The sequence below is a fragment of the Pristis pectinata genome, chromosome 2, assembly GCF_009764475.1.
Source record: "Pristis pectinata isolate sPriPec2 chromosome 2, sPriPec2.1.pri, whole genome shotgun sequence".
In the NCBI taxonomy this organism is placed as follows: Eukaryota; Metazoa; Chordata; class Chondrichthyes; order Rhinopristiformes; family Pristidae; genus Pristis; species Pristis pectinata.
Genome location: NC_067406.1, coordinates 53,057,402 through 53,300,254, shown reverse-complemented (window position 1 = coordinate 53,300,254; position 242,853 = coordinate 53,057,402). Strand labels below are relative to the sequence as shown.

General features: G+C 41.3%; 3 protein-coding genes and 1 pseudogene across 6 annotated transcripts; 3 read left to right on the top strand and 1 right to left on the bottom strand.

The window, feature by feature from the left end:
• Window positions 1–82,549: 82,549 nt before the first annotated feature.
• Window positions 82,550–84,529, top strand: LOC127579244 (basic proline-rich protein-like; annotated as a pseudogene).
• Window positions 84,530–84,822: 293 nt separating this feature from the next.
• Window positions 84,823–94,523, top strand: smim15 (small integral membrane protein 15). 2 transcript variants are annotated; one of them, XM_052044894.1, is made up of 2 exons: window positions 84,823–84,964; window positions 93,692–94,523. In XM_052044894.1, exon 2 carries the CDS (start codon window positions 93,710–93,712, stop codon window positions 93,932–93,934), a length of 225 nt encoding a protein of 74 aa, XP_051900854.1. In that variant the 5' UTR covers window positions 84,823–84,964; window positions 93,692–93,709; the 3' UTR covers window positions 93,935–94,523. The 2 variants fall into 2 exon arrangements, with proteins under 2 accessions (XP_051900854.1, XP_051900855.1); XM_052044895.1 differs by lacking the exon at window positions 84,823–84,964 and adding an exon at window positions 90,464–90,484.
• Window positions 94,524–114,903: 20,380 nt separating this feature from the next.
• ndufaf2 (NADH:ubiquinone oxidoreductase complex assembly factor 2) lies at window positions 114,904–206,422 on the bottom strand. 3 transcript variants are annotated; one of them, XM_052041843.1, is made up of 5 exons: window positions 206,270–206,422; window positions 154,156–154,245; window positions 153,907–154,024; window positions 125,551–125,591; window positions 116,137–116,233 (listed from the first exon to the last, which is right to left on the bottom strand). In XM_052041843.1, the coding sequence occupies exons 1-5, from the start codon at window positions 206,382–206,384 to the stop codon at window positions 116,217–116,219; spliced, it is 381 nt and encodes a 126-aa protein (XP_051897803.1). In that variant the 5' UTR covers window positions 206,385–206,422; the 3' UTR covers window positions 116,137–116,216. The 3 variants fall into 3 exon arrangements, with proteins under 3 accessions (XP_051897795.1, XP_051897787.1, XP_051897803.1); XM_052041835.1 differs by lacking the exon at window positions 153,907–154,024 and having other exon boundaries at window positions 114,904–116,233; window positions 154,156–154,240; XM_052041827.1 differs by lacking the exon at window positions 153,907–154,024 and having other exon boundaries at window positions 114,905–116,233.
• A 68-nt stretch (window positions 206,423–206,490) lies between these two features.
• On the top strand, window positions 206,491–241,973 carry ercc8 (excision repair cross-complementation group 8). The gene is given in 14 exon segments (XM_052042129.1): window positions 206,491–206,752; window positions 210,023–210,118; window positions 211,180–211,281; window positions 211,378–211,501; window positions 217,610–217,707; window positions 224,332–224,399; window positions 225,464–225,530; window positions 227,544–227,647; window positions 228,348–228,421; window positions 228,423–228,464; window positions 228,466–228,474; window positions 233,945–234,142; window positions 238,825–238,914; window positions 240,716–241,973. Coding segments are annotated over 14 exon segments (1,218 nt in total). The 5' UTR covers window positions 206,491–206,675; the 3' UTR covers window positions 240,785–241,973.
• Window positions 241,974–242,853: the final 880 nt, after the last annotated feature.

Genomic DNA, 242,853 nt, shown 5'->3' with positions numbered 1-242,853 from the left:
CAGGGATAAAGGGGGAAAATGTGTCTGGAGGCAAAGGAGGTAGGGGAGGTCCTGAATGAATACTTTGCTTCAATCTTCACCGAGGAGTGGGACTTAGATGAAGGGGAGGTTAGCATAGAACAAAGAAATGTGTTGAAGCATGTTGAGGTTAAGAAAGAAGCAGTGTTGGAGCTACTAAAGAGCACTAGGATAGATACTGGATAGGATGTACCTCAGGGTGCTATGGAAAATGAAGGAAGAGATTGCTGGAGCATTAACAATGACCTTTGAGTCCTCCCTGGCCACAGGAGTGGTACCGGAGGATTGGAGGATGGCAAATGTTGTTCCATTGTTCAAGAAAGGTGAAAAGGATAATTCTGGGAACTATAGACCAGTTAGTCTTACGTCAATGGTGGGCAAGCTATTGGAGAGGATTCTTAGGGACAAGATTTATGAGCATTTGGAGATGCATAATCTTATAAGGGGTAGTCAACATGGCTTTGTGAAGGGCAGGTTGTGCCTCACGAGCCTAATAGCATTTTTCAAGGAAGTGACAAGACATATTAATGAAGGTAGAGTGGTGGGTGTGGTTAATATGGATCTTAGCTAGGCATTTAATAAGGTTCCCCATGGTAGGCTCATCCAGAAGGTCACGAGGTATGGGATCCGTGGAAAATTGGATGTGTGGATTCGGAATTGGCTTACCCACAGAAGGCAAAGAGTAGTTGTAGAAGGGGAATATTTGATCTGGAAGTCGGTGACTTGTGTTCCACAGGGATCTGTTCTGGGACCCCTGCTCTTTGTGATTTTTATAAATGACTTGGGTGAAGAAGTGGAAGGGTGGGTTGGTAAATTTGCAGATGGCACGAAGGTTGGTGGTGTAGTAGATAGTGAAGAAGGTTGTCATAGGTTGCAATGGAATTTAAACAGGATGCAGAGCTGGGCAGAGAAGTGGCAGATGGAGTTCAGTCTGGAGAAGTGTGAAGTGATACACTTTGGAAGATCTAACTTGAAGGCAGAGTACATAGTTATCGACAGGATTCTTAGCAGTGTGGAGGAACAGAGATATCTTGGGGTTTTAGTACATCGATCCCTCAAAGTTGTTATGCAAGTTGATTGGGTGGTTAAAAAGACGTATGGTGCGCTGGCCTTCGTTAGCCAGAGTTCAAGAGCAGAGAGGTAATGATGCAGCTCTATAAGACCCTGGTTAGACCATACCTGGAATATTGTGTTCTGTTCTTGTCGCCACATTATAGGAAGGATGTGAAAGCTTTGGAGAGGGTGCAGAGGAGATTTACAAGAATGCTGCCTAGATTGGAGAACATGTCTTATGAGGAGACGCTGAGCAAGTTAGGGCTTTTCTCCTTGGAGGGACAGAGAATGAGAGGAGACTTGATAGAGGTATATAAGACTATGAGAGGCATAGACCAAGTGGACAGCCAGCATCTTCCCCAGGGCAGTAATGGCCAATATTAAAGGTCACCCGTTTAAGGTGCATGGAGGAAAGTTCAGGGGAGATGTCAGAGGTAGGTTTTTTTTTTACAGAGAGTGGTGGATACCTGGAATGTACTGCCAGGGGGTGGGGGGTGGTAGGGGCTGATACGATAGGGTCTTTTAAGAAACTCTTAGATAGGGACATGGATGAAAGAAAAATAAAGGGTTATGGGAGGTGGAGGGGGAATAGATTAAACGTGGATAATGTTTATATCAGTCAGCACAACATCGTGGTCCAAGGAGCCCGTACTGTGCTGTGCTGTTCTATGTTCTATTATATTTAAAGGAGGAGAAACTAACTTCAGAATATGTATTATCTCAACATAAACTGGAAATTCCTTTGAGCTAAAAAGAAATGTGAGACCAGACTCTAAGAACATTGGAATAGGTTGCAGATGCAATTACAGTGTTTAAAGGACATTTGGACAGGTACTTGGATAGGAAAGGGATAGAGGGATATGGGCCTAATTTGGGCAAATGAGGTTGCAAATGAGCATAGATAGGCACGACAGTTGGCCTGGACAAATTGGACTGAAGGGCCTATTTCTGTGCTGTACAAGTCTGTGACTCAATGAAGTATAAGCTATTCAGGCTCTCTCTTCAAGCCTGTTCTACTGTTCCGATGGATCATGGTTGATCTGTATCTTCCAACTCTGTTTGATCCATATTCTTACCAAATAAAAATCTGTTGATACAGTCCTAAAAATTTCCATCAAGCCAGTTTTTGGGAGTGTGATTTTTTTTGTGAAAAAGCACTTCCTGATTTCTCCTGAATGGTTTTGCACTAATTATAAGAGTGACACCTTGGATTCACTCACCACAAGAAACAACTTTTCAGTATCTATTTCAGCAGATCCTTTTACCATTTTAAACTCCTCAATTATCTTACCCCACAAGCTTCTGAACTGAAAAGCATACAAAGCCAGTTTATGCAACCACTCCACACAATTTAACCTTTTAAACCATGCTATAGTTGTGATGAATCTCAAAGGCCAACTGATCTTTCCTGAAGTCCTGTGCCCAAAACTGAGTGCATTACTGTAAATGGAATCTGATTATCGCCCTACGTAAACAATATACAATATTTACCACTTTGAGAATGTCTTAAGGAGATGATCAATTAACCGTTTGCCCAAATCTTACAGTAATAATAATGACAAACCTTTTAATATTCACTATCATTATTCTGGGAAACTGACAGCATAAGCACATGTTCTAATGAGGAAATCCTAAAGTTGCTGCCAGTGATTCAATATAACATTGCAGGCTGCTGTCTGATGCTGAGATCACTGTTGGGTTCAGCAAGAAAACAGGAACCTGTCATGGTTATCTGGTAACTCACCTAAAGATTCTGCACTGGGTTTGAGGAAATGCAGGAAGTCATTTCTCTTGTAGCAGAATAAGATGTCAATGGAGGAGAACAGTTGTGAAAGACCAGGCTACCGTCTCCTGGTGAAATGACCTCAAATATTGCTTCCGTTTCTTTCTCAACAGATGCTGCCTGACTAGCTGAGTATTTCCAGCATTTATATTTTATTTCAAATTTCCAGCATCTTTCATGTTTTGCTTTTAGATTATTATAGCAATTTTAAATTGTTTATTAATCTAAAGACTTTACCATTACTTATTAAGTTTAAAAGAGTTTTTTGAAATCTTTCCAGGTCTTTTTTTAGTGTCTCTCTCATAGTTTGTTATTTTACCATTTTAAAGTGTCTACAATTTTGTGTGTGTGTGTGTGTGTTTTTAGAGTATGTAAAAGATTCTGAATGATTTTGGATGTTTTGGAAGTTTAAACTCCAAGCAATTCAGTTGTCTGTAGGTGTCTTGGCCCAATGTCTGTTTTCTTCTGCTGTTGTGGATATGACTGGTCCTGACCACATGAGATCACTTTGATGTCCACATAACACAACGTCAAAGGCACGATGCACAAAGATCTCCTAGTTTTCTAACTGATTTCACACTACAGGAATTTTTGAAGACAAGTGTCCAATTTTCATCATGATCAGCAACAATGCCGTCAGTTCTCTGCTGACTTTAAAATCTAGGCTTTTGTTTCTGCTCTGGTTTTTGGTGGTTTGGTTGGATACTTGGAATCCTTTGCTTCTCTGGAGTTCCCAGTCTCTCACTGGTTAGAAAATACTCCATTGTCTCTTTCTTGAACCCAGGGTGAATGACCGACACTATCCTTCCTTTGAACTCCATTTGCTATCCATCACAAGTCCTGATTCATTTTTCCTAACATAGTGTCATTTGGAAGACTTGATTTACACCTCTCCTTACTTTCATTCAAGTTATTTACAAATTTAGTGAAAAGATGAGTTCCTGAGGAATTACCACACAGTCAATCAATTGGAACATATATAATTGGAACATTAATAACATATTGGAACATAATTGTTAATCTTTGTCTCTTATCTGCCAGCCAATTACCACCCCCAGTTACAACAATCAAAACACTGCTAATGGGAGAAGTCTGAAGCAAAAGCAAAAAATGCTGGATACACTCAGCAGGTCAGGCAGCATTAATGGAAGAGAAACAAAGCTAACATTTCAGGATGAAGACTGTTCATTTGTTTCTCTTTTCACAGATGCTGCCTGACCTCCTGAGTGTTTTCAACATTTTTTATTTTTATTTTATAGCAGCCCAGGTTACCTTCAATTTCATTCATGCTAACATCCACTTGGGCAGTATCTTACTGATGACCAATAGAATCCAATGAAATTACCTGCATTGTTCATGACCTTATTTTTACCTACTTTGAACAAGTATGACCTTCACAAATCATACTGATTTTCTTTGATTAGTTAATACTTATTAAAATATTCTTTCACTCTATTCTCACATCCCTTTCCATATAATAGCTCCAATGTATGCAAGGAACAGAACAATATTTTATTAGAGGAAAAAGTTTATATGAAGTCCAGTCCATTTACAAAGAATGTTTTCAGGCGAGCACCTGCAGTATGCTTGATTTTTTTGGAGTCTACCTAATGTCCAATAATATAGTCCTTTCTTAAAGTATAAATGGTTTATTATATTTTTAAACTTCATTTTTCAGGACCCAATGTGTGCTGGCTGGCTTCCCAGCCCTAACTGCCCTTGAGAAGGTAGTAGTGAGCTTCCTCATTGAAACACTGCAGCCCTTCTGGTGAAGGACTGTTAGGTAGGGAATTTAAGGATTTTAGGATCTAGACCTAGTGACAATGAAGGACCAGCAATATATTTCCAAGCCAGGATGGTACATGACCTGGAGTGGAACCTCCAGGTGGTGAAGTTCCCATGTTCTTGCTTGCTTGTCCTTCTTTGCAGTAGAGGTCACAGACTATAGGAGGTGCTGATTTTGTAATTCTGGTGGCTAAATAGGGTACAGTGGCAATTGAAGAGTGTGAAGGATCAAGATATAGTATTTTAAAAGGCTTTAGATATCTAAATTTGGGGAACACATATTCAAACTATGAGAGAAGGTTAGTTAGTAGGTGAGGCTCATTATCTGAAAATGATAACAGTGGACAGAATACAAATCTGACACTAGCATGGATATGTACATGACTTGGAAAGATGCTTTCTTGTTGATGGCTGGTAGCCACTGGTAATTTTTTTTAAAGTATTACTTTTACCTCATACTGTTTGAGCTTATGAAGATAGACCTCTCAAATATTTATGTAATACTCCTAGCTCTGGTTGGCTACTGAGCATGGAGAACTTTGAAGTCAATGGAAAAAAGTTCCTTCAGTGACTGTGCTGGTAGAGCAGATGTTCTCATTAGAACAATAGAAGGCCAAGAGATGAAATCATTACAAATGCAAAGTACTATGGAAGCTGCAAGTCTGAAATAAAGGCGGATATTACCATAAATGTTCAGCAAGCACCTCTGGAGTAATATGATTATTGATTTTATGATTATTTTGAACTTATTTATCTCTATTATTTTGACTGTTCTTGAAGTGGTTTAAGCATTTGGCTACACACAAGTGATTTTTGGGCAAAGTGACTCAGTGGCACCAATGTCTTCTGCAGGTAAAGACAGCAGTATCGATGTTCTCAAGCATTCTCCCCATCACAGTACCAACTAGGCCTGGTCTGTTTCGATTTTGAGTTCGGATAGGATTAGATATTTCCAGACCAGATCTTGGAATATACTCACAGCTGATTAAGTTCATCAGGTGTGCCATAACTAAGCAAGAAATAAATGCATCTTCCTCATATACCTCCTCAAATCCTTCAGATCCTCTTCCAGACCTGGCAGATATAGTAATGGCCCAAGGAACACACCCATGAACAACAATGTGGCAGTGTTGGATTAAATAGCACTGGGAAAACACTTGAGACTATAACAGAGATTCCTTAAAAAAAGGAGGAAATATTGATAGGGCAAGAATTTATGAGAATAGTTTACTCAGATATTTATGTAGCAATCTTAGCTCCAGCAGCCTTACGCCAAGGTCAAAGGATTCCTACAAAGATTCCAAGTAAAAGCCCAAAACACTTCAAAGTAAGTCACATGGGCAAAGTAAGTTTGCTGCAGCAAAGCTGAACAACTTCCTTTCGGACTAGAAGCTCCAAAGAGTTTGTATGGGACTTGCAATGCCTGCTTAAACTGACTTCAGAAAACCATGGAATATGGAGCGATAAGTAAGATAATCAAATTAATATAGCATACCAAATGATAAAAACATATGTCACATGTGTTCACCAGCAGCTAATCCACAAGTTGTAAAGTACTTTGAGTAATCAGTAGACCCAATGTCTGCTCACCCAAAATTCTGTACCTTATTTTCCCAATTTGCAGGCATTTTCAGTACCAATTATTATATTAGAGCCTCTATCCATCAATAGAGCTATAAAAATTTAGAAACTTATTGGAAACTAAGATTCTCCTATTCTGAAAATACATGATAGGTGTAATAATACTCTAGTGATTTTGTGTACTGTCTTATGAAATAGATTGAAGAGTGTCCTCTGGAAAATTAATGAACAACATGCTTTGATTATTGTCCATAATCAATAGAATTATTAGCTTACTCAGTAACCTGTAAGAACATGCAAGAACTTACCAAGATAATCAATAAAAATGATAAGTGTTTGCAGATAAATGAAAGATACATTGATTTTACAAAAAATTCCTGACCTGAAATATTAACATCATTCTCTTCACACATGCTTACAACATGTTCTGCACTCATCAAAAATAGATAGACAGGAGGGTGGTGATGGTGGGGGGGTGAGGGGGAGGGACATTAGGAGGCATCTCACATGCACCATGCAGCCGATCCTATGGGCCATAGTCCATATAATAGAACATAGAACACTACAGCACAGTACAGGTCCTTCAGCCCACAATGTTGTGCTGACATTTTATCCTGCTCTAATATCTGTATAACCCTTCCCTCCCACGCACCCAGATTTGGAGCAGGACCTTTGAAAAGAGGTGAGTCTCTGTAATGGTTTTGATTTTAAGGCATTCCACCTGACCTCTGGAAACAATTAATAAAATACGATTTTTAAAAAGTATGCTCCTCTTTCTTTTAAATCAGATTTTATAGTTTAAAAGAAAATCTCAGTCACTACCAAAAGTACATGCATTTTGATAAAATGGCTGGTAACAAGATCACATAAATATGCATCATCGCTTTAGGAAGCCCAAGATGAGCATAAATAAGGGAAAAATTAGGGAAAATGCAAATTAGGATCAGTCATAAAAGATAATTCATGTGAATTGAATCATGCCAAAGTAAGTCCAAATTGATCGGCAGTCTCTTGGATTAAGTAAAAACTTTCAATCACACAGTTGTCACAATTACAAGACCTTATATAATAATTTGGCAAGGGGACTGATCTGGTCTTAGGAGTTAGTTAAGGGCCTTCTTCCAACCCCACTTTGATCTGTGAATTTTTTTTCAGAAGTATAGGAATAGATATACTTCAGGAAATGAGTGGAATCATTGTATAATTTACAGAATGATTTTGTAGAGGACAAGACATGAAAGAATGGGACTTTTAGCTTTTTGAATATTTGGGTCAGGCACAGTGGCACAACAGAGACTCCAGCCCCCCTGAGGAGCCAGGTATTAGAACAGTGCCTAAAGAAGGACTGAACAGAAGCCAATAGACATGCAACCCAAGAATGTCAATTTTGCATTACCCGGGAATTTTCCCAAGCCTTCCCTACTCAAGGTCATTATGATGCAATAGGCTTGCAGTTTAGTATTGACCACCATTTCCTGGAAAGCAAATGGCTGGATAAGTTGACGGGTACAAAATCGAATGTGCACTGCACTTTGAATTTTAGTTCCTTCACCCTAGCTGCAATCAGGCAGTGTTTTAGGGGTAGGTGTGTGAGCAGACTGGAATCCCTTCCCTCCACCCTCAGAGTGGTGGGTCACAGCCATGTGTCAACATACCAAGAAACAAAGTCTGGACTTAAAATGAGGGCATGCATTTCTTTGGGGAAAAAAAATGAAAGAATTATTCAAATGTGGCACTATTCACATTGTTCAAGAGTGCACTCCAGCCAATAAATTCCTTTGGCATTATATATACTGTTGTAAGGTTGGAAACATAGCAACCAGGTCGTGCACAGGAAGCTCCAACAGGCAGTAATGAGACAGACAGACCAGATAATCTGTCCATCGAGGAATAAATTGAAAAGTTGGTGGGGACAGGATCAATCAAGTTTGTAATTGGTTTCGCACTTGAGGGAAAATAGTTCACAGAGCCAAGGGGAAAAGCAGTGGAATGGGATTTCTCTACAAGAAGATAACAGATTCAATGACCCACAGAACCCATTATAGAAGGAACATTCAGAGTTGGTCCTCGAGTCCCGAGGAAGCATTTCTGAACATGTTACTTTTCTTCTGCAATCTTTAGGCCTAGGAATCACAAAATCATGGAATCCTGGTGACATAGTAAGGAAACACTCAGCCCATCAAGTGCATGCCAACTCTTGGAAGAGCAATCCTGTGAGTTCCATTCCCTACAAATGATCTTTTCTCATGTGCCTGCCTAATTCCTCTTTGAAAGCCCTGATTGGCTCTGTTTATACTAATCTTACAAGCAACAAATTCCAGGGCATAATCACTCTGTATGAAAGGAAGCTCTTCCTGAGACCCTCTGTATCTTTTGCCCAACACTTTAAATCTGTACCTTCCCCAGTCCTTAAATCACCAAGTAACAGGAATATTTTCTCTCCATATATTTTATCTAAACCTGTCATGATCTTGTACACCTCTATCAAATCTTCTCTCAATATATTCAACTCCAAGGAGAACAAAGTATAATCTTGTATCTGAAATCACTGAAGCCATACTCAAAATCCTTTCATCATCATCTCCAGGATATTTATCCTAAAATCTAGTTAGCAGAGTTGAACATAATTCTCCAGTTGCTTCCTAACTCATGTATTATAACTGTTCAACATTATGTTGACATCGTTCCCTTTGCACTCTGTGCCTCTTTTTATGAAAGCAGGCATTCCTTATGCATAACCAACCATTTTCAGAAAACATCTTGCCATCTTCAATTGTTCATATATGTATATAGCCAAATCCCTCCTATTCACTACACTTTTTATAATTCTGCTATTTGTTTCACATTGTCTCTCTTTTTGCCAAATTTATCATTTCACACTTTTCTGGGTTACCTTCCATTTGCTATGTCTGCCCATTCTGCTTGCAGTCCATTGCGATCCCACTCACTGTTATCACATCTCCAAGTTTTGTATTAAATGTCAATTTTCAAATTTAATTTGCACATCAATTTCTAGGCCAATGGCACTGTCTTGCTGACCCTCCACATCCTCAAGGCAGGCAGCAAGGTCCTGGTCACCACTTGTCCACGGGTTAGTTAGTACAGAGATTCCACCCTTGAAACACCCCCAACTGATTGTGACAGAAGCCAAAACTGGGGAGAAACTTTGCCTTCTTTCAAAGCATCTGTCATTCAGAGATGTTTAAAAACTATTAAAATTAAAATAAATATATAACAAATTACTAAATATTTTCAAAATTATAGAAATAATTGAAAACATTAAATTAATGCACAATTAATTTTTAAAAAAACTTACCATCTTCTTTGTCTCCTGGTATGCAAACTCGGAATTCTCACTGAGTGGTGATTTAGGTCCCCTACCCACAAGTCTATCAGTGACACCTGGATCCGTAGCACATGAGTGTAAATTATGAATGGCATTTGGTTGAACGTTGGTGGTTCCCTTGCCACAACCAACAAGATTTGGCCATGAATATACATCAAAAAATTCTATGGTCCTAACAGTGACCCCTTGAGAACAGCACTGTTTACCTTCCTCCAAACGTTATCACAACTTCACACAGTACTCCAGTTATTCCTGTCTCAGTTATCCTGCATGACTGTTTTAATTATCAGTCAATCTGCAATTCAGGAAAAACACAATTAATTTTCATTGACTTAGGATTTGTAAATATTGACTTAACTATTTGGATTTGTGGTGCATTAGTCTTTTCTCAATTGGCCATTTACCTGAATTTCATCAACTTCAGCCAGAATCTCCAGAGTTCAGACATACATTAAATTTACAGTCACCCCACATATTAGCCTGCCAGTTTTCTTCCCATGGTGCTACTTTTGAAATGGGAATGCAATCTGATGTTAGACCATATACAACAAATTATATACAGCACATTTCACATCATCAGAACATCCCAAAGCACTTTACAGTCAAAGGAGTTTTGTGATTCTGCTTGGAGTTGCTGGTGAGGACAGAGAATGAGAAAAATGAACTTCCTCTTTCTTCTGATTTTATTTCTCACGCATGCACTCTTAAAGATGATAAGTCATAAATTGCAGCCTTTCTTAACGTGAATCTTGATAGTGAGTTTCCATGTTTGGGGTATCCAACAATGCAATTGAATGGTAATCCTGGAATGAAGCTCCAGTTAACTTTATCCTTCTCCAGACAATGCTGAAGAAACCAATTTATTCATCACCGCTGCATCAGACATAGACTTACTTATCCCAACCAATCTGCACAAACAGGTAATATGCCAGTGGGTAGGTGGAAAGTTTGGAGGAATGCATAAAGTAAGAGGAACGTTGAGATTGAGGTGAAAGTGCTTGGTGTCAGCCCGAAGCCAAAACTTAGGCACATGAACGAATCCCCTGGGCTGAAAAATGCAGGCATATCTGTTAATAAATAAGGTACTTGCAATCAATTGGCTTATTATGGATGATTGCAACTGCATTTTGGGTGGAAACTTGGCACATGTTTCCCCAGTCACTTAAATGAAGCCTCTCCACATGGGAAATACCTTGGTATGCCCCTCTCCTTTGATCTATTAAGAAATAGAAATAGGACAAGGGCTTTACTGCTCCTCACGGCTGACCTTCCTGTCCAGGAGACACAGAAATGAACGGATATGATGAGCAAATGGTTTAGCCTTTCATTGCCACATTGGTTGGACCACTATCAGTTCCTGCTCTTGTCTGCCAAAACTAGACATTGTTTCAGGATCATCCTGAATTCAAAGATAAACTTTAGTTTCTATTGTCTCCTGTGAACAGTATTCATAAGCTCCCCTCCCCTTCTCCTTCACACTCATCCCCAACAGCAACCAGAATGGAAAAGCTAAATGAATTGACTATCATCCTGTGTCTCCTGGACAAGAAGATCAGCTGTGATCTTTTTGAAAGGCTGATCAGGAAAGGAGCTCAGGAACTTTTTTTACAGTAAGATTGAAACCATCTGCTCGGTTGCCTCTCCCCCTTACCTGCATTTTGCTAATCGATACTTCTTTTAAAGATGCCACCCTCAATTAAAGATGCCACCCTGAAAAACCTTTTCCATCCTATCTCCTCTCACATCCTCTCCAGGGGTTCACTTCTGTTCCCTTGATTCACTCTCACCCAACATCCCTTCGTTCTTCCCATGTTAACTAATATTATTTACAATCCTTTCACAAAGTCCACGAAGATGCCATCCCAACAATCAACCATTCCCACACCATCCCCATCCCCAAACCTAAAAACTACATCCATCTTTCACAGAGCTCCAAGTCTGAAGCCCTCCAATCAGGTTTTCACTCACTACCACTGATCCAAATTATTATCTAAGCTATAAATACACCTGTGACAATATCAATCTTATCCTAAATCTCTCCACCTTTCTGTGCACCTCCCCACCTCTCTCCCCCACCCCCAGCCCTTTCATTAATACTCTTTAAAATTTAGCGATTGACAAATTTTTACTCATTTGCCCAGTTGTGTGGTACCAACTTTTCAGGCTTTCTGTGAAGAGCCTTGTAGTGCATTATTATATTAAACCTGCTGTGGGTATATAAATACAAGTTGTTGTTGCTGTAGTTGTAGAAATCTTATTGAATTTGTACCTCATGGTTTCCTTTAAAACAAACGGTGATCATCAGTTTGGTTGCAGCAGTGTCAGCAACCTTTACAACATGGTGGGAATCATACTTCCAACATGGCTTGTTCCACCTAATCTACCAGTCTTGTTGGATGCTAATGCATCTGTAATGTTCTGTACAAATTTCAAAGACAAGGTGGCTAAGATTATGGAGGAGCAACTGAAACATCCAAGAAGTCCCAGATAGATTTTAACATCTTGGAACTTAATTGAAAGGCAGCAATTCTTCTGTGCAGCAAATTTTCTTAGCAATCTCCTGCTATTTAACAAGGTGATTTGTTTGTTTTGCCAGCTTATTAAAACAAATTTCCTTGTAACTGTCGGAGCTGTCAGAATTAATGCCTGTCCGTGCTTTGGGCTGCTCTAAATTGTTCTTTGAGTGCAGGGGGAATAGAAATGTACATTCTATTCAGATATAAAAGAAAAATATACAAATCCTTGTCCAGAGATAGGTGACTTAATATTAATCAGGACGATCACAATTCAGTAAAACATTTACAACAAGAGTCTAGAAACTTGGTCATTGTCCTTTGGAGCTTTGTTGGGATAATATTATTCATTTAAGTATATTTTATTGTTTGAGTGTCAGATTGGCACAGATGATCACCCTGCGAATTGATCTCACCCTAAATGTGTCGATTAGATTTCCCTTGAAATGGAAAGTGGTCCTTGATAAGGCAATAACCACCATACGAATGGCACCACACCAAAAAAAAGATTTACGCAGATGAAAATTGCACTAACACAGCCACATTGCAAGGCTCCCAAAGGTGTAGACATTCATAGAGTGCACTCATTCCTTTACAGTCACTTCTCTGGCAACTTCCTGCTGTAGGATCCATTTAGACGAAGTAACTGTCTCCTCCATGCAGTTTTCTTCAGAAGATTGTGTTACGAACCAGCAACAAAAGAAAAACACTGTCATGATTCAGTGTTAAAAACTACTTTATTAATAACTACTTATGATAATAAGAAAAATAAAAGTAAAAATGTTAGAATGTTAGAAGTAAAAATGTTAAACGTTGAACATTAACCCCAAAACTAAACTCGTAGTGTGTGTGTGTGGCAAAATCCCAAACTCCAAGTCCAGGAATGGTTCTTAAAGTTCAGTTCAGCAAGCCATAAGGTGAAACATGAGTACAGGCTTCTTCAACAACCACCATTGTCTGAAGATAAGACGTAGATGTAGAGAACATAGAGAGAGTATTTACGAAATCTAAATGTTCCATGATGGAACCCAAACGACACCTCAGTGTTTACTCGGTAGTGACTTCCTCACCCCGAAAAGCATCCGAATCGTGGTCGTCCACACACAAATACCTGTTTCCCTCCACAGGTCAGCAACAAAGTGAACTCCACCGGATTACTTCCAATTTTCATACGTGGATTGTAGTAACAGACACAGTTATTCTTTCTCATCCATCGATAGAGAAAACTAGCAGGCTGGTGTCTCTCTCTCTTTTCTCTCTCTCTCTTCTCTGACTGACTTCGACTGACTTCTTCAACAACGTCATTACGTCCTTTATCTTCTGTTGACATAAGCACGCCCCCCCCCCCCCACACACACACACACACACACACGCACCACTATGCTCTATCTTAAAGGGACATTCACCGAGTCCGTAACAATTGTATGGGTTCTTCTGCCTCCTGGAAGAACTCTGCCATCCACACATCCCATTACTGTAGCACACACTAACTCCTTGCCAGCACTAACTAGTGTGAACTTTTCAGGCCTGAAGTCAGAACTGTGAGGAAAGGTGCTTCTAACAGAGGAAATTTGATCCCGAAAGCCCACCTTCCTGAAGCAAAATAGCATTACATGGGACAGCCCACTCGAACAGCTTCAGAACTGGAGACAGAAGAGACTGCAGATGCTGGAATCTGGAGCAACAGACAATCTGCCAGAGGAACTCAGCAGTCAAGCAGCATCTGTGTGCATCAGGACTGATGCAGGGTTTCAACCTGAAACGTCAACAATTTCTTTCCTCCCACAGATGCTGCTCGACCCGCTGAGTTCCTCCAGCAGATGGTTTGTTGCTCTGGAACTGGCCCCAACTTGAAGAATGTTTCAAAGTAGTGTTAGACGAGTTGCAAGTGCCAACTTAATGGAGGAAAGCAGATGAAGTTCCAAGCCTTTTGATTGTTAGATCAGTTACAAATAATAATTTGAAACAACAGCATCACTTTTATTTGGCAATTAAGTCAAAATGTCTTTACCTTCAAGTATTAATCAACAATCCCACCTGAAACAAATTTTGGGCATTAGAAGACAGCCAAGACATTGAAAGCAATTTTGCACACAGCCATTAATCTCAACTTCCAGATTGATTTATTGATTAAATAAAACAACAAAGACAAAACCTCTGAAATAATTACATTTAAATTATATTAGTTATCAAATTGTTATACACAGTCTAAATTGCTGCTTAATGGTACAGTGTCTTGGATAAGATGAGAAACCAATGATTGGTTTCCCTAACCAAAACAGAAAATGCTGTAAATTCTCAGGGTCAGGCAACATCTGTGAAAAGAGAACCAGAGTCAACGCTGACTTTGTCAAATGTGGAATTCTGGGATTTACCAAGAAATTCAGAACATTGAAACTGCTAGTTTGCTTAGAGTCCAGTTTTGTTGCGATTATCCAGCATTCCACTGGGAAATCGCTAAATGAATTGCGTGTCAGGTCTGATCTGGCGCAGGTTCTGAGACCCCAATGATTTCAATGGAAACTGTAGAGCAAAGTTTTATGAGGCTAAGGAGAAGGTGCTTTTTTAACAGTATTCTGTCTCATGTTAATGACATAGGCATCAGCCCATTATAGTCATGTAGCATGGAAACAGACCCTATCAAGTCCCTGTTGACCATCAAGTATAATCTGATCAATTGTTTCATTATAATTTGTGGAGTTCTGCTGCAGACATATTGGCTCCTGCGTTTCTTATGTTTCAGCAGTGATTACAGTTCAGGAGTACTTTATTGGCTATAAACTACTTTGAGTTTATGAAAGACATAACATTGTCCAAGTATTTTCTTTCTCTTTTAAAACTTCACTGTTTATGAAAATTTTGAGTGGAATGTGTTATTTTGGATGTTACAAGAAAAACAAGGGAAATAGGGGTGGGATTTCAAACACCAAAAATGGGCATCGGATAATGGAGGAGAAGTAGGAAGAACAGAGGCAAAAGTGGAGGGGAGAGTGGTGAAAGAAGAAGAGGATTTGGTGGACAGTGAAATCATGGACAGTTCAGTTCTAAAAACAAAGTAATAGAAGTAAGAGAGACGAGTCCAGCAGACTACATAGGAACATAAGAAGTAGAAGCAGCAAAAAAGATGGGAGAGGTGAGGGAAGCAGAGAAAGGCAAAAGAAGGGGAGCAGAAAGGAAAAGGGAGAGGTGGATACGTGGGAGGTTGTGTCCGATCCTACTGAAGTAATGACTTTATTACAAAATGTAGACATTTTAAAATTTCAGAACCTGAATGGAGAAATTTTTCACCTACTCGATTTGCCGTCCTCTACACAGTTTCTTGTAGATAGCAAAAGTTTAAGTTCACACCAATGTCATTAAAATCTAACATAAGGTCACTTTATTGCTATCTACCTATGTGATTGAGTTGCAGACTCATGGAGAGATACTGCATGGAAACAGGCCCTTTGGCCCACTGAATCCAAGCTGAATATCAAGCACTCATTTTCACACTAATCCCACCCTAACCCATTTTATTACCCTTTATTCCCATCAACTCCCTCCAGATTCTACTATTAAGGGCAATTTACAGTGGCCATTTAATCTACCAACCCACACACTTTTGTCACATGGGAAGAAACCAGAGGACCTGAAGAACACTCACATGGTCCCAGAGAATGTCTAAACTCCACATAGACAACATTGGAGATAAGAATTGAACCAGGGTCACTGGATCTGTTTGGCAGCAGCTCTACAAGCTGTGCAACCGTGTCATCTGGAGATGATCAGCATATTTAAGAATGAATCTCAGGAATCACAGGAAAGTGCAAATACCTGGGGCATCCTATAGCAATGATTTAAAAAACAAACTTTGAAGAAAGGTTAGGTGCTGTCTCTGTACAAACAAACGCATCCATAAACTCATTTTAAATTCTGCAGGGCATACAATGTGGTCTTTCAGCAGGGACAATGTTTTTATGAAAACTATTGACAAAATGGGTGCGTCATGTTCCAAACTTAATACAGAAAAGATCTATTTTTTAATAGTTACCCACCTTTGAGCTGAACTTTTTGCATTTCCTATTCTGACACTGAACCTATTTATATTGTGTTTACTGAATATTTCCCTAACTTTAAATGACCTCCTTATCTAGAGACAGAATGGAGTAAGGGTTACTTCCTCGTTGGAGTAGCAATACATGTCTGAGGAAAACTCCACTAAGCCATTTTCATTACCTCAGTCAAATTCAATTCACAAATTCAATTTAGATCTTTTATTTAGACTCCACTGTTATTGGTCCACCTGTCTTATTCCTACACATGTCCTAAATTTAATATATTTTCTCCTTTTCATCCCTCTACCTCTTCCTCTGCCCTTCTGCATTAATCAAGCATAGGAGATGGTGACAAATGGTTGGCTTGGCAACCTTTATCTTTTAAGCATTTATTATTTCTGATGAGCTGCTTTACCAAGTGTAATGTGATTGGATAGCTCACCCATATATGGTACAATTTTCAGTGCAGCTCCCAAAGCTTACATGAATTGGGGATGCAGCCTATAGAGTATAATCTGAAGAGGCTTGATTCTCAGTTGCCTCTGAATGGAAGATCTGAATGGAAGAAATGAGGACTTGGAGGTAGCAGATGACCAAAAGGCATTCCTGAGGCCAGAATGGAACAGGCCTGAAATTAATGGGTTTGTCAAAACTATCCATGCCCAGCTGAAAGAGATTACCAGGCAGACAGAGGAAAAGATTCAAAGGTATGCTCAAAACCTCCTTGAAGAATTACAACCGGCTCCTAGGACTCTCTGGCCCACAACTGCTCATACTGGAGAAGGGCATGTCTCATCTGTAGAAGAGTCTGCCATTTCCACATTGGCCCCAATCGCCACCTCAGAACTCACAAAACTAGAAGTAAGTCATTCTCAGTCCTGAGCGACTGCCTAAGGAGAAGTAAACCCAAATTATTGGAAGTAATACATGAACCACTACACCAGCAAAATGACAAGAGGTAGCACAGATCTGGGGCTTGGTAAATATAAATGATATAGATAACATATTGGAAATGGAAGCTGTGGCACCCTTCTGAGATAGTGTACAATAATGTATAATAATAATGTACAACATGAAAAAAGATTTAAAAGCATAGCAGACTAGAACCTAGTATATAATTTTAGAAGTGTTAACTTTAAGGAAATAGTTGAAAAACATTCTAATGCAGGATTACCATTATACACATATAGCCAAAAGTCAAGTGTTAGCAAATACAGACAAAAAGTTCTTGCTAGTAAACTCCTTATGATAGGCATGAGAGAGTTGAGGTGGTTGCTAAAGACCTACATATGAAGAAAGCATAACCAACATTTTACAGAGTCATCTGTTGCCTTCTGTATGGTGGCAGATAACATGTCATCAAAGTGCTCAACAGTGGCAAGGAAGGAGACTTCATTAATGTAGTTAAGCTGTGAACTGCTCTGCTGTTGGAGATGCCAGCTTTTACATAAGACCTTAAACTAGGAAGCTGACTGCTCTCTGGTGAAAGATCCCATGGAACTACTTAGGAGTACAACAGGGAAGGTTCTCTATGTGCTGAGCAATAATTGTGTTTCAATCAACAGATCTAAAACAAATTATCCGGATATTACCTCATTTGTTTGTGGGACTCTTCCACATTACTGTAAGTGATTATACTTCAAAAAAGTACTTTATTAAGTGCTTTGGGACATTCTCCAAGAGAAATCAAAAGCACTATTTTAATGCAAGGCTTCCTTTCTTTCCACCTCAATGGAATTAGGAAACCAATTTAAAGTTGACTTGCTGTCTGAATTTTCCAGACATGTGGATTTCAGCAGTAAAAGGGAGGTGGAATATATTGGCTCCATACGACAGGTACAGAAATGCTCCCTGAATTTAATGAAGCTTTTGGTCTCTCCCCTGCCAGCTGAAGAGAAGTGTTCTGCAAAGCTGCCATCCATTCTGGGTTTCACCTCCCCAATGTCAAGGAGACTGCATTGTGAGCACAGAATGCAATACACTAACTTGAAAACAAAACAAATAAGTCACTGCTTCACTTGTAAAGAATGATTGGAGCCCAGCTGTTTTGATGCTGCGGTAAAGTTCCTTGGTTGAAGAGATTTGATGGGGAAACTCCAGGCAAAATGGAAATGGCTAGAAAGCAACAATGTTATTTCTGGCCCTTAGGGTAGAAATTGACATTGGAAAATGGAATATTGGATTCTGAGAACCTTTATCAGGATCTATACCGAGAAACTGCTTCCTCTAGTTACAACATCTAGAACTAGGGGAAGTCCCTCAGGACAAACAGTTGGTTATTTGATACTTATTATTTGATAATAAAAAGTTATAAGGAATTTATTTACACTGAAGGTTGCATATCTTTGGTATTTTTTACCTCAGAGACCTGTGTATGTTCAGTCCTTGAGGATATTCAGAGTTAAGATCTTTGGAATCTTGGGAAATCAGAGGATATGAAGGTGTGAGGCATAGGATCAGCCATGATCTCATTGATTGAAACAGGTTTGAGGAGCTATGTGGCCTCTGTCTGATACTGTATCTTATATGAATGCATGATTGTCTCAAGGAACAGGGGACTTTGGCTTATCAACAAATGTATACCATGTGGTGTGGGGAGTGGTGGGGCACACCAAAAGTAGGAGGTGTGTGACCAAGGACAACAGCACATTTAGGGTCTCACCAGCAGAGCTTGGTCTTCTTCTGCAAGTGAGGGAACAATAATGTTGGATTACAACTCCAAGGCCCACTTTAAAACAAAGCTCAAATTACAAGATGTGCTATGACCTCAGTTTATTGTGTATACTCCAATGAAGAAAAACACTTTCAGCTACCAGCACATTCGAAAATTGTGGGCTTGTTTGTATAATGCTGACCCCTATCTCTGATTATTTTCATTTTCTGGTGAACCTGGTTGCTGAGAAGCGACTTCAACTTGTCACAGAAATATGTTACTAATCCTGACCAACATTCTGCGTTCGGGGATATTGGTATTTGATAAAGATTAACTGTCCTGTTCACAAAAACAACTTAAAATAATCAACTTTAAGTTTGTTCTAACCTAAATATTGAGCCAGATTTTGCTGGTAAATGCCAACAATTTTGTGATGAGCTGCAGCACTTACCCCTGTGAATGGAAGCAAATTCAGGAGGTTGGCAAATATGTTTCCAAATGTGGAGGCTCTGAACTAGCTGACTAGTTTCAGCCAACAAATCTGTCAGTGCACTCCAATGCTGGACTCCACATAGAACTCAGTGGTGGAGAGAGTGAACTGGTTGAGATTCCCCAGAAATTACAATGGGCAACCCACTTGCAGATCCTCCACCAAGTGAGGCCCAGCACATGACCTGCAAGTCTGTTCACACCAACAGAGATCTTATGGCTGTGTGAAGGTAAATGTATATTATCAGTTTTTAATTATTTCCAGTATTTTAAGTATATTTCCAGTAAGTGCAGGGCAAAGGGTAATACGGAGAGTGCAAGTGGTGGCCCCCATTTGTCACAGTCCAGCCCATAAACCCTGCTGCTCTATTCACAGATGCTGCTGGAGCTCCTGATTACTTCCAACATTTTCTGTTTTTGTTTCAGATTCCCAATATTTGTAGTATTTTCCTTATTCTTTTAAATAGTTGCAGGGCTTCATTTTGCCTTATGCCGGGCATGGTCTGAAATTTGGCATCGGTACTGGCTGCAACAAGAAAGAATGACCCTAACATTGTGGAATCTTAAAGTTCCTGAGACTATGCCTGTGTTAGCTGTTTCACTGAGTATCCAATTAGTCCAACTCCATCAATGCATTCCAGATCACAATAACTTGCTGCATAATTATTTTCCGTCATTCATCCCCCTGCTTCTTTTGAAAAATATTTTAAGTCTGTGTCCTTCTAGAGGAAACCATGTTCTTTGGCTACACTGTTACCCCATTTAGTGCTCAGGAGCAATAATGGTAATGGAATCAAAGGTAAAAGGGGTTATTGTGGCTTTATATAATATATTTACTATTACTGATAGTCCTGATGTGCCGGGAACCTGGAACCAGTCCCTGCCCTCTCCATTGATGTGAACTGCTATGCCAGGAATCTGGTGGGAATCCAGAAAAGAATAACCCGTTGGCCCAGTGTGGAGTGGCTGCCTCTGAGGGTTGGTGTTCTCATTAACATTCTCTGCTTCAGATTCTGTGGTATTTATTAAAGATACTTCAATTTGCTTGGTTAAAAATGCATATAGTTGTTGGTCCTGCCCATAAGTTCCAGATGCCTTGCAGAAGGATTGACAACTTCCAGTGCAAAACATTGCAGAAATTTAACATGCAAAATCAAGTCTACAGGAATGGTGCGTAACTTTTTTTCCATTGGCTGTAGTAAGTTCCAGTCAATGTGTTTATTTCTGAGTAGGAAAAAAAGGTATTGGGGAAAGGAAATCTAAGGCTTATGTTTTATATTTCTTTCATATATAAATCATTGTATTTGATATCTGCATCACATATATGCATTATAATTGTAGTTAAAATTGATTAACACTCAGCATACTCAAATGTTTCAAGCATTAGCACGTGAGCAACTTCTCACTATCAAAAGACAAGATAACAATTATTTAAGAGTGAACATCACAACAAGGCCTATGTATATTTTAACAATTTGGCATGTAATAATATTCAGTCCACTTTTCCCAACATATCTTTTATTGTAACCATACTTGATTTGGCAAGCAATTTCGTCTATGTAATAACAATGTTATAAAAACATAGTAGGGCTTTAAGAAGTTATTGCCCTTAATTGCTTTTTAGTCAAGGACAACACCCTGCCTGTAATAATAGAAGCATGAGAAATGGTTCAGTTAAGCAGAAAAGGAAACCAAGGGATATGAGTAGTAAAGGTGTCACGATTGCCATTGGCTTTTATACTTCTGTAAATAATGATGTAATGTGGGTGAATAACCTCTGGTTGTTTTAAGATCCAATATGTGTGTCTAATTAAACCATGTCTATCAGGTTTTCATAGGTTAGATTTTTTTCTAATGAGAGTGCTATTGGATTATTTGCAGGGGATGAGGAATGAGAAAATGAACGCAGTAAGAACTTGTTTAAGTTAAAACAATTTCTTCGAAAGTAAACTTAATTAAGATTGGATATGAACAGGTATGGCTGATTAGCAATATTTTAACACCAGCTCTAAAACAACATGCGTCTGAAAATATTGGTGTGTATTCTACACAGTGTGGTAAAAAAAGAATATGGGCTAGAGGTTGTTTTACATTGTACTGCTGTTTTGTATGCTACATGAAGAAATCTAATCAAAAATCTGATGGCTAAATGTTATTGACACTTACTGTGCTGTTCTTCAGGAGATTCTGGTTTGGGATCCTCTACCTGGAATATATTTAGCAAACTTGCCCAGGCACAAATTATGGGTCACTCACGCAGCTACAGGCCAGTGCAATTAAAGAGGACCGGACTGACCTGATCTATGGCAGTAGTGTTTGGGGCATGGATCCATATTTCCATATCACATTCAAGGAGGCCAATCCTATTCCCCCACCGATTTTTCCCTAAAATCTATTCTCCCCACATTTACCCCATCAACTCACCCATACCTGGAGCAATTTACAGGGGCGAATTAACCTACAAGTCTTTGGGACGTGGGAGGCAGTTAGAGCCCTTGAGGGGAATTCACACAGTTGCAGGCAGAATGTGCAAATTCCACACAAGCAGCATTGGAGGTCAGGATCAAACCCAGGCCACTGGACCTATGAGACAGCAGCTCTACTAGTTGTGCCACTCTTGCAGGTGGGTCTCCACCCTGTCTACCAATGCAGTTCTCCTCAGGCCTCTCACTACATGATCAAGTCCCTAACAATCCTTCCAATCCACACCTTCAAGCCAATCTCAATGTCCTCAGTTTAATGCAACTTTTAAGAAACAGAACAATTTTTATCCCCTTGCATTTATATAACACCTGCCACATCCTCAGGAAATGCTGGCAGTGCAGTCACTTAGTAAATTAGACATACAAGCAATGGGAAGTATTGTTGTCTCTCCAAGTGACAATATATTCTCATCATTTCTACCATCCCTCCTTAATAACATAATGTGCCAGAGAGTAGAGCCAGGCTACCAGCTGTGTACAAACTGCAGACTGTTGCAACAATATCTCAATGAGGAGCTCAAGAGCTACATGAATCATTAAAGGTAGAGCCAACTCCTTAGAAGTCTCCAGTCACTGAGGGTTGATCCACATTAACCTCTGTTGCCTGAGACACAGTACAACCAAAAGGGGAAGCATTCAACTTTCAATAACCAGATTCAGAGTCATGTCATATTTGTGGAATAGATGGCAGCAGCAGAGAGAGTGTTTTTGATATTTGTGGAAAAGTTGTGGAGTGGTCTATTGATGATCCAGCAGATAAAAAGCAGCAATCAAAATGTTTTGAGAAGAATGAAGAGAAACCTCTTGCATCAAAAAAGATTCTACAGTTCTTGTAACATCCAGAAGGTACTTGTGCTGCCTCCTCTGATTTAAGCTCCTCAGCAAAGTCCTCTAGTGTCACATCAAAGGGCTGATGCTCCATCTTTTTCATGTAGTCTACTTCATCAAGTTTTAGGTTGTTGAGAATACAGAGGAATAAATCATTGCTTCAGCAAGCAATGATGAGCATATTAGTAGATTTATCAAGGCATGAACTCCAATGCATCCTCCCTGCATTGGCAATTGGTGTAGTTGCCAGTAGGTTGTCAATCAAGGCTTCATTAAGTCTCTGTAGGATCTTTGTCCAATCCTCAGTTTGCTGGGAATCAGCAAATAAGAGGGCAAGATAAACCATCAACTGTACAGCTACCAGGGAATCAGTCATTTATCTACATTAACGTGTGTAAATGATCACACACAAACTGAATTGAGTTGTTGAGTAGAAAATATCCATGCAACAGATATTTCTACCACAGGTAGAAACAGGGCAGGAGCATTTAGGGATAGGTACTTCCAACGGTGGCACACTGGACCATCAAACGTTATGAAAATATCCTAGACCTAGTTGTCAAATTTCCTAGACCAGTTTGTTAAATTTTATCCATGTGAAAAATGATGAATTGTGTTATCTTGCATATAATACATCAGATATTTACTTTATACAGGGATGCAATGAATACTAACTGACGTTCATGAATCAATTAATGCCAACAGTGAAAGAATACAATACAGGGAAAAAAAGGGCTTGACTATTGATTTCATAGTCACTGCCATAATGTCTCCTGAAGTCTCAGTAGAAGGAACACTCGGATCATGATTCCAGGCTGACTCTCATTTGTTGTGAATTGTTCCACCAGAGGACATCGTTTTTTTCAGTGAATTAGATCACCCCTCATTCCTCTAAACTCAAGGGGAAATGACCTAAGTTTATGCAATCTGTTTTCAAAATTTAATTCTAAGTCAAAGCATAATTTCAGTGAATCTTGCATTGATTCTCAAGGAAGGAAAGCAGAGGCATATGATTAACATAGCACATCCATTACGCTTAGAGTTTGAATCCATACCTATTAATTTCATTCTGTGATTGCAAGTAGATGCAATACTCACACCAATGTGTCGAAACTTGAATTTCAGAGGAGTTTCTTGTACTGAACAAGCGTAACAATTTCATTTTCCATGTCAATCATCCTTGTGGCCAGCTCAGAACAAAACTTCTTGCTTGGCAGCAGCTCTATGCTATGTCTCAGCACTCAGACCATACGTTCATTGCACATTGGATTCTTGCAGGGAAACAAGACTCTCATATTGATAAACATTGATCTTGGTTAGGTTTTAATTCTGCAGAAAAGCAAGACATTAAACCAAATCCCCACATAACTCCAAACTTATTTTTTTATTTTGAACTCGATAAAGAATTAAATTTTCTCAATTATTCTCTATTAAAATAAAGATTAGTAATGTTCTACAAAATTTTAAAGGATTACAAATATAAACCAAATTAATAAAGCATGAGATCATCTCACTTTTTTGGAAGACACCATTGAAATACATATGCAGACCAAGGGCATAGAATTCTGCCCAATAGCTAAAGTGGGACGCAATGTGCTAGGTTTAGTTATGGTCTTGGCAAGTATAGATCTGCAGTATTACTTTGGCAAGGATAGCCAGAGACGGAAAAAATCCTTCTTCTTGTCAGACTCTTAATTTCCTTTTAATTAACATGACTTGACTTGAAATTGAAAAATAGTCATTTGCATTCCACATAGAGAGACTAAAGGAATGACTGTGACCCTCAAGGTATGGATTAATGGGTGATAGGTAAGAGCGGGACTAGCAATCCTAACTTTGCCACAAATATGAGTTTTAGCCCAACCTTACGGGAGTGCCTCACCATCTAAGTTCTTCATAATTTTTGCCTCCAGGGAAAATACGTGGGTGTTATTTAATCTTTGAATCTAACAGGTTGGTAAAGTCTATAGTTTGATTTGTTATTTGTCTCACATTGAATAGGCTATCTTCAGAAAGAGCAAAATGCTAAATGACTTTTGAAATCCACTGTGGAAGTTAAAAGATGTAGATTAAATTCCAGTCAACTGCTAATATTTCTTTTATTCAAAAACCTAAAATGGAAATATTTTTCATTGTGATAACTTCAAAATAAAAATGTCACTGAGCAACAATTTCTATTTCTTTTGATTGTTTATTCTGATGACAAGATGGCTTTCAAGGCACCTAAAAGACAACTCCTTCTTGAACATAGTTTTCATTTTTTGCATCATTCACATGAAAGATGAAATGCTTTAGTTAAGACTGGGTGGCATAACAGGTTGGCATACTTCCTTTTATGCTCAGATTTGAGTTTGAATCCAGCCCACAATGATGTGACAGAAATCTTCTGTTTACTGATTGTATAAGTACGAAGTTAAACAAGTTTGTAGAGCCTGTCCAGTGCCTTATAAACATAGCTCCATGAAACAGGACTATTCATAATTTGATAATAAATTGGTGTCCTCTAGATAATAGAAAAGCCTTTAACTCTTTCTGTTGTTTTAAGATCTTAATAAGTAGGAAAAGGAGTAGGCATTCAGCCCTTCAAGCGTACTCTGCCAATCAGTGGGTACATGGCTAAGGCAACATTTCTCAAAACCACTTTCCTGTCCTTGCCTTGCCATAACCCTTGATTCCCAATACTGATAAGAAATATGTCTATTTCAGCCTTAAATATATGCAAATATTCTATCCCCATTGGTCTCTCTGATAAGGAGTTCCAAAGATTCACAACGTTCTAAGAAATTCTTCATCTCAGTCTTCAGGGGCACTCCCTTATCCTGAGACCATGCTCTTTGGTATTGGACTCTCCCATGAGAGATTAGGCCACAGCCAGAGTACTGTGTGCGATTCTGATCACCGCACTATAGGAAGGACTGCAGAGGGGATTTACCAGGATGTTGCCAGGATGTAGTGTTTCAGTTATGAGGAGAGGCAAGGTAGTTCTTCCTTGGAGCGGAGGAGGCCGAGGGGGTCCTGGTAGAGGTATATAAAATTATGAGGGGCACAGATGGGATAGATTGTAGGAAATGTTTCCCCATAGCAGAGATATTTAAAAATAGAGTGCGTGGGGCAAGGAGTAAAATGTTTGAGGGGATCTGAAGAAGAATTTTTCACCCAGTGGGTGGTTGGAATTTGGAATGCACTGCCTGATGTGGTGGAAATCTGAAATACAAACAAAAACTGCTGGAGAAGCAAAGCAGGTCAGACAACATCCATTTAAAGAAAAACAGCGATAACATTTCAGGTCAATGAATGATCTTTCATTAGAACTGCCACATTTATATGGAGTTATTTAGTATAGTAGCATAGTGAAATAAAAAAAATGAAATCATTGGGCAGGTCAGGCAGCATCTGTGAAAAGAGACGGAGTTAATGTTTCAGGTGGATGAACTGACGAAAGGCCATCGACCTGAAACACAACTCTGTTTCTCTCTCCACAGATGCTGCCTGACCTGCTGAGTGTTTCTAGCATTTTCTGTTTTTTTATTTCAGATTAACAGCAGCTGCAGGTTTTTGCTTTTTGATTACAGAAATATGGTGATTAAGTTACTATGCCATTTGTCAGAGGCCTGGACTATTAGTCTGGAGATATGAGTTCAAATCCAATGAGGAATTTACTTCAAGTAATTCTATGTCTGGATTTAAAAACCTAATTAAATTAAATCTAAGAGATTTAAAATCTCAATCTAGAAACTGGATTTTACCTGTTAGTATGAGCTGCATTTAGCATTAACACCACATCAGGCGCTCTGAAAAAAAATTAAGGAATTATTCTTTGACGTGGTGTTAGGGCAGTTTATGCCCAGAAAGAAGAAATGAAACAAGACCTACACTGATCCTGATAGATCTAAGCTCAATTTAATGCAGCTTCCAACATTTTGCTACATTGCAGCCACAGGAGGGTCTCAGTCCTTAAAGGCATACTCAGTGTGGCACAACACACAAAGGCACTGGAGGAACTCAGCGGGTCAGGTAGCATCTATGGAGGGAAATGGACAGTCGATGTTTTGGGTTGGGACCCTTCACCAGGACCGGAAAGAAAGAGGGGAGATAGCCAGTATAAAAAGGTAGGGGGAGGGAGTGGAGCAAGAGCTGGCAGGCAATAGGTGGATGCAGGTGGGGGGGGGGGGGGGGAGGTGATAGACATGTGGGGGAGGGGGAGAGTAGGAATGATGTAAGAAGCTGGGAGCTGATAAGTGGAAGTGGCAAAGGGCAGAAGAAGATGGAATCTGACAGGAGAGGACAGTGGACCATGGAATAAAGGGAAGGAGGTGAGGAGGGGAACCGGAGGGAGGGACATGTGGGCGATGGGCCGATCAAGATGGCAGGGGAGGGGTAAGTGATGGAGTGATGGGGGCTAGTGGGATAAAGGAAAAAAAAAGGGACAGAAGGGAGTGGTTACTGGAAGTTAGAGAAATCGATTTCATGCCGTCAGGTTGGAGACTACCGAGGCGGAATATGAGGTGCTGTTCCTCTAATCTGCATGTAACATCCACCACCAGGAGTGAAAATCCCTGCAACATGGGCAAATGCTATAAGAAATTTCATCCTCCCACAAAGTATATTGAGGTGAGTTGTACATTACTAAAATTAAAAATATAGCATTTTCACATACACTCACGCAAACAGATTTTCACTTGCACACTCATGCAAACACACTCTCACATTCACACGCACAAACACTCACGTCCTTATATATGCCCGCACAAGCTGTTAATAAACAGGGATGCAGGTTTCAGGGCACTGATCACCTCCCATCACGGTCTCTCAGACATGTCCCACAGAAAGCCATTCCAGGCAGCTCTGAAGGAGCTTGGAAGCAGTCTGAAGGCTCTTCGGCCTCAATCTCCAGCTGCTCACTTTGATTAGCAAGGTTGTGCAGCATGCAGTAGATGACAATGAAATCTGTACCGTGAGGAGCCTCAGAGCGATGCGGGCAACTGGGTCTTACCTTCAGGAGCCCTGCAGAATCTCCCACAATGATATAAGTTTTGTATTGCCCTTACTGTATCTGTGCCAGCTGCTGTAGTTGGAGAGGGCGTCAGTATGAGGAGCCAGGAAAGGAGCAGGTCCATCCCTCCAGGCAGTGCCAGCTGCTAAAAATATCTGCCAGTGCTCACTCCCTCAAGATGGAGACCAGGAAACAAGGCAATCACCATGAGGAAATTCTTCTCATGATCCACAATGACCTGCATTTTGTGGGAGTAGAAACCTTCCCCGTTCATAAAAAGTTTGTTTATTAACAGGAATCATTATGGGCATGGATGTGGGCAATGGCTGCTTTCACTCGTGAAAAGCCACAGCACTGGTAAATCACAGTGCCCAAGTTGCTAGCTGTTCCTAACTGATATCAAAGTGGATGAAATCACTCCCTGATGAAAACAGATCCTGAGTTATCTCCCTCTCACAGTGGTGAACAGAAAATTGGGAGACGTGGCAGGGATCCACTGTGGCTGCTTGGAAAGACCATGTGGCATAGAAGGTGAGAGTCATCATGGCTGTGACCTCTATGAAAAGAGTGGCCCAGGTACGAAATCATGGCAGAAGGTGTGCTGAAGGCTGAAGGTCTACTGAGGTGACAAACCCTGCAATCCTAAGCCTGCAAATATATTGTTCACCAGAGAGGTCCAGATAGAATGTCGTGTCTCCAAAGATTCTGTTTGCTGATGGGCATGTCTGTATTTCATGCCAGGAGGTTCCCAATCCAGCTGAGAGGCCAGTCATGGTCATAACCGTGCCTCCAGTAATGGAATGCTGCCAGCAATGTCATCACTGAAGTACCCAATGAATGACAATCTCATCTGCTAGGGTTGGGAAAACAAAAACATCACTGTTAATTGCAATGCACTTTGCTGACTTTGGAAGCTGTTTGAGGAGCCTACAACCAGTTGTGAACCTGCCCCATTAGGTCTCCCAAGGAATGTTCCTTTTAAGTAGCAAGAAAAGCAAAAAACAACTGCAAGGTTTTCTTGGTTTGAGTGGGACTATTCCAAACCCACCTTTCAGCGGAGGAAATCCGCCATCCTTATCTGGTCTGGCCAATATGTGACTATTATAGTTCACACCCAACTGCCTCTGAAAAGCCATAGCTAGCTATCCTGCTCAGGGGCAATTAGGAATGGATAACAAATACCAGCCTTCTTTGTGGCATTATGTCCCAGAAAAATCCTAAATCTGGGTCTGTGGAAGAAAAAATAATACATTCTTGATGTCCGCAAGATTGGAAGGTCTTGGGGTTCACTGTCATTAGGTGTCCTTCCATTTGATTATCTACCAAGCAAGGACCTAGGAAAGTGCAACACCTTTACATTAATTCGAAATCAGTTTGTAAATGGAAGCATGCTATCCATCTCAAGGAAGCGTGCTATCCTTCTCAAGGAAGCGTGCTATCCATCTCAAGGAAGCGTGCTATCCTTCTCAAGGAAGCGTGCTATCCATCTCAAGGAAGCGTGCTATCCTTCTCAAGGAAGCGTGCTATCCATCTCAAGGAAGCGTGCTATCCTTCTCAAGGAAGCGTGCTATCCATCTCAAGGAAGCGTGCTATCCTTCTCAAGGAAGCGTGCTATCCTTCTCAAGGAAGCGTGCTATCCATCTCAAGGAAGCGTGCTATCCTTCTCAAGGAAGCGTGCTATCCATCTCAAGGAAGCGTGCTATCCTTCTCAAGGAAGCATGCTATCCATCTCAAGGAAGCATGCTATCCTTCTCAAGGAAGCATGCTATCCATCTCAAGGAAGCATGCTATCCTTCTCAAGGAAGCATGCTATCCATCTCAAGGAAGCATGCTATCCTTCTCAAGGAAGCATGCTATCCATCTCAAGGAAGCATGCTATCCATCTCAAGGAAGCATGCTATCCTTCTCAAGGAAGCATGCTATCCATCTCAAGGAAGCATGCTATCCTTCTCAAGGAAGCATGCTATCCATCTCAAGGAAGCATGCTATCCATCTCAAGACCTTCAAAGGTAACCTACAAACAATGGAAGTCTATGGCTTCAGGAGGGACAGCAGCAAAGATTAAGGACATAATCGAGTGATGAGGCCTCCTTCACTCCCAATTTCACCCCCAATTCTTCCCAACTGACCTCTTTCTTTTTTCCTGAACTTACCATTATCACTCAAGCTGTATTACTACCTTGCCAACCCCACACTGATTCTTTGCCAGCAGAGAGTTTCTCTCTCAACCCTGTTCATAGACATTTCTCACGCCTCCATATGGGGAAGTTGACTGTGGACCCATGGCCCAATGATCCTTAGAGCTGGGGAGCTTGTAGTTCCTTCCAGTTGCAACTTATTCTGCTTGGGAATCACACTCCTGTTGCAGCCTACTTATTCTGGAATCATGCAGCACACAAGGAGATGTTTCAGCCCACCTTGCCTGTGCTGGCTATTTTAACATACGATCCAATTAGTCCCACTCTCTTGTCACTTTCCTGTAGGCCTGCAATTTTCTCCTTTTCCAAGTATTATACCATATTTTACCATGGGCAGGCACGGTAGTGTAGCGGTTAGTGTAACGCTTTACAGTGCCAAAAACCCGGGTTCAAATCTGGCCACTGTCTGTAAGGAGTTTGTACATTCTCCCTGTGTCTGCGTGGGTTTCCTCCAGGTGCTCCAGTTTCCTCCCACATTCAAAAGACGTACAGGTTAGGAAGTTGTTGGCACCGGATGTGTGGCGACATTTGCAGGTTGCCCCCAGAACACTCTACGTAAAAAGATGTATTTCACTGTGTGTTTCGATGTACATGTGACTAATAAAGATATCTTATATCCCTTTTGAAAGTTATGTTTGAAACTACACTGCTTTTTCAGACTGATCATTAAAACTTGCCATGTAAAATAACTCCTTCCCATTACCCACGTCATTTTGTTATTGAACTAAAATCTATGTACACTCATTATTCACCATCCTCCCAATGGAAATAGTTTCTTCCTACTTACTCCTCAAAATTCCTCCTAATTTTGAAAACTGCTACTAATGTCCTTTATCTGTGGACAACATTCCCAGATTCTCCTCGTAGCTGAAATCCTTCATCCCAAGTATCACTATAGCAATTATCATATGCATTCTCTCCAAGGTCTTAAATCACTAACTTTCAGGACACTTTGGCTCCTTGAGTTGCCTAGGTAATTGTTTTAATGTTACAGTGATGGCCCTGCCATAGTACGATTAGAAACGTGTGGCCAAGCAAAGGTGGGTTTGCAGTGGCAACTGAAATCCAGCCAAGAGCTCAGCAGGTTCCTGTGATGTGCCTGATTAGGAAATTCCATTGGGATTGCAATAGAATTGGAGGGGCTTTAGTAGCATCAACCCCACTAAAATACCAGCTTCAGAAGGAGAACCCCTGCCATGAGGCATTCTTTTATTTTGCACCTCAAGAATTGAAGAACCCATGAAAGGAAAATGAAAAGAAAATCAACCTTCTTTTCCAGTATCTCGCCATGTCGTACCTAAACTAGGAGTTGTTTTGAAACAGAATGGCAAAAATGGAAGTGTCCTATTAGTTAACTGATTCACCTCACCTTGAAAAAGTATCATTATCTGTGAAATTTAACCCAATTCAAGAATATATTACTTGTTCTTCTGATTTTGCTGATCCTTTTATTAATTTTGATGCTGTTAGTTTACCTTCGATAATGAATAACTTAATCAAAATCACCAAAAAAATGTAAATGCAATAAAATTATGGGCTGGATCAAACTTGACCCAGGCCATGTCCCACATTCATCCTTTGGGAACCCAGCCACCATGTTAACCTTTTGCGACACAGGGTAAACCAAGCTCCAGGCCTCGCTGCTGCCACTGACCAGGAAGTGGATGGCCCTGCAACATGAAGTCAGGTCTCCGGCGCAGGACCTTGAGGTCCCACCTCTACATTGCCTCGATGGCATTCACTGCCAAAGGACCTTTCAACTACTTCTAAATGTCTCTTATTAATTAGAGAGCTTTGAAAAAGTTGAACTGGATTAAAATCATTAAAAAAATTAAAATAATTAAACACAATTAAGCATTTTAAAACATGTAAATATAAATTTAAGTGAAATAAATTAATTGAAAACATTAATATTAATTTAAAAAACCTTCCCCTTGCTTTTACATCCAATACAGCGATCACATTCAAATGAATTGGGCCGTACTATATATGCCAGTCAAGGCAGCTAATGTAGCGAAGGAGTCAGAAACAAGGTGCACCCTGTCCTTCAGTTTAGCTTGACTGAGCTCCACCAGCAGCAGAGCAGGAGGTCAGATGTGGCATTACCTGACCTCCAGCATGTTCACTAATTCCGTGTTCCCATGCTCAGGCACAGAAGTCATAACGTGCACTCCTGCACAAAGGATCTCATGAACTGCCTGCTTCTCTCATGAACTGCCAGAAAAAGGTAAATACGTTGTGGCCTACCTGATTAATCTCGATTACTTCACTAAGCAGGAGCAGGTGAATGATTGAATGCCAAAGTTGTCACTTTAGAAATATGCACATCTAAATAAAATTTATGGTGTGTGGCAACAGCTCCACCAGAACTCTCCTCAAAATCCAAAGGGCGGTGGGTCACTAGATATTTTCAAGATTAAGCTGGATGGATAAAGGTATCAAGGTTTGTGCATCAAAAACAGACAATGTAGTCAAAAATAAAATATTAACTGCTTGGCAAGTCAGGCAGCATCTGTGAGAGTTAAGCTTTCAGGTTGATGACCTTTCATTAAAACCTGTTCTGATAAAAGGTCATCGATCTAAGATGCTAACTTTGTTCCTCTCTGCACAGCTACTGCCTGACCTTTGGCAATTTTAAACATTTTAAGTTTTATTTGTTATTTTCAGTATCAGCAGTATTTGCTTTTGAATTAAAGTACAGTCAAATATAGACTAGTTATGATTTAACTGAATGGCAACACAGGTTCAACAAACTGACTGCTTTTCTCCAGTTCACACGTGCAGATGAAACACATGAAATCTTTAATTTGCTTATGTGACAAGGTTAACGGCAAATGTTATTCAAAACCACGATATGTTTCTCCACTATTACTGTCTAAATAGCCTTTTCAACACCACAACACATTCAGAAAACAAGACATTGGATCTACAGTGTGAGGCTTCAAGGCTTAAGGGCCTTTTGAGCCGAAATATCATTTCTAAATGTGGATTGATGTGCTTTATAAGATAAGATATCTTTATTAGTCACATGTACATCGAAACACACAGTGAAATGCATCTTTTGCGTAGTGTTCTGGGGGCAGCCCGCAAGTGTCGCCACGCTTCCAGCGCCAACATAGCATGCCCACAACTTCCTAACCCGGACGTCTTTGGAATGTGGGAGGAAACCGGAGCACCCAGAGGAAACCCACGCAGTCACAGGGAGAACGTACAAACTCCTTACAGTGGCCAGAATTGAACCCGGGTCGCTGGCGCTGTAACAGCATTACGCTAACCACTACACTACCATGCCTGCCATAAGGATGTTAATGTATGTATAATGATCATCGTTGTACTATAGATTCATCTTTTTAACAGCTGCTTATTATGGAAATCAAAATCTTATGACTGTTAGAGACCTCATGTTTGTTGCCTGTTTGAGCTGAATACTTATCCAAACCAAAGCTCAGTCACATGAGCCAACTGGAACTAATTGCTTTTGTGATCATGGTCCATGGTACTGTTATCTGTCTGGTCATTGCAGACTCAATGCTTGCATCTCTTTTGGTAATTAAGAATGCCTTCAGGTCCTTTTGCCTGGATTCGGCTGCTGCTATAACTTTGGAGCAGGGAACAACTCTCGTGACAATAATAAATGGAAGTTGTGATCCTGACAGCTGCTCTTTCACAACCTTTGTTGTCATATCAACTCCCATAAATATATTTTCTATTAAAAAAATCTGTGTGCCAGAAGTTGTGTTTAATCCAATATCAGGAACCAAACTTAATTCACTAGTTCAGTGATAGATTTCATGTGTTCTGCAGAAGTACAAAGGAATTTATAGTACCAATAGGACCTCCCATTGTATTGCATACGTATGTATCACTCGTACATCTGTATCAACCTGGTGTTGACTTTCCTCGTGGTTTGAGTTCTACTATTTCCAGACAAGCTATCAGGGTGTATGAAAGAATCCTGGTTCACAACCTGTCTGAAAAATAAGCTTCACAATATGGTGTTCCTTCACAGTATGCAGTAACATCCAACAGCATGATGATATATCTAATCAGTATCATCCGAAATATACCTTCATTGGTGCTGCTGTGAAAGTGAAACAGGGAATTTTGGTAGGCCATGTTTTTATCTCCTGAATTAATAAGATAAGATATCTTTATTAGTCATACGTAGACCGAAACACACAGTGAAATGCATCTTTTTGCATAGAGTTTTCTGTGGGCAGCCCGCAAGTGTCGCCACACTTCTGGCGCTAACATAGCATGCCCACAACTTCCTAACCTGTATGTCTTTGGAATGTGGGAGGAAACCGGAGCACCCGGAGGAAACCCAGGCAGACACGGGGAGAACGTACAAACTCCTTACAGACAGTGGCCAGAATTGAACCTGGGTAGCTGGCGCTGTAAAGCGTTACGCTAACCACTACACTACCATGCCTGCACATGAACATATACTCACTTCAGTCAAAGACACCAGATTTATATCCACAGCATCTATTTATTTCCTGGCACAGTGTGCTAAAGCCCCTTCGCCATCACACTGCCACAAGAGTCCTCTGCTATTGTTTTATCCTCTTGCTGGACTGCATACTTGTTCACTGATGAGATCCAACCTGTGTGGAACCCCTTAGCTTCTATCTTGCTTTAATTCTTGGGCTCCTTAAACTCCTGTTCTTAATGGTTGCCACTTGCTGCCCTTCTACTAGGACACTGATTCATAGAATCGTGGAAAATTGACAGCATAGGAGAGCATTTGGCCCATCATGTTTGTGCCGGTCAGGTCTGTTGCCTTGAAAGCCAAGGCTCTTTAAGTACACATCCATGTACTATTTAAAAGTAATGAATGTTTCTGCCTCATCATTCTGTCAGACAGTGCTTCCAGACCCTTACTGCACTCTGGGCGAAAAATGTTGCTTCATATTCTGTCCAATCCTTCAAATTACTTTAAATTTGTACCTCCCAGTTTTTGATCCCTCAGCTAAGAGAAATAGTCCTTCCTATTTACTTTATCCAGGCCCTCAAAATTTTAAACAGTTCAGTTAAATTCCTTCACCCCCAACCTCCTCTGAGTCTTTCCTCATAGCTAAATACAAATTTAAAGAGTAAACTTCAAACTTAAAATCCCTCTGGTGTCTCAGTTCTTCCTATGTTTGGGACTATTACTAATTCTATTTTCTATGCTACACCCTTCACAAAACTTCCCTTTTTGTCTGTGCAATCAACAGCCTTTTCTAAACACCACCCTTCTCCCGATGAGGACAGCAAGGCAGTGGTGAAAACCTGTTAAATGAATATTGCTGTGAAAGGTGAGAGTTATTATTCTTAAGGAGGAAAGTCAGCTAAGTCTTGTTTTGTTCATTACACCTTTTATCTTGCAAGGAGCCATCTATGTGTCAGAATTTTAGATTCAGAAGATTTTGAGATGAAAGTTTGAAAATTTGTGATCTTGGCAACACAGTTACAAAATATACACGTCAAGCATAAAAAATGTTGAAAGCAAATTAAATATGAAATTGGCCTAATACTAGTCTATTATGAATCTTGTAAAGTTCCTAAATTAATGATGCCATTAAGAATCATTCCGTGCTGCTAAGCTGGTGTCATAATAGACTATTACCTGTTGCTAAGCTATTGATGTACATTACGAGCTGGATAAATCAGCTTAAATTGCCACATATGGCATACCTAACACACAGAACAGGTTATGGGAATTCTGACTTTAGCTGTAAATAGTTAGCAGGAGAATTCTCAACATGATATGGGATTGTTCCAAAATCTCTGAAGAATAAACTCCTGGGAAAAGAGGATTGCAACCTAGTCTTAAATTTACACCCCTTTAATGAGCTGAGCAGCATAAGTAAAGAAATCTAGATTGATTTAACAATCCTAAAATTTGTTGCACACTTAATGGTAGGGGAAAGCTGCATCTCATTCACTGCCTGTCCGTTTCCTATGCTTTACAGCTGCTGGTTGGAGGCAGCTTGGAAGCAGCTGTTGTAAAGAGCTCCCCCTCAGGTGATATCATGAAGTTCCGCTTCAGTGCCACAACGAATAGGAACAATAGGCTGCAGGCACATTCCTCATTGATGCTGCACAATGGTCTTGTATCATATTCATGCTGAGAAACAGATTGGCGCAAAGGCAGCTGCTCTCAACTGTGTACACTGTGTAAACTGTGCCATGCCTTGGTTCCAAGAGACATTGGCTCATGCCCACTTGGGCACTCAGTGGAATGCTTATCATTATAATGTATACGAGTATACTTCAGCAATGTGACTACAGGCTATTGCATCTCTCTTTTGTTATGGGTTTCATTAGTAATGAATGAATACTTACTTTACTGTATCGTCTTGCATGCTTTTGCAATGTACATTTTGCCATGCTTCATTTATCTTGCTCTGAAGAGAGTCCCAAAATAAAAAAAAGTGAAAAAGAATTGCACAAAGGCCAATTTTACAAGGCTAAATGGCAATAAAAGAAAAGAGCTGATTATTTAGACCCAGCATAGAATCACCTAGACCATTGCCCATTGGTCATTGTGATTGTGATCATTAGGGCATGTCGCTGACCTCATGCTTTAGAGGATGATGTGTTAAATTAAATCATCTGCTGATGCTTCTAGGATTCAGAAGCTGAACCATTCAGCCCCAGCTCCTCTTGAAAAGCTGTTCATTGGTGCAAGGACACAGGTTCCAAATATGACAAATATTCAGTTTTTACCATTACAAGAATATGTCTGATATTCTGAAGAACAGTCAAGGGGAAAAGGTTGGCTCATTTGGAGAAAAGAACACCCTCCATTCAGCAGAACTGGATGAGAAATCTTGGAGGATAGACTGAGGTAATTTGCTGTGTACCCTCAGATATTTAATAATTTAATAACAAGCCAGATTTTCCTGAAAAATGTCAATTCCATATGGAACTGCTGGCATTTCCCTTTGTAAGTGTCATGAGTTTGAGGATTCCCATTCAAACATGTGTGAACAAAAAATCTTAAATTTCCTGAGAGGCATTTGCTATAGGGTACCGAACTGCACTCGTGTGTTGGGCTCCAACCTCCTGCAACTTCCAGTAATTATGCTGGGGAATCTGGCCACTAAAACTGAGCCAGGACTATTAATTTCCATAGAAAAGTATGTTTAGGAGAAAGGTTGATAACACATTTTTAAAAACTTAGTTATCTGTTTTGTTGTAATTAATTGCTTCTGTGTTTTTTTTATTTTCATAAAAAATAATGATTTTTAAAATGATTTATAGTGTGATTAGTTTTTGAAGACATACACAAGCATTAAAAATAACATTCTTGGTCTTGCCAGTCGATTAAGCTACAGGAATAGCTTAGGTGCCAGTCAATACACTTTCAGCATTTCTGTGATGGCACAGTGCAGGTCTTATCATCTACTGCTGAAAGGCCCTGCACTGTACATATCTTCATTGGCCAGAATGGACCTGGCTTTGTGGAGGAAATTGTTTCTGGAAGATTTGTGCAAGGCAAATGCAGAACTTATCTTACCGGGGAGGTCACACTAACTGCCATGTGCTATTATGGATGGGCAATGCAATGTTCCCTATTAACTCTTCAACTATACACAATCACATCCTGGCGCTAACACCAGTTCTCTAACTGACAACAACCTACTTTCTCATCTACATGCTGCTCTTCACCATTTGAAAACACAGTGTCAGTTTCCACAGACATGGCACCCAACTTCATCTCACAGTCACTCCAATCTTGAAATTTTCAGATCGGTTGCCCATCATCCAGGACTGGATGGGCAGGAATATGGGGAAGACTGAAGCCATCATCATTGAACCAGATTGTACGTTTGGTGTCATGTCTGATCTGGAGTTGAGATGAGACCTTGTATCAGGCTACTGATTTCCACCTCTGTAACATTGCCCAGTTCTGGCCTAGTCTCATCTCATCTTTTTCTGAAACACTCATGAGAGCTTTTGTAAACTCCACACTTGACTACTCCTTGCCCTCTGGATGGCATCCCTTGTTCCATAACCTTAAAGTCATGCAAAAGTCCGCTCCCAATGCCTCCCATGCATTGAGTCCCATTTATCAATCATTCTTCATTCTTACTGATCTGCACTAGATTCTAATGACACAACAGCTTGATTTTAAATCCGCATTCACATTTTTTTTCTTTGTCAATATTTTTATTAATGTCGAATAAGAAGTACAAAATGCATGAAACAAAGGAAAAAAAGAAAATGTTACAAAATATATTGTATTGAATCACACAAGAAATCACAATGCTTCATATTGATAAACAAAAAAAATCAATTGATATTGATAAGTTGGAATAATTTTATTATAAAAAAATCTAACCCCACTACCAAAACTGTTTAGTAACATCCTAAAGACATAGTAGTATTGGCCAATATCTGTACATTTCGCACCAAATCAGTGGTTTAGAAAGTAGTTCAAAAAAGGTCCCCATAATATTTGAAAGTTCAGAATAGATCCAGAAATAGAGCAACGGATCTTCTCTAAATTTAGATATAACATAACATCTCGTAACCATTGAGCATGAGTAGGGGGAATAGTTTCCTTCCACTTAAGCAATACAGCCCTCCTGGCTATAAGAGAAATGAAGGCCAATATGTGTAAGTCAGATATGTAAGGCATTCACATTTTCAAATCATTCCAAGGTTTTTCCCCTACATATCTCCATAATATCTTCCAGTCCACAAAGATCTGAGATGTCTGTGCTCCTTCAATTCAGAACTGTTTTACACATGCCCAAGTTTAATCATTCCACCATTGGTGGCTATGACTTCAGATGTCATGCCACTAAACTCCAGAATTTTTACCTTTCTACTTCTGGAAACATCTTACAGAAGAGAAGTCTCCTTCTTTTGTCCAAGCCTTTGGTCATCTATCCTACTATCTGCTTACATGGCTAGGAATCTACTTTTTTTGTTGTTGATAAGATGCTTGTGGAGCATGCTGAGATGCTTTCATTGCTGTAAACACATTAAATTAATAGAAGTTGTTTTTGATTGTCTGAAACTGAATGAAGAAGTATGGTATGTCATACAATAAACATAATCTATAATTCCAAGCAAACTCATCACCAAACTCTGAAACCTGGCACTCAACACCTCCCTCTACAACTAAATCCTTGACCTTTCTGACCAATAGACTGCAATCAGTGAGGATAGGCAGCAATACCTCCAGCACGATATTCTCAACACTGGTGCCCCACAAGACTGTGCCCTCTACTTTACTCCCTATATACTCATGACTGGGTGGCCAGATTCTGCTCTAACTCCATCTACAAGTTTGCAGATGATACCACCATAGTGGGCTATATCACAAATAACGATGAGTTGGAGTATAGGAAGGAGGTAGAGAGCTTAGTGACATGGTGTCATGACAACAACCTTTCCCTCAATGTCAGCAAAACAAAAGAGCTGGTCATTGACTTCAGGGTCGAGAGCTTCAAGTTCCTAGGAGTGAACATCACCAATAGTCTGTCCTGATCTAATCACGTGAATACCACGGCCAAGAAAGCTCACCAGCACCTCTACTTCCTCAGGAGGCTAAAGAAATTTGGCATGGCCCCTTTGACACTTACCAACTTTTATCGATGTACCATAGAAAACATCCTATCTGAATTCATCACGGCTTGGTATGGCAACTGCTCTGGCCGGGACCGCAAGAAACTGCAGTGAGTTGTGGACACAGCTAAGCACATCACGGAAACCAGCATCCCCTCCATGGACTCTGTCTATACCTCTCACTGCCTTGGTGAAGCAGTCAGCGTAATCAAAGACCCCACCCACCCGGGTCATTCTCTCTTCTCCCCTCTCCCATCAGGCAGAAGATACAGGAGCCTGAGGGCACATACCACCAGGCTCAGGGAAAGCTTCTATCCCATGGTGATAAGACTATTGAATGGTTCCCTTATATGATGAGATGGACTCTTGACCTCACAATCTACCTTGTTATGACCTTGCACCTGATTGTCTACCTGCAAAGCACTTCCCTGTAGCTGTGACACTTTATTCTGTATTCTGTTATTGTTTTTACCCTGTACTACCTCAATGCACTGTGTAATGAATTGATCTGTACGAATGGTATGCAAGACAAGTTTTTCACTGTACCTCGGTACAAGAGACAATAATAAACCAATACCAATACCAATACCAATAATCAAAGTCCCATGAAACTTTATATCACTGTAATGAGTTTGATATTTCAATCTTTATCTTCAGCTATACATTTCATGGGATCTGACTTATTTATTCAAACCTAATCTAATTGTGCCTCTTGTCTTCAGCCAAGATAAAGCAAACAATATTTCAGAATGTCTCAAAACTCTTTACAGCCAAAGAATATTTTCTTCTCTTTAGACCCCAGAAATTCCATTTCCTTGGCACCAACCTGTCTCCCTTCCTTGCCATGTTCTGAGGCTGAACAACCTAAAAATTCCCTTACAATTGACACTATATCCTAATTTGAAAATATATTACTGTTATTTTATTGTTGCTGGGTCTAAAATACAGGAAACTCTCTCCCCAACAGCACTTCAGGGATTGACAAGCAAAAAAAGGAAAGGTTGGAAATCTGAAATAAAAAATGAAAACACTAGAAAGACTCAGTAGGCCAGGCAATATCTGTGAAGAGAGAAACAGAGTGAATGAATGGTTCTGATTAAAAGTCATTAGCCTGAAATGTTAACTCGGTTGCACATATCCTGGTCTGGCATGCTGAGTATTCACAGCACTTTTTGTTTTCATTTATTCAGAATATACAGTATTTTGCTTATGGGTAACAAATGCCTTGCCAGTGATGCCCACATTTATAAATGAATAACAGAAGTAACTAATTACCACCTCAGGGTCCAGCAGAGTTAAGTTTTCAATTCTAAAATCTCATCATTAACAAGACCACCTACTTTCACCTGTATAATTTTGTCCATGTCTACTCCTGTCTCAACTTGAAGGAGCTCTGATCCATGACTCTTCTACCTCTGTACGGGACTATTTCAATGTTTGCCTCCCCGAAGCTTAAGCCCTGCTGACTGTAGTACTTCCAGGTTCCATTCTCCAGTTACCTGGGATTTGTGATCTCCTTTCACTTCCAGAGTAGCAAAACTTTAATTTAAAAATAATAATTTTAAAGTCCCTTCATGGCCTCAACCCGCCTTATCTGGGTAATCTTCTTCAGCCTACAACTCTGATCTCTGCACTGCTCCAATTCTGGTGTCTTCTGCACCTTTGATTTTTGTCATTCTATCTTCATCAGTAACACTTACAGTGTTGGGGTCCCAAGTTTGAATTTCTTCCTTAAACTCTCTTCACCTCTCTCTCATCCTCTAAGGCAGTCTTTAAAATTTGTCTCTTTGTTCACCCCCCCCCCCCCAAAATAATCACTCCGTCTGACTCTGTCCAATGTCAACTATCTGACAATGTCCCCGTGATGTACTGTAGGTTGTTGTTGACGGGCTGAATCATGCAGACCCAAACCCTTGCAGTCCAACCAGGCCAACATTGAACTGGGCCAAATCAGAATGGTCTATCCCGCTGGCCCTTTGTATCCCAAAGTCCAATGGCATCATCTGTTTGGTGATGGCCAGCACAGCATTAAGGCCCTGCCCCTGAAGTGACCTGCGCAGCCTTTAATAGTCATCAAAATGGAGGCGGAGTTTTTAAGACAGTAAAAGTTGTAATTGGTTGCAACAGTTTTTCAATGCGTTAAAATTGACGCAAATAATTACAAAAATAAAAGTTAAAGATAAAAAAATTAAAATGCATAAATTATTACAAACTTTTAAGTGAAGATTCACAGAAGGCTAGTAGGCGGGTATATCAAGTAATTAGGAGAGCTAGCAGATTGTTATGTTTCATTAGCAGAGAAATTGAATACAAAAATGGAGAACTTATGCTTCAGTTATATAGAGCATTGATGAGACCACATCTGGAGTACGTTACTGGCCTCCTTATTTAAGGAAGGATGTTAATATACAGGAAACAGTTAAGAGACTAATATCTGGAATAGGTGAATTGTCTGATGAAGAAAGGTTGGTCAAGCTAGGCATTAATTTACTGGGGTTTAGAAGAGTGAGAGGTGATTTGATTAAAACGTATAAGATCCTGAGGGGTCTAGCCAGGGTGGATATGAAGAACCATAGAACCATAGAGCCATACAGCACAAAACAGGCCCTTTGGTCCACCATGTTGTGCTGTCCATCAAACCACCCTCACACTATCTAACCCTTTCCTCCCGCATATCCCTCTATCTCACATTCCTCCATATGCCTATCCAACAAACTCTTGAACCTGTCCAATGTATCTGCCTCCACCACCACCCCAGGCAGTGCATTCCATGCACCAACCACTCTCTAGGTGAAAAACCTCCCCCTGACATCTCCCCTGAACCTCCCACCCATAACCTTAAAGCCATGCCCTCTCATCTTGAGCATTGGTGCCCTGGGAAGGAGGCGCTGACTGTCTACTCTATCTATTCCTCTCAATATTTTATATACCTCTATCATGTCTCCTCTCATCCTCTTCCTTTCCAGTGAATAAAGCCCTAGCACCTTAAGCCTGTGCTCATATTCCATACGCTATAATCCAGGCAGCATCCTGGTAAATCTCCTCTGCACCCTCTCCAATGCCTCCACATCCTTCCTATAATGCGGCGACCAAAACTGAACACAGTACTCTAAGTGTGGTCTAACTAGAGTTTTGTAAAGCTGCATCATCACTTTGCAGCTCTTAAACTCAATCCCACGACTTATGAAAGCTAACATCCCATAAGCCTTCTTAACTGCTCTAACCACCTGTGAGGCAACTTTCAGTGAACTGTGAATATGAACCCCCAGATCCCTATGCTCCTCTACACTGCCAAGTACCTTGTCATTTACCCTGTACTCTGCCCTGCAGTTTGTCCCTCCAAAGTGTACCACCTCACACTTCTCCGGATTGAACTCCATCTGCCACTTGTCAGCCCAGCTCTGCATCCTATCAATATCCCTCTGTAAGCACTGACAGTCCTCCACACTATCCACAACACCGCCTATCTTAGTGTCGTCTGCAAACTTACTAACCCAGCCTTCCACCCCCTCATCTAAGTCATCTATAAATATCACAAAAAGTAGAGGTCCTAGAACCGATCCCTGCGGGACACCACTAGTCACTGCCCGAGGGCACTCCCTCCACCACAACCCTCTGCTTTCTACAGGCAAGCCAATTCCTAATCCATGCAGCCAAGCTTCCCTGGATCTCTTGGCCTCTGACCTTCTGAAAAAGCCTACCATGAGGAACCTTATCAAACGCCTTACTAAAATCCATATAGACCACATCCACCGCACTACCCTCATCAATCCTCCTCGTCACCTCCTCAAAGAACTCTATCAGGCTTGTGAGGCAAGATCTTCTCTTCACAAAGCCATGCTGGCTGTCCCTAATCAGTCCATAATTCTCTAGGTGTTCATAGATCCTATCCCTTAGAATCCTTTCTAACAGCTTACCCACCACAGACATGAGACTCACCGGTCTGTAATTCCCTGGACTATCCCTTCTACCTTTTTTGAACAAGGTGACAACATTCGCCACCCTCCAATCCTCCGGCACCATCCCCGTGGACAACGAGGACTCAAAGATCCTTACCAGCGGTTCAACTATCTCCTCCCTCGCCTCTCAAAGCAGCCTGGGGAATATCCTGTCAGGCCCCAGAGATTTATCTGTCTTGATATTATTTAACAACTTCAACACATCCTCTCTCTTGATATCTACAACCTCGAGAACATTACACCTACCAGCACTCCCTTCCGCGTCATCAAGACCCCTCTCCCTGGCGAATACCGAAGAGAAGTACTCATTGAGAACTTCTCCCACTTCCGCCGCCTCCAGGCACATTCTCCCACCTTTGTCTTTAATCGGACCTACCTTTACCCTAGCCATCCTCCTACCCTTCACGTACTTGAAAAAGGCCTTGGGATTTTCCTTAACCCTACTAGCCAATGCCTTTTCATGTCCCCTTCTAGCTCTCCTCAGCCCTTTCTTAAGTTCCTTCCTCACTACTCTATATTCCTCACGGGCCCTGTCTGAACCTTGCTGCTTATACTTTATGTATGCTACCTTCTTCTCCCTAACAAGTCGTTCCACCTCTCTCGTCACCCACGGTTCCTTCACCCTGCCATTCCTTCTCTGCCTCACCGGGACATATTTATCCCTAACATCCTGCATAAGATCCCTGAACATCGACCACATCTCCATGATACATTTTCCTTCAAAAAGGACATCCCAATTTACACTCCCAAGTTCTCTCCTTATAGCCTCATAGTTTGCCCTTCCCCAATTAAATATCTTCTTGTCCTCTCTGCACCTGTCCCTGTCCATGACAATTTTAAAGGTTATGGAGTAATGGTCACTGTCCCCAAAATGCTCACCCACCAACAGATCCTTCACCTGTCCCGGTTCATTTCCTAAAACTAGATCTAGCATGGCATTCCCTCTAGTCGGGCCTGTCAACATACTGCATCAGGAATCCCTCCTGGACACATTTAACAAATTCCGTCCCATCTAAACCTTTGGCACTAAGCAGGTTCCAGTCTATATTTGGGAAGTTGAAGTCTCCCATTATAACAACCCTGTTATTTTTGCTTCTCTCCAAACACTGCCTGCCAATCTGCTCCTCTATATCTCTACTGCTACCGGGGGGCCTATAGAATACTCCTAGTAGAGTAACTGCTCCTTTCTTGTTCCTTACATCCACCCATACAGACTCTAGAGATCATCCTTCTACAACATCCATCCTTTCCGCAGCTGTAACAGTGTCCCTGACCAGAATCACCCCCCCTCCTCCTCTTCTTCCCCCTTCCCTATCCCTCTTAAAACACCGAAAACCAGGAATATTCAATATCCACTCCTGCCCTGACGTCAGCCACATCTCAGTAATAGCCACAATATCATAGTCCCCCATACTTATCCAAGCCCTCAGTTCATCTCCCTTATTCCTGATGCTTCTTGCATTTAAGTAAACACACTTCAGTCCATCTACCTTACTACTTTTATAGCCTGTATTCTGCTTCTCCTTCCCCAAAGCCCCTCTACCTGTTTGATCTAACTTTTCCCCATTCCCTTCTTCCTCTGACCTACTCCTCCGGTTCCCTTCCCCCTCACAAACTAGTTTAAACCCTCCCGAACCACCCTAGCAAATCTCGCCGCAAGGATATTGGCCCCCTTCTGGTTCAGGTGTAACCTGTCCTCTCTGTACAGGTCCCACCTTCCCGAGAAGAGATCCCAATGATCCAGAAATCTAAAACCCTCCCTCCTGCACCAACTTCTCAGCCATGCATTTATCTGCCACCTCCTCCTGTTCCTGCCTTCACTATCGCGTGGCACTGGCAGCAATCCCGAGATTGCTACCCTTGAGGTCCTGTTCCTCAGTCTTCTGCCTAGCTCCTTGAACTCGCTCTTCTGGACCTCATCCCCCTTCCTACCTATGTCGTTGGTGCCAACATGGACCACAACTTCTGGCTGGTCTCCCTCCCGCTCAAGAATCTTGTGGACCCGATCAGTGACATCCCGGACCCTGGCACCTGGGAGGCAACATACCATCCAGGATTCATGCTCACTGCCTCAGAACCTCCTATCTGTTTCCCTGACTATCGAGTCCCCTATCACTACCACATGTCTCTTTCCCACCCTTCCCTTCTGAGCAGCAGTACCAGTCCCAGTGCCAGAGACCTGGTTACTGCATCTAGGCCCCTGCAGGTCATCCCCCTCAACAGCCTCCAAGGTGGAAAACCTGTTTCTGAGGGGAACGGCCTCCGGGGTTTCCCGGACACGAAGATATTACTTGTCGTGTAAGACTCGATAAACTTTTGTTTAAAAGTAAGGGGTCATCCACTTAAGACAGAGATGAGGCAGAGCTTTTTCTCTCCGATGATAGTGAGTTTTTGGAGCTCTCTTCCTCAAAGGTTGGTGGAAGCAGAGTTGTTGAAAAAGCAAAGGTAAATAGATTCTTGATATGAAAGTGGGTGAAAAGTTGCTGGATGTAGGTGAGAATGGGGAGTTGAGGTTACAATCAAATCAGTGGTGATTTTATTAAATGGTGAAGCAATCTCAAGGGACCGAGTGATCTACTCCTGCTCATAACTTGTGTGGTCATATGTTTGTCTGTGTGTAATCCCGGCAAGATTAGGCTCTGTCTCAGGATGCCCTGGGGAGTCTAGCAGTAGAGCAAACTGCAAGATTCAGCCTTCCAAATCTGTCCTTGAATCCCAGATCAATGCATTTAATGACACATGCATGGAAATCCAGGTCATTCTGCAATCTCAACAGCTGCAGACAGGTAGCTCCAGTTGGAACCATTGACTATAGTCAGCAAGATCAGACCTATTATGTTAAAAGCAATATATAACTGCAAGCCATCATTGTGATTTTTAGTAATAATGGAAAAAGCTGTCAATTTGCCCCATCACATTTCTACAGACAGAGAGGAGTTAAATCACCTGCTTTAGATGATATTTGAGGGATAAATAATGGGCAAGATGCTGGAAGAATTCCCCTGCTCTTTTTCATGTAGTTCCATGGGATCCTTAACGTCCACCATGAGTTTTATGATTCACCCTCTGCCAAAGCAGCACACTTTCAGAAGTGTAACATCAATGAATTGTCGACATAAGTTACGTAGTAAAGTCCCAGGAGTGGCTCTGAACCATAACCATGTGAGAGGCACTGAGTATTTGCTGACAACTATATATAGTTAGCAGCAGTCCTGTGCTTATGATGCGTGCTAAGCATTTAAAAAATTTATTGTTGGGATTTGAGTGACATGATCAAGAGCGCCTTATTGCCCAAAGCTTGCTGTTCTGTGTAGGTAGAGATGAGCCACCCCTACAGTTGCAGCCCCTGTGTGCATGGTGCTCTTACAATAGAACATAGAACAGTTCAGGACAGGAACAGGCCCTTCAGCCCACAATGTTGTGCTGAACTAATTAAACTAGTAATTAAATGCCTTATTAAACTAATACTTCCTGTCTACACAATGTCCATATCCCTCCATCCTCTGCATATTCACATGCCTATCTTAAATATCTCCACTACCACTCCTCATAGTGATGCTATTAAAAGGAGTGTTTCTGGTCCAGCAGCAAATTATGTGTACCTCAAAAAATGGTGTGTAACTGGTTGTGCAATTATTATAATAGATGATATAATTAAACATTATGTAGGCAGACATAACATGGTAACTGTATAGCATAGCACATACATTGCTTTATATCGAGTGAAACATATACATTACACAAAGAATGGGTGGTTTTTGTGGAATAAATAGGTGATGGTTTCTTTCCCTCACTGTGCTTGTAGTTATCAGTTTGCACTGGCCCCAAACTACTTTTCTCCATTATTCCTTTGTTATGGGTGGCTGAGGATTTCAACATGTTGAGTTCTTCTGTAGATATCTGATCCATACTGAAGTAGAAAATATTTTGTACCTTTTGATGAGGATCAATGAATTCCTACCTGTTGCTGTCTATGTTTCTCCAAGAACTTTCACATTTCACCTTTGGACAATTTATAGAGTTATGCAGCACGGAAAGAGGGCCTTCGGTTCACCCTGTCCATGCTGACCACCAAGAACCCATCTACATTATACCATTTACCAGCACTTGGTCAAATCACGTAGATGCCACAGCCAAGAAAGCTCACCAGCGCCTCTACTTCCTCAGGAGGCTAAAGAAATTTGGTTTATCCCCTTTGACTCTCACCAACTTTTACAGAGGCACCATAGAAAACATCCTATCTGGATGTATCACGGTTTGGTATGGCAACTGCTCTGCCCAGGACCGCAAAAACCTGCAGAGAGTTGTGGACACAGCCCAGCGCATCACGGACACCAGCCTCCCCTCCTTGGACTCTGTCTTTACCTCTTGTTGTTTTGGTGTAGCAGCCAGCATAATCAAAGACCCCACCCACCCGGGACATTCTCTGTTCTCTCCTCTTCCATCAGATAGAAGATACAGGAGCCTGAAGGCACGTACCACCAGACTTAAGGACAGCTTCTAGCCCACTGTGATAAGACTATTGAACGGTTCCCTTGTACAATGAGATGGACTTTGACCTCACGATCTACCTTGTTGTGACCTTGCACCTTATTGCACTGCACTTTCTCTGTAGCTGTGACACTTTACTCTGTACTGTTATTGTTTTTACCTGTACTGCATCAATGCAGTTTGTACGAACTCAATGTAACTGCACTGTGTAATGAATTGACCTGTACGATCGGTTTGTAAGACAAGCTTTTCACTGTACCTCGGTACAAGTGACAATAATAATAAAACAATACCAACCAATACCAAAACCAATACCATAGCTTTCTGTGCCCAAGCGATTCAAGCGTTCATCTATATATTTCTTAAATGTTGAGAGTCTTTGCCTCCAACATCCTCTCAGGCTGTGCATTTGAAACTTCAACCACCCCCTGGCTGAAAAATTCTTCTTTATGTCCCTTCTTACTCCCTATTTTAAACCCATGCCGTCTGGTTACAGACATTCCTGCAATGGGGAAAGATTTATTGTATCTATGCCTCTCATAATCTTGTATATCTTTATCAGGATCCCCCCCAAACCCCCCCCCCCCCCCCCCCCCTCAGCATTCTCTGTTCTCTGTTCCATGGAAAACAAACCCAGCTTATCCAGGCTCTCCTCATAACTGTGACACTCCATCGCAGGTAACATCCTGGTGACTCTCCTCTGCAGCCTCTCCAGAGCAGTCATATTCTTTCTAATAATGGGGTGACCAAAACTGCACACAGTATTCCAGATGTACCATAATTTCACTGCTGTGATATTCTGTTCCCCTGCGAATGAAGGCTAGGATGCTGTATCTATGGGAGGAAATGGACAGTCGATGTTTCGGGTCGAGACCCTTCATCTGGACCACCCCCGGTCGGTGGATCCAGATTAAGGGCCTCAACGTGAAACATCGACTGCCTGGAAGTGCATGCAGATCCATAGATGTTGCCTGACCTCTGAGTTCCTCTAGCACTTTGGGTGTTGCTCCAGATTCCAGCATCTGCAGTCTCTCTTGTGTCTCTAGGATGCTGTATGCCTTCTTTACCACCCTATCCACCCGTGCTGCCACTTCAGGGACCTTTAAATGTATTCAAAGGTCCCTCTGTTGTGCAGTTCTCTCTAGGACCCAACCATTTAGTTATTGTGTCCTACCCTTATTTGACCTCCCAAAATGCATCACTTGGCACTCATCAGGATTAAATTTCATCTGCCATTGCTCTGCCCAATTTACCAGCTGATCAATATCTTTCTGTAGCCTGATATTATCCTCTTCACTATCAACAACACCATCAGTTTTGAAGCTTCATACGATACATAACCTTGAATTCATGGCCACCTATTAGACTGTTCTTTCACACTGTGCATAGGACTTCTATGAGCCTTCTCTGCAACATGTTTTGACTTACTGATCTTCATATGTAAATCTTAACTTTCATTCATTGTGATTTCCCCAGAAATTGTATACTCCACAGCTGTATTGCCTCATTATGCACTAATTAGATCAGTCAAAAGACTGATCAACTATTGGCATTTTGGCAGATGGTTGTTCAGGTGGTCCCACAGTTGTATGCTACCTTTAAAATGCCTGAAATTCCAAAAAGAGTTTTTTTTAAATATATGTGAATGTATAAACACAGGAATTAAAAATAAACCCCACGATCAGGAACTTAAGCCCCAAAAGACACGTTAAAAAATCAATGTATTTCCAAACAAAATCACTCACCTTCATTCAAAGTTAGGAGGTGGGGTTTCATCAATGCCAAGTATGGATAAATGACTACATCTAGAAATATTCTAAGCATATATTGAAGGCTCTTGTAAGATGAAAAAGGTTCTTTCTTAGGTAGTAATATGTTTATATAAACATCAATCATTTTATTGACAGGAAAATTCTGAAGCAGGAACTTCCTCATTACAAATGATGCAGTCATCAACACAGATTTTGTTCAAACAAAGGTCTTATAGTTCTCCCTCTAGTGTCTGGATAGATATTCTCCCATGCCAAAAGGTGGTGTCCAAATACTAAAATTTCTTCACACAACTCCCAAAAAAAGTGTTGTGCATTTGAAAATCATTTATCCCACATCAGAACAATATTACACCGATTTCTCGGTCTCTTAAAGCCCGTCAAGGAATTCGACTCCTGACTTTTCAACAAGATTTTTGTTTTTTGCTGGCAGCTTCTGGCATAAAACTTTCCCATTTAACACTTCAAAATTAAGCCCCAGTATGATTTTCAACCTGAAAAACAACTATTGTTTACCAGGTTTTAGTAATCCTGTTTCTCTTGAAACCATACTACTTAAAAAACCAACACTCTTACTGCATTCTTGGCCCTCACTGATCTGTGGCTCAAATACAAGCTTCCCATGTGCCAGGAATTTACAAAAGGAAAATCAACTCTGCCACAGCTAACAAAATAATTTAAGAATAGATCCAAAGATGAGTCATGTAAGATTTCAAACAAAATAGAAGACCTGAGGACTGAAAGCAGTTTAAACTTCAGCAAAAGAGGACAAAGATAAGAAACTAAGAGGGCAAAAATAGAATATGAGAGTAAACTTGCAGGCAACATAAAGGTGGAGTGCAAAAGCTTCAACAAAAACATAAAAAGAGAAAAGATTAGTAAAGTCAAGAATAGCGCCTCCCCCGCACCCCACAGTGAGAAATAAGGGAATTTGCAACAAGGGACAGAGAAATGGCAAAGCAATTAAACTAATATGTTGGTTCTATCTCTTCATTAGAAAATATAATGACTTCCTAAAATAATATTAGTCAATCAAGAATCTAAGGAAGGTGAAGAACTAAAGGATATTAGTAAGAAAATAGCACTGGAGGAATTATTGCTAGTGAAAGCCAATAAATGCCTGAAGGACTAAAAATTTTCATTCCAGAGTACCAAAGAAGGTCGTCACAAAGTGGTTGTACCTTGATTATCATTTTCCAGAATTGTATAGAGTATGGAAAAATTTCTGCAGATTGGAGGGCACCAAATGTAATCCCAATATTTAAAAAAGGATGGAGAGGGAAAGCAAGAAACTATAAACCGGCTGGCCTAACATCTGTGGTGGGGGATATCCCAGAGTCTGCTGTAAAAGATGAGCTAACATAACAGAATATAGCAGAGCTGTTTACAACCAGAGGGCATAGGTGTGCAGTAAAGGGTAAGAGGTTTAGAGGGGATCTAAGGAAGAACTTTTTCAGCCAGAGGTTGATTGAAATCTGGAATACATGCCTGAGTGGATGATGGAGGCAGGTATTCTCACAACGTTTAAGAAGTATCTAGACAAGCATTTTAATTGGACCTACCATCGAGGACATCTTCAAGAGGCAGTGCCTCAAGAAGGCGGCATCCATCATTAAGGACCCTCACCCATCCAGGATATACCCTCTTCTCGTTACTACCATCAGGGAGGAGGTACAGGAGCCTGAAGTGATTTAGGAACAGCTTCTTCTCCTCCGACATCAGATTTCTGAACAGTCCATGAACACTAACTCATTGTTCCTTTTTTTCTGCACTATTTATTTATTTTGTAATTTATAGTTTTTTATGTCTTTGCACTGTAGTGCTGCCACAAAACAACAAATTTCATGTCATATAAGACAGTGATAATAAACTTGATCCTGATTCTGAATTGACAAGGCACAAAAGGGTATGGACCAAGTGCTAATAAATGGAATTAATATAGATGGGCACCTGATGGTTAACTTGGAAATAGTGGGCCAAAGGGTCTGTTTGTGTGCTGTATGTCTCTATGACAGGATTAAAGAAAGTCAATGTATACTTCTGAAAGGAAAATTGTGTTTGACAGAGCTACTGGAGTCTTTTTGAGGGGACAACTAGCAGAATGGATAAGGGAGAAGCAGTTGATGTGGAATCCTTGGATCTTCAGAAAGCTTTTGATAAAGTCCCATAAAAATGCTTAGTGTGCAAAATTAAAGCACATGGTATTGGGGGTAATGTATTGGAATGGATTGTAAATCAATTAACAGACTGGAGATAGAGAGTAGGAATAGACAGGATGGCAGGCAGTAACAAGTGGGGGTACCGCAGAGATCAGAGTTTGGGCCTCGGCTATTCAAAATGATGAGGAAACCAAGTGTAATATTTTGAAGTTTGCCATCAACGCTAAATTAGATGGGTTAATGAATTGTGAGGATGATACAAAGAAACTTCGTGGTTACTCTAACAGATTAAGCATGTGGACAAAAAACATGGCAGGTGCAGTGGGATAAAGGTGAAGTTATCTACTACCATAGGAAAACAGGAAGAGCATTATATCATTGGTGATAGACTGGGACACATTGGTGTATAGAGGGACCTGGGTGTTCTCGTATACGTCATTGAAAGCAAACAAACAGGTGCAGCAAGTAGTTAAAAAGGCAAACTATTCGGGCTTTCATAGCAGGAGGATTTGATTTCAGGAACAAGGATGTCTTGCTACAATCATATAGGGCCTTAGTGAGACCACAATTGGAGTAATGTGTGCCTTTTTAGTTTACTTATGCATGAAAGGATATTCTTTCCATTAATTGAGTACAGCGAAAGTTCACCAGGCCGATGCCTGGGGTGGTAGGACTGCTCTGACTTTGATTGAAAAGATGTGCAAATGGTTTGTTTATTTCTTTATTTACTTTATCTTAATGTTTTAAATAATTTATTTATTAAGTTGTTCTCTAAGCAAATTAATTGTTAACTTTATTTTATTTTTAAAAATAATTTTCATTTAGAGCCATCAGAGATATTTAAAATCCATTCAATGGTGTTCAAATAGCCAGCACTGAACTTAAAACAGACCAAGGTGACAGATTTCCTTTCTGAAGGGCATTTGCAAACCAAATGGGTTTCTTCAGCAATTACATGGTTACTGTTACAAGCTCTTTCACTGAATTCCAGATTTGTTTAGTTGTTTGAATTAAAATTCCCAGCTGGCATGCTGGGATTTGAGCTCATGTCACTTGATCAACGGTCCCGAACTCTGACTGCAAGTTCTGGTAACTACACTACCATACACCATGGTAATAGTAATTGACTAAAACTAGAGGGGGGTGGAGGATAAATCTTTGTTTACTAAATTATTAACTGAAATATGCAAAGAATGGTGGAAGGAGATTTAATTGTAGTTTAAGATGTATCAGTGTGGGAAGTGGAGTTGATGGGGATGCCAGAGGAAAATTGGGTTTGGTGTAGATGGGTGCTTAATGGTTGGGGGAGATGTGATGTTTCTGTGCTGTTTAACCCAATGATTCTTTGTGAACAGGAATAAAGACTCCATAAGTTAAAATATTGACATTTAAAACAAATAGGCACTTATATTTTCTAAAAGGCAATAAACTTATCCATTTGAAACACAATAATTTCTAAGTTATTGCATTCAAAAGAGCATGATGGTACAGTATTAACCCTTGAACAGCAGGGTGCAGATAATCTGCTCCTTGGGAGAGTTGTTTCAGTGAATCCATCACCCATCTCACAATGGTTCAGAGCTAATTTGCTAATTACGAGGTCAAAAATCATTTGAGCCTAGCGTAGATGTTTGCCTGATCGTTGGCACGCTGAATCTATTTCTGTGCTGTATGGCAGAACTGTAATTGAAAATAAAGATTCCACCATTTAAAGTGCTGACACTTAAAGATATAATCACTTATATTATCTAAAAGGCAAAAGCCTTATCCCTTTGAGAAGCAACAATTTCAAAGTTATCAATTATTTATGGGAGAAACAGCTGTGTTAAAAATCTCTAGCGATTCACCAGTAGGTAAACAACTGAGAGAGAAAGACATGACCAACTTCAGAGAACTTATGATAATTTCCTCTCCTCAACACCCATACGTGTACAGAAGCCAACAACTTGCATCAATATCACAGCCATTATGTATCACAGGAAGTACAAATGAATGCCTTAACACATTAAAGAAATCGATTAGGCCCACCAGCTAATACTTCTGAGATCTTTTACTTGTGTCCAACACCACTGTAGGTTCTGAATCCCATATGAGATTCACAGTTGGGGCAGGGAGTGATGCTGGATTGAATGAGTGGATTGTTTGGGATCCTGTATACTCCTTCTGCTATTTGGACTTGGTCTCCCCCAGAACACTCTACGCAAAAGGTGCATTTCACTGTGTGTTTCGATGTACATGTGACTAATAAAGAAATCTTATTTAAATTAAATTTTATTTACAGTGTGGTAACAGGCCCTTCTGGCCCAACGAGTCTGTGCCGCCCATTTTAAATCCACCTTAACCTACCCGTACGTCTTTGGAATGTGGGAGGAAACCAGAGCACCCGGAGGAAACCCATGCAGACACAGGAGAACATACAAACTCCTTACGGACAGCAACGGGAATTGAACCCCAATCGCTGGCGCTGTAATAGCATCGTGCTAACTGCTACACTACCGTGCCGCCCTTGTAATCTTATCTTATCTCCTCCTGCCCCTGTTGTAGAGACTCTGGGTGCTCATTGCCTTCCTAGATACTCTGTTCTGCATAGTAATAGGTTAATGATCTTCTTGAGTAATGGAGGATATTATATTTTTTCAGAGACTTTGAGAACTTTTGAAGAAATTTCTCTGCCTTCCTGGAGATTATTGATTGGCCCTCTTGTTCCTTGCTGCTTGTTCAGAGAGTCTAGTATCAGGCATCCTGATGATACGGCCCACCCATCAGAACTGGTTGAATGTGATCAGAGCCTTAGTCTTGGAGACGCTGGCCTGGGACAGATGCTGGTTTGCCTCTTGCGGCTGTGTATTTGGAGGATTTTGCAGAGGTGATATTTTTCCAGTGGCTTGAGGTGCTTACTGCAGGTTGTCCATGTTTTCTAAGCATTGAGTGGATTCTCCTCTGCACAAGCCACAAGCTTGGAACCAGGTCTTGGTCTTCAAACTCTTTCTGAAGGCTGTGGTCGTGCACTTATGACAGAAGTGAATATTACCACCTCTGTCTTACTTCAGTGAGAGGTGGCTCCAGAGGTATGGAGGGTGGTCTACATTTTCCGTGACCATATCATTGATCTTCATTATTAGTGCTGATGTTATGGGATGGGTGGAGGTTGGTAGTGGACCTTTATCTTCTGGATGTTTAAAATAAGGCCCACCTTCTTCTACCAACAACAAATTGAAGACACAAGAGACTGCAGATACTGGAGTCTGGAGGAAAAAGTCACAAACGGCTAGAGGAACATCGTGGGCTGAGCAGCATATGTTGGGGGAGAGGAACTGTCAATGCTTTGGGTCGAGAGCCTGCATCAAGACTGACTGATGAGAAAAAATAAAGAGGAGATGGGGAGAAGTGAAGGATGTGATTGATGGACTGAGGAGGAGGTGAGGGATGACGGGTAGAAGGAGCCAGGTGGTGGAGGGGGGGAGGAGTCGGGTCGGGAGACAGAGGCAGGTGGGATAGATGGAAGCAGATAAGGAAAAAGAAGAGGCAGATGGAGCTATGTAGGGGGAGAGGAGGGTGAAGGTGGAGACAGAGGCTGGAGGGTAATAAGCAGGGACACAAAGGCTACAAGTGCTGGAATCTGAAATTGAGTGTCTGAATGTGAACATAAGCAAGAGCTGTCTGCAAATAATGTGATATTGAAGTTGGTTCCAGAGTGGTGGTAACAAAGGTTGAATAGTTTCATATTTATCCTGTAAATTAAGACACAAGATATTCTGCAGATGCTGGAATCTGAAGCAACACACACAAGATGCTGGAGGAACTCAGCAGGTCAGGCAGCATCTATGGAGAGAAATAAACAGTCAATGTTTTGGGTTGAGACCCTTCATCAGGACTCCTGATGAAGGAGTCCTGACGAAGGGTCTTGACCCCAAACGTCGACTGTTCCTGTAAATTAACTCTTTTCCATTCGGACCCTTGTTGGAGGTAAGGTGTTGTTCTGCAGCGTGGAAGGTCGAGAAGAGGATTGGTGTGATGACGCTGCCTTACTTGACCCCATTCTGTGCTTGGATTAGGTCCGTAGTGGATCAGTCGGTAGAATTATGGCTTGTATATTATTGTGTAGTAGAATGGGAACAAATGGCTATGTAATTTCAGAGGACAGTCAGGCACCAGGCATTGCATCATCACACCAATCCTCTTCTCAATCTTCCTCACTGCAGTACTCCACCTTACTTCCAACAAGGATCCCTCTGGAAAGAGTTAACTTACAGAATAAATAAGAAACTATTGATTGTCCAAATTAGGAGGAGATTTCTTTACCTGAAGGATGTTAATGTATCATTGGTTTTTACTACAGCCTGACTACATTTACTACATGACCACCGTTAATGAGACCTAGATGAGATTTCACTGAATTCTACTTGATCTCTGCTTTTCTGCCTTTGTTCCATATCCCTTGATCCCCTTGCTTAGCAAAAAAATTACCATGTAACCTTGAGAGCACCAGCCGACCCAGCATCTATTCTTTGGGGATAGAGTTCCAGATATCTACTCTTCTCTGTGCAAAATTACAGAAAAATTCCTAAGTATACTTGCCTTTCCCTTGAACATTTTCTCAGAAAAATTTAATTGAGGAAATGTCTGAAGCTCTGTGGCATTGAAATCAAAAACAGGGAGAAGATCAATCAACATTTTGATAGTGCGGACAGTTTAAAAAAGCAGTCCTGTGAACAAGGTTCAGCAGCTAGTGCAGAAACAGTGCCCGCAGCAATGGTAACATCAACCAAGTGACTGAAGCAGGGTATTTGTATGCACAGACCACAGCTACTGCCAGGCCCAGAGAAAAGGAGTAAGACGCAGCTAGTCACTGACAGCATTTACCATCCAGAGAATTCCAAAAATGTTTTCTTCCTAAGTTCCTGTTGAAACCACAGGAAATGATAGTGGACGTAATGTGCAAGCAATGGGATGGGTAACAAAAAAGATTACTGTATGGAGATTGATTTGCACGTTATAAGTCATTCACCATGCCGGTCCTGAAAGAGTTGCTTGAGAACATTACACTTGCTGTATATGTGGATCTTATTTACAAGAGATTTACATATATGCAATTTTTTGACAGCTGTGAAAAGATTCCTGCTCACAAACCATGTTTTTTTAACGGTTGTGTGTGGGTGTCAGAAGTTGGTGAAATGCATTCAGGCAGAGCAAAGCAAGAATAGTCATGATGTGATAATCAACCTCACACAGCACTTTCACAACTTAAAATCTCATCAGAAAGTTTCAAGAATTAAAAATCTAGGTTTTATATTTGTCTGAAAAAGATCTGGGGCTTGTTGTGAAATACCAATGAAATGAATAAAGTACATAAAGGAGAATGCTTAACTTTTTTTAAAAATGTATGCCTTTGCCATCAATTAGATGATTCCTGAGATGGCAAGATTGTTTATGAAGAAAGACTAAAGACTGGAACTTTACTCCAGTTTAGAAGATGAGGATAATCTCATTGAAATGCACAAAATTCTTAAAGGGTTTGACAGGGCAGATGGTTCCTCCTCACAGCACAAGCTATGTTACCATTCTGGATGTAACACCGAAGATCCAACCATAAGACCCACACAAGACTTCCCTCTTCCTACTTCTGTCTCAGAGAACTTCTGCCATTCTTCAGAATTAACAACCATTACCAACTTTAAACATTCAGCCTCTGCTCCAAAACTAGTTGTCAGTGTGCTTGGTTAGTTAAATCCTGCATCAGCTTGCTATTTCCTGATCTCAAGTGGGCAAGCTCCCAACAAACTGTAAAGGCTAAATTTCAGTATTGGTGCAACATGATTACGAATTCTCTATCGATTAAGAACCCTGTTCAATTGTCCTTTCCACTGATGTCAATGGCTATCCTCTGCCACTTGCTTACACCCAGACCTTGAATTTTGAACTCTTACAGCATTTAGATGGTGCATGTGTGGCCAAAGATGCTAACCTAGTCTCCAGTCCTATTCTGGTCATGTTTTATTTTCTCTTCTTTGGATATTCATCCATAATATAAGAGCTATTATGAATTCTGTTTTCAGTATAGTTTCTAATTTGACAAAACCTCGCCTTTTTGGTGACGGTGATCTTAAATTAACATAATTTGAAACTAAGAGCTGCATTAGTTATACCTCCCAAATTGACATAAAGTGCTTTTCAATCAATGAAGTTGTTCCTTTCAAACTGTCACTCTTGTAATGTAAGGAAAGCAGCTGCTAGTTTGTACACTGCAAGATTCCATAAATAATAATGTGATAACGACTGGATAATCTGTTTCAGTAACGTTACATGGGAAATGTTGGCCAGAGCATCAAATATTTCCCCTGTTCTTCTTCAAAATAATACCTTGGATTGTTTTATATACATTAGAGAAACCAGATGGAGCCCAGTTTAAGTTCTCATCTGAATGAAGGCAATTCTGTCAGTCAGTGTGTCCTCAATAGACACACAGATAGACACATATATGTATATATCTCCATGTAGACAAGACACGCATATCGACAAAAAGACACATACACGTACACATATTCTTTACGGTTGAGCAGACATAAACACAACACATACATACAATTAGAGAAACACAGTCACAGACACAAACATAAACGTGCACAAGTGCAAACAATTTTAGTTTCATATACAGGTTATATCTTGAAATAGAATGCACATGCCATTTGTAAAGTATAAGCATCTTCAATTTTTAATATATGCTATTTGCTTAGTTTGCCTTCGTGTATCTTCCCCAGATAAAATGAGCACTAAAAAGCTCTAAGAAGCCTAATGCTCAGATTACATTTTTATCTGTAGGCACCAAGATATATTGTCAAATTTACTGCTCCTACATAACTACAGGTTTATATGTCAGTTAGCACACAATGAACACCATGAAGTACTAATAAAAATATCCAAAATGTATCAAAACATATCTGGAAGTAAAAGTATAGCTGTTAGCTATTCCATACTCCATGGAATATTCATGTTATCCATGAAATAATTCTTGTAAAATCAGACACACTTACATTTATGCAGATTAATGGTAGATTTAATCTTCTCAATTCTTAGATGTGAGGTTGGTAATTTCAGGACAACATACCAATCATCATTTACAAGAGTTGTTGGCTAAAATCAAATCAAGCAACTAGTAAAATAAGTAAAAGACTTCATATCATCATGGGCACATCGGTCAACTGTTCTCATTTGCCTGACGTGTACCAGAAGGGATTTTCAGTCAGAGGTTGCCTAAAGTGAATATAGATCACAAAAAAAAGCTTCTTTTTGAGTACAGGTCATGAATCCTCATTGTTTATTTGTAATATTATTTAATAAAATTAGTATCAGAGATTTTGATATTTTAATGATAAATTGATGTAGCTGTTCATTCATGGAGTGGATGTGTCCATAATTTTTGCTTAACTGCACTGAATAAGAACTTTTAAGATGTAATAGTATAATTGTAATATTGATGTCTAAATGAAATCATATGAATCATTTACATGGTGCAGAAAAAAAATCTGAAAGTGGTGTAATGAAGCAAAGCAGTGGTTTCAAATATTTACCTTTGCAGAGTCAACAACAAACGTGGGGACAGATATTATGAAAAGGTCCTCTCTCTGCCATAGCTAACAACAAACTCATAAAGGAACAAAACTGTTTATTCAGATTTATCACTGTACAAAACTCAACATAATCAATGCTATGTAAAATCTTGGTTGGACAGAACGGAAGCTTGATCAGGATAAAAACTGGGGCTAAGTTGTTCAAATTAGAATTTTCTACAAACTACAACACAAAATGAAAATAAATCGGTGAAAACCACAGGAAGTCAAACATTCCACAACAGATTGAATGAAAAAAATCATTTACTATCCGTACTATTTACTAAATCATTTACTATTGCATGAGGAAAATATTTTTCTGCTAGAAGTAATATTACTTGTTGGTTTGCAAGTCTAGACTGGTAAGATTGGAAGAATTGCCATAGCAACAAAATGTCTATTCCATGAGCAAAGTTTAGAAACAATGAAGGTTTGGGAGGGAGAAATCATGGTTTGAGTCAGAATTATTCTGTGCCCATTAGTGTGGTATTGTCTCCACTGGAGTTGTGACATCTTAGATGTTTGTATTTGTACACAATATATAATTATGGGGTGGTTCAGTAAAATTAAGCAAGCTGCCAGTTTGTGTATATTTTATCTCCCAAACATTTGGCTAATAATTTAAATCTAAATTAGGATTTGTTGACATCTCCCATGTAGTTGGATGAATAACTTAGCCATACATCTCCCAGATTTTTACAGCTAAGTTCAAGCGTGATTTATAAAACCTTAAGGGTTCAATCAATCAGCGTTTGCAAATAAACGCTACAAACAAATACTGGTTGCAGTGTTTTGCCTCAGAAATCTGTACAATATATTTGGTATGAACCTGTCCCAATCTGAAGCCAAATAAGCAATCTAATTCGCAGAAGCTGCATAATAAGTGGATTAGGAAAAGTGAAACAGAAAACTGGCTAACATTGTTTGATTAATTACATTGTTGGGAAGAGCAATGGAGATTATGATCACCAATCTAATCATGAATTCCATCACTCGAAATGCAATTTACTTGTACTGATGTTTCTCTCTCTTTCCACAATGAGTACAAAATTCAGCAATATTGTTTCTGAAATATATGCTGATCGGTTCCCAGTGAGAAAACAGCTATAGAATTGCCCTGGCATTCTCTCAGTCTTCCTTATTAACTCCAATGGATGATTGGCAAAAGCTATGGAGAAACAATGTAAGTTGATAAGTAAGGCATTTTTGCAAATGCTATGGTGGGAGATGAATTTAACCCAAGGACTTTGAACAAGGAGTGATCTAGAGACACTGAAGATACTGGAATTTGCAGCAAAAAAAACAAGTTACTGAAGGAACTCAGCAGGTCTGGCAGCATTTGTGGATGCAAAGGGATAGTCGACATTTCAGGTCAAGACTCTGCATCAGGACTGAGAGGGTAAAGGGGAGATAGGTGAAGTGGAGGAGTGAGACAGGAGCTGGCAAGCAATAGGTAGATGCATGTGAGGAGGGGTCGATGGGCAGATGGAGCCAGGTGGCGGAGGGAAGGGTGGAGATGGTGACAGAGGTGGGAGATGATGTGGAGACAGCAAAGGGCTGCAGATTATGGAATCGGATTACACAGGAACCAGGTAAGAGAGGAATGGTGGGCAGATGGATATAGTAGGGGGAGGGGATTGGGAACCCAGTGGGTTGAATGTTTAGGTGATAGGAAGATGGAACCAGGTGGGGGACGGGAAAGAAATTGAGTAATAGGGGGGTCTGGCGGGAGGGGGAGGATGCTGTTTGGAAAGAAGGGTGTGCGGGAGAGGACCTGGGTGGATCAGGAGAGAAATTAACAGAGGGAAGTAATCTAAGTTTTTAAAAAATAAAGTAATTCAAATATGATTATGGATAACCTACTTAATGTTAACTGTGACATGGAAACAGAGGGGTGAGAAAATTTAACAAGACTTACATTTGAAGGTAGAGCAGTGGATGTGGTGTACATGGATTTCAGTAAGGTGTTTGATAAGGTTCCTCATGGAAGGCTTATTCAGGAAGTCAGGAGGCATGGGATCCAGGGAACCTTGGCTGTGTGGATTCAGAATTGGCTCGCTCATAGAAGACAGAGGGTGGTGGTAGATGGAGCGTATTCTGCCTGGAGGTCAGTGACCTGTCGTGTTCCGCAGGGATCTGTTCTGGGATCCCTGTTCTTTGTGATTTTTATAAATGACTTGGATGAGGATGTGGAAGGGTGGGTTAGTAAGTTTGCTGATGACACAAAGGTTGGACTTCAACCTGGATAAGTGTGAAGTGCTACACTTCAGGAGATCAAATTTGAAGGCAGAATACAAAGTTAATGGCACTACAGACCTTAATCCATCTATCTTGACACATCATTTTATGCAAAGTGATCTGTCAAAACAAGAGGTGCAGAAAAGCTTCCCGACCATAATACTTTGTGAGTTCTCAAAGTAAGATATGACAAAGAGGCTGAGCAATGGCTCCACAGTAATCTGGGTTGTGTTCAGTCCAGTCTAACTTTGGATCTTTCTGTGCAGCTTCAGATTTTCTTCTAGCATGGGTTTGAAAGCCTACACCTGCAACAGGTGGAAACTCCATAAAAACATGTGGAGACAGATGTTACGTTACAGAAGCACTGACTGACTTTGGTTGTTTCCATAGGAATTAACCCACTTGTATTCAGTTTTAGAGATACCTATTTGCAAGACAGTAATTTTGCATGTAAAATAATTAAAGGACCAGAGAATTATACAATATTTATGGCACAGAAGAGGTGGGGGGGGGGGGGGTGTTGCCCGGCCCATTGTAACTGTACTGCTCAAAAAGATCTATCCAAGCTAATCCCAGCACTGGGTCCATATGCTCATGCAAACAGATGCAATCACAAATTCCTTTCCCACGCCTGCAGATTTGTTGGCATAGTAAAACTGGTGGTGTCTTCATAAGTACCGTCCTCTATGCTTTCAAAGCACATTGCTCTTCTCAAAAAAAAACAGCAACGCTTCTGTTTTATTACAGCACTGAAATGACCCTAATCAAATAAGATATCTTCATTAGTCACCTGTACATTGAAACACACAGTGAAATGCATTTTTGTGTAGAATGCTCTGGAGGCAGCCCGCAAGTGCTGCCTCGTTTCCGGCGCCAACATAGCATGCCCACAATTTCCCAACCTGTATGTCTGGAATGTGGGAGGAAACCGGAGCGCCCGGAGGAAACCCACGCAGACACGGGGAGAACATACAAACTCCTTATAGACAGTGGCCAGAATTGAACCTGGGTCACTGGCGCTGTGAAGCGTTACACTAACTGCTATGCTACCAGGTCACCCTCAATCACAAATGACTTCCCCATTGCCTTGAACCCAGTTCATTTTCTTTACCCCTCCCTTAACCTCTTTGGAACATTTACTGTGGTATCTGCACTATCTTCTGCCAATAACTCTTCACTGTCCTTCCGCTCAGCATCCCTCCCATCATTTCTTTCTTGTGTCCTAAAGGTAGTCAGAGCATCTTCAGCATTGGTTTATTGTTTTGCCAAGAAACCAAAGACTTGGAGTCAGGTTCCACATTTCCTCTATGATTCCTGGATCATCAGTCCACTGCATCTCTCAACCTCTCACGAGGTGTGGAGAAAGATGTCTTCACCCATTGATGAGTGATGTCCTGTTCCTTCCCTACCACTGCCAACTGCTCCAGCACTCTTGTTGTGTGTTTTGCATCGTTGTCTGTGCTGTTCTTGAGCTGACTCTCTTTTATCTCCAGAATGAATCATTCTGTGGGGCTACCCACAGAGTGGTCCTCAGTAGCAGGGTGCTAAAGAACTGCTGGATGCACCTCAAATAGTCCCACTTATGCTTTTCCTGCCAAAACGGAAACTGCAGGATAGCACTGAGATACCCTGAGCAGGCAGGTGGCTTGGTATTATGGACGCATGTCAGCTGATGGTAAGATAGAGGATGGATTGTGAAGAGAAAATCCTTAACAATGCCAATTCTCTTTCTGGGGCAGGCATCCAGCTTCCTTATCTCCACCCTCTTCTTTGTAGGATCCATTCCTTAAATAGGGTAAATTCTCAGAGGGAAGTTTGGTCTCTTCCAGTTGTGGTCTTTGCCCTCCAGATGTACAATTCTCTTCTAAAAGCAGGAGAGGTGATGATGTGTTGATGTATTCTGCTCAATCTCACAAGTGATTGTGGATGTGGAAAACAGAGATGTGCACCGTGTGCCTGGTGAGCTTGATGTGTTGCTCGTGCTATACCTGTGTTGTGGGGAAAAGTGCTGGACCTGGGTAGTGGTGAAACATACAGGAATAAGGAAGAAGAAGGATGGTGTGGAGTCACGAAACATACTTCTCCTAATTGTTGAAGAGCAGAGAGTTATTGCACTTTCAGCCAACAGCTTTGCTCACCCTGTAATCCTGTTGGTGTAATACAATTTTCCTATCTTCTGAACACTGGAGACAAAATAGAGTGCATTGCACCTTAATGAAGTGATGGAAGACTTAATATGTCACCAAGCCATATGTGAAAGGTGGAAAAAAACTGTTTAAGATTTGCTGCTGAAGCCTCTGAAGTCAATTAAACCTCAATTGTCACTTCCATAACATTACAGGGGTGGTTGCCAATGAGAACATGATTGCAAAATGTACATTCTTACAGTTCAGTGGTAATTATGTGGTTATCATCAAAGCAGCATTATTGTTTAACCCAGAGCAATTAAGCCCACTGAGGCTACCTGTTACACTGATGCCTTTTTGCAGATAGCTGATGCTGTAATGTAACAAGTCCCAATAAAGATGTAAAATTTGTTTTCTGCTGTCCTTGAAGGAATGTGTGATATGGATAATGTTTATTTCAACTTACCAATTTAATGAAGTTATATTCTTTAACAAGAATTTTGTATTTTTTGGAATATGGAATTTGCCAGTTTGAAAGAAGAACTTACATGATGCCTTTCATATTCCTTTTGGAACATTCCAAAATATTGTGCAGCTGATTAAGTACTCTTGAAGTGTCAGCATGGTAATGTAGGAAACACGACTGGCACACTTGCTAACTCAAGCATCATTAGGATTATCAAAAAAACTGCAGATGCTGGAATCTAAAACTAAAAACAGAAAATGCAGGAAATATTCAGCGTCAGGCTGTGGGAAGTGAGAGTCAACCTTTCAGGTCAGAGATCCTTCATAAGAAGGATTATTAGGATTATATTGCAGTTGCATGAGCAATGTCTGGATAGGTTGATGTGCATGAAATAATCAAAATTCTTGTCATGAAGACACTGCTTAACATTTATTTCTAAAAACAGGAAAAGATTGTAACAGCCCCTTGGAAAATGGCTATTGGCAATTCAACTAGTTTCTGAATTGTTTGCGTATTATTACAACATTCCTTTGATCCAAAAGACAATTCAAGCACTGTTCAAGAAATGCTTCTGGCTGCATGTCAAATTTGCCCGTAACTTGCAGTGGAGCCCTCCCCTGCCCTCAACTCTTCGTCCTTTTGTTTACTGACACTGATCTACTTTGTTGCCAAACATTTCATTCCACTGATTTTTCAGATCTTTCATGACTAATCTATCTCTGCACTCTCTGTGGTGTATTGTGGGTTCTTCACAGCTGGCCTCTAGTGCTGAGTATCACTGTCACTCATTCATTCACTTAGACACAGAGCTTCAGGTAAACACCATCTTCATTTGTGGCAGTCAATATTCAACTGAGTCACGAGTAGATGTGTTCAATGTAGCAAGGGCTAACCATGAGACATAGTTTCTCAAAGGAACAGAGTCTCCGCTAACCTTAAAATAACAGCTATATTTAACACAAATATACATATATCACATGCTTACTCCTATTAAAAGCTGAAAAAAGTTACTGTACACAGGTAGAATATTTAGGTTCATTAACTTACTTTGCATGATATCCTAAGATATTCACAATTGAATTTTAAGTTTTCAGCAAGTTCTCTTCAATATAGACATTATATTCAATGCATTTGCAAATGAGAAGTTTAAAATGTTAATCTCTGAATTTACAAATACAGAAGTTTAGACATCTGATTGTCAAAACTGCATGTCCAAATGAGCTCTTGGATCACTTTGATCTGTGGGATCTTCCTCTACAGCTAAATCTATATTCTTCTGGTGTACCTTCTGCATCTACCTTTGTGTGGCACTGTGCTCTGGATTCCACCTATAGTTAAATATAAGCAGTAAAATGTGAAGAAATTCACATTGGTAGAAAAAAAAGCGAAGTATCTTTAAATGGCAAGAGACTGAAAAGTGTTGGTATTTGGGGGACCCGGGTATCCTTGTATACAAATCATTGTATGTTAACATGCTGGTACAGCAAGCAGTCATGATGGTGGATAGTATGTTGATCTTTGTTACAAAAGGAGTTGCTTAAAAGAGTAGAGACATTTTATCATAATTGCTTTGTGCCCTGGTGGACTGAACTTAGAATATTGTGCATGGGTCTGGTAACCCTACCTAAGGAAGGATATACTCACGCTACAGAGAATGGACCAAAGTTTCACTAGATTGTATCCTGGTATTGGGCATTTTTCTATAAGCAGCTATACTGTCTAAAGTTCAGAAGAATGAGACGTGCACTCATTGAAATATACAAAATTCTTACAGAGCTTGACAAGATAGATGCAGACATGATATTTTTCAACCCTCATCATTTCCTCAAAAATGTCAAGCAAGTTTATCAGACATGACCATTACCCGAGCTGACCATTCCTGATTAATGTGTCTTCCTAAATGAAGGTTTTTACTGTCCCTCAGGATTGATTCCAATAATCTGCCCACAGTTTATGTTAATTTAAAACTGCAAAGCAAAAGACTGCAGATGCTGGAAATCTGAAATAAAAATAGAAAATGTTAGAGATCCTCAGCAGGTCGGGGAGCCTGTGAAGAGGCACAAAGTTACTAGTTCAGGTCAATGACCTTTCATCTATATCAGTAGTTCCTCATGCTCTTTCTTTGGTTTGATAATTTCCCTCTTATTTTCATGCCTACACTTTCTACATGCTTTTAGATATTCTGCAGCATTAAATTATTGTTTTTTTATAATATTCTATCTCCATTCCCCAGAGTTATTACCCTTTTTATGGACTTGTCACAAATTTGCCTGCTGATTTGCTCTTCTAACTCAGTTGGATGATTTGGAAGTCTATCTTCTCCTCAGACAGTCCTTCTGAATTAAGAGGAACTTGCTTCCACTCCACTTCTAGGTCTGTGACCAGTCTGTAGCAAGTCTGTTACCACTGTTGTACCACAGGGATCGGTGCTGGGGCCTTTTATGTTTGTGATATACAACTTGGATGTAGGAAATATGTTCAGTCAGTAGATGATACGAAAATTGGTGGTGTTGTAGATAACAAGGAAGGTTGGACCCCAATGCTACAACATGATATGGATCAACTAGGAAGTTGGGTGGAGCAATGACAAATGGAAATTAATCCTGACAAGTGCAAGGTGATGCATTTTTTGTGAGGGCAAACAAGGGTAGGATGCACACAGTAAATGGTAGGGCCAAGGGAGCATCGATGAACAGAGGGACCTTGGGGTCCACGGATCACTGAAAGTGGCAGCACAGCTGGGTAGGGTGGTGAAAAAGCTAAATGGGATACTTGCCATCATCAGCTGTGGCATAGAGGAGCTGGGACGTCATGTTACAACTTTATAAAACATTGGTTAGGCCACACCTGAGGTATTGTGTACAGTTCTGGTCACCTCACTATAGGAAGGATGTGATTGTGTTGGAGAGGGCGCAGAGGAGATTCACCACGATGTTGCCTGGATTGGATCATTTCAGTTATAAAGAGAGACTGGATAGGCTGGGGTTTGTTTTCCCTGGAGCAGAGGAGGCTAAGGGGTGACTTGATAGATATATGTCAAATTATGAGGGGGGATAGAGAGTGTAAAAAGTAAATAGCTTTTTCCCATGATGAGAGTTTCCAAGACAAGAGGGCATGGGTTTAAGGTGAGAGCAAGGAGGTTTAGAGGAGATCTGAGAGGAAGTTTTTTCACACTGAGGGTGTTTGGAATCAGGAATGTGCTGGTGAAGAGGTGTAGAGGCAGATATATTATTACAATATTTAAGCATGTAGACAAGTACTTGAATTGCCGAAAAATAGAAGGATACTGACATAACACAGGTAAATAGGATTTCAGTGGAGATAGGTTCAATAGGCGGCATGGATGTGGTGGGTTGAAGGGCCAGTTTCAGTGTTGTATGACTCTCTATGCTTCCAGTCGTGGTCTCTGCCCCAATCTCACTGCACACTACACAGGAAACCCTTGTATTACAGGGGGTTGTGTTCTTAGAAAACCGTCCAAATTGCAATTTTCTGTTATGCAAAGCCATATCATCTGTGCATACGTCAAGAAATGTGAGTTGAAAAAACAAAAATTGACACATTAATTCTGCGAGAGTGGATTTTTATTCTGCATGTCAAATTTTTTGGTAGTGATTTGTGAATTCCATTAGGTCAAATTTCCATTACCCAAAATGCAATCTTTGTTTTCCTTCTGTTGTGTTCCTTCCATTATATCAAGGTCACACTCCATGGTCATCCTGGTATGTTTGTCTGTGTTCTTGATCTTCCAAGCCAGCATTGCTTCCATTGATACCTCAGTTATTATGACTGCTGATTCGAAATCCTCGCTGCCACTGTGCTGTACAGCTTCTGTTCACAACTCTTTGATTCCAAAGTAAATATAGGCATAGCTTATGTTGGCTGCAATTCTGACAGCTAAACCTAAATTCATTTGCTTTCAAAGAATGCTCTCAATGCTTCCTTCAGTTCTCCAAATCTCCATTCCTTCTTCAGGTAATCAACTCCCATGCCCACTTTGATCTTTTGTAGTAAGACCTTGAACCAGGGCATGAGGTGCACAGTGTGTCCATAACTTTCCGAACTCTTCAACTTGGCGTAATTGGGTGGATTTTCTTCTGGTGCCAGTGTGTTACAAATTGCTCCACAGTCACCATATTTTCTCATTCTTTCCTCACCGCTCTTCCTGTTTGCTGATGCTGCAGTATTTTCAATTGCTTCAGTCATTTGCAGCTGCTTCCTAGCTCTACCCTTAAATGCTCTGAGGAAGCGGATTCCTCACCTTCTGTTACTTTAGTGAATCTTTGCCTTTGGAATAGCTGTCTCCCATCTCAACCTTGTTGTCCCTAGTCAGTTTGTTTTGACAACTGAATTACCATTCTTGGTCACTGCCCTGTCCCTGTTGGAATTTCTGTGAGCTGTGTTACAGATTCTGCTCGCCCTTTTGCTTTACCTGCTGGTGACAAGGCAAAGCCAGTAATTGTTGAGTTAAAGGTGACCTGTTCAAGTCTATTCTACTTAGCATAGTGATTAAATCGAAAACATACCCTCTAAGATTTAGTTTCCTAATCCAATCTAATCCTAATACTGCCAGCCTCTGGCTACAGCCTGCTATAGCTATTTGCAGCTCCAATTCCCAATTACCTCGGTCATGGTGCACCTTATTTCTCCCAGTGTTGGTAGCACTTCTCCAAAAATATATGTGCAATATGATTTTACTCTTATTAGCAAGATTTATCCAAAGTGACTGAACAGTCTGCTGGAGCACACCCATTACTATGTCCTGACCATTTATATTAATGGTAGTTGAGAACCTGCTGCAGTCTTCAGTGATACAACCATCTGTGGTGTAGGTACCATTCAACACGGCTTCCTCAGTATCATCATGAACTTAATTGTAACTTCAATGGTGTTCACAGAACTTCTCTGGCTGTATTTGGTAGGAATATTTCTTTGTCTCCACGTAAACCATGAGTTGGAATTTCCTGTGTTAGCCATATTCTCTTTGCTTCTGATAATTGTCTCAAATGTCCAATGTTATAACAACACCAGAAGGTTTTAAACAGGCAGATGGAAGTTGTATGCTTTCCCTGGTATCAGAATCAGGACCTCTTGACTTTTGCAATCATGTGTTTGGGGGGATTTCCTACCTCTAGGGATCCTGTGGTTAGTTGGTTTCCTGCCAAAACTGCCATATTTCCAATTATGAGATAGGAGGAGATCATTTTGGTCCTTCAACTCTACGCCAGGTCACAGAGAAACCCATGTCCCCACATTGCCATCAATGCCCCCCACTACCCAGGTCACAGAGAAACCCATGTCCCCACATTGCCATCAATGCCCCCCACTACCCAGGTTCTACCACCCACCTAAACACCACAGACTGTGGTCAATTGACCTACCAACCCACATGTCTTTGAGAAGTGGGAGGAAACTGGAGCACCCGTAGGAAACCCTCAAGGTCACAGAGAGAAGATGTTAGCTCCACACGCAGAACACCAGAGGTCAGGATTGAACCCAGGTTGCTGGAGTGATGAGGCAGCAGCTCTACCAGCTGCACCACTGTGCCCTAGTTAATGACCATAGGCCCAGATCCTAATGGAGAAAACACGGCTGACACCAACATTACTACCAGTGTAGCTTTGCCCAATAAACCCAATAAATCCTTCACATTGCTCATTGCCACTCCCATCAATTCATTTCTCAATGCAGTCCTCATCATCTTCTCAAAAGCAAAGTCATAGAACCAATGAGTCATACAGCATGGAAACAAGCCCTTCTGGTCCATGCTGACCAAAATTCCCATCTGCCCCAAGTCCCATTTGCCCCGGTTTGGCCCATATCCCTCTAAACCTTTCCTATCCATGTACCTGTCCATGTACCTTGTAAAATGTTGTTAATGTACCTGCCTCAACCACTTCTTCTGGTAGCTCATTCCATATACTGACCACCCTCTAGGTGAAAAGTTGCCCCTCAGGTTTCTATTAAATCTCTGCCCTCTCACCTTAAACCCATGCCTTCCAGTTCTTGATTCCACAAGCCTAGGAAAAAGGCTGTGCGCATTCACCCTACCTACGACCCTCATAATTTTCTATAAGATTTTGCACGTTAAAGAGTTTGGCTTTTAGTCACTTAACTCACACACTCGTCTGTCCCTTAAAGTTCTCTCCAAGGAAGTTCCAAAATCACGTAATCCCCAATTGCTGCATCTGGTTACAAATATCAAACTTGTAATTCTGAAATATTCCGGTTGGTGCTGGGTTGAAGTGTCCTTACATCTTCACAACAATTTCTTCAAATGGAACATACAGATGACTCACATTACGGAGGGGTTGCATTCCCAGAAAATCATCTGTGCCACGATTTTGTGTAATGCAGAACCCTATTTCCCATTGAATCTCATGTTATAAGTGGAGATGTTTCTTTTTCTCAAATGTAGTGTAGCTTCTGGTTCACCGCAGGAGGCCACTTAAGAGAACGCCTTGACAGTTTCCAAAGCAAATCTCTTAGGTGGTCAGCAGCTGCTTTTGGAGACACAAGCAACTGCTTAGCATCTTCCAGCCTTTAGTTTGCATGGAGACATACACTTTTAAATGCACATCAAAGAGACTTCAATGATATAACTCACAACAAATAACAGTTGACATTATAGGTAAGATATCTTAATGATATAACTCACAACAAGTAACTGTTAGTGCACAGAAAAATGTAGGTTACTTGGAGGGAGAGGGAGTCTCTGCTCTGGAGAGGAGAAAAGCATTAAGAGTTGTTTTTTGTTTGCAGTGCGTCTTCTCCTGTACATTTCACTGTAACAGCTCATGCCATAATGCAGTAATAATGTCACCTTTAGACTATGTTCTCGGTTTGGATCATTAACATTATGGATAGCCACATCCTGATCAATGTATGATAAGGCATCTGACAGATAATTTGTCATTAGCCAAAATGGGGTGGGTGGTGCTTCTATAACATCAACCTTGATCTCATTCTTGTTCCAATAACATGAGATCTTCATTTGACAAATCTTTATGTGAATCCTGCAGCTAAATCAAATCTTCCCCGATGATGTCTTAAAAGCCAGCCTTGTTTGCAAGTACCACAACGTATCTGGTAACTTTCTCTGTAGGTTCTGGTGGAGGAAAGCCTGTAAAGTTGTCGATACACTCTGGCCACATGTTTTTTCAAACACCATTCATCACAGAAGCACTGGCAGCTTCACCACTTAGTTTAATATTACGCAAGTTATGTTGCATCAGAAACCTGTCAAACCAACCTTTACCTGCCAGGAAAGATTTTTCTTGTGCACTTCTCCCTTCTTCTTTGTTTAAATCATCACATAAGCTCTTGGTCTTAGCTTGAATAAGCATTGTATTTAATGGCACATTGCATTGCATTTGGTTATCTATCTACACATTCAGGAGTCTTTCTAAGTTAAGCATTACTTCACTTTGATGAAAATAGAGTGTTCGAGCGCTTAATGTTGTAACTTGAGCACTTGCCTTAATCTTGTCTCTGTTGTCTCTTGTTGTTCCCACTGTAGATGTAGCAAGCCCCACAGCTATTGCACAAAGTTTTCTCCAGCATCAAACTGTTGTAAAATATTGAGTTTTACATGCAGCGAAATTCCCTTCCTTGGTCGGTTACAACTTGCACATACTTGCTGACCCTGTTTTGTACACCTTGAGGGTAAATAAAATGGAAAACTCTTGAAAACAAAACTGGTAGACAACAAAATTAACATACTGCGCTAACAGAAACCTGCCACGTTATCTGCACGTGCATCAAGAAATGTGAGTTGGAAACAATAAAAATAGACAAAATTTGTTGTTTCTTTCCCATTTTGTGTTTATTTTTCCCCACGTAAATTCCATAAGAATGAACTTTATCCTGTATCTTGGATTTTGGGTAGCGATTTGTGAATTCTGTAAAGGCAAGATTCCATAACCCAAATGGCTTAACACAGGGGTCACCTGTAGACTGTACTCTGTGGTACAAACAAGTTTGTTCATGTCATGTAAGTGTCAAAGGCAACATCCACTAATGATATAGACATTTTTCTGCTGGTGGTTCACCTCATTTTGTCTCTCAACATTGTCTACCATACCTTTACCATGTTGTTAGCCTAAAAAAAATGTTCAGGCACTCCAAGGAAATGCTAAATACCATTCGAGCTTTACAGCATTTCACAACCTTTCCTACATATCCTACTTGTGCCATTTCTTTCATTTTGACCTCTCTCATTATTTGTATTAACCTTATTTTATCTTTGAGGAGCTCTGTTTTGCCACACTTGTCCAACTATGAAAACTCACCTAGTCTTACTTTCTATAGCCTGGGACTAACCATCCCATCTTCATTGTCAGTGTAGTGTCTTGTGGGTTCTTCTAAGCTAGCCTCTAGAGCTGACTACCACTGTCATTCATTCACTTAGTCACAGAGCTTTAAGTAAACACAATCTTCATTTATGGCAATCAGTCTTAAACTTAGTCTAGGAGTAGGTTTATATAATGTAGCAATAACTAGTCAGGTGACATGGTTTCTTAAAGTAACAGCAACCCCATCAACATTAAATTAACAGAACAATTGTATATACTGCACTCTCCTTCAGCAAGTTCCACCATCTGTTATTGAACATATATTTTACACAAACCAGTTGTATTGAGATTTTTCTTTCTCTACAGACATCCTTGAATTAGCAATATGCTTCTTAGTTGGATAAAGATCTCAGCTCATTTGTACCTTACTGTTACTGTTCACTTTTGATTCGCTATCTCAGTCTGCTCTTCCCTTTCCGCCTCAACACCCACAGGCCAGAAAGATTATGGAATCTCATATCAGAGACCACTCAGCCCGTGAGGAAGTGAGCGAGGTCCCACATGAGTATTTCGCATTGGTATTCACCAAGGAGAAGGGTATGGATGATAGTGAGATCAGGGACGGTTATGCTGATATTCTAGGACATATTGACATTAAGGAGACGGTGGTGCTGGGTCTCTTGAAAAACATTAAGGTGGATATGTCACCAGGGCCTGATGAATACTATCCCAGGATACCGAGGGAGGCAAAGGAGGAGATTGCTGAAGCCTTGACCGAGATCTCTGGATCCTCGTTAGACACAGAAGAGGTCCCAGAGGACTGGAGAATAGCCAATGTTGTTCCTTTGTTTAAGAAGGGCATCAGGAACAAACCAGGAAATTATAGGCCTACGAGTCTTACATCAGTAGTGAAATTATTGGAGAAGATTCGAAGGAACAGGATCGACTCGCATTTGGAAAAGCATGGATTTCTTAGGGAAAATCAACATGGCTTTGTTTGGGGGGAGGTCCTGTTGCATACATTGAGCTTCTTGAGGAGGTGACGAAGATGACTGATGATTAAGGCAGTGGATCTTGTCTACATGGACTTCAGTAAAACATTTGACAAGGTCCCTCATGTAGGTTGGTCCAGCAGATTAAGTCACATCAGATCCACAGTGAGTTGGTAAACTGGATACAAAATTTGCTTGGCCATAGAAGGCAGAGGTAGTGGTGGAGGGGTGTTTCTCTGACTGGAAGTCTGTGACCAGTGGTGTTCTGTTGTTTGTGATATGTATAGATGATCTGCATAAAAATATAGGTGGTCTGATCATTAAGTTTGCAGACAACATGGCAATTGGTGAAGTTGTGAATAATGAGGAAGGTTGCTAAAGGATACAGCAGGATATAGATCAGTTGGAAAATTGGGCAGAGAAATGACAGATGGTGATTAATCCAGATAAATGTGAAGTGTTGCATTTTGAGAGATCAAATGCAAAAAGAAAGTATACAGTAAATTGCAGATCCATTGGGAGCATTGATGTACAAGGGGTCGTGAAGTGCAAGTCCATAGCTCCCTGAAAGTGGTAATGGAAATGAATAGGGTGGGTGAAGAAGGCATACAGTATACTTCCCTTCGTCGGTTGGGACATCGGAAGTCACATTACAGCTGTATAAAACTTTGGTTTGGCCACATTTGGTGTATTGTGTGCAGTTCTGGTCACCACACTATAGGAAGGATGTGGGGGCTTTGGAGAGGGCACCAGGATGTTGTCTTGATTGGAGTGTATTGGAGAGGTTGAACAAACTTGGATACTTTTCTTTGGAGTCTCGGAGGGTGAGGGGCAACCTGACAGAAGTATATAAAACTATGAGAGGCTTCGATAGGGTAGATAGTCAGAGACTTTTCCCCAGGGTGGAAATGTCAAATCCTAGAGGGCGTAGCTTTAAGGTGAGAGGGGGTAAGTTTTGTTTTATGCAGTGTGTATTAAGTGTTTGGATCACACTGCCTGGGTGGTGGAAGAAGCAGATACAATAGCAATGTTTGAGAGGCATTTAGACAGACACATGAACAGGCAGGGAATAGAGGGAAATGGACCATGTGCAGTCAGATGGGATTAGGTTAGATTGGCATTGTGACCGGCACAGCCATGGTGGACCTAAGGACCTATTTCCTGTTGCTGTGTTCTTTATGTCTATGCTGGCTCTTTAAAGAGCCAACCAATTGGCTTCATTGCTCAAAATGAAAACTATTCAAGGTCATCCCTATGAATCATTTAGTAGAGATACATTGGGAAAATATGAATTGATGTACTCTTCAATTAGTTTCCTTCTATTCAACCCATCCATTTTCCAATTCTCGAAAGGAATCACTAAGTGAAAAACTGAATGGATATTGCCCAACAATCTGCAGTACTGGTGTGTTCAGGTATTCATGGCCCCAGTCACGAAGACTCCTTAAGTATTACTTGTAAATACAAAAAGAGGTGACAAATTCAGCAAGGAAAACTTGTCACTGAAAAAAGGCCAAAGAATAAAATCATAGTTATTACAGGATGCCTGATGTCGCTGAACAATGCTGTATTCATGCACGTGTTCAGTGACACTGCACTAAGTCATCCCATAAGAAACCTTTGAAGATAATGAATCAGGAGTTGGCTCTGCAAGTGGAAGCCTCTTGTCTCACTGAAATCAGACACTTCTCCACTGCAGAAAAGGATGTTGAGGCAGTTTGCAAGATTAGTTTTTAACTTTGAACAGAAGGCATACAAAGCTTTCTCTGGGTGAATTTGAACAGTGTAAGTCTTACAAATTGCAAAAGTAAGATTTAATCTAAAACTTTTAAATTAATGAGACAAAATACTGTGAATAAATGTTTGATTTGCTGTTGAGGGCATGTGATGACACATATAGAACTAAACTTGCGGATGTTGAATGACGTAGGCCTTTGGGATGGTGCAGTCTCAAGCACTGATTTGGACAATTCAGGGATGCCGGATATCATGGGCAAAAATCCAGAATAGGGGGTTAAAATTGCAGCTGTAGCTCCTTAAAGGTGCAACCCACATTATATATGGATTTGGAAGGAATTTCAGTTTTTGGACTGTTGTATACTGGAAAATGATGCTGGAGATGCAAGAACACATGTACAAGGGGGAGGAAAGACATCCTTCTTTCAATAGTCCCAGGAGTCATGCTAACGGAGGTTGGGAAACGGAAGTTTTGCAATTTTTGGCTGTGTGGACTATATTCCTTATGAGACATCTGTGAGGGCTGTCAGACGGAGGCACCAGCACAGCAGATCAATGCTATATCTATTATTAAGAGGGGCTTTGTCCCTGATATGGAAAAGAAGCAATATATTGTATAAATAAAAATTAACTTGTTGGAAATATTCAGCAGTTCAGTGGCATCTGTGGACGGAGAAACAGAGTTAACGTTTCAGGCCTACGGCCCTCCGTTTTGATAAAGGATCATCAACTTGAAATGTATCTGTCTCCACAGATGCTACCTGACCAATTAAGTATTTCCGGCAAGTACTGTTCGTATTTCAGATTTGCAGCACCTGCAGTTTTTTTAAATTATTTTTTCAATGTCTTGGAAGAAATTTGCCAAGTTTGCCAAATGCTGATTTTGCCCCTGTATAGTGTTCTGTCGTGGCTGACATTTTCCAGTTAAACAGCTTCATGTTTATATCACTGAAACATAAAATTACATTTCTTCCATAATGTCTGCACAGACTCTTTGAAAGAGTTTTTGTATTAGACCCACTTCATTGCTTTTTCTCCAAATCTCTGCATTGTTTCTCCCTCAGTTTTTTTGTCCAATTCATTTTTAAAAGTTATTAATGAATCTGCTTTTAACCATTGTTTTAGGCAATGTATATCTTCCTCTTGTCAACCCTGGTTCTCCTGATAATTCCAGTAAATGTCTCCTGCTTGTTCTGCCACTGGCAGTAGCTTTTACTCATATATTTCATCAAAACTCATGATTTTGAATCTCTATCAACTCTCCCTTAAACTTTGCTGCTACAAAATCTGACCAATTTCTCAAACTCTGTATGGAGTTTGTATGTTCTCACTGTGATCATGTTTTTTTTCTCAGAGAGTTGTGAGTTTTTGGAACTCTCTTCCTCAAAGGGCATTGGAAGCAGAATCTTTAAATAATTTTAAGGTAGATAGGTATTTAGTGAGCAATGGGTTGAAAAGTTACTTAGGTAGATGGGAATGTGAAATTGAATTTAAAATCAGATTAGCCATGACCTTATCAAATGGCAGAGCAGCTTGATGGGCCAAGTGGCCTGCTCTTTCTCCTAGTTCGTACATATTCAGTTTCTTCTTCACAGTTCCTCAGATAATGAAGTAGCCTGTGCCTGCATGGAATATGAAACACTACCAGCTCCAACACACATGCTATCTTGACTTGGAACCACAGTGATGTGCATTCATTGTCACCGAGTTAATAGCCTGGCATTCCCCATCTAACTGCACTGTTAAAATACTTTCACCACACACACTGCATTAATTCAAGTAAGTAGCTAATTAGGTACTTTAAGCTTTGATGCATCTAGGTTTGACGAATAAATGCTGGCCTGACCAGTGATGCCAATATCCTGTGTATTAATAAATTAAAAACTCCTTTTGGGATTGTTGTGGTCCTGGATAACTGCTGAGTTTCCCCTTGCTAATCAGCAGGCTGGCTAATTCCTGGTGTGTTGCTATGTTTCCTTTGTGTAAGCAGCCAATGGGCTGACTCCTAACTCCTTTCCCACTCAGTGATTTGCCAGTTTGCCTGACAATCACATTATTTAACTCCAAGCAGTCACCTGCACTCTCACAACCTTTCCAATATTTTCACTTGGAGCTGCAGGTCAAGAATAAATATCCATCATCATAAATGAGTGTCACAATTGAAAAAAAAGATTGCAGCTCACTGTGGGCTCAATAGTTCATGGTCTGGCACATCTGCCTTTAATACCTTTTTAAGGCCTAAAGCTTGTCATATTTTGATTAAATTTGCATGGATTCACACAGTTTTTAAAAACTTATATCACTCTCAAAACCTTTCATGAAAATGATCGAAATAAAAAAACATGACCTGACACCTGTGGGTTTGACACAAGAACTTCCTGAAGTAATTTTTTTTTCCTTTGTTTTTCCCCTTTCCAAGGAGGTGACATATCTGCTGGTGGCTGGTGAAATTTGGTGGAGCTCTGTACTTAGTTGTAGCATGATAATATGGGTCAGACTGGAGGACCAGCTGTTTTATCCTGTCAGTTTCCTATATTCAAATGTTGGAAATGTAGTAAATTTTCCCCAAAGTCTAATTTCAACTGTAATAAATTTCCTTTGGGAATAATTATGTTTGCTGGGCCATTTTCCGGGCCTTAAGAGTGGAATGTCCACCTGCTTTCAGAAGGAATGACTTGTATTGGACACGGTAGTTGATGTACTGAATTGAATTCCTGCATAAGATGCATATCCCCCTTGAGAACTGTCTGCAACCTGACTGTTGCTAGGGGGGCCACAATGGTGGGGGCAGTTCAGTAAGTACAGGGGAAACTTGCCTATGACTCACAAGTGCAACTGATGGTATTTATATGTGCTGAAAAGCTAGTGGATCCAGGTTTTCCCCCTAATTGTTGCTCCCCTGATATGCCTTCCCTTTCCTAGGAATTTTGGGCCTCTATTGTTCATGCATAGTTGCAATGCCTGTGCTTTAGCAGGAATGGTATGCTGGTCAGTTGTTGGTTAAGTAGTTTCTGATTTGTACATAATGCAATTTTATTGAGATATTTGAGACCTTTGATGAGTTGTAACCAATATTCTTAGTGTTAAGAAAATAATAACATCCTCTGAGCACAAGGCAACCCTTAAAAATGTACAGCAGGAATGAAACAACCTTTTAGACAAGGTATCACCTACAAAGGAATTTAATTCAATATACTTTGCACAACCTCAGCATCAAATACAATACAGAAAAATGAGATGTAGATGACAAATACAAGATGTAGCAAAATACTTTGGTAATATTTGAACATTACTAAACAAAGAGATGGGAACAGCACTAGCATAAGGTGAAAATGGTGATACTATGTCTTTCTTAACTTTTTTAAAGCACTTCCACCAGCTGTCATTTTACCTACTGAGTTTTCTGGGGCACCAGGAATGCCTCATAATAATTAAATATTGTAAGCCACACATATATAAATATAATTATGAGCATTTTAACTGGGAAATTGCAGCAGTTTTCCCAAGTTGAAGTGGGTTGGAAGCTGGAGGAAAGGACATTTCAGTCCTCTAGCTGAAGAAAAACTTTTCTGTTAGCAAGCGGAGAGATGACAGATATTCCCGTGATCCTGCAAATCACAGTTTTCCCTGCCAAGATTGCTCCTGTATTCTTCCCGTGAGAGATGCTGAAAAATCTCCTCCTCTCAACTTACATGGAAGCCAAGACTGACCTAAACTTCACCTGCTGCAGTCACTCGGGGTCCTATTCCAACCTAGAGCATCAGATGAAACTCAGTCCAGCATATGTTCTTCGCTCTTTCTTCATCCCTGTCCCCCACTGCTTTGGATTAAAGTCAATTCTAACATTTGGGAATGGGCAATGGAATGAATGTAGAGTGTGAAACTCAGATTGGGGTCAGGCAGTAAACCAGTTCTCCTGCATTTTTCATCTGTTCCATGATGTCATATTCCTGTTTATCATTAAAAAATGGTTATGCTGTAATAGAATTTTTTTTGACCAGTTGTCACCATCTTTCTCAAGCAAGCACAATGGGTCATTATGAGCAGGCCAATATATCCCCAAAGCTGAAAAGTCTGACATGTGCAGGTGTAAACTATAGGTTGTTGTTCGTCTTCTGTTGTAAAGCTGCAAATGCCCTAATTTATAAGGATAGCATCTATGATTGCACTGATATGTGTTATAATAAAAGGTTGAATTATATAAATTTACAAGTCTACCATTAACCTTTTATTGAAATCCCAGTGATTACACTGCATTGGACAAATATACTAAAACTACTTCTATTTTGCTGCATTGAGCACAAGAAATAGGAGTAAGTCATTTGGCCCCTGGTGTCTGTCCCACATTCAAGATCATGGCGAAACTTTTACCTCAGTACCATTTTCTTTCACAAGCACCATGCTCCTTGATTCCCTTAATATCCAAATTTACATCGGTCTTGAATATATTCAGCTAAAAAAAAATCCACAGGTCTCTTGAGTGGAGAATACCATAGATTCACTACTAACATGGTGCAGAAATTTCTCCCCATCTCTGTTCTGAATGGTTGAACCCTTATCTTGAGCCACAGGAAACATCACCTCAACATCTAACCTGTCGAGCCATGTTTTTTTGTAAAAATGTGTTCACATGCTATACCTTCTCAGTTTACCTTTATACTCAAGTACCTCTGTGCCTATTTTTGCATTTTTCTAAATTGATGGCATGGATTGTGCTGAATAACACTGCAGGTTTATATAAACTCATGCAGCATTCAATAATGGTGCCATGACAGAAGAGGGCATTCAACCCATCCAGTCCGAATGCATTACGAACGTACGATTAAGAACAGGAGTTGCCTCCGCTGTCATAAGATCATGGCTGATCTAACTGTAGCTTCAATACTGCAGCCCAGCCTATCCCAGTAATCTATCAACCCTTTATCTATCAAGGATCTATTTTCCCCTCTTAAAAATAGTCAGAGATTCTGCTTCTATTGTTCTTTAAAGAAGAGTTCCAGAGACAACGAATGAAATAAACTCACCTGAGACACAAAAGATTCTGCAGATGCTGGAACTTGGAGCAACACGCACAAAATGCTGGAGGAACTCAACAGGTCAGGCACCATCTAGGGAGGGAAATAAACAGTCGACATTTCGGGTCAAGACTTCACAGTCTTGATAAAGGGCCTCGACCCGAAACGCCGACTGTTTATTTCCCTTTTATAGATGCTGCTTGACCTGCTGAGTTCCTCCAGCAGTTTGTGTGTGTTGCTGAAATAAATTCACCTAATCTGTCTTAAATGGGTGACCCTTTGTTCTAGACTCTTCCACGAAAAGAAACATCCTCTCCACATTCAATCTGCCAATGAAGTCATACAGCACAGCAAAAGAGCTATAGATTGGATGAATGGGGGAAAAATTTGCAAATGGAGTTTAATGTGGGGGAAGTGTGAGGTTATGTACCTTGGTAAGGGAATCTAAAGACAGACTATTCTCTAAATGGAGAAGGATTGCAGATGTGAAAAGTATTGACAGATCTTGATGTTCTTATATATAGCAAAAATGGTAGCAGCCAGGTGCAGCAAGTAGTTGGGAAGGGAAACGTGAGATTGGCCTTTATTGCAAGAAGGTTGGAAAAATAGGGAAACATTGTTACAATTGTACAAGGTACTGGTGAAGCCACACCTGGTCAACGGTGCACAGTGTTGGTCTCCTTATTCAAGAAAGAGTGCACTGGCATCCAAAAGAGATTGACTAAAATAATCCCCGGGATGAGAGGGTCATCCTATCACAAGCAGCTAAAGAACTTAGGTCTTTCGAGTTGAAAAGAATGAGGGATGATCTTATTGAAACACACAAAGACCTTTAGGGAGCAGGAAAGGTTAGTTGTCTAGATGGTTCCACTAGTCGGAGGATCTCCAAACAAGGGGACATTAAGGGACATTCTTTAAAATTGAGGTGTGTCAGAAACTCAGATGAATCCTGGAATTCTCTACCCGGGAGGGTTAGGGAGGCTAGGTCACTGGGAATATTTAAAGAGGAAGAAGATAAAGTTTTCAAAGGTCAGGGAGTTAGGGCTATCGGGAACTAGCACAGGAGACGGCGCCTTCCCCGTGACTTACATTTATGTACTCTTGATTTTATTTATACAGTGCTTCGTTTCGCACCGCCTATATTGACCTATACTGGGCATATGAAGTTGAACTTCTCCAAAAACACTGTAGCCTATTCCTGTTGGTTGGGTTTTGTGTTTACTGGAGCACAGCTTCACTGGCTGCACCCTATCCTTTCACTGCAATGTATTTTTGCACTGACCTCTATGTTGACACCACTCCTTGTTACGCTGACAGCAACCACACCCCTTGTTATACTGATGGTAACCCCACTCCCCTCGTCACACTGCCGGTAACCCCACTCCTTGTTACACTGACAGTAACCACACCATGTGTCACACTGCCTGTAACCACACCCCATGTTGGACTGCCAGTAACTATACCCCTGGTTACATTGACAGTAACCACACACAGTGATACACCGACACTAAACTCACCCCCGTTACACCGGCACTAAACCGCACCCCCCGTTACACCGGCACTAAACGCACCCCTCTGTTACACCGACACTAAATGCACCCCCATTACACTGACACAACCAACAAGACCGACAAGTTTCAGGCAGACCAAAGGGAGTCTTTCATCGAGTTGATGACCTTCCCACAGTGCTTGATGCCTGTCTTGGTGTGTATCCCTGGGAACAGCCCGTAGATCAGAGAGTCCTCTGCTACGCAGCTGCTGGGGATGAACCAGGACACAGACCCTTGCATCCTTCTCCATACCCTCTTAACGAATCTACAATCTGCAAAGAGGTGGGTGACCGTTTCTTCCCCACTGCAGCTGTCCCGAGGGCAGCATATATTGGGGGTGATATGTCATCCAGAGAGGAAAGCTCTGAAGGGAGGGCACCTCTCACCACCAGCCAAGCAGGGTCTTGGTGCTTGTTGGTCAGATTTGGCGATGAGGCATATTGCCAGTGCAGTTTGCTCAGGGAACAAACTCACAGTGTCCGCTGTACATTCTGTGCTGACCATTGCCTGATGGACTTGTGGTCAAAGGTATTTCTTTGGAAGAACTCTTCCACAAAGGGCAGGTAGTACAGTGTCCAGCTGACTGGGGTGTGGCGCGGTAGAGGGGCCAGGATGATCCGACACAACACCAGGGACTGGTAGAACCCAATCTAGCTCTCTCCTCCTCCCCCTCCCCTTTCCTCCTCCTCCCTCCCCCCTCCCCTTTCCTCCCCCTCCCCTTTCCTCCCCCTCCCTCCCCCCGCCCCTTTCCTCCCCCTCCCTCCCCCCCCTCTCCCCTCCTCCCCCTCCCTCCCCCCCCTCCCTCTCCCCTCCTCCCCCCCTCCCTCTCCCCCCCGCCCTCCCCCTCCTCCCCCCTCCCTCTCCCCCCCCTCCCTCCCTCCCTCTCCCCCCTCCCTCCCTCCCCCTCCTCCCCCCTCCCTCCCTCCCCCTCCTCCCCCCTCCCTCCCTCCCCTCCCTCCCCCTCCCTCCCCCTCCTCCTCCCCCCTCCCTCCTCCCCCCTCCCTCCTCCCTCCTCCTCCCCCCCCTCCCTCCTCCTCCCCCCCTCCCTCCTCCTCCCTCCCTCCCTCCCCCTCCTCCTCCCCCCTCCCTCCCTCCCCCTCCTCCTCCCCCCTCCCTCCCTCCCCCTCCTCCTCCCCCCTCCCTCACCTCCCCCCTCCCTCACTCCACCCTCCTCCCCTCCCTCCCTCCCCCTCCTCCCCCCTCCCTCCCTCCCCCTCCTCCCCCCTCCCTCCCCCTCCTCCCCCCTCCCTCCCTCCCCCTCCTCCCCCCTCACTCCCCCTCCTCCCCCCTCCCTCCCTCCCCCTCCTCCCCCCTCCCTCCCTCCCCCTCCCCCCTCCCTCCCTCCCCCTCCCCCTCCTCCCCCCTCCCTCCCCCTCCCCTCCTCCCCCCTCCCCCCTCCCTCCCCCTCCCTCCCTCCCCCTCCCTCCCTCTCCCCCCTCCTCCCCCCCCCTCCCCCCCTCCTCCCCCCCTCCCCCCCTCCTCCCCCCTCCCTCCCTCTCCTCCCCCCTCCCCCCTCCCCCCTCCCTCTCCTCCCCCCTCCCCCCCTCTCCTCCCCCCTCCCTCCTCCCCCTCCCTCCCTCCCTCCTCCTCCCCCCTCCCTCCTCCTCCCCCCTCCCTCCCTCCTCCTCCCCCCCTCCCTCCTCCTCCCCCTCCCCCCTCCCTCCCCCTCCTCCCTCCCTCCCTCCCCCTCCTCCTTCCCTCCCCCTCCCTCCCTCCCCCTCCTCCTTCCCTCCCCCTCCCCCTCCCTCCCTCCCTCCCCCTCCCCCCCCCTCCCCCTCCCCCTCCCTCCCTCCCCCTCCCTCTCCCTCCCCCCCTCCCCCTCCCTCCCTCCCCCTCCCCCTCCCCCCCTCCCCCCCTCCCTCCCCCCCCCCCTCCCTCCCTCCCACCCTCCCTCCCCCTCCCCCTCCCTCCCTCCCCCCCCCTCCCCCCCTCCCCCTCCCTCCCTCCCCCCCTCCCCCTCCTCCTCCCTCCCCCCCTCCCCCTCCCCCTCCTCCCTCCCTCCCTCCCCCTCCTCCTCCCCCCCTCCTCCTCCCCCCCCTCCCCCCCCTCCCCCCCCCTCCCCCCCCTCCCCCCCCCTCCCCCCCCCTCCTCCTCCTCCTCCCCTCCCTCCTCCCTCCCTCCCTCCCCCCCCTCCTCCTCCCTCCCTCCCCCCCTCCTCCTCCCTCCCTCCCCCCCTCCTCCCTCCCACCCTCCTCCCTCCCTCCCCCTCCCCCCCTCCTCCCTCCCTCCCCCTCCCCCCCTCCTCCCTCCCTCCCCCTCCCCCCTCCTCCCTCCCTCCCCCTCCCCCCCTCCCCCTCCCCCCCTCCTCCCTCCCTCCCCCTCCCCCTCCCCCCCTCCTCCCTCCCACCCCCTCCCCCCCTCCGCCCCCCCCCCCCCTCCCTCACCCCCTCCTCCCTCCCTACCCCTCCCTCCCCCCCTCCTCCCTCCCTACCCTTCCCTCACCCCCTCCTCCCTCCCTCTCCCTCCCCCTCCCCTCCCCCCCCCTCCCCCTCCCTCCCCCCTCCCTCTCCCTCCCCCTCCCCTCCCCCCCCCTCCCCCTCCCTCCCCCCTCCCTCCCTCCCCCCTCCTCCCCTCCCTCCCCCTCCTCCTCCCCTGCCCCCCTCCCTCCCTCCCCCTCCTCCTCCCCTGCCCCCCTCCCTCCCCCCCCCTCCCCCCTCCCTCCCCCCCTCCCTCTCCCTCCCCCTCCCCTCCCCCCCCCCTCCCCCTCCCTCCCCCCTCCCTCCCCCTCCTCCTCCCCTGCCCCCCTCCCTCCCTCCCCCTCCTCCTCCCCTGCCCCCCTCCCTCCTTCCCCCTCCTCCCCCGCCCCCCTCCCTCCCTCCCTCCCCCTCCTCCCCCGCCCCCCTCCCTCCCTCCCTCCCTCCCCCTCCTCCTCCCCTGCCCCCCTCCCTCTCCTCCCTCGCCCCCCTCCCTCCTCCCTCCCCCCTCCCACCCTCCTCCCTCCCCCCTCCCACCCCCCTCCCACCCCCCTCCCACAACACCAGGGACTGGTGGAACCCAATCTGGCTCTCCCCGTCACATTAATCGCACCCTCCTTCATTACACCAACCGTGAACCGCCCCCTACCCCGCCCCCGGACCGCAACTCCATTCCTTCAGCGGCCAGACGCGGGGATCTCAAGCTCCCGGCAGAGGGTGACCCCCTGACCTCCACATCCTTGTACTTCCGGTGTAGAAGGCACCGCCTGAAGTTCCCGCATGCGCAGAGTTCGGTCGGCTTCTTCCGGTTCGTGCGGTTCAGGTGAGAACAGCGAGTGGGGGGGGGGACCTACCGGCCCTAAGGGGAGACCCAGGGGTCGGAGGGACCCCGGGGAGAGGGAGAGACCTGAGGGAAAGAGAGACCGTAGAGGGAGGGGGGATCCGGAGGAGGAGGAGGAGGTTCCCAGGGAGGAAGAGGCGGAGGCGGAGGGGTTCGCGGGGAGGAGGAGGCGGGGTGGAGATTCCGGGGAGGAGGGGGCGGGGGGGGGTGGAGATCCCGGGGAGGAGGGGGCGGGGGGGGGTGGAGATCCCGGGGAGGAGGGGGAGGTGGGGGTGGAATTCCTGGGGGAGGAGGAGGAGGAGGCGGGGGGGTGGAATTCCGGGAGGAGGAGGAGGAGGAGGCGTGGGGGGGGTGGAGGGGGGGGAGGAGTAGGCGGCGGCGGGGGGGGGATCCTGGGGGGGAGGGGGAGGAGGAGGAGGAGGAGGCAGCGCGGGGGGGTGGATCCCGGGGAGGGGGAGGAGGCAGTGGGGGGGGGGGGTGGATCCCGAGGGGGAGGGGGGTGATCCCGGGGTGTGGTTGGCAGGGTGAAGAGAGGAGACCCCAGATTTGTTGGATTGGATTAGATTAGATTGGGATGGGATATAGGATTGGAGGAGTCTCTGGTTAGGGAGGAGTGGGGGAAAGGAAAGGGAATGGGGGAGGTGGAGAATTATGGATGGGGTGGGGAGAGACTGGGGTTGTGGAGGGGAGGAATGGAATGGGGTGGGTTGAGAGGTGAAATGAAAGGCAGCGGTTGATGGTGGGGGGGGTGGGTTTGGTGTGGATATCTTGGGGATTGACAGCCCCTTAGTGGAGTCATAAATGCAAGGCTGGGGGATGGGGAAAAGATTATGATCTGTAGCTACATTAAGTTTCCTAAAAGTGGGACTGTTTGATGTGAATAGTTTTCCTTCATAGACAAGAGCTTAGACTCAACAAGTGCTATAAGATTTATACTTGTTATATATAAAGACTATAAACTGTACTGAAACTTTCATGGATTTTTATATATAAATGGAATTGAATAATGTGGGATACTGTAGGAAGTGGTATGAGGTAAATGATCTGCCACAACTTTGGTGAATAGTGGAGAAGGCACAAAAGGCTGTGTGGTCAACTTCTGCTCTTTCTTAGATAACTTCACAGTGTAAAGGATTAATAGCATTAATATTTTGAAAACTGTTCCAAACTGTATGTTTTAACTACAAGTCATGCATTTTTACATGTTCTGAGGAAGATTCCATAATTAATGGCGCAGCTGGAATCCAGAGTAAACTGGATAGGGAGTCGCGTCTGGTGTTTCCATCCTGATGTCAATGTGAGGGATTTCTCTCACTGCCTTGAAAGGTTAAGCAACAGGTGGTGGTGGATTCGGTAGTTGTTGTCCTCATTGGGACCAACAACGAAGGAAGGAGTTGGCAAATCTTGTTTTGGAGTACATGGGCTTAAATTAAAGCACGGTGCTTCAAGGATTATAATCTCTTTCAAGTGAGTTATGTTGCAAACTGGTAAACAGATTGGGACACTGAAAAAGTTGCAGAAGGAGTGGTGCAGGAAGGAGGGACTGCATTTCATATCATTTGCACCACTACTAGGGCAAGAAGAGTCTGCACCATCAGGCTGGGCTTTAATGGAACCTAGGTCCTGGTGGGAAGGATAAAGAGGCTGGCCACAAGAAATTTAAACTAATACATGGTTGGGGGGAGGGTTTAGAAGTGGAGGAAGGCTGAGGGTAAAACTAATGAAGGAAAAGAGATCAGACAATTTGTCACAGATGGTGCTTTAAGAACCACAGATAAAGGGAAAACTAAAGGGTATAATAGCTAAACCAGGATTAAAAAATAAAAGTAGTGAGAGTAAAACATTTAAAGCATTTAGACTTTGTGAAACTCATATATACATTCTGCAAAAATACATGTAGCAAAGGGAACAAATTGAATGAATTGTGTGTGCAAATTCAACCTGGACCTTTTACTAAGGAACTGCAAAATTGTGAGGACATTAGGTTCTTAAGTCGCTAAGAAGTATATGGAAAATGGGAGAAGGGGAGAGTTACCCTTAGCAAACAAGGTTGAAATTATCTTAATGATAAGAGAGGATATAACAAACAATGAACAGGCATTGTAGACCTTACAGTATGCACAGAATTAACAAACAGAAACTGCTCCAGTAGTAATTAACAGCCTAACACTGGTGAAAAATTATCCAGTGTTAATTGTAAAATTAATCGTATGTTAAGTATATGTTTGAAACATAGACACGTGAGACTGATTCCAGATTTGAGCAAAACTAGCTTAGATACAGTAAGATTGAGATTATCAATAGTAAATTTAAGTATTGTAATACATGAACAAATCCAGATGAAATCAAATTTCATCAATTTCACTACCAACTTCTACCCTGCCCTCAAGTTCACTTGGTCCATCTCCGACACCTCTCTCCCCTTTCTTGATCTCTCTGTCTCCATCTCGGGAGACAGATTATCCATCGACATCTTCTACAAACACACCGACTCAAGTTTGTAACTCAGATAACACAGTAACTTTGACTACACCTCTTACCACCCTATCACTTGCAAGGATGCTATTCCCTTCTCTCAGTTCCAACGTCTCCACTGCATCTGTTTTGATGACGAGGCTTTCTATTCCAGGACATCCAAGATGTCTTCTTTTTTTTCCAGAAAACAGCATTTTCCCCCCCATTGCTATCGATGCAGGCCTCACCCGCATCTCTATTGGTATTGGTTTACTATTGTCACTTGTACCGAGGTACAGTGAAAAGCTTGTCTTACAAACTGATCGTACAGGTCAATTCATTACATGGTGTAGTTACATTGAGTTAGTACAAAGTGCATTGATGTAGTACAGGTAAAAACAATAACAGTACAGAGTAAAGTGTCACAGCTACAGAGAAAGTGCAGTGCAATAAGGTGCAAGGTCACAACAAGGTAGATCGTGAGGTCAAAGTCCATCTCATTGTATAAGGGAACCGTTCAATAGTCTTATCACAGTAGGTAGAAGCTGTCCTTAAGTCTGGTGGTACGTGCCCTCAGGCACCTGTATCTTCTACCTGATGGAAGAGGAGAGAACAGAGAATGTCCCGGGTGGGTGGGGTCTTTGATTATGCTGGCTGCTACACCAAGACAACGAGAGGTAAAGACAGAGTCCAAGGAGGGGAGACTGGTGTCCGTGATGCGCTGGGCTGTGTCCACAACTCTCGGCAGCTTCTTGCGGTCCTGGGAAGAGCAGATGCCATACCAAGCTGTGATACATCCAGATAGGGTGCTTTCTGTGGTGCATTGGTAAAAGTTGGTGAGAGACAAAGGGGACAAACCAAATTTCTTTAGCCTCCTGAGGAAGTAGAGGCGCTGGTGAGCTTTCTTGGCTGTGGCATCTACGTGATTTGACCAGGACAGGCTGTTCGTGATGTTCACTCCCAGGAACTTGAAGCTCTCAACCCTCTCGACCTCAGCACCATTGATGTAGACAGGTGCATGTACACCGCCCCCTTTCCTGAAGTCAATGACCAGCTCTTTTGTTGACATTGGGGGAAATATTGTTGTCATGATACCATTCCACTAAGCTCTGTATCTCCTTCCTGTACTCTGACTCATCGTTATTTGAGATACGGCCTACAACGGTGGTATCATCTGCAAACTTGTAGATGGAGTTAGAGCAGAATCTGGCCACACAGTCACGAGTGTATAGGGAGTAGAGTAGAGGGCTGAGGATGCAGCCTTGTGGGGCTCCAGTGTTGAAAATAATCGTGCCGGAGGTATTGCTGCCTATCCTCACTGATTGCGGTCTGTTTGTTAGAAAGTCAAGGATCCAGTCACGGAGGGAGGTGTTGAGTCCTAGGTCTTGGAGTCTGGTGATGAGCTTGCTTGGAATTATTGTATTGAAGGCAGAGCTGTAGTCAATAAACAATAATCTAATGTATGTGTCTTTACTGTCCAGATGCTCCAGAGCTGAGTGTAGGGCCAGGGAGATGGCATCCGCTGTAGAACTGTTTCGGCGATAGGCGAATTTCAATGGGTCCAGGTTGTCTGGGAGGCTGGAGTTGATGTGTGCCATGACCAGCCTCTCAAAGCACTTCATGATGGTGGATGTCAGAGCCACTGGTCGGTAGTCATTGGGGCACCTTACCGTGCTTTTCCCGCATGTCTGCCCTCATCCCATTTCCCCCCTCATCCCCCCTGAACATAACAGGGATAGTGTCCCCCTAGCCCTCACCTACCAGCCTACGAGCTTCCACATCCAACATATCATTCTCCACAATTTCCGCCACCTCCAATGGGGCACCACCACGAGGCACAGCTTACTCTCCCCTACCCTCCACACTTTTCGCAGGGATTGCTTTCTCTGTGAGTTCATTGTTTGCTTGTCCCTCCCTACTGATTCCCCTCCAGACACTTATCCCTGCAACTGTGTTACACCTGCCTCTACACCACACCTCCATTCAGGCCCAAAACAGTCCTTCACATGAAGCCACCCGTGTCATTTATTGCATCAGGCGTTCCCAGTGCGGCCTCCTCTACATTGGTGAGACTGATGCATATTGGGGGATCACTTCGTCAAGCACCTTTGCTCCGTCCACCATAACAGCAAGGATCTCCTGGTGGCCAACCACTTTAATACCACTTCCCATTCCCACACCGACATGTCTGTCCATGGCCTCCTCTACTGCCAAGTTGAGGCTAGACGCAGATTAGAGGAACAGCACCTCATTTTCTGCCTTGGCAGTCTCCAAGCTGACAGTGTGAACATTGATTTCTCTAACTTCCGGTAACCACTCCCCTCTGTCTCCCCCTTTATTTTCTCTTATCCCACTAGCCCTATCACCCTTTCTCTTTCTCCTCCCCCACAACCCCATCTGCCCATGATCTACACATTCCTCCCTCCAGTTCCCCTCTTCCCTCTGTTCCATGGTCCATTGTCCTCCCCTATCAAATTCCCATCTTCTTCAGCCCTTTGTTACTTCCACCTATCACCTCCCAACTTCTTGCATCATTCCAACTCTCCCCCTTCCCTCACTTGATTCACCTATCACTTGCAGCTTTTGCTCCACCCCTCCCCCACCCTTTTATACTGGCTATCTGCCCTCTTTCTTTCCAGTCCTGATGAAGGGTCTTGACCTGAAATGCCGACTGTCCATTTTTCACCATAGATGCAGCCTGACCCAGCATTTTGTATGTTGCTCCAGATCTCCAGCATCTGCAGACGTTCTTGTGTCTTAAGATGAGCTCTGATAAACGTCTTAGAATTCTGGACTTTTCACAGGGTAATTAGGGAAAAATTATTTTGACTGGTAGGTGATTGGATAACCAGAGGTATTAAATTTGAGATTATCAAAAAAGAATGCAGTATTTGGGCAAATTATCTTGTGCATCTTTGGGCAAAACGGTAGTGGAGGCAGAAGACAGAATAGTTTTTGAAAGGGCAGTAATGAAAAAATAACTTTGAAGGAAAAGAAAACCAGTGGTTGAAGGGCAGTGCAATGTAGCAAAGTGGATGGCACCTGAAGGTATGTCTCACAGGCATAATTGATTCCTTTGTTTTTGTAGTCTCAAATAATTATAAGATGTTCAGCAACTCTATTGGTGCTGTAGTGATTTGAGATTTTTAAACTAAATGGTTTCTAAAATAATGAAACTTTAAAGATCAACTGTAAAGATTTTAAGTATTATTGCTCATTGATAGCAAATTTATTGGATGTAGTTTACTTAAGTGAAATTGTGACTTTTTTGTGCCTGAAATAGTTGGATTCAGGCATTTTTTTTAATGTATACTTTGATCCAAGGATAGATGTACTTTTTAATAATTTTATTCGCAAGTAAAAATTGTTTCTTTGTTTATTATGCCACAGAGACCATTAAAAGAGAAAAGTGCATAAATCACTTTCCAACATAGATGTATTCTTATTACTTTTTTATATAGTTAATAAAATAAATGTAAATGTTATAACATTAACTTGAGTAGTGTCCTGTTCGCTGCTATTTATTTCTTTTGACAAGAGGAAAGTGAGTGTGAATTTTTTTGATCTGCATTAAGATCATACTTGGCAGAAATTTTATGGTTTCAATACAGTTGGCAGTTTACAAGAAAGCTTCATTGTTTTATTACCACATTGTCAGCAAGCTAAATGCATAGCTGGACTGTATCAATGTTTATCTCAATAAAAATGTCAATTATAAAAAGGCTAAGTTTAATAATCACTGATTATTTATATATAAAAGCACCTGATTGACATATAGTCCTTTGCCTCTGGTTACTACATGTTATTTGAATGAGAATGAAAGCAGTTGTCAGTTTGGTAGACTGAGGATTACCTTTAAAATAGGTTGAGTTGGTATCCTAATCCAATAACAATATGTTTTGTCATTTCTCAGATGGATGCCACCTGGGTTAATTCTTGGTGTTGAACATCTTTTCTCAAAGGGGTTTAAAACTGACACAGACTACATTGCCTCCAAGTAGATCACACTCAGGATGGCTCTTGGTAGCTAAACATGCCACCACAACGGGAGGAAAAGCTGATGCATGATCTGCTCTCCACTAAGCACAGCTCAAAGTAACTAAGCAGCTTATCACAGGGAAAATAACAACTGATAGACTGCTTGAATTAAGACAAATGTCTGCTTTTGTTGTGAGAGCACAAAGTAGGACTGTTAGGAAGGTTTAGGAGATGTACAAAATATGAGTAAACTAGGTTGATTGGAATAAAAATGTTTTCTCTACTCTTTGTAATTGAGGATGTTAACTTTATGGGGCAAAAAGGCAGTTCTTTAAATAGTTGTTCCTGTACAGAACAGGGTGATGATCCAGTCAGTTTCAAGTCCAAAGAAAGCCACAAATTTTGTACAATTTTGGACCGAGAGCAGGGGAGTTGAACTAATTGGGTATCTTCAAACTGGGTACTGGAGGACCTTCATTTCTTTACAATCTTACGATTTACTTGAAAATAATTGAGTAAAAGTTGAATACTGTTTTCATATTTTCAGTTTCAATTTTCTTAAATAACTGGTCTAGGTCATAAAATTTACTTCAACAATCTATTTAGACATATAAAAGACAGTTTCTTCTAATCTTTTATTGAAATAAAAGCTGAGGATTTTCAGTGTACAAGTCATGCTGTTTGATGCAGTGTTGCTTCAAATTTTAGCAAGTATTCGTATGACTGAGTGCAAATGCTGGTGAATAGTATTAATGGAGATGCCAAGTCAAAGCTGGATATTATCAAACAATCAGTAGATTTGGTTCACATTATAGATAGCTTCCAGAAACAAAACATTGACAGTATTACTGGCTTGGTAGACATTGGTTTACAGATTTAACTGATAAAATGTAACAGTGAATAAAACAAAATTAGTCAGTATCTGTGGTATAGGTTTACTGACTCATAAAAAGTGTTTGATTAATACTAGATATGAAGTCTCTGAAAAACTGTTGCAAAATGTTTAGCTGGTCCATAAAACCCTTGTAAAGGAATTCCACATGGATGGTTTAGGTTATAGCCCTTGGCAATCCTTTATTTTTAGTTTTCTTGTAATATCATCCTCACAACTTAAGGAGATGACAGTACATTTCACAGAAGTATTAAAATATTGTAAGTGTTCTACTTCTGATGTGTCATTGTGTGAGGTCCTTAAAACCCGAAGTCAACAGAACACTGGCTAAACAGTCATTTACAATTTGAATGAAAAACACAATGATGCTGGAGGAACTCAGCAGGCCAGGCAGCATCCGTGGAGAAAAGCAGGCGGTCAACGATTTGGGTCAGGACCCTTCTTCAGGACTGAAGATAGGGAAAGGGGAAGTCCCATGTAGAAGAGGGAAAAGCAGAGCAATGATAGTTGGACAAAAGAGGGGAGGTGGGGTGGGCTCAAGGTGGTGATAGGTAGATGCAGGTAAGAGGTAGTGATAGGCAGGTGCGGGGGAGGAGGGGAGAGCAGATCCACTGGGGGATGGGCCAAAGGTAAGGAGAGAAAGGAAAAAAAAGAGAGAGGCTAGGAAAGGGAAGAAGAGAAGAAGCTTGGTGGGGGGGTGGTGGTTGCGGGGGATAGGGGTGGGGATTACTTGGTGTGGGAGAATTCAATGTTCATGCTGTTAGGCTGCAAGGTTCCAAGACGGAAAATGAGGTGCTGTTCCTCCAGTTTGCGCTTGGAATTCTGGCAGTGGAGGAGGCTGAGGACTGACATACCTGCGATAGTGTGGGAGGGGGAGTTGAAGTGACTGGCAACAGGGAGATGCAGATCATTTACAATTTGTCTGCTATTGCAGATTAAAATGAATAGAATGAAGTCTTGCCTTGATTCTGTTTTGTGTTTTCTTCTACCACAGATTTTCGGTATAGTCTGCATATCAGCCTCTTTTATTGAAGTCACTTTTAGGGTAATGAGTTTCATTCCTGGAAGGAAGACCTTTATGCTTAATTGGAAGAATAAGCACTTGGAATGGTTTAGCAGATATAGCAATCCTTAGTTTGAGTTGATAGTTGTACAGCAATTTCTCAGAATCAGCAGGCGGAGGCAGCAAATAGTGTTTTGCAGATTCTTCCCTTACCACTCTGCACTACTACTTTGAAGGAACAGTATAAATAACACACTTGAAAATATTCATGAGTTAATCTGTTTCAATTTTTTGACTGAGGGCAGTATGAATGAAGGATTATTTCAAAAAGCACATGAGGGATGTTGCAAAATGAGTAATTGTAGTATTTTTACTTTCATAGGTCTTGGTGTCAACAAAAATGTTGGACATAAGAAGTTGGGCAGAGTACATTGTGGAATGGGCTGCAAAAGACCCTTATGGTTTCCTTTCAGCTGTTATCTTGGCACTAACTCCACTGTTCATAGCAAGTGCAATATTGTCATGGAAACTGGCAAAAATGATTGAAGCTAGAGATCGAGAACAGAAGAAGAAACAAAAACGTCAAGAAAATATTAATAAAGCCAAGAGACCAAAGAAGGATTGAACATGTAACCAAGAAACATTCCCTTTCTTGAACTAAAATACAGCTTGTTTTGCATATTTAACTATTGCAATTATATTTGGCAATAACTTCAAGAACACCACCATATTTCAAATGACTGCTTCATCAGATCTGTGCTTATATCATCTAATAATTTGTTGGAACTTTTATGATATCCATTAATTATTAGGATAATCACTCATGCTTTACAGCTAATTTTCTACTTTGTTTACTATTTGAATTGAGTGTATATATTTCTCATTCCTCAAGTACCTGTTTCATCAATTCCATAATCTTGTGACTGAAGATGTACTGAGAAATTGCACTGAAATCAATACATTGATACAATATATGCTTACTATTTCTAAATTAAAAAATAACTTGTAATTTATATCCAGTTCTATTTTTGCTCAAAAGCCTGATATTACTGACTAAATTCAATTCACAGTTGCAAAGTGATGAGGGAAGGGAAAAAACTGAAATAATTTTGTTCAGTAGCATGGTGCATATTAAAGCCTTTGAATGGCAATGTTTCATTTACATAATCTTCAGTAAGTCTCGAATTCTTTATTAAAAGGATTACAGAGCTGTACGTGTTGGTCAGTTATAGTCAAACAAAGTAGTTTCAGTTATCAAAATGCATAAGTAAAAGAAAAACATTTTAAATAATTTCATGCTTCAAATCCTCCACTTAAGATATCTTTATTAGTCACATGTACATCGAAATGCACAGTGAAATACATCTTTTGCATAGCGAGTTCTGGGGGGCAGCCCACAAGTGTCGCTATGCTTCCGGCGCCAACATAGTATGCCCACAACTTCCTAACCCATACGTCTTCGGAATGTGGGAGGAAACCGGAGCACCCGGAGGAAACGCACGCAGACACGGGGAGAACATACAAACTCCTTAGAGACAGTGGCCGGAATTGAACCTGGGTTGCTGGCACTGTAATAGTGTTACGCTAACTGCTACGCTATTGGTATTTTGACAAAATAGTTAGATCTTATTAGATCCTGGGTTGCATTATATAACTTTGAACTGTCGAAATAATATTCTAGAAATCTTGTGAACTTATAAAAGGTCACATGATTTCCTTCCCTTTGGTGAATACATTCAAAACAAAGGTAGCATGTCTGGTTTAGTTCCAATAGTGGCTCAACTCTTTGAGAAAATGAGCAGGATGGGAATTTAGGACCAGTTGGAGATTGGGTAGGAAGGATGGCCAGCATGTACTACACTTTCCTATGGGAGTGGGGTTGATAGGGTGTTGGTGGTGGCAGTAAGGGCCCCAGGAACATCTAACCTGTTGGTTGAGTTGAAAATAATTAGTATTCATTTCCCAAGTTTTGAAATGTAGTGGCTAATTATTGTAAGAAGGGAATGTTTGGAATAAATTAATACAAAGATTTGAGGGACATCATCATGAATGCTATTGACCTAAACTCTAATCCAATTAAAGAAACGTACAGGACCTTGAGCTTTGTAGGTTGATTAAGATTTATGTGTAAGTGACTATTAGGATGATTTAAATGACATTGTGGGAGTTGAATATAAGTCTGCAGATGTGGATAAATACAATGTGAGATGACAGTAAACCAGACGAATAATGGCAATCGTGGGGCTAATCTACATTATACTCAATTGATGATATTGCTACAGCATCTTTCACTTCAATTTGTTTTCAATTCTGTATTAAGTGTTTGCAGGTATTAAGGTGGATAAATTGTCAAGTTTCTCTCGCTAAACTGACTTTTTATATTTGATTGGGATTGCAGTGAAAAGAACATTTCTCTAGACTTCATGGTATTTTGTATAAAGTGCAACTCAATGTATTGAAATGGACAAATGAAAGGAAGCTATATTTGATTTTGTACAGTAACAAGTACAGAAATATTGGAAAATATAGGCAAATCTAGCAATGTTGGAAGATTAGATTTGTTAGCAAAACATTGGCAGCAATTGGTTACAGACTTATTAAAGTCAATTTTTCAGCAATAGGATTGAAGTAATTGAGAAAAGTTTAAGGCTGTACTTGCATTGTAAAATGACAGATTCTGCAATGCACCAGATCACCTGACCACCTGCTCCTAGGGGTCTCTGGCCTCCATTTTGGCCTACAAGGGATCTTTTAAGTTACCTGTCATTTCCAGAGTTTACTATCTGCCTTCCCTTTGACGCAGTGCACCAACTACTGAAATAAATCTAGGGAAACGCAACAGAGATAATATACTTGCGTGATTTAAACCCTTTTATACTTTAAAGCAATTGCATAATTTAAGCTGTTTTCCTGAACCTTGAACTATGCCAACTGACATTTGCAAATTACCACAATTAATCAAAAATTTTCTTATATTTGGCAGTCTTTCCCACACCTCAGCACAATTTTTGAACTTCATCCCACAATTCAGAGCCTTGGAAAAATTTTGAGAAACCCTAAATTGCAGTTAAATATTAATTGCCAATGCTGGTAATGAAGCACATTACTTTTGGAAATGCCCTAATGCAACTACCAACTCTTGCTTTTCCTGAAAATTATTTTATAAATCTGTCATATTTAATATGATGGCATTCAACCATCTCCTTCAATAGAACACAAATTGCATTTACCTGAGAGTTTGTTTTAGTCTAATTAGTGTCATAATAAAGGAATAGCATAGAACCACTTTAAGTTTGTGCTACAGCAAATGGTGAGATATCTATCGTAGCAATCAAAATACAGTAAATGAGAAACAGCTGGCCATTAAAAAGATGATGTTTGAATATTCTTTGGAAAATTCAGATGGAATGCATACAATAATAGATTAAAAAGAGTAGAATAGTAGTGTAGCGGTTAGCATAATGCTATCATAGTGCCAGCGACCCAGGTTCAATTCCCGTCACTGTCTCCCCATATGTCAGTGTGGGTTTCCTCCCACATTCCAAAGACATACAGGTTAGGAGTTGTGGGCATGATCTGTTAGCACTGAAAGAGTGGCAACACTTGCGGGCTGCCCCCAGCACATTCGCAGCAACACAAAAAGAAGCATTTCACTGTGTGTTTCGATGTACATGTGACTAATAAATAAATATTTGTGGCTGAAATTGTTTATGGCTCAGTAAGATTGAGGGTAATACCAGAAGGCTAATGTTCCATTTCCTTAAACAAAAAAATGCCATCCACCTGGAATTTCAGATCGAAGCCTTGACGTGCAGAGTAAGAAAAACTTGAATGTTTTTTGTCAAGTTAGATTATTTGTTGTTTATGATTGGAAAATGCTGGAAAAGGTCATCAAAATCAGACTGTGGAGAGAGAAAACAAGATGGTATTTCAGCTTAATAAACTTTCATCAAATTGGAAGGCAGAAGAGGTCCATCTTATCATAGATCTTTAATCTTTCTTTCTTTCTTTCCCCACCAGCACCTTTCTCGCTTGATTTATATTTAATTTTTCCCATTCTGAAGAAAGGGACTCATTAACTCTGTTTCTCTCTTTTTCCATCGATGCTGCCTGACCCGATTATTTCTAAACACTTTCTGATTTTATTTCAGACTTCCAGCATCAATTACATCTTGCTTTTGTATTAATTTATGAATCATGGTTAATTGCCGGAATTTATTGTGCAAAGGCAAAGCAACTTCTAAAAGCAAATTAATAGGATACCTAATGAGAGTTTTTGGTCTAAGGAGTAGTGTTTCTAAAAAAAAGGGGGAGCAGTTTTACAAGTGAAAAATGTTTTAAAATTCTAACTGCAGAATTGAAGAATGGAAAGCTTAAGTCTGGAACGTATACTTAAATATAAAAGAATGGAATATTTTGATAAAAAGTATTAAAATTTGGAAATCTAGAGAATTTGGGCAATTGGACCCGATGAATTACCAATATTTAATGTGGAGATACTTGTGATAGATACAGAGAATGGACATGACAGAATAGTGGAGAGTAACAACCTGTACCCTACATCTCCAGAGTTAGATTCTTCGCTGTTCACAGAATCACTATTTATGACTTTTACATACTATCTGGTCTCACACTATGAAATTATCACCATTAGCATAAATTTTCCTGTCTCTAAGACCCTTCTGTAAAACTTGCAAGTTTGCAGATGACACAAAGATTGGTGGTGTTGTGGATAGTGTGGAGGGCTGTCGAAGCTTAGAGGGATATTGATAGGATGCAGAGCTGGGCTGAGAAATGGCAGATGGAGTTCAATCCGGAAAAGTGTGAGGTGGTACATCTTGGAAGGACAAACTCCAAGGCGGAGTACAAGGTTAATGGCAGGATTCTGGGGAGTGTGGAGGAGCAGAGGGATCTGGGGGTTCATATCCACAGATCACTGAAAGTTTCCTCACAGGTGGATAGGGTAGTTAAGAAAGCTTATGGGATGTCAGCTTTCATAAATCGTGGGATTGAGTTTAAGAGCCACGAGGTAATGATGCAGCTCTACAAAACTCTGGTTAGACCACACTTGGAGTACTGTGTCCAGTTCTGGTCGCCTCATTATAGGAAGAATGTGGAAGCGTTGGAAAGGGCGCAAAGAAGATTTACCAGGATGCTGCCTGGATTAGAGAGTATGGATTATGAGGAGAGCTAGGGCTTTACTCATTGGAGAGAAGGAGGATGAGGGGAAACATGATAGAGGTGTACAAAATATTAAGAGGAATAGACAGAGTGAACAGCCAGCGCCTCTTTCCCAGGGCACTAATGCTCAATACAAGAGGACATGGCTTTAAGGTAATGGGTGGGAAGTTCAAGGGAGATATCAGAGGGAGGTTTTTCACCCAGAGAGTGGTTGGGGCATGGAATGCGCTGCCTGGGGTGGTGGTGTAGGCTGATACGTTGGTCAAGTTCAAGGGACTGTTAGATAAGCATATGAAGGAATTTAAAATAGAGGGATATGTGGGAGGAAGGGGTTAGTCCAAGGTGTGGTTTAAAGGTCGGCACAACATTGTGGGCCGAAGGGCCTGTATTGTGCTGTATTGTTCTATGGTTCTAAAACCCACCTCTTTTTTCTAAGCTACTGGTCTCCTACTATCTCTTTATTTTTGGGAATCACCTTGTGATGCTTTTGTGTTGAATATAATGTAGTTATGAGATCTAGCTTCAATAGCAGATGAAATGAAAGGCATCTTCAAAATTATTGTAAAAACAATCAAAGGGTTGAATTTTAGCTCAAATAGCAACAAGGTATAAGCTAAACATTCTTGGCAATTTTTTAGTGGTCTGTACAACTGAGGTGGACTGCCATCCCACCCTGTGTCAGATTCTGGAATAAGTGGCATTAGCATATTGTCAGTGGGTATCAGATCTTTAGCATAGTGAGAAAGGTTTTGCTGAACTTTGTTCAGGAATTATTAGGGCTGGCTTGACTATTCAACATGGTTGATCAGTAATCGTACACATGCCTTTTCCTGTTGGTTACTGAAATCTCTAGTTAACATTTAAGTCTAATATATAAAATTAATAATGAACCTAGCTCCCAATACCTAAAATCCACCATCCTTTGAATGTAAAACTGTTTACTATTGTCACTTTTAGGTCAATGGCATTGCCTCCTAGTTCTTTAAGTCACCTTTCTATTCAATTGTTTCCCTTGAATATCTTGAAAGTTTCTTTTCTGCCCTTACCTCTAAGTTCCAGTTTAATGAAGCTGAATTGTGTAAAAGCAAAATACTGCAGATGCTGGAAATACTCAGCAGGCCCAACGGCATTTGTGCAGGGAGAGGCAGTGTAAATGATTGGTTAAACAGTGTGAATTAACTTTCATCAGAACTGGGAAATGTTACATGTTTTAATTTGTAGAGAAAGTGGGGGAAGAGTGGAAGAAACAAAGGAATATCTGTGATGAGACTCGGACTAGGGGAATGATGCAAGCAGAGATGGAGCAGCTGAAAGAGAGTAAAGTCTAATGAATAAGGAAAGGTATATCCGGGGACAGTGTAAGTAAATTGGTTTATTATTGTCACATGTACCGAGTTACAGTGAAAAAGTTGTCTTGCATACCGTCCATACAGATCAATTCATTACAACAGTGCATTGAGGTAGTACAAGGTAAAAACAATAACAGAGTGCAGGATAAAGTGTTACAGTACAGAGAAAGTGCAGTGCAGGTAGTAAGATGCAAGGTCACAATGAGGAGAGAAAAAAATAAAATCGGAAATTACCAGTGAGTTAAAAAGAATTGTCTAGCCAGGGATCGTATGGCTAAAGCGTAACTTCTAGCCCCACATATTGTAGTCCTCTAGAAATAAAGACCAGTGTACATAAGATGAGCAAATACCCCATGATGGAGATCTTTGGCAAACATAGTCACCTGTCTCTTCCAAGAATGTTGCTAGATTCTTTAGGATACTGTTGGAATAGTTAGGATGCAGTAGAGATGGATCAGTTGATGAAAGCTATATTTTCTAGAGATAACCCATACATTAATTTTTCAAAAGGAATCAGTTGGTGGACATTGGACTCCTGCCATTTGGTGAAAATTCTAGGAGTACAGACCATGGATATTTTAATCCATGTGGGAATACTGTATGGGTCCAAATCATCCACATAGGCTTCTGTTCAACAAATGTTCAGGTGCTTTCTGACCATAGAAACTTACTGCAAGTAGGTTATCATTGAACAATCTAGCACCCAGATTATTTATGTTTCAGTATGGGTCAAGCTGGGATCAGAATCAATGGAAAACATACAGTTGGTGGGTCTTACTGACCCATTACTCATGGAATGCTTTGCTCCAGATTAGTTATTGTCCCAAGCAAGAAGCTTAACTCTGCAATTCTGAAAACCTGCCTTGCAGTAGGATGAAGAAGAGGAAGCAGTACAAAAAGCAGCAGCATCCTGAAAGATTCATGTAACTTGTGGGAGTTCCTTCAACACATAGACCACAGTGATTCAATAAGTTGTATCACCAAACGCTTTCTTAAGGGCAAACAAGATGGGCAATAAATCTAGGCCTTGTCAGTAACACCCTGATGCCATGAATGAATGGAAAGTTCTTAACACCAACTCTGTCATGGGTATTACAGATGAGTGAAACATTATTTGTTTCAGTAATAACATACTACATGCTTCTTATGTAGTTTGCATGTTAAACCATCAACAGCAAGTTTATGCCAGCTCCTTCCAATAGAAGGTGGCCCACATTGGGGAGAACTAGAGTCCTAAAAATTTGTTAGCTGATATTTACAAAATGATATAATTTGACCACCTACTATCTTGCTTTACTTCAGTGATGCTATAAAGTGCTTTCCTACCGTGTGCTGTTAATGGATATAAATACTGCTTTAGCGACAGGACTAAATGTAAGACAGGCAGTTATTGGTCATTGCAGGCTTTGTATGGGTTTGAGTCAGTGTGCACATGTGATCATGAGGAAGTCCTGCTATAGCTGGACTTTTTCGTGAATGGGTGAGGAAGTAGAACCAGGAACATCTGGCATTTCTTCAGCTTTCAAATCAATATTTTGAATTGGACAAATATATGGCCATTGAAAACAATTTATTTTTTCAGAAATAGGAGCAAAAGACTCCTTAAGTATCAAAAAGGAGAAACCATTTCTGGTCTGGTTCCTCAGGCTTCTGCAGTTCCATTGTTTTCGCCTTTGTAATAGCTTTTTGCTCATAGTATCCTGCAACTGTAAAAATCTTTCACAAGTTGTTGAGGGAGAAGATCCTCTCCTGCTAGTACGCCAAAAACCACTGCATTAAATTCAGCACCACTGCAAAGGATATATGAAGACTTTTTGACTTATGCTAAGAGGAGGTTCATTAGGAACTATTCACTTTCCTAAATACAAATGGAGATCACCTCGTTTCAAACATTAGTGATTGCAATCTGTTCTCCATTCATCTACTTTGTAATTGTAATTTGTGTTTTACTTGATTTTCCTTCCTCAAAGTATCTAAAAGCCCCACAGTGCTTGATTTAGTGATGGCATACACAGTAGATGTAGTATCTCAAAGAACCCACTGAACTATTTTGCTTTTGGGTGCTACCAGCTTGTTTTGCCCTCTCTTGGAAAAGACTTTAGCTGGAGAAATGAAAGAACTGGTATCAGCACTTCAGGTTTGATTGACTTGTCACTGTGGTACAAAGCCATGATATAAATGCATTAAAAGGTTCCATATCACTCAGTCAAAGAGTAAGCAAGAGTAATAATAAGCAAGTTGAATATTCGCTGCCTGGGAGAACAATACTCTATAGATCCTCTCCTATTCTAGGGATCTTGGGTTAAAAATGCCAAGGACGATCACCTTAGCTGTTGCTTCAAATAATGATGCACATTTCACATGTACACTTTTATTCCTGAAGGCTGTGAACAGTTTCCAAGAAGCATGGGCAGGACAACCAGAAGTTAGAAATTGACAGGCTGCAAGTTCTACGGCAAGTTGCTAGAATGCTATCCAATGTAATTTGCAGATTTAGGTGAAAAGCAAAAAAAAATGCAGATGCTGGAAAACTGAAATAAAAACAGAAAATGCTGGAAATACTCAGCAGGTCAGGCAGTAAATGTGGAGAGAGAAAGAAAGTTAATGTTTCAGGTTGATGTCCCCTCCAGAGCAGTTCTGAATTTCCAGCATTTTCTTTTATTGCAGCTTTAGGTGGCAGATTATGGGAAACCTTTCAACAGTTAGATATGGCAGTGTAAGTTAATTACGTGTTGTGCAAAAAGCTTCTCCAATTATACGGTGGAGGAATCAGCTTGTTTGGACACTCCCTGAGGATGTTGCAACTCAATTATTATTCCCACATTGTTTTCTACATTCCTATATTTAACAAACATTGAAATAGACCATAATTATTATTCCTGGTACTCAATATTTAAAAATGCATGCTTGTTCACACGTTTCAAAAAATTTAGGTTCCGAACAGCAGATATTCATTACCAACTGCCTCATTGAAAATCCACTTGCAATTTCTCAGTCTGGCTTCTAGAAACTGTTTTCCAGGCAGTGGGAATTTATTTCATTTTTGGAAGGGCTGCTCTGCAGTCATTACTTCTTGATATCAGTGAGTGCATGGCAAAAATTGTCAATGTTGCATTTACAAAGTTATTAAATTTAGTGCAATATGAAACAGAATTTCTAGATAATAGAAATTGCTAGGTAACTTGAAGGTGGCCAATAATGAAATTATTAATAGATGAAATTCAGAAACATGAATGTGGCCATTAATACTTAATCTTAGGAGTGGTGATGTAAATGTAATGCTGGACAAACAGTTTTTCCTAATCTGCATTTTTAGATATAAAACATAAAATACTTCTTGCACAGTTTTTTGACTGCTGACATGGTTTACTTCATTATATCATAATTGAGTGAAATTATAACTAACGAAAAAGCCAAGATGCATATTTTCATTAGTATCTTAGCATTTATTAAAGAACTTGCTGGATATATAACTTCACATGAATAATTTTAAAAATACTAACCCATCTGAGGAAAGAAAGACAGTGATCACTGAGATACAGCTATGCTATCAGCAAGAAACAATTCCAATTGTATTGTCTGGGGGTATGACCAGAGTATGATATTAGTATCCTTCTGAAACATTCAAAGATCATGCTTCATTAGTTTTAAGAAATTGAAGGCTGGTGGATTGATTGCAATACATTTCCTCCAACAATGAAAAAAATAGGCTATTCAGTACATTTTATTTGTTCCCTGAACTACCATTAACCACCATGGTCAAATTTACTAGTGAACTATCCTCGTTAAATTCAGTGCTGTCATTACACCTCCCAATATAAAAAATACAGTCATAAAGGTGCAAATGTTCCAGGGTCCATTATTATTCTGATTGACCCTAGGGTGCTGTGAAGTACATTGCCCAGTGCTATTAGGAGGAACATAAACGCATTTTGTGAAATAGTCATCAGTTCTATGAAAGAAACTGGAAGTTATTGATGGGTAAAAGCCAATAAATATTGGTGGGATAAAAAAACAAGAAATGATTTAAAGAACAGAGCAATTGTTAAAATGGTCCATAAAGAATTCAATCAGAAGATTCTCAGATATATTGGCAATGACTGATATGTTTCTGCAGCATTCTTCTGCACATACAGCTTTATATCAGTTTTCCCAGAGTTCTTACAGCTCGTCTGAAAACATGGTGATGTGTGAGTTGAAGAAGCCACAAATTTATTTACCCCAGTCCCTGCTACATTCTATTGTCACTTTGGTGTTCCCTTTGTACTTAAAAGTGGAATTTCAATAAGTTAAAATGTGTGTTTTAATTTGATCTGGTTTTTGTTTACCTATGGGTGGCAGGTTTCTTTGGTCCACATGATTTTATCTGGCAGCAGTATTAATTTGCAGATAATAGATGTAATATGTATAAAGTTTAGTATACCTTTAAGAACTGCATCTACTCTGTGCTGTTATTTTCAAGATAAGATATCTTTATTAGTCACATGTACATTGAAACACACAGTGAAATACATCTTCTTACGTAGAGAGTTCTGGGGACAGCCTGCAAGTGTTGCCACACTTCCGGCGCCAACATAGCATGCCCATAACTTCCTAACCCGTATGTCTTGTTATAAGTTACTACTGTTAATTTTGGGTTGACTGACCAATAAATGATATTTTGTTAATAGGTCTTCCTCCATTGTTTGCCTGAGGAAGTTGCAGCAGCAAAGAGTCCACATCTGCCACAGTAGAAGGCCCTGTGACTCTCTTGTTGATTGCCTTTGAAGGTTTTCGTCAGGCCATGTCTTGAAGTTCACATGTGAGAGGCTTATGTCCAGTCTGTGCCAAAAAGTGACACCAAGGATAGGACTCTGTGAAAATGATAGTTGCAGCCCCAGGTTATAATATCCAAAAACTCACTGGGAGGAGCAGCCTTCTCCCCGCAAAACAGGATTTATAAAGTATTGGCCGCAGGGCCTTAAACCAAAGTACCACATCTTCTGATCAACCTGCACCTACGTCTTCCTCTTTATAGTCTCTCTTTGCCTGCATTCTCTTGCAAACTGGTTCACTGTCCCGTGTTCCTCTGGTTGGACATCAACACCAAGAGCGACTGTGGGGCATCACATGCTAGAAGCAGAAGGGCTTGGTTGTTTCTTCTCCTCCTTCTATATCTGTCACATCCAGAGAAGGTAAAAGAAAAGTCTAGGTGAGAGGACTTTCAAAGAAAGAAGTAATAGTTATAGCTTGAAGATGAGATGTTTATTTCTGTTAGATGACCAAGAAGGACAGAATCTCACAGTATACTAGCAAAGCACAGATTTCCTGCTAGCTCCCATCTCATTCTCTTAATTACCGTCTTTGCAGGTGTTTTAAAATTTCCCTCATGTGAAGGGTGAGTGAGCCAAGACCAAGGTGTTGGTGTGTCTCTAACAGTGGGTAGATTACTCCTTTGAAAGTACTGCATAAAATGCGAAGTCTCTCAATTCTTATGAGGCAGACCATGGGATTTGTAAATAAAGGCATTAGAACTATGTGCACTGAGCTTTAGAAATGTTGTAGCAATAAGTCAATGGGCATCAAGGGGAAAACACTCCATTGGTTGGAGTCATACTCTGTACAAAGGAAGGAGGTTGCAGAAAGTGACCCCAATGATCATATGCAACAAGAGAGAGTCTAACCACCGACCTTTCACATTCAATGGCATTACCATTGTGGAGTAGCTCTTTATCAATATTCTGGGGGTCCTCATTATCCAGAAACTCAACTGGAACAATCATACAAATACCATTGCTACAGGAGCAGGTCAGTGGCTGGATATCTTGCAGTGAGTGACTCACCTCCTGACTGACCTCCTTTATATTCTGCGTGTTGTCTGTCGTGTCTGTGATGCGTCGAGGATCCCCGCCATCCAGGTCATGCCGTCTTCTCACTGCCACCGTCAGGCAGGGTGTACAGAAGCCTGAAGTCCCACACCACCAGGTTTAGGAACAGCTACTTTCCTATAATCAAGTTCTTGAACCGACCTGCACAACCCTAATGCTACCTCAGCAATGGAACACTACTGTTGCACTACCATGGGCTTGCCTCTGATTGTGTTTCTTTTTGCACTAATGTCTTGTTTTGTACAGTCTTTTTTCTTCACTGTCTTGTATAATTTATGTATAATTTATATTCTGTGTATTGTCTGAACTATGTGCCTATGATGCTGCTGCAAGTTCTTCATTGTACCTGTACCTCACTGTACTTGTGCATATGACAATAAACTCGACACCTCAAACCCTCTCCTCCATCTACAAGGCCAATGGAATGAATGTAATGGGATAGTCTCTACCTACTTGGATGAGTGCAGCTCACAACTCTTGAGAAGGTCAACACCATCCAGGACAACACAGCCTGCTTAACTGAAACCCGTCAATCACCTTAAACATTCATTCCTCCACCAGCAGTCCACTGTGGCTGCAGAGTGTACCATCTACAAAACACACAGCACTTACTTTCCAGGCTTCTCAGGACTGACGTGGGGTTTCGACCTGAAACCTCAACAATTCCATTCCTCTCACAGATGCTGCTCGACCCGCTGAGTTCCTCCAGCAGATTGTTTATCACACAAGTCTACTTGACCACAATCTACCTGTTATAGATGCATCATGATTTTATTGGGAGGAGCAATCACTGCCCAAACACTATGGTGACCAGGTCTCATGTTCACAATAAGGACACCCTATATCATATTTAGCTATATTTTCTGTGGAGATCCAGGACAGATCATTCTGGTGGATTTGCTCATAACTGGACGATTCCAAGCAGAGGCACAGCAGATCACTGGGTATGGGACAGTTGTGCTGCCCAGTCAAACTGTTCATGGAACCCAGTGGGGTAGGGTCAACTTCCACAAATTTCCCAGCTCTCAGGGAGGAATTGGCTGCCAGGACAAAGGAAAGAGAAGTTTATACTTGATTTAATTAAGTTAATTTAAATGTTTAAATTATTTTAAATGCATGCACATTGGATTGAGGAACATATACTGGAATAGACTGAGAATTAGTTGACAGACTGAATACAATGAGTAGGAATAAAAGGGACTTCCTCAGGGTGGCAGGTAATGGCTAGTGACTGCCACAGGTGCTTGGGCCCCAGCTATTCACAATATACATCAATGATTTAGATGAAGGAGCTGAACATGGTATTTCAAAGTTTGCCAATGACACAAAACTGGATGGAATAGTGAGTTGTGTGGAGCATGCAAAAAGGCGTTGTGGACTGATTGAGTGAGTGCAGAATGCAGAGTATTATTTAAAGGGTGACAGACTGGGAAATGTTGATGTACAAAGGGACCTGGGTGTCCTCTTACACCAGTAACTAAAAGAAAATATGGAGGTGCAGCAAGCAGTTAAGAAGGCAAACCGTGTGTTGGCTTTCATTTTAAAAGGTTTTGAGTACAAGAGCAAGAATAGTATACAGGGCCTTGATCATACCTGGGGTATTGTGTGCAGTTATGGTCTCCTTATCTACGAAGGAATATACTTGCTGAAGTAGTTAGACACAGGGACATAACCTGAATGGTTAAATTGTGTATTATATAATAAAGCATGTTGTAGGATAAAGAGAATCCCCAAAAAGCAAACAAATTGGATCTGGTTTATGTAATTGGACAAATAAGCTCAGAAACAAGCAGTCTGTTGAAATGCCCTCTAAGGGGTGACCCAGAAGGGGAGCCTGCAAGACTGGAGCAATTAATGTATTAGATAAAACCAAACATGGTAACCAGGGGGCCTGAGTTTGAACAGAATCACATTGATGGATGCAACATATTAGAAGGTGATGATGGATACTAATTCTCTCAAGCAAAGCAGATGAGAGGGATAATGTACTAACAGTGCACCAGATAAGCCAATAGCCCCTGGAGGAATATGGTAACTGATAATAATGTACCTGTCCTTAGTACCATCACCATAGTAACCAAAACTTTAACTAAACAAAGATACTTTGGACATGCAGAAGCAGGGGTCTATAAGACACATGAAGACATGCAGGGAAAGTGATATCAGAAGCAACTGATGATGTGCCTTTTCTCTTGGGTTGGTCAAGAGGTGATAGCTGAAAGTCTGTGTATTAGTGGGGGTGCTTTACCTTACCTCTAAATGTGCACAAAATGCCATGCTTTGTACAGTCATATAGAGTGTGTGTAGAAGAAAGGATCTTGAAATGTACAAAGTTCTGACGGGGCTAGAAAGCCTGGATTCATGGAGGATGTTTCCCCGGCTGGAGGCATTGTGCAGTGAGTCTAGAACAAGGGGTCAGAGTTTTAGGCTGTAGGGTAAGACATTCAGGACATTTCTCCACTCATATGGTGGTGAACCTATGAAATTCTCTACCATTGAAGGTGGTGGAGGCCAGTCATTGAATATATTTAAGGTGGTAGATAGGTTTCTAGACACAAAAGGTATCAAGGATTATGGGGCATGAGTGGGAATATGGTATTGAGAGAGAGGATAAGCCTCAATTGCACTGAATGGCAGAGCAGCTAGAAGAGCTGAACGGTCTACTTCTGCTCCTATTGGCCCAGACCGCAGATGGCCAGCAAACTCAAGGTAGCACATTGTCCCAAGAAACTCACAAGCTATTTTACAAAGTGAGATAGATTCAGAACAGAACCAGCTATGGGCAACTGAGCAACCAGATGGCAGAATGGGTCTTTAACAGAATTGTACAAGACCACAATATGTAATCTGATGACCTGCATTTCACCTTCTCACATAACCTTAGAGTCAAGTGACTAATATGGGTCAGTGAGGAACATCGCATGTTTTTGTTTGTTACTTGCTTCTTGTTGGAAGATAGGACTTTGTATCCACACTGTGCAGTGGTCACTCCTATCGCACCGTTGACGACAAATACATCTCAACATCAACTGTCCATTTCCCTCCATGGATGCTGCCTGACCTGCTGAGTTCCTCCAGTGCTTTTTGTGTAAATTCCAGCATCTGCAGTGTCTTATGAGGATGAGGGTTAACTAGGTTTATCTTTGGTGTTGACTTTCTCAGCCTGCTGCAGGGCTGGTCCAGCAGTTGTCCTTCAGGACTTGGCTATCCTGGTCAGTAATGGTGCAACTGAACACTATTGACAATTTTGAAGTTCCCCCTTTCAGGATATATTCTGGACATTGCTACTCCCAGCTTCTTCTAGGTAATTCAGTTTGGAAGCATTCTGATTGATTAGCTGAAGGTGGACTCCAGGTGGTATTCAGTACAAGGTTTTCTTGTCATAATTGAACAATTCCATGAGGTGTCATGGGAGGATGGAGGACTTCCAGAACCACACATGCCTGATAGTATACCACTGTCCTTTCACCTCTGGTGGGTGGGGTAAGTGTTACGAACAAGCAACAAATGAAACACACTAAGTCATGATTCAGTGTTAAAAACTATTTTATTAGTAACTACTTATGATAATAAGAAAAATAAAAGTAAAAATGTTAGTATGTTAGAAGTAAAAATGTTAAACCTTGAACATTAACCCCAAAAACGAAACTCTTCGTGTGTGTGTGGCAAAGTCCCAAACTCCAAGTCCAGGAATGGTTCTTAAAGTTCAGTTCCGCAAGCCATAAGGTGAAACATGAGCAAAGGCTTCTTCAACAACCACCATTGTCTGAAGATAAGACGTAGATGTAGAGAACATAGAGAGTAATTACGAAATCCACATGTTCCACGATGGAACCCATACGACACCTCAGCGTGTACTTGGTAGTGACTTCCTCACCCTGAAAAGCATCCGAATCGTGGTCGTCCACACACAAATACCTGTTTCCCTCTACAGGTCAGCAACAGAGTGAACTCCACCGGATTACTTCCAACTTCCATACATGGATTGTAGTAACAGACAGTTATTGTTTCTCATCCATCGATAGAGAAACTAGCAGGCTGGTGTCTCTCTCTCTTTTCTCTCTCTCTCTCCTCTGACCGACTGATTTCTTCCACAACGTCATTACGCCCTTTATCTTCTGTTGACATAAGCACGCCACACACACACACACACACACACACACACACACACACACACACACACACACACACACACACACACACACACACACACACACACACACACTACTAACTCTATCTTAAAGGGACATTCACCGAGTCCGTAACATAAGACATACTCAGATATTCACAAGACAAAGGAGCAGAAGTAGGTCATTCGGCCCATCGAGTCTGCTCTGCCACTTCACCATGAGCTAAACTATTCTCCCATCTAGCCCCAGTTCCCGGCCTTTTCCCCATAACCCTAATTAGATACCTATCAATCTCTGTCTTAAACACCCCCAATGATCAGGCCTCCACAGCTGTAAGTGGTAACAAATTCCATAAGTCCACAACCCTTTAGCTAAAGAAATTTCTCCGCATCTCTGTTCTAAATGGGTACCCTCTAATTCTAAGACTGTGTCCTCTTGTCCTGGACTCACCCACCTTGGGAAACAACTTAGCCACATCTACTCTGTCCAGTCCTTTCCACATCCAAAAACCTACTGGGCTGAGGGAGCTTCTGATACATCACAATCTGGCACTGAGGTCCATGTCAAGTAGTTTGTCCAGTTTTATTCTTAGTGTGAATAAAAAATTAATATCTTGTTAGGCAATTTCAGAGGGCAGTGGCGATGGCATATGATTTCCTTCCTTGAAATACATTTGTGAACCAGATGAGTTTTTAGAACAATCTGGTGGTTTCATGGCCACACAATCAATGGCTTTTCTAAAATTCCATCCTATTTCATTAAATGAATTCAAAATTCACCAGCTACAATGACAGGATTTGAACTCATATCTCCAGATTGCAAGTCCAGGCCTTGAGATTACTTGTCAGATGATGTTGTGTGAAGGATAAACATAGGCTGAGGGAGAACTACCCTGCCTTTCTTTAAAACAGTGCCCTATAATCATTTATCTCTTAGAGTCATACAGCACGGAAACAGGCCCTTTGGCCCAACTGGTCCATGTCAACCAAGATGCCCATCCAAGAGGTTCAAGTTCAAGTTTAGTTTACTGTCAAATGCACAAGTACAGTGAAGTACAAGTACAATGAAAAACTTGCAGCAGTATCATAGGCATGTAGTTCAGACAATACACAGGACATGAATTATACAAGACAGTGAAGAAAAGACTGTGCAAAACAAGACATTAGTGCAAAAACAAAACACAATCAGAGACAAGCCCATAGTAGCGCAAGGGGTGGTCAGTAGCGTTCCATTGCTCAGGTAGAATTAGGGTTGTGCCTTGTCGGTTCAAGAACTTGATGATTATAGGAAAGTAGCTGTTCCTGAATCTGGTGGTGTGGGACTTCAGGCTTCTGTAACTCCTGCCTGCAGTAGCAGTGAGAAGAGGGCATAAACTGGATGGTGGGGATCTTCAATGATAGATGCCATCTTCTTGAGGTAGCACCTCCTGTGGATGCTGTCAGTGGTGGGGAGGGCTGTGCCTGTGATGAACTGGACTGTGCCGAGAACTCTCTGCAGCCTCTTGTGTTCCTGTGCGTTGAAATTGCCATATCAGGCCATGATGCGATCAGTCAGGACACTTTCAACAGTGCATCTGCAGAAGTTTGTTAAAGTATTTGGTTTATGCCAAATCTCCTTCAACTAGTAAGAAAGTAGAAGCACTGGTGTGCCTCCCTTGTGATTGCATGTATGTTGTGGGCCCAGGACAGGTCATCCGAGATGTTAACACCCAGGAATTTGAAGCTGCTTACTCTCTCCACCTCCGACCCACCAATGAGAACTGATTCATGGTCTCCCAACTTCCCCTCACACCTTCAATAATGAAGTCTCCATCTGGAATAAGTGTTCCAAGACTCTGGACTGGCCACTGAACTTCCAGACCCAGAGTTAAGTGTTCAGATTTACCTTTTCCCAACCATCCCCATTTATAAGTAATACATTTACTACAAAAAGAACTGGCCAACACATTTCTTTGTGAAAATATACCATCTTTCCAAAGTTATCTGTGGATAGAAAAGATACAAGGATGCTCAAAATCTCCTTGATACAACATCCCAACAACTCCAGAAATCTTTGGTCCATGAGTGCTCAGATTGGAGAAAGAGCATTCAGAATCAGAATCAGGTTTATTATTACTGACATATGTTGCAAAATTTGTTGTTCTGCAGCAGTAGTGCAGTGCAAGACATAAAAATTACTATGTTACATAAGTAAATAAATAGCGCAAGAGAGGAATAATGAGGTAGTGTTCATGGGTTCATGGATGGTACAGAAATCTGATGGTGGAAGAGAAAAAGCTGTTCCTAAAACACTGAGTGTGGGTTTCAGGCTCCTGTACCTCCTCCCAGATGGTAGTAACGAGAAGAGGGCATGTCCTAGATGGTGAGGGTCCTTAATGATGGATGCCACCTTCTTGAGGCACCACCTCTTGAAGATGTTGTCGATGGCGGGGAGGGTTATGCCCGTGATTGAGCTGGCTGAGTCTACAACCCTCTGCAGCCTCTTTAGATCCTGCACATTAGAGCCTCCATACCAGGCAGTGATGGTATTCAGCCATTTGCATACTTCTTACAAACACTGACTTCCACTCACCTTATAAAGTGCTATCACCATCTAATTTTGTGTTAAAGCCCCTGCTATTAACCAAATTCACTTTTTAAAAAGTCAGCTTAAAGCTTCCTTTTTAATGGCATCTTTCTGCAATTTCACCTGATGTTGCAGTTTTGAATTTAATTAAAAGCAGTTCATGAGACTTGTATTGGAACCTGATTGATTGGTTTTCAATTACTAGAATGGTTCCTGGGATAACAGGTTTGCTGAATGAGGATTTCTTGAGTAGATTGGGACTGTATTCTTTCTGCTTGAGGAAAATGTGAGATGACCTCATTGAAAGACACGGAATTCTTAGAAGGCTTGACAGGTCAGATGCAGGGATGTTGGCTGAAGAGTCTAAGAATACGGAGCACAGTTTTGGAATAAGGGATAGGCCATATAGGACTGAGGTGAGGAGAATTTTTTCCACTCAGAGGGGTGAACCTTTGGCATTCACTGCACGGGATATCTGAGGAGGCTCAGTTGTGTGCTCTTTCAGAAAACAGATCAATAGATTTCTGGACATTGAGGAAATCAAGGGGGTTGAAGTAAAAGATCAGCCATGAGCTTGATGAGTGGCAGAGGGAGGGGACTTGATGAATAGTGGATGAGACTTTAAGGACTACTAGATGCCCATTGCTTATTTTCTTAATGCAGATTATGCTTGCTGTCAGAAAGTCTTACATCACACAACACCGGCCACTGCCAATCAAGGTCCACAACAGGACCCTGGAATATGTGGTTCACTTTCTTTACCTGGGAAGCCACATTTCAGTGAAGGCAGACGGGAATGATGAAATCCACCACTGCCTCAGCACTGCCTGCAGCTGACTGAGGAAAAGTGTGTTCAAAGACCAAGACCTCAAACCTGGCATCAAATTTATAATTTATAGAACAGCAGTGATTCCTGCTCTCTTGTATGGTTCAGAGATATGGATAACATGCATCAGGCTCCTTAATGCACTGGAGAAGCAGCATTGATGTTGCCCCTGCAAAGTCTTACAGCATAGAAACAGACCCTTCCACCCAACTTGTCCATGCCGACTGTGTTGCCCAGTGAGCTAGTCCCATCTACCCATGTTTGGCCTATAGCTCTCTAAACCTCCCCTATCCATGTACTTATCAGCATGGATTTGTGAGGGGCAGGTCGTGCCTCATGAGCCTGATTGAATTCTTTGAGGATGTGACGAAGCACATTGCTGAAGGTAGAGCAGTGGATGTGGTGTACATGGATTTTAGTAAGGCATTTGATAAGGTTCCTCATGGAAGGCTCATTCAGAAAGTCAGGAGGCATGGGATCCAGGGAAGCTTGGCTGCGTGGATTCAGAATTGGCTCACCCATAGAAGACAGAGGGTGGTGGTAGATGGAGCATATTCTGCCTGGACGTCGGTGACCAGTGTTCTGCAGGGATCTGTTCTGCGACCCTTCTTTGTGATTTTTATGAATTACTTGGATGAGGAGGTGGAACGGTGGGTTAGTAAGTTTGGTAGTGTTCTGGATAGTTTGCTATAGATTACAACAGGACATTGATAGGATGCAGAGCTGGGCTGAGAAGTGGTAGATGGAGTTCAACCTGGTAAAGTATGAAGTGATACACTTTGGAAGATCGAATTTGAAGGCAGACTACAAGGTTAATGGCAGGACTTTTAACATTGTGGAGGAACAGAGGGATCTAGGGGTCCACGTCTATACATCCCTCAAGGTTGTTGTGCAGGTTGATAGCGTTAAGAAGGCGTATGGTGTGTTGGCCTTCACTAATCGGTGTATTGAGTTCAAGAGCCACGAGGTAATGTTGCAGTTCTATAAAACTCTGGTTAGACCACACTTGGAGTATTGTGTTTGGTTCTGGTCACCTCATTATAGGAAGGATGTGGAAGCTTTAGAGAGGTACAGAGGAGATTTACCAGGATGCTGCTTGGATTGGAGAGCATGTCTTATGAGGATAGGTTGAGTGAGTTAGGGCTTTTCTCTTTGGAGAGGAGGAAGATGAGAGGTGACTTAATGGAGGTGTACAAGATTTATAAGAGGCATAAATCGAGTGGACAGTAAGAGACTTATTCCCAGGTGAAAATGGCTAACATGAGGGGGCATAATTTTAAGGTGATTGGAGGAAAGTATAAGGGGGATGTCAGGGGTAAGTTTTTTTTAACACAGAGAGTGGTGGGTGTGTGGAACGCACTGCCGGCAGAGATTGTGGGGGCAGATACACTTGGGACATTTAAGAGACTCTTAGATAGACACATGAATGATAGATAAATAGGAGAGAAGGGTTAGATAGATATCAGAGCAGGATAAAATGTCAGCACAACATTGTGGGCCAAAGGGCCTGTACTGTGCTGTAAAGTTCTATGTTCTAAAACCATTCAATTCAAATATATTTGTGATTTAATGTGTTTAAGTTACTTTTTCCAAAAGTCAACTTAAATTCAAGCTTCCATTAAGAGTAGCTTTTAGACATTTGACACAATGCTGCAGTTTTGCAGTAATGTATTTTATTCAGATCAGTATATTAGATCGGCATTAATAATATAGAAAATACTGCTCAGGAGCAATGGTGTAAAGACAAACCTTGGAGCTACATAATTAAGCTAGAAAGGGTTCAAAAAATATTCACACTGATATTGCTGGGACTGGAGGCTTGAGTTATAAGGAGAGAGTGGATAGGCTGGGACTGTTTTCCCTGGAGTGAGGAAGGCTATGGAGTGACCTTATAGACATTTATAAAATTATGAGGAGCATAGGTAAGGTGGATGGTCACAGCCTTTTTCCCAGGATAGGGGAGTCTAGAACTTGAGGGCATGGTATAAAGTGAGAGGGGAAAGATTTAAAGGAGACCTGAGAGGCAGGTTTTTCCACAAAGTGTGTTGGGTACATGGAATGAGCTGCCAGAGGAAGTGGTATAGGCGCATACAATAACAACATTTAAAAGATTTTTGGACAGGTATTTGCAATGGGAAAGTTTAGTGGGATATGGGCCAAATGCAGGCAAATGGGACGAGCTCAGAAAGGCACCTTGTTCAGCATTGATGAGTTGGGCTGAAGAGCCTATTTCTGTGCTGTATGACATCAGGCAATTAACTCAAGTTTTGGAGTTGGGTAATTAGTGCAACAGTGATCAGGTTTATGTAAAAAACTGTCCTCTATTAAATGAGTATTTTTCTGCTGAGTATTTATTTACTGGGCTTTAATTCCCCTTCATTGGCCACTTTTGTGAGGAACTTAAATGTATGCATCTTTGAAACTGTCCACATAATCTCATTACAGCTCAAACTAAACCAATGATTTTCAAACATTCTGCACAAGGAAAACTGCCGACAAATAGTGACATGTTTCAGTGTATCTCTGCCCTAATTTCTGAAAACTGGCAGTAAGGAGTCTGAAGAAAGCAGATTAAAAAAATCAGGATCCAGCCACAGATACGGTGTGACTAACTCAGGACATTTGAAAACCTGTAGACTAAAAATAGAAGTATTTCTTGTATAAAATAATTACTGTACATGCATGCAGATCTTTATTTACAATTCAGAAAGTTATGACAAAATGTCCTTTAAATTACAAGGCAAATAAAAGCTATTTTTTCTCGCTGGGGTTTTCTGGTGGTAACCAGCCTCCAGGCTGGAAAGCATTTGCTGTACTACTAGGTTCTGAAGATATTTTATCCCTTTCAAAGTAATTTGCAGAGGCATGCCCTTTAATTTGAGTTTGAACTGGTCGAGCAACGAGGCCTTCCTCATATTCTTTTTCTTTTCTTATCTCGTCATCTCGTTGAATTTCACAGGCACGTAATTTAATCATTTTTCTATATTCTTCATTCTTCAGAATTTCCTTTGAAATACAAAAAAAATGCATAATCCTTTTATTGATATGTCTAATGATAAATTCATTTTTGCATTGAATTTATTTCACTAACAATTTAAACAACTTAAAAGATATGTTTAAAATAAAACTGGAGACATTGAATAAACTAACATATCACAACATTTTCCAGCACAGTACTCCCTTTATTTGAAGAAAGCCACCTTTTAAAAAAAAAATCAGGAACCAGTAAGTAGGGTGTAACTAACCAAAGACATTTGAAAACCTTTAGACTAAAGATAGAAAATACACCTGAAGTATTTCTCATATAAAATAATCACTGTACATGCAGATTTTTATTTACAATTCAGAAAGTTATGACAAAATGTTCTTTAAATTACAAGGCAAATAGAAGCTGTATTTTCTCAGTGGGGCATGACTCTTCCTTCACAATTCTCACTTCAGACACACCATTTTTCTTGAGAGACCATACAGCAATCCTATTAGGCTTCCTTCTAGATGATCTTCTAGAGAAGAAAGCACTCTACCAACTTGCCCTCATCACACAACACCGGCCACTGCCGATCAAGGTCCACAACAGGACCCCGGAATATGTGGTTCACCTTCTTTACCTGGGAAGCCACATTTCAGTGAAGGCAGCACTGCCTACAGCTGACTGAAGAAAAGTTCCTCAGTTGAGTGCTGGAGAATTTTAGTTTTGATGAAAATTTGACTGGAAAGTTGAAACAACCAATCTTTAGCCGGATGGCAAGATTCAGGAACCTTGGATGACATGAGATACTGTAAGTTTAGTCAAAAAGAAAAAGGAAGTATATGTAAGATATCGGAAGCTGAAAATGGACAGGGCTATTGAGGAACAGAAAGAAAGCAGGAGAAAACTTAAACAGGGAATTAGGAGGGCTAAAAGTCATAGAGTTGTACAGCAGAGAAACAGGTCCTTTGGCCTAACTGGTCCATGCTGACCAAGCTGCCCATCTAAGCTAGTCCCATATGCCAGTGTTTGGCTCATATCCTTCTAAACCTTTCCTATCCATGTACCTGTCCAACTGTCTTCTAAAAGTTGTTACTGCACCTGCCTCAACCACTTCCCTTGGCAGCATTCGGCAAGTAGAATTAAGGAGAATCCCAAGGCATTTTATGCATATATTAAAAGTAAGAGGGAAGGAGGGAATCTAAATCTGGAGCCACAGAAAGTGGGCAAGGTCCTAAATGAGTACTTCACATTAGTCTTCACCAGGGCAAACAAATTGATGATGGCAAGATCAGGGAGGGAGCATGTTGATATTGACATTCCAAGGCATGTTAATATTGAGGAAGAGGTGGTGTTGGGTATCTTGAAAAAAATTAAGGTGGGTAACACACCAGGGTCCGATGGAATCTATCCACAATACTGTGGGAGAAAAGGGAAGAGATTGCTGGGGCCTTGATGGAGATTTTTGTATCCTCTTTAGCCACAGACGAGGTCTCAGAAGACTAGACAGTTGTTCCTTTGTTTAAGAAGGGTAATGGAGACAAGCCAGAAAATTATAGGCCAGTGAGTCTTACATTAGTGGTAGGAAGATTACTGGAGATGATTCTTAGGGACAGGGTCTATCTGCATTTTGAAAAACATGAACTTATTAAGGAAAGTCAAGATGGCTTTGTTCAGTGAAGGTCCTGTCTAAGAAATTTGATTATTTTGAGGAAGTGACAAAGATGATTGAGGGTAGGACAGTGGATGTTGTTCACATGGACTTCAGTAAAGCTTCTGACAAGGTCTCTCATGGTAGGCTAGTCCAGAAGATCAGGTCCCATGGGACCCACAGTGAGTTGGAAAGATGGATACAAAATAGAACACAGAGGGTAGAGGCAGAGGGGTGTTGAGTTGAGGTTTGTGACCAGTGATGTTCCACAGGGATTAGTGCTGGGACCTATATAAGATATGTAGGTGGTTTGATTAGTAAGTTTGCAGATGACACAAATTGGTGGAGTTGTTGATAAAGAAGAAGGTTGTCAAAGGATACAGCAGGATATAGATCAGTGGAAATTTGGCAGAGAAATGGCAGATGGAATTCAATTTGGACAAGTGTGAGGTGTCACATTTTGGGAAGTCAAATTCAAGAGGAAAGTTGTCATCGTGGCTAGCTCTTGAGGTCGAGGATGATGGTCTTCATTCCGTTGATTTATTTATGGGCTCTCAAGTGGCTTATGAGTCCAATCTTGGAAGCAGCCCACAGAGCGAATACGCCTGTGCATGTATTTGTTTAACGTGTACTTGATGTTGCACTACAAAAAGCACACAGTACTTCACAAATCAACCAACTGATTCCAATGGCATGGAAACCACAACGATTGGAGCTGATGGATTTGTTGCAGCCTTCATCCGCCTTCACAGCCATTGAGTTTGAAATAACTTCGTCCACCTGTTCCACCGTTGAGGTCTTGGTTGGATTGTTCTTTGTCAGGGACCTCACCATCGACCTTAGCGCCATGGATGACCCTACCAGGAGCATAGCTCCAGACAGTATCGCTCTCGGGATCTCAGGGCCACACAAGCTTCTCCACCACGACAAGCTGACAAATCCACAGAGAAGAGGAAAGTATACAGTAATGGCAGGACCCTTAGGAGCGATGTACAGAGGGATTTGGGGTGCAAGTTTACAGCTCCCTGAAAGGGAGGGTGGATAGGGTGGCAAAGGTGGCGTTATGGTATGTTTGCCTTCATCAGATGGGGCATTGAGTATAAAAGTTGGGTAGTCATGTTGCAGCTGTAAAAAGTTTAGTTAAGCCACATTTGGAGCAGTGCGTATTGCATTCAATTCCGGTAGATAGTCAGAGTCTTCCCCCCACCCCCCAGAGTACACATGACAAATACTAGAGGACATAGGTTTAAGGTGACCGGTTTGGGGGGGCGGGTGGAGTTTAAAGGAGATTTGCAAGGCATTTTTTAAAAAAAATTATACACACAGAGAGTGGTAGGTCCCTGGAATGAGCTGCTGGGGAAGGCTGTAGTAGCAGATACGATAGCAATGTTAAACAGGCATTTAGACAGACACACGAACAAGCAGGGAATAAGGGATACAGACCATGTATTGGCAGATGGCACTAGTTAAATTGGCATTATGGTTGGCACAGACATGATCCTGTACTGTCCTATGTTCTATGAATAGTCAAATTTAGTCTACTCCTGAGGTACCCATCAACACAGAAACCAATTATCAGATAATTAGTACACTCCAAGACACAAAAAAGGCTAAATGTACTGGATATATTAAATGTTGGAGGATATCCCAGCTGTAGTGCCAAAGACTTCTCTAGATCCAGCTGTGCCTTGAGCTAAATTGTTCCAGTACAATTGTAACACTGGGATGCGCTCAACAAAGTGGAAAATTGATGACAAAAATGCAAGCCAAATCCAATCTGTCCAATTACCACCTAATAAACTGCCTCTTAATCATCAGTGGGGATAAAAGGGTCTTCGACAGTGACACTAAATGCTACTTCAAATACTGGAAATCTGAAGTGGAAACAGAAATTGCTGGAGATACTTGGTAGGTCAGGCAGCATCTTTGGAGGGAAAAATCAGAGTTAAACAGCAAGATTGTGCCCCCCTCCACCACACCTATCCACAACCCCCACTGCTTGAAAATGCTGTGCACAGTACCCAGCCACACTTGCATTTCCCAATGCGGCAAGTTAACAATCTGACCCTATGCACTTGAGAAGCATCCTGCAAGGCAGAGTGAGCTCCAACCTTGCCACTGTAAAAGATTTTTGACCAGTTTTTAAAATTCTCTGATAGTCACTTCAAATGCTCTTCAAATAGATCTAAATAAAAAAAACTACATTTAATTGAAAATAATTAAAAACATTAAAATGAAGTAAAACAACTTAAACATTCACCCTACCATTCCATACAGGGCTGACTCTGAATGTGCTGTCTGGTGTGAAAGACTTTTGATACAAATTGACACCATGGCACATCTGAGATTAGTTTTCCCATTCAGATGGATACCAAATTTGTCAGCAGATCACAAAAATGATGTTTTTGAGTGGACAATGACAGTAGGAAACTTTGCCCCATAGTAGAGGTGTCTAAAACTAAAGGGCATAGGTTGAGGGTAAAGTGTAAAAGGTTTAGAGAGAATCTGTAGCAGAAGTTATTCACCCAGACATGGCTGGAGTTTGAAAGACACTATATGAGTTGGTCGTGGAGGCAGAGACTCTCAACATTTAAGAGATATCTAGATAAGCACTGGATTGCCAACACATACAAGGTTATGGACTCAGTGGGACTAATATCGATAGGTATTTGATGGTCAGCAATAGACATGGTGGGCTGAAGGGCTTGTTTCTGTGCTTCATGACTCTATATGACATAATTTCTGAGTCTAACCTAGTCACCCTAGAGTCATAGCTGCCAGAGGAAAAAGAAGCCCAAAGTAATTAATACACTTTTGAGCATCCTAGTAAACCACACATGATACATACCATCTCTAATCTGATATTTTTAGTTGGGGCTGAGCACTGGTTAAATCATTAAAACCTGGTCAGACTGACATTAAACCCCATCGAGGCCTGTATGTTTCTGACATGATCTAGTGTTTTGTATGTGGAGTTTAAAATATATGCAAGAATTATTTGCATGTGGTTTGTGTACTTCTGCACAGCACAGTAATATATCCTTCAATGGAACTATGACTTAAGAACTATGACTTAAATTAGTTGAATGTTACCAACCTTGGCCTAGAAATACAGAAGTGCCCATTTTTGGGTACCTTTCTCATAGAGTTTTAAGTAACTTTTGGCTCCTCAGATGCTGATTGACCCACTTCCAGCATTGTTTTTTTGTTCCAGATTCCAACATCTGCAGTTTGTCTTCAGACTGATCATCAGTCCATGATTTAAAATTTAAAACTTGTGATTATTGACATACTTTTGTAAACTAACAATTTAAAGGCCTTCGTAAAGATGTATCATAAATCACAAACTAGTCTGAAAAACAAAAGTAAGGGAGAATCACTCGTTCTGTTTCGCCATTCTTTAAGATTCAGCTTTATGTGGAAAACCTTTCCTGTTATTTTAATATCTGCCAAATTAATAATTATGTATATTTGCCAAAGTCTAAGTTTGTATTCACCTGCTTATTTTCTGTCAGGGTTCATGTGATGTAACCAGGAAAACATAGCCCAGCTGTGTACATTAAAGTTGCAGTTTCTGCTATTTAATAATTAGAGTACTTTGGTGAGCTTGGTCATAACCTGAGCATTCTGGATATTTTACTACAAGGACAGGACATACTATTTACTGAATACTTTACAGAAACTTATTTGGTATTGGTATATTATTGTCACTTGTACCGAGGTACAGTGAAAAACTTGTCTTGCATACCGACCGTACAGGTCAATTCATTACACAGTGCGGTTACACTGAGTTAGTACAGAGTGCATTGAGGTAATACAGGTAAAAACAATAACAGTACCGAGTGAAGTGTCACAACTACAGAGGAAGTGCAGTGCAGGTAGACAATAAGGTGCAAGGTCACAACAAGGTAGATTGTGAGGTCAAGAGTCCATCTCATCATATAAGGGAACCACTCAGTAGTCTAATCATAGTGGGAATCAAGCTGTCCTAGAGCCTGGTGGTACGTGCCCTCAGGCTCCTGTATCTTCTGCCTGATGGGAGAGGAGAAAAGAGAAAATGACCCAGGTGGGTGGGGTCTTTGATTATGCTGGCTGCTTCACCAAGGCAGCGAGAGGTAAAGACAGAGTCCAAGGACGGGAGGCTGGTTTCCGTGACGCGCTAGACTGTGTCCACAACTCTCTGCAGTTTCTTGTGGTCCTGGGCAGGGCAGTTGCCATACCAAGCTGTGATGCATCCAGATAGGATGCTTTCTATGGTGCATCGATAAAAGTTAGTGAGTATCAAAGTGGACAAACTGAATTTCTTTAGCCTCCTGAAGAAGAAGAGGCACTGGTGAGCTTTCATGGCCGTGGCGTCTACATGATTTGACCAGGGCAGGGTATTGGTGATGTTCACTCCTAGGAACTTGAAGCTCTCAACCTCAGCACCATTGATGTAGACAGGTGCATGTACACCACCCCCTTTCCTGAAGTCAATGACCAGCTCTTTTCTTTTGTTGACATTGAGGGAAAGTTTGTTGTCATGACACCATGTCACTAAGCTCCCTACCTCCTTCCTGTACCCAGACTCATCGCTGTTTGAGATACGGCTCACTACGGTGGTATCATCTGCAAACTTGTAGATGGAATTAGAGCAGAATCTGGCCACGTAGTCACGAGTGTATAGGGAGTAGAGTAGAGGGCTGAGGACGCAGCCTTGTGGGGCACCAGTGTTGAGAATAATCACGCTGGAGGTATTGCTGCCTATCCTCACTGATTGCGGTCTGTTGGTCAGAAAGTCAAGGATCCAGTCACAGAGGGAGGTGTTGAGTCCCAGGTCTTGGAGTTTGGTGACGAGTTTGCTTGGAATTATAGTATTGAAGGCAGAGCTGTAGTCAATAACCAATAGTCTAACTTAGGAGTCTTTACTGTCCAGATGCTCCGGAGCTGAGTACAGGGCCAGGGAGATGGTGTCTGCCATAGACCTGTTTCGGCGATAGGTGAATTGCAGTAGGTTGAGGTTGTCTGGGAGGCTGGAGTTGATGCGTGCCATGACCAGCCTCTCAAAGCACTTCATGATGGTGGATGTCAGAGCCACTGGTCAGTAGTCATTGAGGCATGTTACCTTGCTTTTCTTCAGTATCGGGATGATAGTGGTCTTCTTAAAACAGGTGGGAACCTGAGATTGAAGCAGGGAGAGGTTAAATATGTCCACAAATACTTCTGCCAGCTGATCAGCACAAGATCTGAGCACATGGCCAGGGCCAGCTGCTTTCCTTGGGTTCACTCTCCGGAAGACTGATTTTACATCCTTGACGGTGACCACGGGTTCAGTTGCATTGGAGGCTGTCAGGGTGGGTGGTGACAATCCACTTCCCTTCTGTTCAAAGCGCGCATAGAATGCATTAAGCTCATCAGGAAGGGATGCGCTGTTGTTAACCATGCAGCCCATCTTCGCTTTGTAGCCTGTTATAGCATGCAAGCCCTGCCATAACTGATGGCTGGTCTGGGACTCTATATTGAATTGATATTGTCTCCTGGCATTCCTGATAGCTTTCCGAAGGTCATATCTCGATTTCTTGTACAGAGCAGAATCACCAGATTTGTGTGCAGCAGTCCTTGCCTTCAGTAGGGAGTGGATCTCCCGGTTCATCCATGGTTTCTGGTTTGGGAACACCTGTATTGCCCTCTTTCGTACACAGTCCTCAACACACTTGCTGATAAAGTCCGTGATGGTGGTGACATACTCATCTAGGCTGGCAGCTGAGTCTTTGAACATGGACCAGTCATGTAGAAGCTCATCTGTTTCCTCAGACCAGCACTGCACGACTCTCTGTAATGGATCCTCCCGTTTCAGTTTCTGTTTGTATGCAGGGAGGAGGAGCACAGCCTGGTGGTCAGACTTACCAAAGTGAGGGTGAGGGGTGACTCAGAAGGCATCTTTGATGGTTGTATAGCAGTGGTCAAGGGTGTTAGGGCCCCTGGTGGAGCAGGAGTTGTGCTGAAAGTACTTTGGTAACACACTCTTGAGGTTGGCCTGGTTGAAGTCACTTGCAATAATGAAGAGGGCCTCAGGGTATCCTGTTTCAAGGTTGTTGACCACAGAATGTAACTTATTGACTGCAGGCTTCATGTCCATCTGTGGTGGGATGTCGAATGCCATCAGGAAAGCTGAAGTGAACTCCCTTGGCAGGTAGAATGGTCGACACTTCACTGTTAGATATTCCAGGCTGGGTGAGCAGGAACTCACCAGGTCCATTAGATCTGAGCACCACAAGTTATTGATTAAGAAGAATACCCCTCTGCCTCTAACTTTGCCTGAAGATGCTGTATGGCCCATTCAAGGGATTGAGAAGCCCTCAGGTTGAATGGCAGTCAGGTGTAGCAGGTGTAAGCCATGTTTCGGTGAGACATAGCACACAGCAGTCCCTCAGTTCTCTTTGGTAGGTCAGTCTTGCCCTTAGTTCAGCAACTTTGTTCTCAATGACCTGGACATTAGCTAGTAGTATGCTGGGGAGGGGGGTCTTGCATTCATGCTGTTTCAGTCTCACCTGCAGCCCATCTCTCTTACCACGCTTCTGAGGTAAGCGGTGGCGACTCTTCGGTCCTGAAGTGGAGCCACCTAGTAAGTGATTGCTTAAGGACAGACCTGGAAGACCTGGAGTGGATTCACCTGGACTGGATAGTAAGTAATTTCTTCTGGCCAAACCAGTGATTTCACTATGTACAAGCTAATAGTAGCAGGTGTAAGGGAATACTGCCAGACCCAGTTGGAGTCCCACACCATCCTGACTTGGATACACGTTTGTCCTCACTTCATTGCTTTGTCAAATCCTGATATTTGCTACAAGGACTACAAATGTTCAAGAAAGCGCATGAAGATCTTCTCATGAGTAATAAATACCAACAAGCAAGGAATGGTCATGTGCAGAGACTAAGTTTTTTTTTAATGAAAGTAATAATTTTTAAGTTGACAATTCACAGATATAAAAAAATTTAAATAAAGCTTTGAAGTAAAACTCCATTTACAGGCAAGGTATCATAAATTGCTATTAGATTCTAAGGATATTGTACTGCATGACTTCAAACAAAATATGTAATGCTATATATAATTAACTGAACCCTAATATAATTTTGAGACTATTTATTATTATGATTACAGAGACTACTTCATTGGCTCCTCACTCTCTGGGCACATGTTCAAGTCTCTGAAGATTTGTTCAGTTCTTTCGAATTCATTTGCCTGAGCACAACTGCAATTCTTCTAACCTATTCAGACTCTACTCCTACATTTCAACTAACTATTACAAAACAATATCAATAAACTGCTTTGGCTTCTGCACTGGAATATATATGCATAAGAGAGTGATAGTTTTGTTTACCATTAAGCCAATTCTGTCAGTTTACCCAAATAGGTCACTTTAGTCAAAATATGTGAACATTTACACTGCATTAAATAAAGTTAACTGTTAATAAAGTCCTTATTAAATATTAGTAATTAATTTATAGCCTTGGAAGTAAATGATTCTCATCTTTATTCTTAAGACTGGATTTTTCTTCAGAAATTCTGAGGGAACCAGCCTTAAGTGTATCAAACTACTTTTTATTTTAAATCAAGGAGACAATTTTTCAGTTATCTACAATTTTGATACTGCACTTGTACATTGTTGGGTAATTAATTTATAATTTGGTGAACATTTTCAATAAAAAGATCTTGATACCTACCTCTATGGTAGGTGGGTCTTTTCTGCTTCCTCGTATCCAAGCTATTAGAAAAAACAAATAAGTTATTATTTACTAAAAACCAATACCTTATCACATTTCCTCATGTGCCAAAGAAGTCAGTCAATGTAATTTTGGTGACAAGTTCCCATTCCGATGCAGATGAAATTAAAACAACTTTTGTCTTGAATTGTTGTAATATTTTACCATTCTTTTCAGATTCATAAGTAATTGGAAACTAAAATCTATTCGAAAACTCACGTTCTTTTAAGAACAATTCAGTGTTACATTGCAAGTTACTTGTTAGTTATCCTTTTAAAAAAACAATGAAGTTTACATTACAACAGTCCATTTGTTGATTTTTTTTTTATCTTTAATAACTGGGGGTTAAATTCATTGAAAGTGAATTTTCAAAATGAAAACTGCATAAACAGAGACATTTACTTTCCACTTTCTGATTTATAGAAAAACGTAACTAGAGGTAGTGCATGCAGGTCTACATTCAGGTTGTTAGAATGATCTATAGATCAATATTCATAAGTAGGTAGAAAAAAATGTTAATTTCTGAAGTGGTGCATTGGACTTTATCCCTGGACATGTTTAATCATTTCAGCTCTTTAACATGGGGATAACATTGGAAGACCTGTAATTGTTTAATACTTGCTCATGTCAAAGTGCTCATATAATGAAGCAAAAATAAGACTGCAGATGCTGGAAATTTGAAAAGCAGAAAATGCTGGAAACATTCAGCAGATCAGAAGACACATGGAAAGTGTTAATATTTCAGGTCAATGACACTTCAAAACTGCAATAATGAGATGCTTTACACTGTAAAGCTTTGGAAGCAAAATTGTCATCCATTCTGCAGCTGCACTGATGCGTGTACAGTGATGAGAAGAAATGCAGGTTGATCTGTTCGTTATCAGTTGAAGGAGGAATTCAAGTCCGTACACAAGGAAAACTTCCTGCACTTGTGTAGAACAAAATAGATTATGCAGCTGTGAAACAAGCCATTTAGCTCAGGCAGTTAATGCCAGCATTTAAGGTCCTCTGGAACCTCTCCTATTCTACCATAACTAACTTTCATTATAAGCCTCTTTCATTTTGTGGCACATGGTTATTTGACCTCTTAATAAATGTATCTATATTTAAAAAACAAAAAACTGCAGATTAAGAAAATCTGAAACAAAACAGAAAAATATTGGAAATTTTCAGCAGATCGAATAACTTCTTTGGATAAACAGTTTATGTTGTTTCGGACTGTTGACCTTTCAGTAGAACTATGATTTGGAAAGCAACCATGTTTTAAGTTGCAGCGGGAGGGATGGGGAAAACAAAAGAGAATGTCTCTGCTTTTTTTTTGTTCTCCTTACCTAGTAAAGGATATACTTGCGATACAGGAGAGTGCAGTGAAGACTGATCAGTGAACCAGGCTGATTCCTGGAATAGGGGTGGGGTGGGGATACTGTTGGTGACTAAGTTTATATGCACTGGAACTTCAAAGAATGAGAGTGAATCTAATTTAAACTCAAATAATGCAGACAAGCTGGCTGGGGCCACAGTCTCAGGGTACTGGGCAAGAGATTTAGGACTGAAATGAAGTATTGTCTCCTTATCTGTCTCAATACCATATTCCTGCTCTTTCTCCATACCCTTGATGCCTTTTGCAAATTTCTTTTCTTTAAAAACCTTCAGCGAGTTGGTCTCTGTGGACTTTTGTGGTAGAGAATTCCACAGATTCACCACTTCGAGTGAAGATTTGGCTCTTCATCTCAGTTCTAAATCTCTTGCCTGCCTGAATTATCCAAGTTCCAATTAGATCGTCTCTAATCACCTCCAACTCTATGTTACCTGCAAATATTTGTATTCCCAAGCACAATCTGTTAATATGGTGAACAGTGGAACCCCACTTTTCACCTTCGTCACTCTTGAAACAAACTCTTTTTCAAACTGCTTCAAGCCACAATTAATGTCCAGCTGAACAGGAAAATAAGAACCCATCAGATGAATATAACAGAAAATAAATCAAAATAATGAAATCTTTTTCTGTTATTCCTAAATTTTCTGTCCAAAAACTCTGAAGGCATTTTCAAAAATGGTGCTATATAAATGCAAATCATTCATTTACATGTGTAACTCTACCCTCTTAACTTTATGCTCAGTAGATCAGTATCATCCATAGAAGTAACTCCCACGACAACTGTGTGTATCTACATTCCGAGGAATCTCCCTTACCAAAATGGTTTGCCAAAAAAAACCCCAAAGAAATTGATTGCCTGCTGATATTAAGGTAGAAAACGAGAGAACTATTGTTGAGAGTTCAATCCCCAATCTTTCTGAGGATTACAACAATTGATAACAGTAATACAAAGAAAATCTAAGTCAAATAGGACAGTTTCACTCAAAAACGAATTCAGCATCCGTTACCTTACCTAAATTAGAAAAAATTATGGGAAATACACAGGCCAGACTACATTTGTAGGGAGAGAGAAACAGAGTTGATGCTTCAAGGATCATTGTCCTGAAATATTAACTCTGCTAATCTCTGCATAGATGCTGCGTGACCCACTGAGAATTTCCAGTATTTTCTGTTTTATTCAGATTTCAGGCAGGTGCAGTATTTTACTTCCACGGTGCTTACCTATTGGATTGATCCTGCATTTTTGTGTACTTTTTGAGTGAAACCCTTCAAGTTCTTACTTGAGGCAATTAGTAGCTTTGGTGAACTACCTGCTCTCCTTACCCAGCTCCTTCATTCCATGTGCCGCCTTTATCTATGATGAGCAAGCAAGCCAGGATTATGACAAATACAAAGGTTTAATAAAGATAAATGTATTTTATTCTACAGTACCTGTCATATTTCAGAATACCATAGTCAATAAATGAGCAGATCGAGGAGGCAAGTTTAAAAAGACTGAACAAGGTAAGCTTAACTGCTTTTTTCTAGCAACAGGCTGGGTGAGCAAAGTCCGGCATATGATAGAGAGACAAGCTCTAGTGGAGCAGCTATTTTGAGAAGGGCTGTTTTGAGGTCTAAGTACAGAGGCTTTGACAAGGGAGACATTAGCAAGGAGGTCAAGTGGTGACAAGGGACAGTAAATCTAGATAAGGTCTTTCCTTCTTTCTTTTAAACCAGTACTAACTTCAGAGGTCGAAATGGCAGTCAGTGGAGTGGTATGCTCCTCCTGTGAGATATGGATTAGTTTCAAGATAGTCATAGAAAAGCATAGGATTAGTCCTAAAGTTAAAGTCCTAAGTTGGGAGAAAAGTAATTTCAATGGCATCAGACAGGAACTCTCAAAGGTTCATTGGAAGAGGCTGTTTGCAGGTAAAAGGGATGTCTGGGAGGTGAACGGCTTTTAAAAGTGAGATAGGGAGAGTTCAAGGCCAGCATGTTCCTGTTGGAGAAAGGCTGGCAAGATTAGGGAATCTTGGGTGATGAAGGATGTTGAGTGTTTGGTCAGGAAAAAGGAGGCATAATCAGGTATAGGCATCAGGGACTGAGCAAGTCTTGTGAAGAGTACAAGGGATGTCGGAGTACGCAAGGAGGAAATTAGGAGAACAAATAAGAACCATGAGATGTCTCTGGTAGATAAGACAACGGAGAATCCTAAAAGATTCTAAATATAGTGAGTAAAAGCATAGCTAGGTCCCCTTAAGGATCAATGTATGATAATCTGTGTTCAAGCCACGGGAAATGGGCAAGGTCTTCTTGTCTGTATTTACCATGCAGAAGCACATGGACACTAGTGAGTTCAGGGAAAGGAACTATGATATTCTACAGCATATCAACATTTCAGAGGTGGTGGTTTTGGAGGTCCTGAAACACACAGATGTAGATAAATTCACAGGAATTGACTAGGTATATCCTAGAATGTTATGGGAGGCAAGGGAGGTGTTTGCTGGGGCCCTGGCAGAGGTTTTTGTAACTTTGTTAGTCACAGGTGCTGGAAGACTTGAAGACAGCTAATGTTGTGCCTTTATTTAAGAAGGGTAGCGGGAATAAACCAAGGATCTACAGGCCAGTAAACCTTACGTAAGTGGTGGGAAGGTTACTGGAAGGGATTCTGAGAGACAAGATTTATTTGCACTTGGAAAGGGAAGGACTGATTAGGGATAGTCAGCATGGCTTTGTGCATGGGAAATAGTGTCTCATAAATTTAATTGTTTTTTTTTTCAAGAGATGATCAAGAGGACTGATGTGGGCAGGGAGGTAGACATTGTCTACATGGACTTTAGCAATGCTTTTCACAAGATCCCACATGGTAGACTGGTCTGGAAGGTTAGAACACATGGGATCCAGGGTGAGCTAGCCAATTGGACACAAAATTGGCTTGGTGGTAGGAGGCAGAGGGTAGTAATAGAGGGTTGTTTTTCCAGATTGGAGGCCTGTGACCAGTGGTGTGCCACTGGGATTGGTGCTGGGTCCCCTGTTGTTTGTTACATATACTTACAATTTGGATGAGAATGTGGGCGGCATATTAGTAAGTTCGCAGATGACACCAAAATTGGTGGCATAGTGGACAGTGTATAAGGTTGTTCAATGTTACAAGAGGACCTAGATAAAATGGGAAGTGGGCAAGGGAACAAGCTGATGGAATTTAACTCGGACAAGTGCAAAGTGATGCATTTTGGGAAGATAAACCAGGACAGAACAGACACAATGAACGGCAGGGCCCTGGGGAGTGTTGTTGAACAGAGAGATATAGGGGTACGAGTACAAAGTTACCTCAAAGTGGTAACACAAGTGGCGAAGGAGGTATATGCTGTGCTTACCTTCATCGGCTGAGGCACTGAATATAGGAGTCAGGAAGTCAAGTAAAAGTTGTACAAAATGTTGGTAAAGCTGCACTTGGGCTGCTATTGTGCGTGGTCTGGTTGCCATAAGAAAGATGTGATTAAGCTAGAGAGGGTGCAGAAAAGATTCATAAGGATGTTTCCTGGAGTGGAGGACTTGAATTACAAGGAAAGATTAAATAGGCTGGGTCTGTTTTCCCTGCATTGATAGAGGTATATTATGAACATTACCCAAAAAGATGCATTTCACTATGTGTTTCGATGTACATGTGACTAATAAAGAAATCTTATCTTATGAGAGGCACAGATAGGGTTGATAGCCAGAGTCTGTTTCCCATGGTAAGGGCATCTAAAACCCAAGGGCATTGGTTCAAAGTGAGAGGGAAGAGGTTTAAAGAGAATCTGAGGCGTAAATTTTTCCAAACAAAGAGTAGTTGGTATCTGGAATAGGCTACCATAGGCGGTGGAGGCAGGAAATAATGACAACATTTGAGAGGTATCTGGGCAGGTACTTGAATAAGCAAGGCATAGAGGATATAGAATTAATGCAGGTGTGTGGTTAGTATAGATGAGCTTGATGGTTGACACTGACACTGTGGGCCGAAGAGCCTGTTACCATGCTGTACAACTCCATGACATTTTGTAGTGGTTATTTTATAGAAAAACAAAACAAAATAAACCATGATGTATAAACCAATTGTAGGTTCAAGATTCAATCAGCATTATATGCTGATTGAATCTTGAACCTACAATTTTCTGACTCAAAAGGCAAAAATGTTACCAATGAGCCATGCTGATATTTAAAGTATCTCCAGGGATAATGGAACAAATGCCATATGCTCAAATGAAAGCAAACCTTTTCCTATTTAAAACAATATGAGGCATACACTTAGAATTTATGGCCTAGTTCACTTGCCATTAGTGGCAAAAAAAAAGTCATTTATAAAATACTGTTGCTGCCTGTCTAAGATACAACCTGGCATTAGATTGCTTCATATATGAGAATAGAGTTGTTTCACTTGTAACTAAATAATTTGCCAGATAAAACACTGGAAAATAGGATAAACAACATCTAGTTTTAGAAGCATTTGATGAACAAAAGGACATAAGCAATAGAAGCAGGGAGTAGGCTACTTGGCCCTTCATGACTATTCCATTCAAAAAGATCACTGCTGATCTTTTACCTCAGCATCACTTTTCTGAACTAACCCCACATCCTTTGTTTCCCATAATATTAAGTCACCAGAGTGAAACTTATAAAGGAAATTAACACTCATGAAGCAACTGACAAACCTGGTGTAAATATAAAGCAGAAGGTGACTTTGAATGGAAAAGGCCACAGATAGATATAACCACTTTGAGCTTATTTGCCTTTCTTGATATTAAATGGACAAGAACACATTGTAACAAACTTTACTGTTGGCACCAGGCTATGTGTCTGGACCTTGAATTCTGTTAAGCTTTCATATGATCAATGAAATCACTACCAATTAAGCAGAAAGGCTGAGAAATAGTGAATGATTTAATGATGCCCACTAAAAATGTGGAAAGGTAGAAGTGGATAAATGGTCAATCATTCACTGGAACTAATTGGGTTAATCCAAGGAATTTATCGATATGGGTGATTAACAACAATTTCTGAATTGAAAGAATGCTTTTAACTGATGGGAATTTCCCAGTTTTCATTTTTTACTTGACAAGCTTTCTGAATACAGCTGTATCTGAGGCTTTGTTGGTGACAACCATCTTAACTGCTTCAGCAAACCACCTTTTTTTGCCTCTTTCTGGTGTATAAAAATGTCTAGATTTTCTCTTACAGATTTCATTTGTTTTTTCTCCTCTGATGTTTCTCTTTGGCTTACTTCTTGTGGGCTTCTGGCATATCCTTGACCAGCTTGCCACTCACTATTCACTGTTTTTTTTTGTTTTGCAAAATCCTTCAAACTTGACCTAGTCTCTTCTCTAAGGCTCAGGAGGTGTTAACATTCAGCTGAGTAGACCCTGAAGCAATAATGTTAGCCATAGTGGTGAAAGAACTTCCAATCATAGGTCCATCGAAGCAGTTCACCACAGCATATAAAGGTTGTGCTTGGGGAAGAGTGTTAGTAAGGATTCCATGCATCTTCATACTGATGCCATGACCTAATTTGTTATGATTGGGCCACTTGTTTTGCATGTATGCAGGAGAGTTTGTGACTGCCCATTTTGCCTCTTGCTACAACTTTTTGATGATTGGAACAGTTCTTTACTGCAATTATGGTTTTGACATCCTGACCAATAAACATGTCCTGAATCCCAAACCTGATCTCTGGAGCCATGGAGTTTGCACATTCTCCATGATCTTGTGGGTTTCCTCCAGTTGCTCTGGTTTCCTGCTGTATCCCAAAAACACAAGTGTTGATAGCTAATTGGCCACTGTAAATTGTGCAAATAAATGGCAGAATATGGATGGGGGTAGGGAAGTTGATTGGAATGTGGGGAGATAAAATGGGTAGGATAGGGTTAGTGTGAAAATGGGTGTTCAATGGTTGGCTTGGACTCAGTGGGTCAAAAGGCTCATTTCCATGCTGTATCTCTCTATGACAAAGTTGACTCCATCAGACATCTTCTTTAAAGAATTTCCTGCCACTTGCAATTATGTTGCAATATTTTCCAATGGGGATTCATAGTATTGCAGGAGAATGGTGCACATCTGGGCTCATTGATTATATCAGTACTGTGGAAAACCTGATGTTTTAAAAGGAACCGACTCTGACTTAACAGAATTGACTAAATTATGAGAAGTATTTCTTCAGCTGTTACAATAGGAACTGTGGAAATCCATTAAAATTGTCATAGTTTAAAAATTGTTGCATTTTAATATGATACACATGAAAGCAGCCATAACAGAAATTGATGGTTTGTAAGGTGCCCTTTAGCCAATCTGATATTCCGTGTATTGTATAACCTTATGCTCTTATTTAGTTTCATTCTGCAAAAAGACACTCACCAACCAGATCAATTATCCTGTCAAAGGAATTAAAATACAAATTCATGCCAGAGTAAATCCAGATCTAGTGCTGAAATCTCAACCACCAAATGCCTATCTATTTCCCAAGATTCAGAAAATACTTGCATTAAAAAGTGCTTACTGGTATTAAGCTGACAAGATCGCAATTATTATAGGCTAATTTGGTCTGCAGTTTTGCTTTTCTCCACTAGCCAGATCCGATGCTTCTGCTTGCTCTCTGCATCTTTAAACAGAACTTCGCATATTATCTACACTTTACATAAAAACATATGTAACGTAGCCAATCGCGGCGCGCTACGGAAGAATGATGTGGAGGCAGAGAGAGCTGATCTCCAGAAACTTTACTTCAACCACACCAAAGTGTGCTAAAAACAGTCTACCCACAAGCCCCCGCCACCGCGCGGGCTCCGACCACGTCAGAACGTTCCCGGAAGGTCCGCCCCTGGGAGATAGTTCAAGGTGCACTTCTGTGCATGTGCCTGTGGCGTCCAATGGCGGTTCGAGTTCCGCGTGTGTGGGTCACCACACCACCTCCCTTCCCCGCCCCCCCCCCCCCCCCCAGAAATGTCCATCGGGGAAGTGGAGCCCCCAATCCGTGTGGCTTGCTGAGGTGGCTGGCCTTGCCGGCCGGGTGTGGGTACCCTCACTGGCTGCTCAATGTCCAGGTGCGCCAGTTTGAGGCAGTCCAGTGTAAAAGTCGCTTCCCGGCCACCCGCCTACATGTAGATCCGTTGTGCTGGATCACTTTGAAGGGTCCTTCGTATGGTCGCTGTAGAGGTGACCTGTGCATGCCCCTGTGAATAAAAATACTCACAAGACTCGGAGGTCTTTAGGGGTGAAGGATGGCGTGGGACCATGCCTAGAGGTCAGGACCGGTGCCAGGGTCCCTACCTTGTCCCGCAGCCTCGTCAGCACCTCTGCCGGAGTTTCTTCCAGACCGTGGGACCCTGGTACGAACTCGCCCGGGACCGTTAGGGGAGCACTGTAGACCAACTCCACCAAGGAAGTGCCCAGGTCTTCCTTGGGGACTGTGCGGATGTCCAGTAAAACCCAGGGAAGCTCGTCTGTCCAGTTGGGGCCCTTGAGGCGCGCCATCAAGGCCGACTTGAGATGCTGGTGGAACCGCTCGACCAAACCGTTGGACTGGGGATGGTACGCTGTGGTGTGATGCAGCTGGGTGCCCAGGAGCTGCGCCAGTGCTGTCCACAAACCAGATGTGAACTGCGCTCCCCTGTTGGAGGTGATGTCTGTAGGGATGCCGAACCTGGCGACCCAGTTCGCAATGAGCATCCTGGTGCAGGACTCAGTGGATGTGTCTGCCAGCGGTACGGCTTCCGGCCATCTGGTGAACCTGTCCACCATGGTAAAGATATACCTGGTGCCCCGGGATATTAGCAGGGGGCCGACGATGTCCACGTGGATGTGTTGGAACCTCCCGTGCGTAGGCTGAAACTGCTGGAGGGGAGCCTTCCCGTGCCGCTGGACTTTGGCGGTCTGGCGGCGTACACAGGTCCTGGCCCAGTGTCCGACCTGCTTGCGCAAACCGTGTCAGACAAATCTGTCCGCTACGAGCTTGATGGACACCTGGATGGACGGATGGGCCAGGTCGTGCAGCGCATCGAACACCCGGCACCTCCATGCTGCTGGTACCACGGGCCAGGGTCTGCCGGTAGACACATTGCACAGGAGTTGAATCACCGCCGGGCCGATGGGGATGTCCTCGAACTGGAGTCCCGAAACAGCGGTGCAGTAAGCTGGGATCTCGATGTCCGACTGTTGTGCTTCCGCCAGTGTTGCGTAGTTGATGCCTGAGGACGATATGCCCGCTGAGTGGAGGCAGGGGCGAGACAGTGTGTTGGCGACGACGTTGTTCTTCCCCGCGATGTGGTGGACGTCCATGGTGAACTCTGAAATAAAGGACAGGTGCCTCTGCTGCCGAGCTGACCATGGATCCGATATCTTGGCCAATGCGAAGGTGAGGGGTTTGTGGTCCGTATAGACGGCAAACTTCCTTCCCTCGAGGAAATACCGGAAATCCCGGACAGCCAGGTAGAGCATTAGCAACTCTCTGTCGAAAGCGCTGTACTTCACCTCTGGTGGCCGTAGGTGCCAGCTGAAGAAAGCGAGTGGTTGCCACTGGCCCTCGACGAGCTGCTTCAGGACTCCGCCGACAGCCGTGTTAGAAGCGTCGACGGTTAGTGCCGTTGGTACATTGACTCTCAGGTGTACTAGGAGGATCGCCTTTGCCAGCGCCTCCTTGGCTTGCTCAAATGCCTCTGTGGACTTCACGTCCCGTGCCACCTCTTTGGCCTTGCCGGCTATCAGGCTGAACAAGAGTCTCATGATGCGTGCCGCCGCCGGCATGAACCGATGATAAAAGTTGACCACCCCATGAACTCCTGCAGGCCCTTGACCGTGTGGGGCTTGGGGAACTGGCGGATGGCCTGGACCTTGTCCGATAGAGGGACTGCGCCATGTCGGTTAACCCTGTGGCCCAAGAAGTCGATCTCCGTCAGCCCGAACTGGCACTTCGCTGGGTTGATTGCCAGTCCGTGGTCGCTTAGGCGTTGGCAGAGCTGGCACAAATGTGCCACGTGTTCTTGGCGTGAACTGCTGGCCACCAGGATATCGTCCAAATAAATGAAAACGAAATCCAGGCTGCATCCCAGAGTCCATGAGCCTTTGGAAAGTTTGGGCTGCATTCTTGAGAACGAAAGGCATCCTCAGGAATTCTAACAAGCCAAACGGGGTGATGAGGGCTGTTTTGGGCATATCGTCAGAGTGCACTAGGATCTGATGGTATCCCCGGACCAGGTCGGCCTTCGAGAAGATGGTCGCTCCATGCAGGTTTGCCATGAAATCTTGGATGTGGGGCACCGGGTATCTGTCGGCGGTTGTGGCGTCGTTGAGCCTCCTGTAGTCTCTGCAGGGCCTCCACCCACCTGTGGACTTGGGCACCATGTTCAGCGGGGATGCCCACGGGCTGTCTGAGCGGCGGACGATTCCCATCTCCTCCATCTTACAGAACTCCTCCTTGGCGAGGTGGAGCTTGTCAGGTGGGAGCTTGCGAGCTTGGGTGTGCAGCGACGGTCCTTGCATAGGAATGTGGTGCTGCACACCGTGCTTGGGGTCAGCCATGGAGAACTGCGGGGTGACTATGGAGGGGAATTCACCAACACCCTGGCGAACTCGTTACCCGAGAGGGTCACGGAATCCAGGTGGAGGGCCGGTAGCTTGGCTTCTCCAAGTTGGAAAGTCTAGAATGTCTTGGTGTGGGACCAAACGCCGGCCTTTCAGGCGACCAGGAGCAGTTGGCCCGTAGGAAATCTGCCCCTAGTAATGGCTGCGACACCGCTGCCAACGTGAAAGTCCAAGTGAACGGCTGGACCCAAAATGCAGTGGGATGGTTTGCGTGCCGTACGTTTGAATGCTGGTGCCATTTGCGGCGGTGAGCTCGGGGCCTGGGACCGCGTTATGAGTGTCCATGTTCGAGGGGGGAAGTACACTGACTTCGGCCCTGGTGTCTACCAGGAAGCGCCATCCGGTGTGTCGGTCCCAGAGGTAGAGGAGGCTGTCTCGGTGGCCAGCCGTCGTAGCCATTAGCGACGGCTGGCACCGGCGTTTCCTGGGAAGGCACATGGCGGATGGCAGTGGCGCGCGCCTGAACCCCACCTTTGGTGAAAGAAACACCATTGATCCGAAGCTTCGTCCTTCTCCCCCGTGGGTCTCGATGGCTTTGATTGCGGGGCCTGGGCTTTGGGCCGCGTGGTCGTGGCCAGGCCGACGGAGGCTGCTCCACGTTGCTTGCTCTGCCAAAGGACGTCTGCTTTGGCTGCGACCCCCCTTGGGTTGCTGAATTCCTCACTCGCGAGGAGGAGGTGAATGTCCTCTGGCAGTTGCTCAAGGCACAACATTTTTTTTAACAAAATAAACTTTATTCATAATAAAGGAAACTAGATACAATAAAAACTGTTCAAACCTTTACATTCGTGTACAGTTCAATTCTTAGTGTAACAACTGCTTAAACAAAAGGCATGGTTTATGGCCATCCATGAGCGCCAGCATATTGTTCATGAGCTCGGATGGTGTGCAGGCCGCCACAGTAAAGTCATAATTTCCTCTCATTCTTAAATTTGTAATTTATCATTATCATTTCATTAACGAAAAATATTACTTCCCTTCTAATTCTCCCTGAAAACTCAAGTGGACATCTATTGCCCTCTCAAGAGAGACCCAACTTCTCAAACCTCTTAAATCTCAAAACTTAGCATTCCAAAATTCATGATGCAGCTGTTGCATTGCTTTCATGTTCTTTCCATATGAGTGTATAGGGTGCCCAAAACAGGATCAAATTATTTGACTGCAGCCTTTCTAAGGATTTGTACTGGTTCAGCATTACATTCCTGTCTGTAGTTTTTTTATGTAGAAGCATCAAAATGTAAAGAACCATGTTATTTCTTTATACATATTCTCATCCATTTGCACTACCACTTTTACGTCCTATGTACCTATTCACCAGGTTCCTTTTACCTAAAAGGAAATGAATATTTCCTGTAGGAAATACTTCCTGTATGCTCAACACATATTTTATGTACATTTCCTATAGGCTCAGCACATCACAGAAACCAGCCTCCCCTCCATGGACTCTGTCTATACTTCTCATTGCCTCGGTAAAGCAGCCAGAATAATCAAAGACCCCATCCACTCTGGACATTCTCTCTTCTCCCCTCGCCCATTGGGCAGAAGATACAAAAACTTGGAAGCTCGTACCACCAGGCTCAAGGACAGCTTCTAACCCGCTGTTATGAGACTATTGAACGATCCCCTAGTCCAATAAGATGGACTCTTGACCTTACAACCTACCTTGTTATAACCTTGCACTGCAATTTCTCTGTACCTGTGACACTTTACTCTGCATTCCGTATTGTTTTACCTTGTACTACTTCAATGCACTGTTGTAATGAATTGATCTGTATGAACTGTATGCAAGACAAGTTTTTCACTGTACCTCAGTACAAGTGACAATAATAAACCAATTCCAATGTAAATGAATTAGGATGCACAGTAGACAAATTTTGCAATGAATAGACATTCAATAAAAAGTATTTTCATTTGTATAAAAAATAGAAATCAAAGTAATGGATTTCTCTGTTCTGTTTTAGCTTTATCTTTTAAATACAACTTTTTATTGAGTCTAGATCATTGTCTTCTTTAGCATTCAAAAGTTTTAACTGTCTAACAAGCTATGTTCAAATATGGACTGAAATTAGAGTGGGAACAATCAGAATATTCTCAAGTTGGTAGGCTTAGTGCTGCTAAGATTGGTATTTGGGTCTAGCTTCTCACAATTCAGCAACAATTCATCAACAATTAGGCTGAAGGGACCAAATGTCACTTTTCTCAGTTTGCTGACAATACTGAACAAGCCAGGATTGAGAGTGTGGACAAAGATGTAAGAAGCTTCAAGGAGATAGGGACAAGATGAAGTATAATGTGATACAAGGTGAAATATAAAATAAATATATACCAAAAATATTTTTGGGAGAGTGGTTGCTCACCCTGGGGCTCTGACCTGAAGAATGGCAACCTCCCCTGGGCTGGAGAATGACAGCATGCCTCAGGACCTCGAGTACGAGAACGGTGATCTGCCCAGACAGCAGGAGCCGCCGAGAACTATTGTGGTCTACAGCCACAAAACTCCTCCCAGTCCCTGCATTCTATTGCGGGATGATTTTATGGCCAGTCCTTTTAAGGAGTAGGGGCTGTCCTGGAGATTTCCAAGAAATGTTGATAGCCCAATGGTTGGGTACCTGGCATGGCAAGCAGACAGATGGGACAGAAGTTGATCTTGAATAGCTCGGCAGATGTGGCCCATGGGCAGTACATTAGACATCAGAGCTACAACAGAAGAGCAGGAAGACAGAAAGACATTTTTTAAGATAAGGATTTAATAACCAAGAGGTCAAATTTCTGCCATGTCAGAAATTTTTCATCCCTGATGATGCTGAGGAATTTGTTCAACAATTTTAGGAAGGAAAAGAGGATTTTTACAGAATCTTACTCAAGAGTTTAAATGAGTCAAGTTCCCAATTAATCTATTGGTTACTCGTCCACATGAAGGAACAAGTCTGACAAGATACATGATTTCAACACAAAGTGCTGAACCATGAAACTCTTTTGTTTCAAAGAAATCATATTTCTCAATATTTTCTGGTCAGGCAGCAGGTATTAATATACTTTCCTAGGAAAGCAGGGGGTGGGGGGGGGGGGGGGAAAGCACAGGAAGTAAAGACAAGAAGATTAGGGATACTATATGATAATATCAAGGCCACAAAATAAATTTTAAAAAATGTAAAAAGAGATAAAGGAAAAAAAGACAAAAAACTAATAATATGACTCAATACTAGAAGCAAATTAAATTATAAACCATATATGTAAAATAGCCTGTTAATAGATTTCCTTTCAGGGTTTCAAGAATCAAAAAAAGAATACATTTTATTATCTACTACATGCGTTATTCTGAGTGACCCAAACCTCATTTTAAGACATAAAAATGGTATCACAAATGCTTTAATTACAAAAATTAGTAGAACACTCAAAAATTACTTTATTGAAAGGATAACAATGTACCTACAAGCAATTCAATGAAAGGAGTATTTGTGGGTTAAAATGTCAAATAAGCCCTTTATAAATTAAAAAAAATCACATAATAGGCTCCTATAGGTCACCCCATCAGCACACCTCAAGACTTCAATAGTCTTTGTTCACTTTTTAATTTACATGCTCATTAGTATGTATGAGCTTTCTGTCGATTAAATGCAAGGATGAGTGGCGAATACACTATAATAATCATAAAATCGAGCACTCAAATTAAAGAGCATTGTAATCAAATTGTTACTCTGAAGAGACAAGGTGACACTAGCATTCTGGGTGCATCATGCAATTACAGAATTTCCATGGCACGGTAGAGGTTTGCTTTTAAAAGCCTATTTGACATAAACTTGCAGCAGCAAATAATTTCAGTTGTGACCCAGAGGAAGTACTCTTACCTCAGAATCAGAAAGGATGCGGGTCCTTGAACACATAAACTACATACTTTGGGGTAGCATTGAATGAATGCTGTATTTTAGGAAATGCTATCCACTGAATAACACATTAATCTAAGGTCCCCTCTTACTTCTCAGTGCAAGTAGAAAATGCCCTGGAGAATTCTTCCCTGCATCGTTAAATGTATTTTAACCAACAGCACTGAAACAGCTTCACTGATCATTTAACCTGACTTGAGTTTTTGGGGCCTTGCTATGCCTTGGTTGTCTACATTCTCTACATCAAACAATTAGAACTCAGAAGTATTTTAATGGCTGTGAAACACTTTGGGATGCCCCCCGTGTCATGAAAGACATTATATAGATACAAAATGCAAATTAATTTCGAATTTGGTCTTTGTAAGTGAGGGCTATGCTGCTCTCTGTTAATATGCAAATGACAACCCTAAATCCCAATTACTAAACCAAAACAATTCATTGACATAATTCTTATTCATACTATTCTTTCTAACTGTTACGATAGCACTATTGCTTCTGAATAAGGAAAAGGATTAGTAGATAATAATATTGATGGAAAAAATAAGTGCAAAAGCAGCAGACTAGAGAACAGTTTGATTTTGGACCTTCTGAGTGGGCTCTCTTCATTCTGAGAGTCTAATTTAACTTTTTTTTCCTGACGTTTAAATAATAGCATTCCACTGGCCTGACACTAATATAATGCAATTAAAAACAAACCAATATCCCAGGGTACATTTATAAAACAATATTAACAGGAGGTAAGAAATTCATTGGAAAGTAGGTTTCTCATAACTGTTTTTTATAAAAAAAAAGCAAGCGCTTTTTTTTATATAACCCTATCTTTGATATCCTCGACATTCTGGATATTAAAGGAATCAAGGAATATAGAAATAGCGCAGGAAAGTATTGATGAATTAAAATCTCAGCTATAAGTTTATTGAATAGCAGAGGTGATGTGAGGGGCAGAAATAGAGGTAGAAGTAGGCTATTATGTTTTTAAATGATAAAAACATTACTTATGTCATTAAAACAAAAAGAGGTAGAAGTAGGTTATTCTGCCCTTACTGAAGTTCAAGCAAGGATAGACAATGTCAGTGTGATTAATAATAAAGCAAACCCTTGCTAAATGCAAAAATTCAATCTATATGAATGCATTGAGTGTAATTGCTTCATAATCCCAGTTTGATATAATGAAAGAACATTTTTCATTTCCTTCTTTAAAACAAAAAAGCATCTTACTCTTCCAAACAAAAAGCTTTACCCATAAATTAGAAGCACGAGGCTCTGGGATTAACTCCCTTTTAACAAGTTGTCACAGATAAAGTGTGGACGTTAACCACAAAAATTTCTGGGATTAGTGAATTTTAACTCCGTTCTGGACACCATTATGTTTCAGTCAGAAATTGTGCTGAAATGTAGCTCTCCATCTGCTGCTCCCACAGGGCAAGGATGCAGCTAAAAATTAGCTACACATACCAAAGTTACAACTGAGCTTCATATTAAGACAAAGGAATGTAATCCCTGTACACAAAGACGTAAGAGGCCTTCCACACAGAGTACACCACATGCAAGAACAAATATCCAGCTCACTCCAGCGTTTAGGGCGGGTTGTGTTTCTGGAAAATGGTCCACATTACAACTTTCCTTCATATGCTCATACATCAAGAATCACGAGTTGAAAAAAAAACTATTTATTTACTTGTTTTTCCTGCATAAATTCCATGATAGCAAATTTTATTCTGTATCCCAATTTTTTTTTGAGGTAGTGATTTGTGAATTCTATAAGGCAAATTTCTGTAACCTGAACAGCCATAATGGGGGTTGGGGGGTGGGGGACTCCTGTAAAGGGAAAAAACCCACGCATGTACAAAAGATGTCATTTGGCATAAAAAGTAAGAATCTTCAAAAACAGAAAATTAAAGGTAGACAGTAAACATCCCTTTCCATTTTTTCATCCCATCATTTTCCTCTTCTCTGGAACCTCCCCACTTAAAACACCCTTTCCAAGTATGAAAATTTAGATGTGCAACTCTAAGTAGTTACTTGATCTGGTTGACTAATATTATGGTTTGGCTATAAGAATTCTTGGATTTGACATAACGAAACAATGCTGGAAGTGCCCCACAAGCTACATGATCCAGAGTATGTCTTTACCTGCATAATCCTCTAAATTCAAATAAATACACAAAAAAAAAGGAAGTACTTTCCCTGACCAACTATTCAGCATACACATTACTGGATCCCTGAAAAAGAAACCAAAAGGTACTCCTTTCTCACGTAGCAAAATAGTATGAAGGTAGATAAAGAAATGAATCTCCTTCAGGAGAGCACAGGGTTAATAGTATGGTTGGGCTGGGATATTTCAAAAATTGCAATAGAACTCTGACTGAACTTGCTATTAAGATGGAAAAAAGGTCAGAAGATCTATTTTTGTGAAAGGAGAGAGTTAAAAAGGCCATGTTGTCCCATTCAAAACTGTGGGGTATTAAATCAATGCAGTTTGTGTTTATCTGTGCCAGACCAAAAATGCACAGCCAGTGACGTTCAGAGGGACCTAGGTGTTCCAGTGCATGAATCACAAAAGGTTAGCAGGTAGATCCAACAATAGTTAAGTGTATGGTTTTAGTCCCCTTACCTATAAAAAGATATAGTAGCTTTGGAAGCAATCCATTCACCAGGCTAATTCCTGTGATTAGTGGGGTTGGGGGGGGGGGAGGGGGGTCTCCTATCAAGAGAGGCTAGACAGTTTGGGTCTGTATTCCATGGAGTTTAGAAGAATGAGGGGTCACCTTATTTTAATGTAGAAGATCCCAAGGAGCCTTGACAGGGTGGATATTGAGATGTTTTCACTGGTGGGTGAGTCACGAACGAGGGGACATAACTACAAAATAAGGGGTTGGTCATTTAAAACTGAGGTGTCTAGAAATTTGAGAGTAGTGAATCTCCTGAATTCCCTGCCACTAATGGGGAGGAGGCCAGGTCATTAGATATATTTAAGGTGGAGATAGATAAATATTTAAAAGACTGAGAAATTGAGAGTTATGAGGAACTGACACAGAAGAGGAGTTGAGGCCAGCATAGATCAGTCATGAAAACAGCTGAATTCCTGAGTTGAGGTGAGAGTGACCGTCTTCATTGTGGTCATTGCACCTTATATATTTCTTACCTGCACTGCACTTCCTCTGTAGCTGCAACACTACATTCAGTTTTCTATTTACTACCTCGATGTACTTACGTATGACATGATGTGCCTGGATGGCCTGCAAACAAAAGCTTTTCACTGTATCTCAATGCATGTGAAAATAATACATCAGTACCTAATAAATCAATGTCAAAAATTGCTGATATTTCTGGAAGTGAGGAGGGTAGTCTTTGGCTACAGAGTAATTTTGATGAGTTGATAGGATGGCCAGAGCAATGGCAGATGGAATTTAATTCTGAAAAATAAGAGGTGTTGGATTTTGGAAGATTTATAAGGTTAGGATATACACAGTGAATGGTAGGACCCTAATATGTACTAAGAAACAGAGGGACCTTCGTGTACATGTCCAAAGATCCTTGAAGGCAGCAGCTCTGGTAAATAAGGCAATTAAGATGCCTGTATTCTATGCCCTGGCTTATGAAGGCAAGCAGTGGAAGGTCATGGCACAACTATATAAAACATTAGTTGAGCTATAGCTGGAGTACTGTACACAGTTCAAACTGCTATACTATAAGAAGGACACAATTGCACTGGAGAGAGTGCAGTGGAGATTCACCAAGAGGTTGCCTGGGATAGAGTGATTCAATTATGAGGAGAGACTGGATAGGCTGTAATTTTCCCTGGAGTGGACAAGGCTGAGGGTGGACATGATTGAGCTATCCAAAATTATGAAGAGCATAAATAGGGTAGATAGTGAGAAACATTTCTCCTTGGCAGGAGGTGTTTATCAGCAGATGCCAAAGGCTTAGGGTAAGGGGTTGGAAATTTAGAGTGAACTTGAAGGATTTTTCCATCAGAAGGCAGCTGAAATCTGGAATGCACTGCCTAAAGAGGTAGTGGATAGAAGTGCGCTCAAATCATAGAAACATAGAAAAACTATAGCACAATTCAGGCCCTTCGGCCCACAAAGCCGTGCCGAACATGTCCCTACTCTAGAAATTACTAGGCTTATCCACAGCCCTCTATTTTACTCAGCTCCATGTACCTATCTAACAGTCTCTTGAAAGACCCTATCATATCCACCTCCACCACCGTTTCCGGCAGCCCGTTCCACGCACTCACCACTATATGTGTAAAAAACTTACCCCCGACATCTCCTCTATATCTACTCCCCAGCACCTTAAACCTATGTCCTTTTGTAGCCACCATTTCAGCCCTGGGGAAAAGCCTCTGACTATCTACCCAATCAATACCTCTCATCATCTTATACACTTCTATCAGGTCCACCCTCATCCTCCGTCTCTCCAAGGAGAAAAGGCCGAGTTCCCTCAGCCTGCTTTCATAAGGCATGCTCCGCATTCCAGGCAGCATCCTTGTAAATCTCCTCTGCACCCTCTCTATGGCTTCCACATCTTTCTTGTAGTGAGGCGACCAGAACTGAGCACAATACTCCAAGTGGGGTCTGACCAGGGACCTATATAGTTGCAACAATACTTGGCTCCTAAATTCAATTTCCCGATCGATGAAGGACAATACACCATATGCCTTTTTAACCACAGAGTCAACCTGCGCAGCTGCTTTCAGCGTCCTATGGACTCCAACCCCAAGATCCCTCTGATCTTCCACACTGCCAAGAATCCTACCATTAATACTATATTCCGCCAACATATTTGACCTACCAAAATGAACCACTTCACACTTATCTGGGTTGAACGCCATCTGCCACCTCAGCCCAACTCTGCATCCTATCTATGTCCCTCTGTAACCTCCGACAGCCCTCCAAACTATCCACAACACCACCAACCTTCGTGTCATCCGCAAACTTACTAACCCACCCCTCCACTTCCTCATCCAGGTCATTTATAAAAATCACAAAGGCCAGAACTGGCTGGCCCACAGAAGGTAAGGAGACATGGGAGAAGGTAAGGAGACATGGGATCCAAGGGGACATGCAGTGTGGATCCAGAACTGGCTGGCCCACAGAAGGCAAAGAGTGGTTGTTGAAGGGTCGTATTCTGAGTGGAGGTCGGTGACCAGTGGTGTACCTCAGGGATCTGTACTGGGACCCTTACTCTTTGTGATTTTTATAAATGACCTGGATGAGGAAGTGGAGGGGTGGGTTAGTAAGTTTGCGGATGACACGAAGAGTAAGGGTCCCAGTACAGATCCCTGAGGTACACCACTGGTCACCGACCTCCACTCAGAATACGACCCTTCAACAACCACTCTTTGCCTTCTGTGGGCCAGCCAGTTCTGGATCCACACTGCAATGTCCCCTTGGATCCCATGTCTCCTTACCTTCTCCATAAGCCTTGCATGGGGTACCTTATCAAACGCCTTGCTGAAATCCATATACACTACATCTACTGCTCTCCCTTCATCGATGTGCTTAGTCACATCCTCAAAAAATTCAGTCAGGCTCATAAGGCAGGACCTGCCCTTGACAAAGCCATGCTGACTATTCCTAATCATATTATACCTCTCCAAATGTTCATAAATCCTGCCTCTCAGGATCTTCTCCATCAACTTACCAACCACTGAGGTAAGACTCACCAGTCTATAATTCCCTTTCTTGAATAAGGGAACAACATCCGCAACCCTCCAATCTTCCGGAACCTCTCCCGTCTCCATTGACGATGCAAAGATCATCGTCAGAGGCTCCGCAATCTCCTCCCTTGCCTCCCACAGCAACCTTGGGTACATCTCATCCGGTCCTGGCGACTTATATAACTTGATGCTTTCCAAAAGTTTCAGCACCACCTCTTTTCTATTTATGACATTTATTTAGATGAGCAATTAAAAATGCCATGGGATAGAAGGCTATGGGCAGAGCGGTAGAAAATGTGATTGGTATGGAGATGTACTTGATGATTGGCACAGATATAGTGGGCTGAAGGACACGGTACTGTGCTGCATGTCTCTTCATTTTCCTGAAGCTCAACATCATCCTCAATGAAGTAGGCTGTTTGATTGATACCCCATCCATCACTACATCCATTCATTCCCTAAATAACTGGCATACAGTGGCTGTAGTGCACACCATCTACAAATTAGACTGTCGTTACTCGCCCAATCCATTCCGATGTCATGTTGCAAACCTGTGACCTCTACTACCATAGAGGACAGTAGGAACATGGGAACATCACCTCCTGCAGGTTGTGCACCATCCTGATCTAGAAATATATTCACATTCCTTCATTGTTACTGGGTCTAAATCATGCAGCTGCCTTCATCAGAAGGACTGCAGTGGTTCAAGAAAGTGGTACACTGCCAGCAATGTCCAGTTCCCAAAAACTGAGTAAGATGTTTCAAAATAGCCCGGTGTTGCTGGTAGTTCAAATATTTACTGACTCCAAGATTTCAGACACCATCTGGAACTCTGCAGAAACATCGAGAGACTTGGCTTTGACATTATCTGCTTATTTTCTTGCTGAACAAATAGTAGCAATGTTATAGAAAAATCTTAGTCACAATCTTAAACTCACTCTCACTTGTTAATTTTTAATTTGTGACCAATGGTATTTGAATCCTTCACGACAGTGAAAAAATTACTTGGACATTGCATTCCTTCGTTTCTGTTCTAAAAGGGAGAATTATACAAGAAACTGAGGAAGATGGATACTATTGAAACTGGAAAGCAAATGGTTTGCCTCGAGGACAAAATTTGTTACCTCAACTTAACCATGCTTCTATGATGCATCTGTTTCAGATTCTGCTTCACTGATTCAAGAACATCAAGTAAATTTATTAGCCCCCTTTGGGACTGTGAATCCCCACACATATGTCTGGCTGAGTTACGGAGACAGTAATGAAGCAGGATATGAATGGGACCGCAAACCTGTGGCTATGTGACCAAATATTCCAATATATTATGGCATACAGCTGATTGCTAGTTGGGAGACTGGCCTGAATAGCCCTTGAGGAACAGAATCCCCAAAGCAAACTGTGTTTTACAGCTTCCACTACTTCTCACACCAAGGGAATAAAGTAAACAAAAAAAAAATCAACAAAAACTCATGAGACAGATACCTAGTAGATTAAACGTGACAAAACTGACTTTCATTTATAATGCCTTTCACTACCTAAGGTCATGCATTACAGAATATGGAGTACATTTGTAGTGTAGTCCCTCTTATAACTGGGAGAAATAAGGTATTTCTTAGGCTGGTCTTAAAGTTTGGAAAAGAAATATTCTTCTTCTTCTCCCACCCTACAATCACGTAGCTATCCATTTTCCTCTTTGTTTTGCCAAATCTGCCCATCTCCCAGGACAGTCAGTTTCATTGTGGGTAAAAATCAAGCTACTCATTGTCCTCCCAACCACCTCCCACTCTTTCCCAAGAGTATAAATCAGTATCCACTCATTGAGTGGGTTTTGTATAAAATTAAATTTCATGTTCATCAATCTAATTCAAGCAAATAAATCTTGAATGAAAAGCCAAAATAAATAATAGTAAGCATGAAACTATTGGACTGCTGTACTATCTGATTCACTAACATCGTTCAGAGAAGGAAATCTACCATTCTTGTCTAAACATGCAACTCCAGACCAACCAATATAGCTGATTCTTAACAGCCTTTTTGGTGCAGGGGTAATTAGGGATGCACAATGTGCCAACCATGAACAAATTAAAAATGTTAAATAAAAGCATGCTTCAAATTCACTTAAGTTTTAGAATTGAAGTTATTTTGCTCTAATCTCAAGAACCACCTCAATAATTCTGCAAGTTATCCATAAGTAACCTAGATATTGATCATTTTTTGCCTTAAAAACAAATAATATTTTGTTTTTCAGGTGGAAAAAAAGAGGAACAGAAAGAGAATACAGGCTTTGCAAGCTTTTTAAACATGGAAGTGGAAGATGCTTTAAGACTGAGGAATGCCCTATCTATAGTGCTCTCTCACTAGCCCTTAAAATTCTTAAAATGAAGAATTCACCAGTGCAAAAACTGCCAATTGCCACAAGTGAGTAGTCCTGCAGAAAGCTTTCCTGACTTTTTCTGTTAGATTAGCTTTTTTTTGAAAAGGATCCTGACTTTTTTTTGGCACTTATGTTTATACAAGACAGTATATACGCTCACTGAGCTTCAAGCCATTTTAAGAGTGATTACTCAGCACTGTTGTTTGATGTTATTTTGTGTTCCATTTCATTGTTTGCTAAAGATGAAAACAGAAAATGCTGGAGATATTTGCTTTTATACAAAAGGAGATGTCTTATTTTGAAGTTCTACAAATTGTCTTCTGTCTTTTTCCATTAGGTAATTTCCATAATCTGTAAATTCAAGGAGGAAATTGATGTACAGTGTCTGTTCTTTTAGACCATCTCTCACAGAATTTCTCGATAAGGCTTCACTTCCGATTTGCCTACTACTGAATTCTTCCAAAGTACATGCTGTGCATGGCCCAGCTTCTGTTCATCCACCTCCTCTAAGTTCCTGCTCCTATACGTCCTTTTGCTGGAGATTGTTAGCAAGAATTACTTTCTGGTGAATACTGGAAGGTTAACCTGGAGTGGTGCAAAAAACAGACTGTCACTTAAGGAGACATATAATAGACATGAGCAAGCTCTTACTGTGCAGAAGTGAGAAATGAAGTAAGGAAGGGAAAGTAACCTGGCTATTGCTCATTTTGTGCCCTAATGACAAAAAACATTTTGTTTTTCCAAGTGGAAAAAAAGCAATCTTTGGGGCAATATGACCCCTGAAATAAAAAATGTGAAAGACTGCTGAGATTATCTTTTAGAGTGAATGAACATGAACTTCCAGGTTATCTTGAGTTGACCATGAGGGAGTTTTTTTCATGATCAACCATGATCTGAAAAGTTCTTGTATTCATGAAGCTCTTGATTCTGAAGAGGAGCTCCCTAATCTCTGGGAAACTGGGCAATTCCCACATCTGTCTAGAGGAAAAAATAGATGAAGTAGCTTCGGAAATGAAATGGTAGATGTGGAATTGATGTGTCCCCTTGCTGGGGTATGTGGAACTGGGGTCACAGAGTCTCAAAACAAAGGGTCAGCCATTCTGGACAGAGGTGAGAAGAAATTTCTTCACCCAGAGGATGGTGAGTCTTTGGAATTCATGATCCAGGATAGGTGTAAATTTGCTGAGTACATTCAGGATAGAGATTGATAGATCATTAGATACAGTATTAAAAGTATTAAGGAATTTGGGGTCAATGCAGGAAAGTGGAACTGAGGTGAAGGATCAGCCATGATCTTACAGAATAGCTGAAGAGTGAGGAGTGAAGTAGCCTACTCAGGCTTCCATTTCATATATTCTTTATGTTCTACTAAAGTGTAGTGATATGGTGAGCATAAATTGTCATATACGGTATAGATCAATGATGCACAGATAGAAGCCTAGAACTCAGGCTGCAGACTTCTATCTTGAACTCTTCAAAGATCAGTCATCACAGAAGTGTGGATCCATGCCTGTGGTTCAAATTAAAGTCACCTGGGAATACATCACAAATCCCCAATATAAGAAACTTCCAAGTTCTGAAATGATAGTGGAGTTGGAAGTGATTGAGAACTGGTTTCAGAATGAACACTTAGCCTCCGGAGTGTGGTAACTCACAGGGCAGAACTTACAAGTGAGAGTGAGTGTGGCCCTTTAATTACACAGGTGCAAGGCAAAAAGCATTTTGAAGACCTGATTGGTTTGTGAATGACAAACTACTTTGGAAAAATATCACTGAATTTCACCCAGCAATGCTGAAAAATGCCATTACATCAGGACTGATGTCATCAGTCAAGTGTCCAGCCAGAAATGTGCACAAATCACTCCAAACAAAAAAAATGCCTGGAGTAACTGAAACTACTCAGAATTGGAACATTTAATTGATTTTCAATTGTGCAACACTGAATAAAATGCCGTGCAACAAGACTGCATCTCTAGGCTATAGCAACAGTTATCAAGAACACCTTGACAGATGTGACAACTCAGTTGTTAATTTTTTTTTCCCTGAAAGGCCTACAAAATAACATACAATTGGATAACATACTCTGCAGCTTTGAACCCAAGTGCTGAAGGCTGAGTTACTGACCCAGTGCCATGGTACAGTTTTGATGAATCAGGGGTGATCTTATTGAAACATAGAAGATTCCGAGTGGACTTGACAGAGTAGCCGTTGCGAGAAATGTTTCCTCTTGGGGGAGAATCTTGAACTTGGGGGCATAGTTTCAGAATAAGGGGTCATCCATTTAAGAAAAGGATGAGGAGGAATTTCTACTCAGAGGCTCATGATTCTTTGCAATCCTCTATCTCAGAGGGCTTTGGCAGATGAATAGTTAAATATATTCAAGACCCAGATGGACAGAGTTTTGGTCTTTGGGGGAGTAGAGGGTTATGGGAAACAGGAAGAAAACTGGAGCCGAGGCCCAAATCGGATCAGCCAAAATCTTATTGAATGGCAGAGCAAGCTTGGAAGGCCACATAGCCTACTCCTGTACCTATTTATGTTTTTGCCTATCATGTATGACCATGATGGGCAAGAACATGTACACTATGCCCAGGTATGACCTACAGAAGGCCATCGTGAGAGTAAAAAGGAAATTCCGTGTGAAATTAGAGACAGAATCGGATGCACAACAGCTGTGGCAGGGTTTGCATGCCATTACTTCCTACAAGGCAAAACCTGACAGAATAAGTTGCAGCGATGCTTCACTCAGCAATGAGCTCAATGCCTTTTATGCACACTTTGAAAGGGAGAATAACACTACACCTGTGGGAATCCTCGCAGCATCTGGTGATCCTATGATCTGCCTTGGAGGCCGATGTCAGAACATCCTTCAGGAGGGTGAACCCTCGCAAGGCATCAAGCGCCTGGCAGGGTACTAAAAATCTGTGCCAACCAACTGGCTGGAGTGTTCAAGGACATCTTCAACCTCTCACTGCTATGGTCTGAGGTTCCCACCTGCCTCAAAAGGGTAGCAATCTTACTGGTGCCCAAGAAGAACAGGGTGGGCTGTCTCAACAACTATCGATCAGTAGCACTCACATCTACCACAATGAAGTGCTTCAAGAAGTTAGTTATGGCTAGAATTAACTCCTGCCTGAGCAAGGACCTGGATCCGCTGCAATTCGCCTACCACCACTAGTCCTACAGTGGATGCAATCTAACTGGCTCTCCACTCTGCTCTGGAGCACCTAGATAAGAGCAAAACATACTTCAGGCTGCAGTTTATCTATTACAGTTTAGCATTCAATACCATCATTCCTCAGTATTAATCACAAGCTTCAAAACCTGGGCCTCTATACCTTCCTCTGCAACTGGATCCTCGACTTCCTCATTAGGAGACCACAGTCAGTACGGATGGGTGACAACATCTCCTCCTCGCTGACAATCAATACAGGCGAACCTCAAGGATGTGTGCTTAGCCCACTGCTCTACACACTCAAGACTGTGTGGCTAAGCACAGCTCAAACACCATCTATAAATTTGCTGATGACATCACTGTTGTTGGTAAGATCTCAGATTGCAATGAGGAGGCATACAAGAGTGAGATAGATCAGCTGGTTGAGTGGTGTCGCAACAACAACCTCGCACTCAACATCAGCAAGACCAAGGAATTGATTGTGGACTTCAGGAAGGGGAAGTCAGGAGAACACGCACCAGTCCTCATGGGTCAGCGGCGGAAAGCATGAGCAGCTTCAAGTTCCTGGGTGTCAATATCTCCAAGGATCTGTCCTGGGCCCAACACATCGATGCATTCATGAAGAAGGTACGCCAGCAGCTCTACTTCATTAGGAGTTTGAGGAGATTTGGTACATCACCAAAGACTTTTGCAAATTTCTACAGAGGCACAGTGGAGAGCATTGACTTGTTGCATCACGGCCTGGTATGGAGCCTCCAATGCACAGGATTGCAGGAGGTCGCAGAGGGTCGTAGACTCAGCCAGCTCCATCACAGGCACAACTCTCCCCACCATCGAGGACATCTTCATGAGATGGCGCCTCAAGAAGGCAGCATCCATTGTTAAGGACCCTCACCATCCGGTACATGCCCTCTATTCGTTACTACCATCAGGGAGGTGGTACAGGAGTCTGAAGATCCACACTCTGATTCAGGAACAGCTTCTTCCCCTCTGCCATCAGATTTCTGAATGGTCCATGAACTCATGAACACTACCTCATTGTTCCCTTATTTTGCATTATTTATTTATTTCGTAATTTATAGTTTATGTCTTTGCACTGTACTGTTGCCGCAAAACAACAAATTTTATGTCATATGACAATGACAATAAACCAGATTCTGATGCAATAAGATAACTTGTCCAGTGTTCTAAACTATTGGAAGTTTCCACCTTGCATTTGCCTCAAAAAAAGCAGCTTGTATTTTTTGCAATTGCAGCTGTGAACATCTGAGTATCTATGTGGAGTGTGGCTATAGTCTGTTTAGTCTAGAGGGAGGAATGGGAGGCGAGCGAGTCTAGTATGCAAGCTCTCATTTCCTTCATTTTCATGAAACTAGAAAAAAATTACTTCAGTCAGAATGTCATCAACAGGTAGGAATTTTAAGTTTTAAAAATATATTTTTGAAAGAAGCATCTGTTGAAACAAGAAGCAATGATGAAAATATATCAAGACATATTTACATGCAACATCACATTGTGATAATACCTAGCCTCCTCCACCTCAAAACAAAACTTGGCAATATATGTTCACAAATGGATTGCTCCTTTAAGTAAAAGCCCCTACAGAATTCAACAGAATTTCTTGAAGGAAGCAACTGTTACATAAGGAATGCACAACTGACATGTGGAAGAAATTAGTATACACCATAGTCCTAAGGATAAGGTCACAGTCATGACTAATGAGGTTCAGTGCCATGTACAATATTTGTTCTGTAGAAAACCTTTTGTCATTTAGCAGGTGTTAATTTTTGTGTACATGTACTTCATATTAATTTTAGTTGATCAGAAGCAGCTGTCTCACTTGTTCTGGTTGGAGAAGTCTGTCCAATGGTGAACATATGGATTCACAAAAAGGATGACAGTAGGCAAGGATTAAAGTATTCCTGGTTTTGTCAAATATTAGTATTTACAAGGCTTTCCTATTTTTAAGACAACATAGAACAATATAGAAATATGTATATGGAACACTATAGAAATATTGTCGTCTTTGATATTGTATAAGACAATATCAGAGACAAGACAATATAGAAGATAACTTGTTTTATGGATAAAGTACATCCAAATAGCATGACTCCATTTTGGACCACTATTAGTTTTTAGTTTTTATTTTGCAGCATTTGGGCATCATGGCAAGATCAATATATTACACACTACAAGTTCCCCTGAGCAGGTGGTCATGAGCTGCCACTTTCACCTGCTGCTGCTGCTCACCATTTGATTGAAGGTATGGCCACAGTGTTTTGAGTATTCAGACCCAGCAACAATAGCATGTGATATTGAGACCATTTGTAGGTGGTGATGTTCTTACATATCTGTTGTCCTGGTCCATCTAGTTGAAAATGCAGAAGTGAGAGGTATCATAAATGTTGCAGTGGATTTTGTAGGCAGCATGTACTGTAGACAAAGCAGAAGTTCTCTTGATGCAATCTGAGCTTACATGCTGAAAAAGCACATTCTTACCTTCCCATTCAAGGGGAATGTTTCCATGTTCATATTCAATTTCTTTTGGACTGACAACTTCTATTATTCTTCTTGAGCGAACAGCCTGTCCTAGAACCAAAAACAAAGTGTGGTTAAATAAGTTGTTGACGTGGAGGCACAAATAGCTTGTGGGATTATGATGTAGTGATGATAACTGAAACATGCATCAAAGAAAAAAAAATCAGAACAAGATTTTGCAATTAATCTTCCTGAATACCAGGTGCTCAGGAAAGGGAGAACAGGAAAGAAAGTTGGCAGAGTGGCAGTACTGATCAAGGAAGAAATTATGGTGCTGGTGAGAGAGGTTGTCCATGGCAATAAAGAATATAATCATTTTCAAGTTAAGAAGAGAGCTTCCATACTACTAGTGGTATTCTATGAGTTATCAAATAGTGAAATTACAGGAATGTGCAAAAACTACAAAGTAGTGACATCAGGGAACTTCAACTATCCCAATTTTGAATGGAATAATGTTAAAAAAAAAAGCCAAACAAAGAGAGTAATTTTGAAATGTGTTCAGAAGAACTTACTTAATCAGCAGGTTCTGGTCCCAATGAGAAAGGAGGCATTGCCTGATCTGGTTCTGGGGAATATGGTACCTCAAGTGGATCAGGAGAACATTTGGGAACAGTAACCATCGTAAGGTTCAGATTAATAATGTGGAAGGGCAGGGAGCAATGGAAAGCAACACTTCTTAAGGGAGGATGATAGGGCAAATAAAGTCGGATCATCCTGGATGACAAAGAAAATATAGAATATGATGAAACATAATGAAGTCAGTTTATGATGTATGCCAGATGATTAATTTGTGAGAATTGGGCTGAATATAATGAGGTAATGCACTTTAGGTGGTCAAATTCTGTTAATGCATATTGACCAAATAGCAGGGATCTTAGGAGCGTTGATGTAGAGACACACCTTGGGATAGGCCCATAGTTCCCCAAAAATGGTGACACAGGTGGATGGGGTAATGAAAAAAGCCTATGAAGGCAAGCATACCAAATGCCAAGGCATTGAGTAGAGGAGTTGGGACGTCAAACTGCAATTATACAAAACATTGGTTAGACTGCATTTAAGAGTATTGGGTACAGTTCTGGTTGCCACACTACAGGAAGGATGTGATACCAATAGTGAGTGAAGGGATTTGCCAGGATGTTGCCTGTAATGGAGGACTGTAGTTATAAGGAGAGATTACATAGTCTGGGTTTATTCTCACTGGAATGTAGGAGGCTGATGGGTGACCTTAGAGACTTATAAAATTATAAGACAAGAAACACACATTATTGGATGGTCACAGTCTCTTTCCCAGGGCAGCAGAGTCTAAAACTGGAGGGCACTGGTTTAAGGCAAGAGGGGAGAAATTTAAAGGAGATCTGAGGAGTAGGTTTTTCCAGAGGGTTATAATCATCTGGAATGAGCCACTAGAGGAGATGGTGGAGTCAGATACAATTACAATGTTTAAAAGGTGATTGGACAGGTACCTGGATAGGAAAGCATAGAGGGATATGGGTCTAATGTGGGCATCATGGTTGACATGGGCGTCTTGAGCCAAAAGGGATCATGTCTGTGCTATACGTTTCTATGATTCTATAATAAGCTTAGGGGCAAATGAAAGAAAAATGAAAAGGCAAAGAAAAGGTAATATGAAAAATGGATGTGGTTAACAATGATAAGCTCAAAACATTTTGTTTTTACAAGTAAAAAGTGGCAGCAAGGAGAGATGTGGGGCTGATGTGGGACCAAGGTAGTGGTTGATACACTGCAATAGGAAACTGAAAGGCTGACAAAATAGGTAGGAAAGTGAAAGATGAAACTTAATGCACAGAAATATAAAGCAATGCTCTTGGAAGAAAGAATGAGAAGAACTACATCATTGGACTAGAGGCGGCGGTTTATTCTTGTTGGAGTGAAGGTTGAGAGGAAATTTGGCAAAAGTATCTAAGACCATGATGGGCTTAGGTTAAATAAAGAGAAGTTGTTCTCAAAAGTGGAAGTTTTAAGGATCATGGGGCACAAAACTAAAGCCATGAGAAAAAAATACAGGAAAACTGCAAGGATGTTTTATTTAACAAAAAAAGCAGGGTGGCCATGACCTGGAACTCACTGCCATTAGCATCAAACAGGGTTTTGAAAAGGACACTGGATAAGCGTTTGAGACAAAATAATTTGTAATGCTACAGTGAAAGAGCACAGCAATGGGACTGGTCTACAAGAACCAGAACAGACTTGAGAACATGAATGCCCTCCTTCTATGTTGTAACATTTCTGTGATAAACAATTAAGTTCTGACATCTAAAAATTCTAAATGATGCTATTATTTCAACTTCTCTTATTTGCAATAATACCATGGTAATGCATGATACAAATCTAAAAGATAAACTTTAATATTGTGAAGGGCTAACACTCTTAATAAGAATGTTATTTGTTCTGTTGGTCACTGACAGGTTTAAATTCAAATACAATAGTAGGTGGCCCAGTGCTGCAGTGTAGAAGATTTAATGAAACATCAGATGATTAACTTTTGATGAAGTTTGTCACTCACTTTACTCACATAAACACTCAAGATACTAGCAACTTACAGTTGATGCCTGCAAGCTTTAGTTATTTCATTCCTCAAATCTTGTAATTACATTGCATAATGCTTAATTTTCTTTTGTTCATTTCCCATGAGGAATTTGAAACACTTGCTTAAAATGCTTGTTTATTCTTCCTTTATTTGGAAGGAGTATTGTGGGCATTCAGACCTTGAGCCTGCTCTGGCATTTAATGAGGTCATGGCTGATCTTCTACGTCAACACCATTTTCCTATACTGTTCCCATATCCCTCAGTTTCTGAGATCTAAAATAGCCTGTTCCATAGTCAGTTGCTTAACATACTGTTCTAGAAATCAATCGCATATGTATTCCAGGAATTCAGCCTCTTCATTGTTACGACTTATTTGATTTGCCCAATCTACCAGTAGTTTGAAGTCCCATCTACACTTCTAATTTCCTCATCTATATGGCGCCCATCATCACAACTCCCAACTGGAAGGCTTTAAACAACTTCCACCAATGTCTTCTGCTTCTTGTTGCTTCTTAGCACTATCCAGATTGATTCTACTTCTACATCATGATCTGCTGAGCCAAGGTAGTTTCTAAATATCATACTGATGTAGTCTCCTTTTTCTTTTTTGCCTTTACTTCCTAAATGTCAAATATCCTGTAATATTTACTTCCCAGGTTTGGTCACCCTAATTTATGTTTTTCTTGTGAATGCTGCTTAGATGATGTGCCTGTGCTGCTGCTGCGTGAGCTTTTCATTGTACCCGTGCAGACATGTACTTGTGCATATGACAATAAACTTGACTTTGACTTTGTTATGTCTCTCTTATAACAATTACATCTTACCCATTTACAACTATTTGCATCATAACTCATCCACCCTGTCACGGAAGCAGTGTGCATTTAGATATAAGTACCTTTAAATTTGGCCTATTACCATATTTTGTACCTATTTGCTGTTTGACTTTGTCTCCATTGCTTATTTAATTTGAACCACCATGGGTGAAGTGTCTCCTTATCTTGAGATCTTGCTCCCTTTTTAATGCCTTCCTAGTCCTCAACAATTTAGATTATCACATGAAGACGTTTATTTGTTTTTGTTCTATGGATGAATGTACGTTTCTAATTGCAGCGGTCACTGGTACACCTGTGATGTCATCTCTGATGACCAGCAACTGGACAGGAAGTTTCCCTTCGTATTCTGGATCTGGATGATTGATATTAATCTTAATAATCAAGGTCAGATCATAGAACAGCAAAAACATCCTAGCTGTGATTCCACTGCACAATCTAGCACAGCTCAAGCAACATTGACTCAGATTAACATTATGGCTTTAATTGTACAAAATGCAAAAAGACTTCTTTGCTCTTTTCAGCCAATAGTTGTTATTTATAATCTTTTTGCCTGGTCACTATCGTTCCTTATGGAAACACGAGATACAACTCACTGACAAACACAGTTGTCAATAGCAGCTGAAAATTCGTAGCATCCAGACCCACTTGAATTTCTAATTCAAGTTCAAAGTTCCAGCCGAAAAGACAGGCCCTCTGAGATTAACTTGTAGGCATAACTAACTAATTACATCGGTAAATTTTTCAGCACTGCATTTTGATTTGCATGTTCTATATAAATAGAAGTCCTAACTACATACGATCAGTTGGAAGAATATTGTGGATATACACACCAAAAGGAACTTACAAGAAAGCCATTGGCTTAGGTTAATGGTGTATGGTCAATTCATTGCTATCATTGTTCCTGACTTTTTGGCCACTAGCTTTATATTCCAGATTTATTCAATTAATTGCAATGAATTTATTCAATACAATGTTCAAATTTGAACTCCTATCTGCAGATAAGAGTTCAAGTTTGGATAAGCATAGCAACATGAGAGCTCAGGCCTTGGATTAGCATAGCAACATAACCACTAAGCCAGCATGCCTCAAGTTCAAATTGACAATTTAAGCTTAGTAAGTTTGGAATAACAGCTAGAATCAATAATAGTTACCAAGACACAAATGAAGTGTTATAAAATCCCCATCCCCAATGACCTTCAAAGAATGAAACCTGCCATCCTTATCCACGTTCACCTATAGTTGATTCTTGACCTGCATTAGTGTGTTTGATTCTCAGCTTCCTTCTAAAATACAGTTGTATTAAATGGGGACAAAAGTCAGTAACCATGATAAAACTGAACTGATGACGTGCCATACATTAACCAAGGCTAGTGGCTTTCAAATTCTTGAGCTGAGAACCCCAACTGAGATCTCAGCAACAAAACATAAGCTCTGTTGGGATGGAATCAAACATGACTGACTGCTTCAGGCTAACTATGGCATTTTGAAATATAGGAGGAAGAATTCTTTACAATTGCCAAGTACAGGAGCCAAGTTGGCTGCTGAATGGAACAAGGTCAAATGAGCATGCAGTAGATGTCACACACTGCTGCAAAAGTCATTTGCGCATCATCTTGGAAAACAAGCTTCTGTTCTGGGCTACCATCTCCTAACTCCCTTCCCTCAGCTTTCTCAACCTGCTTTCAACTACATGAATAATTAGGGTGGTGGATGGCATGCCAATCAAGTAGGCTGCGTTACCTTGCTGGTGTCAGCTTTCTTTTGTTATTGAAGTTACGTGAATTCAGAAAACGAGACAGATTTCAATCACATGCTAATACTTTATGGACAGTGGAAAGGGCTTTGGGAAATCAGGTGATGCACCCTTTACCATAGGATGTCTGACCTTTGATATCCTCTTGTAACCTCAGCAGTTATGTGGCCAGTCACCACAAGGATCAGTGCTAAGGTCTCAACATTTTACGATTTATATACACGCCTTGGATGATGGTACCAAAAGGTATGGTTCCTAAACTTGTCGATGGCAGAAACATGGGTAAGAAAGTAAATTGTGAAGAGGACACAAGGAGGTTACAAAGGGATATTAGTGGATTAAGTGACTGAACAAATTTCTGGCAAATGGAGTATAATGTGGAAAAATGTGAAATTGTCTATTTTGGCAGTATAAATAAAGGAGCATATTACCCAAATGGTGTGATATTGCAGAGCTCTGAGATGCAGAAGAATCTGAGTATCCTTGTGCATGATTTGCACAATGAAATTACTGCAATTACAAAAGCTAGCAGCATGTTATTGTTTACTGCTCAGGGAATGGAATACTAAAGTAGGGAGGTGATTTTAGTTAATAATAGGGCGATGGTGAGACCACATCTGGATTAGTGTGTACAGTGGTTGTCATCTTATTTAAAGGAAGGATGTTAATTCAATGAAGGCAGTTCAGAGTAGGTTTTCTACACAAATACCTGGAATGGCTGAGTTGTCTTACGAGGAAAGGTTGGACAGGCTAGGTCTATACTTGCTGGAGTTTAGAAGAGTGAGGGGGAACTTGAATGAAAGATACAAGATCCTGAGTTTTCTTGACAAGATGGAGGAGGAGAGGATGTTTCCTCTCATAGGAGAATCAGGAACATGGGATCACCATTTAAAAATTAGTTACTCTTTTAAGGCAGAGATGAGGTAAAATTGCTTCTCTCAGAGGTCAGTGAGTCTTTGTCCTTGAGTGGTCCTACAGTCTCCTAGCTATCTTGCTTTTAAATTTATGTACAAAATGCCTTGGTATTTTCCTTAATCCAACACACCAAGGACGTTTCCTGGTCCCCTTCAGCCCTCCTGATTCCCTGTTCAAGTTCTTTCCTACTTCCTTTATGTTCCTCCAGGACCCTGTCCAATTTCAGCATCCCAAACCTTACATATGCTTCCTTTTCCTTTCCGATTAAATTTGCAACATCTCTGGTTCTTGAATGTTGCCATCCTTGTCACTCTTCCTCACAGGAACATGTTGGTCTTGAATTCTGACCAACTGGCCTCTAAATAACTCCCACATGTCAGATGTGGATTTACCCAATTACAGCTGCTCCCAATCTACTCTCCCCAGCTCCTGACTAATACTGTTGTAATTAGCCCCCCAATTTAGCACGACCCCTCCCAAGGACTGGTCTTAGCCCTATCCATAACTATCTGAAAACTTATGGAATTATGATCACCGTTCCCAAAATGCTCTCCTACTGAAACTTCAATCACCTGGCAAGGCTCATTTTTCAATACAGGGTTCTCTGGTTGGGCTATCTACATACTGTGTTAAGAGACCCTCCTGGATGCACCCCACAAATTCTGCTCCATCTAAGCCTCTGTCAATATTGGGCAAATTAAAGTCACCCACTACAACAACCCTGTTTTTCCTACATCTTTCCATAATCTGCCAACATATCTGTTCCTCCATCTGGTTATTGGGAGGTCTATATTATAACCCCATCATAGTGATTGCACTTTTCTTATCCCTGAGAACTACCCATATTGTCTCACTGGATGAGCCTTCCAGGATGTCTTCTCCAAGTGCAGCCGTGATATTCTCCCTGATCATTCTCTTCCCCCCCCCCCCCCCCACCTCTTTCACATCCCTCTCTATTGTGTCTGAAACATCTGAATCCTGGAACGTTGAGATGCCAGTCCTGCCCTTCTCTCAACCAAGTCCCTGCAATGGCTACAACATCATAGTTCCATGCACTAATCCAGGCTCTAAGTTCATCTGCCTTACCTGTAATACTTCTTACATTGAAATGAATATACTTCAGCCCAGCAGCCTCACTGTGTTCATTAACCTGGCCCTGTCTGTCATTCCTTTCAGACTTACTTGACCTAACCTCTACCTTCCTCTCAATCACTCAGCAGTAGGAGGGTGAGAGGAGGGAAGTACAGAGGAATCTTGGTGTTCTAGTCCATGAATCATAAAAAGCTAGCAAGTCCAACAAGTAATTGCAAGTGGCATTTTGGCTTTCATTGCAGAGGGCCTGCAGTTTAAAAATAGGGAGGTTTTGTTGCAATTGTACAGGGTGTTGGTGAGGCCTCACCTGGATACTGTAAACAGTTTTGGTCCCCTTACCTAAAAAGGTAACATTGGAGGCAGTACAAAGAAGATTCACCAGGCTAAATCCTGAAATGAAGGTTGTCCTACCAAGTGGACTACATAGTTTGGGCCTGTTTTTCTTAGACTTTAGAAAAGTGAGTGGTGACCTTATTCAAACATACAAGTTCCTAAAGGAACTTGACAGGTTAGATTTCTGGATGTCTTCACCAGTGGAAGAGTCTCGAACATGGGAACATAACTACAAGAGGCCAGTTACTTAAAACTCAGTACATAGAAACTTCTTCTCTCAGAGGATGGTGAATCTCTGGAATTCACTGCTGCAGCAGGTGATGGAAGTTGGATTATTAGAAGTACTTAAAGTGGTGAATAAATATTTGATAGATTGAGGAACAGGGAGGTTTGGAGAAATAGTGCAGAAGAGGAATTGAGGACAGCGTAGATCACATTCAAAGGGGCAGCAGGCTTGAAGGACCTGATGGACTGCTCCTGCTCCTATTTTCTTGTGTGCTGGTTAGGCCAGACTGGATAAGGACAGCAGGTTTTCTCTCAGGAACAAATCATCTGGTAGTTCTGTGGTCACAATTACAAAGACTCATTGCTTTTTGAAATGCCAGATTTTAAAAAAAAAATTAAATTAAATTCCACAGCAGCCATAGTGGGATTTGAATTCACATCCCTGGATTCAATTACTCAACCAATAATTTAACCATTGAACAGCACTGCCTTTCGAATGAAGCAGTGAATCAAAATCCTCTGTGTCATCTCAGGTGGAGCATACTACATTTTATGACATTTGAAGAGAAGAGTTGTCACAGTATTCTGGACAATATTTATTAACAACACCCAAAACAGATAAGCTTAAATCATTTATTTCACAGTTATTTTTGGAAGCTGTACATTAGTGATAAATGATTTGAGAGATTCTAATATTGTGAGATGCACTATATAAATTCTAGTCTCTTTTAACGCTTTCAAATTAACTGTTCTCAAAGTCTTCATATTAGAAAAATAAACTGTGTCAGTTCACTTCCTGCACTTAAACATTTGAAAGGCCTTTTAAACTGGGTATCAGATTAATAGATTTGCACCAAATCTTTTCCGGACCCCAAAGAGAGTCTGTGTAATCACAATTGTATAATAGGCAGTGGTAGAAAACAAAAGGAGCAGACTGATGACAGCAAATAATTCATTGCACATTTGAGGAATATACTTACACGGCCATCTGCACAACCTCAGTACCTACTGGTATCTGGTATATGGTGCCAATTGCACAATAGGTGCCAAGAATTCTGCAGAATTAATTATTACACTATAAACATGTGATAAGACAAGTACATTCTTGCAATATTTCACCTAAAGTTGATGCAATGTTGATAACTTGCATGGATAGTTGGGTAAATGGAACCACAGTAATCACTTGCACTTCTTATTTACACCCCAACAACAATTTTACCACAGCAGAACACCTTATAAATACACAAGATGCATTGTAGTAAGTGCACATATTTAAAGGAGAGTATTGTTACCACACTCCCGTGATGACAGAGGCAGTGCATATTCATTCCGAGGGACAACAGTACTTCATTTTCAAACCATCAATAAAGACTGTGGTAAAAATAAAATGCATCTCAATTTTCCTTGTTCATAGTATTTAGTCTTGCATGAACATCCAATGAAAACTATTTTCACTGACAAGCTTTCCACATCACTGTTGAAGACTTGATCGAAGTGCTGATTGAGGATTATGTTTCTGGACACTATTCACTTATACTGCATATGCATTCTCAACGGCATATTCAAAATGCTCATTCTTGCTACACATAATTAACCATACATTCAATCTTATAAAGCTCTTCAATCAAAACTACTAAATGAATATTTAAATACAGAAAAATTAATTACAGCAGGGAAACCTAACTACGTCATGGTTCCATGTCACTTCTAAGCTAAATTTAATTTTGGTTAAAGCCGTTAGTCATCAGAAGAAAATATTTTCATGTGGACTGGGAAGATCAGGATTTGATACCACGTTATTGCTGAATTAGTTAGTTTGATTGAGTCAGCATTCAGGTTCAAAAGTTGGCAAAATTCCCTCTGGGGCAATGAGGGACAGACCAAGCAACCATTGGTGTTTATTTCTGTTGCTGGTTACTGTCCATGTGTTGTTATGGTAAGTGTGTCTACGTGATCAAAATTTCAGTCAGCTTTGATGACACAGTGAAATGCCCTGATACTCACTCAGTTATGACAGGCTACTTGAGAAAGTAGCTGGAGAACAGCAGTGATCACTGGGGTTGACCCCTTTATGAGCTACCAGATGAGTAAAGCTATAAAGACTATTTGGGGAAGAAGGGGAAAAGAGTTTGGATATGAATATAGTGAGAAATAAAAGAGACATCATTTTAACATGCCAAGTGCACCATTGGCAGAGATTTTCATGCACAAGTTCTAAATGCAATAAGGATTGTGTGGTGGATAAGCACTTCCATTTTGTTTTAAGTTTTAAACTTGCTTTGTTCAAGTCTATACATTTAAACAGAAAAGGCTCCGTATAAATATACCTTTAATGTCATATAACAGGGCTGTGAATTGAACAGAGTAGGGTGGGATGGGTTGATGAGCATTGAAACAACTTGTGTGGACCAATAGTGGAGCCACATTGGATAATCTTTGCAAAAGTCTTTTGAATATTTACTTATTATAACACAGAAGACCAGAGGCCTGTTGGGTCCATGCCAACTCGCAGCTGAATAATTCTATCAATCCCAATGCCCTATAGCCCAGCAACTTATTCTCCCTTATATGCCCTATCAACTGCCTTGTAATTCTTTTGCCACTCACCTACCCTAAGGGGTAATTTGCAGTAGCCAATTAACCTACTTAATATGAGACTAAAGCAAGGATTTTGACAAGAATAATTTCAGGATGCATGGTAGCAGCTTTTGATGGAATGGCAGAGGTGGGCCCAGGGTGGTGACGAATCCCGTGGAGGATTCTGAAGCTCAGATCAGAATCAACTCTGAACAAAAGGCTCTGATCTGGGCAAGCAGTTAAGAGGAACAGAATTCAGAGTCTAAGATATACATTGATTATGCAAGCCCAGTAGGTTGATTTTAACTTTTCACAATGTGGAAAAAGAGAATATTTGTTCTCAACCATGGACCGTGATGAACCTGCAATTGCAGAATTGGAATAGGTGTAAATGCTGATTTGTGCAAGCTAGCAACATGCTTGCAAATGATATTCTATTTGGTCAATTAGAAGAGGCCCAAAAGTGAAATCCTGGTGCATAACCTTTTGGACACAGGAGAACAGGAGTTAAGGCCAAATGACATCATCAGTATCAGAAAATTTTCCCCGACTGCACATTCAGTTGTTGACTTTTTTCTTCCAAATTCACGATTAAAGTAATGTGGCTTTACTGCATAATGGTTTGACTTAATCTTGTTATAGAGATTGAATATCCTGAATAAAAGGTAAAAAAAAATAATCCTGTAACCCAATCTGATGATAAAACATACTATTAAAACCAAGAAATATACCCTATCTGCATTTGTTTTCCTCAGTAAACAAGACAGCAATAAAAAATCTACCACAATTATCTAATGAAAAAAAAGAAAAAACTCAGAACATGTAATGATCAACTTAGATCATGGATTGTTTCATATTCTAGTTCACCACCATTTGTTTAAAGTACATCTAGAAATCAAGTGATTTAGGAATATGCATCAGCATACACGATCCAAAATGTTATTACAGCATAGCTGGAAGATTGATAAAGATGCCAAAGGCACACACGTGTCTGGTGTGAATAAATTAATGATGCCTTGTGCTCTAATTGGTTTCTATATGTAATATAGTAGTGTCACAATATAATGAAACAATGATATATTATGTAATATTCACCACAGTTCTATTCCCCCATTTTCTTACTTTTGTCTAAAGTGATAAATGATGATGCACTACAGTATAAATATTCAACACATAATAACCACATTATCCACCGTCTTTGTACAGTGCTGCAGCAATCAAAATACACCCAACAGTGCAGGGTATGCTGAATTGCAAACCGAGATTTTTCACAGAAAGAGAAATGCGAAGTAATCACTTGAAAAAACGTCAAGATTCTTCATAAAGTGTATTTTAATAATTCTTAGGCCTCTGGGTAACCCCAGATTTTTTCCTCCTGTCCTGGTCAACTCCTGATGCCAGGATAAGGTTTTTACAGTTATCCTTTTGTAACCTACATAAAATGACCCATATTTCATTTGTGTATCTGCATCATAGGTATGGCTGGGAAGTGTATGACCCTACCCTTACCCAATGTCAATAATTATGCATTTTCTAGATTAAATCATCAAAACAAAAAAAAGGGGCTATTTTCCCCTATCAAACATAGACGCACAATAACCAGTTTGCGCATCAGTGTCAGCCATTGTTTAGCAGGTACGTTTAGTATTGGCCCAAACATGGATTAAAGTGCCAAGTTCCACAGTTGAGGCGAAAGTGAATATCTTTGACATCAAGGCAACCTTTGAGTGGATCGTCAAAAACCTGAATAAAAGTTGTAGAGATGAGGGTTCAAATCTCAATCCAGTGATTTGAGCAGAAAAATCTGGGTTGACAATACTGAGGAATACTGCATTGTTGCAGTGCCTGCTTGCTGTTTCAAAACTTAAGTAGATGGCTTTTCTGCATTCCAAGGTAAAAAGGAAAAATCCCATGCCACTAATTTGAAAGTCACAATATTTATCCCTTATGCCCTAGCCAAAAATCATCACCCAAACAATGCCAATAAATCAGATTATCATGTCATCGTCACATGAGGGAACTTGCTGGGCACAGATTGGATGCTATGTTTCCTACATTCCAAGAGTACTTCATTAACTGTACAGCACTTTACAACAGCTGGACTATTGAAGGCATTACATAAATACAATTTGGTAATTTTATTACACCACCCAAACTGGAATCAACAAAAATACCAAATATGGGATCTTTCTATCCCTTAAATAGAGTCCTAAAGTCAGTATCAAACAACATGGAAACAGGCCATTCGGCCCACCACCTCCATCCATCCATGTTAATCCCATTTTCCAGGCCAATAATCTTCTATGCCTAGTTGATTCAAGTGTTCACCTGGACACTTATTAAATGCTGTCAGCTACTCTGCTTCCACCACTCTGAGGCAGGGCATCCACGATCTGGGTAAAAAAAGGTGCCCTTCATATCCCCTCTAAATTTCTTGCCTCTGACCCTAAATCAATGTAGTTTTATCTACCTCTTATATGGGGAAAGGTTTCTTGCAGTTCAGCCTATCTATACCCCTCAATTTTACACATCTCAATCATGTCCACTCTTCTCCTCCACTGCTCCAAGGAAAATAGACCACCTCTCAAATCTCTCCCTGTAGCAGAAACCTTCCATCCCAGGCAACACTTTGGTAAATTTCCTCTGAACCCTCTTGAGTGCCATCACGTCTTTCCTATAGTGTGGTGACCCGAATTGCACATGGTAGTCCAGCTGAGGTCTGACCAATGGGGACATAAGAGACTGCAGGTGCTGGAGTCTGGAGCCAGAAAAGAGTTGCTGGAGGAACTCAGCAGGTTAGGTAGCATCTGTAGAGTGAAATGGACAGTCATCATTTCGGGTTCAGATCCTTCATCTGGACTGACCAAAGTTTTATAAAGGTGGAGTATAATCTTCCTGCTCTTGTATTCAAAACTCCAAATAATGAAGGCCAGTATCCTATTTTCCTTCCTAATAACATTATCTACCTGCACTACCACCTTCAAGGACTAACAGTCTGAAATCAGTGAGGATAGGCAGCAACACCTCCACCATAATTATTCTCAACACTGGTGCCCCAAAAGGCTGCATCCTCAGCCCTCTACTCTAGTCCCTATACACGCGTGACTGCATGGCCAAATTCTGCTCCAACTCCATCTACAAGTTTGCAGATGATACCCCCACCGTAGTGGGCCGTATCTCAAATAACAATGAGTTAGAGTACAGGAAGGAGATAGAGAGTTTAGTGACATGGTGTCATGATAACAACCTTTCCCTCAGTGTCAGCAAAACAAAAGAACTGGTCATTGACTTCAGGAAGTGGGATGGTGCACATGCTCCCATCTACATCAACAGTGTTGAGGTTGAGAGGGTTGAAAGCTTCAAGTTTCTAGAAGTGAACATCACCAATAGCCTGTCCTGCTCCAACCATGTAGATGCCACGGCCAAGAAAACTCACGAGCACCTCTGCTTCCTCAGGAGGCTAAAGAAATTTGGCATGTCCCGGTTGACCTTACCAATTTTTATCAATGCACCATAGAAGGCATCCTATCTGGATGTATCATGGCTTGGTATGGCAACTGCTCTGCCCAGGACCGCAAGAAACTGCAGAGAGCGGTGGACACGGCTCAGCACTTCACGGAAATCAGCCTCCACTCCATGGACTCTGTCTATGCTTCTCACTGCCTTAGTAAAGCAGCCAAAGACTCCATCTACCCCGGACATTCTTTCTTCACCCCTCTCCCATCAGGCAGAAGACATAAAAGCCTGAAAGCACATACCATCAGGCTCAAGGACAGCTTCTACCCCACTGTTATGAGACTACGGAACAGTTCCCTAGTACGATAAGATGGACTCTTGACCTCTCAAATCATCTCCTACGCCACTTTAGGAAGAGGACCAGAAGCAAAAAGCCAGATAAAACAAAAGAAAGTAAAAGCAGATAATAAAAGGGTACACAGAAATAGCAATTGGGAGGTAGGAAAACCACAGAAGAGAGACTCTCTTGGATGCCAAAAGGCGATTGACACATGCAGTCACAGACAAAATCTTAATAGTATCCTTCAGGGATATCAAATTGTAAGGCACTCTTTCTGGTGACCCAAACAAGAATATATGCAACTTCACTTTCCTTCACTTTTTAAAATTTACTTATTTTCTGGGATCTGGGTGCAGCAGGCATTTAATATCCAACCCCTGCTGCTCCTGGGAAGGTGGTGGCGATGAGCCAATTTCTTGAACCCCTGCAGTCCTAGTGGTGAAGTTACTCCAAGAAAGGGCACAGATCCAACAGTAGTAACTACAGACAGCTCCTCCTGCTGCCTGCCACAAAGTTATCACTAGGGACCTCTCTAACTGCCTACTGCAAGTAGACAAAGAGCTGCTCCTCGAGTCACAATGTGGAATCCATCCATCCAGAGGCACAATGCAGGAAGGAGCATCAGCCCTGATATGTTGCCTTTTCTGACTTCACAAAAGCCTTTGATTTCAATCAAGGGGTACTGTGGAGCACCACTCTCAAATTTGGCTGTTCACAGAAACAAGTCTCCATATTATGCCTCTTCATGAGACCATACAACCAGGATCTTAACCAAGTTACGTAACAGATTCAACCTCAGTGCAGAGTGACATCAAGCAATCTTTCTTATTGCAGTGCAGCACCATGCCTCCACAAGCTTCCCACTCGATTGGAGCCAATCTACAAGATGAATGGGAAAATGTTCAACCTACTGTTTGCTTCAACTCCAGAACCAAGATATTGGATGGCGATGAGGAGAAACTGTTCCCCCCCTCCCCGCCCAGAGAGTAGTGACTCTGTGGAATTCTCTGCCTGTGGAAGCAGTACAGGCTACCTCATTAAATATACTTAAGACACGATTAGGTAGATTTTTGCGTAGTAGTGGAATTAAGGCTAATGGGGAAAAAGGCAGGTAGATGGAGCCAAGATCTTATTGAATGGCGGAGCAGGTTTGACAGGCCAGATGGCCTACTCCTGTTCCCATTTCTGACATTCTTTTATCACCTCAAAAAAAAAATCGGTCATCAAGCTTTTGACCACAGAAGATGCTTGCACATGCACGTGTGGCTGAGCTCCGAGTCATTGTCGACTCATCCACTGAGGCATATATGAAAATGGGCCTTACATTTAACAGCAAACCAAAGGTCCTTTTCCAACTTGCCCAGTGTTTCTCATCCCCCACCCCATTTTACAACACTGTCCTCCAACAATAAAAATTCATGCAAGACTTTTGGACATATTCATTGATGAAGAAATTCATTATCACATGTCAGCACAGTCTCTGACATTCTGAGGAAAGATCAAAAATTGGGCACAAAGCTGATGGTTCACAGGCATCATCTTCGTGATCCATGTCCTCCTTATGCTTGTGAGCCATGGAGCACTTACAGCAAGCTCCCTACACCACTGGGGAGGTAACACCAGGGCAACACGTCTGGCACTCAGGATCTAATTACACTCCACTGGCTCTGACAAGCAGCCAACGTCATTCACATACTCAACACTCGAATCCCAAAACAGACACCCGATTTTGAACTTCGTCACAAATGATGACCAGATGGACAGAAGACACGATTCAAGGTGGTTCTCAAAGTCTCTTTGAATAGATGTAACATTCCCACAGACATGTGGGATCCTCATAACGGCCCAAAATGGAGAAGGAGCATTCAGGATGGCACTGAGAACTTGGGAATTCATTTGTCAGAAGCACTACCTCCACAACTGGCTCCCATCCCAAAAGCAGCTCCTACCCCTCCTGTGGAGAGTCTGTGGGTTACACATCAGTTACCTTAGAATCCACACAACTGGAGTCATCCTCCATCCAGGATCACCTCAATGAGGTAGAACTCTCACATTGCTGGGTAGGGAGTTCCAGGTTTTAGATCTAGCGATGATGAAGGAAAAGTGATAAATGACAATGAGTATGCATTGCAGCATTGAGGGAAATCTACAGGTACTGGTGTTCCAATGTGCCTGCTGCACTTGTCATCTTTGGTGGCAGAGATTGTGGATTCAGGAGTAGCCAAAGAGAGTAACTTCAGTGTACTTTGCACGTGATACACGCTGCAGCCATAGTGCACTAATGATGGAAAGAATAAAGTGTTCAGGGGATAGACTGTGTGCAAATCAAGTGGGTTATTTTATTCAACTTGAGTATTACTGGAGTCATGCTCATTCAAGGTGGTTAGTATACATCAGTACTGAGATGAGCTCAAGTTTTTTTCCGCCCCAATTCTGTAATTCCATATTAACTGAATTTAACTTCCACAGCTGTCACCTTGGTACTTAAACATCTCTGAATTGTTAGACAAGGCCACTGGGTTAGGAGTTTGATAGTTTAACAGTTGTGCCCCTGCTGTGCTTGTGATGTTCAGAGAAGGGAAGACCACCTTAAATGACAAGGAGAGCTGGTTGGTTGTGAGGTACACGACTTTGCCAGTGTTCTATGGGAAAAGTAACCAACTAGCACATTTTACAATGCAGTCTTGAGATACTGTGTGAGGTAATACAAATACAATATTTATGCGATTTCTACAGCTTCATGAAATTTGTCCATCCCCATTTCTCCAAAATATTTTTGGGTTGGTCTCAAATGTCACCATTTTTTAAAATCTCTCTATAATCAATGGAATGCTTCAGGGGATTAATATTGTAAATAGTAAAACTGGGAGTAACCCTGAACTATGGTTGATGCGCACGACGTTATCCTGCAAAACGCAGAATGTGATTACTTATTGATTGGATTTGAACAGTTTAGATGCACATGCCAAATAGGCTGAATACAGATTAAACATGGAAACAATTTAGATGCATAAACTATCATATATTAAATTCAAGTCATTGCTCATTTAAATTTGCCCTCCTAAATGACACAAAGATAATACGGTTTATCCGCACATGGAGAAATTCTGCAGTTAATTTTTGTTAATTTTGTTTTTAAACATTAAATAATTTTAACATTAGCCTAAAATGAAACATACATGGTGGAAATGACAAAGGTTACTCAAGTTGTATTCTCTTTCCAGCAATGGAATAATAAAGAACAGGCTAGATTATACAATCAATTTAAGGTTTTCTTATTTCTAGAGTACGATGCAACCATCTCTACGTTGCAGAACGTACTGGCATTTTGCAGGTAGATCCAGCATTTTTCACTCTGAAGGAATCTGTTGAAATATGGCAGGGTGAAAAATGTAATTTGTGAAACTCACAGTCAGTTCGCAATAAGTAGTTACTCATCCAATTTCATAAATAGTGAAATCCAACCTATAAAAGCAAACAAAATGAGGCACTCTGTGGAGGGCAATAAGATGAGAAAAACATGAATTTGTGGAGACTCACCGTCTAGTCGGGCGAAGCGGCTCGGCAGTTGGGTCGCGCGGCATCGGAGCGACGAGGCCCAAGATGGCGGCGGGCCTCGTCTTTCCGAGCGACGGGGAGAACCCGCGCGCGGGAAAGTCCTGATGATGTAGGACTTACGTCATTGCCGGTTGTTTTGGGCGGGAACATTCTCCCTTAAAGGGCCCGCGCAAGGCGGGAAAATAAAACCAGTTCTGTTTGGCAATCCTCCGAGTAGAGTCTTGTTTTATTCCATGGTAGCAACCGCTACATTGGTGACCCCGACGGTCCAAACGGCTTTTGGACCCACGAAATGGACGACAGCGCAGCAGCCAACACAGTGCCCTTAAGCTGCCCACCTTTTGGACACTTCGGCCCAGTGTCTGGTTTGACCAGGCCGAAGCGCAATTCCACCTTCGGCAGATCACCTCCGACTCCACGAAGTACTACCATGTGGTTAGCTCTCTGGACCAGGAGACAGCCGCCCAGGTTGGAGACTTCATCCAGTCGTCTCCGGAGGAAGATAAGTACCTGGCTTTCAAAGACCTTTTGATCCGGACCTTCAGCCTCTCCCGTCGTGAGCGCGCCGCCCGCCTGCTTCATCTGGATGGCCTGGGGGACAGATCCCCATCCGCCCTAATGAATGAGATGCTGGCATTGGCCGAGGGACACAAGCCATGCCTGATGTTCGAACAGGCCTTCCTCGAACAGCTCCCCGATGACATCCACTTGTTGTTAGCTGACGCCGACTTCAGCAACCCCCGTGAGGTGGCCACCCGGGCAGATGTCCTGTGGAGGGTCAAGCGCGAGAGCGGTTCGTCCGTCAGTCAAATCACCAGGCCGCGAGCCCAATGCCCGCCTCGCCCGGCCCCAGCAACCGAGCAGCCACGCCCCAGGAATGCGGACAACGACACGGGTGACCAGCTGTGCTCCTACCATCAAAGGTGGGGTGCGGAGGCCCGTCGATGCCGCCCACCCTGCAAGTTTCAGGGAAACGCCAGGGCCAGCCGCCGCTGATGGCTACGGCGGCTGGCCGCCGACAGAGCCTCCTCTTTGTTCAGGACAAGAAATCTGGACGGCGTTTCCTCGTTGATACTGGAGAGGAGGTCAGTATTTTGCCCCCGACAGGCCGCGACACTCGTGACAGGCCACCAGGTCCTCTACTCAATGCCGCCAACGGTACAACGATACGGTCTTTCGGCACCCGTACGCTTCAATTACACTTTGGCGGCAGCCGTTTTACCTGGACCTTTACCCTTGCCACCGTCGCCCGACCACTCCTAGGAGCCGATTTCCTTCGGGCCCACAACCTGTTAGTCGACCTGCGCAGGAAGCAGTTAGTCCACTCTAGCACTCTCCGGACCTATCCCCTGGGAGAAATCAGCCCACCAGCCCCGCGCCTGGATTCCATTTCCCTTTCTGGCGACGATTTCGCCAAGCTCCTAGCCGAATTCCCATCGATTTTGGCACCTTCGTTTTACAAATTCTAGGCCCACACACGGGTACGACACACATCATAACCACAGGGCCACCCCTTCATGCCCCGAGCACGACGATTACCTCCAGACAAGCTCCGCCTGGCAAAGGAAGAGTTCCGTCACATGGAGGAGCTGGGGATTGTTCGCAGGTCAGACAGCCCCTGGGCCTCCCCCCTGCACATGGTCCCCAAAGCCACCGGAGGGTGGAGGCCCTGCGGCGACTACCGCAGGCTGAATGACGCCACCACCCCGGACCGCTATCCCATCCCTCACATCCAGGACTTCGCAGCGAACTTACACGGGGCCCGCATCTTTTCCAAAGTGGACCTCGTTAGGGGATACCACCAAATCCCGGTCCATCCGGATGACATCCCCAAAACTGCGATTATCACCCCATTCGGCCTGTTCGAATTCCTTCGGATGCCGTTCGGCCCTTAAGAATGCCGCGCCAGACCTTCCAGCGGCTGATGGACGCGGTAGGCCGAGACCTGGACTTCGTGTTCATTTACTTGGACGACATACTGATCGCCAGCCGTAACCGCCAGGAACACCTTTCCCACCTCCGCCAGCTGTATTCCCGCCTCCGCGATTTCGGCCTCACGATCAACCCGTCCAAGTGCCAATTCGGACTTGACTCTATCGATTTCCTCGGCCACAAAATCACCAGCGACGGGGCAACACCCCTACCCGCCAAGGTGGATGCTATCTGCCATTTTGCCCGCCCCGACACAGTCAAAGGTCTACAGGCATTCCTTGGGATGGTCAACTTTTACCATCGTTTCATCCCTGCAGCAGCCCGTATCATGCGCCCTCTGTTCTCGCTGCTGGCTGGTAAGGGCAAGGACATCACCTGGACTGACGAGGCTGCGGCTGCTTTCGTTAAGGCCAAAGACGCCCTGGCAGACGCCACGATGCTGGTACACCCCAGGACTGACGTCCCGACTGCCCTCACGGTAGGTGCGTCCAACACCGCGGTGGGTGGGGTACTGGAACAGCTACTCGAAGGCCGCTGGCGACCCTTAGCATTTTTCAGCAAGCACCTTTAGACCGCCCGAACTGAAGTACAGCGCTTTTTGATCGGGAACTTCTAGCGCTGTATCTGGCGGTCTGGCATTTCGATACTTTCTGGAAGGCCAGGCCTTTTCACCGCTTTCACCGATCATAAGCCTCTGTCCTTTGCCTTCTCCAAAGTCTCCGATCCCTGGTCAGCTCGTCAGCAGAGACATTTATCCTACATTTCCGAGTTCACAACTGACATCCAACATGTCTCTGGAAAGGATAATGTTGTTGCTGATGCACTTTCCAGACCAACCATCCACAACCTGTCCTTGGGTGTCGACTACACGGCCCTAGCTGACGCACAGCAAGCCGACGACGAACTGCCCAGCTACAGAACCGCAGTCTCGGGTCTGCAGCTCCGAGATTTCTTGGTTGGTCCAGGTCAGCGGACCCTACTTTGCGACGTTGCGACTGGTCAGCCCCGCCCTATAGTCCCTGCAGCCTGGCGGAGACGCGTTTTTGACTTGGTACATGGGTTGGCGCACCCGTCCATCAGATCTACTGTCCGACTGGTCGCCAGCAAGTTTGTCTGGCATGGCCTGCGCAAACAGGTCAGTGAGTGGGCCAGGACTTGTCCGCACTGCCAGACGTCAAAAATCCAGCGACACACCAAGGTCCCACCACAGCAGTTCGAGCCTACCCGTAGGAGGTTCGACCACATACACGTTGACCTCGTGGGCCCTCTGCTGGTTTCAAGAGGAGCCCGGTACCTCCTTACCATCGTGGACCGGTTCACGAGGTGGCCTGAGGCAACCCCCCTGACTGACATCACAACTGATTCCTGCGCCCGGGCGCTGCTCACAACTTGCGTCTCACGTTTTGGTGTTCCGGCCCACATCACTTCAGACAGAGGCACCCAATTCACTTCCAGTCTCTGGGCTGCATTAGCGAACCTGCTAGGGACGCAGCTGCACACCACCACGGCCTACCATCCTCAATCAAACGGGTTGGTGGAACGTTTTCACCGCCATCTGAAATCGGCCTTGATGGCACGCCTGAAGGGTCCTAACTGGGTTGACGAGCTGCCTTGGGTCCAGCTCGGCATACGCACTGCCCCCAAAGAAGACCTCCGCACTTCGTCAGCTGAGCTTGTATACGGGGCGCCACTAGTTGTCCCCGGGGATTTCATACCTGCCCTTCGGGACCAAGGGGAACAACCCCCAGCAGTCCTACAAAGATTGCACGAGAAGCTTGGCGCCTTGGCCCCGATTCCCACCTCACGGCACGGTCAAGCCCCATCCTGCCAGCCCAAGGAACTACGGGACTGTAAGTTTGTTTTCGTTCGCAGGAGCACACCTCGGGCGCCATTGCAACGACCATATGAGGGACCGTTCCGAGTCATACGGAATAACGGATCCACTTTTATTTTGGACATTGGGGGCAGGGAACAGGTTTTCACGGTGGACCGCCTCAAACCGGCCCATTTGGATCTGCAACAGCCTGTCGAGGTTGCCACGCCGCAACGCAGAGGCCGCCCCCCTAAGCGGCAGCTGGCACAGCCCACGGACCTTGGGGACTGTATCGCCGGTTCTGGGGGGGGGGGGGGGGGGGGGGGGTTGTGTGGCGACTCACCGTCTAGTTGGGCGAACCGGCTCGGCAGTCGGGTCGCGCGGCGTCGGAGCGACGAGGCCCAAGATGGCGGTGGGCCTCGTCTTTCCGAGCGACGGGGAGAACCGTGTGCGGGAAAGTCCTGATGACGTAGGATTTACGTCATTGCCGGTTGTTTTGGGCGGGAACATTCTCCCTTAAAGGGCCCGCGCAAGGCGGGAAAATAAAACCAGTTCTGTTTGGCAATCCTCCAAGTAGAGTCTTGTTTTATTCCGCGGTAGCAACTGCTACAAATTTCAGATTTAATGCTGAGAAGTTACAGATGCATTAATATAGGCTTTACTGTGGCAATCTGGAAGCAGAAATCAAATGTTACTTAGTAGCATTCTTAAAATACAATTTCAAATAATTATTACAATCTCTCAGATTAACAAAATTATTGGATAATAACAAGTTACTACTGTTGTCCTTAAAACCAGGTTTTTGGCACATTTCCATGCCCTAGTTCACTTCCAAGTAAGCACCAGCTATGTGCAATAAGTCTATTCTGTAGTTAATAACCAGAAACCAGAGTTAATATCCATTAACTCTTCACCTTGAAGAACAATGGGACTTGATTTTCATATTGCTCATCAATATTTTTCTCCCAATCCATTCTTCGTATCTTATTTCTCAAGGTAATTACTCATTTGATGCAATGGTAGTCTCTTTTCTATTTGATTATTAAAAATCAGATATTACCTTGATGACATGCAACTTCAAAGTTCACCTTTAAACAAAGGAGCAAATAAAATATTTTTATAAACTGATAAATACAGCACAGAACAGTTAAAACATTTTTTTAAGAAAACTGCAGAACACTGCCAAGTAATTTACAGAATCCATTAGTCCCTGTCCAGTTTTGCTGAGCAATATGCTCTACAAGGAAGTGACTGGAATAAACATTTATTCCACTTATTCGCCTTTGGAGGGAAAGTGAAACACACTTAAGCTCTGATCTTTCCATTTAGTTTTCCTATGTACCCCATTTTAGAGATGGCCTGTCGGTGGCACTATGTTGAGAACTCTGTCTATTTTCATTTCGGAGTGTGACGCGGCTCGAGCTTTCTGGTCTACTTCAGATCACCACAGGAATTGGAAAGCCAAATACATCAGGTCCTCAAGATTGCCTTCTCATAACTTGCTATGTACATGCCTACGTTAAAAGGGATCATGCCTCGAGCAGCCCTCCTGGAATTAGTGTTGCTGACTAATGTAATGTTCCTTCATGTCATTTCTCAGATACAACCACTGACCCTTCTACCACTTAATTCTACATTCTATTCTTACTCACTCAATTTAACCTAAAACCCCTCTGAATTTGCAGAATTCTGCTCACGAAGGACCAACCCCAACATCACTATCAAAGCCGCTGACGAGAACAAGGGCCCAAAGCCCTGATCATTAGGCTATTATTTCCCAACTAGTCACTAACCAAATTTCCTCACATCTTCTCTCCACAGCCTCATCTTCCCCACCCCCACCCCCTCCCAACAGCCACAAGCAAGACTATTCTGGGAGACCCAGTGTTTTAACCTTGCCCAACAAAAGTAATTTCTTACAACCTTGACTTTTTTCTTTCATCCCTTGTCCACTCTATTCTTACATCCAATGACGCCTCTGATACTGCCACTTTTACAGTTACAGTTCTCTAGTTCCAGCCACTTCATCTTCACTATGGACATCCAATCCTTCTATAACTGCATTCCACATCAGGATAACCTGATGGTCCTTCATGAACAAAGGCCCAACCAGTCCCCCTTGACCACCACATTCTCATTTACCTGGCTGAACTTGTTTTATATTGAAAAGTTTGCCTTTGACTGCACTCACTTCTCCACATTATAACTTGAGTCCATATGAGTTCCATTGCTAGTCTGTTTGTGAGCCACGTGGAACAGTCCATGATTCAGTGCCACTCAATGAACAAAATGCTGGAGGAACTCAGCAGGTCAGGCAGCACCTATAGAGGGAAATGAACAGTCTGTGTTTTGGGCCGAGACCTTTCATCAGGACTGGAAAGAAAGAGGAGCAGAAGGCAGAATAAAAGGGTAGGGGGAGGAGCACAAGCCAGCAGGTGATAGGTTCTTCAACCATGCGCTCACCCAGACTCGCATCTATCACCTGCCAGCTTGTGCTCCTCCCACTACCTTTTTATTCTAACTTTTGCCTTCTTTCCTTCCAGTCCTGATGAAGAATCTCGGCCTGAAACGTCGACTGTTCATTTCCCTCTGTAGATGCTTCCTGACCTGCAGAGTTCCTTCAGCATTTTGTGTCCATTGCTCTAGATTTCCAGCACCTGCAGAATTTCTTGCATCTCCTCAGTGCCACTCAAGCCCTCTCCCTCACCTCTCCTCAGAAAGTTGATAATTGCTGCTGCTTCTGACGCTCCAGCTTTACTGCCAATTTCCACTCTACTCTCACTTTGACATAGTTGGTATCTGAATCCTTCCCTTTCTTGACCTCTCCAACCCCATCCAAAAAGATAGATTAGAGACTAATATCTACTTATACTCCTCCTGACAGACCAGTTATGATTAACAGCATTCATCACTCCATATTAGACAGCTCCAAAATCATCCATATCATCTGGACAGTCTTTGTCTCTACCCTATCACAAATATCCAACTTTGTCCTCCCCACCTAACCTCTCCCTACAACTAAAAACATGCTTGTTTTATCACTAAGTACTGATCATTGATTTGAAATGTTAACTGTTTCTCTATTTTGGAGAGATGGTTTTTAAACAAACTATTGTTTGTTTAAACAAATTGCTTGTAAATTCGTAGGAAATTCAACTCCAATGGTATTAATAATTAATATTTGGTCCCATGAAAACCTCCTTTACCTTGCAAATAAACCATCTAAATGACTTATTCATCCAACATATACGCTTATATTTTATTGTTACCTAGAAAAGAGAGAACTCTTAGCAATCAAATCTGTAGCACCTATTCCATCAACATCAAAACACTCAAAATCAATAAATCAAACCTTAAGGCAGTAGCTTACTTCTCCATTATAAGAATGATGCCACCAACCATGACAAGGATTCAAATGTAATTTCCCAAATGCTGGTATGAACCAGTCTGATATCTGCATTTAAAGATTTTTAGAGAAATATTCTGGTTTGATCTTTCTTTAATGCTTTCAGGAAATATATTTTATCTTGACTCTCCACAGAAATCAGGGGAGAAAATGTTTTCAATTTCGTTGATTTCGTTCCGGCAGGCTTCGGGACTTTGGAACAGATCAGTTTTTTTTTCCACATATAATTCTCATCGGAAATAGTGGGGCAGGACTGCGCAGGCGCGTGACGTCAGCAGGTAGCGCGTGGGCAGTTTAAAAAGTGAACTGCCATATCCAGCGGGCAGCATCGGAGCGGGCAGCAGAGTGAAAGGGAGCAGAGTGATTGGGCTTTGGTTCAAGGGGCTTAGGCGCTAAAGGGGCGAGAAAAGGTAGGTGACTTGAGTAAAGGAAGGAGTACGAGTGCGGTTTTCTGTGCTCCGTGTCAAATGTGGGAGTTCCCGGTGTCTCTCTGCCTCCGGGAAGGCTACATCTGCACCTGGTGTGTCGAGCAGCAACTCCTAAGGGACCATGTTAGGGAAATGGAGATGCAGCTCGATGACCTTCGTATGGTCAGGGAGAATGAGGAAGTGACAGAAAGGAGTTATAGGCAGGTGGTCACACCAGGGCCATGGGAGACAGGCAAGTGGGTCATAGTCAGGAGGGGGAAGGGGAATAGTCAGGTACTAGAGAGTACCCCTGTGGCTGTTCCCCTTGACAATGAGTACTCCTGCTTGAGTACTGTTGGGGGAGACAGTCTACCTGGGGGAAGCAACAGTGCCAGTGCCTCTGGCACAGAGTCCAGACCTGTGGCTCAGAAGGGTAGGGAAGGAGAGGGGAGGGCAGTAGTGATAGGGGACTCAATAGTTAGGCGGTCAGACAGGTGATTCTGCAGGAAAGAAACTTGGATGGTAGTTTGCCTCCCAGGTGCCAGGGTCCAGAATGTTTCAGATCCCATCCAAGATATCCTGCAGAGGGAGGGAGAACAGCCAGAGGTCGTTGTACATATTGGTACCAACGACATAGGTAGGAAAAGGGAAGAGGTCCTGAAAAGAGACTATAGGGAGTTAGGAAGGAAGTTGAGAAGCAGAACCTCAAAAAGGTAGTAATTTCAGGATTACTGCCTGTGCCACGTTACAGTGAGTATAGGAAGAGAATGAGGTGGAGGTTAAATGCGTGGCTGAAGGATTGGAGTGAGGGGCAGGGATTCAGATTTCTGGATCATTAGGGCCTCTTTTGGGGCAGGTATGACCTGTTCAAAGAGGACAGGTTGCACTTGAATCCCAGGGGGACCAATATCCTTTGCTAAGGCTACTGGGGGGAGTTTAAACTAGAATTGTTGGGGGATGGGATCTGAACCAGAAAGACTGGGGAAAGAGGTGTTTGGCTCTCAAATAGAGAAAGATTATAAACAGTACTAGAGGGAGGATAGACAGGTGATAGAGAAGGGACGTGCTCAGACTGGTTTGAGATGTGTCTATTTTAACACAAGGAGTATTGTGAACAAGGCAGATGAGCTTAGAGCTTGGATAAATACTTGGAGCTATGATGTGGTGGCCATTATGGAGACTTGGATGGCTCAGAGACAGGAATGGTTACTTCAAGTGCTAGGTTTTAGATGTTTCAGAAAGGACAGGAAGGGAGGCAAAAGAGGTGGGGGAGTGGCACTGTTGATCAGAGATAGTGTCACGGCTGCAGAAAAGGTGGATGTTATGAAGGGACTGTCTATGGAGTCTCTGTGGGTGGAGGTTAGGAACGAGAAGGGGTCAATAACTTTACTGCGTGTTTTTTTTATAGGCCGCCCAATAGTAACAGGGATATTAAGGAGCAGATAGGGAAGCAGATCTTAGAAAGGTGTGAGAATAAGAGTTATTGTGATGAGATTTTAATTTTCCAAATATCGATTGGCATCTCCATACAGTGAGGGGTTTAGATGGTGTGGAGTTTGTTAAGTGTATTCTTGACACAATATGTAGATAAGCCTACAAGAGGAGAGGCTGTGCTTGATTTGGTATTGGGAAATGAACCTGGTCAGGTGTCAGATCTCAGTGGGAGAGCATTTTGGAGATAGTGATCATAATTCTATCTCCTTTATGATAGCATTGGAGAGAGATAGGGACAGACGGACTAGAAAGGCGTTTATTTGGAGTAAAGGGAATTATGAGGATCTCAGGCAGGAAATTGGAAGATTAAATTGGGAACAAATGTTCTCAGGGAAATGTACGGAAGAAATGTGGCAAATATTCAGGGGATATTTGTGTGGAGTTCTGCATAGGCATGTTCCAATGAGACAGGGGAGTCACGAGAGGATACAGGAACCGTGGTGTACAAAGGCTATAATAAATCTAGTCAAAAGGAAAAGAAAAGCTTACAAAAGGTTCAGAGAGCTAGGTAACATTAGAGATCTGGAAGAGTACAAGGCTAACAGGAAGGAGCTTAAGGAAATTAGGAGAGCCAGAAGGGGACATGAAAAGGCCTTGGCGGGTAGGATTAAGGAAAACCCCAAGGCATTCTACAAGCATGTGAAGAGCAAGAGGATAAGATGCGAAAGAATAGGGCCTATCAAGTGCAGCAGTGGGAAAGTGTGTACGGATCAGGAAGAAATAGCGGAGGTATCTAATGAATACTTTACGTCAGTATTCACTATGGAAAAAGATCTGGGGGATTGTAATGAGGACTTGCAGCAGGCTGAAAAGCTTGAGCAAGTGGATATTAGGAAAGAGGAAGTGCTGAAACTTTTGGAGAGCATCAAGTTGGATAAGTCGCTGGGACTAGATGAGATGTACCCCAGGCTGCTGTGGGAGGCGAGGGAGGAGATTGCGGAGCCTCTGACAATGATCTTTGCATCATCAATGGAGACGGGAGAGGTTCCAGAAGATTGGAGGGTTGCGGATGTTGTTCCCTTATTCAAGAAAGGGAGTAGAGATAGCCCAGGAAATTATAAAACCAGTGAGTCTTACCTCAGTGGTTGGTAAGCTGATGGAAAAGATCCTGAGAAGCAGGACTTATGAACATTTGGAGAGGTATAATATGATTAGGAATAGTCAGCATGGCTTTGTCAAGGGCAGGTCCTGCCTTACGAGCCTAATTGAATTTTTTGAGGATGTGACTAAGCACATTGATGAAGGGAGAGCAGTGGATGTAGTGTATATGGATTTCAGCAAGGCGTTTGATAAGGTACCCTATGCAAGGCTTATAGAGAAAGTAAGAAGGCATGGGATCCAAGGGGACATTGCAATGTGGATCCAGAACTGGCTGGCCCACAGAAGGCAGAGTAGTTGTTGAAGGGTCGTATTCTGCATGGAGGGCAGTGACCAGTGGTGTACCTCAGATCTGTTCTGGGACCCTTATTCTTTGTGATTTTTATAAATGACCTGGATGAGGAAGTGGAGGGGTGGGTTAGTAAGTTTGCGGATGACACAAAGGTTGGAGGTGTTGTGGATAGTATAGAGGGCTGTCAGAGGTTACATCAGGACATAGGATGCAGTACTGGGCTGAGGAGTGGCAGATGCAGTTCAACCCAAATAAGTGTGAAGTGGTTCATTTTGATAGGTCAAATATGATGGCAGAATATAGTATTAATAGTCGGACTCTAGGCAGTGTGGAGGATCAGAGGGATCTTGGGGTCAGAGTCCATAGGATGCTCAAAGCAGCTGCACAAGTTGACTCTGTGGTTAAGAAACCATATGGTGTATTGTCCTTCATCAATCGTGGAATTGAATTTAGGAGCCGAGAGGTATTGTTGCAGCTATATAGGACCCTCGTCAGACCCCACTTGGAGTACTGTGCTTAGTTCTGGTCACCTCACTACAGGAAGGATGTGGAAGCCATAGAAAGGGTGCAGAAGAGATTTACAAGGATGCTGCCGGGAATGCAGAGCATGCCTTATGAAAGCAGGTTGAGGGAACTCGGCCTTTTCTCCTTGGAGCGACGGAGGATCGGGGGGGGGGGGGGGGGGGGGGGGGACCTGATAGAAGTATATAAGATGAGAGGCATTGATCAGGTAGATAGACAGAGGCTTTTCCCCAGGACTGAAATGGTGGCCACAAGAGGACATAGATTTAAGGTGCTGGGGAGTAGGTATAGAGGAGATGTCAGGGGTAAGTGCATGGAATGGGCTGTTGGCAACGGTGGTGGAAGCGGATACAATAGGGTCTTTTAAGAGACTTTTGGATAGGTACATGCAGCTGAGAAAAATAGAGGGCTATGGGTAAGCCTAGTAATTTCTAAGATAGGGACATGTTCGGCACAGCTTTGTGGGCCGAAGGGCCTGAATTGTGCTGTAGGTTTTCTATGTTTCTATGACTTTTCTCCATCAATAATATCACATTATATACAATAGTGCATGCTTTGGTATTTCATTAGTAGGTTACCTGCTAACTCACTGGTTATAATAAATGAAACAAAGATTTGTGAGAGCAAGTTATTTGATTTGTAATGACTTGAAGGATGTTGGAGTAATTAGGGGAAACAGTTTTATGAACCATAAACTTGAACTCATCTGAAATGCTGCAAGCATTTTCTGGTAGTGAATGTGGGTAGCCATGTGGAAGGAAGAGCTGGCAGTCAGTTAGCAATTAGAAACGTTTCACATTGCAAGCATGACATATGTAAATTTTGGGGAAATTAGTTAAATAACGAAGAGAAGCAGTTTGTGCATTTTGCTCATCTCTCTGGTTTGCAACTCACAATTGCAAATTCTTCCATGCTTTCTCCCTGTTTCTAATTAAACTGTAAATAATTAACTCTCAGTACCTTTCTCATCTTTTCCCCCCTTGACGATACTGGATGATAGCCAGTAATTTAAACTGAGTGCTTTTATTCATAAAATTTAGAGACATAAAAGAACTTGGCCTGCAACACCACAGATTACCTGGCTCTGCCCAATTCCACATGCAGAGAGTAGTTGGTCACTTGCAACCAATTCTTAAAAATGGTACTCACCAATCTTACACAAGCCAATTATGTTAGAGCAATAAGAAAAATATTGTTATGAACTTATTTTCCCCCAAAAAGGAAAATCATTTGGATAAAGGAAGGATACTTAGTGTGCACAGCAATATAAAATCTCTATTATGCTTTCAGAAGTTCATACATAGTATTTATAGTTTGAACATCAACTACAGGAAACCATCCATTTTCTGCACAGCCATTTCTCAATTTACAGAACTGTGTAAATTAAAAAGGCTAGGTGATGTGCATTATGGTACAATGTATTCCTATGGAGAGAGAGAGAGTGAGGTGCTATTTATTAGCATGAAAATAGGTTTGTCAACTGAGACCACATTCCCGAAATAGTCAATAGCTTTGTGCTAAATATTTGCAAATTGAACATTCATAAATTGAGGAATACTTGTAAAAGCCAATTAATTCCCTTTCTCTCTCTTTCAACAAATTTGTTAGCATCTTTGCAAGATTGAAGTTATATGGTAGATAAAGGGGAGCCAGTGAATGTAATGTACTGGTAGTCAGATTTCCAAAAGGCATTCTATAGACTGCCACATAAAAGGTTGCTGCACAAGGACTTATGGAGCCAAAGGCAACATATTACTATGGACAAAAAATAGCAGGTCACTATCAAGTCAGCAAACTGTAGCTGGTGGGGTGTCACAGGGATCAGTGCAGGGTGTCTATTTACGATCTATATTAATTTCTCTGATGAAGTATCTGAATGAAGTTTGTTGCTGATACAAAGTTATATGGCTAATTAAGTTGTGAAGAGATCACAAAGTGTATGCAAATTTATATGAACAGTAAGTGAATAAGTGACACTAAGAAGGAGAAATACAAGTTATCCAATTTAGTAGGAAGAATATAGAGCATTATTTAAATAGCAAGAGACTATTAAATGTTGGTGATCAAAGAAGTCAGGGTGTCTTTATACAGGACACAAGGTTAGTATGCAGATACAGCAAGTAATCAAGGCAGCTACATGAAATACTGGTCCTAATTACATGGTGGCTAACAGTATACTAAGGGAATCTTGGTGCAACTGTACAGGGCTTTGGTGGGAACACACATGGAGTACCATGTTTTGGTCTCCTTATTTAAGGAAGGATGTACTTGCCTTCTAGAAAGTTTACTAGATTGATTCCTGGGATGAGGGCTGTGTCTTATGAAGAACAATTAAGCAGACTGGGTCTATACAGGCTAGAGTTTTGAGGAACCAGAGGCGATTTCGTTAAAACATACAAGATTTTGTGAGGACTTGGCAGAATAAATGCTATGCTTTCATTCACTCTAGGGGACAGGGTCTCAGGAAAAAAGATCAACCACTTAATATTTAGATAAGGAGGAATTTTTGGAATTCTCTACCTTCAGGAGCTGTGGCTGCTGTGTCATTAAATATATTCAAGACCAAGCTAGATTTTTGGGCTACACAGGAATTAATGGTTATAGGATGGGAAAATGAAGTTCAGGCCAAATATCAGATCGTAATCTCACTGGATGAAAGAGTGTGGGGTTGTGTGCCCTACCCTTCTGCTGATTTAAAAAATATGTTCTATGTAAACAATTCACACAAGATATAAAAAATCTTTTTATCTCACACTGACCTTAAATAGTCACATGAATCATGATTAGTTGTTTCATCTTTAAGTACAAAAGTGCCACTATACACATATAATCTTTTATATAGTACATTATATCAGAAATCTTGCCCACAGGATCAACATTGATTTCAGTTAAAACTTGTTGAGAACCACTGGGTTTCTTTTTGGAACTTATTCATTCACAGGATATGAATGTTGTTGGCAACATATGCTGCTGTAGTAGTCATTGCCAAGATCAATAAACTAAAAAAAAAATCAAATTTGGAACCTTCCTGGCTCAGCTACTCCAAGGGTCAATTCATTTTTTTAAAAAATGATTTCTTTACTGGATCAGGCAGACTCCTCATCCCTTGAGCTCCTGCAGATCTCCAGATGAAGATATTCCCACAGTAAAATTGGAAAGGGAGTTCCAGGAGATAGACCCAGTAATGATGGAAGGAGGACAATACATTTCCAAGTCAGGATTGTGTGTGACTTTGAGGGGACCTGCAAGCAGTGGTGTTCCCATGCACTTAAGAGGTGCTGTCAGAGTAGTCTAGGTAACTGCAATGCATTTGGTAAACTGGACACACAATAGCTACAGTATGGCAGTGGTAGAAATACTATTTATCTCGGCTAGTGGATGAGGTACCAATCATGCAGGCTGATTTGTCCTGCATGGTGTTAAGTTTGTTGGAGCCTAAATTGGGATGTGCAAAGAATCTTGGGAATCATAAATTGACCTTCTTGCCACAGCCTCTGAACTACTCCTGTTGTCAACAGTATGTCTGGTCAACTTAAGAGTCTAGTCACTGCTGACCACCAAGCAGTTGATGGTGGTGGACGTCACAATGGTAATTCCCTTGTACGTCAAGGGTAGATTGGTTAGACTTACTATTGTTGGAGTTGGCTACTACCCGTCGCTTGGCTAGAATGAATGTTACATACCATTTATCATTTCAAGCCAGAATGTTGTCTGGGTCTAGATGCTTGAAGACAAGGACCAGCTTGTTTACTCAGAGGCAAATGTATTTCAACATTATGCAATAATCATCAAATATCCCTACTTCTGACCTTATGATGGAAGAAAGGTAATTGAGGAAGCTGGAATTGCCCCAAGGAATTCATAAACAATATCTGAGGGCTGAGATGATTGAGCCGCAACTGCTGTCTTTTGTGCAAGGTAAAATTCCAGCCAGAAAAAAAGTGTTCCCCTTGATTTCCACCAAATTCAGATTTTTCAGGGCTTAAAGCTTATTTAGGTAAATGCTCCAGAACAGAAAGCAATGATAGATTAAAGCATGACAAGACATACCTCACTCATAAAATGTCATTTGGCTTATACCTTTAGTATTCAGGTAAATAAGTAAATTATGTGCACTAATTTACAACTTTGGTGAAAATAAAAATCTTCAAAAAACTCTATTTAATTCTTTGCAGCAAGCTTTGCAGAACTTTAGTATTCAAAATTTTACAGATTGTCACCTTACAACTATACTACTAGTGATTCTCTCTCCCCCTCTCCCACACACAATTTCCATCTCCCACCCATTCTCATCAGTCCCCCCCATATCCCACCCAAACCCTCGTTGCTTCCTTTCTTCTCACCTCCTACAGTTCCTTCACATCTCCTTCGCGCTCTGTTTCATCTCCCTCTGACTCATCCTCCACACTCAGTCTCTTGATCCCTCTCCTCCTTCGTTCATCTCTTCCCCCACCCCTCATCTTGGTCCTTCTCCATCACTTCCCCCACAGTCACCTCTCATTCGGTCTCGTCCTCCCCCATCTCAGTCATTACCCTTTCTGTCACCACCCTCTGGCCATCTCCATCTCAGTCTTCACCTATTAATGTTAACTTAGCATAAGTAAATTTATTGCTTAGTGCAATATATCAATATCTTAGTCAATATACACCAGCGGCAGCATGCATGACATTTAGTAATGCAGATGGTCAGCAGTAATTATAATGAAATTCTCACATCTTTGAGAAACTGATGTAGAACCACACTGTATAAAAGAGTTCTAGACTATGCTGTTAATAAGAAGAACTAGGATGATGAAGCACAGATTTGTTCCATTGGTTTTCAGTTTCTTTTATTCGCTGTAGTAAAGACTGTTTACAGATTTATCTGAAGTTATTCAATACATGTAATTTTAGTAAAATATAGTTTAATGTATATTTTTCACAATACGAGCTTAAATCAATTTCCCTTTACCAAATTCAGCTGATAAGCTGTTACCCCTCTGGGAAATGTACATTTATCTATTTTTATTGCAGAACATTTTAAAAGAAATGGTAACTACAGTGCCTCGATAGATGCAAGGGCTACAGATTTTATCATTTCACTACCCCTGCAGGCAACAACGTTGATGATGAAAATATAAATTCAATCAGCAGTTGCAAATTTCATGAGACGTCTATCTTCATGTTGAATTTCCATCAATGCCACCAAAGCAAGCCATGAATTCTTCCCTGACAAAATACATATTGAATTGTAAATATCCACAATTCCTCCAACATTTGAATTTCAACTGAGGGGAACAGGAATGAAGGAAATAAACAGAGACTGCTGCATGAAGCAAGATGCATCACACTGTGACCATTAAGGATCACTGCTGTGCTTGAATCATCAAACTACACACCATAATACAGTGTAATCAAGCTAACAGCAGAAGATAGAATAGCTGTGACATGTACTGAAAATATTCAGGTTTGTTCAAACTAAGATTGTGAAAACCAAAAAAATTGCAAATCCTGGAAATTTAAAACAAAAATAGAAAATGCTAGAAATACTCAGGTCAGGCTGCATCTGTGGGAAGAGTAAACCTTTCAGGTGGAGGCCCTTCATTAGAACTGAAGAACAGACAAAAAACTTGTAAAAGCTGTAAGGAGGGTGGGGGAGTGGTGACCATGGGGATAAACTGTAAACAAGGTTATCTGATCGATAAGTGAATGGACACAGTTGGAGAGTGAGAACAACTGTCAAGAACTTGGACAAAAGAATGTGGGAGTTGTGAACTGCAAAGCAATGGGACAATCCCAGCAGATCAACTGGGCATGTCCTCCACTCCCAGAGAGAAGGGGAAAAAAAACAAACTGAACTAATATTACAAATGGATGACTGATACAGACTGAAATCAAGTTACTTGAAGTTGTAGAATTCTATATTGAGTTCAGAAGGCTGCAATGTGCCCAGACAGAAAATGAAGTGCTGTTCCTCAAACCTGCATTGGATCTCACTGTGACAGTAAAAGACTGAGTGATAGGTCAGAGTAGGAGCAGGAGGAATTAAAGTGGCAAGCAAGGGGAAGCTTGGGGGTCACTCCTGCAGTCTGATCCCAGGTGTTCTGCAAAGTGATCACCTAATCTGTGCTTGGTTCCTCCAACGCAGAGGAGACCACATTTTGAACACTAGATTGTTCAAAGACGTTGGTGTCTCTGTATAGTAAAGGGACCAGTCAGGTTCGGATGAGTTCCTTTGGAAAAATAAAATGCCGCAGACGTGGAAATTTAAACATCCCAAGTGCAGTCCGCTAGATTGGAATTGCAAGCAAATCACTGGTTCACCCAGAAAGACTGTTATAGTCTCTGGATGGTGGGAAGAGATGAACGGATAAGTGTTGCATCACCTGACAGATCTCCTGACACTCAGCAACAATATATAAAACTGCAAGAGCTCCACTCAGATGTTTGCATGTTTCCAGATTTACAGGTGACCCTTGCATTATTGGGGTGGGGGTCTTGTTTGCGATCTACAAAATGGCCCATATCGTGATGCCCCTTCATCTGCACGTCGAGAAATGCAGGTTGAAAACGAAACAAATTTTGTATTTACTTCCCCCCCCCCCCCCCAAATACACACACAAACTCAGTGGGAGAGAACTTTATTTGTACCTCAAATCTTTGGATGGTGATTTGTGAATTCTGTAGGCAGAATTTGTTACCCAAATGGCCATAGTGTTGGGGGGGGGGGGGGGGGGTTGCCTGTATTCTCCAAACTTAGCTTAAACTTAGGTTTTTAGAAAGCTGCCCTCAAAAGTAGCATCGACATAGTTTAAAATAAAAATTATTTAAATAATCAGAGGAGTAATAAGAATTGGCAATAGATAATTATAATATTATGTGCAATAGGAAGAAATATAAAGCAAAGCAATCTTACAAATTAAGATGGCTTGATCAGGAAGGGATCCAGGATGCCACATAGCAAGACACCAGTTACTCCAACGGAATCATCCGTTGGATTTGTAATATAAATGCAGAGATTTCCAACTACCAACTGGAATGAGGTGGAGACATGTTCTTTGAAACCACTACTTCTTCCAGAGTTTAAAGATGTACAAGTTCACACCTATTTCAGAAATATTCTTTTGTCTAAATTTGAAAGGTACTGAACTACAGGTTTCATTCTAAACATGTATAATCTGATAAAATCTTAAGAAACTAAGAAAGTGCAATCCTGCCTGTTCTACCTGAACTGAACAAGAAATATAATTTTACTGGTAGTAAACATTTTGCTGAAATGTGACATGAAAATAGAAAATGCTGAAAGTACTCACTCAGCAGGTGATCTTCCATCAGAACTAATGGATGAAAGGCCATTGACCTGAAACATGAACTCTCCCCATAGATGTTGCCTAACCTGCTGAGTATTCCCGACACTTAGTTTTCCAGGATCTGTGGCTTTTTTGCTTTTCAATTGCTAAAGCATGATTTTTCAACTCATTAACGTTTCAGGCCTTCAAGTTAGGGCTGATTAAGTAGACTTGATCTACTCAGTGTGTATCCAATCACAAACCCAGTCAACCACTGGTAAAGCACAATTACTATTTTTTTAAGTTCAAGACTTCTGCTAAAAAAAAAGAAATCACTCTTTAAGCAGGTAATTTAGCATTGCAAATAATTGTGGTCTTACGGTACAAGTATACTTTTTGTTGCTTAATCTTCACCCAACCTTCTATCAGTCACAGATTTACAAAAAGGAATATTTAACAACAGTAAGCAGTAAAATAATTTCACACTTATACCAAATATAACTCAGAACTACATATGAATTAAATTCATGAAAACTGCCTTTGGGTCTTCAGCTGAAAATGCTTCAAATAATCCAATTTGCATCAAACTTCAGATGGCCCAGTCCAAACAACTGGTTTTAAAAGGACCAGTAATCCAGAAACCAAGACCAATGATTGGGTCAGATAAATTCCATTCCCACCACAATATTATGGAATTTAAATTCAGTTACTAGGTCTGAAATAAAGAGGATAATAATGGCAATCATGAAACTACTGATCATAAAATCTCTCTGGTTCACTGATGTCCTTTAGGAAAGAAAATCCTCCATTTTTACACCACCTGTTATGTATGTGACTCCTACATGGCCGACTCATAGCTACACTGAATCGACTTAGTATGCAACTAGGTCAATTAGGAAGTTGCAACAAATGCTGGTCTTGGCAGTGATATTTGTATTCTGTCACAGAATGTGAACAGTATGCAGTAATTTTCTGAATGCATTTCCATAATATATCATAGAAATTTATCCAAGATCAAATGGTTTGATCTCCTCAAAGAATCTGAAGCTGTCCTGAGCTGTATCATGGAATTTTGTAAGGTCATTGCTGAAGACAGGTTATTCGACTGCAAAATCTGATAAATTCATGCAGGAAAAATGATTTAATTGTGGATAACACGGTGAGTAAAGGAGGAAAAATGTAAAATAAATAAGTTGTCATATTGAGGGAAAAAATAAATCAGAAAACCAAATGATATCCACCATCCTCGTTCCTTTCTAATTATTACAATTCCATTTCTTTTCAATGCTTTGAAGTAAATGACTGCAGTATATACAAATATCAAAGAGATTCAAAGTGGATAGAGAAGGATGATTTTATTAAAGCCTCATTTTTGTTGATAGACCTATGCTTGAAATTGGAACTGGAAAAGCCTTAATCATACTTGGATAAAGATTATAATAAATTACATTCACATTCATCTTTTGTTACAAAAAAAATGCATTACTGAATTAGATCTTCAAAATTACTTGATGGCAAAACCAACATCTTTTCCTTAAGAATGTCACGTCAGGAAAAAATGTCTTAAGTTAGGCCACAGGATTTTGAATAAATACAAAGTTATTTTTTCAGATTTATAATATGAAAATATTAATTTCACTTCTTAAAGCTCACTTGTTAGTAAAGGGTCCAAGATGATAATTTCTTGCCTAAAATAGTCTTCCCAAGTTTTCAGCCAGAGAGAGAACATGCAACATATTGAAGTGGAAATCTTGGAAATGATTTGTAAATTTGAAATCTATCAGGTGCACTGACATCAACAAATAGGAGAAAGAATTTCCCAATGGATGACAGAGTGAAGCACACAAATTCACTAACCAAACAATAGTTACAATCTTCAGAAAGAAGCACCAAGTGTATGATTGATCCTTGCCTCCTTTTGAATGTCTTAGGAACAGGAGTAGGCTATTTACATCTTTGCAACAAACAACCTGCTGGAGGAACTCAGCAGATCGAGCAGCATCAGTGAGAGGAAAGGAATTGTCAACGTTTCAGGTCAAGACCCTGAATCAGGACTGAGAGTGGAGAGGCAAGATGGCCAGGAAAAAAAGAGAAGGGGAGTGTGAGAAAGGAGTCAGAGGTGATTGGTGGACTAAAGACGGGTGTAAGAGGACAGACAGGTTGTGCCAGGTAGGGGAGGGGAGCAGGGGCGAGTTAAGTCAGATGGGGGCAAACAAAGAGAGAGAGGAAAGAGGGGAAAAAATGTTGGAGCTTTGGGGGGGGGGGGGGGAGAGAAGAAATAAAAGAGAAAAAAGTGTGAAAATGGGAGACAGCTGCTGGAGGAAGATAAGCAGGAACACAAAGGCTGGATTCTGATGTGAAAGGAGGAGGTGAGAATGGGAATCATTAGGGGAGAGGCAAATAGCAGATGGAAAGAGTGGAAAAAAGGGAAGAAGTTACCTAAAACTGGAAACACTGGGTTGTAGACTACCCAAGCAGAATACAAGGTGCTGCTCCTCCAATTTGGATTGGGCTTCATCCTGGCAGTAGAGAAGCCCAAGGATGGACAAGTCAGTGTGGGAATGGGAAGGGGAGTTGAAATGGTCTCCAGCTGGGAGCTGGGGATGGCCATTGCGGACTGAGCACCAGTGTTCTGTGAAACAGTTGCCCAGTCTGCATTTGGTCTCGCCGAAGTAGAGGAGGCCATATTGGAAGCACCGGATGCAGTAGACTACAAAAAGCTAATTTTCATGGTATTTATATCCTGTATATGCGTACCTATGCAACAGTAAATTTGAACTTTAATTAGATAGGGTGTCTAAAACAAGAGGGCAGAGGCTTAACTCAAGAGGAAGAAGGAGTTTTAAAGGAGAATTGAGGGAAAACTTTTTTGAAAACACACGGAGTATAGTTGATATCTGGAACTCATTGCCAGAGGATACAAAATTGGTTTGGAAGGAGTCAGAGGGTGGTAGTGAATCACCTGATTTAAGAGACATTTAGACAGGCACTGAAATAGGCAAAGCATAGAAGGATAAAGACAGTGCAGGCAAATTAGTGTAGATGGGCGAAAAAGGTCAGCAAAGATGTGGTGAGCTGAAGGGCCTATTTCTGTGCTGTACAACTTCATGACCATGTTTCTAGAAGGCCAGATATTTCAGCTCAGGATACAAGTGTGAAAGTTCAGCATCCCAGGCCCAACCACCTCCAAGAACCAATCAATAACCATTTGTCATCAAGAATGAAGACAAGAGACTACTGATGCTGGAATGATGTTTTCTGCATCATTACTCATCACACCATCCTTTGAAAATCATCACCAAATACTCTTATGAATAATAATTAGAGAACCTAAATGCTTGCTAATTGTATTCTTTAAGCATATGCAAATGTATCTATATTACCAATTGGATGCAAAACAAGAAGGTGACTTCATTCTTTAAAGCGATTAAAAGGTACCATGTTATTTGCTATTGATCTTACAGACCTGAGACACTAAGTTATATTCCTATTGGTAGTTGAACGTTTAAGACTGTACATCCTTGGATAATAGATGTAACTTGTTGACCAAACCATTGTTGTTGAGCATATAATACACAGGTACCTGGAAATCAGATTACAAAGAGCAATTATTTCAGTGCAATGCAATTGAAATTTACTTTCACAGAATTTAACTCAATAACAATCATTCTGCATCACAGCAGATTATTTAATCCAGCATAAGTTAGTGCCTGCTTGTCTAATTTAAGCATATGCTTTCAATATTTATGCTTTGCAGGTATGCTTTGAAACATTTATGATGGTAAATAAACTAAGCATCTTTTGTAAACTTTCAAAATTTGTGTATAATGTTGTATAGATCATGGACAATAATCTATTTGATCAAATTGATACATAAAAATTTCAAACACTTTAGTATTACAAAATGGCACAAGGATAACTCATTTTACTATTTCAGAAAGCAAACAATGCATTTTGTTCATCTTGGGTCTGGTGACCTTCTTGATTCTCTTGAAATTTCTAACAATGATCTACCAGTGCAAAGCCACTGCTGTTACATTTCAAATGAAAGTAAAGGTCTTGTAAAATATTGTGTAGCCTAGTGAGACAGATGAAGATTTAGTAATTTGTACAGCCAGCATTATCACTACAACAAAAATATGCCATATGTATACATAAAAATTGCAGCAGTCACCAAGTTATTCTGTTAATATGAGATGTAAATATAATTAGTGGAAAATTTGCACCAACCTGCTTTCAAACTTAACTTGGCACTGAACTTTACCCCCAGCTACTGCCTTTATATCTCAATTAAAAGATATATGCATGGAAAATACTGTTAAAACTCTTGACAATACAACCAGAGAGCACACGATTGTTTTACATCTTCTATGCAAGATATTAAAAATGTAAGTTTCAATTTTACAATATTTAGCATTGGAAAAAGGAACTAAAATTTTCTTCCAAAAAGATTTGCAACCATGACCAAAGTTACATCTGCTATTGAAAACCAAAATGACAAAATATATAGTAACTGAAATTGTATTTAAAAAAAGTGTTTCAAATCCCGGTCTTATTTTTAAACTGCAATTTTGTGTTTTAGATTCTCCCACAAGGGAGACCTCCTCTTCACAACTGCCCATCAAGACCCCAAAGGATATTATTTGTTTCAATGAAGTCCCCTCTCACCTCTTCCAAACTCTGCCTAAACCTGTCCAAAGTTTTCCTCGTAAGACAAACCCACTATTTCAGGTATTAGTCCTAAAAACCTCTTAACTACTTCCAAAGCATCGACATCCTTCCTTAAATAAGGAGATCGATATTCTACACAATACTCACCCATGCCATAGACTACTGAAGCATGACCTTACTAGTTTTGTATTCAATTTCACTAGCAAATAAACCTTAACATTCTGCTTTCCCAAGGACTTGCAGGGGCAATGTTGTAGGTTGAATACCTGGTTTAACATCACTCAAACCTGGCTGAGTCGATCTGCCAAGAGGAGAGAGAGTCTTCAGGTAACCCTGCTAACCAACAGTCTGATGGTTCTGCCTGTATAAGCAAGAGGAAACTCATCTGTGCTAGTTGCTTTTGGTATATTATTGTCACTTGTACTGAGGTACAGTGAAAAACTTGTCTTGCATACTGTTTCGTACAGATCAATTCATTAAACAGTGCATTGAGGTAGTTCAGGGTAAAAACAATAGCAGAATACAGAGTAAAGTGTCACAGCTGCAGAGAAGTGCAGTGCAGGTAGACAATCAGGTGCAAGGTCATAACAAGGTAGATTGTGAGGTCAAGAGTCCATCTCATCGGTATAAGGAAAATGTTCAATAGTCTTATTACCGTGGGATAGAAGCTGTCCTTGAGCCTGGTGGTTGTGTGCCCTCAGGCTCCTGTATTTTCTGTCTGATGGGAGAGGAGAGAAGAGAGAATGACCTGGGTGGGTGGGGTCTTTGATTATGCTGGCTGCTTCACCAAGGCAGAGAGGGGTAAAGACAGTTGTGATGAGTGATAAAGTTTTCACTGGGTAAGCTGAAGCAGTGCATTTGGAACAATAGGGTCTTTCAACTTTTGGCAAATTGTGGTTCTTTACATAAAGAGAATTTCATAACTTTTAGTTTTACTGAAAGTTCAATTTTATGTAAATATACCTTCAGGTATTTGTGAAGATGAAAGTAGAGCCAAAACTGCCAAGAAGTTCAATGTAGCTTGGAGGTGGTGGGTGTAGGTGGTAACAGTACATGACAAGTTTACTTTTTAAGCAACATTGTTATCTATGTGCTTAATAATGGATCTGAAGGCAGATCGATCCCTATACTCTACATTCACCCCACCCCCCAATTTCCAAACAACTACATACATCTAGAAAATAATAGGATTGAGCAGAGTCAGCATGGATTTATGAAAGGGAAATACATGTTTAACTAAACTATTAGAGTTCTTTGAGAATAAAAGTAATGGAATAGATACAGAGGTAACAGTAGAAGCAATGCATTTCGATTTCCAGAAGGTTCCAATAAAGTCCCACATAAGTAGTTAGATGACAAGGTTGGATCATGTGGAAATTAGTATTGGCATTGGTTTATTATTGTCACTTGTACTGAGGTACAGTGAAAAACTTGTCTTGCATACCGATCATACAGGTCAATTCATTACACAGTGCAGTTACATTGAGTTAGTACAGAGTGCATTGAGGTAGTACAGGTAAAACAATAACAGTACAGAGTAAAGTGTCACAGCTACAGAGAAGTGCAGTGCAATAAGGTGCAAGGTCACAATGAGGTAGATTGTGAGGTCAGAGTCCATTTCATTGTATAGGGGAACCGTTCAATAGTCTTATACTAGCATGGATTGAGAATTGGTTAATAGTGGAAATGAAAAATAATAAAAAGAGTGAGAATAAATGGGTGTTTCACAGGTTGGCAGGCTGAGATTCATGTCTAGTGCGGGGATCAGTTCCCCAGCTATTCACAATCTTTGTCAATAGTTTGCTTGAAGGGACCAAATTTTATACTTAGAAGTTGCAGATGGAACAAATTTAGATGGGATTGCAAGTAGGGAGGAAGATGTACAGTGGTTTAAAGGGATAGAAACAAGTGAATGGTTAAGAAGATGGCAGATGGAATAGAATGTGCAAAGATGTGAGGTCAGCCATTCAGTGTACAAAATAGAAAACCAGTATTTGTTTTTAAAATTGGTACTAGATGTGGAAGGTTGGTGTTCAAAGGGACCGAAGTATCGTTCTGCACGTCACTGAAAACTAATATGCTCACACAGCAAGCAATTAGGGAGTAAATGGTATACTGGCTTTATAATGAGATGATTTGAGTACAGAAGTCCTTACTGAAATTATATAGGGCCTTTGTGAGATTGCACCTTGAATATTGTGTACAGTTTTGGTACCCTTAACTAAAAGTATACTTGCCAGAGATGAAATGCAACAAAGATTCACTGAGCTAGTTCTTCAGAGAGTTGGTTTGCTGTACAAGGAGAGATTGAGTTGACTCAGTCTGCAGGGTTTAGAAGAATGAGAGGTGATTTCATTGAAACTTACAAAATTCTCACAGACTGGATGTTTTACATGAAATCTAGAACCAGGAGTCATAGACTCAGAATAAGGGGTAGGCCATTTAGAAACCAATGGAAAGAACTTCTTCATTCTCAAGGTGGTGAATCTTTGCAATTCCCTACCCCAGAGGACTATGTAGGTTCAGTCATCATACATTTAAAACAAAGGTTTATAGATTTCTGGATATGAAGGGGATTAAGTGATGATGCAAGAAAATAGAGTTGAGATAGAAGATTAACTTCAATGCAGCAGGCCTGATGGGCCAGGTGGTCTTCTCCTATTGCTTATTCTTATGTTCTTACATTGTGCTCTTAGATATCAAATCTACAACTTTGTTTATCATGTTACTGCAATGCTGAATTTAAATGCTTGTTGGCATTCTAAAAGAAAATTCAAAAATGCTTACTGCTTGTTGGCCATTTTAAAAATGGGTGGAATAAGCAAAGGGGCAACACAACCAGAGAAAAACTGTGCTACGATTGTTCTGAGTATTCCTTTGTACATCACAAAACTATAGATGTTTACCTCGTATGGCTGAGTATGCTGCCTTTGTACAAAAAATAAGTAGCATTTTGTGACAAAACTTTCATGCTGGTGAACCAGATAGAATGATTCTTCAGAGCTTGAAACCAACTTGATGCATTGGTCACATAATTATAAACAATTACTTGTATGGTAACTTCAAATGAATTCTGCAAACAGCTTATGTGCCTGCAAGCTCACAGTATCTGGATTAATTTGACTAAAAACTCAAATGAACTATTTTACTTTCTCTGCCCTTCAACTAATACAGTAAGTTAGATACCAGTCATAATCAATATATCAACCATTTATGAGAATGAACCTTTTCCAATCAGTCAACAAATTTGCAGTTCAATTTATCCAAAAGTATTTATAAATTCTAAACAGAAGTTAAAAAGCTACTATCAAACTGTTTGCAAGATAAATTTGATTTTCCTATTGCTATAAATATACCTAGTGAGTGCTCTTAAGCCACTTCTGTTGAAATGGAGTGATTTCTCATTTTGAGCAGAATTTATCACATCATAGCAGGCAATTGAAATAAACTTTATTACAAAATAATAGTTTCCCCATTTAGATAATGAGTGCACTGGTGAAACAAAATAATACCAGATCACACATTCTCAACTTTCAGTGCAAGGTACTGAAACATTTGAAGAGGTCTTTTTAGAGCAATGTACATTTCAATATAGTTCATGTGGAGAATGAATGTCAACACAGCATTTTTAGGCAATATATAGTAAAATATATACCTCAATACCACAAAAATATGTAATATTGTTAAAATAATGAAATATGTATTTAGGACAATTCAATGAATAGAGTAGCAGTTATATAGGAGCTATATATATATAGTTATATATATATTGATATCTAAGAGCACAATGTAAGAACATAAGAATAAGCAATAGGAGAAGACCACCTGGCCCATCAGGCCTGCTGCATTGAAGTTAATCTTCTATCTCAACTCTATTTTCTTGCATCATCACTTAATCCCCTTCATATCCAGAAATCTATAAACCTTTGTTTTAAATGTATGATGACTGAACATACATAGTCCTCTGGGTAGGGAATTGCAAAGATTCACCACCTTGAGAATGAAGAAGTTTCTTTCCATTGGTTTCTAAATGGCCTACCCCTTATTCTGAGTCTATGACTCCTGGTTCTAGATTTCATGTAAAACATCCTAGTCTGTGAGAATTTTGTAAGTTTCAATGAAATCACCTCTCATTCTTCTAAACCCTGCAGACTGAGTCAACTCAATCTCTCCTTGTACAGCAAACCAGACTCTCTGAAGAACTAGCTCAGTGAATCTTTGTTGCATTTCATCTCTGGCAAGTATACTTTTAGTTAAGGGTACCAAAACTGTACACAAAGCAGTTCCTCTTACACCACTAGTTCGACACTGGAAGTCTGAATTTTTAAATTGATAGTTATGCCACTAATGAAAAGCACCAATTCAGATTTTTTTTGTTCATATGCAAAATAAAGTGACAGATTATTTGTCTGCATATATCAGAAACTATATTTCAAACCTTTCTATCGATTGAACTCTGCCCTATGATATCTCAGGCATACAATACAAATCTAAGGCGTTTCTTTAAGATTAATTACACCAGGAATCAGAATGCAGTGAAAAAATTCTGGAAGTCCAACCAGCTTCAGCCTTTATAAGCTGTATTGATTATTCTAATTGACAAGTTTTTTTTAATTCTACAATACTGTTATTGATACATAATTAGTCACAATACAGTTTGTTATCAACTGCTGCACTTGCTGAAGTGGCAAGCATGGAGTACTAAGTACCAAAGTGAGAATATACCTTTAAAAAGAGAGTAAGAAGATTATTATAGTTTTCCCCAGTCTTGATGTCAGCACATCCATGACAATGTAAAAAAAAATTGCAATTACTACTGCAGAGAGTAGTAAAGCTGTTGAGAAGGTGGATGAGGTGGAATTGCTTGCTAGATATTTGCTTTAAGCCCTATTGTATTAATTATGTGGTCTATTATTATTGCACTTTTAGTTCAAAGAATACTATTGTGAAGCTTAGACAAACCAATTCTTCTCATCCTGAAAACAAACAGAAATACCTTACTGACTGCTGTTATTACCAAAACATTGCTGAGCAACGCAAGCACATAATACTCATCAATAGCACAGGCAATTCGAATCTTATGCAAAACTTTCTGCTTAAGCCCCAGAGAAATTGTGTGTCGAGTTGAATTGCAAGTAGTTTTTCTGAAAAAACATGTTACATGCTACTTCAACATCAAAACCACATAACAGGTTTAAGCAACAGAGTGAACAAACTATTCTCTGCAAATTATGATGGTTTCCCACTAATCTGAAAGACATTTATCAAATGATTGAGATACAGTGTTCAGCACAATATTCTGCTACTATCTAGATTAGAGCCCTAGGGAGAGATGTTTAATTGCAGTTAAATTACAGAGTAAACCACTTTAATTTATGTAGAGACAATGGACTGACCATGCCTTAAGTGACCCAGATATACATATTTTAAATAAAAACGGAAAATACCAGAAAAACAGCAAGAAACATAGCTAAATATTTCACGTCAATGACCTTTCAAAGCTGAAAACAAGTTTGGAGCAAATATGGAGGCAAAGAATGAGAAAGGGGAGTCAAACCTACAGTATAATAGAATGGTAAAAGGCAAGATTGATTTTGGAGGACAAGGAATATATGGTAGAAGTGTTAGAAAAGTAAAGAAGAGGCAGGCTAGAGATGATGCTAATATAAATAACAGAATCATCACCAACAGCTGCTCTCCCAAACATGGGAATTAAGTTTATGATCAAGTCCATGCTTATTTCAGAAGGCTGGAAAATTTCAAAGCCTACCTAATTATTTAAATAGGGACTGGATATTCTTCTGGACTTAACTGTTAAAAGGTAACTGGAAATGTAAGGGTTAAACTGGACGTGTAAGGGTTAATGGCGTGCAGCCATTATTCCTTCAACCATGGGGTGACTATAGTTATAGCTACAAGTTTGCAAGTGCTGGTGAGAAACAAAGAAATGTTTAACACACATCTTGCTTTGCTACAAGTTTGCTGTAAGCAACTGCCCTAGTATGTGCAACTTCCCATGGAGGCTTCCCACGGATTAAGTATAAGGAGGGACACTAACCCGTAAATCTCGGAGTGGGGATCAGTAGAGAGCTCAGGTTACACTGTTTACTCTCTCTGTATCCCTCACTCCCACTAGCATTAAACTAATAAAGCATTAATTGGTACATTCCTTGGTTCTGCTGTTGTCTGATTTATTACAGCATGGGTTGACTTTCATATAAGCCCAAGTTCAACAATTTCTAATCATGATTTCTCTTTTTTTTTTACAGTGAGTGATAAAACATGGGGATAGGGAAGGTAGGGTAGCAGGAAGTGGATGGGAATATGAGGAGAATAAAGCAGATTAATGTAAATGGATGCTTGATGGCAGCATGGACTCGGTGAAACTGAAGAGACCATTTCCCTACAGTGCAAACTCTTATGAACTAGTCACATAAATGCAGGCTAGATATTCTGTGGCTGGCAACCCAGTTACTAATTTCTCAAAGCCTTTCCACCACATCAGGAATTTCCACTTACTAAGAATAATTTAACTCTAACAATTCAAGAAGTGCAGCATCATCCAGGACAAGGCAATCTTTTATTGGCACCCGTCACCATCCTAAACATTTACTCCCTTCATTACTGTCATACCAGTTGCACCACTTGCAATCTATTCTGCAGTTACTCACCAAGGCTATTATGATAAACACCCTCCCAGAGTTAAGAGGTGCATGAAACTACCACCATGTATTAGGTCCACTCTAAGTCACATATATCCTGACCTAAGAAATATAAATTGTTGTTCCATCATTCTTTTGCTGGGTCTTGAATTTGGAACATTCTATTCAACAGCAATGTGGCAGCATCTTCACCTGAAGGACTGTAGCAATGTTGGGCAATTAGTGATGAGGAACAAACACTGCCTTAAAAAGTGTCCAGCTTTTTCTACTTAAAATTTCCAGTTCTCAGCATCTAATATTTTGCCTTGTATACATACTTTTCATGTGTCTTTGGATTTTAAAAATTACTGCCATCTTCTGGGCAGTCTGATGCAGTGAAACTATACTCAGCAGACTATCATTTCAACCCAGGACAAAAAGACTGATGCAATTAAACAATTACTGAAAAATATTCTCCTCCACCCCTTGCATCAACATTATAATTCAATAACTTAATAATATTAGCAATATACCTTTTGAAAATAAAAATTATGTATACATTGGTTAAGACTTTATTGAGGACAATACTGCCTTGGTGTAAAAGACCACAGCATGGTGCAATACTGAACTGTAGAATAAAGCATGGATTTTCATCACTTGGCTCAGACAGAATTAGAATCCCAAGGTCATGAAAATGCCAAATTAATTCAAGCCATTTATTTTCTTTACAATCTCCAGACTCAGACTTGAAATAAATAAAAGTCATAAAAAATGTCTTCCATATCTGAATACTGTCCAATAATACCTTTTGAATAAAACACCAAACTGAAGCCCCATCTGCCCTCTTGGTTGATGGCCAAGATCCCATGGCACTATCAAAATAAAAACAGACGTATCCTGGCTAATACTGATCCCTCAACTAATATCATTAAAACAAACTATCTGGTTATTCCCATGTTACTCTTTGTGTGACGTTCTTTTGGGCACACTGGCTGCTGTATTTACCACATTACACCAATGACAATATTTCATAATCTTAAGCTTGCCCAACTTTTTGATTTAGTTACGTTTTTAATCTTCTCAATCAGTGATGCTTGGCAGTGAGCTGGGAGAGGAGTCTCACGCACAAGCTACAGACCTTCCTGCAGGTGGGTAAAAAACTGATTGGCCAGATGGAGTTTTCAGCACACACTGCTTCCAGCAGATCTCATCTTGGACTCTCTGGTGGCTCTTTGCAGTAATTCCACCAGCTTTCACCTGCTACTCCAGAATCAGCAGGCGTGGACAGAATTTTCACAGTTAACAATGGGAATGCTGAATTTCCTGAGACCTTGCTTGATCATGTTGCTATATCAATACTTTGGCCTTCCACTAATTCACAGGTAATTCTTGAGTTGGCTATACAACACAGCTTTTGAGGCATGCATGCCATACATCTCTGACAAAAAAAAGGATCCAGTGAGCGGGAGCCAGGACATGGAACGAGAGGCGGGAGATTTCAAAAGCAGTGAGTCTCTGGGCTTGGTGTTCTTTTTCAGTGAGCAGGACCCTTAAAGAGGCACACATGCATATTGTTAGTAATAATTGGCTAATTAGCTAATTGGCAGCAGCCAATGAAAAGAAGCTAAGGTTAAGCAGAGTGGAGTTGGATGTACTCAGGACCATCTGGGAAGCTGAAAACCTCACAGATGAGACTTTTACCGAGGTGGTCACACCCAGGAAACAGGCTTCAGATAGATGGGTGACCATCAGAAGTAAACTGTCAGTGCAGGGTTCCCCTGTGGCCATAACCCTCAGCGACAAGTATACCCTTTTGGATACGGGGGGGGGAATGACTTATCAGGGCGCATCAGCAGCAGCCAGGTCAGTGGCACTGCAGCCGGCTCTGCGGCTCAGCAGGAAAGGATAAAGATGGGCCAGATGGCCTACTCCTGTTCCTATTTCTTATGTTGTCTGGTTGAGGCTGAGGTCCATTATTAAGGAATTGATAGAAGAGCATTTTGGAAAGGACATGATTAAGCAGAGTACAAGGAGCAGGTGGGATAAAAGAGAGCTGACAGATGTAATATTTGGATTATCAAAAGGCATTCAATTCAGTATCATGCTAAAAATTACTGTGAAAAATTAAGGTCTCAAGGATTAACAGTGATACTAGATTGAAAGACAAAGCTTGCTGAGAAATGGTTAACAGATACAGTATTGGTTAACAGATTGAAATAAAGAGCAGGCATAAGACAGTCATTTTTCAAGCTGGCAAAATACGAAAGAATGACTCGGATCAATGCAGGAGTCTCAGCAACCTACAATATGTTTGATGAAGTAACCAAGTGTAATGTATCCAAGCCTTTTCACAATACAAAGACTGTGGGAAAGAAAGTTGTGAAGATGACAAAGAGCTTGTAAAAGAAGACAGACGAGTTGTGAGTCAGTAAAAATGATGGTAGATAACAAATGAGAGGTATGAAAAGTTAAGGACAGACCATTAGGGGCAAATGGTGGTAGGAACAAAGACTCTACGTTATTTAAATGGGATAGGACTATCAAACATTGTTCAGAAAGGTCTGGATGTCTTCATTCAAGAGGCACAAAGTTTGTATGCAGTCAAATAATGTTATTGAAGATAGTTTGAATGCAACAGTATTAGGAGATTCAACAATGAGGGGAATAGACAGATATTTCTGTGGTTGCGGATATGATTCTAGAATGATATATTGCTATCCTGGTGCCAGGGTCAAGACATCTCTGAGCAGCTGTGTTAAATTCTGCAGCAGGACGATGAACAACCAGAGACTGTGGTCCATATCAGTACAATGATATTAGTGGGAAGGGGCAGATTTTAAGGATTTAGGAATCAGGAAAGATTCCTAATTTTGACACATTGAATGTTAAATCTCCAGGTTTCTCCCAATGCCATGCACCAGTGAGTACAGAAATGGCTAGACAGATGGTGTGGAACCAAGGACATCAAAATTCTTGGGAAATTGGGATTGGTTCTGGAGAAGATGGGGACAGAACAGGTCTGATGAATTTTACTTCAAAGACGCTGGAGAAAAAATATTCTCGCAGGAAGATTTGCTAGTGCTGTTGGTGAGGGTTTAAACTAATTTGACAGGAAGCTGAGTAAATATTCAGAAAGTAGAAATGCTGAAGGCAGAAAATCAGCAAGAAAGTTTGGAAAGCAGGGCAAACAAGTAGTAGGAAAATATGCAAAGGTGTCTGTCTATGCTTAATGATATACATTCCTTGCATTAGGGTGTATAAGATAATTGTGTTAAAGGCACTGACTGACTTGTGGAAATTATAATTGCAGATATTATGGAAATGTTGATCAGAGGGGCCAGAATGTCAGCTTAACATTCCTGGTTCCAGGGCTTTCAGACAAAATAAAGAGGGAAATTTAAAAAAAAGAGGGAGACACCAATACTAGTTGAATAAACAATCAGAACTGAGAAGATAGATGTAATAAATATCTTCAAACGTGGCTTTATGGGTGGAACTAATAAAAAATGGGCAATCATGCTTTTGGGACTGTAATATAAACCTCCAAACAGTTTGAGGGAAATTGAAGTGAATTCTTGCACACATATTTCTGATGTCCAAAAACACTAATGTTGTAATACTAGGGGATTTTAATTACCCAAATATTAACTCAGATACAGTCAATGCAAAAAGTAGAAAGAGCACAGAATTCCTAAACTGCATTTGGGATAACAACTTTAACCTACGTGGCAAACCCAAAGGTTGGGGAGGGAGAACAGCATGCAAATCTGGACTTAATTTAAGACTGAAGTTGAGCAGGTGGAAGGAATATCAATGGCAAAATATTTTTTGTGGTGGTGATTGTAATAGCATAGAAAAAGGACCAAGTAGGAGTACAATTTCTAAACCGAGGTAAACTGCTGTACTTCTTTCCACTAACTCACATGTGTGCTTCTTTGTACACTTGAAAGAATTTTACTAACTTAACTACACGTTCTGTGGGTTTTCATTTTCGCTAGTAATCTACATAATCTATTGTTCCACTCACTATATGTCATCTTCAAAACTGGATATTTAAATTATTCCCTCAAATACAATAATGTTAAATAAAAATACCTTCTCAAATTTTCATTGTAATCACCAGACCTTTTAGAATCATGCTAAAGAATGAAAAACAAACTATAAAGGAGTGTAATTGTTTCAACGTGTTTACTACCTTCAAAAGTTCAGCTGGTGGTACCTAAACGTGCAAATACAATACAACAAAATGTACTTCGTGGAAATTTCAGAAGTCAGTACAAATCCCTTCATGAATACTACTTATAAGGGAAGAGCTTCATTCCAACTGTCACTTGTCTCCCAACCAGCTACGAAAGACTTTTACGAACTTAACCACATGTCTGTGGGTTTTCATTTTTGTTAATAATCTTTTGTGCAGTGCTTTATCAAATGCCGTCTTGAAGCCCACCTTTTCTACCCATCCACCGTCACCATCGTGCCAGTGACCTCGTAAGAGACTATGCAGAGTTTTAACTGATGCTTGGAACATCGACGCGCGAACTTGCCTTCAGAACCATCAAAAGGTATCATTTTAAAACTTTGAGTGAATTGTGCAACTCAGGCTTTTGCATGCGTCTCTTCAGTAGAAATTACAAGAGGCCAAACAGAGCAGATAACCGAAGATTTCCCCAAGTACAATTCAAGGCCCCTCGCTTGTCAGTTAAGTGTAGGTGACAGATATTTTAACCTACTAAAATGCAAACATCATTGGCTCCTGCGTGGTGGCGCCAAATATCCTTACCAGAAACATTACAACGAAGTCGATGCCCGATGCAGTAACAGCGCTGGACTCGGACAATACACTCGCTCTCTGCCCTCCGGCCCAATGCCCCTGGAGAGAGGCGACACCTACATCTACTCACCCATCCACGTCTTCTGCTCGGGGACGTAATAGTACTTGTTCCCGAACTGATCAGTACCCACATGATGCTTGACAAGCCCAAACACCCTCAGCAGTAAAGTCCGGAATAAGTTCATCGCCGAGACCCCAACAGACCGGAATCTGACTCTCTAAGTCCTGCAGCTCTTCCACCCCCCTCAACATTGAAGGAACCTATTGGTGCGCTGAGATACGGCAGCCAATCATACTCCTGCTCTTTGCATTCGTCTTCCTCTCCCAACATGGCGGCGCCCGGCACACAGCCCGTTGTCATGTGAACGGCCCGGACTCGTCCCGTTGCTGGTGACAGACGCCAGTCCCCGGCCGCCTCCTTTGGTTCACGGCAAAGCGTGCGCAGGTTTGATGCGGGTGGTCGGGGTCTTACGGGGATGCTCGCCCTTTTGGCAGCTCGTCGGAGCGGCTGCGATGAGCCGCTGAGGGTGCGGCGAGCGGAGTCCACCCGGAGGTTAGTGACGGAGGGAGTGAGGGCTCCTCGCCACATCAGCTGTCACAACATAGCGTCCAACATCTCTGCAAACGTTTTATCTCATGGTCGAGTTATTGTAGTATCAGCGGCTTGCACTTCGGTGCAAATACAATGGGTAATGCTGGAAGCACACAGCAGGTGAAGCAAGTTAGGATTTCAGGTCAAAAAGCTTTCACCAGAACTAATAAAGATTATTTCAGCTGAAAGGTCCAGAGATCCAAACAGTCCTTGATCCAAAGAGTCTAGGATCCGAGGGCACAGCCTCAGAATAAAGGGACATCCCTTTAAAACTGAGATGAGGAGGAACTTCTTCAGCCAGAGCACAGTGAATTTGTTGCCACAGAGGATTGTGGAGGCCAAGTCATTGGTGTATTTAAGGCAGAGATTGATAGGTTCTTGATTGGTAAGGATTACGGGGAGAAAGTGGGACAATGGGATTGAAAAAAATTAGCCATGATTGAATGGCGGAGTAGACTCCATGGGCTGAATGGCCTAACTCTGCTCCTATATTTTATGATCTTATTTCATTGACAATCACCTGTTCCCTATTTTGTGCCCATCGACCATTCCTAGTCCAACAGCACTTTCCCATGTTATTGCAGGAGATGCATTAGCTGTCTTCCCACTATTGAGGGACCTAAGCAGTCTTTTCAGGTGAAGCAGCAATTCACTTGAACTTCTTCCAGGCTACTGTACTTATTCTGGTGTTCACAATGTGATCTACTCTATGTTAGAGAAACAAAATGAATTTGGTGATCACTTTGCAGAGAACCTGCGTTCAGTCCACAGGAGAGACCCCAAGCTTCCCGTTGCCTGCCACAGATGTTCCCTTTGTCCAAGCCACCTCTTCTGCCACTTTCTCTGCAACTTAACACTGCATTTGTTAATCTCTTTTTTTTCAGTTTTGATGAAGGGTCATTGACCTGAAGCTCTTATTTATCTTTCCATAGAATCTGACCAGCTGAGTGTTTCCAGCATTTTCTGCTTTTACATCAAATTAGTCAGCATGCGGAGATTATGGCATAACTAGAAGAAATTTAATGACAAATTAATGACAAATTTAATATTAAGTTTATTTAGGTAGCACTCTTAATGTTTTCAAGAATGCTGAGAGTTATTACTTTGGCTGAAAAACTCTGGATGAAAAAGTATACATCAACTACCTGCCTTCCATCCAAAGCATCTTCTGCTTCTATCCCTACCACTTCTTTCATTGAAGAAACCTAAACTTATTCTTTAATCACACGGGTCTCTGCTACACTATTTGTTAAATGTTGAGGCAAAGATCCATTTCTTTTTGAATGCTATTCTCACCAATCTTTTTCTTACAGAAAAATCTGTACGATGCTTAATGTAACACATGTCACCAGTTGTTTAAAATCCCACACATATGACATTAATGAAGTTAAAGAGGTAAACTTCAATAATGTCTTTTGAAGGGAGATGGAGATGGAGTTGGGGTGGTGAGAGAGAGAAGGTGGGGTGGGGGGCGGTTAGAAGATTTAGCATATTTCTGAATAGACCTCAGCAACCAAAAGCTTGGCTGCCAATAGTAAAGTAATGGATATTGGGAATATGCAAGAGAATGTTCAATTGGAGGAACAACATTGTGCTGGGGGAATAAAGGGAAGGCTGTTACCATTGGAGGGATTTGAAAATGTAGATGAGAATTTTAATATGAGATCCTTGAAATTTAGAGGCAATGTAGATCAACCAGGAGAGGTGTTCGCTGAACAAGACTTGTTGCAACGATATATAGGGCAGCATTCTTTTTAAAGAATGGGTTAATGGAAGATGGGGGGGGGGCAATATTATAGAAATTAATGATGATGCAAAAAATATGGAGTCATGAGCTCAGATATGATGACACAGTTGCAAACATTCTATCTTAGCCTCAGATTGCAGGGAGAAGGATAGAGTCAGTGACAGAGACAAAATATATTGGCATTTATCTTACCAGCTCATCCAATGCTGAGTGTCGGGCAAGGAGTATGACAAAAAAGACATACGGAGATGAGATAAAATTGCAGTGTCATCAGTATATATGTTTAATCTGACATTATTTTCTGCTAATCTAACCAAGGGACACATGTAAAGGAAAAATAGGAGGAGACTGATAATTTGAAGACTCCTGAACTAACAATGTCACAACAGGAAAAGAGAGCATTGCAGGGAAAAGTCTGGCTACAACTATACAGATATTAAAGAAACCAACAGAGGGCAGTCTTGTCCAATTGAGTAATGGAGGACACAATGGCAAAAGTTCACTGAAGCACCTAGTTCTATGGAGTTATCATTAACCATTTTAGCTCAATTCTGCCGAATCCTGAGGTTTCCTCTCTTAGAGAAGAAATACTTATGTATTCCACACCCACTGCCATTTAATCTAAGTATTGCTTTAAATTTCTTTATCTTTATAATTTAAAAGCTAGGGAATTTGTTCACTGTCATTGGAAGGTGACAAAGAATTCAAATAGAAAGCATCAATTGAAAATGAATGTTATCCTTGTTTAAAAAAATAAATCAATGTTGGTGAAGGTAAACTGAACTGAAGAATAGGATGAACTGCAAGTTGACGGAGGAGGGCGTGGTTTACCGCAAAAAAAGCCTGCAGATAGGTAGAGAAGAATGAAGGGGGATATTGAACCATGGTCACGGACCCAAGGGCTGTTATAATAGTTGCTCCCGTGTTTTGTCAGGGTGAAAAGCTGATGTTCAAACATGGAATGGCGAAAATAAGGTTATATATTTGAGAGGCAACTGTATTTTCAATTACCTTGAATAAGAAAGGAAGCTTAGAGTGAGATGAAAGCACTTGACTTCTTCATACACCCTTCTAAAAACTATTGTGGTGAATTGTGTGAGCAATGTATTCATGTACATATTGTTGCTGATATGTAGAAACACAGACTTTCTAAATACTGAATTTCTTATTAGATTTTATTTTCTTTTGGGGCCAGACTGGAGTTAAACACATGAATTATGTTGCATCAGAAAAGAGAGGTTTGCTTCTCTTTCAGGATTATGCATGTGCAAGAGGATTGGTGGTAAATGTCAGTTCCCTGGAAGAGTGTTATGTTGGGATTGGGAGCATGAGGGAATAGTACAACTAAAAGTGGAGGCCTGAGAGATTTGATATCTACTGCACCTCAAGGCCAGGAGACTAGTGATCTTCCTTTTAAATTTAATATGAAAAAAAACACTTTGTAAACATAATGCATAATTATTTTGATTTATTTTGATATCCAGAGTGCTAAATCTGGAATTAAACAACGACAGGGATGTACAGCGAATCCATGGAGGTGGAGTTAATAGCCTTGATATTGATCCTGTTGAGCAAAAGTAGTGAGTATAACTACCTACTGTATATTCTTCATAAATTTTAGCTTTACAACATAATTTGTTTAGGAAACAATTAGCACAACTTCTTTTAAACACCAAATTCAGTGGAGTTACCAATAATGTCAAAACTTAATCCTGGAAAATTGTGAACTTCTCTCCCATCTTAGAATAAATATAATTATGCATTCATAACCCATTGCCATTTATTGTAGAATGTAAGCATACCTTTAATTTTTATCTTCAACTCCGATTTTAAAAGTTTTTCTCTCCCACTGTTTTGTCCAATTGTGGAAAGACCATGAAGAACTCAAAAAGAATCAATTGAAAATAAATCATTAACTTTGTTGTTCTCTCCAGAGATGTTAAGTGACTTAATGAGTTTTTTTTCCCTCTGCATTATCTGTTTTTGCTTCAGGTTTCCAACATTTGTAGTTTTGTTTTGCATTTGATTCAAATAATTGACCAGAATAATCAGTTGTTCTTTCTTCTTCCTCTTTTTATATTTTAAGGAAGGGTCATATCACAATGCAAAGTTTTCCTTGTAATTTGCTGGAGCAGGACAATGTAGAACATGTTCAAACCAGTTAAAAGCTGGTTGGTAGTTAAATTGGCTATAGTAAATTGCCTTTAGTGCAGGTGGGTGGCAGGAGATCAGGGAAGGGGGAAGTTGATGGGGTTATGAGAGGAAAAGTAGTGTTCATGTAGATGGGTGTTTGAAATGGACGCAGTTGGCCCAAGAGTCTGTTCCATGCTGTTTAACTCTATGACTCCAGAACTCTATGAAAGTTAAAGGCTATTGTGAGAAAAATCTTCATGCATAGATTTTCATTACATGACTTCTGATGAAAACTCTCAAGTAGTTTTAAGAATTGGGTGACTGTATGGTGTTACCAGATGAGTGAACTAATAAAGGTTGAATAGACTTCCTCATCCATAACTAAATGGTAATATTCTTGATGAAAACAACTACAATATGCCTGTACTAGAACTTGTCTAGTTGTAGAATAGGCACACTATATTGTTGGCACTATTTCACTATTATTAATTCTTGCTTATACTTTTAGCATGTTGTCTGGTGGAGCAGATGGTGTTATTGCAATATATGATTTGGAGAATGCCACAAAAAAGCTACAGTATACTTGCAAGGCAATCTGCACAGTGGGCAGGTAAGAACATTATTTTATTAATACTGTACTATCCTTGCCATTTTGAATGTAATTGTTGATATAAAAATAATATATGTGTAAATTATATATTGATAGGTCCCATGGTCATGTGCACAAGTTCAGCGTGGAGACTGTTCAGTGGTATCCTTGTGATACTGGCATGTTTACATCAAGCTCATTCGATAAAACTTTGAAAATATGGGATACAAATATACTGCTGGTAAGTATAAACAGAAAATGATACTCAAGTTGAAAGAATATGATATCCCTGTGCTTAATAAAATTGTTTCCATAAACTGAATATATTATCCATTTGTTTGGTTGGGAATAATACAATAGTTTCAGTTTAAATAGTCTATAATTGTTAATTTGCAGTGTGATATTCTGATTTCTGATGGGTTTCTGGTATATTGGTCCCTCAAGACAAGTATCAGTGGGTTATAAGGCTTTGGATGACATCACTGGTGTGATTGTGTTTAACTACATTGTCAACATAAGAAGAACCAGCAGGGGTCACTTGATACCAATGAGGAAGGAGAGCTTTTAGAGAGAGTGCTTCACTAGAGATTCAATATGCTGGGGAGATTTCTGGAAATACAGGAGATGTGTGATTTTCAAGTCTTGAAAATAAAAACAGCAAGAATAACAACTTGTATTCACAAAGCATCCTTCATATTATTGAATGCCCCAAGGCATTCTGTTGTTATGCTATCAAGCAAAAGAAGGAGATAACAGGGCAGATGAGCAAACTGTTGGTCGAGGAAGTAGTTTTAAAGCACCCCTTAAATTAGGAAACATAGGGAAAGAGGGACCAGGAGAGGGATTTTGAGAACTTAGGGTTTTGGTAGTCATAGGCACAGTTCTCAATGGTAGAGCGATTAAAATTAGAGATGTGCAAGTGGAATGTCACACAGATCACAAAGAGCCAGAAGAGATAATGGAAATGCAATGGAAAAGGCATTTGAGAATGGAGTTTGTGACAGGGACTGAAGTCATTGGCTTTGATCTTCCCAATATTTATTTGGGGCACTTTTCTGGATGTCTGACAGTTTAGACTCCATGGAATGTTATGGTGAGGTTGAGCTGAATGTTGTCAACATGAATGTGCAAATTGATGCTGTGTTTTCAATCATATTGCCATGGACTAGTGAGTAGGTGAGTAATTGGAGGGGACAGGAATAAATCCAAGGAGGATACCAAAGGAATAATGAAGGAGTAGGAGAAGAGGCCATTCTAAGTGATTCAGTAACATTGAATGAATTGAATTAGACAAGTGCAGACTCACCCTGCCAGACAATGAAGGAAAGCTGCCATAGTAAAGTGGTAAGTTCCAATATACAAAGGCCATAGGTGTGCCAAGATTGGTGAAAAGGGCTAGATAAGAAAACATAACTGTTCTTTGTGTTCTGCACATATAGAATTTAACATTTAATGTCTCTTACATAGAACATAGAAAAGCACAGAACAGGCCCTTCGGCCCACAACTATGTGCCAACATAGCTATTCCCTCCTGCCTACAGAATGCCCATATCCCTCTATTTTCCTCTAATTCATGTGCTCATCCAAGCCCCTCTTAAAAACCCCCAATGAATTTGCCTCCACCACCCTATCAGGCAACGCATTGCAGGCATCCACCGCTCTGAGTGAAAAACGTACCCCTCATGTCTGTTCTGAACCTACCCCCTCTCACCTTAAATGCATGCCCTCTGGTATTAGATCGCTCAATAATGGGGAAAAATCTGTTGCTCGTCCACCCTATCTATGCCCCTCATAATTTTATACACTTCCAACAGATCACCCCTCAGCCTCCGCCGCTCCAGAGAAAAGAGCCCAGGTTTGTCCAGCCTCTCCTGATAGCACATGCCCTCTAATCCAGGCAGCGTTCCAGTAAACCTCCTCTACACCCTGTCTAGAGCCTTGACATCCTTCCTGTAATGAGGTGACCAGAACTGCACGCAATACTCTAAGTGCGGCCTAACCAAAGTTGTATAGAGATGCATCATAACTTCTTGACTCCTATACTCAGTACCCCAATTAATAAATGCAAGCATTCCATAAGCCGCCTTAACCACCCTGTCTACCTGTGTAGCCACTTTCAATGAGTCACGGACTTGCACCCCAAGGTCTCTCTGCTCTTCAACACTGTTAAGTGTCTTGCCCTTAAGAGTGTACTGCCTCCTGACATTAGTTCTACCAAAGTGCAACACCTCACATTTATCCTGGTTAAATTCCATCTGCCATTTCTCTGCCCACATCTGCAACTGATCTATATTACTCTGTATCCGTCGCCAGTCTTCCACACTACTCACTACTCCACCAATCTTGGTATCGTCTGCAAACTTACTAACCCATCCATCAACATACTCATCCAGGTCATTTATGTACATCACAAACAGCAGAGGTCCCAGCACAGATCCCTGCGGAACACCACTACTCACAGGCCTCCAGCCCAAATAAGTCCCTTCAACCACCACCCTTTGTCTTCTACAGGCAAGCCAGTTCTGGATCCACACAGAACTGACCCCATGCATCTGAACTTTCTTGATTGACCGTTTATATGGGACCTTGTCAAATGCCTTACTGAAGTCCATATAGATGACAGCTCTACCTTCATCAATCTCTCTCGTCACCCTCTCAAAAAACTCAACCAGGTTAGTAAGACACGACTTGGCCCGCACAAAGCCATACTGGGTTTCCCTAATCAAGCCATTGGATTCCAGATGCTTGTATATCCTATCTCTTAAGAATTTTCTCCAGCAATTTCCCTGCAACTGACGTGAGACTCACCGGTCTATAGTTCCCCAGATTTTCCCTTGTTCCTTTCCTAAATAGAGAAACAACATTAGCCACTCGCCAGTCATCCGGGAATTCACCTGTAGTCAAAGAGGACACAAAGATACTGGTCAAGGCCCCAGCAATTTCCTTTCTCGCCTCCCTCAGTAACCTGGGGTATATCCCATCAGGCCCCGGGGACTTGTCCACCTTAATACTGTTTAGGAGATCTAACACTACCTCCTCCTTGACCTCTAAGTGCCCTAACGTTTCCGCCCTCTGTTCCAATTTCTGCGTCCTGCATGTCCCTTTCCTGAGTAAATACTGAAGAGAAATACTCATTCAGAACTTCACCCACATCCTCTGCATCCAAACATAGATTCCCTTCCTTATCCTTAAGTGGTCCTACCCTTTCCCTTGTTATCCTCTTATTCCTGATGTAGGTGTAGAATGCCTTTGGATTCTCCTTAATCCTACATGCTAAGGACTTTTCATGGCCCCTCCTGGCTTTCCTGATTCCTCTCTTGAGTTTATTTCTAGCTTCTCTATAGTCCTCACATGCTCTATCTGATCCTAACTTCCGAAGCTCTACGTACTTGTCCTTTTTCTTCTTGACTAAGTTCATTACTTCTCTGGACATCCAAGGTTCCCTTATTTTCCCATTCATGTCCTTCCTTCTAATCGGGACATATCTATCCTGTACTCTGTGTATTTGTTCCTTAAATATTTTCCACATGCTCGACGTGAACTTGCCAGCAAAAAGGTTTTCTAAGTTTACTCTACCTAGTTCCCGCCTTATGCCTTCATAATTAGCCCTGCTCCAATTTAAAACCCTCCTGCTAGCCCCATACCTATCCTTATCTATAGCTATCCTGACAGTTAATGAGCTGTGGTCACTGTTCCCCAGTTGCTCACCCACTGATAGGTGAGTCACCTGGCCAGGTTCATTACCCAACACCAGGCCCAGAATAGCTTCTCCCCTTGTTGGACTGTCAACATATTGATTTAGGAACCCCTCGTTAATACACCTAACAAATTCTGCCCCATCTAACCCCCTTGAACTAAAAGGTCCCAATTTATATCAGGGAAATTGAAGTTTCCCATGACCACAACCCTGTCATTTTTACACATTTCCCTAATCTGTTTACATATCCATTTCTCAATATCCCTTCAGAGATTTTAATTAGTAAGTATTCCATCTAGTACTGATTTAGGTCAAGAAGAACTCCAATTTGTCCCATGCTAGTTAGCTAATAGCATTCAGTGTGATGATAGTGATATAATTCTATAAATGAGCCAGTAAGGTCCCATGTGACCCTGTTGAAAGCTTCTATATCTTGGTAATATCTGAGAGAATGTGGTAGAAAATACAAGAAATATATCCAGTACTAAACAATTTCAAATATTTTTTTCCAATGAAGTCTATCCATTGGCATTAGAACAGGTAGCACTTGTGCCATTAGACCCCTGTCTTCGTAGCTATTAAACTATGCACAGGAAAAGTGCGATTTCATCCGAGGGTTGTGCACAACTATCTTTTATTCGCCTCATCTTTGCTCTCTGCAAGCAAAATTAACGTAACTTTATCCAAGGGCATTCCATGATCAGGAATGTATGGTGATGAATCTTTACCCTGCCTTTCTGATTTGCTGTTCCACTGTGTTGTCTCCATTGTTACACTGGGTATAGACTGATGGATGTAATCAACAGATAAGCAGAATTTCACATCTAATGGTGGGTAGTAGGTGGGCAGCAGGAGAATGAGTGGGTAATTGATGGACATCTGAGAGTGAATAGGTGATCAAAGCCAAGTTTATTGTCACATGCACAAGTACCTGTATGCACAGGTGCAATGAAAAACTTACTTGCAGCAGCATCACAGGCACATAGCATCATATGAGCAGCATTCACAAGAAAAACATAAATTATACACAATTTTTAGAAGAAAGAGCACAATTAGAATGAAAAAATAAAGTCCATTTTAGTGCAAAGTGATCAAAGTGGTCATAGTGTTGCTAAACTATAGTGATTGGGGTTGTGCTGGTTGATTCAAGAACTGAATGGATGAAGGGAAGTAGCTGTTCTTGAACCTGGTGGTATGGAACTTAAGGCTTCTGTACCTCCTGCTCGATGGTAGCTGTTAGAAGCTGGCATGGCCTGGATGGTGGGATCTTTGATGATGGATGTTGCCTTCTTGAGGCAGCACCTTCTATAGATACCACTGATGGTAGGGAGGGATGTGCCTGTGATGTATTTGACAGAGTCCACTACTATCTGCAGCTTCTTGCATTCCTGCAGATTCAAATTGCCATACCAGACCATGATGCAACCAATCAGGATACTTTCAACAGTACATCTGTAGAAGTTTGTTAGAGTGAACAAGGAAGGAAATAAGTGGGAGAATGGGATTGATTGGAATGCTCTGAGAGCCAGCATTAATTTGGCAGGCTGAATGGCCTCCATCTCAGTCATTTGGGAAAAAAAAGAGAAATCAATTTGTGATGTAAATCCGTAAGAGTTGAGTGGTTTGCTGATCTTTTGTATTAATGTTCTAAGTGCTGGTAAAGGGAATTCAGTGTTTTGTGTTTTTCATCACAGAAGTTCAGGGTCTGAGTACATTGTTGTTTTGCAAAGCTATACTGCCCAGTTATTACAGTTAGCAGTTAAATGATGACAGTTATTACTGACCTCAAAGAAGACTGCCCGTAAGTCCATCTGACATAGATTTCTCTTTGACCAATGATGGTAAGTATCAGCTTGGATCATCAAGCAGTGAGAGCAACCAGATAACTTGAAGAATTTCAAGCAACAAGCCAGGAAGTTAAATGCCCACATTTTTAGTACCATTTTAATCATTTTATGGAGCCAATGATGTGGATTTGAATATGATCATGGGATTAAGACAGAAGGTTAAATATCACATACTTGTAAAGAATAACATAACATTTTGTTTATTATTTTATGAAACAAAGAATTTGAAATTTATTATGAGGGAATAAAATCCACACTTAAGCAGTGTGGCTAAAAACCTGCTTAGACATTGTGTTTAAAAACTATGATACTTTTTGGAAAATGCTACTGTGAGGATAATTCGTAAAAAAAAAAATTGCTGTCAAATCACTGATTTCTAAAGATTATATTGGAGCTGTTTGCAAAACACCATGTTTTAAGAGAAACAGGGAATTACTACAAGCTCTGGATTACTACGTTTATTTAGCATATGTCAGTAGTCCAGAAGTTGCTTTCAATTTAATGGTGGAATGAAAGTGATCTCTGACAGATTCCCAGCCCTTAAAAACTCAAAATCCTGTTCAAGTTTTAAAAGTAAAATTTAACAAAGATTCTGTCCTGAACAACAACATAAAAATTGTATCTCCTTCCAAATGTTTCTCAGTACTGTTTTGTAAGACAATGTGAAATAAAATTTCAAAATACTGTTAGCATTAACAATAATTCTTTGCACATAATGTAAAATTGTAATATTCACACAATGCCCTTTGTTAAGATTTCATGGAATTTGCTGTTGGATATTAATAAAACACCCCTTATTTTACAGCCTGCTGAAATGTTTACCTTTGAAGGAACAGTCTATTGTCATCATATGTCACCAATCGCAACCAAACACTGTCTGATAGCCGGTTAGTATAATGATATGTTGTTGGATGCTGTAGCTAGCTAGTGTGAAATGTTAAATATTTTTTCCCTTATATAAAAAAACTCTGCTGTGCTCCCCAAAGATTCATTTATTGGAGAGCCTCAGACCAGCCAATCTGGAATCGTACAGAACCCACCACAGTTGTTGAAGGTTTTAATTTTCTGCAAATCCATTGAACTTGTTCGATAGGTTGGAGAAGCAAGTTCAAATGCCAAATGGTAGTATGTGAATTTGAATTTGATTAATTACCTGAATCTAGAATATAAACCTGGTATCAATACAGCAACCATCTTGCACAGTGGCAAAAAGCCAGTTAATTCATTAATGTCTTTGAGGAGAAGCATTCTGATTTCCTTGAATGATCTGGACTTCATGTGACTCCATTTCCACGGCAATATTTTTAATTCTTAACTGCCCTCTGATATGCCCAAGCATTGTATCAAATCACTTCAGAAAGAATTGATGGTTTACTCTACATTGATCAAGGTGTTAGGTTTAAATACCGGTCTCTATAACACTGGAAATTTCTTCTTGCAAATATTAGAGGATTTGTACCAAATTTAGAAAAGCTGGCCCAAAGTTAGTCAAGCAGCAGCCTGATATAATCATACAGATAGACTTTTTAATTTCCAGCCAATTTCCCAACCTCCTCCATTATCAATCTTGGGTATATTATGCCTCATCATGGGGATAGACACATTGTAGATGAAGCCAGTATGTTGGACAATCAGGAGGGATTGACCCTGATAATCCTCAACATTGATTCTAAACTCCATTAACTTTTAAGGTATCATAAAATATAACCAAGGAAATATCTTGTGAATTACAATATACCAACATCCCTTAACTGATGAATCAATGCAGTTTAAACACCATTTGGAAGTATCATTGTGGGTAGAAGGAGCACTGAATGTACAAGAGGATAGGAGGCTTAAGTATCATCATTAATGATGGCTTGGAAGCACACACAGTTGACTCGGTAGGTGAATCCTGATGTAGTTGGTGGACTGGATGTTGCTAAGGCTTAGTCCTTGCCAGTCTACCAGTTACAGATCTGTCTATGTTCATACAAATTACCACCACGTGCTGAGGACACCATGTATTGTGGCACAGCTACAACTTTCCAGAGTTATAGAGACCGGTGTTTAAATCTAACGCCTTGATCAATGTAGGGCAAACTATCAGTTCTTTCTGAAGTGATTTGATACAATGCTTGGGCATTTCAAAGGGCAGTTAAGAATTGCTAAATATAATAGATTTCAAATAGTTTTAACAGCTTATGAAACACAGTGGGCTAGTAATAGCAGAACACTATTCCATCAGCATCTGTGACCTTGGATCGGCATTTCCCTGACTCTACCCTCCTCCTCAAGACAGGCAGTTATCAATAGGGAGTATAGAAGAGCATGCCAGCAGTAGTAAGATGTTTCTGAAATGAAAGTGCAAACCTAGTGAGGTTAAATTGTAGGTCTACGTGCATGTTAAACGGTCCATCAATGAACGCACAGAGAGTGCAGATGCTGGAATCTGGAGCAAAAAACAAACTACTGGAGCAACTCAGCAGGTCAATGGTATAGGCAGTACTAAGCTGTCCCATAACGATCAGATCTGATTATTGCTCTGTGACCTGCCACATATATTCTTGACTAATGGTCGTAATTAAACACTAACAGGAGAAGGTGGCTTCGTCAATATCCTGATCCTCAATAATGATGGAGCTTAGCTTGTGAGTGCAAAAGACAAGGCTGAAGTATTTGCAACTACCTTCAACCAGAACTGATGAGTGAGCAATCAGACGGGGTTTCTCATGAGATCTTCCCCGTTATCGATGCCAATGTTTAACCAATTTGATCCAATTCACATGATATTGAGTGCATTTGATACAATGAGGTTTATGAAATTGTCAGCATTCCAACTGTAGAACTGCCTGTATCTCTAGCCACACTGTTGTGTTACAGCTATGACGCAGGCAATCTACCTGACAAAACGGAAAATTGGCCAGGTTGTCCTCTCCATAATAAACAAATCTAGTCAATTTGTACCATTTGCTGAGTCTGAATCATGAACAGAGATGATTAATTTTGTCAATGAGGGTGCTATCAAGCGGCATTTACTCGCCAATAACTTGCTCAGACAATAACTTCCTTAACCTCCAGAACCAATCATCTTCAGACGTCATTACTGCTTTGGTCCAAACATGAACAAAAGACTGAATTCAAGAATGGAGACATTGTGTATTGTGGTGGGTGGTGACGATCATTTCCAATAGAGGTATTTCTAATGTATAGGCAGACTTTTGGGTTGTTGGAGCCCAATTATCTCTATCCTGAACATCGGCATAGGAGTGCCTTGGACCTGTGTCCTAGGCTGTACTATCTTCGGCTTTTTCATCAAATACCCTAGTTTCTATCAAACAGTTAGAAGTTGGGACTTTTGCTGATGATTGTTCATTTGATAATTCATTAGATATTGAAGTGGTTATTTTTGTAAACAGAAAGAAATGAGCAATATTCAGACTTCATATCTGAGTGTCCCCATTGGCTGGAAAGAAGAAAGTCAGGAAAGCTATGATTATCTCCAGCAAAAGGAAACCTCACTTCTTTCCTTGGGCATTCATAGTTCTTTCTACCATCCAGTGATATTGATCTCTTGATTAAATGGGCAAAGCAATGGTAGATGGAATTTAATCCTGATGAGTGCACTTTGGGAGGACTAATGAGCATAGGACAAATACATTGAAAGGTAGGACCCTAGGAAGTCCTGAGGAACAGAGGGTGTGCAAATCCAAGGATCCCTGAACAGAACAGCACAGAGGGATGACGTGGTGAAGAAAGACTACAGAGTACTACCTTTCATTTAGCTGGTGCATAAAGTATAAGACCAGGCAGGTTATGGTACAGCTTTATAAAACACTGGTTAGGCCACAGCTGGAGTACTGTGTGCAGTTCTGGTCGCCACACTATGGCAAGGATATGATTGCAACTGGAGAGGGTGCAGAGGACATTGACTAGAATATTGCCTGGGATGGAGCATTCAGTTCTGAGGAGAGACCGGATAGGTTGTGTTTGTTTTCCCTGGAGCAGAGGAAGCTGAGGGGGGACCTGATTGAGATGTACTAAGTTATGAGAAGCAAAGACAGGGTAGCTGCTAAGGAACTTTTTCCCCATAACGGAGATAACAGGTGTCAAAAACTCAAGGATTTAGGCTTAAGGGGAAAGATCTTTAGAGGAGATTAGGAGAAGATTTTTTTTCACCCAGCGGGAGATTGGAATCTAGAATGCAGTGTGTGAGTGGCTGGTGAAAGCAGGTTTTCTCACAATCTTTAGTGAGTATCTAGACAAGCACTTGAATTACCAAGGCGTGGAAGGTTACAGACTTAGTGCTGGTAAATGGGATTAGTATAGATGGCTAACTGATGGTCAATATGGACATGGTGTTAGGTCTGTCCAACAGAACTTGGTTTCCAATTGCCTTGGCCTCCTTGCCATTGGACCAAGAGTTCGCTCTGCCTCGACTATGTGGTAGCCAGTGTGCAGCAGCCACCCCAAATTAAAAGAATTCTCGCACAGATATCAGAATTGGAATGGAAGGAAGTCATCCTTAATCCTAAAGGACTACCCATGAAGAAGAATTTTGGGTAATAGGTAGAATATTTGAGGAGAGCTAAGGTCAACTTTACCAGCAGTTTGATATAGAATCACTCTTTCTCGAGAGCATTGAGTGGTGGACAACAAATGATGGCCTTGTCAGTGATGGCCACTCTCTATGAATAAACAAATATAAGTGGTATATTTATTCAGAAATCTTGCAAAAAGGACTATTGGAGTTAATGGAAGAACCTACAGAGGATCCTAACATTTTGGAATTGCTAATGATAAGGACAGTCAAATATGCATGAGACTGAAACATACTTGCATTTTGTAAGCAGTTTAAAAAAGAACTGCAAGCTATGTCCACTTTGCAGCTTCTGAATTCAGCACCTGCACAATACAGTATGGAAGTCAGGAACCATTTTGCTAAAGGTTTACATCCAGGTCAGTAACTACATTCAAATGAATAGGGTCATGGTAGACACAGCCATGGCTAGTATATCTTGTCTGACTCCATTCATTTGATGCAAAATGCAGTTTATTGTCGTTAATTGAAATTATTTTTAATTAAGTTTTATCAGTTATGTGTTTTACATAAATCTGTTTTTTAACTTTTTGAAACTTTGTTACAATTGTTTTACTTATTTAAGCCTATTTTAGCTGTGTTCAAGTGCTTCTTTTAAACAGAGACATTTCAAAACAGTTAAGAACACCTTTGACAACACAAGCTGTCAAAAGTCCATTTGGGGCAGTATTGGGACAGGGTAGCAGGATTCAATAGTGGAAACCTATTAGTTGCTTGTGGACCACCCCACTTTGCAGGATGGACACAACAGACTTGGAGCTTGTTGTGTCTTGAAGCTCGGAGTTTGATTTATTGTCTGGGGCCGCAGGTGATTGGTGAGCCAGAAGGGGAATTGCTTGGGGAGGAAACACAAGGCATAAGCCAAGTTAAGCACAAATCTGAGCAGTGTCCTTGTGAAATTTTGTTGGTGGGCCTGGCATATTTAATTACAGGGAAATGAAGAAACCATGGAATTCCCTCAAGGAAGTAATTCTAAATTCAGTAGTCCGGTCTATTTCCACACAAAGCAAAGGTTATACTACAAGTAATCTGGAAAGTGAAATACCATAAGTGAGTGTATTGGAGGTAAATCAGTGATTTGAAACCTGTGGATTCCATTTGCACAACTCGTCGAACTTTACACACCCTGTCTGAATCTGTAGTAGATAAATTGATTGTAATTTGCCGTCAGTCACCAACTCCATTATTGAGTTTGTTTTTTTTCATTTCGAACTCCTGTATTGCTAAGAGCACTTGCTGTATGAAGAATTCCCATTCAACCCAAGAAGATTCAAAGCTCATTCCTCTGTTTGTATTAAATTTGGGGTAGGTACTGATAGCATCCTTTAATGTCCCAGACTATTAAGTGAAAGCAACTAGTTCCTGGGCTAAGTCACTATTTAGTAAGTTATGACTTAGTCAGTAATGGTAGCATAATTGATATACAATCCAGAGTCACGAGTTAATGTCCTGCTATTACAACTGCAGAATATTAATTAAATTAAAGTGGAATATAAAGTTAGCCATTAGCAACAGTGACAATAAAATTATGAGACTGTCAAAGGGAGTTATCTGGTTAATTATGGCCTATGGGGAAAGAATTCTGATGCCCTCAGCTGATCATGTCATGGACATACATACCCGGGTATAAATGCATGATAATTAGCTTTTTGCAGCAGTAGCATAGTACATGACAAACATAAATTACATAAGGTTAAATTAACATAAATTATACATAACAGACTACAAAATAAAAAAATAACAAACATTAGTGCAAGTTAAGGGGAATATAGTCTGAGGTAGAATTAGGGTGTTTCAGGTTGGTTCAAGACCTGATGGCAGTGGGGAAGTAGCTGTTGATGAACCCTGAGGTGTGGGTCTTCAGGGTCCTGTATCTCTTGCCTAATGGCTGCAATGAGAAGAGGTACGGCTCCGATGGTGGGGCTCCTTAATCACGGATGTTGCCTTCCTGAAACATTGCCTCTTATAGATGTCCTTGATGGTGGGGAGGGCTGTACCCGTGATGGAACTGGCTGAGTCCACTACCTTCTGTAGCCCTGTAACTCTGGCCTGCATGTGAATCTAAACCACAGCAATATGATTCTTAACTGGTGTCTTAGATGTCTTCCAACTAACTCAGTTCAAGATAATTAAAGATAACCAATGAATGCCCCACATCCTGCAAATAATTAAAATAAACTCTCAACTCTGATCAGAAGGTAAGTGACTTGAGCAAAAAAAGCCTGTCTTAACACTCCATTGTAGAACTGAAGGAGTACTACACAACTGCAGTTAAACTGAGGCCCTGTCATCTTTCTCAGATGGGTATAAAAGAATGTCTGGTATCATTTCAAGGAACGGTGCCAGGTTTCTTGGTGCATATTTATCCCTCAATCCACGTTACAAACAGATGAACTTATCATTATATTGCTCTTTGGGAAAACTTGTGCAGAAGTTGGCTATTGCATTTCCTACATAACAGCAGTAGCACTTTAAAAGTATGTACTTTGATTGAAAGAGTTTCAGGAAGCCCTGAAAGGTGCTGTATAAAGAAAGTCTTTTATTACTTTCCTTGGTAAAAGGTAATGTTGATGTAGAGAGGGCTCAGCTGTAATGGACACCCGCAGTGGAATAAACCATTGGGCCTTATTTTACAAACTGAAATGTGAGGATTGTCCAAAGTCCAAAGGAAATGTGCTTGTGTCTGAAACCCTTGGCCATTCAAGCTCTGATTTTGTGGGAAACATACACTGCCAAGAGTTCTATAACCAATAAGTATAAAGATTGAAAACAATGTCCTGTTGGAGATGATAGAGAACATTTTGTTGCCCAGATGTTAAGAAAAACAATTCAGAAGATAAAAAGATTTGAAAACAGTTCGTGTGTTTATTAATTGACATTGTACTTGATATATTGTGTAACAATAATTAACAAGTGATTATTTCTTTTAAATGTTTTCTTTGTTTCAGTGGTACCAAGAATCCTAAAGTACAGTTATGTGATCTTAAATCTGGATCCTGCACCCACATTCTGCAGGGTAAGTATCAAACTAGAAGTCTAAAAATTGGTACTTGGTTTAATCCAAGTACCAATCCAAGTACCAATACAGAGTTATTGAAAGCTAACTTTTGTCAGCAGGGTAGTGCAAAAACAAAATGATAAAAATATTCCCATTCAGGGAACATCCGGAGAGAGAAAAAGAGTGAACATTGCAGATCATTCATCTGACCAGAATAGCAGGTGATATCAGTGTGTTTCAGTGCTGCAGCTTGTCTGAAAGATTTACTGAAACTAGTAAAAAGTACATAATTAAAGTTAATTATTATATAAAATATTTTCAACAACATGCTTTTGGCATTAGGAACAAATTTATATATGACACTGAAGAACAGGGAGTCTGAAAATTAAAACATAATCCTTTATCTAAAATGTTCAATGCCATGGCTTAAAAAATTACCCTAGGCAATCATTTGATGTGATAGAAAAAACAAATGTTAATAAGACATAAGGTAAAGTCAAACCCTTTGATTGATGGCCATGTTTCTACAAAAGAATATGCTTAAATTATAATGCTGTTGCGTTTAATATTAAGATTCAAGAAGCAGCTAATGACCAAATCAAAAAAAAATTCATTGGTACACATTCAGACTGCAATATAGAATGCCTTATTTTATTTAATAAACATCAGCATGAAGGATAAGTATCAATCTAGGGCGGCACATTGGCATGGGCAAGTAGAGCTGCTGCCTCTCCAAGCCAGAGACTTAGGTTCAATCCTGACCTCGGGTGCGATCTCTCTGTAACTGCATGGGTTTCCAGATGCTCTGGTTTCCTCCTACACCCCAAAGACGTGGGTGGTAGGTTAATTGGCCACTTAAATCACCACTTGTGTATATGTAAGTGGTAGAATCTTGGGGGAGTTGATGAAAACATGATGGAGAATAAAAAATTCAGTTAATGTAGGACCAATGTAAATGGATGGTTGATGCGCTCTCAGTGAGTTTGAAGGGCCTGTTTTCATGCTGTACCTCTCTATACATGTGCTCTGTGTGCTCCTTAGCATTTGTTATTCCCTACTACCAAACCCCCATTCTCCCTTAGGCCATAGAGGTGAGGTGTTATCTGTGAAATGGTCACCACGTCATGAACATATACTAGTAACAGCAAGGTAATTTTATTTATTGAATATGTTTTTATCCAACATTCATGTCTGTCCCTGATATTCTATGGAAAACCCCTTTAAAGTTGTTACTAAGTTCTCAAAGTGATAACTTATGCGTGAACTTATAAATGATCTCTTTGCAAGCTTCTCTGACAACTTTCTCCATTCAATTTTTCTGTTATAAATTGGGATAACTTTGGTGCGTAATGTAAAAGGGGTGATGGTGCCCCTTGTATATCTCCCAGATTTTTGTTTTGTTGAAGTCAATGAAAACAAAAATCAAAAGAATGTAAAACAGGCTGCTGACTCACTGTCATACAAAGTCAAAATTACTGCTTTTAAGGTTACGTATATGCTAACATCCTACGATACCTTCGTTCAATAGGCCGTGATCTCTGATGATAAAACAGAAGAAAACTGTTTCATTGTACATGATGGTATTTGAGGTAAGCACCAGCTGTCCTCATGCAGCTGATGGTCACAAACTACCATTACAGTTCATGTGAGAGTCAGGAAGTAGAATTTGTTTTATTTTGTCTGTATCTCTTAAACAAGAGAGCTGAGGCCAGTTATGGTAAACCTTCCAGTTGAGATTGCTTGGTTTGACATGACTGTGAATTAAACTTGGGTATCTTCCTAGAAAGGAAAAGACACGTAGGTATTCAGCATTTATAACAACTTCTGGAGAGCCTAAAGCATTTGATAACTAAAGAAGTACTTTGAAGTGCAGTGCTGTGGGACTTCCTAGCATGCCAGACCATACTAGTTGAGAGAAAAAACTGAGCTAAAATCACCCATGGATGAACAGCAGGATTGGCCATTTCTGTGATTCTGGCTCAGTTGCTTTTCCTGTCTCAACCACTGGCCCACTGGGCATGTCCCCAACGCCCTGTTATTACGCTACACGTAACACTGACAAAGGAGAATAATCTGTCTCTAACTGCCACATTTACTCATTTGGTCACATCCTATCAAGATGTTCCCTTTTTTCTACCCATTCCCCACCTCCCCCCCCCCCCCCCCCCACCTTCTCTGTAACTGAAACTAACATATTTCTTTCCCAGTTCGGATGAGAGTTTTGGACCTGCAACATTAATTCTGTTTCTCGTTCCACAGATGCTGCCTGACTTACTGAGTGATTCCAGCATTGTCCATTTTTATTAACCAGAGGAGAGCTTGGTTGCCAGTTTTTTTTAAACTTTTTTTTTCTGTCCAGACCTATATTTTAACTCCTCTGACTCTCTTGCTTTAACCATAATTACTGCTGTGAAATTTTGTGCAGAGCTTTTCAAAAATCAACATACACAATATTAGTAGCATTTCCTTGATCACTTGATGGTGCTTTGGAAAATAAATTCTATGGTTACGCCTGTTCCTCTAAAGTTCAAACAGATTAGTTAAATAACTGTAGTTATCTCATCTTCTTTAGTAAGATTTTCATTAAAATTGACAACATTCTCTGTAGTTTCCAATTTGTACTAATCCTTTTTAAAATAAGTAATACATTTGTTTTCAGTAATTTCAGTCCCCAACCCAAACCTCCCCAAAACTCCCAGAATGGCTCAGCTCATTTACACATAGAGTCAGCTATCAGGAGAGGATTCCTATCACAGCTCAGTTGTTTAAGTCAGTAAACCTGAAAGCTGGAGTTCATGGCCTGATGGGTCATTTAGTTTGGTTGATTCTGCAGTGAAATGCTGCAATTGGCTTCAGCTATCCTAAATTTGAAAGGAGAACATTTTATATGTCTTTATTTGTGAAGACTTGAACATAGAACAGTACTGCACAGGAACAGGTCCTTCGGCTCATGATGTCTGTGCCGACCATGATGCCACTTTAAACTGCACATCTTCCTGGACTTGACACAAACTCACAGTTCTTGCAACAAAGATTCAGGAGACTTTGACTGCACCATTTGTCGGTATTACCGTGTCCCTTTCAACCTCGCTGCAAATTATTTCCATGGAGGCTGTTGATGTCCTTTGCTAAAGCTTTTCTTTCAAATTACCTTTCTCTTAGTGCCGATAGCAAAGTTAGGATCTGGGATGTACGGAATGCTTCTGGGAGTTTAATTGTGCTTGATCAGCACAATGGTGAGATTGCCAAATCTTCTTCAGAATCAGGTAATAAGCTTGGAAGTTTTTCTTCATAAGATATATTAGTCATTTTAATGCAAACCTCATGTTTAATTCTCTTTCCCTTGCAAATCTAGTCTAGACCATAGATGAATGAGTTATTCTGTACATCTGTGGGGCTGAATGGTTACCCAGCATTTTAAATTGTTGCACTCTTTCTTTCCAGTAATAAGTGACTCTTGTTGATGTAAAGTTCCACAAGTATCTTAAAGGCTTTTCCATGTTGCTATGCTTTATATTTCCAATTCAGACTTTGTTTACTGTCCAATAACGAGGCAATATAACAGAAGCCAACTATATGTCCACAGAATATATTCACATGGACTTTTCACTAGTAGTCACTGGAAAACAGTTGTGATTGGTCTCCTCCATTTTATTCCCTTGTAGCTTTTACCAGTTTTCAGCAATTTTACTACATCCCAAGCTGGAATCATCTAATTCACAGGGATCAAATATGTGACCTCTTCAGTAAAAACTATTGCAAATGCTGGAAGTCAAAGTAAAATTGTAAAATTATTGAAAACACACTGAAAATCAATCAACTTCTGAAAAGAAAAATATGAGTTAAGGATTCTATTGTAGATCTTCAAATTTCTTCCTATGTGACAGAGTACTGATTTTATTACAATTTCTATTAATTATTGGTGAAGTACTAATAACAAATTTTGATCAATTTCTTCTTTGACAGCAAACACTGGCTCATAATGGACGTGTTAATGCCTATGCTTTACTAGTGATGGGCTTCATCTTTTAACTATTGGTCACAGATGATCGCATGAGACTCTGGAATAGTTCCACGGGGGAAGAATACACTGGTACCTTCCAATTTTCTACACACCTTAAATCTAAATAGAAAGACTTCAATTGTAATTTAGTTACTGTATTTTAAGTGGCTGTTAAATAGATAATATAACAGTCAAAGTAACAATAAAATATAAAAGGAAACTACAAATTATGGAATCAGGAAATGCTAGAAATACACCAGTCATTTAGCATCTGTGAAGATTTGATGTTGTGTTATGAAACTCTTGATCAAAATGGAATCAATTTTTGTTCATGGGTTGAAGGCAAGGTCAGCATTTTTGCTCAACCAATTACACACTTGTAGTTATGAGTTGCCTTCTTAAATTGTTGTAGGCTATGTTGTAATTTAGCAGGGGAAATGAACACAGTAGATATACAGTTGTGTGGGAAGTACAGTCATATGTGGTAGGAAGATTAAGTTAGTCCAGTAGGCAAAGGAGCATGATAAGGCACATGGGTTCTGGAGTGTGGTTATAATGTGGACAGCATTCCATCACTTTTTTCTGTTCCATATTGTAGACAATAGAAGATGATGGGAAGTCAGGACATGTGTCATTTGCTGAAGAGTATCCTGCCTCTGGCTTGGTTCTGTAGCTAATATATTTATGGTGCTGGTCCAGTTAAGTACATTGGTTAATGGTGACCACCAGGGTACTTATAGTGGGAGACTCAGTGATGGTAATGGTATTGAATGTCAAGGAGAGGTGATTAGATTCTTGAAATCCAGTTTCTGATGGAAGGTCATTGAGAGGAACTATTAACTCCTTTACTCTTCACAATGCTGGCTGACCTGCATTTTCTGTTTTCACTTTGGATAGCCTCTCTTGTTGGAAATGGTTACTGCTCGGCACTTGTGTGACCCAAATATTACACCATATATCATGCAAGCCCGAATGTTGTCCGGGTTATGCTGTGTCTTGATCTGAGGAGTTATGAATGGAAATAAACACATATGAACATCCCATTTCTGAACTTGAGATGGAAGCAGGGTATTGATGCAGCCACTGTCATTTGTGGAGCCTGGGAAACAACCCTGGAATACTCCTTGCCTGGGGCTAAGATGATTGACCTGCCACAGCCACAATATTTTTTTTAATGTCGGATAAGACTTCAACTGGAAGAGAGGTTTCCTTAGATTCTCATTGACTTAAGAATTACTTGTTCACCTTGATTCCATGCAATGTTACCTGCTCCTTTTGTTTCAATGGGAGAAAGTTCCCTTTTGTTTGAGTTGAATGTTTTTGTTCACTGTAAGACTAAAGCTGTTATGAGGTCTGGATTCAAGTTGTCTTGACAGAAACCAAACTGAGCATCCATGGGTAGGTTATTCATCACTAAGTACCACTTGACAGCACAGCAGGAGGCAGAGGTGGATTATTCACTTGATACTTATGACTGAGGATAGTTGCCAGTGCTTTGTTATCCATTGCTTTGATGGTGATTGAAGGAGGATGGGAGTCTTAAATTACAGATAAGATAAGATCTTTATTAGTCACAAGTACATCGAAACACACAGTGAAATGCATCTTTGTGTAGAGTGTCCTGGGGGCAGCCCGCAAGTGTTACCACGCTTCCAGAGCCAACATAGCATGCCCACAACTTCCTAACCCGTACGTCTTTGGAATGTGGGAGGAAACTGGAGCACCCGGAGGAAACACACGTAGTCACGGGGAGAATGTACAAACTCCTACACGTTGGCGCTGTAATAGTGTTGCGCTAACCGCTACACTATAGTGCTGTGCCTGATTGTTCTGTCCTGTTTTCTATGGAGCAATTTTTCTCTTTATCAGGTAGAAGCCAGTTTTGCAGCTTTACTGTGACAGTTGGTGAGAGCTTTTATGGTTCTGGAGCACAGTTTTTAATTCTACAATCAGAATTTTGTTGGGTCCCATATGTTTTGCTGTATCCAGTGCACGTAACCACAAATTGGTCATTTATCAATTAATTATTTCTTTATCATTTAACTTGCTGTGTATTATATTGGCTGAGCACTGGTTTCAGTAATGGTGCAGACCTCAAGAGGTGGCAGAGCTGAATCATCCATATAACAATTCTGGCTGAGATGGTTGCAAATGCATCATCCTTCCCTTTTGCACTTGTTTACGGGGCTCCACCTTCACTTATGATGAGGATGCTCATGTAGCCTTTCACCTGTCAGTTATTTAATTGTCCATCAATATTCATTGTAAAATGTAGCAGAACTTTGATTTGATCCATTTGTTGTGGTATTGCCTAACTCTGTCCCTAGAGTACCATTTCAACTGGTTAACGTTGTCAATGTAACCTCATCAGGCTTGGATGTTAAATGTAGCTCCTGGTATACTTTCCCACAGTTCTCATTGAACCACCACGTGTGGCCTAGCTTGATGGTCAATTCAAGTTGAGTTTATTATCGTGTGCACAAGTATGGTGGGGTACAGTATAGGTACAATTAAAAAAACTGCTTGCAGCAGCAACGACAGGCACATAGGTACAGACAACACACAAAATATAGATTATATATAAATTATTACAAGACAGTGAAGAGAGAGAGAGAGAAAAAAAAGACACTGTCTCTCTTTTTGCACAATCAGAGAAGTCCAAGATAGTGCAAGAGGTGGTCTGTAGTATTCTATTGCTGAGATAGGGTTAGCATTGTGTAGGTTGGTTCAAGAACCTGATGGTTGTAGGGAAGTAGCTGTTCCTGAACCTGTTGGTGTGGGACTTTGGGCTTCTGTACCTCCTGCTTGACGGTAGTAGTGAGAAGAGGGCACGAACTGGATGGTGGGGATCCTTGATGATAGATGCCGCCATCTTGAGGCAGCACCTCCTATAGATGTGGTCGATGGTGGGGAGGATTGTGCCTATGATGGAGCGGGCTGTGTCCACTATTCTCTGCAGCCTCTTGCATTCCTGGAATTGCCATACCAGGCCATGATGCAACTGGCCAGGATGGTAATGGTAGAATCAGGGATATGCTTCATGTTAATGTTCTGATGGAACACAATTCTGCCTTTGCTGAAGGCCCAGAGGACCACATGAAAATCCAGTTTTGAGCTGCCAGATTTGTTCTAGGTCCATCTCATTTAGTAGTGCCATATAACTAAATGAAGGATGTTGTCCATGTGAATACAGAATTTAGTCTTCTCAAGGTTATTCTTGCAAATATTGACGTGATCCAAGTACATTTGCAACTGGTGGGTAGTGTGGAAGAGATCAAATAGGATTTTCTCCTTTTTGTTCCCTCACCATCTACCTCAATCTCAATATCACAGCAATGTCCTTTGGATAGCCTGGGATGATGCTACTGCCCATTCTTGGTTCTTCACCCAGTATAACTCTGGTGAAATAACTGGAAGGCTACATGAGCATCCTCATCGTCCATGAAGGTGGAGTACATCGGATGCCTTTGGTCCTTTATTCAAGTGGCTTTCAACGTACAGCTTTACTGATTGATCACATGAGGGCTGTAATCAGTAGAAGGTCTCCTTGCCCTTGTTCAAAGCTGAGACTATGCAAGATGAGAAATCATTAGTAAAGACTCCCATGTCCACTCCCTCTCTGATTGATCTACCTTGCTGGTAGGATAGGAAGTACCCATGGATGAAGAAATCCAAGACATTAGTTGAAAGTCATGATCCTGTGAGTATGACCATGTCTGTGGAACAACCCTCCCAATGTAGTCAATCACATATGAACATAAGAAATAAAGATATTTGTCCCTTCAATACTGCCCCACCATCTGATCTCCTACCTCTTGCCATTTTCTGCTCTGTTCCCCTATCTCTTGACTCTGCTAATAGCCAGATATTTTTCAATCTCAATTTTGAATGCAGTTAATGACTGAATCTCCACAGTCCCCCAGGGCAGAGAATTTTAAAGATTCAGCACACTCTATTTGCCTTCCTCAATGGAATGGTATCTCTGATCTTGTGAAAAAGTTAAGTGAAGGTAAATCCTCTACTTATTCCTTTTTTAAAACAGGATATTTAAAGCTTTGACCTATTCTTGCTTTTCTACACAGAGTCGATGACTCCATTTGAGTGAATGAGTTGCTTTTTGTATGCCTGTCCTCCCTGGACTCATTATGACCTTCAAAACTTTTCAGACTTCTGTGCTTAACTGCATTTGCATGGAAGTCCAAAGCTTCCTCAGACTTTTTGAAGCCAATGGCCACCAGCCTCTCATATTGTTTAAGTAGAAGGTTGCTTACAGCCATGAGCCAATGGGAGATGGCCAGAGCCAGTTTCCCATGATAGTGGTGGCTAAAACTAGAGGGCATAGGTTTAAGGTGAGAGGGAAGAGGTTTAAAGGGGATCCGAGGGGTAAATTTTTCACATCAAGAGTAGTTGGTATCTGAAATGAGCTGTCAGAGGTGGTGGTGGAGGTAGGAACAGTAACAACATTTAAGAGGCATCTGGACAGGTACTTGCATGAGCAGGGCATGGAGTGATATGAAAATAATGCAGGCAAGTTGGATTAGTATAGATGGGCGTGATGGTCCTCATAGACACGGTGGGCCAAAGGGTGTATTTCTGTGCTGTCCAACTCTATGACCCTGTGAGTTGTTGATGCGAGGGAAGTACTAATCATCTACTGCTCATTTTAGCAAAATGTTACAGCTTTTTATGTTCCGTAGGAACTGTGTAAAACTTTTAGTTCTACCTTTAAGTGTTCCTTATGTGTTGTGTAAAGAATGAATGTAATTATCACAGAAGCGATGTTACTAAATAACAGATATGTTGCATTTATGACAGCCAGTGAAAGAGATTTGGAAAAAAAAGCAAAAAATGAAACTTGCTGGAAATCTGGAATTAGAAATAAAACTGCTGGAAATGCACAGATTTGTGGGAATCTGAGGGGGCGCAAAAGACAATAATTCATAAGTAAGTCATTTGTCTGAGGTGAAGTTGAATTGCATTGAGGAAATTCTAGCTACACATTAAAGCACCTTTGCAACCAAATAGTGGGGATAAAAATGGATAAGAAAGACTGAGAAATTTGTAAATTTGAGGTGATAGTAGGGGAATAGTTGCCACAGGGGTAATGAACTAGTGGTAACAAGAGACACAGCTTAAACAAGGGCAGGAATGGTAACTTGAAAATTCATCACTACAATGTACTCAGAAGGAATAAGGAAGGATGTCTAAGGATGAGATCCTGTGCGATGATTCAGTTTTAATTTGGTAAGGATTAACATGTATCAGATTAAAAGCCAGATTCTGTTTGGGTAACAATTGTCACAATAAATGAACGTGTTTCTGATGGGTAAGTACACATGAGGATTGTTAAATTGAGTTGGACTTTCATAGAGCTTTTGACCAGGAATTGGTGTGCAAAATTTTTAAGAAAACATGGGATTTGAGTGAATGTATTCTTTGTCTAGCACAGTAGGTTTTCCAACTTGGCCAGTACAACATAATTAAAGTGCAAAAAGTTATAAAATTGAAATGAAAGAAAACTGAACTATTTGAATAAGTAACTTCAGATTAATACTTGCAGGTGAACTATGGAAGAGTGTGCAATGGCAGCCGAAAGAATCTCAAGTTTACGGTGTCCAGTGGCTGCAGCCCAGATTTTGCCTTTGTCCCTGTCGATAGTTGTATTGCAGTTTATGATATCTACGCAGGACAACTGCTAACTGAACTCAGGGGGCATTATAATTATGTAAACTGCTGCACATTCCAGTCTTACTTCCAGGTAAGTAAATTTCTTAGTCTGTATTTTCATTGCTACTGTTAAAAGATCTCCAGCTAACTGGTGAATTGAATTCCAATTGTTCTATGACAAGGATATTGCTGATTTTCATATACTAACTTAAGATATCCATAGTTTCCGTTTTGCTTAGGTGTTATTTCTAACCCATTAGGGATCATTAAGCAAGAGTTGGGAATGTATTCTTGCTGGAAATCTCTACTTGCATATATTCTGTTTAGCACTTTTTCAGAAATCAAATAAATAATTATTAGAGAGTAAACAGATGAAGAAACACAAATTTGATTTTTTCTTTTGTTACAAGAAGGAAATATGGCTACACGGGTGTCATATGCCTTAATTCCTCTAATACTAGAGAGATATTTATAGCAATTATCTTCGCTTTCAGTATAATGTGCCACTGGCTACAAAGGAATTTCCAGGAAAATATTGTCTGTCATTGGGCACTCCTTTAACAATCATATTTTCATCGTGCTCCTGTAGGTGGAGCAGTCCTTTTTAAAGGAAACTTTGTGGAGCAGGTTTAACCCAGTGTTGGAGCCAAACCTAGGTCCTGAACGCTGGAGCCCATGTTCCACAAAGCTCCAGTTTCTGGACCTAGGACTCCAATCTCCAGAATCTACTGTCAGTTCCTCCTCTGCCCATCTACCTGCAAAGGCCCCATTCTCCAGGCATCCTTCCTCTGCACTTCCAAAGACCTGATGAAACCTCCAACCAACCCTATCTTCTCGCCAGACCCAGACAAGTTCTTAACAGATGAACAGCAGTACCTAACACTTAAGGAACTGCTGAATTTTACTGCGGAAATCCGCTGTGGTCAGCTTTGGAAAGGAGAATGGAGTTAACATTTCAGGTTGAAGACCCTTTGTCAGAACTGGGAAAGAGAGAAAACAAGTTGGTTTTAAGTGCAGAGGCTGTGGAGGAAGACAAAGGAAATATTTCTGACAAAGTGAAGTCACAGTTGGAAAGAGGAATAAGATGTAAAGATCATCCAATTGATGGATTAATAGGGGACATATGGAGAGAGAATTTGAACAAAGGACTCGAAAAGTTATGAAAAAGGGGCAGTTACAGAGTGACAATCCAAACAAAGGAACATAAAAGTTGCAAAATGCAGGGCTGGAGGACATCCACAACAGGACATGCTGTGCTAACAGAGAGAGAGAAATCTGAACCAGTATCATAGATTTATAGGCCAGTTCTGATACAGAGAAAGCAAATTACCTGAAATTGAAGAATTCAATTTTGAGTTTGCAAAGCTGCAACATGCTCAGGCAGAAGATGAGGTGTTGTTCCTGAAGCTTATATTGAGACTTATTTTAACAGTGTAGGAGACTACTCTCAGATAGGTCAAACTAGGCGTAGAATGGAGGATTAAAAAGACAGGCAACTGGAAGGTCAGGGCTGCCCCTGTGCACTTAATGAAAGTGCTTTGCAAAGTCCAATCTCTAATGTAGATGAGACCACATATGAGCACCTAATGAATACACTATATTGGAAGAAGTGCAAATGAATCACAGCTTCACGTGGAAGAATTGTTCTGGTCCCTAGGTCATGGGAAAGGACAAGGTAAAAGAGCAGGTGTTGCACTTCTGTAGTTGCATGGAAAAGTGCCATGAGAAGGGGTATGGTTGATTGAGATGAATGGGCAAAGCAAGGAGTCAGGAGGGTTCAACCTCTTCATAACAATGAAAGGGGAGGGAAAGACGCATTTAGTGGTGGAATCTCGTTGAAGGTGGCAGAAATTGTGGAAGGTAATCTGTTGAAGGCTGGTGGAGTGGAAAGTGAAGACCAGGGGAACTCTACCCTTGCTTGGGCTGGAAGGAGAGGGCGTGAGTGCAGGAAACAGATGAAACACAGTTGAGGGCTCGGTCAACGTGATACAGAGGGAGGTAGGAGTTGCATTGCTAATCGGAGAATGTCACAGCTGCACCCAGAGGGGATATATTGGAGGGCTCATCTACTGAGGTAGTATGGGTAGAGCTCAAAAATAGGAAACGTGCATTCACTCTGATGGGTGATTTTAACTTCGCCAATATTGACTGGGACTGCCTTAGTGCAAGAGCCATAGACAGAGTAGAATTTGTTAGGTGCATCCTAGAGGGTTTCTTGAAACAGTATATGGATAGTCCAACTAGAGGAGGCACCATACTGGACCTTGTATTGGGAGACGTTCCAGTAAGAAGGATGGCAAGGTAGGGAACCTTGGATGGTGAGAGAGGTTGCAAATTTAGTCAAAAAGAAACAGGGAGCACTTGTAAGGGTTAGAAGCTGAAGTTGGACAGGGCCTTTTGAGGAATATGAAGAAAGCAGGAAAGAACTCAAGCAAGGAATTAGGAGGGCCAAAAGGGGGTATAAAATCTCCTTAGCAAGTGGATTAAAGAGAATCCCAAGGCATTTAATATGTACATTAAAACCAAGAGGGTAACGAGGGAGAGGGGAGGACTGCTCAAGGATAAAGGAGGGAATTTATGCTTGGAGTCAGAGGATGTTGGAGAAGTACTAAATGAGTACTTTGCATCAGTATTCACTAAGGAGAAGGACATGGAGGATAGTGAGATCAGTGTGGGATATTCTAATATGCCAGGGCATTTTGAGATCAAGAAGGAGGTGGCATTGTGTCTCTTGAAGAGCATTAAGGTGGATAAATCCCAGGTTATTGAGAGAGACAAGAGAAGAGAATGCTGGGGCTTTGATGAAGATCTTTGTATCCTCTCTGGCCACAGCCAAAGTCCCGAAGAACTGGAGAGTAGCCAATGTTGCCTGGCCTGCTCAGTTCCTCCAGCATCATAGTGTTTTTCATCTAGATTCCAGCATCTGCAGTCCTTTGCTTCTCTAGCCAATGTTCTTCCTTTGTTTAAGAAGGGAAATGGGAATAATCCAGGTAATTATGGGCCAGTGAGCCTCACATCAGTCATAAGGAAGCTATTGGAGATGATTCCTAGGGATAGAATTTACTCACATTTGGAAGAACATGGGCTAATTAGGAACAGTCAGCATGGCTTTGTGCAGGGCAGGTCACATCTTACATACTTGATTGAATTTTTTAAGGAGGTGACCAAGGTGATTGATGAGGCTGGTTAGTGGATGTTGTCTACATGGACTTTGGTAAAGCATTTCACAAGATCCATCAGGGTTGGTTGATCAGGAAGATTAAGATTTGTGGGATCCACGATGAATTGGTAGCTTGGATTCAGAATTTGCTTGCCCATAGAAGACAGGGTAGTGGTTGGAAGGGTGTTATTCTGGCTGGAGGTCTGTGACCAGTGGTGTTCTGCAGTCATCAGTGCTGGGACCTCTGTTGTTTGTGATATAAATAAATGACTTAGACAAAAATGTAGAAGGGTGGGTTAGTAAGTTTGCAGACAACACAAATATTGGTGGAGTTGCGGACAGTGAAGAAGGTCGTCAAAGGATACAGCAGGATATAGATAAGTGGAAATTTGGCAGAGAAATGGCAGGTGGAGTTTAATCCAGCCAAGAGTAGAAGAGTCAGGCAGTCATTGTTGCAGTTGTATAAAACGTTGATTAGGCCACACTTGAAACATTGTGTGCAGTTCTGGTCGCCCCATTACAGGAAGACTTTGGAGAGAGTTTAGAAGAGGTTTACCAGGATGTTGCCTGGATTAGAGGGTATTAGCTATCAGGAGAGGTTGGACGAATTTGGATTGTTTTCTCTGGAGCATCATAGGCTGACGGGAGACCTGATAGAAGTTAGAAGTTTATAAAATTATGAGAGGCAGAGATAGGATAGGCAGCCAGAATCTTTTTCGCAGAGTAGAAATGTTGAATACTAAAGATCATAGCTTTAAGGTGAGGGGAAAGTTTAAAGGGGATGTGTAAGGCAAGTTCTTTTACACAGAGAGTGGTAGGTGCCTGGAACCTGCTGCCAGGGGTGGTAGTGGAAGCAGATATAATAGTGGCGTTCAAGAGGCACATGAATATGCAGGGAATGAAGGGATATGGATCATGAGCAGGCAGAAGGGATTAGTTTTATTTTGGTATCATGCACGGCACCGACATCGTGGACTGAAGAGCCTGTTCCTGTGATGTACTCTTCTATGTTCAATGTTGATCTAACCATGGTAGAAGGGGAGCCATTGTTTGGGAAGAGGGAAGACATTCTCATTATTGAAGCAGATATAGCAGAGATAGAGGAACTAGGAGAATGGAATGCAGTCCTTACAGGAGGTAGAGTGGGAATAAGTAGGCTTCCGTTAACTCTTTTTCCCTGTCCATAGATGCTACCTAACCTGCTGAATGATTCCAGTATTTCCTATTTTAATTTCAAATTTCTAGATCTGCAGATTTTAATTTTCAATTTCTGTATTGACATGATTGAAATTACATAATTAGTAAAGTTTTCTGAGTTACAGTTGTACCCCTGCTAAAATTAATTCAGTTCCTTTTTCCTGCCAGATGTAGTAATTTCAGTCAGTCACTTCTCCCAGTAATGCAATCTACACTCTGTTTAAAGCGAAATGCCAGTTCTTGTTCTGTGAAGTGAGGAAGATGAAATGACAACTTTAAATTTAAATTGCCCTTCTCTATTTATTTTTAATTTTTAAAAGAACTTGTTCGGGAAAATGTGTTGTGCTTTCCAAGACCAGATACTATTGAGGTCTGGTCTTCAAGTATATGCTGTAAATGGATTTCTTTCTTTGCAGGAGCTCTATAGTGGTGGCAGTGATGTTAATATTTTAGCATGGATTCCAGATCTTGGTCGAATAGGTGTGGAAAATGATGAACCTAAAGGGGTGAGCAATTTATCCAGAACATTTTAATTCCCTAGTACATGATATTGTAATATCTTCTCTAATAGAACCACAGAATGAAATTATTCACATCTGTGCTGGCTGCTTTCTGCACTTTATTTTCTGATTCAAATTTTTTTTGAGGTTTCTCAAAATGCACGTTGTTCTTCACATGTTCTGGGCTCTAACTGTAGAAACTTCACCTAAACATCTCCTCAATATTTATTTTAAGTAAGTCAACACCTTGTATGAATTCGGCATTTCTACCATTTATCGGAATAGGGTGCCTGTTTCAGGTATCTGGTGTTGGGTATGTGATGGATGTGACCTGTCCAACATCGCTGACTGAGAGTAACTAGGACTTCAATACTCATCCTTCAGCTGGTGGGTTGGGGAGATAAGGGGGTGCCACGGTGGGAACCAGGAGGCAGGTTGCCTTGCTGTGTTTGGACTGATGCCATGAGACTTCATGGGGTCTGGAGTCAATGTTGAGGCCTTTCAACATCATTCCCCCCCCAAATGAAAACCAATGTACCATCATCTTTAGTGAGTCTTTTGTCTTGCTGGTGGCACAAAGCAGGACTGGAGTTAATAGTGGAGAACTCTGAGAAGCTGGCTTAATTATATAACTGAGTTTAGCTGCATCAAGCTGTTGATTAACTACTCTGAAGGACCGCCCTCCCACTTTTGGAACATACCAGATGTTTGTGCAGAGGACTTTCCACGGTCAATTGAACTGACCAAGGCAACCCAAAAGGAAGTGAAACACAGTTACAACAGATTTTTTTGTGTACTTAGCTTTGCTATTCTGCTCTATTTTAAAGCAAACTGACATTGGGGTTTTGTAAATACCACAGAGGTGCACATAGTTGGGTGGTACATTGGATATTATCTTTTAGCTTTGTAACCTGGTTTCAATTCTAGATTAGATGAGTTCAGGGCAGTACCATAATGTAAAATTACCCTGAAATTGGCAGTTTCCTCTGCAACTACAATGAAGAAAGAATGTTTAAAAATATGACAAAAATATCTAAATGTTTGATTGATGCTCGCTCTTCATAAAGCACCATGTTAGGATTGCTGTAATGCGAAATGCAGTAGTCACACTGAGATGCTTATCTTTAAATTTAAGACTGAGGCACATTCTTGGAACAAGATTCAAGGAGCTTTACTCTGTAAATGTGCTTGTACTCCATTCCCGGCATTAAAATACCTCCTTCTCATAACAAAATGCACAAAATTTGATCCAAAAAATAATTTGTTTGGATAGAGCTTTTGACTTTTAGTTGGAAAGGGTGCCCTGGTTCCAGGAAAATCACAGTCTACTTCTTTACAATATTTTAAAAATAGGACATAATGCATCCGTGGATACACTCTCTCTCAAGAGTGTCCCAGTCCTACATGACATTTATGTTCAGAGCTCAGGTAAGGTTAAATACTTTGAGCTTTTAAGTTGATGGAGAAATGCCTTTATATGAAGGAATTGCTTCCACATCTGCCTCCATTCCTGGTAATTATCAGAGATGGCTTCATTTCAGATAACTTTAAGTTGCTGCTGATTGGGTGTTGTTTTCATAAAGGGGAAGGAAGGGTTTTCATTTATTTGTATGATATATTCGTCCTATTGAACCATAGTGATTTACCATCATTTGATTTCCTTTCAATCTACAAAAAGTAAAAAAAAAGGTAACATTAATTAATACCTAGAAATCTAAACCATGTATATTTTATTTGGTCAATAATATATTTGAACAATTTGAAGCAAAATATGAACTTATTTGATAACTGATCTTACATTTTACAGTGTGAAGCCAGAACCTCTCAAAATGCCATCTTCCAAGATGAATGGAGCAGCAGTGATGAAGAAAATTGAATTTCATCTTATTCTTTGGGACAAAAAAGAACTGTTTCAAATACGTGGGTACAGCTGTTCAGAATTGTCCAAATGCTGAGTACAACAATAAGATGAAAATATACAGCTTAAATGAAGGAACTAAGATTTCCAATGGCTTCTTTGATATATACATCATCTAATTATAGTACTAAGGCATACAGACCCTGATTATTCATATGACTGATCTGAAGAAACTGACCTCAATTCAGGGGAACAAATTGAGTCCTTCAATTGGCCTCCATCCATAGCCTCAGGTCAAAGAAAAAAACATCTTGGTTCCACTGCTAACCACTGTCCAGTTATCCCTTTGTTCAGATGATTTTCAACTCACTATCAACAGTTTGCTGATAAGCTCTAGGTTTGTATACAAATCTACATACTTGAAAGAGGTATGGAAAGCTGATAAAATACCACAGAAGCAGGAACTCGTTCCAATAGGTCATAGGTGGTACTAGAAATATAATTTTGTTCTGAATTAGCAATTATGCTGTTAAGATTTAAAAACTCAAATCTTTTAGAGTACTTCATCTGCCAAACTGATTTATGTTTTTTTACTTTTTTGAAGATGGATTACCTTTAATGATTTAAATGAGTTTTCAACACAGAACAATTCCCAGGTTGAATGTTCTCAGTGTGAATTTAAAACAAGACTGACCACACTTGAGTAGTTCCTGTCCCAGAAACACATGCACAGTGATGCATATACCTGATGTACAACTTAAACAACTGCAATTTATCTTGTTACAACTAATTTGCATTCAGATTATGGTTAAGAACTCATGGAATTAATGGATGAATATCAGAGTACTAGTACTGTACTTTGTTATCGTACATGTATGTGTACCGAATTTGGGTGTTTACCTTGTTACCTGCCAGTTTAAACTTTATAGTCTGTTGTATTTTTCAAAAAAGTTTCGAAGTGTGTCTAATGAAGGCTGGGAAATGCAGACTTAACTGATATTGAGGAATCTTAACAGTTGAATTTACTATAAATTATTGTATAACATTATTTTATATGCATGGTAAAAGAAGCATATGTTTAAACGAAGAACATTTTTGAACTCAAAAGATTTGACAATTGATGAATAAATACTGGATATGTGCACATTAAGTGTACATATTCTGTTACATACTATTTAAATAACTGGATATGGTATTTGAAAGACATCATTTGTTAATAAATAAAACTTGTATTACTTATGAGCTGTTTTTTGATTTAAGGTGTTAGGCTTGAGCCTGAAGTCTTTGATAATTTATCAAGCATGGCAGTTGCAGTTTGTCTCAATGCCACATCAGAAAAATAGACAAAAAGTATCCAGTATTCCAACTCATTATCATTTTTAAAACAAATTAACAAGACAGAATGTGCAACTAATAGGGATGGACCAGGAATAAAGCCATTAAATTGAGGCAAAGCCAATTTCATTAAAATAAAACAGGATCTGTCAAAGGTAGACTGGGAGCATATACTTGCAAAAGATGAAAAAACACGATGCTGGAGGAACTCAGCAGGCCATGGAGAAAAGCAGGCAGTCAATGTTTTGGGTCAGGACCCTTCTTCAGGACTGCAGATAGGGAAAGGGGAAGCCCAATATACAGTACAGGAGGGAAAAGCAGAGCAGTGATAGGTGGACAAAAGATGGGAAGCAGGATGGGCACAGGGTGGTGATAGGTAGATGTATGGTGAGTGGCAGTGACTCTACATTGGTGAGACCAAACGCAGACTTGGCGACTGTTTCGCAGAACACCTGCGCTCTGTCTGTAACTACGACCTGCACCTGCCTGTTGCCAGTCACTTCAACTCCCCCTCCCACACTATCACTGATATGTCAGTCCTCGGCCTCCTCCACTGCCAGGAGAATTCCAAGTGCAAACTGGAGGAACAGCACCTCATTTTCCGTCTTGGATCCTTGCAGCTTAATGGCATGAATATTGAATTCTCTCACTTTAGGTAATTCCCCCCCACCCCCCAACCATGCTTCTTCTCTTCTTCCCTTTCGTAGTCTTTTCTTTCCCTACCTTTTTTCCCTCTCTTTCCTTACCTTTGA

Bases quoted from the DNA above. Each gene is read 5' to 3' on its own strand.
- ndufaf2 (XM_052041827.1), bottom strand. From the start codon at position 206,384: ATGAACTTATTCCGGACTTTACTGCTGAGGGTGTTTGGGCTTGTCAAG. The intron at 154,246-206,269 runs GTGAGTAGATGT...TTTTGGTTCTAG, and splicing joins CGAGCAGAAGACGTGGATGG to GACAGGCTGTTCGCTCAAGA. The intron at 116,234-125,550 runs GTAGGTATCAAG...TGTATTTCAAAG, and splicing joins AAGACCCACCTACCATAGAG to GAAATTCTGAAGAATGAAGA.
- smim15 (XM_052044894.1), top strand. From the start codon at position 93,710: ATGTTGGACATAAGAAGTTGGGCAGAGTACATTGTGGAATGGGCTGCA.